Consider the following 206,018-nt stretch of genomic DNA (forward strand, 5'->3'; position numbering starts at 1 on the left):
GCCCGAGGCTATGGCCAAACATTAAAGAATTTAAAACAAATAAAGTGCTAGGAACGGCTGCAATATTGCAATTTGCATCAGATACAAAAACCAAGTAAAAGGGTCTCTGACCTTCCTAACCTTAGATGAGTTGAGATCCACCCCCAACACTCCCTTCCTGCCTACCGTGAATATAATTAAGGGGAAGCTGCAGTGGCAATTTCTCTCCTCATTAACTTCCTGATTGGTTTCAGGCTCAGGATTCCGGCGGGCGGCAGTTTGTCACCAATTCCAAATGGCCAATCGTTAATACTAATGTTTGTGTAACTAACTGCCAGCATCTGCCGCGGCTTCTTGTACAACAATAATAGTGAAAGGGTAACATTAGTGCTTCCCGTGTTAATTCAGATTCTGTTCATCAATAGGAAAATCTATGATGTAATTAGCAAAATGCATCGTAGCTGAAGCAGTCGGAGTGAACTAAATCACAGCAGAAGCTCTATGGGCCCCTGACAACCTTAATCATCAATACTTACTATGTTCTGGATTTTACTGTTTAGTGCAGAACATTATCAGGCTGTGATCTTTTAGAAGAGAATATTGTTTACAACCATGGCTTGTTTTTTAGAGGCCATGATGAATCTAGGACAACTGCACAAGAACAGGGAATACAGAGTCGAGGTTGAAACTGTCCCCAAACTGCACCGTTTGTGCCTAAGCGAGCAGCTCCTCCGCACTTGAGCCCTGTGTACTTGCAGGTCCTGGGGACTTCTAGCAATAATGAAGTTTAATGAAAAAGAAAAGGTCAGGTTTCACTTTCACAGCCAGGAAAATTTAAGGGGATTTGAGGAACGTAAACAGTAGCCATCTGGGTCTACCTCATCGCTGTGAAAAGGAGAAACACCCTCTTACAAAACATCAGTATCCCATTTTTGTAGTAATGTATGTTTCTGCAGTAACTTCCACCTGTGGCTCAGCTTCCTGGTTTGTCCTTATTTTAAACACAATGCTGGTTATTGAGAGATGGAAAAGACATTACAGAGTTGAGGTCTCACATGTAATTTTCATCTGCTTTTCCTGTGACTAGATAAAATGGTAGTTTTTGTTACTTTCAGGCAGTTTTGCCCATTTTTGACCTTGCAGTACCTGGCTCCTTGATTTCATGCAAGTCTCTCCTTTGATGTGTGTTAAGGGCCAAGCACAGCTCCCACATCGCCCTGCCAAATCAGACTCTACTACTGTCTTTTATATCTGACAGAACTTTTTTTTTTAGCTTCACGAATGGGATATTAACCTCATATTACATTTTCTCCTAGCTAAAAGACAAGAAAAGAGTGCAGTGCTCAGAGAAGAGGTAGCGACAAATTAGTCAAGGTAACTTCCAACAGTTTTTAGATATCCAGTGAAGGCTGTCAATGGTTTAATGAAACAGAAAGAGGAATCTGGGTCTGGAGCATCATGTTTTCCTCTGAGATGTGGTCAAACGCACAAACAGCTAAACAGGTCTCTCCAGCATCTCCAGGCCTGAATAACCCTTGGACTGCTGGAGATGGCACTGATTTGCACCCAGAGGAGGACAGAACAGCACTTGGGTAACCTGTAGTTGGGAACAACTTTGTAGAGTTTTTTTTTTTCTAGTACATGAATCCTGAAACCCAGAAGCAGTGGAGAATCAGAAACACGCTTTGGAGGGTGCAAGGTCAAGCTTTCTTCTGCCACAAGAACATACCAGGCGATGCCTGAGCCTGTTTCCTGCCTCCCTTTTCAGTGTCTAAGACATGGTGATGGTGGAGTCCAAGGAAAAAGCACATCCTCAGTGTCTAGACAAGGATACGACAGGCCTTTCCAATTCACTTCCTCTGCTAAGCCAGTGCTTGAGATTTCATCCCTGCCTAAGAGTTCCTAGGACTTGAACCAGATGCAAACATGCAGGTTATGGAAAACAAGTGGAGGAACGGAGGAACATTTCTGCTCCTCTGGAAAGGAAGCTGGCTCATCTAGTGAAACAGGCTCACAGCACAAACATACTCATTGCTCGGCCCAGTCTGCACCACAGTCCTATGATCTGAAGCACATACCATGCAATATTTCAGGTAAGTAACTTGTTGGAGTGGTTCATGCTTTGACTACTACAAAGGGACAGAACAGAGATGATCTGTAGGTCCTCAGTTCAGCGACAAAGGGGAAATTACCTATAGAAGATGCAGCAATCGGCACCTCTCCTAACATGTGCTAGAGACTAGCTCCTCAAAGGTCATTCAAGGGCTTAGCTTTTGCCTGCCAACACAAGCTTTTATTGGGTCTGTTCATGTCTGGCACCAGGAATCATCTCCTTCTCCACGAAGTACCTTGCATTATGTAGTAAACAAACAGTAGAGTGGCTTCAACATGGCTGACTGGCTCAAGGACTCAGCTCTCTTGATTCAGAAACCTCTCTCTGCTCTGATCTAGCAAGGCCCAATGTGTTAAGATTTAGGATATGCTGTAAGGAACGTCTGTATTCCCAGGCTCCAGGGCAGGAGTACGAAGGAAGCAATTGCGGTTGAAAGGGGACAATTTTTTGTTTACTCCTGAGTAGCCCAAATGGGGAAAAGGGTTATTTGTTTTAAATGATTTGTTAATATTTTTAGCGTACATGTGCCTGGAGTGATGGAAAGGCCCATTTTTAAATACTGAGATCTATAAATCTCTGTGACAAACTTAAAGGACTTTTTCTAAATGGAAAGAATCCACAGAAAACCCACCCAACATGCTACAGCATGGATGTTAAAACCCTACCAGAGTAAAACTGCCACTTTATTTTCATGATCCATTTTTCCAGCAACTCTATGTTAATTTATTTAAAACCTGTGGAATGACACAGAGGGCAACTCTTTTGGTAGACAGACACCCATACCTGTTTCTTAGCACCACAAGCAGTGTCTCCTAAGCCTTCTGGACCAGTGCAGTTCTGCCATCTCCCAACATTTCTCATAGGGCATTAGACACCCCGATCAAACTTCAAATTTGAAGTGTCATTACATGGGAACAGTTCCAGTCACCAACTGGTTGGTCTCACAAATCATCTCAGGGATTGAAGCACTGATCTCAATAACACGGTTTGTTCTTCCACTGACTTCCAAATTTATCACAGTTTTGACGGTTAGGCAATTTGGACTATATATGCTGGTCTGTGAATGTGCGCAGGGGTATGTAACTACAGCTACACAGATTTTAAAAAACAACCTGGCACTACCAAGATATTATCTCTAGTAGATGACAGTGCTGCTCCTCTATGCAAACCCTGCACTGCTTACTTGGAAAGACTTCCACTTCAAGCAAGGAGCAGCAGATAGGTGTAATGCTCGTAATAAGAGCAAGATACTTGGACTGGGACTTGTAGCTGTAAAAAGGCACGAAAAAGGAAATGAGCAATTCTGTTCCAGTGTTTTAATCACACAGCAATAAAATCTAGAAGTTCCAAGTTCAAAGAAACAAAACCCATGTTCTTTTTGATTTAAGTCTATGGGTTTCATCTGTTTGAGGCTTGTGGCTGATCCTCCCACCGTTGTTACACAGCCCTTATCTGTGTAAATAACACTACCAGAATTGGGTCTGTGACAGTTTTTAAAGACCATTCCTTGATCTAATTACCTTTTACCCTTCGGAAAGCACCCGAATACTTATGAGTTATATGAATCTGAAAAAAATTTGGCAAGTATCACACAGGAAAAGAAGCGAGAAGGTATTCCAACCATAAACACAAAACCTTACATCTTCTGACAATGGCAACTGCACTGACTTTTAACATGAGTGATCCCTGGAATTCAATGGACTGAAAAGAGTAATACAGTTTTCAATGATGTGAAAAAGCAGAAGGATATTCACGCTTGGAAAGTAAATATTTTCCTGAGTTTACATTTAAAAAGCTATTAAACTCTCAATAAAGAGCCATTTTTAAAGACTTAAAGTTGAGAGGTACAATTCATTTTTCAAAACTCTTTCACCTTCTATTTCAGCGAAAAGGAAAATAAGTAAGAATGCCAGTCCCACACGCTGCTAAGGCCCATGCATTTCTTCCCGGTGCGCACACACACGTGTGCAAGCACAAGCAGGCATGCAGGATGAAGGGGCGTGGAACCAGACTGCTGCTGGCAGCTGCAGGGCACCAGGGCTCCACTAAAGCGTGCCTGGGTTTTAGGCATGAGAGTAGACAAGAACAGCTCTTTATATTATCTCTGTAGCCAAGGGTGGCCTGGAAACACCGGGGGTCACGTTCAGTTTGAAAACAATGGCCAGTTCCTGCCCAAGTCGATGGTACCCTGCCACTCCACTGCTCAGCTGGACCCTGGAGGGCTGACTCCACCGCACACAGCCAGCAAACAGCCTGCCACGCTACCACAGCCACCCTAACACGCATGGCAACTGCCTGACAGAGCATTAGGTCAAAAACCCAAACCAAACTAACCAAACCAAAAACACAGTTACTGCTGCAAAATCAGGCACTCAGAAAGCCATCAGAATCATCTGACCCAGCAACTGAGAAGCAGACACACCAAAAAAAGTGCAGGACAGAAAACCAGAATTTTCCTACTGTGGAGAAAGCATTAGAGTGGCAAACAACAGTGCTAGGGTCTGCCCTGACTTTGCTGTGTATCATTATAAGATGAAATCCCAACACAAACGCATGCAGAAAGGCCAAGTTAAGTTAGAACAGCATCACAGATTAATTTCAGTTGGAAAAGACCCTCAGGATCATCAAGTTCAACCACAGCCTAACCTAACTCTAGCACTAAACCATGTCCCTAAGAACCTCATCTAAAGACCTCCAGGGATGGTGACTCTACCGCTTCCCTGGACAGCCTGTTCCAATGCCTGACAACCATTTCTGTGAAGAAGTTTTTCGTAATATGCAATCTAAACCTCCCTGGCACAACTTGAGGCCATTTCTCCTAAGCAACCTCCATTCAGCTGCCTCATCTTTGGAGTGCTTAACCCTATGTTACCAAATGTTCAACACTTTAAGCAGTGCATTAATTAACGAAATGTTGAAAAAAAAATCTGTCTCCACTGAATCTCCTGTGCAATTCTTTCCTGTGTGAATGCACTATTGGAAAAGATGGGAGCACAACTGACTTACACTAGGGTGAAGAAACCAGTGTCAGTGGCAGGCTGTTCTCCATGAACCAGCTTGGTAAGGGGATCAGTCTCATACTCTGGTATTCTGCTCTGTGTAGATCTAAGACAGGAGCAGTCAGGGGCCTATAGCACCAGGGGTTCCAGAAGCTGAAAACCTTAAGAAAATTACAAGATGAACTTTCATCAGCTGTGTTTTCAAGATCTCCTTTGAACACAAATATTCATACTCTGTTAAGCTGGAGTTACTTGTTCCTGAAGGACTTTCACGCTCAATGAATCCTCAATATCTTTTAGTTCTTTTGCTTCTACTCTGTGTGAACTAATCTAAAAACAACATTGCTGTCTCCTTCCTTACATTTCTCTTGCTCGGGATGAAAGATGGGATGAAACGGTTCCTACTGAGAATTCATGCCAATGGCTGCAAGTGTGTAAACATGTTCCTTATTGACTGTTCTTCTCCTCCTATCCCTTGGGCCTCATCACAGACCTGGACCTGGTGAGGGCTCCCACAAATTCTGGAAGTCCACTTGAAGCCAAGGGTTTCTGCTCGCTGCAGCTGGTCACCACACCACGGCATGGGTGCAGGCTTCTTAGAAGCAGGGTTATACACAGCAGACAGGAACAGGAGACATCAGTCTGACAGGGAGACAGAAACCAAATAGTAACAAGGGGCTAATGGAAACTTGGCTCTGGATCTGCCTTAAAACTGAACTCCACATTATTACGTACACGACCTGAAATGTCTCTGCGATTTTCACTTTGATTAATATGTTGTAGACTGTTCTCACTGTAATGCAGACCGACTTATGAGAAAATGGGAGTGGTGCTCATTTTCTGATTTGCACATAACACAAAGGCAACCAGGCTTGTTCTAGAAACTTATGTCCATGGTTACTTTCCCCCTGATAAGAAATCTCAAGAGTGACACGTAGAGCTGCTTTTCAATGCAAAAATGAAAACAAGCCTAAGGATCTGGAACTGAAAACATGTACCCTCCGTGCTTCTTAACGCACATATACTATTTCACAGTAGAGCCCTTTCCCCCTCAAATGCTTTCTCAAACACTTACCCTTCTCACTAACATTTAAAGCAATTAGGATTATCTTGGATGCCCACAATAGGGCACATTCATTGTGTATTTTCAAATAGTATTAATTCTTGGCATTAGGAACTCGGGATAAAAGGTAAAGACCTGAATGGAGATCTTTATTCAGTGTGCTTTACCATGGATTATCTCATTCTTTTCCAGTTCATGCTTGTACTTTTAGCAACTAAGAAGGCAGGGCTATAACTGATGTAATTAGAAACCAGAAGCTGAAGAAAATATCCTCTTGTTGAACCCACTCACCTCTGGCTTTAAATTTTCTTACAACAATGTGAAACAATCAAACAAGGCTTTCCACTTCTGATTCAGCACCAGTTAAGACAGGGAGGATGCACAGACAACATTAGGGAAGCACGGGCTTTTTTTCTGAGACTCAAAAACCTACCTTGAAACTATACCAATCCATTACGGAGCAACCACCCTACATGCTTGCAGGCACAATCCAGACCAGAGCAGTACTGACAAACCAACCATTTCTGCTGTCACCAGTATTACATTCTGGGGCTAACTTGATGTCACCAAGCCGCTGCTGCAGGACCAGGAAAGGCAGAGGGTGAAGCGCCTCCGAAAAACCTCAGAAGGATCAGGTGTGTTGAGACGTGCACCTTTGCTTTGTATGACTGAAAGGCAATGAGTGACATTCAGCTGGTAAAAGCTTGGTTTTAGGGTGGCAGAAGTGAATGGTTACTCACTTCTTGTGCAAGGTATTCTTTAGAAATGCTCACTCTGCCTGAGCCGGGTCTCAGCAATGTACAAAGAAGTTCTACTCTGCAGAAAGCTCCCCGGTTTAAATTTCACTGCCAGGAACCCCGATGGTTAGTTCCCTCCATATAAAGAGACATGATTGTAATGGTTTCACACACATATTTACCATTTTGGAAGATATCAAGTGAAACATTCTGCAGGAATGGGGCACCTCAGTGTAAAGCAGACATCTCCCACTGCCAGGTAACAGGGTAAAAAGTGCACTTCTGTGAAGGATTCTTTGGGTAAACATTCTGTATGGTTACACAAGAAGCACAATGACCTCAGCATCACAAAAGAGCTCAGATGTGGTCACGGACCTGAGGTATTTTCAACCTGAAAGAAAAGGCATCGCACTAAAATATCAAAGGCATCTCCCTTTTCCTTCCCTACCATTTCCTAGTCACTTATTTAAATCCTGCTACTCTGCCCTGGTGAGACCACATCTGGAGTATTGTGTCCAGTTCTGGGCCCCTCAGTTCCAGAAGGACAGGGAACTGCTGGAGAGAGTCCAGCACAGGGCAACAAAGACGATGAAGAGAGTGGAGCATCTCCTGTGCGAGGAAAGGCTGAGGGAGCTGGGGCTCTTTAGCTTGGAGGAGACTGAGGGCTGACCTCATTAATGTTTATAAATATGGAAAGGGTGAGTGTCACGAGGACAGAGCCGCTCCTCTCGGTGACAATCAATGATAGGACAAGTGGTAATGGGTACAAACTGGAACACAAGAGGTTCCACTTAAATTTGAGAACAAACTTCTTCTCAGTGAGGGTGACAGACACTGGCCCAGGCTGCCCAGGGAGGTTGTGGTCTCCTACTCTAGAGACATTCAAAACCCACCTGGACCCATTCCTGTGTAACCTCATCTGGGTGTTCCTGCTCCAGCAGGGGGATTGGAATGGATGATCAGAGAGCAGTCATGCGACCATATGCAATGCACTGACTTCCAGAAAAGGTGTATAAAACAGTGTGTTAGGGATGTGGGTATTTGCAGATCTGCTACCAGCTGAGAAGCAGCAAAGAAATCTCAGAGGAATGAAGCGATTTGCTTCATCACATAACAAGGCTGTGACAAAGCTGGGACCTTTAATCTCTTTATTCCTGGAGGTCAGATACTGCTTTTCTATTCCACACACAACACTGGAGACTGATTCTTCATCAAAAAAAGAGATGTCCCTGGTGTGCTGTACTCAAAACACTGGCAAAAGACAGAAGCAGCTCTGAGAAAAAAATGGACTTCAAATCCACTTTTTGGACTGTTTTTCTTATTCCTTTAGTGATTAAAAACAAGATTTAAAAAAACACATATAAATCACTTCTCATGAGAAACATCTCATTATCTTGCCAGCTACTAGTGTGCATGCCCAAATACCTATTCTGGGTATTTCATCCAGCCAGGACTGGTTTTGCAGAAAATTGCTGTGGTATGGGGCCAAGGAGGCTTGGGACTCGCTGGGCTTTCCCATGAGCTGAGTTTTTTTGAAAAGGAAGGTTTTTTGGTTTGGTTTTTGTTGCCTTTGTTGGTCTTTTTGTTTTGTTTTCCCATGAAAAAGAAAACAAACCATTCCAGAGATCCAGGTCAGAAGAGGCCACACAACCATGTGAACAGGTGGCAACCTCCAGTGGCAAGGCAAAACCAGCAGAGCCAGGACAGGACCCACCACATGTGTGAGCCTGCTGAGGAAAGAAGGTGGGTGTCCAGTTGAACCCTCTGCTTGTCCCACCGTGACTCTGCAGGAATGTATGATTTTAGCAAAAACAACCAGTAGGCGGGATTTTTTTCAGAGCTCAAGATTTTATCAGAACAATTTCCAGCTAGGTCTAATGAGGAGAACACAGTGTTGCCTCTTTTCACCCTACAGCCCCTTCAGGCATTGTTTGGTGACCTCACGCTAATTTTCTGTAGACTTCTTACTGTCCATCTCCTTTGGGGTCTGCATCTTCTCCCGTGCTGATGATGCAGGCTCTGCCACATGTCCCCAGCACCACCTAACCAACCGATAATGCCACAGAGAGGTGACCGAAACGGACATCCCCGGTGGCCATTAGCCCGTGGCAATGTAGTCACACATGCTTACTACAGTTGTCACCTGGCAGCACGTGAGAACGAAGGGGCAGAAGACTCCCCGCTGCTTCTCTGTGGGATGACTGCAGACAATGCGGGGTGCAGAGGGACAGAAGTGGGGTCTGCTCCCCGTTTTGAGGAAAGGCCTCACATGCTACATCTATCTGTAGTGCGACACAGGAGACAGCAAGTGACTCCAACTCATCATCTGCTTCTGCGCATTGCTATGACAAAAACATAGTTGCTTTTATTTTGCTTGGTATATGTATTTAAAACCTGTCAAAACAAGAAGTTCCTTGGGAACAACTGCCTCTAGAAGCATCAGTTGTCCTACCTAGAGCACGCACTGCCATTTGCCATAGGTGTGGCAATGAACTGCTTTTCGAAAAGCAATGGTAATTTTAAAAGAAAGAGTGCACTCAAGGTTCAGGATCATGTTATCAAGCAGCAGAATAGGCCGAGAGACAAAAAAACAGCACAAGATTCCTCCCTTTTGTAGCTGTACTAAAGAACAGAAATAGGATCCTAAGAGCTTTAACAATCATGTATAAACTTCTGGTGTTCTGCACAGAAATCCAAACATAACACTATTTTGGCTAAATGTCTCTCTGCTCCAGGGTCAGAAGGGCTGTTAATCTTCACCAGCACATCAGGAAAAAAGGGAGAATATCACAGTTTGCACAACACCAGGACTAGCCATATAAATTTAAATGTTAAATCTGGTCACCCCTCTTTACATTTTTATTGTTGTTAACGTCACTTTCAATCTATAAAACAAGGATTAAATCCATGCCCACTGTCATCAGTCACAATGCTCAAAGAGTAACCAAATAGCTAATAATGACAGCAGCAACTCTTTCAGGTTTAATGACAAGTCTTAATTTTATAAAATACTGGCTCACTGTGAAAGTACCATACTATACAGCTTGAAAGATTTTTTTGGACATGATTTGCAAGCTTTTGGAAATCCAGAGGTAACTAAACAATCAGAGAAAACGCTAAGTCTAATGAAAGTGATCTGTTACGGCAGACACAATAGATTTTTCACTTGCAAAGAACAGATTTGTTTTCTTCAATGCTCTTATAATGCAAGCTTCCCTGTTGGCAAGGGAGAAAACAAGGACCTGCAACCTGTACCATACCAGTGAAAACAGCAGGAGGTTTGTCACTGCAGCATGAGTAAGACCGTACTCATCAACAATTCTGCTCAAAATTGAACAAGAGGGAAGAAAGAAGAAGTCTTATCATTTACAGCTTGCAATTTAAGCAAATCCGCAGTTTAAAAAGCCAGAAGGCTTTGAAGTGACTCAAGATTACCATGGTATTACCATTTATAATATTAACTTTAATTTGGAAGCAAGTCAAGCAGATTTGCAGTAAAACGGTTCAGCAAGTATGGATGAAATACACAGCTCAAGATGGGTATATGCATGAACAGAGTAAATATGTTGCTACTTATTTTAAAGTGAGATTTATGCTCTCTGAAGTTGAGGCATCTTGCTGCAATAAGTCACAATACTTGAGAAAATAGGGACAAAAACCAAACACAAAACATTTTTGAGGTAGTCAAATAAGTTAAATGAAGTTTCACACAACATTAGGCTTAAGACAGACCTGCTGCATTATATTTATGTTTACTTCCATGAACACAATCGCAGCATTAAATGCATACTGTGAAACAGTGGTGTGGCATGGAGGCTGGTCCTGCTCTGAGGTGACCGTGTGCCACCAGCCACAGGACACAGGCTGTGCCTGGTGATGCCTCCCCAGGCCCAGGAGGTCCTGCAGATTTGATACAGCCATGGCCATGCAGACCTGGTGGGACTGGGCCCTCAGTTCAAGAAGGACGGGGAACTGCTGGAAAGAGTCCAGCGCAGGGCAACAAAGATGATCAAGGGAGTGGAGCGTCTCCCGTATGAGGAAAGGCTGAGGGAGCGGGGTCTCTATAGCTTGGAGGAGACTGAGGGCTGACCTCATTAATGTTTATAAATATGGAAAGGGCCAGGAGAATGGAGCCAGGCTCTGCTCGGTGACAACCAGTGATAGGACAAGGGGTAATGGGTACAAACTGGAACACAGGAGGTTCCATTTAAATTTGAGAACAAACTTCTTCTCAGTGAGGGTGACAGACACTGGAACAGGCTGCCCAGGGGGGTTCTGGAGTCTCCTTCTCTGGAGACATTCAAACCCGCCTGGACACATTCCTGTGTAACCTCATCTGGGTGTTCCTGCTCTAGCAGGGGGACTGGACTGGATGTTCTTTTGAGGTCCCTTCCAATCCCTGACATTCTGTGATTCTGTGACTGACAACCCACCAGTGTCCAGCACTTAATTCAGGATCCTGACAGCAGCTGCCTTGCTAGGAAGGGTCAGACTCCCCTGAGATCACAGTTTATGGTCTACGAGCTGAAGGTCAAGAAGGTCTAAAAACCTTGGTTGTTTTAATTTCCTACAAGGGTACTAGGTCATATCAGTGCTCTTATGCCATCTTTCCTTACTTAGGTTACTCGAGTGGCTCTGAGTGTATTTGACCAATTTTCAACCTGGGCTTTCCTTGTCCTTGCTTGCCACAGTCTGAAATCAGAAAGGTGGACCTTAAGTGGCAGAAAAGCTCTAAAATCGATCAAGCAATCTCCTTGCTGCTTTTTAACTACAGTTTAGGCAGTTACAGCTCCATCTGGGTTAGTCCCTGCAAAAGTATCTGTGTAACAGCAACACACCAGATGCCTCTCAACAAGGCAATGTTGTTCACTCCACTGGAGACTCTGTTTGCACACACTCACATGCAGTTTTATCCCTTAGAAAAATCAGAAACTCAATATGCAAAATTTAAGTCCCTGAAAACCCTTGTGAGTCAGGGAAGAGTTGGAGCAAGATGAGTTTGACACAGCTGGTAGAGATAGCTTTATGAACTGGAAACTCATATTTATCCAAGACATGGAGAAAGCAAAGTATTGACTTAGAGTATTTAGGAGATTTTAAACTGTATTTAAGGGTACACAGCTAGCTCAAATCTAGGTCTGACTGAAATTTATCAAAATGTGTTTTATATAGCCAAAAGCCAATACAAAAAAATCACTAAAAAAAATCTAGTGTAAACAGTCGCTTCAGAGTGGGAAAATAAAACACTCCTTGCAATGTCTGCAACTGCCCTGAGACAGAACTAGAAAGGGAAAATGATTTATAAGTGAACAGGAAAGAGAGCTCATTGATTTTTCTTTTTCTTTCATGTCCAGAAAGGAAACAAAACCAGTGACAAACTAGACTAAAACATTATTTTACTTTCAGCAGTCTAAGACATGATTAGTGCCATGCTTGGGGCAAATAAACATGCTACCCACAGCATACAGGGTGTGATGCAGACCTTACGCAAACCTTCTGCTTGTTCAACTTCACTGATTTAACAGATACTGTGAGATAAACATCAGGCACAGAGCTGTAAAAGCGGCACTGTAAAATTATGAAAAATCAGGAAATAAATTCAAACATGTAAATGCCGGTTTTAAAGAAGAAACAAAATCACAGCTGCTTGGTTAATTTCAAAATGAGTCACGCGGAGTCCTATGTGGTTAACTTGGCTCCCACTCTTTCTGGACCACATACTAAAATTAATTTAACCAAATGAAATGTTTAATTTTGAAAATACTTCAAAACCAGCCTCCAGATCTTCTCAGACTTTTAAGAGAAGCATATTTCAAAAACAAATGCCCCCCCCCCAACCCATGACGTCTTTCAAACATTTTTAAAGTGAGCTGCAATTCCCTCTCTGTGCTCAGGTGTTTCCAGCTCCTGTCACGTCTTGTCCCAGCTGAAGGGAGCACCCAGCTGCTCCACGTCCTCCCCTCAGAACACCAACAGGGTAATGAAAATGCTGACACCCTCCTAATTACAGAGGGGAGAGCTAAGTCCCCCTCTTATTTGGCTTACACACAATGAGCATGAATACAGATTTGCATAGGATCTTATTTACACGCGTGGAAGCAAGGAGGGGAAGTAAATACTTTCATAGCGTGCAAAACAAGCTAGCTGGCTTCGTACCAGTGTAGCAAAATGACTTGGATATTTTTCCATTTTTCAAGTTAAAAAACACTTTGTTTAAATAATTCTTCATGTGTTCTCGGTGTGGCAGACTAACAAAATGTCACTTAAAGCAGAAGGCAGCTACAGCACTTGCATGTCTGATCTTCTTCAACAGGTTTGGAAGACCCGGAATGTAATTTATTATAGCTTGTTTAGCTCTGCAACAATTGCCCTTCAAAACCCGAAGGAGAACAACATAATTGAACCTACATGCCTTCTTCCCTGCAGAAACCTCAAACAGCCTCAGGCAAGAGCTAATACAGATGTAGTACAAGGCATTAAAAGAGTGCTGGATGCTGTAGCTAGCAATTATCCTGGTATTTAACCAAATCTATCGCTCATCAGGAAAGCGTTTAGTGCAGTAGTCGGAGCGAGACAGGCTGACACGGAGCACAGCTACTTAACTGTCCCCTCCAGCGATTACACTTTCTCAACCTGAGAGTCATGTCAAATTAAACAACTACACATTGACTTTTCACTTCTAGAAACATTAAGGTATGATTGACAATTCCTGGATGCTGCAAGACAGTCATTATAATCAGCCAACATGCTGTTAGCTTATTTGTGGCGTGTTGTTTATTTTTTTTCCCCCATTATGAGCAATTTCCTCCTGGACTATTTTTACAGTGCTCTACAGATAGGTTTGCCTTGATTCCTTGCAGGGTCACTGTAACAAAATACTGCCCCACCACAAGACCTTTGTATGAGTGTGAGAAAACAACATAAAATTAAGTCACTTCGCACACCAGACACTTATTTTTTTCCTTAGTCTCAGCCAGCACTTACCCATTTAATCCAAATTCAGAGACGTCTGGACAGCAAGAACTGGATGCCAGCACTGCACTAAATACTGTTAATGTGGCACCCTTCTGGAGTATTTTTACCAATTATTGCCCTAGCTCCTGAAGTCTCCTTCAACCTACAAACAGCAGACACTGCGAGAGGAATGAGTCACCTGTAAGAATGGGAAATTAAACGACAAGCTTTGCAATAGTGTTTTGAGTATGTATTAGGTTGGTGCAAAAGTAGTTGCAATTTTGGATCGTGAATTTTAAATCATTCTAACTAGGGTCAAACACATCTCTATTAATCAAAATAGGAACCATTACAGGCAAAATATTTTTGCCAACAAGAAATAAGTTTGTTTATTCCTGTAGCGTAAAAATCCATGATTCGGGATTTGAACACTCTTGGGAAGAACTTTCTACATTCTGCTGGTTGTGGAAGTGTTTTCGCTGCAAAAAGTTGTCAAGATGCTTTAAGAAGTGGCAGTCGGTTGGTGAGAGATCAGGTGAATATGGCAGATGAGGGAAAACTTTGTAGTCCAATTCATTCAACTTTTGAAGCATTGTTTGTGTGACGTGTGCTTGGATATCGTCATGGAGAAGAATCTGGCCCTTTCTGTTGACCAGTGCTGGCTGCTGGCATTGCAGCTTTCGGTCCATCTCATCGGTTTGCTGGGCAGATTCTCAGATGGAATGGTTTTCCCGGGATTCAGAAAGCTGCAGTGGATCAGAGCGGCAGCAGACCACCAAACATTGACCATGACCTTTTCTTGCTGCCTGTTTGGCTTTGGGAAGTGGTTTGGAGGTTCTTCTTGGTCCACCCACTGAGCTGGTTGCCGATGCTCGTTGTGTAAATTCTACTTTTTGTTGCACATCACAATGTTATTGAGAAATGGTTTGTTGTTGTGTAGAATAAAGGACAACACTCCAAAATGACGATTATTTTTCTTTTCAGTCAGCTCACAAGGCACTCACTTATTGAGCTTTTTCACCTTTCCAATTCACTTCAAATGCCGAATGACTGTAGAACAGTTGATGTTGAGTTCTTCAGCAACTTCTCATGTAGTTGTAAGAGGATCAGCTTCGATTATTAGTCTCTATTGGTTGTTGTCAGCTTCATTCTGTGATTCTGCGATACCCGTCACTACACTTCTCATCTTCAGGGCTCTTGTCTCCTTTGTGGAACTTCTTCACCCACCACTGTGCTGTATGTTCATCAACAGATCCTGGGCCAAAGGCATTGCTGATGTTACAAGTTGCCTCCGCTGCTTCAGGACCAATTTTGAACTCGAGTAAGAAAATAACTCTAATTTGCTTTTTGTCTAACATAATTTCCATAGTCTAAACTAAATATAAAATAATCACCAAGGAATAATTCAGCAGCAAAAAAAAAACAACATAAAGTGAGAAAAGTGCATTAAAATTATGTATAACATAACCACATTTATTTAAGAATGTATCCCAATATCAAATGTCAAACTTCAACAATGAAAAAAACACAATTACTTTTGCACTAACCTAATATTCATAAAGACTTCAGGCTTCCTAAGGCTATTACAGCATCCTTGTGTCAAGGCACCACTCACTATACATATCTGAAGACTGCAGCTTGGTAAACTTACTAGAAACTGAATGGGTACATAAAGCAGTCAAGGTTGTGAAGAAATATGTCCCTTTGATTTTATATGCAACATTCTGGCATGTGAAACCACTACTTTCTAAGTGACAGCTTTATTATCCACCCCTCTAATTCAAGCCACGAGAGTAACATAAAAGATGTCTAAACTTTCCCCTCTCAAAATAGAAGGAGAAAGTAAAAAAAAAAAAAATTGTAAATAGTGCTTAACACTTCCACCCCCTCACCCCCACCCCCATCACCTCTAAGAAACCTCACTGGATCCTCTAAAGCCTCTGGTAAAGAAGCACGTGAGATTAATACTGTATTATTAAGCTAAATATGAATATAAACAAGTCTAGAATGCTGCTGGTATGCCTGGAAGCCTCTGTATTTACACAGTTAGTGGATCTGAAACTTTACATTCAAACCACCTGCAGTAGAGTCAAAGGTAACCTTAACAGTGTTGTTTTTTTTTTTTAGAAAATATAATAAATCAACTAAATAAAATCAGTAACAATAAGCACACTCGTGGAAACTGTTCTGAGCTAGAAAAGCATGATTTCACTGCAGGATTAGCACTCAAAGCAGAAAGCAACTACAGGACTTGAAAACAGCTGAGGAGGACAAATGAAGTATAGTTAGCTCTCCTCTTTGGTAGTACCAACTGCAGTCCCACTCCTTTTTCCACATCTGAACTGTATTTCATACCCAAGCATGTGCCTCAGAAATCTAAAATTAAATATAATAGTATTTCACACATCCCATCTCTCCCTCCGGTTGAAAAGCCAGGCAATAATGAAAGCAAAAGGCTTCAATGAAGAGTCCAGAACATGCCAGTTCTGTTTCAAACACAGAGGTCAAAGCAGTCACAGCACTAAAGGCAGTGAAATACAACTTAATTTCCAGGTTTTGCAGCATAGCACTGAAATAACAACAACATGGGAAGCACTTAAAAACTTTGCTGGTTTATCTCCAGTCTTTTCTTTCATTTCTTTTTACCCAGTTAGCTGCCACCAGAGCACCTACCGCAGGTTACTGTCCTTGTCCATAGGCCAAACCACACAGCGTGACTTTGTACAGCCAGCTCTGCTTAACTCCAGGGATATTTCTCAGGCTACCAGATCCGCAAGACAGCAGATTTATTTCCAAAGACTCAGCCTCAATTTACACATACAGAAAATGTCTTGGTTATATTTTGCACTGGCTTCCTACTTATGTAATGGACAAAGGCACCCAGTATTCTCAATGACCCTGTATCTACACTGCTGCTGAAGGGACAAGAAGCAGAGAGAACATCTGCCAACCCAGCACGCACCCAGATGTACCGGTAACTTTTGTAGTTTATGTAGTTTATTTTAAGGTTTCTGGGTAAATCTCCCTAAAATCTTCTGCTCAAAGTTGCATCTCCCAAGCTCTGAGAGACATTCACACACACAAAAAAACCCAAAACCCACCCAAAACAAAGCCCAGCAATGGGCCTTATCACTGTTTCAGTAGTTACCAGCCGTCTGCATCGTGTGTAGACCTCAGAAGCAACCTCTGCTTTGCTGGAGCCCCGTCCTCCCAAAGGCAGCCGACCAGTTGTACGTAACACACTCACCTCGCAGTCCCTTGGCTCTGCTACCGAGGAATTCAATCTTAGCACCTGCTATAGCCACCCTACAAAACCCACAATTAACCTAAACTAAAAATCCACCAGCAAAACTTCCACTCTGTATGTCGAGCCAGGAGTCATAAAACTACCAGGTTCAAGGAACTGTGTTTTCAACAGTATTTTTTGAAAACAAAAGGCTGCTGAACAACTATCACTAAAATGCAACACGTCAGTGAGATACTGAAATATTTTTAAGAAATAGCATAAAAATAAGACAGAGTCCCATGAGAGAAATCTGTATTTGAACACAGGTAGTGTTTGTATATAGAACGTACGCATAGCATGTGTGTATTCATATATCCATGTATATATACCTCTATATCGATATAGGCACCCACACACAAGTACAGGTATGTGTAGATTATATATATTATATATATAAAGCTAACTTTCAGTCCTCAGAAAACAAAAGCTATCCCCATATAACAGCCAAATTCCTACATAACTCAATTTCGACATCTCATCTGGTGTGAACTGCACTCATTCCTAGTGTAAACCCCAGCGCGCTCTGCAATGATATACTGTAATGTCACATCGCAATCTGGATTTACTATAAAGGGCTGCTGACGAGTTTCAGAGCAGTAAACATTGCTGCGAGGTGTATTTCACACTGAGCTGGTTTTTATGAAGAACACTTCACCGCCCAGCCACGGCACCCAGATGATGAATGGTGAAAGATGCATGACAAGCTTCATCATTGTTTGTAAATCTTAACTGTTCCTGCTCACTAACTCTGCAGGCAATTTTCAAAGACAGCGGCTGACAGAAGGACAGCACAGCTTTCCTGAAGGTTATTCAACTTGTACTTGGCCTAAGCTATGCCTGTGAGGAGCACTGGAAATAAACCCATTGGTTACACTGAAGCATAGAATTAAAAACATTTGACGGGGAGGCACGCTAATGGCTGCTAAATTAAGAAAGCCCATTAAGTAGCCTTGGTATCTGTCCCCCACCCTGCCCCGCAGGGTTACATACATCATGTGCAGGCAACATACCCTGGTTATATTTACACATGCAATATTAATATGCATATTTATAAAACAGCAGAATGAACGATGGGCTGTCTACTCACACATCACGATCCCCCTGTATCTTGTGCAGCTACACACAGCGCCCGGCCATCCCCCAGCTCCTTTGCCCACTGCCTGTAGGAAAGCGACTCCTGTTCTCTTCTGTCAGAAGTTTACCCTTGCGACACAGTATAATGCACAGAGAGACTAACCGCGGCATGCAAGCATGGCAATGGGGAGAGATGCTACCCTTCTTTGTTTTCCCTGAGGTCATTCTGGTGCGCGGGCAGCACCATGGTTTGCAACTTCTTGCAAAGAGTCCCAACTCAGCTCATCACCTCCCTGCTAGAGGCAAAGCCAGTACACGCTGCTCCACACTGCAGAGCCTTAGTAATTCGGACTTTTTATCTTCCCTTTTCTTTTCTTTAGGGATCAGCAGGAAATGCTTCTTTTGCTAGAGCTTCTCACGGTCTGCAGGGAGTTGCTTCATAAGCAGAAGAGGCTGCAGAAGAATCAGCTCAGAGACTCCCCGAGCTGCAAAGCTGGTGTGAACTGTGAGATGCTCAGTGCAGGCCCTCATGCACAGACAAGATTATAGCTGAATATGGAGTGAGTCCTCTCTTAACCAAACTACAAGGATGCCTCCGCCCATTAAAGCAAAGCGGCGAGCAGCACCTCTGTTTGTTACAAGTACAAACCATACCTGGGTAAGCACACCGTTATCACCACTGTCATGACAAGATGTCTCCATTTGTTTTATCACTTTATGGTAAAGTTTGTTTTGCTATTAATGATTTCTATCAATTTCTGCTTGCAGTAGGAAAAGTGCTGTATCCAGAGGTAATAAAATCAGAATGTACCTAGAATGTACCTCTGTATCCAGAGGTAATGAAATCAGAATGTCAACACCACACCAGTTGCTTAACCTATGCTGTGTTTTTTTTCACTGAAGTATCCAACACCCTTCAAAGTGTTACGAAAAACCCACGCAGCTTCTGCAGCTGCAGTTACATCCTCTGTCCCATGCAAAGAGCAGATCAAATATGCAGAAAGTCCAGGGGTGCTGCAGTATAAACCACTTGTCTCTAAGATGCCCCTAACTCCAAAAGTGAATGAGAAGAAATTTCCCTCCTTTAGAGTACGTAAAGGAAAAGACAGAAAGCGTACAGGGAAAAGGAACAGAGCCACTACTTATCCCAGGGCAGCACTCTGGCACGGGCTCACAGAGAGATGCTGACGCTGGGCACGGATCCAGCGCTGCCCGGTGTCTCTGCAGCGTGCCGTCCCCGTGGCATCGCTCGCCCCCGTGCCCCACTAGTGGCTGCACCCTCAGCCAGGGCCAGCAGGACTGAAGGGCAGGCATCAAAACCAGCTGGGATTGATGGGACACCAGGAACATCTTTTCATGGAATAAAACTCTGAAAAGCAGAGATTTTGGCAGTAGGTTTAAACTGGTTGCTGTGGATCTGAACCTGCCATATCCCACTGCATCACCGGTTTGATTTTCCTCAGAATGGAAGGACTTTCCGTAAACCTCTGTTTTGCCAACCCAATGCCTGCAACACTTAACCAAAACACAGGCTTGAATGTTAAAACCCTTGCATCCTTTGAGCCATACAAACTGTAACAACATAGATAAATACAACCCTTTCTTCAACTGCTTAGCAGCTGCCTGGCCTGACTCCCTTATGGGTGGACTTGGTTCTTCTGGTGTGGGTGGATGGGTCCCACTGTCACCTCCTGAGGGTTCAAGCGACCCCACTCCCTCGCTAGCTCGCTGACAAATGAAAGCATTCACACATAGTTCTCATGAGAGCTTAGCATTCCTCCTAGAGGATGCTCAGTCCTCAGTCCAGTAATATCTGCACTTCTACAAAAACAGATCTGGGGGGGAAATCACCAAAAATATCGTTTGTTATCTGCTCCTGCGGCAGGACCAGCAGCTTCCCCTGGAGCAAACCAGCAAGGGCTCAGCAACCACCCCAGCATCAATCAGCAAAACGCACGAATCAAACCCGTAATTCTGCAATTGCCCAATGACAAGTTGCTTTGGTGCACGTTATGTGACTGTAACATAAAGGCTGCATTTAGAGAAGAAACTACTTAAATGAGCCTTTTAATCAGGAATAAACTGAAGCAGAATGGGATGTAAGCAAATGCTTACATTAGTTTCTCTTCAGGAATTCCCTTCAGACCTGATAAAGTTATTTTAATATTGGTCAAATCTTCATCAAACCAATCTCATTTATTACACCACAGGCCAATCATTTAGAAAAAGGCTTCAAAACACGGAAAAATAAATTACCAGAGCTTATATGAATACGTCTCACATTCTCAAATGCATTTTGATAATTGCTAACGAAATGATGAAATATGAATTTCACAGAGTTAGTGACTTGCTTTGTTTAAAACATTAAAAAACTTCAAGCCCAAGAACCATCTAGTCAGCTAAGCCCAAAATTCAACTTTTTATTGAAAATGAAAACGACATGTTAGAAGGGCATCTGCCTAAAGAGGTCTGTGAAGTGCTGCAATGCACATGCATGACCAGCTATGTAAACCAAGGCTTGCAAAAGCACTTTATAAAATCTGCTTGCCATCCTTTTGATGAGCACCTAAGGAAAGGCGCACATGGTGTAGCCACCAGGGACTCTGAGTGGCAGCAATGAGAATGCAGAAAGAAAGATAAACAGTTGCACAAAGATCGAGTGACCCACTTGAACATACTGTTCAAGAATCTGCAGATTTAAAAGATTACCCCTTCATTTCTTCTTTTGCCTTATTTCAAAATTCCCTTCTAAAGGTCTGATGTAAGATGGATAGTTAGTAGAAAATATAATGCTGAGTTTTCAGAAAATACTGCTTGCTCCTTCATCACTAAGGATAGCATACTCTTGAATAGAGGTTACTTTTAGAGCAAGAGATACACAGATACGCACACACAGAGAACACACAAGCTAAATATGGCTGAACTGTATCGGTTCTAGAAGCAAAATGTTTTCCTGCCCACATAACTGCTGCTGAAGCCCCTCCAAATTCAAGACGTATTTCTGCTGATGCTCTGCTAAAGGGGTGTGTAGAACAGAAGTGGTACCTCTGACACCTGATAACACCTGGACCCCCTGGGACTGAAGAAGCTACTCTTTAGCTTACGTGGACTGTTTCTATCCCACTGGTGAAGAACACCTTGGGCTATTTTATACTATTGTGCCCCACTTCCTAAGAGCTTTGTTGGCACAGCTCTGCCAGTGCAACTTCTCAACTGGTTGCAAATAAAGAGTAGATAGATGTAAGGGTTTTTTTCCCTTTGGATTGATTTCTTCAGCCATACCAAACCAGCCTGCCTTGTTGCAGTGCCATCTGTGTAACCTGAATGCTTGCAGAAAGCAGTTCAAGTTCAAGGATATGGTCTCAAAGACCTTTTGCATACCAGGACTTCCTCATCTTTCTGATCCTACAACCAGGTGCCACCTGTGGCTCTGGAGTGTTACTCTTGCATGGCATTTCAAGGACACAGGTTCACACAAAGCACAGGAAACCTCAAAAAAGGAGCATAACTGGTGTGTGGTAATCCAGTCTGAAAGAAAGAAACCTCCAACCTCTTGTGGTGTTTCTCCCGGACGGCATTCCTTGCATTCCACCAATGTTTTTGCTGAAATGTAACTTTTTGTCTTAAGCAGGGAAACTGTTCCTAACATGCCCTTGATTGCAAAACCACTGGAGGAGACTCTTTACAGAGCTGCTCCATAGTCTGGGCAGGTTTCTTCAATGGCTCAGCACTGTTTTCCATACAGCATCCAAGCAGAGGTACGGCAGTACGAGTCTCTGAATGCAGCCCCTGGAAATATTTGTGCTGCACTGATTTCCGCAGCTGTAAAACTGGAGATACAAGTTATTCAGCTTCTAGACAGGCCTGACTCTTTGGAAAGTGTTTTGAAAGTGCTGGAAGCTGTTTTGCTGACAAAACCCCCTGTTACTGGAAATGGTCTCCTTGGGAAAATGCTGTTTGCTCATTTAAACAGAACTGTTGACATTCTCCATATCACAATGAACACTTTATACAAGTTCTCATTTGTGTCTGGGAAGAGTTTCAGCCTCCTGCTTTATGTTCAGGCTGCAAATACAGCACTTCTCCAGTGCTTCATCACCTGTGTTACTAACTACCCTGACACTCAGACAGGAAAATGAAAATTCAAATCCACTCATCAGCTAGTGCAATGTTTTAAACACAAGCCATCTCCTTCACCAGAGGCACAATGTTTCACATACTAATGCTGAAGAGAAGTTTTTATTTCATGCTAACTTTAAGGACAATGTAACTAGTTTAAAATCATAGCTGTCTGCAAACAGAGGGATATTCTCCTTTACATCCTATTCAAATGGTATTTCTTTCTGCCAGTGTCCCAAACCTGGAAACTGCCCCCATACAGATAAGCAAATGCTCAACTCACTCAGTGGAAACAGAACCCAGAGCAAGGCACCCAGTTCTGATCCAAGCATGAAATCAATGGGAATAAGGCACTTAAAAGGCAGTTGGCTCTTGGAGATGAAACACCCTGTTGTGATGCATTCTCATTCCTCCACCTCTTGCAGAAGGATCTCTCGGTTTGGCTTCTTCCAAAAGAAAGACATGTTTTAAAGTATGCTTTGCAAGAACAGGGATTGATAACAACCTCTCATATGTATTTTCCTGTAATTGCTTGTTTTAAAAACCTAGCAACAAAGTAGAAAAAAGGAAAGGAAAAATCTTTTGAAATACAGAGTACAAAATCCCTCTCCTATCTAGAAATTATTCTATAAAACTGGTGATCTAAGCAAGCCCTCTGAAAACATCCTTTTGCCATTTGTCACAAGTTTATCTTCTTTTTCTCCCCATTTTGTCCAGTTTCAGCTGGAAGAGCAGCAGCTGTGCTTAGTTGGAAGCAAAACCATTTTACTTAGAATCACTTCAAACTGCAAGGAGGTTGACTGATGGTGTTTTGCCATTCAGAAAATGTCAGCCCATTACTATATGCAACACACTGTAACAGGGTATTGACCTCATGTACAAATGTCAGAAGCTTCCTGAGAATTTCGCATCATTCATAAAAACAAAGAAAGTGTAAATCAGTGGTCTGCTAGCTCATCTCTCCTCCCTTTCGACATAACTGGTCTAAGCAGGCAGTTAACTTAGCAGAACAAAATTAATGAAATGGTCTGACTGAAATACTAACTGAGATAATACATGAAGTGGTATAACCTCTATAAAGCTGAAGCTACAACTGAAATGTGGGTAATAGAATGCAGGTGTTCTAAGACCACCTCTGACTCGTGGCTGGGAATTTAATAATCATTTTTGTTAGAGATACAGGTTTCCAGTGTTTTGAAAATTCAGCTGTAAAATCTTTCTTTTGACCTGTTGGTCTTCCATACGCACTGTCACCTTCCTGTAAAATTTCTGGATTAACAATACAGAAGTCTTCACATAGATCTTAAAAAATAATTATGGGCTTGCTGCAGGAGTTATTAGGTGAAGTTTTACAGTCTGCATTATACAGCAAGGAAGATTAGATGATCCTCATGTTCCCTTCTGACCTAAAATCTATAATCATGTGTTCTTAGAAAGAAAACAAGGCTCCGAGCATGGTTATCATTTCAACAGCAACAAATGAAGAATGAATAAAATATTACTTGCTCACTTAAAACACGGACTAGAGTTGTCTTTAACAAGTAGCAATCACTAACCGTGCAGAAACATGCCAACAGTACAGAAAGTTTAGCCCAGCAATCAGTGCAGAAAGGCGCAAGAATGCGTGTTTTTGTACAAGACAACACTTGGCAGCACCAGCAGTCAGTCCTTTGGGCAAGTGGGCCACCGTCTTCAATACTGCACACAGCCTGCTGGCTGACTCAGCACTCACATGGATGACAAAAAAGAGGCAAAACCCCTCAAACCCTGTGAGGACTGTGAAAAGCACTAGAAGAAAAACATCATGGGGCTCTAAATCATTGACTAACAGCCAGTGAATACTATTTTGTTTGTAGACGGAAAAAGTAAAAGCAGCCATCTCCTCCAAAACCAGGAATAACAAGAAAGGAGATGCTTCTAAGAAGCCCATGAAATGGGTACAGTCCTGCTCACATGTCCAAGTTCCTCATAAAAATATTGGTGCCTCTTTCACCCACTAGCTCCCTGCTATGGAAAAACACTTCTTCAGAGTCTGGAAAACGCTGTTTGATTTCAGTAAATTACATCTCACTGCTTGTCGGTTTCTGATTGATGGTGTAACTTAGGGAACAATATCTGTGTGTGGAATACTGTCTGGAGAAGCAGTCAGGGATTATTGAAAATACAGTATTTATGCAGTTTAAAAATCAGTGGCACATTACACACAACTTTGTTCTACAGTGATGAAAAATTACCGAAGTGCATTTGGGAACAAAGGGTATAAGGTCTTTTGTCTATTTGTAAGAACACTCGACTGGTAAGACTTCTTGGTGAGTTAGTAGTGATGGATGCAAGAAAAAGTGTCAACTGCAGTTGAGCATAAAGCCAACTGCTTCTCCAACCAATGGGCAGAACGGAAGACGTCACTGTTCAATGGTGGTCAGAAAAGAGGGAAGAAAATAAAACTGAAGAAAAGAGAAGGAAAATGAACCAAGGATCACTGATTTCTCTAAGCCATTTAAAACTACTGGAGAGGGAGGAAAAGTCTGAAGTTTCATCACACCATGTGTTGTTTCGTCATCTATCTGACATGTTGTTAGTTGGAAGACGTTCAGAAAACAGCCACTACAAAAGAGCAGCCACCTCCTCAGCATAAATCATTCTGGAGTTACTGAATTCAAGGTCTAAATGCTGATTTACACCAGCCACAAGTATGACTTTATAAGCACCTCACCTTCCAAAACTTCATTTGTGTCTTAAAGTCCTGTCATGACACAAAGACCATATTTTTCATCACAATAAAAAAATACAACAGACACCAGGACTTCAGTCACAGAAAGGCCATGACTGAAAACAACTACAGAACCTATGTATCCTTCCATCTGATAGAAAGAGGAGAAGATAAATTTCAATGTATAAGCGCATCAGAGAAGCAAATGAGGATGGATGCTGATACCAGCAGTGTCACTCTGTGAAAAACAAACAAACAAAACAACAAAACCACAACAAACAAACTGCACAAAAATTTGGCAGGTGTAAACTAAACGAAAGGAAACACTTCACACAGGCTACACAAAACTGAAGAGCCAAATCCATTGCTACAGAAAGATGGAAAGCCTGAGAAGTTCACCAAATGGTTAGCCCAATTCATGAAGCACAGGTCTGCTCCTGGTAACCAAAAACAATGTTTCAGAGGCAACCCACAACTCAGGATGGCTTTGAATGCTGTAGGAGTGTGAGGATTTTGGATATATGAAGTAGGGCCACCCTACTCTTTGTTTCTCTTCTCGTTTCTCTAGCACCTGTTGCTGTCCCATGCCAGGGACAGGGAAGCGGCTAGGCAGAGTTTGCTCCAGCATGGCCATGTTAACACCTGTGTGTGCACTCCACCTGCTGCCACAGCAAGGAACAAGAGAGAGAAACACTGTGAAAACCACAGTGTAAATTCACCATTGCCTTCCGGGAAATTACTGCAGATTATAGTAATCGTTAGGACAACCCAGAAACACTGGGTGTGAAAAGACAAATTTATATGCAAATGTTTTAAATTAAGTAATATGGCGTGATGTGTGAAAGCAAATGAGGAAGCAACTCTGCCAAGGGCTTCTCAACATGGCTGCGACACAGGAATAGTTCCCACACACGGTTCAGAAAGGAGAGCAAAGGGTCAGTGGGAGGCCTGTGGACAAAATTATGGACAGCACTTCTGAGAAGAAAAGAGAAGAAAGAAAGATAATTCTTTGGTTGGGGCAAAGATATTTCTTTGTTCTTCTGAAAGAGCTGGTTGGGTGGTGGGCACCAAAGATGGTACCTCAAGTGACTCTTCATACAACTTAGAGACATACATAGGAGCAGAAACGTACAGACTCATTGCACTCCTGAACCATCAGGCTTCTGTTGGTTTAACTGCAGTCACCTGGTGAAGGGTTTGGAGGGGAAGCTGTATAAGGAACAGCTAAACTCACTTGGTTTGTTCAGTCTGGAGGAGACCGGGGGGAGACCTCATGGTGGCTACAGCTTCCTCACAAAGGGAGGAGGAGGAGCAGGGCTGAGCGCTTCTCTCTGGTCACCAACAACAGAACCCAAGGGAATGGCAGGAAGATGTGCCAGGGAGGTTCAGGTTGGACATTAGGAAAAGGTTCTTCACCTAGGGGGTGGTGTACACTGGAACAGGCTCCCCAGGGAGGTGTCACGGCCCCAAGCCTGACAGTGTTTAAGAAACATTTGCACAACGTCCTCAGATACATAGTGTAGATTTTGGGGTTGTCATATGCAGGGACAAGAGTCGGACTTCATGATCCTTGTGGGTCCCTTCCAGCTCAGGACATTCTACAATTCTGAAATACACGTTCGTACTACTGTACAGTAACAGCCCTACACTGCCACCACACTACAAGCCCTCCAGAAATCAGCCACTGTCTTTGTAAACACCTACTTTCTGACATCTAGCTTCCTTCCATCAGCAAGCCACATCTTCTGGGTGCTTGCCCCAAGCCAAAGTGGTCCCAGGTGTCCTGGTGGGTCCACTTACCTCTTGCTTTCGACTCCGAGTAGGAAGGGACATCCTCAGAGGTCAAGATTTGGGGGAGGCACGTGGGAGCTCCAACCCCCTGTCCCAGGTAGGAAGCGGGTGGGTAGTAGGAGCACATGCGGTACTGGGAGCTGACGGCGTGGCGGCTCTCCATGCCCTTCACCTGTGGAGACAGAAGCACAACAGCACCCTGTGAAAGCTGAGCTCCAGCACCACGTGGGCACCTGCTGCCCCACATGCACGTGGCTTTGAAGGAGGTCACGGCAGGTGGATGGAAAGTCAAGTCCTGACATGCTGACCTTCGTTTTTTGCTTTGGTTGGCTCATGGTATGCCCACACTGCTCAGCTACAGGTGAGCTGGCATGGTATGTGATGTTACCCAGCAGCACCAGCACCAGCACACTTGTGGCTGGTTTATCTTACAGCAGGTGAAGCTGGCACACAAGCATGTGTCCTCCACTGCAAGGAGCCTTCCGGCAAGTCCCCTCCTTACGGCACAGACTCCATCACGGAAAGCTTTCCAGACCTCTTCAGCTGCATGTACCCGGCCAGCAGCAGAGGTGAAGTGTCGTCCATCCCCTACAGCTCCTCAGAGACTAACCCATCTCAGACTGGTGGCAACTGCCCTGCCAGGTGAGTGGCTAAGGATGACAGTCCTACTGACTGACTCACTCAGGACACACTCCACGACATCTGAGCACTGACACATGCACACGAATACACCACTTTTCTTACAACCCAGTGAGATGGAAAAATATTTTCCTGATTTGCCTAAAGAAAACTAGCTATGGACAGACTACATCGCAAGGCTGTAGCAGAGCCACAGTTGGACACTAGCCAGCAAGTCCACTGTGTCAGCATGGTGCCCACCAGACAACCCCTCCTGCAGCCTGCAGCAAAGTTGGCAGCACTCAGAAACCAGAATTTATCCCACTCCAGTGCCCAGAAATAATCCAAACTGATCTCCTCAGAGACGTGGTAATGTTTTTTTTAATGTTTGCTTTATGGAAGAACTACCATCTACTATTATGTGCTCCAAAGTCCTACCATGTAACGTGCTTACAGTGCTGCAAAAAACACAGCCAAACACTTTACAAGATCGAGATTTTCAACAGGAAAGGTAACACTACCTTGTTTCCTTAAGTCTACCAGGCAGTGAATGATCTTAAGATGGAAAGCTTCCGGGCAGAGAAAAAGACCACAGTTTTGCACCAGCTCTGAAGGTCGCTGTACCAGCAGCAACGCACACCCAGCCATGCCATTAGATGTGTCTTTCCAAGCTGAAGTGCTTGACAGCCTTTTCAGCCGTGTCCCACCTCGGTCAGTGCAGTTCTGCCCCCTCCACTGCGGTTCCCTCGGGTCCCAGCCAGCCACACACCCAGCTCTGCCCCTCAGCCCTTCCCAAGCTGCACAGCTCAGAGCTGGGGAGCAGCGGAGGTGGGGGGCGAACCTGCTGTCCCAGGCAGCCACATCACCCCAGCAGACCCCCCAGCATCTGGTCCAGGCAGAAGAAGCCACCCCCACCTCCCAGCGAAGTGGCTAGAATGCAGTCACCCCTTGTTTTCAAGGGATCCCTTTAATAATTGAATATTCATTTTAGTATGCTTAGATGGAAATTAGGTGTCCCAAGTCACATGAAATCAGGCTGGTGCTCTCTGAGGCAGAGATCATCCTGCTTTCCACGTGGAGCCAGGTTTGCAGAGAGACTGAGCAACAAGAGACCGGCGGCTCTTTACAGGAGGCAAACGCAACTCTGCCTGCCTTCTGACAGCAGCACAGCCACACGGTATTTGCACGTGCACCGAGGGATTGGCAGCACACACTTTTAGTCTCTGGAAGGGTTCTTCTGTTATAAATTAAAGCAATACTTAAATGGTGATTTTTCTACCATCTGCACACCACACATACAGAAAAGTTCAACATGCACCGAAGTTTCATCCATGATAAATAGTAAATTGCTGTTAAAAAAATTTAATGTGTAAAATTTAAGGAAGCCTGAACTCAAAAGAGTCACTGACATCCTCTCCTTTATACTGAAAAAGGGCAGTTTCCTCTTGGAAACAGGCATCTGTGCTTTGCACAGACTCCCTCAACAAACCCCAGGCTGCAATACAAACTGCCCAAAAGCTCAGCCCAAAGGCCATTTTGCATTTGCATATCTGCACATCTCAACAGCTCTAGAGGTACTGGGAAAAAAAAAGTTATCGAACTCCCCTCAGCCTGTCCTCCTGCACAGACCATCTTCCATCCCTTGCTGGGGCAGGGCTGTGGACAGCACCCACGGTCCTCACACCTCCACCTCTCCCTTGTGCAAGTGCACATGTCAGAAAAGGTCACCTGCAGGAAACAGCATTATTCCAGCTGTCACAAAATGGAGGGATCACTCCCTGGCACTGGAACGATCACGATCACCTGCATGTTTCCTTTCCCTGTAGAGTGGATGTAGTGGGTTTTCTCCATTTCTTAAAAAAAACCAGCTCACTTAAAATCTCTGGATGCAATGAATTATTACTACTAATATTATTAGTGTGTGGTAGCTGGCTAGCAAGAGACATGTTTTATAATCTTATTACCCACACCAAGTCTACGAACCACAGTTCAACCAACAGCCAGAAGCTCGGCTCTGCAAAGAATATGCTGTGTATTAACCGCTGGAGAAAATCTAAAAGCTTTTGGTTTTGTTTTATTAAACTGTTTAGAATACACACCGCAGTAAATCTGAACCATAAGGTTTCCTTTTTATAGTGCTTAGCAATCCTATTTTACAGTAACAGTAAAAAAAAAAAAAGCCAAAACCCACAGTCATAAAAATTCTTGACCTTAGCGCTGCATTAAAAAGGGGCTTAGGAGATCGCTACCCCACGAGGAAGGGCATTCACTCTGTATTAACTCCTGCAGCTCTACAAAGTCCTTGCACATTTTGGGTGCCAGAAAGGGAGATAACAACAGCCCTGGGGAGGCCTTGCAATATTCAGATTATTTCTAACCCAGGACAGCTCTGCCTTCCAAACACTGCAACCAGGTGCGAGGTTTGGGATCATCCCTGGGGTCCTGTCCTGGGGGAACTCTGGGGACACGGAGGGCTCACAGGAGGAGATGTCTGGCCCCTTCTAGCCCTACAGCAAGGCCAAGACAGTCAAGCGCTGGGATGGTCCCACAAGCCACTCTGGTTTGTACCACCACAGGCTACGTGCCATAAGAGCAAGGCACATTTAAGATGAGGAACTGCTCCCTGCAGAGAGCAAGGTGCACTCCCGAGCTGCTCATTTACAGTGCATCCCCTCCCAGCCACATGGTGCTGGTGTGCTGCTGCAGGACTGATCCACCAAGTACCTCACTGGCTGCAGTGGGAGACACAGATCATGGGGGAAGCACATTTGGCCTGTTGAGCATTTACAGGTTCCCCTAAATTGTACAAAACAGGGCACACTCAGTAGCTTTTTAAAGGACATACTGCAAGCAACAGTGGGATGCTTGTGATTCATGAACAAATAAATACGCCCTGAGAAAAACACCATGCACGCAGTCTTTCCCTGTTCCCCTGAAAAGCCAGAATGGGCAATCAAGAGGTGGATGCAGCTCATCCACAAACAGGCAAGCTGGAAGCACGATTTGTCTGTCACTGAGCACAAGAGTCAGTGCAGCCCTACAGCGACAGAATACTCAGCAAAAGCCAGGGGAGCATAAAGAAAATGCTCTTGCATCAGTTTAGACCACTCCTGCAAAAAAGCTTTCTTATCAGCTGGTGGAAGAGCAACGTAAAGCCCAGCTCCTCTTTCCAAGTTCCTGGCAGCATCTGCATGACCTCTACACATCTTCATGGAGGAAGACCTGAGCAGAGCAGGTAGCTAGACCAGAGAAAGCAAAGAAGCAATGCAGGCACCAGTGGTGACTCACTTTTTCTTCCAGCTTCAGAAACTAGAAAATTACCCTGCCCTTCCCCGATGATTTATTCAGACAGAACATCACCCAGGTAATCCTTTCATTTGCAGAAGCTGCCAACCGCAATCTCCTTGCAAGTGAATCAGTGCTACTTTTAGCGGCACCTTCACATTTTGCAGTTGATCCTGACTATGGGGCTTATTCCCAAGCAGGACAAGGAGGAGGTTGTGGATGCTAATCTTCGGTGACAAGGGCTACAAAAAATTCAGAGCAACAGAAGAGATCAAAGTAGTATCCTTTGGCTCTGCCACTAGTGTGCCACGGGATCTTGGCCAATCACTTTACCCAGGCTTTCCATCCCTCCATCTCACCCATGACTCATCACCAGCTACCTTAAAATAAAAACCGTAATTATGGAAACACCAGAGAAACTCTCATAAAAGTTTTAACATAGCCTCCTCCTTTGGCCTTGATCTCAAAAATAAAGCCAGCCTTAGGAGGCATAAAACTGCATGTTATATTTATGTGTCATTGCTTGTAAGCAACAGAATTCATGGGTTGTTTTTCGGCATGAGGTGAGAAGGCATCAGCTGGGAAGCTGGGTGGAAATCTAGACATCAGGGATCCCAGCTCTGTCACCTGCGGGTTGCGTGACCGTGGGCAAGTTATCTAACACTTCCTTGCCTCAGTTTCCCCAGCCGTAAACCAGGGCTGCCGCTCCCCTCCCACCTCGCCGTGCTACTGCCCATGAGCTGACCTCTGGCAACTACTGCTGCACTCACGTTGCCCAAGGTGGCTTTGTTTCATTCCTAAAACCAGCTAAGCATATTTTCCAGCACAAGGGAAAAACGAGCCTATGATACCCTGCCTTGACTTACTTTGATTCTAACACAGAAAATACAAGAGACATCTATATCTGTCCCTCCTTGATAGACAAACTTAATTAACCTTTGCTATTCTGTTCCAACCTATTCTTTTAGACAAAGGCAGTGACCCATAAACAATATGTTACCATCAGAATCTCAACTGCGGTGACACCTAGAGATATAGCCCTATCAGCAGTATCGGAAAATAAACCGCTTAGATTAGCTCCTCCAAGAAATATGGATTGCATTCATGTCACACATGAGCTGTCAGAAACATTAGGATACTTTTAGCATAAATCTGTAGTGTGAAGGGTATGTTATGAATACAGTATATAATACACTGCTTACACATAAAATTGGGATTGTGTCGGGTGACTTGCACCATGTGTATATATTTACACACACACACACATTTTATACATTTTGCACCTATTTCTGGAGAGTTAGACTGCGCATTTACATAAGAAGACCAGGCTCACTAGAGGAAAAACTGTGACGGAAACTAGAAACAGGTTGCAGAAGTTGAAAAGAGCGATCTTTTTTACTAGCAAGCAGCTATTCTTAAGAGATCAAACTGTTAGCTGCCCTGTCATGGCCACACTTTTCTGTATGGGGTAAAATACAGTTTAATAGGCTTGCTACCTTTTAATAAATCCTTTAAAAGTGCAAAATATTACACTTCCAAATGGTAAATGTAATTCCCATGTTAGAAAATTAGTTAAAATTTCTTAGTCTGACTCTCACCAATATTTAATTTCAGGTTTTTTACTTTAAACTGATTTAAGAAAAGAACAAAGAAGTTGAGGTTTTGGAAGCGAGAATACTGTTTTGCCAAGCTGCGTTAAAAACAAAACAGACAAAAACCTCACAAACACACACAAAACCAAAACAAACAAACCTCAGAGCATGAAATAGGAATTACATGAAATTCTAAAATTTGTCCAATACCTCCTGGTCAGCCTTAACCTTTCTCCAAAGCCAGAGCCCTGGAGTTACTCAAGTAACAAAGAAAATGCAGCCACTAGTTTCCACACACGGGGGCACATTCTACATCTTGCAGATTTCTTATAGTCTGTCTGTAGGAGCCAGAAGAGTTTTAACAGTTTTTGGGGAGGACGTCGACTCACAAGGAGTCCCACTCCCTATGCCGTGGGTCAAGCACCAGCAGTTTTACTGCCAGCTTGCAGAATTAAACCTGATTAGATTTGGATGTGTCCATCCAGGTTTTACTTCTGTTGTGGCAGAAAATACTGCAGTCCCCCCATCATTTTCCAGTTACTGTCCCTAAGTGGGTGGCAGCGAGACGGGTTTCAGAAGCACCGGCTTCCACTGTACACCAGTGTGCTCTGACCTGTAGTACTAATGCTGGTGAACTCATTTAACTGTTAATTGGATTGAATGCACATAAATTCCTGTTGTAATGAACAATTATGAAAGCTTCAAGGGAGGGTCCATATGCTCACACAGAACTGGAGTGAAAAGGAGATGCACAGTAACCATCACATCTGCTACATTTCCTCTCTGATCTAAGCTTGTCTTTCCTTCAGGTGCAACATCAGACATCTTATCATCTCATTATCTGCCTCAGAGCTGGCAAAAGCAGCAGAACATAAATGACTGAAGGCATCTTGACCAAAACTATCATCTTCATTAGCCTTCTGGGATAACTATATACAAATGAACAAAACCTACACAGAAATATCTAAAAAATTTGCAACTCTATGAATCCGCTCAAGTATGCGAGCCTCTGCAAAGAACAAAGACTAATGATAACTGACATTAATCTACATTAAAGATTCAGTGATTCAGCTTATTTGCCAAGGCTCAATGATGCATTAATCCTCATCCCATCCCACACACATGCACATGTTTCCTCCCTGGCTTTTCTCCCTTGCTCCCTAAATTCTGAAACAGCACACAGCTGGGCTGTTCAAGGCCTTGTCTGCATCAAGAAGTTATCTTAATTTAAGTATGTAATTCTCCTTGTGTGATTACAGTTATTCCAGGACAAGCGAGCCTCCACCCACGGAGCCTGGAAAAGGCTTGTCTACAGGACTTAAACTAGGATACCTTCCAGTGAGCACATGGGTGGCTTACACCAACAAAGAAACCCTCCTGTGGGCTCACAGCTCGGCAAGCTAACCTGGTTTGCTTACAGCAGGCATTGCACAGCTTTCATTTTGGTAAAGAAGAATCAAAAACCTTGCTCAAAAGAGTTATAGCACTGTCAGTCACATAAGCAGACTCATCCCTACCAGAAGACTGGTTAAGAAAGCCTGTGCATGTAAAAAACAAACCCAGTCAGTACAGGCAGTCCAGCAAAAATCCCTGTGTAGGTACAGCTCTGTGTTTCCTCTGCAGAAAAGCAGCCCCATACATCTGCCAGCAAGGTGTAAGCAAGGTCTGATTCCTCTCTGTGGATTATGCTTTGAAACTCATTCTGTACCTCCTTAACATGCTTGATAGAGAAACTCATTCATGCTTCTCCATTTAACACTGTATGTCTGTGATCTTCCCTTGCTGATAACCTCCATGTGCAGAATCAATGTTAAACCACATGCAGCAGCTGGGAGCTCTTACAACAAACCATCATCAGTGCCACACAGTGTTTTACAACCTCAGCATCACCGTACCCACTGCCATCAAACGTTATCTAGTCTAGCTCTCACTAAAACATTTTATGATTATTCGTGCAATGTTATGCTGTCATACCAGTATGCAAACCCCATGATTCGCAACTCTTCCAGAAATAACAGTCCTTGCAGACCAGCCTCTGAGAAAGTCTGTAAGTTACATGACACTGAGCGTGAACTGCACCTGGCCCTACTGAACAGGAGAGCAGATCCAGGTTTTAGGCCATGAGGAAGCTGGGGAGATGTCACTTCTGCAGGTAAGAAGCACTACTTCTAGTCTGTCTGCACAGACATCTTACCAGAACAGCACTGAGTGATCCCAAAAGTTTGGTCAGGAGAAATGAAAATCTTAGGTGAGGTAAATCACTAAATTCACATGGAGGTGAATGGAACCACACACCACATCCTGCAGGTGGGAATGAACACCCAGCACTTGAAGCCTGCTGCTGGAAGGAAAACGGTCCTTTTTGACAACAACCACCTCTTCTTGTCCTTAATTACCTCTTTGGTATTCCACTACTTTGAGTACCACCTAAGCAAAAGTTAGTTACAGATTCTGCCTAGCCCCAAGAGAAAACTGCATGGAAAACACGCTTTTGCTTTTATTTAAGGGGTGTCAAAGGTCCCACAAGAAACAGGCAACCACACAGTGAGACCACGGGCCGTCTAGACCAAGGCTTCTTACACATACAGTCTAGTTTCAAATGGCAGTACATGACAACAGAACCGAGAAGACACCATCTTCATACCAAGGTTTAACATACCCTCATGTATCTCTTCCTCAAACTCTATGTGCTAGGATAGTCAATACTTGTGACTTACTTTCCTGTTTCCCAAGCAAATAAAATCAAAGAAGTCCCTACTGGCTGGAGCAATGGTGAAGTGTGGGACTAGCAGCCTGCAAGAACGTTATTTTTACAAGACATACGTTGCTGTCCCTCGTTGAGTTGTGATGGTGTCTACATGCATCAGCTCTGCAGTAGGTTACTACAAATTAGGTATTGCAAAAGCTTCAGAAAAGTAACTTTCTATCTGAAAGACTCTGCTATGACATCCCAGGTTAACCAAATCAACCAAAATGAAAAAGCTAAAATGCCGCTGGCACCTCACCTCATTACCACACATAAAATCTATCCCCAGCCTGCCTCAACTCATTCTTCCACTGATCTGGTGATCAAATTCAGCAAATAGAGAGGATGCTATCAACTAACCTAACTGAAAAAGCGTACCTCCATGTATTTGAAGGTGACTGTGGTGAAGCCTATCAACACACTGAGAGAAGAAAGCCCTCATGATGTGGGCTCAGATAGCAAAAGGAAGGGAGACAGCTTTCTTCCCTCTACGCAGCTCTACTCATGGAGAAAAAGGTACATGGAATAGCACTAAATGCATACTGCTGTAAAGCCATGATCTTAAAACTCATGGACCTGCCAGCTGTTGCACCAGGAGGCCTCTGCATTTTCAGAAGGACCTTTCTGTGAAAAAAGTGTCTCATGATAGGAAAGCTCACTGAAGGTGATGTGAACTGCTACAGTAATTGTAATCACCCTGGTCTCAGCTTCATCTCCTTAGTATCAGAAGTTAAACTGCCTTTTCAGAGTCGGTCCCTGTGCTAGAATTGCGAGAGGAATTCCCTGTCAGCAAAGGGGACAACCCATCTGCTCCCTTCAGAAAGGAGGCTTTGGTGGACATTTAATCTTTCATTGTTGAGTGGTTTCACAACAGAGCCTTTGCAGAAGCAGCCTGCCTTCTCTTGATGCTCTACAGAGGAGGTCTGCCCTCTCCTGCCTTTGAACAAGGGACATGGGTGTATGCTGACTCAGAGGTTGTAGCCTCCCAAGTTCAATCTCAGACAGAAAGGCACCACTGCAGCCCAAGACCAAACAGTATCAGGATCACTGAAATGGCTCCACTTATTTTGCCAAGAATCCCACGCCTGGGTAGACTTCCCCTTTTTCCCGTCTCCGATGGGTACTGAGTTGGAGGCTACAGTTATCAAGTCCTGGAGTGAGAGGGCTCAGTTGACTTTGTGCCCTAACTAATGACGTACACAGAACTCTGGTGTGAATCTCTGCAGCACAGCCTGTAACTTCAGCTACTCACGTTGAAATTGCAAGCCTTGGAGCTGACACTGCCAAAACACACCATGAACAACACACCATGTCACATTCAACTGACTGCCACCAACCCACTGCACAACAGCATGGTCTCCTGGGTCACTGCAGTGCCTTGAATGTGCCAAATGGAAGAGAACAGGCACCTGAAGAGCAAAGTCTCTCAGAAATCACACCTGAAGCTCCCAGGATGCTATACTGGGTAATTCAGTTAGACTCCTCTGGAGAACAGCCCATAATCTACTAGGACGTAACTCAAAACATAAAATCAAGTGGGTGCTCTTTATCTGTGCTTGCAGCAACCTGCCTAACCTGTATCATCACTTTCATTGTGCCACCTCTTTTGGCTAATTTTCCTAACGTGGGTTCTAATCCAACACTGGAATCTGGTTCTGGTTTTGCACTGCCACGAAACCAGCAAACAGGAGGTCAGAATCAGGCCCAAGAAACAGCTCAGTGTCCACCTCACTTGTCTGTGTAACACCTCTGTAACATCATACCTGCCACTGTTTTCCCGACTGGGTTTGCATGTATGTTGCTGGGAGGCTTCGAAGGCTGTTTTTCATGGCCGACCCTACAATCGTACCCCCCGTCTCACTTGAAGAAGGCTCACTGGCCACTGCCATTTGATACTGGGAGTAGTTGTACAGGTTGTTATAGTAAGGATACAGGGATGGCTGGTAAAAACTGCTGTAGTAGGTGGAGTCCACAACCAAATCAGACGTGCTCTCCAAGTGCCCTCTGCTGGGGATGGAAGGGATGTCCTGAATGAGCATCCGTCCCTCTGGAAAAGAAAAAAACAAGCCATTATGAGACAGGATGCTCCATGAAGACCATTACCTTTCACCTTCTAATGAGCTACCATTTGTCCTGAAGGCTGGAAAGAAAGTAGTAAATAAGAAGAGGCAGGAGTTGAAAGGGAAACATGGCTGGATGTTCGGTGGAAACTCAAGTGGACTGATGTCTACTCAAAGGCCAAGACTACAACCTACACACACGGCAAAACAGGACGAAACCAACTGCAGGTTACGACAATGCTCCGAGTCCTCAAGCAGCATCAATTGATCTGATGACGATTTCACATCAGCCCTCTATTATTTTTAAATTTTAATGGTGTGCTAAGTCTCTTTTAACTCCCTGGAAGCAGAAAGGCTCTAGCTACAGGATGACCCCTCTCCAGCCAGTGTCCTGTAGGTGAGAGGACACTTTCTAAATATGCCTCTAAAAAGGACAAACAACCACAAGGCCAAGAGATGCTACAGAAGGGAAAGCACCACATCATCAGCCAAGGTGTCTCAGAAACCCACATGCTACCTCTGAGCAGTGAGGCCCTCAATCCTTGCCCAGCTTCTATAATCAAATTCAGCTTCTGTTTACCTACAAAACCACAGAGCAAACAAGCTTCCACACCACTGGCAAAAGAGGAGGCAGACTGCTAGTGACTTGCTGCCTGCTCTCTGCAGTGCCTCCAGACCCAAAGCTGGCTGCTCTCCCTGCAGGCTGTCCCCACACAGGTCTGTCCCCCCATCGCTCCCTACAATGGGAGTGTTTCTCAGGGGATGCTCTAAGGCCCATTTTCCACACTCCAGTGTCAACCAGTGCCTTGTGATATTTGCAAGGCTGAAAAAGAAAGATGCTTGTAAGTACTGTTTCACAGTCGAGCGCTACCTGACATGGTGCATCAGCTACCTGGCCAAGCCAGACACAACAAAAAACTGCCACAACCTTAGGAAGTCTAAGTATACAGTGAATATACATTTAGATCCTGAACACAGGAGCAACTGTAAATCCCACCATCTCTGCAGCTCTGGTTCTAGCTCACACCCTTGTAACCTGCCCCGTACCAACCCTTACAGTGTTCGCAGCATAACAACCCCTTCTGCAAGGAGCTCGTGCTCTTCCCATGATGTTGTCTAACTACACGGTGGAGGAGAACAGCATGTAGCTTAAAGAATACTGAAGAGCTCTCGAGGTCTACCGGTATGGAGATGAAGCAGCACGGACAATAGGCACATGGAAAATAACAGCCCTAAGAGACATCAGGCAGGCGTTGCCTAATTTGCTTTGTGTCTTTCTTTTGGTACATCTGTACCTTGGTTACCTTGCAAAATGAATATGGTGGCATTTAAGAGCCTCTCAGAGTCATGGTAACAACTTCCACTGTACTACGTATTAGCTGCACACCAGATGCAATGACCAATTTTACCAATTATTGTCATTTAAAATGCAATTCTGTTTCACTTCTTCAACTGTAATGAAAGTTCTCTGCAATCATGGATAGTCTCCTTCCAGGTCACTAAATTATATAGTGCCCTCATTCAGCTCTTGCTGGCATTTTGTTGACTGAAATGAACTATACTAATTTATCACCAAACAGAGTATTTTATGCCTCCTACATCTGATTTTTCTGTCCCTCATCCCTATGCAAATGAGGACCAAGCCAGCTGGCCTTTTTCATTTCATTATTGTGAGTAACTCTCAAATTTGCACACAGAACAGAGGAGTCCAAAATGCCACAAAAGATCCTACACAGTTTTGGCACTTTGATATATTAATGAAATTTTATTATTGCTATTATTCTGCACCTGGGCAGGCCTATCTTCAGGTCCTTTTGTCCATTTCTTTGATACAATCAGAACTTAGATAAATCACAGCATAAACCTGACTTCCCTCCCCAAACTTAGTTCCCGAATAAAGCTGTGGTCCAACTGTTCTGTTTTTCATGCTGTAAAATAGAAGCCAAAAGTAGAATTCTTGAACATGTTTCCTGCCAAGACACAGATTTCACATGAGACAGAGCTACGTGGGGCAGCCAGCCAGCCGCAGGACTTCTGGCAGGGCTATGCTCCTGAAATCTCTGCAGTGTCTTTCCACTTGCAGTGCATTGTAAGAAGGGATAATACTTTCCACTAAGAATACTAGCACCAGCAAGATGGAGCTTCTTTACACCAATAAATTAAAGGTGAGCTACACTGAGGTGTCCACAGCTAGAAGGAAGAGGAGGGAGAAAGCAGGATGTTTTCCTGCAAATTCTGGAAAGGTCTCACGCACTATACTTCCTAACATGGGATGAGATGGGCTAGACTAGAACAGAGACCTGCCCATAACTATCCACAAAAATCAAACAAGCACCCTTTATGACTCTCTGATGTTCCAGTGGCTGGTAGCACTACAGCTCCCTCGTAATGAAAGAGCAGTGGTTGCAGTCTTCTGCTATATTAAGTAGGAGAAAAAAATATGCCTTTCACTCCTTCTTTTCTGTCTCTACGTATCTGTGGTTGGGGCTACCAACATTTACCACCAAAGGTGCAAAATAGTTGACTTGCTGCCACCCATTGCTGTTCAGTGCTCACCAGAACAATGCTCTGCTTCACTTCAGCTGTCCCCTGGCTCTCCAGTAGCCTCTACAGGACTACCAGCTGCCCTCTCAAGACTCAATGCTGCATTTGTACAGCTGGTCACCTGCTCATTCAGCCACGCGTGCACCCATACACATAAATCTCCAGGTGTCAGCAACCTGGGGCATTTTTCTGTTATGAATGCAGAATTATGGAATCCATGGTCCTTGCGTCATCCCTGGCGCACAACCCTTGCGAGCTGCAGCCACACCACAAGGGTGTGCTCCGGCAGACCAGCAATAAAGACAGGAGCCAGGAGAGAGGGCAAAAGTGCAGGTGAAGGGAGAGACATACCCACCTCCATACAGAACCAGGACTCTGGCAACAGCATTGCAAAGAAGAGTTCATTTTCTCTAAATCCCAAGCCACATCATGCTTCTGAAGATGGAAGGACTGGCAACATCTGACAAAGAGCAGGAGAAAGCTGCCACATGCTTCTACTCACACTATTCTCCAAATTTAGGACATGAGATTTTCTTTGATGTCACACTTTAGGACCTGTCTCTGCCTTTTTTCTGAAGCGTCTGGAACAGATTGGGTGCTTCACCTGGGAGAAGGAAGACATCTCATACAAGACATAGCTTTGTGCCATCTGGACTTTGGGCAGATGTCAGGTCAGACCATGTCAAAGAACCCCATGGGTCATTCTAAGCTCCTCACAGTCCTGAAACTGCCAGCCTGAGGGAAAGAAGTTTCTGGAAAGCTGAGCTCTTGCAGGTCTTCAGCACCCAATGGGTCACGGGCAGGTCTGCAGTGCAGCTCTACTCTCTTACCCCATCCAGCGTGGCTGAATCACGTAATCTCCTCCTACTAATGCATACATCGTACACGTACAACACATGCAGAACATGCAAAACGGTAAATACATTGAGGGAAGGAGTTTTGCTATTAATGGAGGAAGCCGACAAAGTCTTGACTTTTCATCTGAGCAATGAAAGCTCAGGAAGAAAAGCAGTTCAGACCAGTCAGCACCTACATGGGGTACCTGCAGAGCAGTGCAAAGTGACAAGGGGAGCAGAATTAAAGGCCAAAGAACCCTGCTAAACTGTCCTAGGGATACAACAAGCCACTTGGAGTTCTGCACAGAGATTTCATGTTTATGGCATGGCCAGGGGAGCTTTTGCACTATCCATGCTGGTTCTCTCCAACTGAAGTCTAACAGCCAGCTGGCAGGCAACCACACTGCTTCTGGGCTGCAGCACCCTCAGGCATGGCCACCGTCTGCAGAATAGGGCAGATCTATTGGAAGCAATGGCTGCCATTAAACTTTAACTTAGTGGGGTTCCTCTGCTTGGTCTTTAGCCTGTATCCATAATTCTTCTACCTCTGTGTGAACCTTCCTGCAGACTCACCTCTGGATGCTCAATGAGCAAGGTGTTCTCCTCAAGGGAGGCTGTCAGCCCAAGGCTCTGTTTTCCACCAGCAAGGAGAGAATACCAAGGTTAAGAAAGTAGCTTTCAGTTGTTTGTTTGTGGTTTGGGTTTTTTTGTTTGTTTTGTTTTGTTCTTTGGGGAGGTGGTTGTTGTTGTTTGATTTTGGGATTTTTTTCCCCCTAAATGTAATTCAGCACAGCTGAATGGCTCTACTGGCAAGGAGGGCCTTCTCATTCCCCAGAGCTTGCCTCATTACAACACCTGCACATGAGGGGCAGCCCTGGGGTTCACTGCTCTAAGGGGAGCAATTTTAGACAGAAATTAAGCTCTCAATGAGGCAACTGCTGCTGTGCTGTCAGACTCCCACTCTGCCCCTCCACCCGTGCTTTAAAACAAGAGGGCTGCTGCATCAACTGGGCTCAGCCCTCGGCTGTCTTCACCCTGCACATGGAAACCAGGCTCCTCAGTCTTTCTCCTGCCACTAGCCACAAACTTCAACATTTTGCAAGTTGCAAACAGGACATGATTAAAAATATGTGAGTGAACCTGTGCATGAAGGAACAGAAACTAGAAAAGCAAACCAAAAAAAAAAGAGCAGTTAAAATTCTTGCTTAGTTTCAGGAACACCCAATCTATAATGTAGGGCCATCAGAGGCTCTCCACATGTGAGCAACACTCTTGCAGTGAGACAAGCAGTGTCCCTTCATGCAGCTGTGCCCTTGGATCCCTAAGCCCTTTTCTCTGTCTTTACTAATTCTTGTACAGAACCGATGCTACTTTTTTTGCACTATGTACACAGTGTGAAATATGGCCCACTCTTTCATAGAAGATCAATATGATGCACAATAAATACTGTTATTGATCTTGCAGTGTTGTAGACGACTCTCTAGCTCTATGGCATATTAATAGTAGTTAACCAGTAATTCATTTCAGGACAGCTGGGATTTTCTTTTAAGGAAGGTGAGTTCTTGGGGTCAGTTACACATATGGGCCTTATACATTCAGTAACCTATGAGGGGCTCCTGTCTTCACTTAGCAGAGCATGGTGAAAAACAGTGGTCCAGTCCTCGGTTAATGTAAACCAGTCTCAGACCATTTACTTCAATAAAGCTATGGCGATTTAAACGAATTGCGGATATGCATGGAAAAATCAACAAGAAGCCAGTATATAGATCATTCTTTCCCTTCTTACTTTTTGGGAGAAGAAAGGAGAAATGTCACGGAACTTACAAGAATTTCTATCGGCATCTCTATTCCACAGATCCAAACATGTTTTTAAGCATACACACCGAGAAATGCAAACACTCAAGTTCTGCCTGTAACATCCACTCATTCTCTATATAAACATGGAGTATTTTCTATTCCTACCAGTACTATTAAGGGCCAGTTATACATCTCATTATACACTGATAACAGTCATTTAAACATGCCTGGGCAATTCGCTGATGCTCAGGTAAAATGACACTGAGTCCATACTACTAGATTTCCTCAGCATCTACAACAGGGCAGAAGCACCAAATTGCCTACTGGACCACATGTGGTAATCTGGGCAGAGTATTAGGCAGCTTGGGACGGACACACAGCAGGAACTGTTTTAAAAATCAGGATAGCACATACAGTCATGTTTCAAAGTCGCAGAGCATGCAGTGACATGGTTCAATTTACTCACATGGCCATAACACCTCATAAGTCTCCATATGATTGTATATTTCAGAATAGGGATTCTGTGTATGCAGTGTGGCAATTAAGATAATTTCATTGTCTGCATTTATTGACGTGAGTTCTTATGGTTAGCAGTTTTTATTTCTTCTGTGCCTAGAGACTACACATACACAGATAAGAAAATGAAGAATTCTGTCTACTCAAGTAACACATTTAGTAAAGGAGCAGGAAGGCATAGCCATTGCCCAGTGAGCAGAGTTCAGCTTCTCGCAGTTTATATTGCCTTTAGTTTTCAACTCAGAGTGACTGTTTTCATCACTGAAGTGTTAACAACTTCCTACAAGCCAGATTCTGTGGCAGGAGACAGCTATGCCTTTAAGATGCCAGAAAATAATTATTCAGTCAGGAAACACTTGCCTTCAAGACCTCAAAAGAGTCTTGGATCCACACCTGACAACTTCCCCTTTCTCAGAATATAAAGCATGAGTACAGTCCTATTAATTGGTTTGGCAATATTAAGTCTCATAATGCGTTACTTCAATTCACAGCTAGCTTTGAGGTCAAACAGTAGCCTTGAATGAAGCCAGTGTGAAATCACTCCCTACCATCATAATCAGAAATGCTGGAACAATATGTTTCTCCCACCAGACAATCATGACAGAGGTATTTCAGATGTCAAAGAAAGCTGGCACCATTACTTACTTTCTGCTGAGACACGCCATCTCCCAAGGAACAAAACCTGCATGCTCACTCTGCCTTTGGGAGGAGTATTTCAGTTCTCTTCCCATTAGAAGTTGCGGATTATCTTCAGTTCCAGCGCTGAACTTTTAGCTTGCTATAAAGTTAATGTGCTAGACAATGTTCATTCCAGGCAAGGCTGTGGGGCTGTGTATTTTCTGCCACCCCTAAAAAAGGCCATTATCTGTAATTACCCATTACCATGCATAATTATTTCTTCTACTCTGGTCTATGGCCCCCAGGACTTTATGCTGTTACAGCTCACTGCATTATCTTATCAAATTTGTTAAGGAAGCTTTTTTGACCTTTTGAGCACTTGTGACAACACATACAAAAGCTGGCAGTAAATTGTCTAAGCATGCAGTGGGTCATTTATTATTTGTACCCTGCATGGCGATACCATACAAAATCCTACACACGAACACCTTCCCTATTCCCGCTTCCTGCTATAGCTAACATGAGGAGAGGAAACCGCTTCAGTAAAAGAAGGAAGGAATGAGAAGGGGCTGGAGTCTCTCAGTGTGAACGTGAAGAACATGACAGCAACACAAGGCTAAGGCTGAACGTCAGTCTCTGCCAAAGGTCCTAGCTGTTCTCCTCTCCAATGCTACCTTTTCTCTTTCTCTCCTCCCTCCCCAGAGTCTGATTTCACCATTTCAGGTTCTTTTCACACCTGTGTAACTCTGCTGAGCCCTGCTCTTCCACACAGAAGCCCATTTATTGCTCTTTCACTAGCAGAAAGGGGACTTTAAACAACATCAGCACAAACCACTCCCATCCCAAATTTACAGCTTCTGTAAATGCAATACAGGTTCCTAAGAGAAAAAGCTGGGCCAATACAAGATTCACAGTGACGGTCCTTTATGTATAGTGATGCGAGTCTGCGAAGGAACAGGTTTTTGTCTCCATTGCTGTCAAAGCTCCCAGTGAAGGACCAGACACGGACCTGTATCCTGGTACCATTCGCTCTGGCTAACAGCTAATTGCATTATGAGCCCACACAACGTCCCTCTTCTTCATAAGGACACTGGAACTGGACCCTACAGACAAGTAGGGCTCTCAAGCAAATAAGACAGCTTTCTGCATCCTGATTTTGGTTTTGTCCTTAGTCCTCTTTTTACCAATATACTCCAAAAGGTGCTTTATTTTAAAACCTCTCTTTTGGATGCTTATATGTACAAACTCATTCCCATCTGAAAAGAGATATTTAAGAAATCATTGCTTAGCAAATTCTAGTAAAAAATGATTTTGATGCTTCTGAGCTGTGTGATTAAATAAACTTCCCAAACACAAGAAAATCTGAGATACTTTTCTGCCATCATGACAAATAAACACCAAGGATCTGGCCTAAAAGTTCATACTATGATTGACTGTAGCCTTTCAGATCTCCCAGTGAAAGCCTTCTCCCTAAAAGTAGAGTCACTCCTGAAAGCACCCCTGATTTCAGACCTTAGGAGATCACTACCTGAGCCACTGCTGGCAAGACAAACCCCTTCTCTGTGCTCCTCATCAGTTTGCAGACCTCAGTCCCACCACTCTGTGCTGGCTCTCAGTCAGCGGGGAGGTGGGGACCTCAGCAGCCATACAGGGAAGGGAGAGTCACCCTGCGTTCCAGATGAGCCAGCAAACACAGGCAAAGAGCAGAGAGGAGCTTGTGCTTGTACCCTGTCCCAGAGCCCAGTTTCTGAGATGTATGGGGCTGTAATACTCTCATTCTCCTATGCAAAACCAGCTTTGCAATCCTCCCAATTGTTTTGACCAGAGAGGTTTTTGAGAAAATAATGTTTTTTCTTCCCTCTCCCAATTGCCAACGCTACGACCCCATTTCAAGCTCAAGTGTGAAATCCAATGGCTCTTTTTCCTCCTTGTTTGGGATCACCTGCCTAAACAGCCTTGGATGCCCAACTGTGGGAGAAGTGCAAAAATCTCTTATCAGCGATATCAGATGCGTGGGCTAAAAGCAGCTGTGTCTCCAGACTGGAGAAAATAAATCATACCAAAACAGCTTATTGCTACTGCACTCTATAGCTACCTCTCCGACTGTACCCAGGAAACACAGCTGCTCATTGGATACGTGACTTTCTTCTCAGAGCAGAAATAAACATTTTTTAAAAATGAAGGAAAAAAAATAAAAAATGTGTGGTCCAACAACTCTGAGCCTCTTGCAGCTCCTGGAGCTGAAGTGGCCAGGGACTGATCCACCCCACCTCCTTGTCACAGCTACGCCTTGCCCAGGCATTTACCACCTGCCAACTCCTACCATGCTTTTCACCTCCTCCCAAAACCCCAAGACAGAACAACCAGTCACCGCACCTTTCCTGCAGCAGCTAGGGCAGAGCTGGGGCGTCCCACAGCACCACTTGCTGGATGAAGCAACTGGACCACCAGTTCAGCCGGGGCTACCCATGAGGAGTGGGCATAAAGGCAGGAGCGTCTGCTGGAGCAGGCATGTGTCCTGGGGGCAGGAGATGGCTTTATTTGCTCAGACATTAACGGCTGCACTCTCCCGCTTGTCAAGATTCACTCGACAGCTAGAAAAATACTCATTTTCACCCTGAAGGAATGAGTATTACTTTTCCTCTCCTCTAGGAATAACTCTTGAGCTTTTCCAGTTCTGCCTATGAAGGGCTAAACCAGTCCTAAGCAAGACAGCACATCTCACCAAGAACAGCATTTGCCAGAAAGAGGCACTCTAGGATAAACGCTACACAGCAGGGACAGCACATTTCAAGAAAATCTGGGAAATCCCAGAATTAAGGTTGTTATCACCGCGCCTGAGCCTCACGGTGGATGCACCCAAAACTTTTCACAGGACTCTGCATCTGCATGCTGCTTCTGTTCACAACGTCAAAACCCATCCCATGAAATGACACAGAAAACTTCAACTCAAGTTGGTCTGGTCCGGCAAAGGCATAAGCAAACTGTAACAATCACACCGGGGATTAATTAAATCTTAGATAAGGGGGTCACTAAAGGGCAACATAAATTGCTGTCTCTTGCGCCAGGACACATCTTCTGGTCTTCTAATAATTTATGTGTCTCCCACCTGAGCCCTTCCAAGTTCAAGCCCATATGTGAGAGTCCAGACCACAGCTATATCCTCAGCACTAGCTGTGAAGAGAAGCCTAGGGAACAGTACAAATGGGGCAAACAGATGTTGTATGTCCCTCACCTCCTCTCCCAGCCTCCCATCGCTTTGGCCCAGTGACGCTCCTGAGCCTGGTGTGGGGTGCCTACTCAAAAATCACCAACAATCTCCTTTACAATAGCCACTTTGAGCCCACTTTCCACTACGTTCAGGGTCCCCAGGGAAGGAGTCCCACTAGTTCCACAGGTACCTCACCAGTTTCAGGCACAGAAGACACCAAACCTCCCTCCCATCACCACAGGTCTGCCTGGAGGGGCTGTGCCAGTCCTTGGTCATCCTTTTCCACCGGGAACCACCAGCATTCAGCACAGTACCCTCTGGCCACCAGCTCATGTGCAGTGACAATGTTTCTTGGGGACACACTCCTCTGTTTTTCACTTCTGGTATGGGTTAAAGTGGCTATAGGTTGCACGTGACCCATCATCTAACCAAGCCTTCCCACAGTGCATGTATGTCTTCTGCACTGCTTGCCAGGCCCTTCTTGCACCTACCATGATGACCTGTGGTGATTCCAGGCTTGCTTTCAAGATACCAATGGAAGACCACACAGCTTACAGCCAATACATGTCTCCAGAAACACCGTCCTGTTAGATTCCCCGCTCAGACCTATGTTGTCAGATGACCAGGATCATCCTTCTTAAAACCATGTAACACATACAATAGCGATTTTCTGTCAGTTCAGTTTACTAATCAAGGTGTCAGCGGGTATAAAAACCAAATGCTTCGCAGAATTTGATGGCATCAATAGGTCACTTTGTCAAGCAATTTTGTAATGACAGAAGATTACTAACTTGGCATAATCTTTTACCCTTATGGGTAAAAGATTCTGTTAATTCACGTTATATGAGCATCCCGTAACAGCTGCATTTCTCCTTCTCCTGCACATTTCAGTTTGCTGCAGACTGTTCCACTGTTTTCACAAAAACGATGTCAGGCTGATGGATTTGTAGCCACCCACCCTACCACACTCACTTTTTAAAAACACTGGCACAATGTCAGCTTTCTTCCAGGCCGTAGGGATTTCCCCAGTGTTAAAAGACAAATCAGCATTAATGGACTAAAGAGGTCCTCAGCCAAGTTTTCTGTTATGTTTGTTTGTTGTTTTATAAATGCCGTATTCAAGTTATTCCATGAAAGCAAAATGTCATCTTCTCCATATACAGCAATAGCACCTGCCTTTTTTCAAAGCAAAGATCATAAAAGAATATTGAGCATTTCTTCCTTCCTCTCTTCCAGATGTAGATTTATTATCCCATAATGGGCCAAATTCCTGTTAATTCTCTGTGTGTGTATGTGTTAATACAATTCAAAAACCTCCCAATTTTAAGATTTTTTTGTTAATCTTAAACTTCACACAAAACAGTATTTTTTAAAGGAAAACATGATTTGGGAGAAAAAATAACCAGGATGCAGAAATGCCATTCAGAAGACTGCTGCTTGGCATAATAAGTTTTCCAGTCATACACACAGCCTCAATCCAGCTCCAGCTAAGAGGAGCTGAAATACCACCACTGATTTCAGTAAAACTGGAAAAGGTGCATTTGTTCACATTTAGCATACACTTAATAAAAATGATCTGCTGCAAACATTTAGCATGCAACTTAAAAATCCTCCTAATATGGCTGAAGAAATAAAACCTACAGAAAAATAATTTTTATTTCCACACTTAATGCAAGTTTCAGGCCCTCAATAACACTGTCTGCAGTAGCAAATCCCACTTTCAGTGTCTTCTGCCACTGACTAGAGCAGAGTAGTTGATCTGTTTCTGTGAGGTGGGGGGCACTACTTGCTCTTTCCTTAGTTGCACTGTTGATCTTTATAATACGGCTATAGCGATCATATTCAAAACTTTATTGGCAAAAAAAACCAGCCTTAGTAAAGAAAAAGCATTCGAAAACGTTGAACACAGCTTTGAGTCTGTGAGGATGCTATGCACTATTTTAATCCTCCAGGATATGTTTGTTCATGCTGAACTGAGACAGCAGGATTATTTACATATCTAAAATTATTAGCAAACATGACAGCTAACAGGATCAGGACCAATAAAATCAGTGCTTCAGAAAACTAGAAGCATGAGTAACAAGTGCCATTTTCAATCTTCAATAGAACAGCTGGGAGTATGACTACTATGTGTGCACATATATGTTTAAATGTTATTAATAATCTTAAGATACTTGATAAATACATTTACAGCCATTATAACTCCTTGCATTCAGACATCCATCAATCTACTAAAGGGTGCAACAGGAGCAAAACTTAAAATCAACATGACTTAAAAAAAAAAAGGAAGAAAAAAAAAGAGGAAGAAATAGAAGGAAATTAGGAAAGAAAACCAGATTTCTAGACAGTGATGGAAAACAGCCCAGACACCTGCAGGCACAAAGAAGCAAATTGAGAGGAGGAGAAAGAACTCGGTGTGGATAAAATGTAAAGGGATTTAAGTCATTAACAAGAGATCAAAGAGAACATCAGAAGGGAGGGAAGGCTTTACAAGTGTTTGAGATAGGAGACCTTGGAGGAAATATGACTGGGATAAAATCATTATGGCTCACACTAAAAATAATAAAGGGAGTAGGGCAATGGCTGGAATTAGCTGGAGTCCATGCTTGGTTATAAGCTATATGATGACAGAAACCCAAAAGGTTTCTAAAAAAGACCAACTAGAAATAACAGGAGGGTTTTTTCACTCTGCCTAATAGATGATGGAAAAACTAATATCAGGAGTGGTAAAGAACCATTGTGGACACCCACTGGGCCTGGGCAAGTGAGCAAAAATCACATGCACGTGCATCACTTTTGTACAGGGTTGCCAGTGTTGCATGGAAGCAACAACATTTGCCTTCACAAAATCTGCTGCCATGCAAATGGATCACTAAGGAATTTTACTGATAGCACAACTGGTAGACAGAAATGTACAGCAACTGGAACTACAATGGGTTACATCAGCTGAACTTCTGTTGTGCCCACAATTATAGGTCTCCAAGTCAGAAAATGGTGGGCTGCGCTGTGAGCAATAGAAATAATGTTAATAGATAGCAGATAGAGTAACTGTGAAAAAAAATAAATCATAAAATAATTAGGCATCCAATCTCATTGCAAAGAAAGAGAAGCTCAGTGGTAACTGACAAGCTCTTCAAGAAAACATAAGACAGAAGTGCACAAATTATGTTTGTACTTCAGTAACTGAGCTATTCACAACTCTGATTAAGACTAGCAGGTAGTTAAACTCAGGAGAAAGTTCAGCAAAGCTCAGGAAAAAAAAATAGAATAAACATACAAAAGTGTTCCTACAAAAGATACCTTTGAAACTGCATTTTAGTCCCCATATAAGTGACAAATCTATTGAAAATGGGCCAACAGGCTGAATTAAGAAATTATTTGATAAACAAAGCAAAAGAAAGCAGTCTTCAAGGTATAAGAAAGCATGTGAAAAAAAGGCAAGAAATCACACCACTGCTCAGTTAAGGAAGCGTGCAGTACTCCTTTCACTCCCCACTTATATCTTTTCTAAAAACAAAAAGAAAGCCCCACACATTCAGATAAGTCATAATAACTGTTTCAAGGACACAGAAAGGAACGAGGTTAGATGCAGATAGAGTAATAATGTGCTCTCGGACAGAAAATTCTTAGTACATCTTCTGCTCCTGCTACATTCCTTATCTTGGTGTTCATGACAAATGGAAAGCACAAGCTGGCACAGATAACTCTCTAAATGTGAATGCACATATGCAAATGCCAGCGTGATGGAGGAAGAGCTTCCAAGGCACAAAGAACAACAGGGCTGCCCACCAGCCCCACTGGCCTTTGGTAGAAAGAGAAACCCCCAGCTCCAGGTATGAGGACAGTGTACACGGCAAAGCCTGTTCAGAGCTGCTCGGTGGGGACCTTGCTCTAGGTCTGGAAACCTCACCTGATGTGAGAGAAGTCAGAGAGAAAGACGCTGAAAACACAGACAGCACTAGGGTGAAAGATTTCTGGGGAAAAAAAAAAAATCTACTCAAAATTCTTTAGGGGGAAAAAAAGCTCTTCTGAAACGCGAAAGAAGGATGGAAATACCTGCTGAGCTGCCTGTGGGTTTCCACCTCCACCCCTCCGGCCAAAAGGTGTTCACAGAAGCAGGTCTGGGTAGGTGGCGGCCAGCCCAGCAGCTCCCCTGATCCTCTGACATGCTGCTTTCCCCAGCCCCAGCCCTGCACTGAAAACCTTCTGCCAGCTTTTCCAAATCTTTTTATGCTACTATCTGTTTTTACACATCCACTGAAGCTTCAGACAGGATCCAACGCCTGAAAGGAAAAGTAAAACTTCTTGACTTAGAAACTTAATTCTGAAAATTGCCACCAGTTCTGCCTGTTTCACTGACACGACAGAAATACTGCAGTTTTGTCAGGGTCTGTGCATCACTGAATAAACATGCATGGCACTTAAGACATTAGCTCAGATAAAACACAAGCACCTACACACACACACAAGGCTGCAAAGACGACGAATGAATGTTGCTTGAAAGGAGGCGCAGGGAAAGTGCAAGCTTTGCAAGCTGCAGGCTCCAGAACTGGAGAATTAACTGGAAACATCTAATCAGGGATGCAGAACCCTGTAACATTATGATTTATTTAACACAGTCAAACAATGGCCAGAGGCAATGAATCATACAGGAGATGAAAAAGCTGCAGGAGATTTCTGTCATCTAGTTTAACCTGCACATTGATCAGAGTTTACCCCCATATTAATCACTTGAGATCGTAATCTAACACACTCTTAAACACCTCTCCTGATTATGCTTCACTTACCCCCTTGTCCTTATGCAGGTCACTCCATTGCTAATTGCACTTCTAGTTAGGAGAAAAAGTGTCTACTGTCTAATTTAATTTTGTCTTTTTTAGTTTCAAGCCGTTGCTCCTTGTTATGCTGTCTCAAGCACTGTAAATAATCCCTCCCCCTCCTCCATATTATTACCTCTCAAATATTTATAGACTGTTATATCCACCCTTAGTCTCCTTTTCTACAAGCCATACATCATTTTTGTCACCCTTCTCTCTATACTTTCAGATTTATCTATGTCCTTTTATAATGAGATGCTTAAAACTCCTTTGCAGCATTCCCAAGTACAGGGAAACCAAAGCAGTGGAGAGATGCAGAAACGCCCCCCTGGCTTCACAAGCAATGTCCTTCTAAACAACTCTGAGCAAAAAGCACGTGTTTTCAGTAGGAACATAAGATTGCAAAGGCATGGTAACCACAGTGTGAGGAGCTTTGTTCATCACATAGTTGTATCAGTCAGGAATTTTAGAAGACTATTAGGGGAAGCTTTATCCTAAACCAAGGAAAGATTGTTCAAAGTGAAACACTCCCCACATATTTACTTAGTCCAACATGAAAGAGATTTAGCAACTGACGAAAGCCCCATACAGGCAGAGGACCATCTCCAGCAACTGATCCACGAAACAATAGCCTGTGTTGTAGAAATAATGCCAGTGCAAGAGAGGTTAAGACAGTTCATAGAATCATAGAATAGAATCATAGAATGTCCTGAATTGGAAGGGACTCACAAGGATCACCGAGTCCAACTCCTGTCCCTGCATATGATAACCCCACAGTTCACACTGTGTGTCTGAGGGAGTTGTCCAGTCTCATCCTGAACACTGTCAGGCTTGGGGCTGTGACACCTCCCTGGGGAGCCTGTTCCAGTGCTCCAGCACCCTCTGGGTGAAGAACCTTTTCCTAATGTCCAACCTGAACCTACCCTGGCACATCTTCCTTATGGATGGAAAGGTATCAGTTATTCACAGGTGAAGGATGCAAAACCTATTTCTTTGCCAGCTGTTACAATCCAGAAAAGACACATTATGTCCAACTATGGTCTTTTCTTTTGAACAGGGTTGTTGCCTGTGGGAGAAGCTGAGGAAAAGCACCAAGAATCAACGGCTGGGGCTGCTCGGCTCTCAGTATTGAAGGAAGGCCAGCAGGACCAGGAGACAGTCAGCAACCAAAACTGACGCAGCAGCAGTAGTGGGTGCAGCAGAGGAAAATCATCATTAGAAAGTAATGAGGAGACAAAGACAAAAGGAAAGAGCAGAATGATGGACCTGTAACCACTGCGTGCCCACCAGGACCTCTGAGGACATGCTGCCATAATGTTAGCCCTGGCTTGTGCCAGGCAGAATACATAATGCCTCCTTCTCCTTCCTGCTGAGGCTGCTGCCACCTGAACCAGTAATCCTCTCCACCACTTGTCAAGCCCCATGATGCTGATTTTCTGTTGAAATCTACCATAGATTTAGTCATTAAGTGTTTTTAGGTCAAAAGAGTCAGCATTTCTTTCCCAGGATTGCAAATTCCAATCAGTACTGAGGCTGGCTGAATTTCAAATCTCAACACGTTAATGTCAGTACAAAAAAGCGGGCATTTCACAGACCTCTTTTTCACAGTGGGCATTTCAAGTGCCTCTGGAAGCCAGCTGGCCAAAACTCTGTTCAAAGCAGGGCCAGCATCACAGCTGGATCGTGCTGCTTGGGCACCATCCAGCAGAGTTCTGAGTCTCCAAAAGGATGGAGGCTCCATAACCTCTCTAGGTAACCTCTTCACAGAATCACAGAACGTTAGAGATTGGAGGGGACCTCGAAAGCTCATCCAGTCCAATCCCCCCACTGGAGCAGGAACACCCAGATGAGGTTACACAGGAATGTGTCCAGGTGGGTTTTGAATGTCTCCAGAGAAGGAGACTCCACAACCTCCCTGGGCAGCCTGTTCCAGTGTCTGTCACCCTCACTGTGAAGAAGTTTCTTCTCAAATTTAAATGAAACCTGCGTTCCAGTGCTTAAGCACTCTCTCTTAAGCTGCCACTTAAGCACTGGCAGCTTCCTCATGTTACCCAGCAATTGACTATAATGAGACTTTTTTACAACACTGAAATTCAGACAGCATGTGATACTATAATGTAAAGACTAAAAATTACTTCCTCTCAAAAAGAAAATTTCCTTTTTTCTTTTTTTTTAAACCAGGACATGATACCTTCCAATTATAACATTTTAACCTCATCTGCAAGGTCATGACATCATTTTTTGAAATCACAATACAGTGTTGTGGAAAAGGTCAATGCAAAAGAAAACATCTAAAAACCAAAGGAAGAGTAAAGAGGGCAAGGTATGGATTTCAGAGGCATCTAGGGCACTGCAATTTCAAAGGGATCACAGTACCACCATTCATTAGTCATAGTTATTATTGCAGACCCCACTACAGTCCATATTTACGAGCAGATAAAAAATACATATGCTCCTCCAAGAGTTTCAAAGTGAAGGCAGCACCTACTTGGCAAAATGTGTAAAGAACACTACTTTGCTTCTGTCATGCATAATAAACATCGCAAGTGGAAATAACAAGCGCAAGCTTATTCCTCACAGTTGCTGACAATGATATGTCTAATTGTCAGTCAGCGATACTGTGAAGGCAGCTGAACAATGCCGTCATTAATGGTCAGTGCAAAGCCAACAGGACACCAGCCGCCATGGAGCGCAGGGGCCGGCACTCAGCACCAGGCAGCAACCCCGTCCGCAGTGCATGCTTCTAAACTGGGCCAACACCACCAGCAGAAAGCAGGGGTGCTTTCCAGCACCTTCCAGTCATCAGGTGACGTGTGTTGCAGCCACCCCACCCAGCAAATGTGACCCTCAGTCTGTGACCAGGACCAAACAGAATGGAGGAAAGGTGAAACACACTGTCTCCTTCCTTTGGTGCGAGCAGCTCTCACCTGAAGCTGTTTCAGGATCACGCTTCCCCAACTGCCACCCTGGTGATTTCTAAATACTAAATTGGCAGAGATACCAAACTGACATGGAACAGGGAAGAACTCAGGTTTTAAAAAATGAGTATGTATGAAAGGCACATTTTAAATGCCTCACCATAATATTTTCCTGAGTTTTCCACACTAGTTAACCTAACAAAACGTACTTACCCTACAGAAAGAAGGGCAATTACTTTAGATGCCCTGGTATCACGACTTCTTGACACTCCGTACAATTAAACAGCCTTTGCTCTCAGCAATCTGCAACTTTTAAAAGGAAAATGCACAGAAACTACAAAATCTATCTGCAAAAGGTTCTGCTAATTTCCTGTGACCATGGTCTGCTCCCTTCCAACTACCCCGCACATTTCTAGTTTGCGTTTGAGTGGGGAAGATACGCTCCATCTAAAGTAAACACAGTTTCCAAGCTTGTGATGTGAATGCACAAACCCCTGCAGTATGACCATGATAACTCATTTTTCCCCTTTTCAAAAACAGCATGTCACAAAAGGATCTGAAAAATTGTCTCTGGTCTCTCCAGGTGTCATAATATTTCTGATCTGCCAATAAAACGGATACAGCAAGGAAAGACTCTCTCTCTGGCACTATGTCTGATTTGTGTGACTCCTTCATACATTACTCCTCCGCTGGCAAACAACACTCTGCGTGACGGAACTCCAGAAGAAAAAATGCGCTCATGAAGCTAAAAACTTACAGGAGGAACAGAATTACCACTGACACAACCATCTCTTGCCCAGTCTAGCACGTTTGGTACAGGGCACGTTGCATTCCCAAACCCCCCAGGGCTTGCACGGAGCTGCTGACTTACCCCACCATGAAGGGTTTTGCTCTCTCTGCCTGCCTTAGCAATTACTGTAAAATCTGGCAAAATCAGCATCTCAGCCTACCAAACAGAGACATTCTCATGGGGTCTCTCGTTTTGCTTGCAGTTGAGTGTACCAGTAAAATGATATAGCAGCAGTGCAAGAATCCTTCAAGTAACTGGTCCTAAAACAACCTGACACCTAAAACAAGAACTTCATGTCACTTATCTGACAAAATATCTTTATGTGCTAAATAAAAAAAAAAGAAGCAAGTATAGCTCGCTGAAAATAAATCAGTCTTTCCAGGGTGAAGCCTGTAGTCTAACGTCTGATGAAGCCACCCCACATGTCTGGACAAACACAGAGCGCCTGATGCAGCTTCGGAGACACGAGTGGCATTAAATCCACAGTTATTCGGGACAGAACTTTACACAGTGCAGTTGCCTTTGAGCTAAGCGTGAGTTTCTGCTGCTACTTAGGTGCCCAAAAACAAAACTAGGAACACAATTTCCTGTTCATTCCCAGGTTCTTCCATTTCTGGTGAACAAAACTGACCCTGCCTTGATTCTTGGGTGTAATCACATCTTCTATCTTGATATGAATCTGTGTATTTTAAATGTTGTCACCCACACACAGTTATTTAGTAAGATGCTTCAGAAACAATGTATTTGAATTGCTCGCAAAGAGAAATCCACTCTAAAAAAGATGACTGCAAACCTTTTACAATTGCTTTGACCAAGAATTTTCAAACAATTCAAATCGCTTCAAAATTAGGCATTTTCATCTTTTCAAGACTTTATTCAAGCATGTGAATTGCCTTAAGCTTGTTTAATTAATGTTTTTCACTAAAATACCATAATTTCATTTAATTAATAAGAAATTATTAAAATGGGATTAATAAATTAAATACTTCCACTGACATTTTAAAAACATTACCAAAGCTTAAGCAAATTTTGCTGACAGCAAGACAATTTCATTTTTTGGCCTTTCTGTATATGCAGGGGTTTTCTTGTTCTCCTAAGTTACATGCAATCTCTATACATTAGTGAATATACTACTTTAATCTCCAGCCAGCTTTTTCCACATCTATAGACAAAGCATGCAGTAATCAAAATATGAAAGGAGTAATTGCCTCAATTCAAATGTGGCACTAACATGACTGCAATAATGAAAACAAAAAAGCTAATAAAAAGCTATTTATTGTTTTATCAACCAGTTCTTCTACAAGCTTTCCAAAGAAATTCCTCCACATTGGTCTGAAACTACCTATCTGCAATGGATGCAACAAATCCACCTGACAATGCTTTAAATGGCCTGCAAAACAGAGTGATGTTGTTTGACAGACTCACATATGTGCTGTCCTTTTATTAGTTAATGCAAGGCACTGTCCACTTCAGAAGCATCTTTTTAACTAGGAATTATATTCACCTGTATTACCGACATCAGCACAGATCAATAAAAACAAATACAACTTCATTTTCCTTTCCTCTGTTTGCCTTTTCTCTTTTCTGTCTAAACAGCAAAAGTCAATTACATCAGTTTCATTTTTATACATATTCAATTAATGTATCTGTCACGCATAAGCTCTTCACTGGAAAAAGCTTTTTGCCTAGAGTCTTCACTTCAGCTCTTTTAAGTCCTCATTGTGCTTAGCCATAGTTCTACTGAATCTGCAGACAAATGGTTATTGGTTCTGGGTTTGTTTGTTTGTTCTACACGGGTTAAATGCAATACAGTAACATGTAGCAGAGTGGAAGGGCTGTGTCAGTCTGTCATAGTTCATCACACCTGGCCACACAGAACAGATCAGGTCACATAAGGTGGCAGCTCTCTGCTGCTGGGGCCAATGACATTACCTACATACTCGGCTCCTATACAATGATGAAAACTCTCCAGCTCTGAAGAAGTTACACAGCCAGCCAACAAGCTGTGGCCAGGACTGTGACACAAGCACAAATCTTGGGAGAAAGGAAAAATCTCCTTATAAATCTCTACCTGCAGGTATACACCCTACTAAATTCAATTACAGCGCTAGCTAATGCCAAATTGATTTTGATTTTCAAGTAAAAATAATCAATTAATATATGAAAAGGCCAAGCTCGGGTTCTTCCCTTCTGCTGACCATACCAACAGTGCCACACCATTCCTGGAGAGGGGATTCTCCACGACCCCGCCGCTGCAGCAAACAGCAGGCAGGTGTAGCAACAGCAGCCCCTGTCCCCAGCAGCCGCCACCCCAGCGCTTTACCTGACGCTGTGCTCGCTGCCGTCATGGCTGTGCTTGTCGAGTGGGTAGGGCTGCTGTTTTCCAACAAGAGACAAGAGCTGCCACCACTGTTCTTCTTAACAAACGTCTCCGGGGCGCTGGGCAGGGGCACTGGGTGGCTGATTCCCAGCTCCTCTTCCTGAGCTTGCTGCCTTCTCAGCGCAACCTGGGAACAAGAAGACACACGCAGGGCATGCTCTCTGGCTTCTGCACAAAGTATAGTGGCACCACGGAAAGACTCGAACTCAAGGCTGGTTTTTCCTCTTGGTACTCTCTACGGTGTTGATGGCATGACCCAGCCAGTGGATAGAGGAAGACATAAAGGAGGTTATAAAGATATTTAGAACCAGCCCCCTTTTCTGTCCAAACACATACAAACAAACCTACAAAATGCCGGTGCTATGTACATTTCTCTCCAATAAAGCCAGATGAAGACATTAAAGCTGACTGTACTTACCCAACAGAGGTGCCCCTCAGCAAAGCATACTGTAAAAAGCATAGAATCGCTACCCTCCTCTCTGCTGATACACAGCGGCTGGAAATAAGAAATTTATCTGCTTGCAAGGCTCTGCTGTGTCTCTTCATCAATATAAAGCAGCTGTTTATGAGGGCTTATACCTGCAACCTGCTGCTCTGTCCAAGCCTGCTGGGCAAGCTTGCTTGCTGGCTCTTTGCTGGCAATCTATCCCTTCAAGGCAATTTCAGTGCACAGAGAGCTATCACGGCAGAGGCACAGCAAATGCAGGGAATCATCCTGCAAGTATGTCAGCCATCATCACACACATTGCAGATAGCTGGCCAGGCCTGGAGGAGCAGGAACTCCCTGTGTCTTTCCCAACACACATCAGTAGCTTGCTCCATAGCCTAGCTGGCACTAGTAAAGCCCACAGGTACCATGGAGTCTGGACACGGATACAAACAAACCACATTGCCTGCTTAGTGAAGATACAGAGGATCCCTTCTGCTGCCTCCGAACTGGCAGATCAGTCTTGCACAGTGATCCTCCTGTGCCAAATATGACATGTGGTCCAGGCAGCAAACACAACGCTGGAGGCTTTTACAGAAACCTACCCTGCAACTTGCCAGGTGACTGATTTGTATCTGCATTTGAACCTTAGAAATCTGTCCCAGATTACAGACTGAGATCATGGGCTTTTCTTGCTGGAAGTTCTCCTGGGTAACCTGGACTGAATTTCCCTCTATATCCATGTTTAACAGCAACATTTTTCTAATACAGACGCATAATACTGTTAAATACCAATAGCGCTTGCAAGAGAGGCAGCCCAAACAGGGGGTGTAAATTTGCAAACACCATGGGTAACTTTGACTTCACAAGCCAACAACCTTGACCTGCAAAATTCCACCAGTGCCAAGGGGCTTATTGCAGAAATATATCAAGAGGGGGAAAGTCAGATTTTCAATGTGTTACTCCTACACAGATAAGGTTCAGTTAGGGAGGCTTTCAAAGCCACTTTCAAACACCAGGCAGGGAAGAGAAAACCCCCAGGAGGGTCACTGCCAGTACCTGCTAGCAGGAGGCATTCATCTCCTAGCAGAAGCTGCTGGGCAGCATGACAACAGTCTGTGCAGAAGGGGACACTTGCTCGGGCAACACCCTATTTCGTGCTACCTCCCCCGAGGCAGGCAGCAAAGGGATCCACATTTATTATTCAGTGATTCACACCATGCAGAGAAAGTGCATGTTACTTGGGTATAATACCAATTTCTGGACTACCACGCCACCGGCAAGGAGGAACTATTTAAATGAACAAAAGCTCTCAGTAGGTTCAAAGGACGTTTCATATACCTGCACTGAATAATTAAATTAAAAAGTAGGAAAGGATTTAATCCAGGGCTGCTAAGGTTTTTTAAAATCTGTCAAGCGGACCTTCACTTCATGCACGACCACAAAGCTCTGACAGCACTATAGCTGCAAACCCGGTCGGTGACTCTGATACCCCTGCCTTCTCCTGCACCGGTTGCCCTAACGCCTCGCAATTAATTTGTCTGCAATGGACTGGTTGCACGAACGAGAACGTGGAACTCGATTCACAGAGGTCAGTCCTAACAGTCCTTCTGTAGCCCCAACAGTCCTCCTGTTAATGTCCTCCTGTTAACAGGACTCCTCTTAATGAAGTGTTCAAGATAAAGATCAAAAGGTCTAATACAGCTGCCATTTGCACTGCCAAAGAGTTGTGACTTCAGCGGTACTACCTACCGGAAAAAGTTACACAGAACTGGACGCAATTCGGTTTCTTAGCGAATTCTGTTGAATCTTCGTTTAGATTTACGATGACCCAACTACAGAGCTGTCTATAGAGCCGCTCTATGTAAAATCAGGAACACCGTTAGAAGAAAAGTCATTTTAGAAAGGCGCTCAGCTAAAGCCAACTAGCATCAGGAAAAGCAGATATACCGAATACGACACCGCCAGTGGGAAATATTCTCGCTAACCAATTAATTGGCTAAATTATTCATTATCTATTTTAAAGCAAGCTGAAAATCGGCAGTTTGACGTTAACTACAAGCCTTCCTCTCTGAAGGTTTTAAAACAGATCCGCGCCCTTGGACTTTGCCGGTTTTCTGACGGGGACGCGTGTTCGGACGGGAGCAGCCAAGCGCTCACGGCTGCCGCTGCTACCTCACCGGGTCTTAAATCCTACACGCTGTCAGGTCATCTCCTACTTTTATGCAAAAAAAAAAAAAACAAAAAAACAAACCAAAAAACATACGGGAGAACTAGAGAAAAGCTTCGCCAATTCAGGCAGGCGGTGGCCTAAGTGCATCCCGGGACGCGGCTCCCCCGCGGCCGCGCTGTCCCAGCGCACCGCACGCCGCGGCACCGGCCGCCTGGCTCCTGCGGGCACCGGGACGCGGAGGCACGACCCCACCGCCGGCAGAACGCCGGCACGACAGCCCACCCTCCCCGGGCAGAGCCCGCCGAGGCGGCGGCGGCTGGCGGGGGCCGCCCCGCGGGGCTCACCTGCGCTGCCATCACCCGCTGCCGCTCGGCGATCAGGCTGCACTTCTTGCACTGGCAGTCCCGCCACATGCAGAACCGCTTGTGCCCCTTCAGCGGCGAGGAGTAGCCGTGGTTGCGGCAGCGGGCACACTTGGGCAGACGCGGCGGCTTCTTCCCCGCCACGCCGGCGGCGACCCCGTCCGCCGGGGCGGCCGCCATGTGGGCCGCCGCCTTCCCGAAGCCTCCCGCCTTGTCCCCCGGCCCCGCGGCGTCCGAGGGCTTGCTGAAGGCCGGGGAGTCACTGGGCATCGCGGCGGGCTGGGGGCAGCCGGGCGAGGGGTCGGCGCGGCTCTGCCCTGCCCCGTCCCGCCACCCTGCGCGTTTTGGCGGGCGGCGGCACGCGGGCGTCGCCCCTCCCGCCGCGGCCCCCCCGGCCGGCCCGAGCGGCCATGCAGCCCGCTCTCCCCCGCGGGGCAGGCACCAGGGGTGGGGAGCGGCCACCCCTGCCGCCCCCCTCCTCCCTCCCTCTCAGCCCGGCCCGCGGCGGCAGCACGGTGGGGAGAGGCGGCTCCCGCCCGGCCAGGCGGGCGGCCGTCGGGTGCCCGGCGGGGCGGTGGGTGCTGGGCTGGGGCAGCGCCAAACGCCGGCTTCGTGCTGGAGGGGCCGGCGTGGCTCGGGTCGGCCGCGCTGCCCGCAGGCCCCGCACGGCAACGCGCCCCTCGCCGCGGTCGGAGGCGGCTCGGCGGCCGCCCCGCAGCGCTGCGGCTGCTCTGCCCTTCCCGCCGGGGCAGGGCCCTGCGCAGGCCGCGCTGATGGCGAGGCCGCCGGCCGCGGTCTGCGGGAGCAAGGCGGGAGGTGGGGAGGTCATCACTAAGCCCTGTGTTGCTCTGGGTTGGGTAAGCCAGGTTTGGTTAGGCGACCAACATGGCCTGGCCCAGGTAGAGGTGTGACCCCCAAATAAAACACTCCAGTTTGCAGCGGCTCAGGTGCTCTCCTTTGTGGGGCTTCTGGCTGCTTGCTGCGCCATGTGCCCTGTTTGCAGGTTACCTTACACTCATAACCCTAAGTGGATATGGACATAGATCAACATCTGTGTGGGAAGTGAACCCAACACGTACCGGCAGCGCGGCTGCGGCCACAGCTGGGTAACCAGCACCTCTGGAGTGGGTGTGGGTGGCTGGAGCCGGCATGCTCCGCAGATGATCACAGGAGAAGATGCTTTTGATTTTCTTTTTTACATAGGCTCCCCTTCCAACTTGGCACTAGGTGATTTATAGACCCATGCAGCCCTACAGATATTATTTACAGTATTAATATTTCCTCTGTTACACCTTTAAATCTTTCCAGGCTCGACTTTAGATGACGCTATCTTCATGCTGAAATGAAACTATTAAATTACATCTCAATCTAAGATGAATGACAACTGTCAAATGAGGGACTCAACAGAGATGAAGCAGAAAGCGCCTGAGATTATGTGAGGCTGATTTATAAAGATTGCATAAAGATTTCTATAACCCCAGCTTCATGACTCAGCATATCAGATGGTAATAAGTTACAGTAGGTAGAAATTTATTTCTGCTAGAAGTAGAAGAAGCCAAGGAAAGCTTCTCTCTCTTCGAGATCAGCTATCTCCCAGCTAATTCTGCTCAGACTGAGCCTCTCTGCTTGAAACTATCAGTGCTGATCCCAGCCTGAAGAAAGCTGCAGGTCCTTGCTGCTTGATGCTTTCCATTAGCTTTCACTAAATTACATTTAACTAACATTTTCCTTCATGGTACAATGTAGGAGACATTTATGGCACTTTCCATCCTCTGGAAAGACCACATTAAAACACTCCTGTTAAGGCCCAGTCTCCTGCAGTCAGGTGGTCCTCAAGCGAGGCATCAGCAGAAGCTGGGTGGGCTTGAAGCGAGGGTGTGACAATCATTCAACTCATGGAAACTTAAACTTTTCCCTTGCATCGCTTTGCTGGGATTGACGTTTCTGATGTCAGTAACTGCCCATTTTCCTGCAAAAGAAGAGAAAATTAATACAACGTTCAATGGAACAAAAATATGATTTGCCTATACACCTAATGGTGTATATCACTAATGTTTAAGGAGATGAACAACACATACAGGCGTGCCTGGCCTCATATATTGAAATGTGAAATTCTACCCTGAACAAAATCAGTTGAGAACTTCTCAGCTCGTAGGGGCATTGATCAAGCTCCAAAGCTGCTGTCTAGACGTGACCTTGAAAGTGAAAATCCACTTTGTGAAGTTCTGTGCACGGTTGAACACACTGCAGGTATGTTTTCAGGTGCTTGAATGCGAATTGTCTTGAAGTCAATTGACAATGCAAATTTAAAAAGGAGATGAGAGGAGGCTAAATCAAAAGAAAAAGAAAGGCAAAACAACAACAAACAGAGGTATGAAAAGGTAGGAGAAAAAAAAAGTACATCAACAATGACAGAAGGAGCAAGAGAAAAACTGGAAGGAGTGAAAAAATAGAAGCACAATGCATAAAGAAGACAAAGACAGACAAAGGAGAAATAATAGCAGTCACCAGCTGCTTATATATGACATTTCACTGGGAACTAAGTGGGACAGCCAAGCTCAGAGATGAATCACAAGATGCAGAAAATGCAACAGTTCCAAGAAGAACATTAATTCAGCTGTCTTTCACATAATTAGTGTTTTCTACTGCTTTTCAGGCTAACTGCACAGGTCTGTATTATCCATAATGTTACTGAACCTATTTGTGAGGAACGAAATATTAATGTTGTTAGTACCTGTCTAGTATTTTGCATTCCAGCTGAATACCACCAAAATACCTAGATGCCTGATGAATACAAGTACACGGTTGATCCTTTAATGATTAATTGCTTTGGTTTTGCTAGCTCAAGCTGCACCTTGAGTATGGTTTCAGTATGTAATGTTTGTCTCAAATTTTTTAACAGGTATTTGATGAGAATGACAACACAATACTGGATTTGACATTTGTTGGAGTCATGAACGAATAGGAGATGGTTATAAACTGCCAGTGGTTCTAACACAAATCAGAGCAATCTCACTGCAAGTCTTCTGGAAATCATGGTCGTTCATTTAATGTAAGGCTGGGTATCTCTGATTTAAATCCACTGATGTCAGTGACTAAACATTACTGCAGTTTGCTGGCACCTTTGGAAACAATGGTAATGAATGTTTCTGGTCGAAAAGAAAAAATAATCAAATTACCTTTTGTCTTTTTTTTTTCCTAAGTAGCTGATAGATATCCTTTCATTTTAGCTTTTTTTGCGTAAGTCTTTAAAGTACAAAATTGCTAGTGACAATCTGTCCTTTGCCAATGCACGCCTTTGGCTGATCCTTTGAACATTGCAAAAATGTTTATTTGCTCATAAGATCATAATTTTGAAGCACAGATGTGAACAAGCCATGTCCACACCACACTTGGCATGACTGAGCATCTCTGTAGAGAGGTCACAAATTAAAAGAGGACATGATTCTGGCACCGTGGCATAGAAAGTGAAGACCTTTAGTTTCGCAGAGGTCAGCAGAGTTGAGAGCATTTTGTAAGTCCATGTTAGATATCTGCTAAATCTGATTCTATTTAATATAGTGGGTTTCTTTGTGTTTGTTTGGTTTGATGGTTTTGTTTGTTTGTGTGTTTGGTTTTGGTTTTGTGAGTGTTTTTGGTGTCAGTGGGTAGGTCTGATTCTGTTTAATATGGGTCTTTTTGCTGTCAGTGCATCGAGCCAGAAGGGTTTTTCCCCTGACAATCCTCATTGTTTGAAACCATTGTGTCCATAAACACTCTGGACATTTGGAATGAAATATCAAAGACAGCCAGAAGGGGTCAACCAAAGGAGAGAAACGGTGCTAGCACGTTCCCTTGAGTTACTGATGGGATCTGGGAAACTCCTCAGTGCTGGACTTGAGTGCTTGCCTGCAGTGTTGAGCATCTTGGCTGCCCTACAGCCATTGTGTTAGTAGAATGAACAGGTGTACAGCTACCCCCATCTCCAGTCCTGGAGCTGTGTTAGTCCACACATTTCATTTCCTCATGAGTCATTGGCTTGATATCAGCTGGTCTACTTGTGTGAGTAGCCTCCCATGCAAACTTAAGTATTTGCCAGAGTGACAGATGGTCATGACAACTAAACCAATTGAAATGATATTTCGGGAAAAATCCAGTAGGTGGCATAAATAAGCCGTGCATTTTTTTTCAGTTTCACTTGTGTACTTGTGCTGTTCTCTTTCTTTCATTCATTCCTTATTTAAACCTCCTTTAGCTTACAGGAAAGCTGAAGTTTTGTCCTTTGGCTCCTAAAATGCAACCCCACAGGCAAAGTTTTTTTGTTCCAGGCAGATACTTTTATTGACACCTTCTGGCAGCATATAGCTTTTTGGGGGGAGGTTGCCTTCTGTATTCATGTTTTGACATTTTCTGTTTTCAGGTTATGCCTGTAGAACCACCTGCAACACAACAAAAGGTCAAGGTTTCTTCTTAAGACAGGCAGATCCAAACACAAACTTTCCCTTGAATTGCCCAGTATTTACAAGAGTTTAAAATCATCCCTAGAGGTGCCTCTCAGATACTTCTCTGTGGTACTATAAAAGAGTATTGGCACCAGCAGCATCACTCAAGATAAATAAAATTGGCTAAGCCACTGGTGACTTTTGCTATAAGTCAATCAAGCTGAATCTTTCAGTCATAAGGCTTAAAGTATTTAATTCTTCCTTGCTCAAAAAAATATTTCTAGGGCATGTGGCCTTTATGTGTAGGGTGCTCCAATGTGGTACTTGGTCCTTTTGTCCTTAAACTCCTTTTTCGTTTGCTGTCTTGGTCTCAGGAGTTCCTGTTCCCTGAGTGAAAACTGAAGTGGTTTATAGCATGGCCACCACTTGGCTATTTGCTGCGTTTCCTCTGTGAGACCTAGGGGAGTCCCTGAGGAGGGGTTTCACCTTCTCTTGGTGCAAATCCAGGCCCATAGGGAAGATAAGGTGTAAAACCCATCCAGGAGACCCTTCTCCGAAGGGTGCAAGAATGTGTGTTGGCAAGGGACAGGGAACAGCATCAGCTGTATCCCAAATTAGAGAACAGGCCTGCCACAGCAGGTCACCCACCTTAATCACTCTTAAAGTTTGAGTTTCATTCACATTCTGCTTGCTGGTGTTCTCCTGACATGTGGAAAGGCAGCCACCACATCGGAAACTTCAGATGAGCTACAGCTGAGAAAAGTCAGCAGAGGTTCTTACCTGAGCAAACATGTTAGCAAGATACACACTACTCAGGATCTAGAGTTTAATGGTCCAAATGTCGGGGTTATGGTAAAAATTATTTATGTAAAAATAAAGAAAAACCTGCCTGTAGCAATGGATGGCTCTTCTTGTTCATAGTTGTGAGACCAGTTGATGACATTGGCCCACAGTGCTCAATAAAAATGTGAGCCACTGGAAACAAAATTCACTCGATTGTCCCAAGTACAGTACAAAACTAAAGCAGTATTCAAGCATAATGAAGCTAATAGAATGTAGATATTTTTAAGATGCACATGTTTGTCTTGTCCCTGATGTGACTAGTTTTTACTAGTGACAGGGGTAAAGAAAAGAAAAAACATTTTTTACAAACATCTACATTTTCCATTTCCTCATTTTTTGTGCAAGTCAGAATAATTTCACTGCAGATTTAAAGGCTGAAGAGAACACACTGTCAGCTCCTTGGAAATTTCAATCATTGCTAATAATTGACTTGGATAGCTATTTGGAAGCATTGTTAAGTCCGACCTATAGAAGTAAAAAAGTGAGTCTGGGGAAACCACTGGATTGCTTCTTCTCAGTCTTCATTGTTCATTTTAGGCACACTTAAAAATTAATTGGATCCAGTGACTTAGAACATTGAAGACTCCTGCATGACTCATTAAGCTGACATTTCGAACATTTGTAATTCACACTGTAAGAATGATAGAATCACATAAGCCATCTATACATTCAAGCTCTTTCATCAGGGTAGAACTACTGCAGAGAATGCCCTTAGTTTTGAATATCATCATCAATTCAGCTTAAGACGTCTGTAATGGAGCTGAGTTTGATAGACTGCCAGAGTGTGACAAACTAAGCTCCAGCCTCTTAAAAATAGGCAACACAATTAATTGCTACTTTTTTATTTATGGTCTTTTATCTTTTAATGGATACAGTTAAATTCCCACTTCATTGAGCAAGCCCATTGGCATTTAAAGGAACAAATAGATCATTTCAAATTATAAAGCACTTGCTTTATTACCTACAATTTCTTTTGAATTGTGCAAGTGTTTATTATTTTATGTTCTTGATCTTCAGTAACCCAAAACTGCTGGAATTCCATGATAGTGAGGGGCATTTTCAGCTGAGGTATCTGAAGGGCCAGTGCTTGCTGTGTTGATTTGTTGTCTGGCCAGTTTACTTAATTATTTGTGCATTATTTTTTTGTTGCTCCTAATTCCAGTGCTTGACAGAAGAAAAAATACTTTTCCAACAGCTCCTTCTGAATGTATTGTCTTCTTTTTTCTTTAAGCCTAAATAAATACGAAGTATCTTTTACACAAAATATTCTGCTCCCAGGGGATCACATTTCATTCTATGGGACTTCCTATTAAAATCAGTCAGTATAGCACACGTGTCTAAGAGCAAAGTTTTGTACTGCTTTTCCCTCGTTTTTTCCCCCCTTCCCACATAAAGGCTTTCAAATCCACTGAGGAGGTGCAGGGCAAGGGGGGTGGGGGAGTCAGAATTGCCTCCAGCCACAGCTGAGCTCTTCCAAGTGTTTTAATCAAAGTCAAATGACTGTTACTTAATCAGCCATGCTGTGAAATGACTTGATGTGTGCCGCTGACCTTTCACATCTAGGCAGGGAGAGAGAGGGTTTCTTCTTCCCTGTCAGCCTGGATCTCTTTGCCTGCAGCCTCCCCCATCTACCCCCGGGACCCCCAGAGCAATCAGGCAGTTCAGAGGTGGTCCCCAAATGCTGCAGACAGCATGCTGGGTCTTCCCATCTTCAAGGGCTCATGGGCTCATCCCGCCTCCACCATGGGAATCCATTTCAGAGGAACAACCTGGGAGATTTGGGTCCCAGGAGACATACAGCTCTCAGGATAGGCTTTGCTTAGCACCACGGATACATTCAGAGCACTTAGCTGGCTTCCTTAGGTAGTTTTCTTCTGTCACTTGCATGCCAGTCAGTTGTGTTGGGGTTAATGATCTCTGTGCATCTTGGAAAGGCATTGGCTAATTAGGAGTAACTGAGATTCTCCAATTCTATTGGCTAGAAGGTGCTAAAGAAGATGACACATTGTTACAAATGAGTTCAGCTGTCAAGCTATTAATTGTAATTAGGCTGGCTTTGTCTAGACATGGAGATACCTTGTCAGGTGGTGGGAACATTGTGTGGAAACTAATTAGTCAGACATCTTAATTTTCTTTCATCCCTATGCAAACAGTATCTCTTGCAGATGCCAGAACAAAGGTGTTCTGAGCCCCAGTCGGCCACCCCAGCTTGGTGCATGCAAATATGCACATTGCCTGAGTAAAACATTTATAAGTACCCTCAGAGTTTGAAATGGTAACAGTTAACACACAGTAAGGTTGAGAACAAAGAGTAGCTTTGCTGCATGGTTGTTTAAGCTATTATTTTCTCTTACCTATTTTTAAGAAACTAAGGCATAGAGATTGCCTTTTCACTACTGGAAGGCAACTTCTGTGAATTCACAATAATTATGTCTTAGAAGACTGTTCATTAGGCACCTGAAGGTAAGCAGGGTGCATCTCTAGAATTGCCCAAGGATCTGTTAGCACAATAGACCATAACTCCTCTCTGCAGGATGCACTGTGTTCTAGTAGCTGAATGATACCCACCTGGATGCTCACAGGCCCATCAGCCTGGTGATGCTCTGGTCCACTGGGTGAAGAACACATGCCTTAAGCAAATTTCAGTAGCTATTCATTCTTATGTGCTCCAGTGAGATCCCTCCTATCATTTTTTCAAGCAAACTTTGGGAATGAAAATTACACACACGCCTCCTTAAAGAAAAAATCTACTCACCTGGTCACGTCATTACATCCCCTTTGTTAGAATAGGAGATGTTAGAGAGCTTGGCAGTGCTGTTATTATACAAGGAATATCTTGTACTTGCCTTCCTATTCAAAAAAAGGTCTCTAAAGTCATTGCTATCACCAGTATTAACTTCTTGTTATTAACCACGTGACCACTCATGAAAGACAGTAAAAATAGCTGATGTCCAAGACCAAGTCATATGAGATTGCACTGTTAATTGTAGTTTATTAGTGGACCGGTGAAGGTAAAGGTGGTAGAGCGAGACAGTGCTAGTTCCAGCACTGGAATTTAGGAGTGCCCTGGCCTCAGAATGCTGGATAATACAACCCTCTTTCTGGCAGGGAGATGTGACTTTCACACTCTGCGTTGTCTTTTTTTATGTTATCAAAGCAGCAGGAAAGGCAGCCTCATTACAATGGACTCAATAGGTTACTCACAATCAGGAATGCTGCAGAGAAGTACAGGAGGCAAGGACAGAAATGTTGTGCATTTCCTTGCAAATTGGAACTCATGCCTTCCCCAAAGCTTCATTTAAAGCCAAGGGTAACTTTCCACATGCAGCCTCCACCTTTGCTCCACACGCCCCTCCAAGAGAAGACATGTGGCAGTTCAGGATGGTAACATAAGCATCATTGTGCTGTGGTTTTGTTTAACGTTGAGACTGACATACTCAGCTCTGCTCGGGCACAGAGAAGCATCAGGTTTGCTGCCTGTGGAAGGCAATCAGCTATTTCAGGTACTTTCAGGCCATCTGTGTTATATTTCAGGTGAAAGTCTTCAGGATAGCTAGGCCCTCAGCTCAAGTATTTCTGTGTTGGAGCAGCATGTCCGTCCCAAATGTTTTTCCTGCCCCTTGGTAATGACGTGTGCTAGCAGCAGACCGTGGGTTCTGCTGGACAGACCCATGGTAGATGACAGCCTGTTTTCCAGGTTTGTACCTGCCTTTGAAGAACCTCTTTCTTTCAGGCTTGAAGAAAATAATACACAAACCTTTCTGCAGTTGGAAGAGAGTTTGTCTTGATCCTCAGCTGCTGTAACTCAGGGCAAGTGTCTCTTTTGATCTGGCTGCTGGTCAGGAGCAGGACGTGACGTGACACTTTAGCTGGAAAAGACACACCTGGACTCCAGAAACATGTCTCCTGAACCAGGCTGCACAGCCGGTGATTTTGTTAGCATCCTCAAGACAATCTTCCTGTAATCTGAAGGAAACTTCAATTCCTGGAGGAGAGGTAGATCTCAGAGCCTGGGTAGCCATCCTAATACCTCTTGCTCTTGGCTAGACGAGCCTCTCGCAAGCCATAAATACCACCCCCAGAGATTTCCTAGTATGTAATGTCAGGCTCCTAAACTTCTTCCATGCTGACTAGGTAGAAGAGCTCTAGGGGTTTTGCAGTTTAGCACAGGGTTACACGGCGAGGCTCCTTTTTCTATCTATGGAGCTTACATTTCTGTCAGCAGTTGTTTTGTCATGCTCGATACTTCTTCCAAAGGCAATGCTAGGTCACAGGACACAGCATTTTTCCATCTCCTGACCTCACATCTCAGGAAAATACTGCTGGGCCTCCATAGAAGCGCAAAACTTAGATAGAATACAGGCTACTAATTCAATGTTATTTTAGCTAGGGAACATAATTCTCTAAGACCAAGACTTGCATATGTTTGGCTTGTACATGCAGGCCCTGAAATGTCAGCAGTTGAACGGGGGTAATTAAAAGAAGGAAATGACTGAAACAATACCAGAATACTAAAAAAAAAAAAAAAGAAAAACACCAAAAAACCCTCAAAAAACTCAGAAAACCCAAACCAAACCCCAACAAAACGCAGTAACTAACTGCTCTGTCAGAGCCCGGTTATTTTCCCCGGCAGGCTTGCGGTGTTGGGTTTGTCCCGTCTGCAGAGGTCCCCATGCTCCCGTGGTGGGGAGGACAGCACGGCTGCTGGGGCGCAGCTGGGCTCTGGAACAGGAAGGCGCTGGATGATTTTGTTCACACAGCTTAAATGAAGGATTTACAGTCTATCATCTGTAGAAGTTTTCAGAAACTCACACACATACTTACCCATTCTCCTTTTTTTCCAATTGCTGATCCAATTCTGACCAAATATGAGCTGTTGTACAAAGGCCAGAATAGACAATTATCTTGTGATACAAAGAGATGGTGACAAGCTCATATTCATTTGAAAACTCACCCGGGCTTCCCAAGAGCTAAACCCCATTTTTTGCAGAACTAACTGGAAGAGCTTTCTCCCTTTCAGCTGTATCTCTTTGCTTTACTGCCCCTTTGCTAATCATCAGTGTGACTTACTATTTTAGCAGTCACATACTGTGGGATGTTTTAAATTCCTTATTTACAGGGTTTGCCTCTTAGCAAAACAAAAGTATTCCTTTTAAACTTCTTCCCTATTTTCAGCTTCCAACTTGTTAACAGCTGCAGTTTGTGGGGTTGATGGTGGCAGCCTTTAGAGCTGTTTCCTTGGGGACACACTGAACATGAATGGTGTCAAGTTGCATTCTGTCTTCCAGGGTCGGGTGCTTCCCTGCTCGTCTGAAAGGGACACAAAAAATGCATGGGTCATTTTTTTTCTCTTATCATGCTGCCAATTCTGGTCCATTTTTGCTCTTATTGCACTGCCAGCTCTTGTCTAATTCACTCTCTGGCAGGTTCTTTCAGCACTACAGATACTTAGCTTTTTCTCACTCCCACAAACTTACATTATTTTTCCTCAGTTGTTTCAGTCTGATTTTCCTAAACCAAATCTCATTTTATTATCATCCTGTGTTTTTAATCTCTCTCAATCTCTTTGTACAGCTGTTCTGCTCACACTCCTCCCAAATCAGCATCCGCTGCAGAAGCCATTAACTTGCTTCTTGCTCCTCCTGCTAGGCTAGTGGTGCAGATTAAACCACCACAATAAAGGGCCTCTGAGCAGATGTGTGTGGTTGGACTGGAAAATTCTCATGATAAATTTGCAAGATTGAGTACCTGGTGAGGGGGGAGCATTTCCTGGACCAGCCCCTGCCTGCTCACACCTCCCCAGTACCAAGGACTTGTAACTGGCTGTCTCCAAGTCTCACTCACCCCTGAGCCTGGAGAAAAGTTGCTCTTCTGGCCCCAGAAAATGCCCTAGAGCAATGCAGGGGCGCTGTGGGACAAGTGCCAGAGGCAGCAGGTGGCTTTTCATGTCTCAAAAGTGTGATATCATGGCCAGGAAGTGGAGAAGGATCTTTATTAATCTGCCTCTTCACCATGGCATGCAAAAAACTGGTCTGTCTTCCTCTCAGTGAAGTTAACGTGTCTCAGTGAGGCAGGACAGCCTTCCTGGGGGAGCATGAGCTGCCCTTTCAGCCCTGCGGCTGGCCAGAGCTCTCAGGGAGAACACAGCAAGGGCTTCTCCTGCAGCAGTGGCTAAAGCCAGTATGTGAAAAGCTGAAGAAAAAAGTGACCAGTGCATCTAGAAATACCTCTTTGCTATTTCCATTCAGATCAGCAATTAGAGGTCATACAAGAAGCACGTGCATGGTTTTTGAGAAAACATTAGCCCTTATGTTATCTAAACAATATTCCTGCAAATGGCTGTATTGGTGTTTAGACAACATGGAGATTGACTTTTGCTATTCATGGCTGAATGTATTTAAAGACACTGTGCTTCAGAGTATATGCCTCAAATGTAGAGGACTTTGGAGGGCAGTTTTGTATAGCAAGAATTATTTAAAAGGCAATTTGTCTTTGCTGCTGCTGACTGTTTCTCCTGGTGATCTTCTCATTCCTGACATCTCCTCAGGGATCACACACGGGGTGGGTGCGTGGGTGTGAGGAAACATGCTTATCTTTTTATTTTAGCAGGAAAAGCTGAAAGTGCATATCATTAAAGAAGCAGAACACTTAAAACAGAGGTTTGGAGGCACTGAATTATTTAATGACCTATAATAAAGAACTGTGATATATTGACCAATGTGTGTATACAGCTGTAAGGCTGTAGTACTTCTGGCAAGATTTACTCACCTGCTTTGCTCCCATTGCCTAAAAACCTGGCAGGAAAACAGATGTGCTGTTTTACAAACAACTTTAAGAAGTGGTTAAACTCATCTTTGGGAAAAAAAAAAAGTTATGTTTCCTTCATAGTATCTTAGAGAGAGGTTCCCAAATATTCCTGCAGGTAGCATGAAGTTCTGGAGCACTTTGATGTCCAATGGTACTTGTTGAGAATAGGTGAGGTGCTGATAGGCTGGATGATGTCATACCAACCAAACAGAAAGTGGAGCAACTGATGGAAGAAGACAGCAACCAGGTAGCTCAGCTCCAGCCAGGCACTTCTGTTCAGCATATGCATGTACAGAGACTCAGCAGCCAAAGTGAAGTAAAATGGGCAGGAATTTTTTAACTGACTTCCCTAGGCATCACATTAGGCTGTGAGTAGTGAAGGCTAATACTTCCACAGTTCCCGACTAAAATCTGAACCAAACCTGAATCTGGGTACCCATTTCCTCTAATCTCATTGTGGCCATTTTTAAGAGTGTTTAATGCAGAATCCTCCTTGCATGTCTTCCAGCATCGTTTCCTGACCTCCTACCTCTGTCCGTTGTCCTCCATCAGGCTCTCAGAGGCAGGCCCAAGCATCCCACATGAACTGATCATCTGAAAGCGTCTATTTTTGATGAGGAAATGTTTGTAGTTAAGCTCTTGGTTGACAGACCTGGGTGCAGACAGAAGAGCAGGAAGGGGTGAAGTTTCCAGACCCATGTGCAGACACAGAGCGCACTGCAGGGAGCTGCTCGCAGCTGCGGTGGGAGCGTGAGTGCTGTTTCAGCCAGCTCTGCTGCTGCCTTTCAAAGGCAGGAGGACCTCTGTATCCTTTGGGCCGCTTCCATCCCAGCAAACAGAGCCAGTCCTGTGCATCAGGGATCAGCGCCAAGGCTTGCATTATTTACACCATGGCTGAACTGGACCCAGGGCAGCCAGACTTCTCAGCCAAAAGTATGAGACACGAGGAGAAACACATGAAAGCTATTTCTAGAATAACTTGAGTTCTTCTGTCTGCATCAAGAAGATAAAACCTCTGAAAGTACATCTTCAAAAAATGTCTTCTTCAGCCATTGCATTTAGATCAATATTGTGTTGGCTGATTTCCATAATTTTAAAAGTTCATACCAGTAACCATCATCTTTTATCTCTTAGGGTGACTTTAAGTGGCAGGTTCACTTGATGTGTGACAGTATTACTGGAAAAAGACAGTGACGTATTTTACAATCTTGAAAAAGTGCCAGAGCTTTTATATATTCATTGACAGAGTTCAAAGGTGATTACAACATCGTGCTTGAATATACTGAGTCAGTCATCATCTGATCTGAACTGAGAAACAAACACTGGGGACAGTGTCGGCGGGAGTTCTGTTAAGAGCTGGTACGCAGGGTAAACCCCTTAATCCCAGCACCTGTGATAAATTCTATCCAGCATTAGCAGGTAGAATTTAACTTGCTGGCAGAAGGCATCAGTGGATACAGACACTTTTGGGAAGCTCTGAACTATTTCCCAGGGAAGGGCCTGACTTTACAGTGTGAAGTGCTTCAGGTGTCAACCTCTTGGAGACAGGAGGGCCATCCAAGAGAAACAAATACTAAGGGAAGCTTAGGGAAGTAATTTTTTATTTTTTTGTTTTACTGCTCAATCCATTAAGTCTTCCCTAATAGGATCTTAGGCCAAAAAATGATATTCAATTACTTCATTAAAACAATCCCTTTATTTGGTATTTTTCCCCCATTTCCACCAACACATCCAAAGTTTTGGTTGCTTTTGTCAATCTTCCTGACGTGGCACACCACAATAGTCTGCTTCACCCCGCAGCTGAAACTGGGGCACTTTGCTTTACAAGGCATTTTACACTAAGGCAAAGAGCTTTTGGGAAGAAACTGAACATTGTACAGATATGCAGAGCCCACAGCTTCATCTAACATTTTTCTAAACCTTTAGGTGGCCAATTCTGCGTCAACCATTTCTCTTACCAGGAAAATGTCATCTAAATAAATCCAGGAACTCCGAGTTGCATAACCTGACTCTTGCATGCTGTTGGAAGGGTCATGTTCCTCCCCAGACTTCTGGCAGTCAAGGCCATTAGAAAGCAATAGAATCACAAAAAAAAATTAACCACAATATTTTGGTTCCTGATACACTAATTCTCTACAGGGCTAAAAAACAAACAACAAAAAAAGTGTGTTTATTTCCACATTCCTCTTCCTATGCTTTTTCCCAGGTTAAAAAAAGAATGTATTAAAGTACATTTGGTGACTCTCCCTGTGCCACTAGTCACTTAAACCACTGGACCAGTTTTTTACAATTCTCCTACAATAGCTGTGCGCCCAGGACTCCCATTGATTTCTGGAGGGAGAAACAGGGACCTGTGCCAACCCAGAAAATAAATGTCAGGGCCCCCGGCTCTGAAAAACTAAATTCACAGGTATTTCAGATTTTTTTTTTAGCTTCAGGCTACAGTATGTACAAATGTGCATGTCTGCAAATGCAGCACAGTAGCAAGGTAGGAGTGCAGCAACAAGAGACCCATAAGGGTCATCAAGTCCAACTCCCAGAGTTAGAGGCATGATTACTAACTTCCTTAAGAAAGCATAGTTAGACTGTTTTGGATCAAACCAGTGCTAAATAAAGATTATATTATTGGTAAAACTGAAAGTAGAAACCCGTCCCTCATCCAAATTCTGTACCAGCAATATAATGTCTCTCCTCTAGACAAGAATGTAATCCATTAGATACAGGCAAGTATGTACAAATAAGTGAACTGGATTTTCTGTAAAATTTGAGCAAGTTCTAGAGGAAGATTAAAGCAGTTACCCTTTTTCTCTACTTCATCAGCTTGATTTGTTTATCTCCAGCACCATGTGTGTTTTAAACTCATAAAAACAAGGGCAGATTATCTTGACTTTACTTTCCAGACAGTTCGAACTGTTGCAAGAAATGGCAGATCAACAGATCTGAAAATTAAACAAAAGCCACTCTTGCCAAGCCCAAGGCAGAGAGATCCAACTTGTACTAATGCTGCGGAATGAGAAACCCATCCAGCCCCTAAGTGAATGAGGGCTTTATTGGGAAGCCTGTGCTGGTGTCCTGTGCTGTGTGTGACCAGGTCTCAGGACATGGCGTGGGGGCAGGTGTGGGGCACAGCTCAGGACAGGACAGCTCTGCACAGGACAGCCTGCACCCACCACCTCTGATCCAGCGAGGCCAGCAAGTACAGCATTTTCTTCTGCTTAATCTTTTACAGCTGCTGCCACTTGCCGTCAGTCTGGTGTCAGAGGGAAGATCTTATTTTCACAGTATTTTGGCAAACCGGTGACATACTTCTGTAACTGGCAGGTAGGACCTAGGTGAGACAGCATCCGGTGTTAGATGCTAAGTGAAAAGTGGGAAGAAAATTGGCCAGAGAGGGGCAATAGCAAAAATGGACTGACCTCAAAGTGGAGGGGGCCTTTTTTGGGACAGCTATGTTAAAATATGTGCCCCTCAGCAGAAAGACTGCAGTATCTGCGGAGATGGACCAAACCAGCTCTGAGAGAGCTCACAGAAACTTCATTCAGTCCAAAACACCAAGCCCATGTAGGCCAAGTGGAATGAAGATGGCTTCAGTGGGTCCCTATTCCAAAGGGACTATATAGGAACTTAAGGACAAGGAGTGAGTGAGGAGAGACACAGAGGAACAGAAGTGTATAAGTCCCTTGAAGGAAAGCACTCTCTGCCTCCTCAAGTAGGTCTGAACTGACAAGGCTATGGAGGCCCTAGCTTAAAAACTGCTCTGGTGCCTTTTAAAAAGCATCCCCTTCACTAAGCTGCCAGTACTGTTTGGAAGATAAAAGCTCAAAGACTTTCATTTCAGTTGGTAATTACTTGGCAGAGGGCTAGGTCAAACTGCTGGAACACCACCCTTTGATGCCTCTCCATGATGCTGCACATGGCCAAGAGAGAGGCCACTTCTCTCACCAACAGCCTTCACAACAAGTGCAAGACCAGTGAAGGCAGATCATCTCAGGCAAAGCTTTTTACTCAGCCAGTCAGCAGGAAAAATCTAGTTTGGGCACTGATGCTGTTTGTATCAGCAACCCCCAAGGGTTGAGTTATCCAGTCTTCCCTGCCTCGTCTTTCCAATCCATCCTGTTTTGCCTCTGCATATTTGGATGACGACAAATCACACGTAAAACAGGAGAGAAGTAAAACAGCATAATGAAATTTTATTCTGAAAATATGGCAAGAGTCTAAGGCACTTCAAACATTTCAATACACATGACTAAAGTGAATGTGACAAGGTAATAGCACTCCATAAATATGCACCGAGAACTATGCTCAGTTCCACTCAAGGGGAATATACAGCTGGTATCTAATTTTACTCTCCAATAAACATGTATGGAGCTTATAGACTGATGCAGTTAATAAAAATATGGTAACAGGACATGTAATTCTTCATGTAGTTTTTAATTATTAAGGAATATAAAATGTTGAAAATACTGTGCGAGTTAATTTTATAGATACTAGTATCTTTCATATAAAAAGTTATACATTATCCCCAATTAGCAACAACTTATTTAGTGAACTTCAGACCTGACGAGAGGCTCTATCCCCAACATCTACCGACTCACCCACCAGCTCAAGATCCACGGAGCTGACTATATAAGCAACTGCAACTTCTGAATTTCAAAGTAATTAAAAACACCAAAATCACATTGGAATGAAATTTATTAAAACATTACTGTGATAAAGTCTAGGCACAGTAAATATAAATATGTTTTAGAATTATTAAAACAAGTCACTGGGAGACCCCTGCATGGATAGCTTTAGAAGTCTTAGGCTGCATAACATAGGAAAGGATAATCTATAGCAAAGAAAAACAGGATGTATGCCAGTGTACAGAAAGACAAGCAGGTGAGCAAAAGAACAGTTCTGGCTAAGGTTCTCAGCTGAGCACTACTTAACTATACGCTTGCTTCAAGTTTACAGTTTTCTATCTTTAGCACTAGATCTCTGCTTTCACTTTGCTGGTGAGTTCAGGCACAAGACAATTACATTCAGTATCTGTCTCAGTAAAACAGTAACATTTAGCAGCTTAAAGATGGCATAGGGATTTTTACAGATATTCATGCACTACTACTCAAACGTGGCTCTGTGGGTGGGACCAGGAGATGTCTTTCTGCTAAGCCTAGGAGTGCCCTAAAAAAGAGGAAAGAACAATTAATCAAAGGGAAATTATTCCAGCCAGCCGAATGAGAACACAGCGCTCACAAGCACCCTGCTCAATTCCTTGCCTCTAATTGCACAGATTAATTTTTTTTTTTTTCATTTTAGGAAGAACAGTGCCAGCTATCACACAATCTGCTAACTGTGAGTGCATGTTTTTAGACAGCGAAATATTTAGCAGCAGTTTATCAGGACAGTGAGTTGAGGCTCTCAGAGCAGGTGGATATTTGCCATAACACTTAGGACAGCTGTAACTCTAGAAACAGCTGCGTTTTGGTGACCAGGTCAATAATTAGCATTACAGTAATGGAACAGCACCTCTGCACAATAGCCAGTCAGTGAACCTTGCTAGTGTGCTGTCTTCACCCCAGATAAAAGGGAGGAGGTATCCATCAGCCAGAGTCCAGCCTTCTGCAGACAACCAGTATTTAAAAATGTACACTTCACTTACCAGCATAAAAATTATCCTGTGAATAAACCTGAAAATTCATATGCTGTATGGCGGTACAGCTGCTGAGTGTGGTTGTGTAATCTGTTGTTTATGTTTTACTACTATGTTGAAGAGCAGCAAGTTAAAATGTAAACTGCAGGAGGTTGCGTACTAACCGGTGACTGGGTTTTGGAAAAGTTGACATGCGCATAAAGAAGAACTGCTATGTCCTTATGTCCAGCTTCCAGGGCTATTGAAAGTGCTGTGCTGCCATCCTGAGAGGAGAAAAGAAGAAATAACAGAATTAGTACTTGTGTGCACTAACAGACCTCTTAAAAGCCCCAACAGCTGGGTTAATTTAGAGTCTTGTTTAATTTCTTTTATTATAATTAAGTGACAATAGGCCTTGCACTGCTGTTTTATGAGGCAGTCCAATTGTCAGAGGCCTCATAATTTTGCGCAATGAGGAGTCTCGATTATTGCTGAGGAAGAATGAGCATGCCATTATCACTATAACGTTACATGTAGTGCTGTGTAAGACCAGTGATTTCAGAAGATTGGTCTGAGAGAAACGACAATGTCAGTGAGGAGTGGAAGAGAAGATAGGGGAGGGATAAATGCTAATCAAATATCATTATAACTGCTGTATTATAATGATAATTGTTGTGTTATGGCTCCCACTAAGAGCAGTTGCATTCATAATTCCAAATGCTCCTTGATGCAAGTCTTACTGCAAACAAATGGACTTTTCTGGTCAAATACTGTCTCTGTTTTTCAGAAGATACTGCTTTCAGAAACCATAGTTGTTGAGGCTGCTAGAAGCAAAGACTACTTTTGCCTAAAGGATAATATATTGACCTGCTGGTTTCCCTATAGACCGTGTTTGGTCCAGGAAGAAGCAGATGTCAGACAACCTGTGATGTGAACCCCTGAGCTGTCAGAGGGTCACAGTTGTACGAAGCTGCCACATCCCCAACTATGCCTTCCTTGTTTCCTTCCCTTCCTGAAACTGGTGCACCATGTGGGTACAACCCCCAACACTGGGCAGCTGAGCTGGGTTCTGCAGAAGGTGAAGTCAATGAACAGAAATTATGTCTCTGCCTCTCTGCAACACCTTCAACAAATAACCACCCATTGCCCTCCCAAATCCCAGGCCCAGGCTCCACTTCAGTGCTCAGTGGGTGAAAGCAATAGGAAGAACGGAAACATAACCCAAGAGTTGATGTTGTTAATGAGAACACAGTACTGGCAAAAAAACAGCTAAGTCAACATTTTCAAGCTTGAGCAGTCTGGAGATCCAATTGTCTGCTGACAGTGTAGGCTCCAATGATCTTTGCAAACAAGAAATATGCAAGTGTCCCATTTGGTACTGTCAAGCCTGTATCTGTTTATTGTTAGGACAATGTAGCTTCATGACCAAAACCAAACCTGTAAGTCATGGTGTAGATACTGTGTGAACATTCTGTGAAGAGAACTGTAGGTGTTTGCCACAGACACAGAAATCAACACAGGAAGGTGATGAAGTCACCAGATAAGGTCCTAACTGAAAACTCTAAGACTCCTGGGAAAGGGGGAAGGAATGTGAGAAAGGAAGATGTTTTACCATGAGCTAGCAAATGGTTTATCTCTTCCGGTGAGACTGCATCTGGAATGTTGTGCCTAGTTCTGGGTCCCTCAGTTCAAGAAGGACCAAGAGCTGCTGGAGAGAGTCCAGCGCAGGGCAACAAAGACGATGAAGGGAGCGGAGCATCACCCTTATGAGAAAAGGCTGAGGGAGCTGGGTCTCTTTAGCTTGGAGTAGAGGAGACTGAGGGCTGACCTCATTAATGTTCATAAATATGTTAAGAGTGAGTGTCACGAGGATGGAGCCAGGCTCTTCTCGGTGATAACCAATGATAAGACAAGGGGCAATGGGTGCAAGCTGAAACATGTCAGGTTCCACTTAAATAGGAGAAGAAACTTCACAGTGAGAGTGACAGAACACTGGAACAGGCTGCCCAGGGGGATTGTGGAATTTCCTCCTCTGAAGACATTCAAAACCCTCCTGGACACATTCCTGTGTAACCTCATCTGGGTGTTCCTGCTCCGGCAGGTGGATTGGACTGGATGATCTTTTGAGGTCACTTCCAATCCCTAAGATCCTGTGATTCTGGCCACTGCCACTGGTTTCGGCTGGGACAGAGTTAACTTTATTCCTAGTAGCTGGTATAGTGATGTGTTTTGGGTTTAGTATTAGAAGAACGTTGATAATACACTAATGTTTTTGTTGTTGCTGAGCAATGTTTATACCAAGTCAGAGACTTTTGAGCCAGAAGGTGCAGGTGCACAAGAAACTGGGGGGAGGCACAGCCAGGAGAGCTGACCCAGACTGGCCAAAGGGTTATTCCATACCATGTCATGCTCAGTCTATAAACCTGGGGAGTTGGCCAGGGAGTGGTGATCACCGCTCAGGCACTGGCTGGGTATCAGTCAATGGGTGGTGAGCAATTGCATTGTGTAGCACTTGCTTTTATTTATTATTATTATTGGTCAATGGGTGGTGAGCAATTGCATTGTGTATCACTTGCTCTTCTTCTCTTTTCTCCTTTTCCCTTTCCTTTCCTTTCCTTTCCTTTCCTTTCCTTTCCTTTCCTTTCCTTTCCTTTCCTTTCCTTTCCTTTCCTTTCCTTTCCTTTCCTTTCCTTTCCTTTCCTTTCCTTTCCTTTCCTTTCCTTTCCTTTCCTTTCCTTTCCTTTCCTTTCCTTTTTTTCTCTTTTCTCTTCCTTTTCTTTCTATTACTATTGCTCCCTTCCTGTCCTATTAAACTGTCTTTATCTTAACCCATGAAGTTTAACCTTTTTTTATGATTCTTTCCCATTCTGCTGGGGTGGGGGGAGTAAGCAAATGGCTATGTGTGGTTTTTAGCTGCCTGCCAGGCTAAACCTACATCTACTGCTAACCACGAAAATAGTTACTGGGTAAGTCTGTTAGAAGAGCAGAGACACTAGCTGAATAATCACAGCACTTGCTACCATTACGCAGAGGATTCATGCATTGGTACTGTGGTGCTGTGAGTCACGTAAGCAGATTTCAGCAGATCTCCACTGCACCAAAAAAACTGAATTAGAAAAACACTCCAGAGTGGAGAAACGGTCTGATGAAGCACTGTCAGGAAATGCAACTCACATTGTCCTCGAGGGTGCCATTACACCCAGGCTGAGCCAGCAGAAGTTTGACAATCTCTACGTGTCCGTGTTCACTAGCACACATCAGAGCTGTAGAGCCTTCGTCATCCTGGATATTGACATCTGCACCACAGGCCAGTAAAGCTTTCACCATGTCTATCCGCCCATGACTCACAGCTAGCATCAGTGCGGTCTGACCAGCCTGCATGGAAAGAAGAGGAAAACGTAAATCACCATGCAGACAACCAGTGACAAATCATGCACACTTATTTTTTGGCACTGTGCTGCTTCTAGGGGGAAAACAAAAATTGTTGTTATTTCATACAGCACTCAAGGCTCTGCTTACCATAATTTAAACACATTTTATGTATAATATACCCTACATTCACACAGTTATTTACTACATTGAAGTAAGATAGTGGATCTATCTCCAGACATCCAGAGTTCTTTGGAAGGAGCTATACATTGCAGAATTTGTAAATGACTCCTAAAATTCAGTAATGATTCTCTCATATAATATATTTATTTTTAGAAGAGATCCAGACCTGAGGCTCAACTGTTCTTACACAGCTCTTTTGTATACGGCAATCAAAAACATAAGCACAAACATCACAGACCACAGAGGGTGAGAGTGAATAAGTGCAAAAGCTGAACCGATGGAGCAGGGATGGCAGCATGGAAGGAAAGGTAAAAAGCCACAGGAGTAGGAATGGTGTCTCATGAACCGTGACTGACCTGGCTGGCTTTAGCGTTCACGTCCCCACAGCTGAACAGTTCCTCCACTATCCTCATGTCCTTTTCTGCTTCCACAGCTGCAAGCGCAGCAAGCATGATGGGGGTATAGCCGGCCTTGTTCTGATGATTTACGTTACAGACATCTGCAGAGGGATGAGATAATTTCTTTGGAAAGCACGAACCCAAAAAGCAGCAATTGTGCTAATGAACTGAATAAACTGTTAGTAGAACAGCCTATAAAAAGCAAAGGCAGCAATTGCTCTCATAATGGAAGCAATTCAAGGGAAAGTGGGGAAGAAAAAAAATAAACAGGGGTGCTCTTGAGTCTGAGAAAGAAAAGGATTCTCTGCTACTATGTGTGCAACACAAAGGAGAGCACAAAACCATTTTATATGCCATCATTTAGGGCCCTCTTTGTGCATTTTTTATCTTTTGTAAAAGCAAGTGGTCTGAAATCTGACATGACCATTGGGGTCATGGGTCCGAACCCCAGGAATACCATAAGGAGAGTCTTTAAGCTCCTCTCCTGAGGGGATCCACACTGCACAGCAAAACGGCCCAGCAACACGGTCAGTGGAAAAGCTGTTTGTCTTCAGCACAAATATTTTCCTGTAACTGGTGTTATTTTAAAGATCTGCAAGTGTACTTTGACATGTTTTGGAGCTGCAGAAAAATCCTTTCAATTAAAGACTGTTTCCAGCTCTTCAGAGGATTTGACTGGGAGCAAAAGTACTCTGGGAACAAATACAGTCAAATCTTCTAACTAGTGCCAGCAGCTAACAAGATTTCTCCTTTTCATTAAAGTCTAACATCCAGTCTCTCTCTGTCTCTAAAATTCTGCAGAAATCCAGCAGGGTAATTAGTCTACCAGGCAGCAGGGCTTTCAGTGTGCTCATCGTATTGGAAAGCAAGGACTCATACTTACATAAACAGTATCCCTAGGCTTGTGTTTAACTTGCACAACAGATATCTTAACAAGCAAAAATGCTTCAGGAAATCCTTCAGATTTATTACCAAAGGCACTTTTTTTTTTAAGTGAAAAGAACACTGCAGAAGCAATACAAGTGCAGATGTAAGAAAACGTACATTTTTTCATGTTCTGTAGACATCACCTGTGATACCTTATAACCCACAGCCCAGCCTTACTTTCCGAAGTCACTTCTGGGAAGACACTGAAGCCACAGAACACGACACTCTGCTACATGCATTACTTCATGAGTAGTGAATAATTACTGGAAGTAATGCTCTCCTACCCTGACTAGACTACTTAAGCAGAGGTTCTGAGATGACATTTCAGCTCCTTTTCTACAGGGCTAATGACCAGAACTGTTTTCCTATTTGTCCTCTTGGTAACACTGCATGGTGATACGAAGAGTCTCTTGTCTCATCTGTTCTTCCCACCAAGCACACAGATGTGGAGTTCTTGGACCAGGAATCTGCCTGTGATATAACAACATTGCAAAGCTGACTGTAGTGACCATTTAAACATAATCCAGAGGGAGACAGTAGAAACCTGAAGGAATTTGCCTGTTTGTAAATACTTCCCAAGCACTGGCACGTGCAGCATGTTCCCGCACACCTGGCACTAGACCCGGTTGTTGGATTTTACAGCTAAAACCCGCTGTCTTCACAGAAATATACCAGCTGCTGTAAATAAACTACAGCAGTCTGGACTCCCAGCAGCAGATGAGGGTGCTCGTGCTTCCCTGAGGTACCCGGGGGAGTGGAGGGGCAGGTTCCTCCCGGCGCTGCGCGGCAGAGCCAGCCTGCTGCTGTTTCACTGTGCTCCCGACATTCCCTGCATTCCCCCGCCGTGACTCACTCTTCCCAACAGGCTGCCTTCAAATGGGACCACAGATTTCAAAGCACTCACTTTCCTGCCCAGGAAGTCTCTACAGTGGCAGATGCACTGGGTTATCAAAGCTGAGATTTGTATCATTAATATCCTTGTTTATCTGATGTCACCCTTCTGGATTTGTAAATATTGCTAGGCTTATACTCCAGGCATGTCACTGGTCTAGTTAAGATTCACAACCGTGACAAGTTTTATAACCAGTTCATGGAAACAAACTTCAATCCGGGAACAAAACTACCTTAAACAGATTGCATCCTGCTTAGGACCAGCTTCAACGTGTGACACCTTCTGCTGACTGCCTGCTGGCTTAGCGCATGCAGGGAGCAGATGCTCTGGAGCCTCCCCTCTGCCATTACCCTCTCTGCATGTGTGTGGCAATGGGATTGAGAGAAGAAAGCAACAACAAAAACAACTAAATGAAGCATCATCACGTTGCTCATGGATCAGGGAAATGCTCCTGCATGGCAGGACGCTGTATTGCTCCAGTTTCTCAGGAGAGAAGCACAAAAGTGCCAAGCCGGTGGCCAGAAAAACCTTCTGTACTGCTCTAGTAAGATAAATCTAGACTACTCTGAATGTTTACCATCAACGTTTATACCTGAATTCATCTTCCTCCACCAGCACCCTACCTTTGGCTGAGCAGCAGCTGTGCTGCCTCCAGAGAAAACTGCTGCGGGCTGGTGCTGCTGAACTACAGTCCAACAGTCAGGGATCTACCTAAGTGTCCCAAACAGTGGTCAACTCTGCATATAATTTACTTGAGTGTTTTTGTACCTAACTCCTTCAAAAGCCACCACCATCACCTCCAAACTTAGCAGCAGAAACAAGGATTCTAGACTACCCAAGTGAGCCATCGTGTAACTGTTAACAGTTAAAACAGCTGCTGGAGGAAGCCCAGAAGTGACCCCTTGCTCATCAAGAATTTGATCTGTGAGGATTGCAAAAAACAAAAAAAAATAATTAAAAAAAATATGGAAACGAGTCAACCTACTTGCATCCAGAAGAAGCTTTACAATTTCGAAGTTAGAATGTGAGACGCTGTAATGCAGAGCTGTGTTTCCATTTCCATCCGCCATATTGATGATATGTCTGAGGACAGCAGGAGAAATCTCTTCAAAAGCAGTTATGTAGTCTCCAACCATTTCAGGAACAGCCGACTTCTGACTTGAGACACGAAACCACTCATGCTGGATGGTATTTAAACAAAACCTCTGCCAAAACCAAGACAGAAAAATTGACATACGGGCAATCTATTTAAAGGATTTTCCGTCCCACAAGTCAGTGATGCAGGAGGTCAAGTCTTTTTTAGTCAAATGTGGGAAGAAGGTATTCAGCTCACAAATAAGATGTATGGACTGCAGCTTCCTCTCTGACTAAACCCCTCTTTAAAACACCAATTCTTTACCTCCCCTCATTTTACCTGATTTTCACCTCTGAGGGTGTGTAATTTTAAGATGAGTTACCCCCAGGATTAATGGGTACCAAATACTGCTGAACAGAAAAAAGACCTGAAGTAACCATTTCCATGAAATCCTTAACAAAGTTCATAAATCACTGATTAACCCAAGACTACGTGCAGTGGAAATGCACATTTTTTGGGAACTTAACAGCATGCAAAGTAATTAGGCCCAGTCCCAAGGCCTGAATTATCAAATGCACTAAGTATGGGAGAACTGGCTGGACAGCCGTTCTACAGGAGAAGAGCTGGGCATTACAGAGGATCACAACCTGAACATGAGCCAACAACATCACACTGTCATGAAAAAAGCAAATACTGTTTTGGGGTAAATAAACAGATTTATAGCTTTCACGGCATGTGATGCAATTCCTTCAGCAGCTACAAGATCTCAGTATGTTGGAAGAGGTAGAGACAATTTATACAGACCTCTAGCTGTACTGAGATTTACCCTTTTTGGACAAAACTTCTTTATCAGCAGAGAGGGAACAAGAGCTGATTAGTCTGCAGTTTTCAGATACAAAGCACCACTTGTGCTGGTAAAGACTTGAAACAGAAGAAAGAAACATGTAAATTCAAATTACACTTCCAAGACAGAGATCACCTGGTTATGACATTTTTGACACTTTCAACTCTGACTTGGCCTAAAGCATTTGTTATTTGAATGCCTGAACTACTCCTGAAGGACTAACAGGTCATCAAAAACTACTCATCACGACTGTATTATATTAAACCACCTTTCAAAACCCTCGTTGGACCACAGATGTCATAACTAGACACAGACAATATCTGCATCTGTTATTAAAAGACAATGTTATTGTCTTCAAGAAGCTGCAGATGCTTCGTAGCAGAGGAGACTGGCACTGGATTGTTGCCTTTTACATCACCACACAACTGTAACAAACGCAAAATTCGATTTCATACCACTTAGCAGTGTTCCTTTGCTTTCAGATTGCCCTCAGAAAGTAGCATAGACAATTCTTTTATGAGGCATTTGGGCAATTGCAACCTGAAGCAAACACATCCTTATTTCTTGAGACTAAGCATTAACAATGAATCCTCCTTACTCTCTGCTGGTAAGCGAGACGGAAGCAGTGTTCCCGTGCTTAGGAGGCAGAGCACATTCAGTTTCAGAACAGACTCTGAGCTTTTGTCATGGGAAGAAAACAGGCTCCTCACCCTGTGCAGTCTGTTAATGAGAGGCCTGAGAGCCATCCACAGCAGTGTAAAGCAACACTTACAAAAATAATACGTGAATGCACGGACGTGTTGAAGCTGCGCTTTCACGTTACTGTTTTTATGTGTGCACCTTAGGATGATGACACCCCAGCACACAAAGCACAAGTACGTTCTCTGGACAAAAGTCTCCTGATAGAAGCAGCAGTTTGTGACTCTTCTGGGAAAGATGAAGTCCTCTTCTGACTAGCCACTGTGGTGCTGGTCCTGCAAAATGAGAAGTCACCCCTCCCCGAAGTTCTTCTGTTGCAGCTCAGAGAGAATTTTGCCCTGCATTGCTTACCACATCTTTGTTGGTCAATGCCTTGGGGTCATCAATGTTGTTTCTCAGCAGGTAACAGGCAGAAAGCATCTTTTCACTTAGTTCGTACCTGAGGGAGACAGCAGAATACATGGTACATTTCAGTTTTTCTCTCAATGTTTCAGCATAGAAACATTTACCTTTCCAAAAGTCATGAGAGAATGAACGTTTCCAGGCAAGTCATCAGCTGCTGCAATGCAGAAGAGGCTCTGGCAGCTCTTTTCTGTGGGGACCCCCTCCCTCCATGGCACACACAGCTGCTGGCAGGGCCACGGACCCCCAAGAGGAGGAAAAATGTGTTTCCCAGATGCAGGTGGGAGGAGCAGTGGGAACAGAGAGCAGAAGAGGCCTCACTTCTGAGCTTTAGACTTGGCAGTCTTCTAGTGGAAATTCTCACCTACTGCTCTGCGAGTGCAGAGCATGTATTACATGCTCTGTGCTTTGATTACTTGATTAACAAGAGGAAATGCCAATAGTTGTGATGGAAATGGAATTACCCAGTGGGAAAGGGCACAGGCGGTGCCTCCCTGCCGGCTCCCGCTTTATCCTGTTCACCCAAAACTGGCTTTCTCAACCTGTCCACTCTGGAAATTTAGTCTTTCTCTAGTTCCCCTTCATATTCTCACTTCTGCCCCCTTTCCACCAAAGATTTCAAAGCTCAGGGAACAGCTGAAAAAAACCAAGAAGGCCCACGCACGTGCCACACGGCATGCCAGGCTGTAGCCAGCCATCTCTGCCTGTCGGCTGCCACAGAGCATGCAGGTAATCTTCCAGGAGAATTCTCCCAGCCAGTGGAGAGGCTAACACACTCGTGTGTAAGGCAGGCAATTTAGCCCTCCAGGGTTAGAAGCCAGCTGCTGGTGCTTCCAGAGCAATGAGATACTCCAACATCATACGGACCACACTTGGTCCCACAAGGCCACGCGCCCTGCCTCCTCCCTTCAAAGGGCATTGCCAAGACAGCCCCAAGTACATTTGGCTATCTAAGATGTCCTGCTGCCCCTTTTCACCATCACCACTTGCTAGGGTAAACAAATCAGAGAGCTCCTTTGTGCAACTGCCCATCTTCTTAATGCCACCTGTGAAATAACAGGCTATCCTACAGTATTGTAAAAATGAAGCTCAGGGGACTTCAAAATTCACAGCTACAGGGCCTACGAATAACTCATAATGAATTTCTGCATCCCTTTTATTTAGCAGTTGATAATTACAGCTAAGTTTGATGCTAAGCTACAACTCCAGTGTCTTAGTTCTCTTACTGTTATTCTTCCACTTACATAATTTTCCAAGTTAGCACACTTGTAAACATCCGGCAAATTCAGTATCTGTAAAATATCCCTTTACTGTCTGTTTATACTTCCTTTTGATAAAGAATCAGTAAAAACTCACCACACTACTGCTTTCCATGTGCCAAAATAAATACATGCCTTGCTTGTCAAACGCTACCTTACATAGCTCCTTACCAGCAATTTCAAAAGTGACTTAGACATGAAATGCTGAACAAATGCATGACAGTGGCCTTAAAGTATACCAGACTACCTGCCTATATGAAGCATGTGATCTCAGGGTTGGATGACCTCCTTGCTGCTGCACCCCATCATCTTGCTGAGTAGCACCAGCCACGGCTGAGATGCTGTGGAAGGTGCAAATGCAAGATGCGCTCCCAGCAGGCTACTGACCTGGCATCCGTGGCTCAAGACTCGCTTGCTTACTTACTCTTTTACAGGCTGAGCAAGGTATTGCCTGCTCCCAAATGAGAGTCTCTGCTGGGGAGGAGCTGCCTGGGACTCACTATAAATGGACCATTTAAAGTTGTGGAGGTCAGCTGCTGGAAAGGACACCCTATGACACCTCCTCCCCACTTACATAGGGTCATTTTGCCATGAAACTCCATCTGGTTACCCGCTGGAGGAAGAGGGACGTGGGCAGCAGTCAAGCAGCGATGGGGCTGGTGCCTTCTCCACCAGCTCAGGCACAGCCCACAACTCGCCCTGTGCAATGAGGCAGTGGTGACCCCCATAGAGATCCTGAGAAGAGGGTGAGCAGCTTACCTCTCTCTGATTTCTACCTCCTCGGCCTCACACTCTGCGGGGGGGCTGTCCTTCTCTGCCCCCATGGCGCAGACCTCTGGGGCGCAGGGCAAGGGCTGCCCCTCTTCGGTGTGCCGTCCACCGGTGTACTCGTGCTCCTCGCACTCCTCTTCCGAATCTGACGAAGAGCTCTCCTCAGAGCTGGAGTCGTCGCTGGACGTTGTCTCATACCTGGGGGAAGAACGGGCAGGGGCGCTTGCTCAGTGCCATCCAGAATCACAGAATGTCAGGGAATGGAGGGACCTCAAAAGCTCATCCAGTCCAATCCCCCTGCAGGAGCAGGAACACCCAGATGAGGTTACACAGGAAGGTGTCCAGGCGGGTTCTGAATGTCTCCAGAGTAGGAGACTCCACAACCCCCCTGGGCAGCCTGTTCCAGTGTCTGTCACCCTCACTGAGAAGAAGTTTCTTTTCATATTTAAGTGGAACCTCTTGTGTTCCAGTTTGAACCCACTGCCCCTTGTCCTATCATTGGTTGTCACCAAGAAGAGCCTGGCTCCATCCTGGTGACACTCACCCTTCATATATCTGTAAACATAAATGCGGTCACCCCTCAGTCTCCTCCAAACTAAAGAGACCCAGCTCCCTCAGCCCTTCCTCATAAGGCAGATGCTCCACTCCATCCAGCAGTGGTTGGAACTCGCCTGCGCTGGGACAAGTCGAAAAATGTCTTGCAAAGGCTTAGTGTTCCTGCCTTCTACTCACAGGACCTTTTCTACTCACTGAACTCAGTGTCACTACCAACCGACACTGTGATTATTATGTGCACAGTGTGTAATGAAAGAAGAACAAACATTTTTAAACAAAGTCTTAACACTCTGTCAGACCTTGCCTTAGCCCCAAAATGAAATTACTCCATTCAGAGTGAATTATGTTGTTTCCTTGCTAGGCAGATACAAGCACGGAAGCTAACCACCCTATCTAAAACCAACAGCCACAATTTTAACATTTTTTTCCTGTGATGATCCAAAACATTTTGATATTTTACATGAAATATAAACTATCTGGACAATTATAATGCTGATTCTAATGAATTGTCTTATCTCACTAACCTCAAAAGCTGATGAATTAATGTACTAAGCCTATTCTTAAGAGGGATTTATGAGTGACAACATTCCCCCACTGTAAGTGATAATACTTTTAGTCAGTATGTATGAAATTAATTAATTGCAATATTTAGGCTCTGTAGTGCACAAGGAATTTGTAGTAAAGAAAATATAACCTGAGGAAAGGGCTAGAAAAGCTATACAAAACCACTTTGGTGAAACCATTTAAAAGTTCTTTACAACATTCTGCAAGGGTAAATCATATTTTAAAAGAACGTAGTTTTCTACACTGTTTTCTGCATTTGTCTAGCAAAGTTCCTGTATCCATCAATCACAAAGTCAGAAAATTTAATTCGTAGGAAATACCATCTCTTGCTGTATTGTTCCATAACACAATGCTGCACTTGTCAGCTGCCAAAGAGATATTAAAAGTTTGCCTTACTAAAATATCACCTGAGAAACATTCTGAAGGCTCTCTGAGTTTGTTTCATTTTCCCGTGTTAAATTTGGCAGCAATCTAACCTACACGTACTTGATACTGATGCCACATGATCTGAAAGCACAAAAGGGTCACAGGTGATTAAGATGAGTTCAGCTGTTATGTTCTTCCCTCTGACCCTTAAACTCAGCAGAAGCACCTCAGCCTGAAGGACCAAAGCTCTGCACGAGCTCCTGGGCTCCTTCCCACAGTGAAAGTGCCACAACAACAGGTATTTTGGAGACAGGTCCCTTACCCGCCGTTAATGCCAACAAACTGCAGGTTCTTCTTGGTGTTGCTCAAATCCTTTTTGCCGTCCCTTTTCTTCATGATGGATTTGAGTGTGTTTTCATTATTAGCACATACTGTTGACAATGGAAGCAAAGCACATGTATCAGTACAAATCTGCAGCCGGCTTTGACTGCAGCAGCTTTAGACAACTTTTGAAAACAAACAAGCACGTTTCTGTTTAATTTACCAATTGAAGCTGGTCTTTCTGATCCTTTTCTATGTATAGTCATAGTGTGAAATGCACACTGGAAATACAGAAGAACACTTCCAGAAACAACTTTGGAAAAGGTAAACTAGCTTAGCATAACTTGTCCATCTTCCAACATGCTGCTAATCTTTACGATGCCTTAGAAAACTTCAAGGAAAGACACTTCTTTTTTCTTTGCTATCTGTGGAAGACTCCTAATACTGACATGGACTACTCTACTCCATTTAGGAAATCTTAATTCTTGGTGTCAGATGACAGCAGCTAATTGCCAGAAGTAGCACATTAGTACAGACAGCTCATTTAACAATAACCTATTCAACAGGGTGGGGAGGTTCAGTCAAGGCTGGTCTTCCAGAATTTAATATTCACTGAAACAACTTTTAAACCCATCTCTACGCATAAAACATGAAAAACATTCATATCGATTCAAGCCTTTTAAAAAAAAAGTTATTTTATTAACCCTTTCTCCCTCAGTACATAACTCTTACGAAGACACTAAATGGCATTTCACTCATGCACTACAATCTGCCATTTAAAAACTAACCCCTATCTGCAGACGCACAATCTCACACTGCGACTGCCCCCGTAGCTGCATCATTCCCTGCTTTCGCAATTCTGAGAACCTTGAAAACCTCCTTTAACTGTATTTCATATTCAAACTCCATCAGCATGATGAAAGATGAATGTGAGCCAGTTATTACCATAGAGGCCAGAGGCAAGCTGGTCATCTGTCAGGTTAATTGGAGAGAGAGTTTTGTCCTGAGAAGAAAAGGACTTCCTTCCCCGAACGGCGTCCACCAGGGGAGTCTTCCTCTCCTCCTGAGCAGGCACCATGTCCTGCTCCAATTTCAGCGCTCGCAAATTTGAAGTTAAGTGGGTGTTTGCAAGTTGGCCATGAGGGATGTACTCCAAAGTAGCACCTGCCAGAGAAGACAGTAGGCATCACAGAGGAGTCAGACTAAAACATTTCTGTCAACACTGTGATAAACAGAGGGGAAAAAACCCCACCAAAACTGGAAAAAAACATGTGTTTTACAATACTCTTTTCTGAGGGTCCAACAGGAAAAGGGTGTGATACTTTTCAGAAAACACACCAAAAATAGCTGTGAGTTTTTCTTTCCATGCAAACATACAATACAATGAAAAACGACAAAGATATTTGCTTTAAAATGGATGAAAGGAATGGTCCTTCCTTTTCCTTCTCTTTCGGTAGGCACAGTGATCCCAGCTCCCGCCACCCTGGCTCAGGTGGACTGACCGTGCTGCCCATCGCTGACGTGCCTGGAGAGCACGTTCATGGGCTCTGCACGTTCCTTCTGCACAAGCAGCACCCTTTTCATCTTACTTTTTATTAAGAAACGTCATTTTCCATGAAAGCAGAAACTTTTCAGGAAACTTTCCTTTTTGCCAGCATTCCACTAATTCTGAAAGTTATATACTTTACCCAGTTACTGAGACAACTGCAACAAACCCCCACCCACTGCATTTCTTTCTATTTTTTCTTCCCCCCCCTATTTTTTTTTTGGACAGGATTGTACTGAGCTAGTAGTTGTATTTAAACCAAATTCCAAATGTTTGGGTTATACTTTTTTTTTTTTTTCTGATTTGCTGGCACCGACTCATTTTTTCCCTTTGTATGTTTAAAAGGCAGCACTAATTAGGCACAGACTTTTACAGATTCCCCTGGAGTTCCTCCAGCTGTGCTATTACAACTGCTCTACAAAGCTGCACAAATGCTTTTGTTTGTGGAACACACTTTTTTTTTTTACACGTACATTCTTAAGTAAACTGGCTAGCATTTCAAGGGGAAAAAAAAGGTAATGTTTAACTTAAAACACCATCCCTTTCCTCTTCCAGCGCTTGCTTCAATCACTTCTGCCTCCACAGGTTTTTTTTCAAGAATTAAGCCACAGCCTCCTCATTCAAATAGATGAGCAGCACTGCACAGGGTGCTAACAGATTGTAGTACGGTAAACTCCAAAAGTTTACTTTTAGAAATACAGTTTGACACCTCTACTGTTCTTGCTAGACTGCCTTTCCCACTTTTTGCTTCACCTCAGTATTTTTTTTCCTATAATAAGACATAATGAAGCCGATTTTTCCAAACGTCATCACTTCCTAGCAGCTTCCTCCCCTTTTCTCCTGTTCCCACCCAAGTCTCTGAGTTCCCAACTAAGTCTCACCCCTTGTGCATTTCCAAGGCGCTTTCAGCAGCAACAAGACGTATTGCCCACTTCCACGGCTGCCTACAGCTTCTCCAGGCTGCTGGGGAGGGCACACGGCAGGGCACTGACACACGTCACTACACGTATAGACAACAAATTTCTGCTCTCTTGGAGAAGCGGGGGCTGAAGGTGGCAGCCGGTGCTCCCTGTGCAGGAGCAACCCCTCGAGAGATGTGCCCGTGCACTTGGGACCAAACAGGCTCCCATGGAGATCAAGAGGGAAGCCCTGCCCCTGCTAACCTGCCCCTCCTCGCTCTGCAGCGGTGACTGGCTTGGTCGGGTCTCTTCCTGACAGCCAGCACCATTCCTCATCCACCAGCCAAGGAGAAGAGAGCTGCCAAGGAGACAGAGCACCAGGCCAAAACCAATGATTTTTAAACTCCCTTAGCTGAAAAACAAGGAAACGGTCTCTCCCGCTGCTTGCTTGGAGCAGTGACAGCTACAATTAAAGAGTACCAAATGGAGTAACTGCTTCCAGCTGCAGCTGGTGGTGGCTGCCTCGGCTGGTTTTACGAGGTTACCCCTTTCTGCTTCAGCCTCCCCACCGAGGACGTGGGAGGGAGCGGAGGAAAGCTGCCCTGATGCAGCAGCAAAGCCTCTGAGGCTGCACGGGTTTACTGTCAGACGAAGTCTCTCTGTCCCCTGCCAGGTGCCACAGTCTCCTCTGAAGGCAGCTGAGACACCCGCAGCATGTCCTGGGGGCACGGGGGTGTTTGTATGAGCTGGAGCTGAGGGTGGTGGCAGAGCTCTGGCGGGGGAGACAGGCGGCCCTGCCTGACGTGAACTGACAGCACCTTGGTGCACCCTGTGAATCCCCTCAGCAACACTCAGCTGCCCAAAGCCAGAGTCTGAATTTCCTCGGGTGTCTCCCTCCTGCCCTGTGACACAGCTGGCGACGGAGCTGCAGGGTAGGACACAGAGAAAGGAGAAGGACAGTAGCAGACTTGTCTCCCCCACCTCACAGGCTCTCTCCTAGCTAAACCCACCACTGATGCAACAAGATCTCACTAGGTTCCCTCTTCTGGTTCACCTTTTGGTGGCTGAAAGCACCACACTGAGCTCAGAACCTATGTTTGTTGTCCATGCCTTCAAATGAAGAAGGCAGCAGCTCTGAGGAGACCATATAGCAGCCTTTCAGTCCTTAAAGCGGACCTACAAGAAAGCTGGAGGGGGAATTTTTACACAGGCATGTAGTCATAGGACAAGGGGTAACAGCCTTAAACTGAGAGGACATTTACATTAGATTAGACATTAGGAAAAAATTCTTCACCGTGAGGGTGGTGAGGCACTGGCACAGGCTGCCCAGAGAATTTGTAGATGCCCCATCCCTGGAAGTGTCCGAGGCCAGGCTGGATGGGGCTTTGAGCAAGCTGGTCTACTGGAAGGTGTCCCTGCCCACAGAGGGTGGGTTGGAACTAGATGTTCTTGAAGGTTCCTTCCAACCCAAATCATTCTAGGATTCTATGAAGATGTGTCCTGCTCAGCCCCCAGCGCGTGACAAAAGAGGACACCAAGGCTTGGGAACAGGTACACAACAAAAAAGTGTGCATTAGACAAACTGGCCAGTACACTCAATCCTCCCAAGACAGCTGTTAGATGTTTACACTTACTGCTTTTACAGAACTTAAGGTTCAAGGATAGACGGCTTTGAGCCCAACACAGCATTAATGCTGCAAGCCACTAATTAGCATTTAACATCAGCTCTCAGGCCTTCCTTTAGAAGACAGCCAACATAAAGATGTTGGAGAGCAAACCTAGTGAAATCGCTTGGAAAATGGATAAAGGAAACAGCTATGCTACCCAACGCTATGGTCATTAATTTAACAGATAAATCGACTGCAGCTCAAACCAAAACACTGACTGAGCCAAGTTCCCTCTTCCCCCAACAAGGCTGCAGGGTTGCTGTCGGGACCGCAGGCACCACACGCTTCTCAAGTGTGGAAGTGAAAACCTGGCTGAAGATCACCAACGTTCTACACGAACCTTAAAACAGACTGTTCACCTCCCCTCACACGGATCTCAAGTATGCCCGCACAGAATCCTCCTCAGTGACACCATGTCAGGGTGCACAGCACTGGCAGTGAGCCAGATGATTTTTGGCAGTTAACTGTTCTAGGTGAATAATGCAAACTTGACATAAGTTTTTAAGTATTGATATAGTGTAGCTAACGACAGCACAGAGCTTCCAGGAGTTTCTGAATCTATTTTGCAATCTGGTAGTGGATGTTGGCAAAGTTAACAAGTAATCTAAAAGCAGAAGTATGATAAGGCAAAACTTAGAGACTTCAACTCTTCATAAGCCCTTATGCAGAAAGCTACTTCCATCACTTTCAGAAGGAAACCAGTGATAGAAGCATCTTCAGTGGTTTAATCCCAGTGGTTTGAAGGAATGAGAGCACCTGGTTATGATCTTTTAGAAGGAACATTTTCTCCTAAATAAATGGTACTTCTTCTGAAAATCTCACCAATTTAAACCAGGGTGACAGCAAAACTACTATACATCAGATTACCCATGCCATTTCTGGCACCTATAAAATCCATTTATCGTTATCAAGATGCTATTTCACTTCCGAACTGCAGACCTTCCTTCCCTCCCATTTATGAGAGCGTGAGTGGTTATGTAGTAAGTTGGGTCAGGAAACTCACTGGGTGAATTCTCAACTGTATTTGTCCCCTGAACTTGTGCTGAACTTGAGGTAACAGAGGTCTGGCCTGCACCTGCTATTGAAAAACTTGATTTAGTCTGATGGAATTAAACCTAAGTGTTACTATAAAACCAGTTTAGCTTGACAATACTTTTATACAACTGGAAATCAAGAGAAGTGCATATGAGGCCACAGGAATTAAATACCACCAGGATGAGAACTTAGCTCTCCGGCTGGAACATCACAGGCTTCTAGCTAAAAAAAGGACACGAGCTTGTTGCCTATGTGGTAACTGCACAGAGATTTTATTTTTAACCTGTTGACCAGTGCAAGCATTTATCCGAACAACATAACAGCCAACGATACAACTTACTCCCTATTAAAAACAGCACACAAATTTTTGTCTGGAGCATACACAGCAAGGAAATACTTCTCTTCCACACTGTGTGATTTCTTCACACATAGGTAGCAATAAGCTCCCTATGAAATTACTATAACTGAAGAACACAATCTTCTCCAGTGTCTTAAATCTTATTAAGTTGCTTTTTCTTTAAATAGTTATTTTTTCATAGAAATAATTTCAATATACTGGTCTATGCATTGGAACTACTGAAGAAAAAATTACTAAAGTAAATAAAAAGGCAGTGATGAGCAAACATGCCACATTTAAACATTTACAATGATTGATATTAACCCATCCATCTGATTAATGTGTTACCTCCAGAAGACTAAGCAGAGTTTAATTTTAAAAGGTACTTTTTAGCCTTTCCAGGTTAAGAACCAATGAATTTAAAATTGCCATACATTAACTTTTTATATGATAAACCAACAGAACCCAGATTCACTTGTGACCCAGGCACAGGTCAGTGTTGAAGCTACCATTTGGCTCCAGGGAAAATGTTCCTTCTAACAGGAGGGCTCTTTTAATTGGATTGCAATAACAATCTCAGTTTCTTTTTGACTCTCGGTTTAACCGTGTTCTTTGTGTTGAGAAGCTATTCTCCATCCCAAACTAGCTTGTGAAGCCTGTTTGTTGAAACTGGAAGTCAAAACCGATTCCTTTAATTGAACAAGATTGAACACAAAAAATTACATGTCTGTGAAACAGCTAATCATCTTATTTATGAAATACTCTCTTTTCCAAGACAACTGCGTGTGAACCTCAGTGAAAGCCATCCTTAATTTCTCTGATGAGTGCCGGATCAAAGCATCTCATGATGCTAGGCACAGCCGGAAAGTAATCTCAGAACTTTTAGTTCTTTCTTATTTATGAGGAGTTCATCTTCTCAGCTGATGCTTTGCTGTTCCTGAAATACAACAACACCTCCTTGGAAAAACGGGAATCTCCTGCCATTAAGTGTTCACAGATAAGCCTGTTACCATGGGAGCTGAGCTCTGAACAAAGCTCAGTGCCTGAACATCACATCCCTATGCCACAACACAGGCTGCCAACTGAGGTTTTACCCAAGTCACTCTAAGGGACAAGCCAGCAGGCTGGAGTTCACCACTCCCTAAGCAGCAACGGGCTTGAAAGCAAAAATTAACTACCGCGTGGCAAATCATACTCTTTATTAACTGAAGCAGAAATGAGGAGATAGAGCAGCTTTCAGATTCAAACACACAATGTAGTGCTGCCACAGAATGAAAACAGCAAATGTTCTAATGATAACAGTGATTAGCTTCTGTTAGCACATGACCAGGGAAGGTACATCAAAACCTCTTTAAAGAGGTCTGTGGAGTTTCACTTGAATAACCACTTGAGTAACACCTTCATAATACAATTACTGACCAGGTTCCTGCTTCTCTTCTGAGAATAAAATAGAATGTAAACATAAATAAAATGTTTTTAAAATAAAAACAGAAAAAAACCCCACAGCTAAATGCTTCATCTCCTAAAATAGAGGTTGCTACCATTTTTGAACAAGAGAGGCATTTGAGCTTTATATGTTGTCACAACTAGCATGTCAATAGCTAACACCTGTCACGTGAAAATCGCAGATGAGGCACTGTGCTCTTTGAGATGCCAGCCAGATACACGGGAACAAACAGTACTCATCTGGCACACAGATGTGACCACCTGCATGGCCGCTTTGCACCATGCACTATCTTACAGCGAGTATCAGAAACGCTTCACGTGCATCAGTCACCCTTTCCCCAGAGAGAGATGGATGGATACTGTTTGTTACACAAACAAGCACGTCTGTACAGAAACCTAACCTGGTGATCAGGGCACGCATCTGTGGCAGAGCAGAAGCTGAGGGTTTCACTCCCTTGCCTAGATGCAGACAACCAGTGTGATCTGTAGCAGCCCACTGTTTTGTCAGGTCCACCGACATGCCTGCGCCTCAAACAGCACCAGCTCCCGAGCCTCAGGCAGCTCCAGCTGGAGCTCAAGGCTCCAGTTGCACTACCGAGGTCCACGCTGCCTGGAGAGGGGCTGCCAAGCCATTCAGCCAGCCTACAAAACTTTGTAAAACAGAAGAGCTGTAAGAGAAAGCAGCTTTCTCCCGTTCCCCGCTGGTTTTGCATTATGAAAGGCAACACAGAGAGAGACAACCACGGCCACGCCATCAGCCCGACACACCAGCTTTGGACATCAGAGGTTTCTCACACCACCACCACCACCACCAACCATTCCTTCGTTCCTTCCATTGTGCCCCTTTGCCTGCCTCCCCAGCCCTGAGTGAAAGTTAGAGTCGAAAAACCTTGAAAGATCTTCCAACCAGATGACACATCATGTTTTCCTAACACCTGAGGCTTTTCACACCACTTGCTTCACACTTCCTTTTGCTCTCTCAAGACTTAATAAGTTGCCTCTTTCCTCACAATGATTAGTGTAATGCTTCCACTGGGGTGCTCAGTCAGGATTGCTCCAATAAGTGACCATAAAGCTGATACTCCAAAGATCACTGAGGCAAAATAACCACGCATCTTCAGGTCAAATATGCTCAGGTCATTTTTGGGGGCATTGGCAGAGCACTTGTTTTTAAATACCACCCTTGCAAACTCCTTGCCTGTGAAAGACATCCATCTACAAGACTCATTAAAAGTCCATGTAATTAAAACCCTAACAAGTGACATGAGGCCTCTGGCTGATAATTTGCAAAACACATCACACGATTACTGAAATGTAATTTTCTGAAACCTCTCAAAAATTCTCTGACAATAACTGGAGAACAAGAACATGCTCGCATCTCTTAGTGATCCTGCATGCTGCCTGGGTTAAGAGTAAGGATCCATTAGCATCTAGGTTTGTCACCCTCAGCCATTTGATCCAGCTGGGCACAGACAGGGTGCCAATGCTGGCTAAAATGACTTTGCAGAGTGGAAATCAGCTTGCCTGGCCAGCAGGTTTAACTTCCCTGACTCCATTAGGGCTTCTGACAGACAGTGCATATGTAAATAAGAGTTGCTTAGTTACGGAAGTGATGGTGTTTATTTTGCAACAAGCAATATACTAATTGCTAATAGGCCTGGTTCAGAGATCATCTCAGAGGTCCGCTTGGTGTGTGTCTAAGGATGCCAACTGCAGAGCCAGCCCGTGTCCCACTCGGCAGGTTCCAGCTCTCGTGCCTGCGTCTCCATCACCTGCCACACGCTGCTGTGGCAGCCGCCCCTGCAGGACAGCCCCATCTCCCCAGCACTAGCAGGGACAAAATCTGTAAAGGTGAGGACTTGACTGATGTGCCATCTCAGGTATCAGAAGCAGTATGGACCACTAACCCTTTAACATGGCAAACTGGTACCCAAATGACCTGCCTCAAAGCCAGGTCAGGTGTTTCTGCCCTAAAAGGACATGGCCTGTAAGAAGCACTTCATAAGGATGCTCTTTGAATACTAAAAACAACGCTACTGTTGCTAATCTGAAACCAGATGCTTCTGCCTCTATTTTCAGGCTGTTTTCCTAAGAAACAGAGGCTTGTGAGGTCATGCTTCTTTCAATAACCTAAACCTGACGGCTCATTTTAACCAAACCAGATGGAGAGACTCAGTGCTCTGAAAGACTTTCATATTTATACAAGCTTTAGAGAAACCAGGCCTGGAGAAATAGGTGCTAGTGAGTTCACCCATGAGACACTTGAAAAGCTAGATCCAAGAGAGCTAAACGTGAGGAAAGACTTAGTAAGGGCTCACAAGCTATCAGGAGATACCGATGCACGGGCAAAGAAAAAAAAAAGGTGACTTTGTTAGTTCCAATGCTTACAGAATTATTAAAGTTAGTGCTTCATTCAGCAAAAAAGCCCTTTGCAGGAAAAAGTAACATGTGACTTGTGAAACCACTGAAACAGGCAGCAGGACCAGCAGATTAGTGTAGTAAAGGCAGTATTTTCAAAATTTATAGAAAAAAGAAGGGGAAACATTTCAGGCTCATGACCTCCTTCCCACCCCAATTCTCCATGGGTCTAAACGGCTATAGCCTAGAGCTTGATTTATGCACACAGTCCTGGCATGCAGTTCTCACCAGGGACTAAAAATAAAGAGATTTTACACACAGCATCCACAGCTAAAGATAATGGCATTACAAGTTAAAGTAAGATTATTCCAAAATAATTTTATGAAGAATGTGAAATCCGAATCCGAGTAAGAACATCTTCAGTAAAATATGATCCATCACTCCACCTGTGTCTAAATATTTTTAAGTCTCTAGACTACACATCTGATACTTTGCAGTAAGAGCAGAGAAGGGAACTGAGGATTTACAGCTAGTAAAAATTGTCATTCACTGCTTTTAAGGACACTTCTGGTGTCTGATAGATATCCTAATTATTATAGTTGTAAGAAACCCAAAATATAAAATGCGTGCCAGAAAGGTAATAATATTGCATATATAGTATCATATTACATATACGCAGATAGAGTATCATACATTTTCTTTACTGCTATGTAAATGTTGCTTATAGCTTTATATGTGAAGCTAAAATCTTTATTTCAGCTCATTTAATGGATGGTTCAGTTTAGTGCGTGAACACTGAAAAGAATCAGATTTAACAAGCTGCCTTTTAACAAAAATAGGTAACTTTTAAGACAGTAAATAAGCTTCAGGTTCTTTATATAGCAGTGCATTATCCAATATTATTATGCTGACATTATACACCATCTACTCGAGATTTTTTCTTCTATTTCAGCACCCATGATACAGACGAACTTGCACAAGTTTTTCTCATTTCCTTAAACTGTGTTTCAGTTACCGTATGGCAGGACTAAGAAGACAGTATCTAACAAGCACTGCTAGTCATTACGTACTGGTTTCCAGTAAGCCACCATTTATAAATTTAACAGTAATGTGGTTGGATTCACCAATAAGGACTTTGAAAAAATTGTGAAGTTTTAAACCAGACTATCAGACTCCACAAAAGAATAATAATAATTTTTTAAAAAAGTAAGCTACTTTGCTCCAGGGGATAAAAAAATCCCTCAAATTAATTGTATAGATTTTAAAGTTGATAAATAAAATGCAAGGAGCATTTAAATGTCAATTCTTGCCTTTCCTGAGTGTCACCAAAACTTCCAGCAGTAATTACAGCTTATGCCTTTCAAACATGAGGCTGCAATTAGGGATTAGGACAAACAGTTAATGCAACAAGAGAAGATGCAATATGTGGTTTCTATGAAGTGCTCTGGAGCTGCCCATTATAAAGCCATCAACCTTGCTGGAATGGGGAAAGCACCCCACAGCTCTCTGGCTGAGAGCTACAAGGAACAAAGGCAATGGAAGAAACTACAAAATCCAGGGAAATGTTCGTGGAAACAGTTTGATACAGACATTGAATGTGACTTCCAACTCCCAAATCTGACACTCTAGTTTTAAAAAACTGCATGCCAAGTTTAAAGGAAGACCAAAACTACAAGGCCACAGCCATTAATCTTGAATACTCCTGAAGTTATAAAATGGAGTCAGCACCTTGCACAGCAGTCAAACCCTGCATACTTTGCATATCCTGCAAACCCTGGTCAGAGTCAGCATTATCATCAGGCCCTTCAGAGTCTGCTGGGCTGGGAAAAGTAAAAAAATCTCTGTTTTTTCAACTGCCAGTGGTGGGCTGCAGAGAATACCCAACGGGCACGTCCAGCAACCATGTCGTGTTCTGCATTTCATCGGGGAGGACTGCACGTTTGCTTCCAGACTGTGTGAGAGCCCAGCAGGTGACAGACCCGCAGTGCTGGCGAGGAGCAGACCGAACGCACGCCTGGACTCTGGGCTTACCTGACGCGGAACTTCTCTCCATGCACTGTTTCTGAAGGTCAAGGCTCCGCAGCTCCTCCGTGCTGGCGTATTTCATGACGGAGTTGATGGAGGTGAGGGTGCTGATGAGCTGCGAATTGAGAGATCCAATCTGGGAGTGGGGCTCCCCAAAGGCTTCTGCCAGTTCACTGTAATTTTCAGCAAGCAGCATCTGCTGTTCCTGCAGCAGCTTCTGCACGCGCTCGATGTAGTGATCCAAGCCCGTCCTCAGCTCAGGCGGAGGCAGAGGGCTTTCCAAGAGACCGCTCACCGGCTCGCACACAGACTCTCCACCAACACCAATACTCCTGGTGCCAGCCGTAACAACCGGCAATGGAGGAGGTCCACAAGCAATGCTTCTCATTTTAAGACCAACCAGGTAGTTCTCATGAACGTTTATCTGCCCAACACCACAGTCTTTGGTTTTTATCGCAGAGGGCTTTTCAAAGCCAGGGTGGCTAGAGAGCAAGGTGCCCACTCCAACCGAACGCATTTTAGCAGATGCGTGTATGTCTTTCACCCGGCCATCTCCTACCGCCACACTCCGTGTCTCCACGCTCTCTGTGTTGGTCTGTTTATCGTAGCTGCTCAGAGAGGTGTTCGTCCCGCAGTCTGCCAGGGAGGCCACCTCCGTGCTGGTGCACTGGCTCACCATCTCCAAGGCAGTGCTGGTCTGCTGGCTAGCCATAGAAGGCACGGCCATCACCATTGCCTCTGTCCTGCACACAGCCTCTGTGGCTGTTTCGCGGGACACACGCTCCTTGGGGGCACAAACCGCCACGTCCACGGAGCAATCCCCGCAGCCCACAGACCTCACCGCTCCGCCCGCCCGCGCCGGCCGGCTGGGGCTCGGAGCGCCTGCCAGCTCCTCCGTGTTGACGCCAGCTTCACAGACGCTTGTCTCTGTGCCCACCGCCTTATCGTGCAGCTCCACAGACCTCCCCGTGCCCTGGTCCCGCACCTCTGCCCGCTCCCTCACCAGCCACCGGCTCATCGGCAGCTCAGGGCCCGTGGCTGTGCTCCGCACTGCAGGCCTGCAGGAGATGCCAACGCTGCTCGTCTGCAGGTGGTTTCCCACCGACGAATGGGCAACATCCACATGGTCTCCCACCATTTGGTCTCTAGTTTGTATGACGGCTTCCACCATCCTGCTGATGGCACCGGGCTGAGCCATCACGGCTTTATCCACTCTTTTCCTAGACCCAGCTGCCTGCAGCTCCTGTTTCAATTTGGTCATTTCCCTGTCATGGGTTGTTTCCTTTAACTGAACCTCTAATCTGTAAATCTTCTCCTTAAGGGCTTCAATGGTCTGCTGCTGAAGCTCTATCTCTTTCTCAGCCTCCGTAGACAAGCCAAGCATGGCCTCTGTCACCCCGACCCCAGACTCTCTCATTTCTTTCTCTGTCCCCACAGCTACTTCTCTGTGTTGCCTCACAGATCTGTTGTATATAACCACATCGTTCATGTTCTCATCAGCACCTACTGCAACAGATCGGGTTTCTTTTGTCAGGCTTTCTCTGTTCACCCGAAGGTTTCCTGGACTTTCATAGTTGCTATCCTGGATTTTTTTCTCCAGGGCTTGCATCTCAGCAGTCAGTTGCCTGAACTCCTCTATGCTCTGAGAGCTCTGTTCCATGCTCTCTACCTCTTCCTCACAATCTATATACAGTTCTCCACCTCTTCTCACCTGAGACAGGTGTTCCCACTGCTCTGCATTTCCTGCACTGTAAGATCGCTTTCTGAAACCATATATGTCATTTTGAGTGGTTTTCCTCTGGTTTTTGAGCTCGGCCATCATGTGCCTTTTCTCTTCCTGTAACACCGAAATTTTGACTTGCAGCACAGGAATAGTCTTGACTTGCTCCTCAAGCTCCTTGAGACGCTTGAGGGCAATGGCCATTTGCTCCCTGATGTGCTGCAGATGCACCGGGCTCACATTGGTGACCGGTGTGGATATTCCTGAGCTCATGGGGCTGTGACGAATAGAACTGCCCAAGGAGGAGCTAAAGCAGGCGCCATAGTCACCATTCCCCTGATGCCCATTCTGCAGATGCTGAGACACGTGGCTGTACCCGCTGGACCCCACGAAAGAGGGGAGGGAGCTCGTGGAGCCCATGCCTCCAAAGCTGGAAAGCCGGGGCCTGCGGACATCTCCGGGCGTGACCTGCATCATCCTCTCCTGCTCAAGTCGCCTTCGCGTTTCCATGAGTGTTTTTGTTACATGGAGGTTGTGCCGAGGAAGCTGGGGGGAGGGAGGAGGAAGCTGCTTACTCTCGGGGACGGTTAAATAAGAAGGAGATGCTTCAAAAGAAACAGAGGGTCTCGCAGCAATGGATGAAGTTACTTGACTCCTCGCTGCCAGGCAAGACTGCTTGTTCTCATCGCTGTTCGATGAAGAGAGAGACTCTGTGGAGGTCCAGCCACTGCACTGGCCACCAGAGTTCTTGTTACCCGCCGAGGCTGGTACAGCTTTCCTCTTCTTCTGGATGTTTAATTTCTTAATGGTATTCCCCTTTTGTATATCATCCACATACTTCAGAAAATCCAAGTCTAGCTGGTAGCCGTAAGGTGTTTCCACAAAATAGGGGTCCTTCCGTTCTTTTTCATCTTCTCCGTTTATAATAACTTCCACTTTTTCTGGAAAAGAAGAAATAAAATCAGCACTGGAAAAGAAACTATGTCTCAGTAAACTATGTGCTGAAACACAAGTGCTCATAGCACGCCGGAGGCAGAAACTGCTGCTGCAGCTCAGCAAGCAGACCAGCTTTCCGCTGACTGACCCTCAACACTAAATCCTGATTAACTTTTAAAAGTTAATCAGTATGTTTTCAAATGCTCAGAAGCACATACCCACATAAATGTGTACACGCGCACACATGCACACAGATAACGTCTGATAACAAAGGCGCACAGATGTAGCACAGCCAGAAGCTCAAAGCTGTCCTTCCCTGAAACCAACCCCTCCAGCCTTCCCGTGTCACACACATGCTACGCTGTCACGTAAAGATGACAGGATCACAACGTACCGCATGGATCGTCCGGAGACCAACTTCTCTAGAGGGTGCATGCGAGCAGGCAACGGGAACTCTGACCCCACTCCTTATGCAATCGATGCCATTAGACTTTACACAGATCTGCAGCCGTTTTATGGGTTTGCTGCCCCTAGAGCAGCAATACCAGTTTGCTGTCACCTCAGCTCATGTTACTTCCAGCAGTGTCTCTGCGTCCTCTCATTTTAAACTGCATGAAGCCCCCAGCACCAAGACAGGCAGCAGGACCCCCTTCCACCGGGGTCCCAAATTGCAGTGTTGATGAAGACTGTCACCTCGCACGCAAGGAAAACTTGTCTGCCCTCTATACACAGAACTTGCTCCTCCCCAATGCAATCCAAATAAAACTTTACCAGATCTGCAGCGCTTCCTGGAGCTGAATATTTATACTATAACCTGCTCCTCCTCTCCCACTTTAAAAAAAAAAAACAACAACAAAACAACACAAAACCAACTGTTGCGAGTTATGAGCTGGAGGAATAATAAAAGCCAGCTTTCCGGTTACCTGAATTAGCCACATGCCTCTGCCCCCACACTGCAAATTTTCCAGCCACGTACGACTGCCCCAGCTTCATGTGTCAGACGCCGAAGCCCTGCCTCCCTCCCGCTTCTCCTCCTTCACCCCATAAGGAAGCGCGGCCGCGCAGCGCCGGCAGGCCAGGCGCTCCGGCTCCGCCGCCGCGCTCCGCCAGCGCGGCCGCCCTGCCCGCCTCCCCGCGCCCGGGCCGCTGCCCCCGCCCCCGCCCGCCCCGAACGCGGGGCTGCTACCGGGACGGGGCGGGAATTCAGCTCCCTCTCCCTTTTTTAAAAAGGCGAGGTTTGGAAGTCGCGTCCTCTTAAAGGAATATAAGCCTCGGGGAGGGCGCCGGGAGTGGAAAGAAACTCGACTTACTGCAACTACAGGAAGTGACTTAATGTTGTAGTGAAAAAGTTTAGGAGAACGGGGTGTGTGGGGGGGAAGCTCCTGTTTTTCCAGTTTCCTTGGCATGCTTAAGAAAAGCTTTGTCTACAGACGGTGTAAGTGCTTTCATGGTGATCCTTTTTGCTTTTGGCTACCATAGGACACCCTGAGCAGCAGACAGGAGGAGGATGCTGCTCAGGAAAAGTCTACATTCACTGGCACGGGAAAAGAACAGGATGGAGATGCAGGGACCTGTAAGAGCCACTGAAGTGGGGCTGACCTGAGCACATTGGTTTCTCGGTCCGGCAGTATGGACAGACCGTTCAGGAGACACAAACAACCCCCCCAGCCCCAACCACATGTTTCTGCTGAAAGACCAGAGTCTCAGTATGCTGTGGTATTTACTTATAGATGCACCCGAAATAGCCATCTAAATACCAGAGTGGAAGCAAAAATACATGCAGACGCACATACTTTAAGCACATAAGCACACACAGCTCCTTCCATCAGGACTGCCTCAATGTCAGGCAGGCAAAAAGTCTTCAGGACTCCCACTGACAGGGAGGGAATGAGACAGAGCACACTCTTTAAAAATTCTCTGTTTTGTTCCCAGATTCTCATCCTGGCTCCGTTCCCCACAGACAGACAACTCTCCACACCCCGCAGCTCTTCGCCTCAGGATGGTCACCCTTCCTCCCTGACTGCACCCGAGGTTTGTCCCCGCTCTCACACTGTCCCTCACCCCCTGCAGTCTTCTGATCTCCTTCAGCCTTTTTCCCACGCTTTGGATTTCTGACACATTTTTTTCTACTGACTTCCATTTGCTTGCTTCACCAATTCTAACCCAAAATCTGTTTATACTCTTGCCTTTCATCCCAGGCTGTGATCTAGTCACTTCACCCAACCCATGTAAATTCAAGTTCCATCAATTTTACCTGCTCTCCCATTTTTCCCAGTTCCTTCCTGCCGGTCTCGGTCCTTGTCTTCCTAGCCAGCAATATCTCTGATTCTCCCATCACTACACCAGTGAAGTCAGGCAGCTCCTGCACACTGTCCTTGGGCACAACACATAAGTGTTAGATGGGGGAGGGAGGGACAGAGTCTTTGGAAGTCCCAGAAGTTAAGAATTAATGCATCTTCGGAAAGCTATTCATAAAACCTCTAAAAAGACATGCAAATCTCATGTTAAGTCATGAGAGCCAAACTGGAACCTCAGATTTTTTTCTTCTTCACAGAATGGTATTAAGATTGCTGAAGAGAAACTTGTCAAAAATAAATAATAATAAAAATAATCACACTGATGCTGAATCCCTTGCTAAACCTCTCCACAACACCTGGAGGCAACTCAAGTGTCTTCACAATGAAATCCTTTTGGTCCTTGGTGTAAGCTGTCTGTACTACCAGGACACAGTTCCTATCTGCCACTACACAAGACTGTGTGTGGAGCTGACTGCCTGTTATTTATCCTTAAAACCACAAAGTGAACACCCCACGTACAAAATCCCAGTATTGTGAGTTGATGTCTGGAGGCATTTCTTGATACGTTAAGACAAACAAGGATCGGGCATGCAATGTATCAACAACACAACACTGATGCAGTGTGCAGGAGCTGCGCCAATCCTTTGTGCGTTTTGCTGTCTCAGAGAAAGGGCCCAAATGGGTGTGCCTGTTAAGTGTGGAACAAAGCAAAATGGATGGACGTTTTCAAGCTGCAAAAAAATGCTTTTGTTGGTTCCAAAAGAAAAAAAAAAATCTAATAAAAATGAAATGAGTAAACACTCAGTGAAAGTGCAGCCCTTCTTCCTTTCAGCCCTTAGGTGCTGGATCAACCACGGATGCCCTTACTCTCTGGCTTCGGTGGGTGAGTACCAAGTGCTACACAAGATTAACCTCAGAGGAAGCTGCATCTATTTGCCCCTCAGCCAGAAAGTGAGCAAGAGAATCCTACCCCATTCACCCCAACACACACAGAAGTGTTGCGGCAAATACCGGGTAGTATAAAGACTCTCATTAGGCTTCTTGTCTCACCCTTGGCCAACTGATCTCATGGGCACTGCTGAAATTAGAACTGTTCTGCAGTCTCTATAGTAGCTCAGGCAAAGTTTAATCAAGTCACTGTGTTACACTGAGACAGTATGGGCAGACACAAACACAGACACTTTTGTCTGTGAAAGTGCTGCAGGCACTCCTGTTTTCTTCTGAAATGTCACTAAGTGCAATGAGACTCAAGCACATCATACTCTCAGGCCAGTACCTGCGAAGCAAAACACTCTGCAGCACAGAGGCCTCATTGTGGCACCGTCGCTATTAATGCATTTCTCCAGAAGTATGCAAAGACTTCATTTCCCTCTCCCTGCTGCAGGATAACCACAGGCAGGACACAGGCAGCATTTAAAAAATGCACTCTTTAGTTCTCGCCTCCTGCCCTGCTGGGACTGGCTCTGTCCAAACATTCCAGTCTTGCCAAATTCTATTAAATTACATCCTATCCAATGCACTATGTTAAAATATTGAGTCAGCCATACCCAAGTCCACACTAATGGTGTCTGCTCCCAGACCAGGAGAACTGGAAAAAACCCATGACATTTACTTGCTGTGCTTCAGGACTTCTGAGGGAGAGAAAAGCAGTGAAAATGTGAACAGAGTTTTGGTTCTGCAAACTAGTAAAACTTGATTCTAAAGCTACGTTTGAGGGTCCAGGAAGAGCAAAGAGAAGCAACTAAAGATGTATTTCTGTATTTGAAAAATACAGACATCACATCGAAAGCCTTCTCTCCCCATCTGGTTATGGTATCTCCTCTAAGGCATTTTTATCTTGGATGTGGCTGCTATTAAAGAAGCCTTTTCCATTGAAATAATGTTATGCATAACAGAGTGTCCTTCCAGAATTATGGCATAAGACAGTTCATGAAGAATGCTGCAAAGGAAAATACAGAGGCAATAGCTGGCATAAGTGGAGTTCAATCAGTATTCTTACATGCTCAACTTCAGTTTAAACAGTATCTAGGGCAGGAAAATAGGAGATTAAAAAAAAAAAAAAGAGAGAGGAAAAAAGTTCTAACTTTTCGATTCTTTACTGCAACAGAGACAAAACTGATGTTTTTACACTCTCCTCCCACCCCAAATACTATTGTTCTTTTCTCTTTCTGTTCTTCAGCATATATAAATGAGTATGGCCCTTGCATTCTGAAAAGAAGCAAAACATATAAGGCTGAGCACTTCTTCAAAAAGCAAAAGCCAAATGGAAGAACTAGCAATTTTTCTTTTATTCTCCTTTTCAGGTGTTAGGATTTGAGTGTAAGTGAAAAATCAAAACCAAAGAACAAACAACAACAACAACAAAACTCTACCCCAAACACTTGGAAAATAGATCCTGGCCTTGCAGCACACTCATTTGATCAGCTTTCTTTTGGCTAGCAATATACAGAGGATGCCATGAAACTACTAGCTCTCCAACAGTTCAGCCTAGGTCTCCAATATTCTCAAAGGTGTGGAGAAAAAAGCCCAAAAGCCAGACAACCAATGTGTCAGGTTTTTATTTTATTCCAGCAACTGAGAGGGAAAAACAGAAACAGAAGGTTGTTTCTGCCCTTTGCCACACAGCAGGAGCACCGAGTGTTGTATTTTTCCCTGCGTGGTGAAGCACACAGCGTGGCATGAAGCACGACACAGCTGTGGAGCTCAGACTGCCCCAGCTGGCTGCTTGTCCCCCAGATGGAGCAGAACCACCGCAGCACACCAGAGTCCAGCCACAAAACTGCCCATGAGGATACCCGGTGCTGGCCCCAGCCACCCCTCCTGCAGTACGCCAGGCTGGATAACCCACAGCAGCTTCTACAAGCAGCGGCACAATTGCCCAGCACACTACACTACAGCCTAGACCTTCCCCTCTTTTTGCAGTGGAAAAACAACCAGTAAGTACCACATTGTAAGAAAGGTAATCTGTTTTGCTATTTACTCAGCTACAGCTGCTCCCGGAGCAAATGGGATTTAACTCCTGGTGCACCTGAGGCTGCAGGGCATGGGGTACTACAGTCCAAACCAAAATGCCCCAGCCAGAGAGGGATGACTGACCCTGCTACCAACCCCACAGCTACAGGTGCGAAAGATTCTCCTGTTGCAGAAGAATTCCATTTACTGTACGTTTTACTGAAGAAATAAATCGCCAGTGTAAATGCTTGCTGCAAATTTAATCTCAAAGAAAAATGAGGAGCAGAAAAATGGTAAGATATTTTTATAAGGTTTTTAGATTACTTTTTAAAATTTACGGGCCAATACCTCAGCTGGGGAGCTAACTTTTAAATCTGACATCTAAATACTCAGTACTTTGGGTTTGGGCTGTAATCGAAAAATGGGGGAAAGCAACTTCCCTTGTAATAATAACAGAGAAAGGCTGTAGCTCCAACACCATGTAATAAATAGTTTTTTATTTCAAGATGTAGAAGATCCAGCTTAGATATTTGTAGTGGCAAACCTCGCAGAAGTGAATTAAGGACACCACCTTATGAACATAAGCAGCAGCAGCAATGTTGAAGAAAGATGGTTCAGAGGGCTGCTGTGCTTTGGTTGCACCATGAATGCAAACATTAGAGGCCTGGGCTGGATGCTGTACTTACCACACAACATTGGTAAAAGAAGGCATTTTAACAATGGATCTGCTGTTTTAATAGAATGGATCTGCTGTCTTAATACCGTGCTCTTTCTAGGAGGAGTAGGACCATTAAGGCCATTAAAAGAATCGGGTCTTTCCACTGACTTAACTAGGCTCTTCCATTGACTTCATCAACCCACAGTGAAAACAGTCTCTCAAGCAGTTATGTTCTTATGAACCTGAAAACTGTTAGTTGCTTAGTATTACACTAGGATTATCATTATAATAATAACATAATAAAAAAAAAATTAATTGTTTAGCATTAGATTAAAAACGGTGAGCCAGCTCTCACCTTGGTATTAGCAATCAGATGGATGCATAGTCTGGATGACCCACTGTCACCTCCTCCTCAAGGGTCAATTCCTAAACTACAGAACAATTTCTTAACCTTGTAAAAGAGACTCTGGCTTTTTTAATTCTTCTCCTTTGCTGTGTGTTTGCTAACTACATTCTGGCTACTGTTCATAGCTACGAAAACCACAGCATTTTGTCATCACATAGAAAGTGCTCAGCCTGCTCAGCAGCCTGATACTCCAAAGCACATATATATATAAAATGAACAGGCTTTTTGCTGTTAGGAAGGGGGCTTTCAAGGTCATGTTACCTTTTTTACACCTTAAAGGTTTTCTTTCACAGGGTAAAAAGGAGTTACCTACAGAGTTTATATCTGAACATCATGTAACCACAACTAAAAATTATTTCTGTGAGCTGAAAGTGGAAACCACCTTTCAAAAACCACACCTCCTAACCCTCCCTGGTCTTTTGAATGTCTGTAACTTTTACACCTAGATCTCTGAACTGAAAACTTGCAGCTCAAACGTAAGTTCATTTAAAATATAAAATACAGGCTATAAGAAAGTAATGCAATTAATCAACCCTGAATAAAGGATTAATCTTGTTTATGGGAGATCTGTTGCTGGGGGAGGAGGCAAACACAACCAGCTGTTCTGAGAATGACTGCAGTATATGCCCCCTTATCAAAATTCACAAAATCTGCTTTATATTTTTGACAGCTCCCTTATTTGAAGCCGATATGAAGTCTCCTTTTCAACTGCTCTCACTTTTCTGTGAATAGCTCTACATGTGGCAGTTCTGTGGTGGGACATCTTGTATGTGCACCACCTCAAGGCCAGTAACCACAGAAACTCGAAACTAAGAGGTTAGTCTGTTTTGCCTCCGTCACAGGTTCTGACTCAAAGGTCCCAGGGGAAATCAAACCACGACTGGAGGGAGCAGGGCATGGGTGGGAAGGGATGTAGTCATTAGCTTATTCTGCTCACTGCCCCACCAGCAGCAAGGCAGAGCAGAGCAGCAACCATGGCTGGGGCTGCTGCTGTTGTCAGCGGCGCTGTGACCCCTGGGTAGAGACTACTCCAAAAACAGTGGCCACTTGGGCAAATTGCTGCCACAAGTCAGCCAGTGGGTACACCGTGGCTCTGGGCATGACCAGCACGTCCACCATCAAGCAAATGGCAGCCTTAGTTGCTTTGCGCTGATGCATTTCCCAAATCATCCTCTGCAAATGCCACTTTAACCAAGGAGCCGTGTCAAGAAATGTGACTGAGGAAGAGAGAGCTTGACTTACATTGAAAGTGAACCCCAGGTGACAGGGGCTTCTTTGGCTCAGCCACAGCAAATGCTGTTCCCTGAAAGGCACTCATCTCCTTGTAGTGCAGCTGGCCTCCTGCTCTCTCCAGTAGCACCAGAAAGAGCAACAAGGTGTCAACAGTCGTCCTTCTAGGCTTGAAATGGGGGGCATCTCAGTCCTGTTTGCTTACATTTGAAAAACAGATGCCAACATGGCAAATCCAAACTGGTATGAATTTATTCTTTGCGAGCACCTGATTCCATGTGCATTTTTTTTTAAGTCTTGCAGTAGTTGTCACTTGAGAGCCGCCCTTCATCATTCCCTGGAGCATTTCTTTCATTCAGTTTCTACTGTGTGCACACTTATGGCTCCAGGCACATTTATGACAAATGAAGAACATTCAGTTTAAAGATACTTTACAAATCAGACTAACTCAGGCCTGGAAAAAGAATCTAAGTTACAGCAAACAGTAGATACCAATCACAAGCTCCTCACAGCCTGGGACAAAGCCGTATGATGTGCTCTACTGAACACAGTAGGAGAGCAGCGCTGTTTCAGACTACCATAGCCCTCCTTTCTGAAAAGACATCCCAACAGATCTGGGCTAACTGGTTCAGCCAGTGATGCTGATGAATGCACCGCTGGGTCCCAGTGTTGGTAAGGCAGCTTGCTGTCCTCTGCTGCACACAAGAAACGCTGAAGCTTCCCTACCTCCCTTGCCAACCCTTGAAAATGTGGCATATCTGTTCTGCTCTTCCAACAGTACATCATCCGCGGTTACTTTACACCACTTCAGTGTCACGAGAAAAATGACAAAGGAAAGATAATCATAAAGATGAAGGCTTGCATCCATATAGTAGGATGGGCTTCACAAAACCCAGATAAAGGGCTGGCGAAGCAGAAGAGGAGCAAACCCTCCAAATATTTATCTTCTTCCTCACTCATCCAGGTCATATCCCCACTGTCCATGGTGACCAAAGCAGTCATGGATGAAAGCCAGGTGTTTGCCTGAAAACATCTTTTAACACAACTGTGTTACCCACTCAAACCCAAGCAAAGAAGGCAGTGTTTGCTTTCTAGCCAAAACCAGCTGAATCACAAAATCAAAATATTTAGATTTATAATATCATTACCCTTCTGTGCCTATAAATCTCTGAAGAGGTGAGAAGTGGAGAACAGATACATGGGGCTATTGTAACAGGAGTAGCCATCAGGAAAGAATCTGGACTCCTGGGATATAAACCTGCCATGGAATATTAAAACTGATTTACAGCTTCAGTTTGGTCTCACTGCTGTGCACAGGCTGGAAAAATGGAAGAATTGTCTTCTGCAAGAATGGTTCTACAAATATTTATATTTATGAGTCCTAGAAGGACATTATTTTGTCACATGCTTACCTCCATAGGGAATATGGTTTATGCTGCATAATCAGTATGATATTTCAAATACCGGGAATTGTTCCCTCCTACCCCTTTTTATATTAATCTAGTACTGATTCCTTGTATGATATAAGACGTGTGTTGCCTTCCAAACTTCAAAAGCATAAGCAATTTGCATTTTCCGAAAACACCGAAAGCTTTTTCTCTGCACTTAAAATAAGTTCAGACTGGTGAACTGATTTTCTCCAAAAAGTTCAAAAAGTGACTATGAGAGAAAATACAGAAAAGGCCATTATTAGAAATAATTCTTTATGCACACTCTAAATAGATAAAACCAGTGGCTTGTAATTGATAGCCTATGAACAGTATTCAAAATTAGCAACTTGAAGGGTAACAGCTACCCCTTCTGCTGTTGAAATGATGTCTTATAGTAAATAGGTGCAGCGCACCCTTCACTTGAGCGTTCACAACATCCATCTCTCACTAGAAAACCTTCATTTGTTGAAGGAAATAAACTACTCTGTATGTAACAACAAAACCAGAGGCTACTAGAGGTGTGTGAAACAGCAAGTGCAAACTCCCTTCAGATTCAGACGGCAGCACTGGCGAGACAACCCAGATAATCACGCACTGTTGAAAAGCGGAAGAAAATCCCATCCCAACTTAATATCCTATAAGAACAGCAGGGGCTGGTTTCGGCTGTGCTACCCTGGGTGCCTACCATCCCTTTTCTCAGCACCTCACCTCTCCCCCCGCCCCGTTCAGAGTCCCACTCACCGATCCACCCAGCAGCAGACCCTCGGACCTCGCCGCCTTTGGTTTTTCAGGAAATTAAGTCTGAAGCACACTTTCCTTTGCCTTAAAGGGAGTGCGTATTCCTGACACATCAGCAGGCAGGGAGCCCAGAGGTTGCTACAGAGCATTTATTTATACTCATTTGGAATTTCCTGAGACAGTCCCAGCCCGGCAGCCAGCCCAGCGCTGCGCCAGTGGTTTCCTTCACAGCACGTCAGATGCTGCGTGATGCCTCCAGCTCCCCAAGGGTTAAATTACAGAAAATGGACAGCAGGAGAAAAGGAACTGTACCAAAAAAATGCTACAAAAACAATATTTTTTTCTCTGATGAAGACGGATTTAATTCCCAAGAGGGAATTAAGAGCTCAGGTGACTTCTCTGCCACCCGCTCGCCTTTCTTCCTCAAGCCCTTCATCCCCACCCCCCTCATTTCTCACTCCCACATGTGGACTGCGAGCACAGAAAGGTTCATTGATATAATTTGGGCAGAACAATTACCTCTGTTGTAACCACCACAATTCTGCCTGTGTTACATTCAATCTTGTTTTGTTTACTCTTCTCAAATGCAACTTATAATTTGAAGGATAAAAATAAAAACGTTTAGTATAAAGTTACAGACACAGTTGTCTTTTTTTTCTGAAACAGCCAAAATAAAATGAGACAACCTTCCTGCTAGTGCAAGCACTTTCGAAATGATCCACAAACATATGATTTTTCTGTACTCAGTTTTTTTGTTTCCACATAATCTCAAGTATTCACTTGAGAAAAGTTGACTGGTATTCTAGATGGAAAGAGGGTCACTTCTCAGCATCATAAAGAGATCCTCAGAGGCCTCAGCTCCATCTCTCTTAACCTCTGCTTGCAACAACAGTTGCTGTAGTACAGCCAAACAAGGACTGCAAAGGTGAATGGGCAAGGAGAGAGGCCAATTTAACAAGGATAATGGTCCTAAGACTTCACAGAACTAAAGTGGAAGGGTTTTATTAATATGCCTTCCATCCAGCTTCCCAACAATAGTTACAAGGAAAGAAAAACAGTAGCATGAATTGTTGAAATAACTTCCAAGATCACTGTAGACTGGAAGAGTCGTGCTTCAAGCAGAAGTGGGATCTTTTGCTGAAATGACAGGAGAGAGATCCAAGTCCTCCTCAGTGCTTTCAGCTAAAATAGCACAGACTTACAATAAAAGCATTTCCTGAACACGTCTAGTGGCTTCAGTGGTATTTAATATGAAGCAAAGTAATATTTAATACTTACAGGCACCAGCTTTTGGACTATAAACTAGATCCTGCCCTCTAGGTAATTTTACATTTATTTCCTTGAACTCCGAGTCACTATAAAACATGAGCTCCTAAAAAAAGCCTGAGGAGGATCTCTAGATTTAGCCGACTTGTTACATCTATGGACCACAAGCTTGGTTTGGGTTTGGTCTTTGCTCTAACCAGCCCATCCATTAAAAAAAAGCAGCTTTCCATAAACAATGCTTTGGGAAAAGCCTCTAACCATGCTTTGAAGTTTCTCCTAGAAGACAGAAAAGCTCTAAGGCAGCTGAAATATGACCAGTACTTTCTGTTCAGGGCAAGAGAAGCAATTCAGCCCTTGAAACACTGGCCAGAGCCTGCAGGCACTGCTGTGTGCTTGCTGCCCGTCAGAGCTGGTCTTTGGACCTGCAGAGCGAGTGACCAGCTGGCTGAGGACAAGCAGTGCACAGCAGCACTGGGTGTTACTGGTGGGCATCTGTAGCTCCATCAGCAGCTTCCTCATACCAGGAAGGGGAAAACATGAAAATACCCATTTAGTTTTCTGCTATGAAAAAAAGTGACTTCTGTCATACAGTATGAGAATAGAAGACATGGCTGAAACATCCCTCTCAAGAGTTAGAATTCTGCTCAGAGAAAAAAAGAATCTCTAAAATTGCATGATTTCATTTTTCTAAAAAAAGAGAGCATGATATCCTGTTTAGAGAAGAACAGATTTTAGCAACTCTCTCCACGTGCTCCATCTGTTTCTCATTACTCTGTGGTTGCAAGGGCTTGACATCTGAACAAGCTGTGCATCAAGTCACACACCTTCAGTGGACTCTCCCCGAAGCTTGGTCAAATAGGCAGGCTGAAAAAGACCTGCCACGAGTGCAAGCAATAAGCCATAACATGTATCAACACTTCATCCCTGGCCCAGCAAGTCAAATATGGAGGCACATGTCTGGGTTGGCACCAGTAAAACCTAAAGGCAAAAAGCACACGCATATTTATTCTCTTGGCCTTTGAGACCATTATGGTGCCAAATAAACTCATTCAGCTCCTGTTTACAGTAGAAACAAAACTGAGGTCACAGCACAGCTCCGCAGTGACCAAAACCCCTGATTTGGTCTGCAGGAGGGAATGTAAGGTTCAGTGTGTGGACAGCCATCCAGATGGTAAATTCTTATCTAAAGGGCAGGTTATTTCACACCGCTTTTGAAAACAAAAAGCAGAGAGGGCACAATGCATCTGTGAAAGGCAATGAATGAACCACAGCTCTTTGCCTCCAACAGACCATCTTCTCAGCACTGGAGTGGCTCTGCTTGGAAAGAACTGAATGATTTACAGCAGTCTGGTCCAGGGGAGCGCAGAGCTTGGCCTGACCCACCACTCTCAGGTTTATGTTCCTACTCCCAAAACCATGGATGTTGCATTTTCATGAACATTGCATATGAGGTTCTTCCGGGTTTTATTTTGGTGGATTTTGTTTTGGGACGGAGGGGTGACACTGCCGTAGTGGTTGGGTTTTGTTTTGTTTTCTTCACAGCCTTTCAGAATTTGGCAGCCAGTTTCTACAGAAAGATTTAAAACCCACTCTCTATTCAGGTCAGACCTAACACTGATCTGGCTTACTCACCTTCTCCTCCCTAGCGGATGCCTCTGGAAGGGCATAAGAAGAAAGTAAACATACAGCAACATTTCTCCTCTCAGATTTCAGAAACCTGTGACTGAGAGACTTCCTGAGCCAGGGGTGGCCCAGGATGGGTTTTAAGTCACAGTGTCAAATGTGTATTTTCAGGGTAGCTGTGAGGTATTCAATAAATAGGTTCAAAATGTCAGAGGGCAGCTGATGTGTTAGTACTATAAGGAGATCTACTGGTCAAGTGCCTGGAGACACAGTTATGGATGATTAATGTGACCTAGTGACTACATAACACAACTTCCATATGAGACCTCACAGGCTACAGTTAGGTCCCTCACTAGTTAGCATCCACCCAGAGTACAGAGGCAACTGAAAGATGCACCCCGTTTCATTGTTAAGTGTCCACCAGGTCTAATTTCACAGAGAACAGCCTTCGACTCCTTGGTGTTTTGTATGTCATGAGGCAAGTTGAGATCTCTGCTCCTCTCCCAGTATGACTCCTTGGAAATGTTTTGTTGTGGGAAGAACTAGACCATCCAAGCCTTCACATTTGCTGATTTGTGTGTGTGTGTGTGAATGGTCAAGCATACTCACTTGTTCTGGGGTGGTAGAACTGAGTGAGCTAGCAACCTGGTTTGTAGCTCCCAGCATGGCTTTGTGGGTCAGCTTTGCTTTCCCATTTTACAGAAATGAAAAGTGAATGACACTGAATGTGAAATCAAGAGAAAGGAAAAATCCATGGCTGTAAAAGAAAGATATGCTTTCTCAAATCTGGAAATAACATGTGCAGCCTTCTTACGCCACAGACAAGGATGCAAAGTGCACTTCTGCCTGCTGGGAGCTCAAGCGGACGTGTCAGCCCAGAGACTGCCTCCTGGTGCATTTGAAAAATGCAGACTGAGTCATTCGGGGTCAGGTGGAGGATCCTGCCAGCGTGGGAGGTACCAGTGTCCCTCAGTCGTCACCCCCCACCTCCCCAGCTGGGCAGAGGCAGGAGGGAACTCGCAGCTTTGCCAGGGAGACTGTACAGGCTACAGTTTCAGGCATCTCTTTCCCTCTGGGATCAAGACTCTGCAATCAAATAACATGGACTTCTAGCAACAATTACTAATCCAGAAATACTGCACTTCTACCCACAGTAACACACTGATGATACAAAAGGCTGGGGGCAAGGAAAGTGCTACACAGACTGGGGAAAAAACAATTGCCACGTATAACTAATGGCGATCCATGGGCAAGACTATGCATGCCTATCATTAATAATGTGCCGTGTAGGTGATAAACTGTGTGTATTACACCACACAGCAGGAATATCAGAGGAGATGGTAAAGCTGTAGTGGAACAGGAGATGCTATACTCAGGTTTTGCACAGAGAGGTCTCTCCTGCTGCCACGGTCTTGGCTGTACCAGGTGTCTTGTCCTACAGGGATACGGGATGAGATGTCTGGCTGAGCCATGCACATGCTTGTGGAGTTGCAGCCTTACAAGTTCTCCCTGCAAAGGGAGAGAGGAAGTAATTTTCCCAGCATCGTCACCAGTGCATTTTGCCCAGCACTGAGGACAGGTGGTGAGGAAGCCTCTGAGCACTGAAGGCAGAGCGGGAGGCAGCGGAGGGCTGGGCGTCGGGGGGAGGCGCAGGCACTGCACCTGGGGAGAGGTCCCCCTGCATCTTCAGGGAGAGCTGGGGAGAGGAAGCACTGGAGAAAGGGGCCCGTAGGAGTATCAGGGAACAAAAAGGAAACAAGGAGAAAACGATGGCAGACAGGGTGTCTGAGAGCGGAGGAGGGGAACCGGACTGTAACTAACGATGGCAAGGGAGAATGGTGACAGTCTAAAGGGCCACGCAGTGGATGCACAGCCTTGTGAGCACATTCAAGTACTGGCAAGCTTACAAGCTATGTGACACCCGTCTCCACGTAGGAAAACGGAGGACAGGAGCAGGAGAGAACGATTCTAAATTTTTTTTTTTCACTTTTATACTTAAGATATGGAAAAAATACCTAAAATTTAAGAATCACAATTTCTGCTGTAGGAAGGCAGAAGAAGGGGAGAAAGAGCTTAGCCATGGACAACTAAGTAAAAAACACTGCTGATCCTTGTAATCCCTTGAAACTTGACTGCTCTGATCTTGTCTTTGTGCTTCTGTCATATGCACATCTCAGTCCGCTTTTTAAATCACAACCGTGCATTTTATTGTAGTTTCTTGCACTGTGCCTTTTTTTTTTTTTGAAAGCTGCACACTTCAGCTTTATCAAGCAGTGTACACGAAGTGTTAAAACTTGACCTGTTTGCTAGGATTAGACCTGAAATTCCAGTAACAGCAGCTAAATTGCACAACTGTTTTCTTTTTATTATTAGACCTTCTGTAACCCATACAACAGTGCTTCAGGCACAGGGGTTGGTTTTGTAAAAAGAAGGTAGGGAAGGGGCTAGGAGTATATCAACAAATGTGCCCCTCAGCAACTCCTGACCAGCCATGTCTGGTTTACATAGGGAGAACAATCTGTTCCCAATTACCAGTTAATTTGATCCTCACCCTAATCTGACCAAACCTTCAAACATAGCTATTAAAAACAGTTTCCACCCCCTCCCTTCATCCTCTCTCTCTTGCTTTCAAACAAATACTGAAGGGCAATACCGAAATATCACAGACTGGTCCTGTAGGTTGAAGGAAAGCAACATATTGTTATGAAGAAAAAACATATAGGGCTACTTAATTAAAAAAAAATGAGAAGACAAGTAAAGAAAACACTCATTACAATGTGAGATAACTTAGGAGAAATGGAGCAAGAAAAGGGATGGGCTGTGACAGGAGGTCAAATTAACTACTTTTACAGGGCAGAAGGTTTTTAAGCAGGGAAGGATGGACCAAAAGCATGAAGAATATGATGGTATCTCACTCTCACCTACCTCTCAGAGCATCTGAGCACGTAGTTTTTCATAGTGTGTTAAGTCAGGTGAAGAAAAATCTCAGGAGACTACCTAATGCAGACTGAGCATATGCTATGAGGAGTCTTAAAGAGGTAGAGAGATGGGGGGGGGAGAGCCCTATTTGGACCCAGCTGATCTGCTAAGTCCCACACACTGAAAGCTGCATCCCACAGTGGTCAGCCATCTGTTTTAGCCAATATGGTAAGTGTGATTTCCTGATGAAATCAGAGGAGGGAATGGGAGAAAGAAAGGGCAGGATAGCCACAGCCACACTTCTGTCTAGAAGCTCTGAACTGGTCAGATGGGGACATCTTGGCAGGAATCTACTCTGCCACCAAGGGGAGTCGTGTTTCAGAGGAAGGAAATGGAGATACAACAGCAATGCCAACGTGGGCAGCTCCAGCGCTCCCTCGGCCCTTAAAACTGCTGTGAAAACATGATATGGGAAGGGCTGCCCTTCCGTCATCTCTAATCCAAAGCCGTGCAAATGGCACAAAGGCGGGGAGCAGAGAGCTGGCCACCACAAGGAGCTTCCCAAGGATTTCTGCTTCAGCAACAACCCTTCTGCAAGGAACATGTATAAATGCAGGCACTCAGTGTTCACAAACAGAAGACAACCAGCTGTAACCAGACTATTTCCATCTGAGCCATTTCCCCGGGGGACTGTATCCCGTCAAAGGGAACAAAATCCCCTCCCATCCCACAGGGAGGAGATTCATATGCATTATGCATAAACTGCTTTCTGCAGGAGAATCTGGGGAGGGAGTGAGGAATACTGTAGAACAGTTTTGAGGAAAATACACTCTTTTGGGTTAAATGGCCACAGGAAGACTTGCTGTGTTATGTATCTTGAGACTGGGGGGAAGGAAGAAGATGGAGTGAGAATAATTTTTCAAGTCTGGAAAAAGCTTTTTCTTGGTGTTTTTCTCATGACACCTGGGTGTCCACTACCGGAGCTTGCCCCTCACCCGTCCCCACGGGCTGCTCCTCCACACAGGCACCTCTCACCAGACTGCTGCCAGGTCAGTGCAAAGTAGTGACTTCCATCACAAGACCTAAGGGCTTTTATCACTGTTAATCACCTCCAGTTCAGTGAGGTTGCAGGGTACCATAAACAGCAAGCCATGCCTGTTTAGTCCCTGGAGCATTATTGACTTTAAAATACAAGATCAGCACCCTTAGCTGCCTCCAAGGCTGTAGAGGGCATGTGTTTCCACAGGGAACAGCAGCAGGCCACTTGAGAAGGTCCAGGTGCTGCCCATGCAAGTGCATCTCAACAGCTAAGACAAGGAAAGCATGCCTTACTCCATGAGCAAAGCCTGCGTCAGAGAGGAATAAACACAGTCCTCTGTGTAGGTGAGATGTAAGAAGCTTCTGGGCAGCTGCAGAAGGTAATCCAGAACAAGACACAACCACACTAATCTCTGAACAAAAGACAAACTAATTAAATCTGTTCCGTTTCCCACGGTGCTTTGTCCTTCTGCAAAGCATCTGGATCTTACATGGCTTTGTGTCTCGGGCCATCTGTGTCCCATCACATCCAATTTACATTTCTAAAGACTGGGTTATCCCTTTCCAGCAGATCCCAAAAATCAAGCCTTAAGGGCATTCTTCCAGCAACAAGTTCTATGTAAAAGAAGATGCAGGATCCCTGATCCTCTGTGGTCTAGTAAAGTGCTCTGGTTCGGGCAAAGGCAAGTAAACATGTTTTCAAGCTTTCTGTTGCAGCTGCAAATCCACCCTTAGATTACAGAGATCAACTAGCAACTGCAGAAGAAATATGTATTAATTCAATTAGAAAGTTGGCATTGGCTGTGAGATCATGTGCTCCATCTCCAGTCATCTGTCCTTAAGGCAGATCTGGTATCAGTGAGTGTATATAGCATATTGATGGAAATTTTGGTATGCCTTATGATAAAGCTGATGTGAAATCTCTGGAGGCTCACTCACTCTTCACCCCACAGATTTCAGGGTCCCACCCTAGCTTGTTTTTAGATACTGGGCACCACCAGCGTGACTCACTAGATCACTCGTGGGTGAGGCAGGAGCAGGATCCCAGTGACAGTGCTGCAGACTGTCCGCCCATCCAGAAAGCACAAGACTACATGGCAATTCAGCAGGCTCTCCCAATGGCAGGAGTCTTCCACCAGCTGCCAAGCCAAAGCACACCTTTGGTGTACACTCATCTCCATTAAATCTGATGGTTATCAGATGCAGGCTTGGAGCAGAGAGCATGGTAGGGGAGCAAGCCCAGGCTTAAATAGCCTCTCATTTCACAGCCCTGACTCAACCAAATTATCATTGCTTGCACGGCTGACTTGGTAAAAACACAAACTCACCTGAACCCAGGTCATTTGCATCTGCTAAGCAAACTCAATGCATTTAAAGCTGGTAAGCTCAGAGCTGGGGTGTCAGTAGCACTGCAATGATACCTCGGTGACACCCACCCTGCAGGAAAGCATTGGCGAGCAGCGGTCAGCGGGGCTCATGTGGCTGGCACCGCAACACTCGGGAGTAAAGACTCGATCAAACTGACTGCCACCAAGCAATCAAACACTTCCCATTCATTTACTGACTGAAGGTCTCTAATGAAAACTGGTTGATATTCTGCTAAAATTAGTAATAGTAGAAATGTTGCAGTGCACGGCACTTTCTTCTCAGGCTGCGGACCATTAGGCTGGAAATTATGCAACTCAACGCATGTTGCCTAAGATTATACGCATCAGGAAAATCACATCATAGGAGAGACTCCAACTTAAATAATCCAGTGACTGAAAGGAAAGTGTGCCTACAAATGTTTGGTAAGAATTGTTAGGAATCAATGCAGGGGATGTGTATTATAAAAACATTTACTCTAAGAAAACATGTGTTCTACTTATTTGCTTCAATAAAAAGGGTTAATAAGTCAACAGGGGTTTTCATACTCCTTTACAACAGTTGCTTAAGCATTTATATGCCAGCAGATGGAAAACACGTTTATTAAACATTTGGTCCTGTGAGTCACACTGACATCAATATCTCAAAAAAACATTAATTCAGGCAGCAGCCTCTTGTAATGGCCTCATTCTCCGACTAACTGGTGCACAGTTGTAATTTCACTTAGGAGTCAAGAAAACCACTCAAATACAATCTAAACAGAAGCCCAGAGGGTGCTGCAGAGTAACTGTGCATATATAAAATAACCAGAGGGACACCAGGCTGCTGCAGGGGAACCAGCAGTCCAACGCGGTTTGTATCTGCCACCAAACTACCCGTGGTTTGCTCTGCAGAGCCGAGGAGTGTGCCCAGGTCTGCTGGGGTGACATCTCCCTGTCCCCAGGAGGCTGAGAGGAGTGCACTGGGAGCAAAGACACTTGATGCCTGCACAATGGCTATCACAGCAGCAGTTTCTGCTTTACAGGTACAGAGACAACCGCAGTAAAAATTAGGGTGGGTTGCTACAATGCCACTGCTTTACGAACTGTGTAGGAATGTGAAGGAGGTAAAGCGCACAGAGAAGCAGTGCAAATGAATCCATGTAAGATGTAGCACTCCTGTAAGTAGAAGCATGATAAAAGTGGTATGGAAAGGCACAGAAACACAAATCCTTAAACAAGAGTGAGGAGGAAGGTGCAGACAGAAGGAAAAACAGAATCAGGGAAATCTCAGCCTCCACGTACAGAAAACAAAATGCATTTGCTTTACAGCAAAGTAAAGGGTTTGTGCAACAGCCTTGCTATACTGACCCCTGCAGCCTGCCCCACTCAGGAAAACTACCAAAGCTTTTCTTCTGTTAAAACCTTTTTTTTTAATGTCCTTGTTAAAGAGCTGACTGACAAATCTGAGGTCTTTGGATACAGAGCATGAGGTGCTTGGGTAAGTCAAATAAAACAGATGTGTTTTTATTATGGTTAGAAACAGATACAGTTTTTAATCCTTTATATTTTTAAAATCAGTCTCCTGTGTTTGTTTTGCTGCTTCCTAGTTTTCTACATCAGAATAAAAGGAATGGGACTTGAATTTCACACCATTCATAGCATGTGTTTTGAAAACAAAGTTTCAGCAAATCAAGTATTAGTGAAAGGAATGAAAATCCAGCCAGAAGTATTTCCAAACTGCCCCATAGCTTTTAGGCTCCTAAGTTTTAAGCTTGTGTCTACTGTACTCTTTGTAGCTGACTGGAGGATCTTTCTACAGATACCACTACACAAATGCTTGCAGAGCCTCATTAAATAGATGATTAATGCATCAGTCCTAGCAAGCACAGAAGCTAACAATTACTGGAAGTTTCACCCAGTGGGTAATGAAGATACTAATACTATTTCGAGAAACAATTACTCTCCTTTTTTTTTCCTTGTACTATGCAAAGAGAAATTAATTTGTATCGTGTACCAAAACAAGTCCAGGCTCTCAGAATCTCCCCACGGACACTGGGTATTTCCCAGCTCCCGCTGCAGCTCTGTGGACGAGTGCGTGACGCGCTCTGGACTTCGGCTGCGCCCCTTATCCCAGCTGCACCCCTTATCCCAGCTGCACCCCTTAGCCCTGCTGAGCTTACCGGCTGAGCAGTAAGTAACCTCACATGCTACTGGGGCAGGCTTGAAAACAGCAAACAGCCAGCACCCAACTGATAAAGGAAATTTTTCTGCAAGCACTGATTTATCACTAGTTGTCAGAGAGACTTCAGCTATTTTCAGCAAAACTGTGGCAGAGCCTAGTCCAAAATCAATACCAGGTCTCTGAACCAGCTTCCAAAATGTATGAACAAATAACTTTGCAGCTTACGGAAATACAGTTCACTCTAAGACTGCTGTGCAATGATACCAGGAAAAGAGAGATAAAACTTTAAGTCAGCAGCAAACAAAACTATTGACAAACAGTACTTCAGTCTAAATCACAGCTTCTGTTATCATCCGCTACATTTAAAGTTCATGTCTTTACCGAGATACGGAAGAGACAGAGAAATTTATGATAGATGCTTCCACAATAATCTCTTGCTTTGTAGCTCATCTCACATACACACTCACTGAAAATATTTACAGCAAATATAATTCCCATAAACATATTTTTTAAAAATATCTCTATACAAATGCAAAATAGCTTGATCCTTTCCTGGAAACAAGTTCCAAATTCAAGCATTCCTCTATAGATTTTATCTGCAGCAGCATTAGTCTATATAGGCTTGTACACTGAAAAAATTCACCGAATGGCACACAGGCATAATCATTTAACAGTGTAAGTACTCACATTCTCGAGCTAACCAAAGCAAACCACTGCTCCTTAGTCACCTTGTACTTGAATGCAGCTGAACATGTGGTCAGACTTGCCAAAATACCCAAGTAACATAAACGCAGCTTAGAAGTCCATAACAAGTCTTTCTAGTTCTTTTTCCTGTTGCTGATAGATTCAGAGGGTGCATAAAACACCACCCCTGAAATTTGTCTTTCCACTCTTAGAGCTCCATGCAATTAAGAAACTTGCTTCAATACCTCCAACGCCCAAATCAGTTCCTGCTCATCCAAAGGCATTTTCTCTCAGGCAGCACAGCAGGATAACAAATCACAGGTATTTGCAGCCCAATACTCTGTCCATTATGAACTGCTGAGGTTTTGGAGACACGGGCATACATAGCTGCATGTTAGAACACCAGCCTCAAGGGTTTACAAAGCCAACAAGTCCTGACAGTCTCTGCAAAATGTTTTCCAATTTAGTTCTGAATTAAATACTTGCAATTCATTACAGCGTCTTTCTACCAGTAAGGGAACAAACAGCTTCTACCCTCCAAGAAGCCTTGTTTGCATAACAATCCTGAAACTAAAACTTCGTCTTGGATTAACTCATCCCCAGTACAAGCATTTAGCTTCTTTTAGGCTTACACATCAGCCTACCAACGTTTCCAACAGACAATTGTACTGGGGCGGTGGGGGCGGAAAGGAAATTAATAAACCAATCAGTAACACTCCATGCACAATTTTTCTTTCCTTGTAAGCAGAGGGAATTGTTCTGCATGACTTAAGTTAAAAGCATATTACTAAAAAAAGTCAAGTTATGTGGGGGGTTTAGGCAGTAAACAGCTACAGTTAAGTCACACAGAAGAGGTTTTGAAGTCTGCCTTCTCAAAAGGATTACAAAAGAATACAGTTTCTTCCTCAGAGAATATACTTATAATTGTACAAAAACGGGGGAAGGGGACACAGAAAATATCCTTTTTCTGTGGTCTCAGGATTTAACATCATTGATGAATTTAACTTTAAATCATCAACAAGTAATACTGACTCAAATGTCTTCATGTAACTTCCACTAGCCTTTAAAAAATACTTCTTGTTTTGCATAAATTGCAGATGACGACACTCCATATTTCTAATTTCCTGCACACAAAATGCTTTAATCCCTTGCACTAATTAGAACAATTCTACACTGAGCACAGCAAGTAATTTAAGCTTTGTTTCTGTACCAGAACATACTTTCAAAGAAGGTCGGTGCTAAAACCCACCAGATAAGGCACTTCTCAGTACGTGTATGTCATGATCTGGCCAGTAGCATTTTAACATGACTGCATGAGCTTTGGGGAGCAGGGAGAAGCTGAAATTTCTGTTCACATGAACAGCAAAAAGGTATTTAATCTTCCTTCCCAGGATATTCAAAGTGGTCCCAGCAACCCCCACCTTCAGTGACAAATCCACTTCCTATCATACCTACATTACAAGATCGCGAAAGAGCACCCACAAGTTCCTGCCATGCACTTGAAATTTTCCATATAACCCCACTGTAGCAGCCTCAGCTTTACTGGGCTAGAGCTATGTTTGTGCAGTGATCGGGAGGACGGGAAAATATTGACACAACCGCAGGAGGAACGCTGCTGTTGTGCATTTATCAAGCGTTCTGCAATCTCTGCCCCCTCCTGACCCACCAGCCATCCTCAGCAACCTTTGAACATGGCAAGTGATCTATTCCAAAACAAAACAGACATCTCAGGAGCTTCTTAAAATAATGAAAAAGTGAAATGGACATTTCCCTCCTAATGTTGCTTGGGAAATGCTTTTATATTTTGGTGAGAAGCCAGAAACAAAAATCAGCCTGATCAGTAAGGGTGACCACAAAGGGATGGGGATTCAATGTGTAAGAGCCGGTGAATCTCCTACGTTAATTACAGACACAGGTTAGCAATCATGGGACATTTTGGAGCAAACCCCTAGGCCAGTGCAGGTCCATGAACGCAGACAGCTCTGCATCCTGAGCGACTGAGCGCCCGCCAGCCTTTACATCTTCACAAACAACTTTCCACGCTTTAAATATTAAAAAGGTTATTTGGGTTGGTGGGGGAACAGACAGGCTCTGATCCACCAGGAAATTAGTTTTCAGTATTTAGTTTTAACTACTGTGACTTCACTTTCTTCTACTTCCACAATTTAAGAAAAAAGTGTTGGGTTTTGTTTTTTTTAAAATAATAATCCAAGGCGGGAAGCGCGTTCCCGATGAGTTACCTGTAGCGCTGCCGTTAGTATTTGCTGCGTAGGCCATGTTTGTTCAGTGACACATCCAGAGCTAGGCTGTTAGGTGTCATGCAAATGCCATGCGTCAAGTCCAACCAGACATGCAACCTGAAACAGACAAGAAAAAGGCAGTTAAAAACCGACAGTTTCAAGAAGTCACGTAGGTTAAGTATTAGGCATTTATGAGTGTTTGGTCTTATCTTCAGTGCAAACTTCACTCTACCGGTAACTTATGTTCCTCTTAATCAGTGGCCTATCTATCACAAAACGCACAGCTCTCCTGGCATCGGAAGCTGAATTGTGGCTCTCTGAAAATCCCTAAGGAGGACCACTGCTCTGCATCTGTCCTCGCCCAGCTGAATGTGCAATTGGCCTTGGATTTTTTGGTCTGCTTTGAGCTTTTTTGCATTTTGTCCCTAGCCTCCTTGTACCACAGCAGCTTCCTCACATTTGCTAGCACCTGTGTAAGTTTTAAACTACCCAAAGGTTATGATTTTTAGGTGAAGAGCACCTACGGAAGAGCTGTAGCAGCGAGCTAGGGGACTAGTTGCAATTTCCAAGCTCAGATGTGTCCCAGGGGAGGTGAGGACAGAAGGACCCACAGCAGACGCGTACAAACCACCGGCTGTATCCCCACCACCTCACAAGCTTGGCAGCTACTGCCTGGAACCTGTGTCGGGGACCAAAGCCATCACGGACCCTGGGCTGGGACGTGCATGGCGGACCATGAGACCATCCCCTGCAGGTCCCAGCAGTGACAGGTTTTCTGGGTGTCCGGTTTTCTTTCAACCCACATGTGGCAGATTCAACCAAGAAGCAGCGCCTGGCTGACCCTCAGGCTGGGGGTACAGGAAAAGGGTGCTGTCACCGCCAAGCGAGAGGCAGAAGCAAAACCAGCAGCAGGTCTGGGACCAGCTGTCTGGCTCTGCAAAGCCAGCCTTGCCTGGTCTGCCACAGGGCTCCAGCTCCTCCTCCTTGCCCACCATGGGGGCAGCCTGACCACAGCGCTCATCCTCAGAGCAACAGGTTTGACTCCTCTGGGGCTGCAGAGACACCTCCTCTTGGCTCTGCTTCAAGTTTTCTACCATCCAAACAGCATTTTATTTTGTTGACTCAAATAGGTGGAGCTTAGGTGTACGAAGAACACCCTGCTTCACCGACCCCAGTCTGACTCACGCTGACAGCTGCTCAACAAACCAGTCACATTTTTCCAATTATATTTGATTTGGCTCTGACAGTACGTGTGTGGAAGTATTTAAAAGCTAAGAAGATTAGCAAAGGAAAAGAAAATCCAGAAATGAATTAATGCAAGCACAATGCGAATCTGAGTCAAAGGTTTACCAACTGATAAAGCAGCTGTCTCTTAAAAGTGACACCGCTCCATCACAATGGGTTAATACAGCTTAGTTTTCCCCTTCAAGGAACACAAGCACAAATCACTCCATTTTTAGTACAATCCTGACATCAGTTTTCCAAGAATGCAGAAAGACCTCCATTGCAACTCCTCCTCCCCAAGCTCTGCTGTATACTCTTAAATTTATGACCCATTGCTGAAAGGAGGGCAGGACATGAAGCTATCATGAAGACTGTACAAGCAAACATCTACAAACAACAAAATAAAGCAGATATCCAGCACAGACTATGACGCAAAGAGGCCCATTACAAGATTCTAGGCATAACAATAACGATCAGATTTCTGAAACAATGAAACATGGTGAAATAAAAATAGAAAAGCATGTTGCTGGCTGAGTTTGCAGCCAGGACTGAAGCTTGAAATCTGGGAGCTTTTAGGAAAATATTAACTACTTCCCTCCAAAGGCAGAAATACTAAAATATCATTCCCATCAGGACATAAAGTTATGCTTTAAGTTCAAAAAAGGCAACTTTTACCGAGTCACAATGAATGCTTACTGAAAATCTTCATCCGTCCCCATGTTAAGTTTCTCAGGACAGCCGCTGTCTCAGGACAGGCCACACTTAGCTGGACATTAGACACTCCCACCAGTGCACCCAAGGGTAAACAGGGCTGAATTAATTCACCCGCCTCTAATTTGTTATGCAGAGCTCTGTGCTTCTCACTAGCACGAGGTGTCCTTGCTTGCTTTCACTATATATATTTACTGTACGCTGCTGAAGCAGAAGGCTTGTACCACTGTAAACCTAACCAACAAAGCACAGTAAAATACCCCCACTGTCTCAGATAGCCCTCGCCTTACCGGGCAACTCATGTTCTGCAGATCTGCAGCTTCCTATCCCACCAGAAGCACAGAGAGCTCAAGGGAGCCTGCTCAGGAATAAAAAAGCCAAAGTCCTCCAGGGTCCTGTGTCAGCACTTGTGCAGGGGTGGATGTAAGTGAGCTCCCTGAGCTAACGCTGCTCACACCACCCGCTGCACTAACGCTTGGACAAGAGGATGGGTATGGACACATGGGTGAGAGCATGCCTCGTGGAAAACCCACGTCTTTTAGGTGCAGTGCAGTCCCAAATGAGAGCAGGTCAACTGCAGAAGTGAGCCCTGGCTTACAACCCACGCTATGGCATGCCTGGAAACTCGTAATGGGTTTAGAAGTAAAATGTGGTAAGCTTCATCCTGTCGGTTTCAAAAACACTAGTCACCATCACAGGCAGGCATGGGAAGAGCTTCCCAATGATGAGAAACTAATGTAGTTGAGGTAGGATTGACATAAAATTAATAAGACACTGCTGAAAGCACGAACAGGGCCTCAGGTCTACATTTTATTGTGGCTTAGAGAGATGTAATTGACCTCGTACAAACTCCCTTCTGGGTACACTTCTCAAAGTGGTGCAGGCTTAAGTACCTCCACTGAGAAACAAACTCATCTTTAGTTAAAACAAACATGCTTCTGAGCTTAAGTGAGGATTAATACAATAATTTAGGAAGCAAATTCCATCTAACAGGAAAAAAAAAGATAAAAACATGGAGTCTCATAATATGCTACAGAGGTAAGTGGAAGAAATTAAATTTTTTATTTATTTTTAAGATGAAATGTAACTGCAGTTGACAGCCTGCCTTTTAAACAGCTGTCGAAGTATGGAAAAATTCTGATCTATCGCAGCAGACTCCTTGGAGGAAGGCGATTTACACTGCTTTGAGACACAGCATTGGGAACTGGATTTCTGAAACTGCACCAGCATGTGCATGGACCATTTTTAGAAAGGCATTGAATGTTCTTCTCCAGCAACACACACCCCAACCGCTGCATTTCAACAAAAGTGTGTTGTGTGGGCAAGGCACAGGACAACACTGGAGACCAGCTGAAATAAACAGAGGAGGAAAACAACCTGCTCCACACTGAAACATGTTCTCCAGTACAGACACCTTGCAAAAGAAAATTGGTAGAGGAGCTTATATATTCAATTCCTAACTCTTCAACTTTCTGCCCATGTGTTTTTACATGCTCACTCCATGCCTGCCTGCGAATACCATGATTTGCAGACCCCAGGGCAAATGCAAAGCAAGCAGAGACTAGCTATATGAAGCGTTATTGCTCAGCGAAGCAGTTGTTTAAAGTGTTTTGAATTAGATATTCAAACTCTCTTCTGCCCTGAGGTTCAATAGCAGAAACCTTAAACACACATGATCCTCAGTTTCTACAAACTGTCACGACACCCAAGCTTTTACAGGTTTTTCCAGAATGGTGATTCTTTAGACAGAACACGAAGCCTATGTCCTAATCCTGTCCTAGTCACAAGGGACAAGAACCTTGCTTCTTCTTTGTCTTGCATCCTGTCAGTTCACCTACACCTACGCCAGTATTTCTGCACCAGCAATATCTTGGTAAATACACATCTGTTCTGGCATCCACGCAGAAGAGCTGCAGACTGAAGATACACCAACCTTGCAGAAGATCCAGGCTCCCACTTCGGCCTGATATGTGCAAGAGATGGTTAAGATAGAAAACAGTTGAGGTTTGATCTAGGAGCAGTTATAGAGTGACATGTTGGCAACACAGTAATGAAGAGAGAAACTGAACTCAGCTCTTAACCCAGAAAAGCAATCATGAAAGTCCTCCTGTCCAGGGGCTGCCGTCATGTGTGGGAAATGGTGATGCATAAATGCTTGTGGGATTCAAGATAGGCCTTGGCTTCCCAGACAATGGGGCTTCAGGCTAAGTAGATATGCATATAACTTTTTTTCTCATGGCACACACAGACTGTTAAGAGTAAACAGTCACACCAACCACTCAACACAAGCTCCAGATCTGCAGATATCTTGAACCACTCACAGGGTGAGCGTGGCTGAGACACTAAGACGCTGCTTCGCAAGATCTGGACCAAGAGCGCGAGCATTGTGGGGCAGAGCTGTGCGGGATTCAAAGGTACTGGCTCCCAGTTGTTCAGATGGATGCGGTCAGAGGATGGTCCCATGAGGGAAACCAGCGCTGCAATGCTGTCCAGTAAGTGCAAAGGGTGATGAAATAGGCCTGGGATAGAGGGTTTTGACAGAACAAGTCTACCCACGAGACGCAACCCTCGAGGAAGAACTGGTACACTTTGCCACACATGCAGGTCATCCCATCAGTAGAACTTGCCCAGTTTCATTCTGCAAGATACTGATAACATTTGCAAAGAAGAGCCAAGAGACATGCAAAATGCATCTAAGCGCAAGGATGGTAGTTCTTCTAGTTGGAAGAAGAAATTGGCATTGGAAATCCTTCCTCCTGCTTAGCCACAGGGGCCAGCACTTCCCAAACCTGTGCATCTCTGCAGGAAATGGGAATGTTGGCAACCTAATTCATATCCTCAACTAAATATGCCAGGTGCAATTTAAATGAAGCAAGGGCTGAAGTCAGCAGCAGCAAAAGAGAAAGTGTGTGGGGAGTTGATCTGTGGTTGGATCTACTCTGGGAGAATGACTGTGTATCTCACTGGTATGTTCTTTTCAATCTTACCCTTACTGGTAGTTGTGTTCTTCTCCATATGTTTATCAAAACAGGTGGCCAATAAACAGGCAACGTTTGTAAGGAAGATTAAAAAAATTACTTAAAAAACAGGTAAGAATGCAGGTATATGAGGATGTTTTTCAGGTCAGATGCAGAGCGGTCAACTTTAAGATAAGGGTAAACTGTGAATAATTTTCAGTTTCACTTAATTATTTAATCATGTAACAATTCACTCATTTACATACTTTATAGAGTTAATGTCTTTTTAATGTTGTATCCAAATCACAAGCAAAACTATTTAAATTCAGTTGCCGCTACTAACTGAACAAACTACATCACTAGCATAGGTGTTTGCCTAGGCCACCCTAAAGCACCAAAGTAAAAATTCCCTGGGATCAGTGTTTCCTGCAGCCTCTCTCATGCAGCCGTCTGTTGTGGTTCAGCACCTGCCATCAGCAGAGATGATACAGAGATGATTCTCACTATATGCAATATGACAAGCAATTTATTTTGGACTATATTTAAGCCAACACCAAAAAAAAAGTAATCTCTCACAACTGTATGCTTTTTTTCTGCAGGATGTGCAGTATGATGGGAGCAAAAGAAGCCTTGTAAATCCTTTCAACAGGCAAGTTAATTAACAAGATATGGCTATGGTCAGCATGAATTTACCTGCCTACCTTCCTCACTCCTTCCATTTAAGGCACTGGCCTGTAAAATGTCTCTTTACAGCAGAGCTCCAGGCGAAAGCTGAGCTAAGCTCTGTTAAGAGGAGAATGATGGCTCAGAAACTCTGGGACCTGAGTCAGCAAACCAGAGAACAGTCAGAGTGCTCCTAGCCAGGGCATATGCATCCCTTCTGCCACAAAACCAAAACCAATCAAACCCGACCCTGAGCTTCATAGCTTTTGAACCACAAACTCCCAATTACTGCAATGCTAGGCTCTAATTCTCAGATTATGTTGGAATTAACCATTAGTCACTTTCATGGGTATGTCCTAAACTGTCTTCCCCCTGCCTAAGCAGAACAACATTAAACTGCCTGCCTGCCTTGTTATTTCTGCAAGCAGAGAGTAAATGTACAACCTTCAGTAACATAAGGGTTTGAGGGGTTTTCTTCAGCATACTTGAAAATGGTCCCCTCTTAATCTCCCCTTCTACAAAGCTTCTGCTTCATGCTCCCATGTCACCTACCTGCTGCATAGGAGCTGGGCTTTACTGGGCTGCTTTTGGTACAGAAAACGCCTCAGAAAAATGACATACATGAGAATCTTTCAATCCTTCTAGCTACCCTAAATAACCCAGTGATTTCCTGAATTTCCTCCAGTATTGCTCTGTCACTTTGGCCAGCAGTGACAGCAATGCTCTACTATCTGCTGTTGGGTTTTAGTTTCCTTTCATATGGAGTTATCCCAAGTAGGTCGGGAGGATCCAGAAAAGAAATCAGCTGTTCTACACAAGACACTCATTAACTTGCCGGTACTAAGTAACAGTGGTTGGATTTCAAAATACCACCCAGCAGACACAAACATAACAAGCATCCTGTGGAACCAGACAAATAGTCCATATAGATGATCTTGTTTTCAATACTGGCAACAAGAGATTATGAGTTACAGTCCGTGCTTCTCTGCTCTCTCAGCACCAACAATTGTTGGATTGGGAATGTCTGAAGGCAAATCCTTACCATGTCACTTCAATATTCACTTAAGTCACCTGTGAGCTCAACTAGGCCCTTTCTGACCCTTCTGATGCCACCTGCCTCTGCTGCCTCCTAGGGCAGGAAGTCCCAGGCTGCCAATACCCAATGCATGCCTTTTTCTTGTTTTAAACTGATGTCCTACAAATTTTACTGAGTGCCACCAAATTTTTGTATTGCAGGACTTGGCGAACATCAGTGCAGATTCAGTTTATCACACACCATTTGTGATTTTATAAGCCTCAATCTTCTCTCCCAGCTCATAAGGCAACTCCATCCCCAGATCATTTTACTTGCCCTAATTTGAACCCTTTCATGTATACTCATCATATGAAGGCCCTCATAATGAATAACATCTTATTAAAAACTGTCTCTAAGAATGGTCTTATAAAATGTGGTTAAGTACATTCAATACTTTTCTCAGGGTAACCAAGCTTGCCTATAATAACCAGCTAACACGAGAAGGGAAACCTCAATTTTAGTAATTATTATCAGGCAAGAAATAAACCAAAACAAAATTTACCTGCAACAAACAGCTTTCCCTAGTATAGGCCAGAGGTTGGCAGCAGCCCTCCCAAATATCCAAATGTACATCAGGCCAACCTTATGGACTTTAGGTAGCCATACCTGTTCTCCAAGATCCAGCAGACTCACTGTCAGCCAGCCGTGGCAACTCTCACTATTTTCTCACTATCAGGATCAGTGTTCATTAGTAAAATTACCTCTATATATGGATTCTGTACATCATAGGTGGCGTGCTTTTGTCACTCCTGATAAAAAAGGACACCCTGTCCATATAGAACTGGGCTAAAATCTTCTTGGTTTGTCCAGTCTGCTGACTTAGTGGTCCATGTGTAATGTGCAGGAGTGTGATCTTCCCTCACATGCTGTGAGCCTGGACATGGACAGGTATGCTCAGATGACAGCCATCACACAGTGCTGCAAGGTCCCCACACAGCCAGCAGCCTCCAGACAGTCTCAGACAACGCAGATCTTCTTGCAGTCTTTCCTGACAACATCATTGTCATCACATTACAGAAAAACAACCCCCCAAAAAAACACTTAGAAGGCTGCACAGTGTTGTAACTTAGAAACCTGTCTCTGTTTATACTTGAGAAGAAAAAATTCTGCTAGAAAAAGAAACACAATCCAGCACAGAAAAGAAAAAAAAAAACAAACCAAAACAAAACACTTTCCTATTTTATACCTGAAATTCCTGGTGGGTGATGTGGAAGACACTCCCTTTGGTTTATGCCAGTGAATAATGAGTCACATGAAAGCACATGAATTCAGGCCAGTATGATATTGCTGTTGGTTGTAATGCTTGCTGTGACAGGGAACCCAAAGGATGCAACTGGGCTACCCACATTTTTCTTGTGGAGAAGTGGGAAGGATGAGATGTCTATGTTTTGAAGCAGTTCTGTCTAATCATTCTTCAAGAGGGAAACAAAACATGTGCTGAGCAGCATTTTCATCCACCATGACAAAGACCTGAATCCAGCACCAGTAACAAATGAAGAGTCTTCAAAAACGTGTGTTAAGTTAGGCGAGGAATGACTGCACAGTGGGGATGATCCATGCCTGCCAGCTGCAGTATACCTGTGGCCTCCCAGCACTGACAACCCCGGAGCTGCTGTGCCTGGCACAAGGAGCGGTTCCACCTTCTCTACAGCGTATCCATAAACCACCAATCACACCTGTTCACTCAGCATGGCAGGCAGAACACAGCATCCTTTTCACTCGCTCGCCTTAAGCATTAAAGACTGAACAACAATTGTAAAAACACATCCGCAGGTCCCAATACTCTGAAATCAATTCACTTATTTAAAGTGAATATAAAGGCTGATAAATTTGAAAGTTGAGATGAATAAACCAATCAATAATGTTTATAAACAGCTCATTAAATGTACTATGATCTCATTTACACTTAGCATCTAAGACAAGCTGCACGGATTTTAAGGCACAAACTCTGGTAAACAGACAAATTTAACTCTTCAGCAAAGTGTCCAAGAATTTAGTTTCTGGTGACAGTTGATACGCAGTGGCACAAACATGAATCATATTTAGAGGCAGACAGCCAAATCTTGGTCTGTCTCTTCTTCTGATTTTAGGTCTGAGATGCTATACATAGAACAACTATAAATCTGATATGACAAAAAGGTGGAATGCATTGCAACCGTGATACTGTGGGACAGTTGCTAACTAAATTTAAAGACTTTTGTCTAGCAGCATTTGCCCATGTAGCTATTCCATGCTGGTCCCAGCTGAAAGTGTATCTTTACATGAGGCAGCTCCACCAGCAGATCAGCTTTGTCCCCATCTAGCCCTAAATACTGCTTCCTGTGCCAAAAACAAGATCTCAAATACTCGTATGTTTTTTATTTCTTTTCCTACTAATAAGGGTACTGTGGACTTCAATATCAACCAGTCCTTACCATACAGGAAGAGATAAAATTATTGTGTTTTTTTTCCACAGTGCAAATGGAAAACTTTACGGGCAAGAAGACACTATTCCAAGGGACAGTCTCGCAGTTTTCCTCTATCACAGTATACAACAGAGGACTATAAAGTCCTACTCTCCGTGTGACTCTACAGCCCACACCACCAACATCCATCACTACTAAATGCTAGACTGTGTCTACAAGCTCAATATTAACATGGGACCATTTATCTTTCAGTTGCTGTGGCCCTTTGGAAATGTGTGGGGAACCTGTCTCCTCACAACTTTTCCATTGCACTGAGACCACAAACACAACCTCCTCTTGGTAGAGAACACACTCAGGACAGCCCCCAGGCTGCCTTCCCCTCCCACCCCATCACACAGCATCCCTCAGAAACAGCCAGCATGTGTGCACAATTTTTCTTGCCTCCTCCTGTGGCCACAGACCATCTCTCTGAGGCTTTTTGCATTCATCCCAGGGATAAGCAGGTTTCTCTGGTCCCTCCACCGAAGCCACCATCTCCACACCACAGCCTGTGGAGTGCAATGCTGCACAAGCTGGCAGGAGGGCCAAGGGATGTCACTGCCGCAAAACCTGCCAGCCAGCCCACCGCATGCAAAATCACCTCTCATTACTGAGCACGCAAAGAGTCACCAAACCCAACCAACGTTTTGACCTGGAGCTGGCATGAAGGAACTGGAGACTTGCCTGGCAGCACCTGCAGTGGAGCACAGTTGAGCCAGGCTCGCTCAGTATCTCCAAAGAGTTCCTGCTCATCAGCGCACAGAGAAGACTTGTCAGCTTTCTGCAAGTGTCATGTTGCCTCTGCCTTGCATATGGCAAAAAACACCTTTCTGCATGTGGCCACCTGCAGAGAACTTACCCACCCAAAGGAGGGGACCACAAGTCGGGGCAATGCTCTTGTCCCTCACAGGGGGTGTTCCTCTCTGCCGCCTAGTCAAACCAATACTAAAACAACCTGTTACTTATGTTCAGGGACTTTGTCATTTAATCCAAGTAATTTAAGTCAGCCTAGAGTTCACATAATCTGTCTTCCTCCTTCTCAGTGAGAGGGTGAGCTAATGCTTGTGTTAATTATCCAAAGCATCTTCTCATGCTCCTGCCCCCTGTCTTTCAAACAACTGTGTGGTGGCAAGTTCTGAGAGGTGCCAGTATAGACAAAAATGTGCTGATTAACTAAGTGCACAAGAACTTCACCTTAGGGAGCTTGCACCTATGGATTCTCATATAAAGCCCTGCATCTGGTTGCTGGCATGAGCCACTCCACCACAAGGAACCAAGGAGACGGAGATGCTCACAAGCAAGAAGATGTCCTGTTGTTGGGACGTGTGTAGCACTATTGCCACATGCAGCATCAAGGCTCAGCACTAACACTCATTTTTGCACCAGTCAGTCACATCCCAATAAACTCAGCTTTCATTCATATTGTCTATCAGCCAAAACTACATCTCAGTGCTGACTCGAGCAGACACGCTTTATGAACAAGGGGCCATCTATATCTTACAGTACACGTCAAACTAGAATCAAATTTGAAATTCCCCAAATGACGTATAGATCTGAAAGTCACCTTCCCACAACCCCGAGACAGTAGATCAAGTCCAGCACAAACTACAAAGGCTGTACCTTTCTATGGAGATCCATAAATATGTTACCTTTAAAACCTTTCTGTCTGATGTATTATTGGATATCAGCGCATTAAGAAATAGCAAAATAAGATGTGTCTTTGTCAGTCACCATGTGAGCACACAGACATAAACAGATAGCAGTACATCTTTCACCACTAACCAAATTCTGGGAAAAAAGCAATACAAAAACATAATCTCCTGAAAGGAACACAGCAGCACTGCCAATGAAGCAATGTGTCTTCAATGTCATCCATGTGTGTTCCTCCGCAGAAGGCCACTCCTAGGCAGGAAACTATGTGGCATGTATAGAACTAAAACTGAATCACATGTTCTGAGTAACAAAAGAATGGCTTTCATATTCACTTTCATTATCTGGAGAGCAAAATAATCTGCAGCACACTGTCCTCCTCAAACCATACCGCCAAGGCGCTGAAGAGGGGAACGTTCTTTGTGAGGTTATTCCCATCCACATCTTGCTTCCCCAGGAAGCCAAGCCAGTATTTCAAGCTCTCCCCACCCCCAGTGCCCATGAATTTGTAATTAAACACTCAGCCACAAGACAGCCCCATGCAGCAGTGACTGAGCAAATACACAGCTAAAAGCAGATCCAAATATCATCTTGGAAGAACTGCAAATCAGAAAATATACAACTTATTTACACCTGTCCCCCTTTTCCCTCACTCCATGCGTAATCAGGAACGGAGCTGCTGAATTTGAACAAGATTTAGTTTCTGGTTTTCTGGGTCAGAGCAGAACTTAAAAGTCCCTTCTGCAGCCAGTGTAATTTTCCTACAAAGCCTAAAAATAGTGGGTTTTACTGATAAATATAATATTTTACTGATGTTAAATCTTGATAAATATTTTTAGAGAAGGGTGTTATAGCACAAGTTCTCTCCCTGGCTTGTTCTTGGATACGGTGAAGCTCTTTTCCCCCACCTTACTTAATTTGGAGGAACTACTTATTTTTACCGTTTCTGTCACCAAGGATGCATGCGCTTTGCCCAGGGCTAACCAGCCTTAATTTCCATCTGCTCCTATTCCTCAGAGCAACAGGTCCAGTGCCAAAAAACAAGCAGTGGGAATTGTTATGTTACAAGGTAACAGTACACTTTAGGATTAAAGACCTCCGCAAATACCTTCCCTCCTACTACTTCTGATTTCTTAATTTTCCAAAGCTATGTAATCACCATATAAGGAAATACTAACTTACTCTTTGCTTCTGTCTGCTGTAGTGGAATGACTTGCCCCCCCCCCCCCTTACAATACAATAGCAAAAGCAAGCACAGAATTTACAACTGAATTTCTGATGACGTATTTGTTGCTAATTATTAATCTATGTTTCCCGCTTTGTTTCTGACCATGTACATCCAGAAGCAAAGTGCCACCAAGAAAATGAACAAAAAGAATGCGGCGTCCTGCTGTTATCCCACAGTGAATTTTCAAAAGCAGAAAGTGTAAGCTAAGCAAGTATTTCCTTAAGTAAATATTTCATTTTCCATTCCCTGTTTCTAAATGCCATTACCTATCTTGTATATACATACTTACACACAGGGCATATCCCACGTTGTGCCATTAAGCAATACCTTAAATAAAAGGCTAAGAAATTAGATAGCACTGTACTTAGAAATATTGTACATTTCCCTAGACAAAAAAAGCAGCTCCACGTTGAGAGAGGCTGTCACCAAGGTGGAAGGAAGATCTCTGCAATCTTTTCTGCTGGGAAACACCTTGTTGAGAAAAACATGCTCTGATCTTCAAAGAGTACGAAAGTACAGAGTACAAAACACTGCCACAGTTTACCCCTACTAGTACTCAATTGCCAGTATGAAATACAAGCTTGTAAACAGGATAACTTTTCCAACATAGTAAAAGGGTATCTGCTTCACCAGAAAAAAATGGAAAGAAGGGAGAGAAGCATCAGGCAAGTGATACTAAGACAATGTTTGTGGAAGAGAAACTTCAAGTACTGAAATGTTGAATGGAGTGTGTGAATTATTATTTTAAAGCTGTGATTTAAGAAGTAGACTATATTTATATGTACAACTGAATATTACCATTCAAGTGTTTATTTTTGCTATCCACTATTTATTTTACAGCACATTTAGAATTGGCAAAAGGAAAAAAAAAATATTACAGTTATCCTAGTTATTTGAGGATATGAACAGATTTCAGTATGCTGCTTACCTGCTGCCATCACACTGAAAGCTGACTGCTATTAAAATAGGACATTACTATGAATGAGAAAAGGCTAGTTAGGTCACACATCAAAATAAAGTTCTAAAAGGGTGAAAGCCAGCATTAGTTCCCTTCTAAGTATAGCTAAAATTCATAATATGATAGCTCAGGCACATGAGCCTATAAAGACACACAGATAAGTGCTATTTTCATGAGCAGCTGTGAAGTAGGACATGCTCTATAAAGGCCAATTTTAAGAAAGGTAAATGGTGCTTACATAACAAAACTCCTATGGAAAGTTCTTCAGTTTGCATCACCTCTACTCTCACCAAAATTAGGAAAGCAGATGGTAAACATGGACAGATCTAAACTGCAGGTCAAGCCTTACTGGGCACCACCCACCTCACAAATCGATGTGCAGATTCACAGCACGTTATTCACTGTGAAGTACACTCATGGCTGACAGCATAAAAAATAACTGGATGACTGTAAACTTTACGCTTAACTGAAGTCCTGTAGCTGCAGCATAAAACCTGACAACTTCATATGCATCTCTCTGTATCTGTTCAAGTAAAATTAGCTCTCAACTAGTTTTAAGAGAACGGTTGTATTTTTCTCTTGGTGCATAAACCACAGGGCAACAGTTGATTTAGAATAACAACAAGGCAGCTATGATTACTGCTGACATTTGTAGTGGGTGGTGGTTTTTTTTCGAAATGGGGTCTCACCATGCTGCAGAATATCTCAGCCAGGTCACCAGCCGCTACCTGATATTGCATCTCAGATACCAGAATACGTTATTGAGAAACAGAAAAGGTTAACTTAGCAGTGGACATTGCAACTAGAAAAAGCAGACTGCAGAACATCACAGGTATTCAGCACTTAATTTGCCTTAGGAAGTTCATGGAGGACTTGCAGAAGCAGCAGAAGACTTTCAAAGTGTACTCAGGGAGTAGTTGCAGCAGGGAATCCCTGAGCCGCAAGAGATGGGAATATGCCCCTCCATGATCTAGGCTGCTCCCGGGTACAGGGGAAGGAGGAGCATAAAAAGCAGTCAAAACAATTTTTTTATCTAGTAGCAGTGTTAACAGCAGGATTTCTTGTTTCATAACTAATGGGATTTGTGTCTCAGGCAGGAGGTGGCCTTTCACATGAGAGCTATAAAGATGCATCAGTATCTTCAAGGCCAAAGCCAGCAGCTAGTCTTGACTGACCACCCTCTCAGCAAGATGCCCCCCATGAGCTCAGAGGGACCTGCGAATGCACGGCTCGTCATGGCGTTTACGTCTCTCTGCTGAGAGCTCTAGGCAGCCGATCTTGCTGCAGGACATGCACATAAACCCTGACTCCCCACACATGGTGACCTCCAGTTGCTCTGACAGTGCTCACTTACAGCAGTGTGTTTTGGAGGTAGGCAGCTTTTAGCTCGTATTGGAATAAACACAGCTGTGCATGCGAACGTGAGTCATACACCTTGCCTCTTGAAACATTCTGCATGTGGCTGCTTGTGGGAACAGCGGTTCCAGCTAAGGGGCCTTGGACAGGTTATACAGAAGTATGTTTTTTATGAGTGTAAGGGGTAATCTCAGATACCAGATACTAGCCCAGGCCAGTGAGAATGGTATCTCGGGTCAAAAAAACACCCCTATATGTATGATGTGTGAATGTTGGGCCTGGGCGTGTGAATGAGCGGGTCGGAACGCCGCTCACAAGATATGCATGGGAACGTGACTGAAAAGTCACAACTTGAGTGTGGTGTGTTTAGAATAACAATTTTTGGAAAAACCGTCTAACCTCTTGGCCCAGCCCTGTATCTGTAAACATATAAACTGAGAACTGTTAATAAAACGGAGCTCAGCTCTGCCTGGCTCTGCTCTCGCTGCTAACAAGAGCTCTGTGCCTGTGTGTCTCTGTCTGCGTTCCGGTGCGCGTCATTTCCAGTCGCTGCAGCTGCTACGCCCCAAAGAGCTACGGGCACAAACCTTCCCAAAAGTGCCAATTAGAAAGTATGGTTATGGATGCAAACTGGAACACAGGAGGTTCCACTTAAATATGAGAAGAAACTTCTTCACAGTGAGGGTGCCAGAGCCCGGACCAGGCTGCCCAGGGAGGTTGTGGAGTCTCCTTCTCTGGAGACATTCAAAACCCGCCTGGACACCTTCCTGTGTAACCTCATCTGGGTGTTCCTGCTCTGGCAGGGGATTGGACTGGATGAGCTTTCGAGGTCCCTGCCAATCCCTGACGTTCTGTGATTCTGTGAAGGCAAAACCTGAAGAGACCTAACATTTGGCAGCAGCTATTTGCTGGGAAAACAAGAGCATTAAAGATAAAAACATAAAAAAGGCAGCTTTAAGTAGTTCCACTTTGATTTATTGACTTGCAGAAACGAACAGCAGGAGAAAGAATGCAACTGTTGGAAGAACATTTGGTTCTCAGTAGCACACTTCTTGCTGATGCAAGGTGGGATGGAACAACAGAAATTGCTTCCTGTACTCTCTAGACCTGTGAAGACATCAGCCAACCCCTTCCAGAGCCTGCCAGATTAGTAGGTATTTACATTGCTGCAATAACAGAAAAGCATTCAAAGCAACAATGAAGATAACTCACTTTAAAAAAAACCCAACTAAATCTCTAGGAATCACAGCTACTCTATGCATATGAATATCATCTGTAAATATAAATTTCATTTTATTGAAAAGTGTTGATAAACACTGCAAGTTAATGTTGACTCATCATGGAAAGAAGCCACAACTACTGTCTAAAGATGTAATTTCTCCATGTGAACGCTTTTCAAGGCCTTAGTAACAGTAAAAAGAAATACTGCAGGCTGAGTTTCGGAGTTAATTAGAAATTATACGTTAATCAGTTCGGCTGTTTCTGAAGGAAGGACAAAGTAAAATCAGAGTGATAGCAAGCAGCACAAAGATACTTGGACGCTCCTTCAGAAACTGTGTTAGTTTCACCCATTCATCCTGCAGAGCAAAGTACTGTTCCACAAACCCTGTTGTCATTCACCAGGAGGATGACAGATGCTTGAGCTTCTTCCTCTGCAGCACTGGGAAGCGCTGCTCTTACAAACACAAACTGCTGCTCTTACAAACGCGAACTGCTGCCAATAGCATCTCAGAGTGAGATTTCAGAATAACACCAAATCACAGTATTTCAGAACAAAACAAGAGAGTTTCCACAAGAACAGAAGTTTTGCCCTATGCAACCACTGGTGACCACTGGTGTCTTCCTCTTCAGCGCCCAGACTTTCATTAATAGCAACAAAAATTAACTTTTAACATTCAAACCACAACACTCCTATCCTGTTTGCAGGATACTATGAAGGAATTACTTTTTCCTTTTTTTTTTTTTTCAGCTTCTGGTGTCAAGGTAAGTGGCTTCTAATCACCATCAGGTGGAATCTACACAATTTACTCCCAAATTTGCCAAAATCCATCAGTGGACATGGCAATGCATACCTCTATGGAGCAGCCACTAAAGGGAGTGGAGGGGAACAGAGATCAGACTTTTCAGTGTTCCTCATGGCCAGATGTGTTTTGCACCAGCTCAAAGTCACAGCATGGGTGGAAATTTGCATTGGTTAGAAGTAGGAGGAATAAATAACAGGAATAAAAGAGAACCAAATCTCCCAATGAAGTGTCTTAATTATTTCCTGCCAACTCTCTCACACCAACCTCTAATCCTAGACAAGATTAATCACTAATTTTATTGATTTATTGCCTTTATTCTTTATGTCCTAACCAGTGCATTCTTGACCTTACCCAATCTGCTGATTAAATTAAGGTTATCTACGTATATTATAAAATGAGAGTGTATCTATGGCATTGACTTGTGGCAGACTTCTGCTAGTTTTAGAAAACTTTCTTCAGACAATTTCTGACTCTATATACGGGTTTAATCAGGCAAATACTTCTGCTCTTGGTAAGACTGTAGTCCCTGCCCCTACACCACAGGTACTGCATTAGACTGCCTAACACTCCCAACCAACACAATTCAAAATAAAACAGGATAGGGAGACATGGTGCACACCAAGGGGCATCCCATTTTTGCCAGGAAAATTTCCTACATAAATATGGAGACTCCTCAACTAATGAGGGGCAGATTTCAAGGCACCATGAATCAAGGAGGCGTGAATCCACTAGAGGAGCTGCATCCTATATAGGAAGCGATCTTAGGAGAGTTCAGCTAGTAACATGCTAGGTGTGAATGCTACACCTTTACACTCCTAAAATACTCTGAATTTTGACTCAAATACCTACAGGATCTGTAAGCCTCCCTTGGTTTTAGGGGGGAGGTTTCACAGCAAATGGTAAAGGGACATTGAAAGCGGTCATCACCAAGACCAGCCTTCCCAGCCGGTTGCTCCCATGCAGCTTGCCAGTGGTCTGCACCGCTATTAGTTTGCACTACTTTGCCTTTGCTCCTGCAAGATAGTAATATCCCACAGAAGGCCCATTGAGAGAGCAAAAACAGCAGCAAAAAATAAAAAGACAAACCCACAAGGAGACACTGCAAATTTAGTAATCAAGTAATTCAGTTCCCTGACCAGCCTGCAGTGCTGGGATGCACTGAAGGCATCACGCACGGTGCTGCTGGTGCCCCATACGCCCCAAAAACACAGCGTGAGCTGCCATGTCCTGCCCTCCTGCCCAGCCACTTCTTTTAGCTTAAGGCAGCAGGTACTGCGAGCTGATAAACTAAAAGCTAACAGCAAGCACCAAGGTATAATTCCCACATATTTCACAGAGTGTCGTGGGGAATATTAATAATAGGTAGGTACAGGATGCACAAACACCCAACTTTCCCAGGCACTAGCGGTAAAAATATGCAAGCAGTGACTCGTGCCAACTGATAAGCAGCTGTTGCAGGAAGTTCACAATAGAGTCGAGCCCATGTTCAGAGCAGTCGCTGTGCACACACTCCGCTGGGATCAGAGCTCCCACGTGAGCCATGTGGCTGACCTTGTATCGGCCTGTTTATTGCTGTGAACCCACTCTGAAAATGCCTGAACTGTCCCAAAAAATTCACTGGTTGGTTGAACTCCATTAAATGAGGCCAAAACTTTTGGCAAAATTTCGCTCAGCTGGAGAGACGAAGTCCTCAAACTTGTAAACACTAACTTGTGACTCATTTCCTAAGCTTGGTCAGCCCCCCTGGGCAAAGCATACAAAGTGCTGACCAACAAACCCAGGTGCAGATGCCGCCAGGATTTTGCAAGGTGTGACCATTTTCCACCAAACAGTCTGATTCTCAATACTTACAAAAGACACAGGATATGTATAAACATATATCTATTTACTGATCAGACTGTAAAATATGAGTTTTTCAGCTCAATTTCAACTATTGAGGGCAAAACTGGGTAAGGCAGTGTAAAAACCGGTGGTAATATTAATCTTATTTACTGCAAAATGGCAAATAATCGGCAGACAGGTAAAAGGACCACAAATCTGATTTCCAAGCATTGTGGCTACTGCTTCAGGAAACTGTATGCTCCTCTCAGTTCAAACTAATTCAACCAGGATCTAATCAGGAGAGTTTCCTAAAAATCCCTGCAGAGAGCACCGGCCAAAGTTTTCTTTGGAATAATCCAACTTTTTCCTACAGAGGCTTCACTTCTGCAGGAGGCACCATATCAGCGAGACACAGCTGTACAAATCAAGCTTCCTTTTGCCCCTGGTCAAAGCACTGGCATTTAAAAATTGTTCCTGTCAACAAGTTCTTCCTCTCTTACTCACAGAAATATACTTGACTTCAAGCACACTCAGCCTAGTGGTTACAGCATAATGCAAACCAGTTATTACCCAATTTTCTGTAACTTTTATATTATAGCATGTATGTATTTCCATTTATCTTCGGTAGACCACAACCTTTTCATTGGCACTGCTAGCTCTCTTTATGGTCATCCATCACTCTAAACTGGGAGGAGGGATTGAGGTTTCTGTTTGTTTGTTTAGTACCACAGCGTTATACAAATAGCAATGATTCTTAATAAGCACCCCTAGGGAACCAGTATTCCAGAAATATTCCCCTACAATGGTTGTAGTGCAAATAATGTACTGGTGGAGGAGATCATGAAAAGAAACAGAGTGGAAAGGGTGTGGGGGCATTTATTTTAATTACTTTTTTTTTTTAAACTTAAAAAGGGGGAGGAGAAAAAGTAAAACATAATAGCTTTGTTACCCTCTTCCAACACAAGACAGGCAGAGAAAACAGAAGAGATGAAAACTGAAGCGTCCTTTTTCCATATATTTTTAACTTGGATATGCTGTGCATATTTACACACAACCCTAACTGCATTTTCTTTAACCAGAATGTATTTCCTAACTTTTTCTATTAAAACTGTCACTCCTTATTCACTTCAGAAGGAGAGCTGAACACTTACATAAGTGTACAGTAATCTGACCACATAATATATTGTGGCCCTAACCTCAGTATCCATTTCAAAACAAACTGGTAAGGTTAGAGATTGTTTTATTCCACGTTTAATTAAGCAAAATCCTAGTCATTTAAAAGAAACACAGTCTCTTCTCATGATGACAAATGAAGGAACCGCACCATTGACTAAACCACACCACCAATTAGTTTAACAGTTTAGCAAAAAGAGAAGCCTTGTAAGTGGTTGGAAGCCTGATTTTATTATCAGCATGAAGGACAAATTTCAGCTTGGCTGCGAATTGTGGCAGAAACACATTAAAGGGGAGAGCCAGAGCAGCTGGGGGTAAGAAACGGGGCAGGTACCCGCAGTTCTAGGTCTGGTACCAGCCCTCGGCTCAGCAGCCTGCGGAACTGCCGCAAACAGCAGCTGAGGCTGCAGCCACAGGCTGTGCTTGGATGGGACCTGCTCTTCCAGACAGAGCCTAATCTTTGTATTTTCACTTATCTCCTGCTTCCAACAAGAGGGCCTTCGTCCAACCACAAAGATTCCCTGTGGCAGAAAGATAAGAGTTTCACATTCAAGCAGTAACTGTTTTTTACATAGTCCTCTAGCTTTGCTACTCAGTCAAAGCAGAGCCACTCTGTAAGAAGCTGCTGTGTAAAGCCAGTGCTCCCAGTGCGCCTGCCACCTGTTCCCACAGCTATACTTCATACCACTGCCTGTGAGAACAGAGCTGTGACAGAGCATCAGCATTTTATAAATATTAAATTGCAAATGTAAAAAGGCACAGAAATCCAGACCATTTCACAGCAATGCCCCTTTCAGTCACTGAGAGAATGCAAGTAAATTTGGTCCAATTTGGTCTCTTCACTTGAAAGAAATGTGATTTTTTTTTTCTGCATTTGAGTATCTAATCCAGCCTACATCACACAACAATTTCTGTGTCATTAAGAAACTTAATATCAAGCAACTTAATAAAAATAGGCAAAGAACAATGGTCCACAGAGAAATAACTACTCATTCCAATAGCATTAATCTGTGGATAAACTCTCTCAATTTTATTTAAATTAATGAATAATCCAATCTGTTAACTAGCAGACATCTGAACAAAACAAGCCAAGAATATGGACCCTGCAAACGGGGACATTAAGCTTGTTCAGCTAAACATTCTGACCATTCTATTTCTGCTTAACTGGCTTTAAGGATTAAAACATTTTTGCATTAAAATACATTCCCCAGGTCAAGAACTTCAATTAAAGGATTTTATTTTTTCCCAGACCTGCTTGTATTGTTACAAAAACAAGGTGCATTTATATTTTAAATCTTTGTTATATAGACACACATAACATTACACATACTAATTAGCTTTTACTCAATAGATGTCAAGTTTGATAGACTGCAAGCCAAGATCTATTCCTGTTGATTATCTGCCTTTTATTTACCTTTTTTTTTTTTTTTAATTTTATATTCTTATCTCATGCAGCCAGCACAAGTCATGGAAGGATTCTGTCACTTCAGCATAAGAGCATCTGGATACTGGCTGCCTATTTGCAATTAAAAATTTCATAATTCTCTGTCCTACGAATGTAATTAACTTGACCTTAAAACCTTTCTGATAATCAGTCTCAAATCGCTAATTTTAATTTCTTATTTGTATTACATATGAAAGCTAAAGGACACAGCACAAAATACATAGTGGAAATACACCTTTGCATATCTAAGACAAGTAAGTTTTCCTCAGAGGTGCCTGCATGGTACTTTTTCTACTTAACCTACTACATGTACATAATTAGAAAGTTTCTTACACTTGATAGCAACTTTTTTTCCCAATTCAAAAAATGAACAAACGTGTATATTTGTCATTATCTTAGGTTCCTTTCCAGGAGAATCCCTTCTATTTTCTGGTAGGCAGGTCTTGCTAACAAGAAAATGTAGGAGCACAAACCTCACCATCCCACAGGCAGACATGCTTTGGCATGAATGGCTATGAACGTGGACCTTCATTTCTTCTCATGTCTAACAGGTTTATGACCATTGACTCAGGCAGGAACTGCAGATACTATGTCCCAATTCACATCTGCCCTTCTATTTCTTTCAGGGGAATGTAGTGTTACTGAATTTCTATAGAATTGCCAGTGTTCACCAGGCTTTCACTCTCATGTCGATGAGAGTATGGCACAACGTATTCTTATTTAACAAAGCTTATCTGTTGTGCTTGATATCTTTATATATAGAAGGACGACATATTTTTTCTTTATGATGCTTAATTTTGATAGTTCCTTCAAGATATTGGCACTTGATACCCTTATTTATCCACTGCTAACCCTTGGCCAGGAATCTGTATTCTGAGCCAATAATTTTAGCATACTTCTCAATATTTCACAGTTATCCCTATTCCTTCATCAGAATCCTCCTCAGGGGTCACGTATGCAGGATGGCAGAAATGCATCTTTAAAGGTGAGTAAATGAACATTCAGCCCTGCAGGACTTCAGCTCTTCTGAAATGGAAGATGCGGAAATGAAAAGGAGAAAACTGCAAACATTTGCAGCACTGAGGATGTTCATCCCCTACCACAGCCCTTCAGACATGAACACCCATCTATCCTCAATGCGGATATGTGGCAAACAAGCAGTGAAAGGTCCTTTTGTCATCACTACTGAGTGCTTTTATGCTGAATACTGTTTACCATCATGCTTATAATTTTTGCAACTAAAACAAGTTTTCCTTAGCACTATCCACACTGCCATCTAGTGTGAAGAGCTGCTTTTTTAAAAAAAGAAGAAAGATGGGACTGCTAGTTTTAAGGGAGAAGGTTGTCAGTGTGTTTCTCCCATAAAAAGCAGCAAAAGGAGATAATGAATTGTGGAATTATCTTCTCCTTCCTTTTCCGTGGCCAACCCAGGTATCTCCTGTTGTTGTAACTGCAGACCACAGTACCCACAGATCTGAGATGAGGGGTGGGAAGAAAGAGTTGTTCACAAACAGGAATGAAAGTTTATTGTTAAATCTGGCATTCGGAACAGAAGAAGTGTTTCTGCTCCCTTTTTAATAAGCACATCAATTGTACAGAAACCAGGGTGTGTCTGGGAACCTGATGAAATGCATCCAGCAAGTGTCAGCCCATGGGGAAAACATGCAGCCTCACCCCAAGAGGGTGGCAGATGTTATGACAAAATTATTATTTGCGTGTTACACTAATCATTACACTACGTCTGAAGCCAAAGCACTGCCGGCTGTGGTCGCTGTCAGAAGTAAACTGCACAGGATGAGGGTTATGCAGCTGCTACGTGGAAAAACTCAACACCAGGGCTTGGCCGTGGCTGCTTCCCACGGTGGTTTCTGAGCCAGCGCTGCCAAGGGGACACAGCAACAGGAATGAGCAGCCAAGGCAGCGAGCAGGACCTTGGGCCAGTTTCTGTCCCAGCTACCTGCCAAGGACGAGGCAGAGCTGCGGGACGTGGTGCTGGTCACTCAGCCCCCTGCCCACTGGGTCATCCTGGGATGCTGAGGGGTCCACAGGGGCTTATTTGGCCTTCTGGTGAGCAGGATGAGTATGGAAATCATATTGACAACTTGGTATTGAGTCTGGCCATTTCAAGCACCACTGTCTAACACCCCAAAAAAAGTGCGTGTATGGGCTCTTATCCTAACAAAAGGATTCTCATGTCTCTAACATTTAGCATCCCAGTTACATGGGTAAGTGTGGAGGCCTGGCTCTGCCCAGAGTCGGGGAAGATGCAGCAGGTCCCAAGAGCAGAAGTCAAAACTTCCAGTAAATGCTGTAGCTCACCCACTGCAGGAGTCTGCCTGCTTCCCCCCATCAGCTCATAAAGGAAAAATAATGAAACCCATCACTTCGATTAACTGCCCAAGTTACATGATGTTAATATTCCATGAGGTTTGCACTTCATTTGGGGTATAGCGCTTCCTCCGCAGGACACCTGGAAGCACACAGTTTTTAGCAGTTTTGAGTTTTTCTACATGAAAAACAGAATGTTTGTGCATTAAGTATAACACCCTCTTGCAGTAAGGCATCTGAAAAAGATACTTATAACAGTGAAAAAAATCCTTACATCAGCATTCTGCTCACTGTCATTTTTGTTGTTTATTAAACCCTGGATTGGTGATGAAAATTATAGCAGAAGTCAAGTCTTGGTGTCCAACTAAGCCTGCCTACTCGCAGCTCTCAGGCAGGACACTTGCACAGTTACTTAGCTCAGCACATCTGTGAGAGGAACCAGAGTGGCTTTCCTGCTAGGAAAAGATGATTCTCCTCAGAACCAGCCTTCCATATGAGTTTCCTTTTGACCTTGGGGCCGGAGACCTCGAGAGCAGCAAACCAGTGATGTTCACTCTCTCAACAGCAGCCCAGAAGAGAACGGAAAGTTCTTTGGTTCTGTTATAAAGAAACAGGTTCTACTAATTTGGAAGAAACATACAGGTCTGGAGCTTAAAGCTTTTTAAAACAACAAATACTTTGCTACTGACACTGTCTGAAGGAGACTTTGCATTCTTATCAATTGCTAGAGGTTTTCTGTGTTGTGTCCTAAAAATTCTTGGAAGAAAAAAAAGCCCACAAGCCCATGTATGTTTCCACACCATGGGAAGTTGTTTCCTGCACCACTTAGTTCACCCATACTACTAAACAGCCCTGAGAGGCTAGATCAGCCACCAGCAGACATATCCCAATCTGACACCTTTCTTTCAAGTGGAATTAGAATGCTTTTTTTGCTTGGTGATAGGAAGGAGTTCAGGGGAGTGGACAGCACTGCAGAGAAAAGTAATCTGGTGCACAGCACAGTACAGCTGCCTGGTAAGTCCAGCCACCTTGCTGCAGGCGCACAAGGCAGCAGTCACTTCTGTCTACCCTTCTGCTGTCCTTCAGCATCTTAAAAAAACAACAACTGAAAAAATATTCACCTTTCCCAACTTAGCAAAAAGTCATGGGGGAGAAGTCTAATGGCTCAGTCTGGAAGACACTGTGGCAAGTAAGATGACAGTGTCAGCCTCCCAAAAGTGGCCACCACCTGTTGTGCCAGCTCCAGAGGCCATGGTGGTCATCTCTTACAGCCTCTCCCAAAGCCACAGTGGCCAGCTGGTACTGTGAAGTTAGGAGGTATCACCTTGACCTGCAGCTCTCCTCTGCCATAGCTGGGTCCAGGCTAGCTGCAGCCCATCAGTGGCCACAACCCAGAGAGACAGCACTGGGTCACTCAAGTACCAAACACACTCCTTTACCCTGCCAACAACTCCTGCTGTAAAGGTGATCAGCTATAAAGCTTGGAGGGAGGGAGAGGACTTGGCAACACCTTGGCCAGCTCACCAACACTGGCAATTCATGTGTCACCATCCGAGGGCAGAGCTGATGAGCAGTGACACTGATGATATCATGGCAATCAAGAGACCAAACCTGAGTGGCAAGGAAGGAGAAGAATTTCACTGGCAGAGATTGTTTCCTCCTCTCTCACACTAAAGCAATGACTATCAAATGCTATGAAAAAAGAAGCAAGTCTTTGTTAAATATGTAAAACCCCTCATCTCTGCTAACGTATGCACAAACAGAACAGGATCTCCTTGATTCCTGCTCTCCTCTCCCTGTTCAGGGCTAGAAATACTCAAAAGACTTCAAAATGGAAGACAAAATAAATAAATTTAAAAGTTCCAGGGTCATATTTTTACCAGTTTAACAACAAGCCTCTGGCAATAGCAAGGAAAACCAGGTATTTTTCACAGTATTCAGCTATCAACACAAGACTGGGCAGGAAAAATTCTGTACAATAAATACCAGCACCCTGCCCCATTTTAAAGTTTTCTTATTTGTTTGGGGTTTTTAACTGGTGTAATCAGAGAAAATTGAAACTTCCATTAATAAAAATGTATATTAAATATGTGGCTTGAAAAATAAGAACAGGGAACAAATGTTTCTGAAGTTTGTGAAAACTAGGGGACGTCAGGCAAGATAAAAAGAGAAAGTAAAAGTGAGGTGCATTAATACAACGTAAGTAACCCATGAAACTCCTTGCCACAGGATGCTGACTGTGCTAGAAGTCTACACGTATTTAAAAACTCTGGAGGGAAGAAAATCACTATATATTTGTCCACCAAATGCTACTGAAACAAAGAAATAACCTGTGGCTGGAGAAAGCTCTGGACCACAAATTGCTGGAGGTTGGTGGTATATTCTGGGAATGCATTATGTGCCTACCCTGTTCTCATTCATATTCCTTGGGCACTTTCCTCTAGTCACCACCTAAGAACTAACTGAACCTTGTGGACCTTGACCAAATTCAATACAGCCACACCTCCATAAATAAAATAAAGTGACAGAGGAAAAGCAGCAATTCAGATTGTTTCTTCCACTAGTAGCAGCATTAACATAAGTGGCTGGAAGTGACTGTGTCAATTTTAAGTGTTTAACCCCATCTCTTTACAGACAAATGTGTGCTAATCTCCACAACTGTAGAAAGAGTCCAGGTATGGTGTAGCAAACTTGCGCTTCTCTTAAAGCTTTCCAGACAGCTGGCTTTCTGGTTTTCTTTTTTAAAATAAACACTTAGCATTCCCAAGTGATTTGGAACGACATTTCAAAGGAGGCACAAGCTCTGTGTGCTATCTCCACAGACACATGCCAAAACTTATCCAGAATTGCTAACTAAATTTCAAAGGCATGGAAATATTTGACTAGCTCTCCATTCAGGTTGTGCGAGAGTGCCCACAAACAGAACTTGTTTGTGAGGGTGTTGTCTACAAATAAGGCATTTTGCTAAGGAATGCCTAATGTAAGGTACACATTTCTTGAGAGAAACCTAGCAAATCTAGGGATTATTACCAGCTAGGAAAAAAGAAGGTCCTTTTCACACCGGTAGCATGCTGTGCTGAAAATTTGTTATTCTCAGATGGAGGGGAAAATCTGCTCACCTTTCTAATTAGCATGATTTATTTATATACACAGCATGTTATGAAAAACAGTGTTTGCAAAGGAGGCCATCCTGTTGAACAGAGAGAGAGAGAGAACAACCTTCAGGGCATACTCATGCATTTACAGAGATATTATCTGATAGCTGAGTCCTAAAGCAGCCTGACTCTTGAGAAAAACAGAGGTGCTTGCTGCCAAACTGCTATGGCTGTTCTCCCTCACAACTGTCACAGAAACTCCTGGGAACCTCTGGAGATTGCTTTGTTTTTTCTTGGTTTTTCCTCCTCACTTTAAGTTGTATATCTTGAGGATTACTCCACACAGCACCACCTTCTCTCTTGAGCCACCTACTACATGTCCCAGAACTTGCAGAGCCCTAAAAGTAAAGCTGAGCCTCTGGAGCAGTTTTTTCCCCAAAATATTAAAACATTGAAAAAGCAAATACTCTTAATGTATTTCTTAAAAGACACTTCACGCCGGTTTAACAGGAATAAAGCATGAATCCCAAACTGCATCACCTTCAATATGCTGAAACCCTCTGGCCTCACAACCAAAGCTGGCTGGGTTAGGGAGGTGCTGCAGCCCGCTGACCCATGGTGGTCGTCATCATGCACAGTCCTCCCTGGAGACTTGTCACAAGCCCTTGGGGACACAGGGCTGCTCGTTTCCCAGCTGTTTAGCTGCCCGCAGTTCAGCTCTGTAGGCAGAGGGGCATCAGGCAGCAGACTGGGGAGCACAGTGGGTGATCCTCATCCTGACATCAGTTGTGTCCTTGTCACAAATGCCACGGGCAAATATCTGGTTTCCAGTAACTGCACTTACTGTACAAGCATATGAAACCCAACTACTCACCATTCTGCACAGCTTGCCCCTTGTGGTTTCTGTACTAGGAGACAGGGAGGCTAGCAGGAGACTTCGATTAATAAGCCACATCCAAATCCTCAGAATAATTATCTTGCATATTATATTGAAGCCAATGCATAACAATTTGTGTAGTATTAACACTGTGCAATACTAACTGTTTTGTTTGGTTTTTTTTTAAACAATCAAATGCAGTCTAGGTTAGTAGTCTAGACTAAGAACAATCCTATTTCCACATGGCATCAGGGCATCTGACAGCTAATAGACTGGTTCACATGGAATATCTTTCCTCAGACTCATTCGTTCAGCACATTTTGGGAACACTGATCAGGGACACTCCACTCAGTAAAACAGACACTGCTGAGAGGTGTAAGAAACACTCGGGTGACAAAAAGGAGGGTGTGTGGAGCACCCCTGGGGTAACACTGCACTGAGAGGATGCTGCTGAGCACAAGAGCATAGGCTGTGCCACACCACATCCAAAGGAGGCCGAGTGCCCATGGAGCAACCATGAATTGCTACGTTCATAACGACACGGTGCTTAACAGAAAGTACTGCACAGAGAAAAGAAAAACCCACACTTCCTCTCCTCGGGTTTCCAGAATTACTCCGCAGGCAAGCGCTGAAGGGACTTAAGGATGACACAGCATTCAAAGTGCCTACCAGTGAATGGCTGTCATGCTCAATCGAGTCATGCCCTTGTCCGGAGCTCTGAAGGCACCAAGAATTAGGAGGGGAATTGAAGCAGCACGACGGCGCCAGCTCTGCAGAGCTATTGTGCCAGAGAGGGCTTTGTGTAACTCCAGGGATGGGGTCCAGCCCGCTCAGTCACTCCTGGGCTGAGCGGAGGTACCACAGCACACCCCTGACTTGCTTCTGCTTCCCAGCTGTAGCCTCACTGGTGCATAAACGAATGCCAAGGCGCACACCCTTTCCCTGTTCCCCAAGAACATTTTTAGCAGTGTTGATATGGATGGCTCAGAAGCCCTGGGAACCGTCCCACTATATATCAACCGCCTTTAATGCTTTCAGCGTGAAGGGAACCACGGTTCTGAAACCCCACAGCCAACTTTCAAAACTTGTGACTATTTTGGAAGCAAGTTGTGTTTTTACGCATATATATCAGGAGACAACAGAAAGACCGACAGAATTAATCAAGAAGCCAATATAGACACTCAGAGACACTGCTTGCAACTTCTAACCTTCTCGTTACTTGAAACCTGGACATACAATTATATGCAAAACCTAATATAAAAAAAGTAAGGTAGAAGGAGGTTTCTCTGACATATGTCATTGCTGTGATCTAAAACCTAGAACAGCACCATGAGGATCATTTTCTTTTTTAAGGACAAAGTCTGCAGCAAACACGGAAGAAACCATGAGTTTCAACTTACCCAAGCACATTAAAGCTGCCAAATTGTCTTTCCTGATCAGACAGTTCAGACTAATTTGCCTGTGATCACTATGGTGTTCTGTTTCTTTCATACATTATATGCATCTGGTGACAAGCCTGTAACAAAGTTTTATGAAAACACTCTCTAGCATAAAGTATAACACTGTTGGGATTAAGTCTACAGTCTCATCACAAAAGAACACCCCAGCAGTGGAACAGTTGTCAATTACCAACCTGCAGTGACTGAAACTGTACAGCAAACTCTTACTATACTTCTGTATATCCTATGTACGCTATCAAATAAGGACAAAGTACACAAGCTGCCTTTCAGCAATTAAACCATTCTGGCAGTGCTGCAGAGAATGTGCATCCGTCTGTACTGTCATAGCAGATACATGGAGTATCATGTATACCAGATCTGGTACAAAATGTGTACATTTGCTGAAATAAAAACACTAGTTACGTTTATTTGCATACCACCTCTTGGTAAGGCACCAAACTCCATGATAAATAACACCCTTACTTGTAGTTTGCCTCTACATTGCCACAGATACACAATTCTCAGGATCTCAGTTTCTCTAAAACTTATGTCCTTCCTTACAGAAAGCCAAGCCAGCAGCCCTACCTCCTTTTGGGAAGCCATTTGATACAATTTGGCTGAAAAGGCAAAAGGTCCTTGTTTCCTTTCAGACTTCTTCCTTCGAGAAGCGTGGCCTGTGCGCGGGCAGGTGAGTCACCAGGGAAACCACCATCTCTGCTCCCTGGAAAACACAGGAGAGCAGAGCAGACAGCAAGGAGTCCCCTCGCAGGGGCCAGCAGCCACCCTCAAGCCAGGACTTCTGCCACACACCTCAGCTGATCTCACCGCCGGCTGCTAGAAGGAGAAATAGTTCCAACCCCACCACTCTGCCCAGGCCTGCCTGTTCGCTGGGTGCCTCACGGTAAGCTGATGAGACACACAAAGAGCTAGAAGATGATGTGGGTTTTTTCCCTCTAGTGCTGGTTTTATGCCCATTTAGTCCCCCGACCCAGCCCACGCACAGGCATGCAGATGGGTCGGTGTGTTCATGCAGGGAGGTCACTGAGCTGCACTCTCTGGAGATGGCTTAATCCAACTAAATCCAAGAGGTACAAACAGGGTGCCCCTCTTTGATGGCCAGATCTCCCACCCACTCTTCCTTGTGCCTGTTCTCAAGGTGACAGTGAGGAACCAGCAGAAAAACTCTGCCATTCCTCTCTCCACTGTCCCCCAAAAAGCTTTGTTTGTCCTGTTTGCAAAGCACAATCAAGGCAAGTCAATGCTTCCAAGGCTTCTCCTCGGGCTCCCACAGATACCCAGTCTGTGAAGGGATCTGCAAGACGCAGAAAGCAAGCCTGTGGCTCTGCCATACTGCTGCAGCTTCAGGGGCAGGAGACTATCACATACAGCCTTGGTATTATTCCCCTCTCCCACAAATCTCCAGGGCAGCCCCCATGGCAGTACCCACTGCATCGTGACAGGCAGATTCGGCAGTGCTTGCTTTGCATGGAGGACAGCATCTGAAAATCAGCCTAGCCACCCTGGCCAAAGCACATAACCATGCAAATGGCAGTTATCACGTATTTGAATTGTAATCATTTTTCTCCAGGATTAATTGCCCAAGGAACAGAAAGGGACAGATTAGTCTGTCTGCCTATTCAAAGGCATGAGTATCACCCACTGCTTTGAACAGCACCACCTCATCTTTCTACCAGATTTAAAGAGCAAACAAGAAAGCAGCTTCAATTTTGCAGTAGCCTTGCTCCACACTGGAAGGAGTCATAACTCCCATTAGCGCTTTCATCACGTTTTCAACTTCTTCTGAAAAGGACACTTTTCATAATGAAACAGCATAATCACTTTCCAGTGTCTTGTAACAGACTGCAGTGCTATCTCAATTTTTTAATCTCACTTGTAGAGCGTGCAACAGAGAACAGTTTATAAATAACAGAAGCAAGCAGAGATAGGGCAATATTTGCAGAGCTCTTCAGGATACCAAAGGCTGCCAGCTTTTGAGACTCTGAATTTATGGCCTCTTGATTTGTTCTAACTGTGTGAGAGGACACAAAGACAGCTAATGTCCTTTAAAGTTAGCCTGCATATAGTTTAAAATATACGTACCATAAACGAGAGCCACCTAATGGACACTGCCAGACGCATCCACCTCCAGCACAACTCCTACCCTCCAAATGATCATCTTCACACAGTAGACACAGGACAAAGCCCTGCTCCTGCAGAGCTGTCATCGGGTTCCGAACTTGGGGAACCGTGACCCCAAAATCACCTGAATTCCATAACAATTTACCACTTTGGAAAATAGACTCATGCAGAGTCTATTTGCATTGGTTTATTTTGTTAAAGCGACAACAGCATACTAATGGTTTGCTGGTAAAAAGTTGTTTTTCATTCTAATCATGCTCATTTTTATACACGCAGTGTTAAAGTCAAAAACAAAATAGCACCTGGCTTCCCAAGAGAGGATGGAAAGCAATCAGAATATCATAATAGCTATTAGTATCCCAGACAGAAATGCCCAAAAAACGTCTGCAGGGATTCTAACGTTTTCTGATCACAGGAGGAAAGAAAGTCAGAGATGCCCATGAATAACAGTAGTCAGACGAAAACAGCTTTTATTGGTTACAACAAATGAACAAAAGAATGAACCCATGATCTTGGACATGCCTAAAAGTCTTCTCTCTTAGAGACTATGTTTACAGACTGAAGCATGAACAGCTACTGCCTCCTAAAATGAAACAGAATAATTTTACATTTCACTCTCCATTGCCTAAGAATTAAATTGGCTTTCGCAACCACACACTGAAACCCAGCATGCAGCATTTCCCTGAATTCCTCACTGTGAAGAACAACACAGTGAATGTCAAAACAGAAAACAATTAAGATAAATTACCATTCCCATGCAGTTCTGTCCCATTTCTTATGCAGGCTCGCACTCTGAGTCTTACTCAATTGATTCATTTCACTAACACAGTAGAAATCTTTATTTTGTCAGGTTAGTTTTCTGCTGGCTGGCACGTTGAATTAGCATTGTTTGCTTTCTGAACCATGCATTTCTCCTCCCCTCCTTGTCTCTCCAGAGCACAGCTGTCCAGCCTTGACCCAAACTGGGAAGCTTGGGTCCTTCGGCTGATGAAGAATCAGCTGAAGGGGAGCCCTCTGCATGCAGAAATCACACACACCCGCTTTCTCCATTTTTCCTAAATAATATTTTTTTTTTTTCTAGTATTCCCCTCTTTCTGTTATCCCCCACCCCAAGTTCTTCTTCCAAAACCACAGAGCAATGTGAACATGTGTTTCCTGCACCAAAATCTGTCACTCGGTAACAGCAATACCTACTCTGTCCAAAAACATGACTCTAAACATACATTAAATATTTGCAGGGAAAGCAAGCCCCACTTTAGTTTTTAAACCCATTGCTAAAGAAAGGTGCGTGTTTTATAACCTCGGTGACTACAAGGTTGTCAGTAGGGTTGGATATACAGCTGTTAGGCCTCATTAATAAGTTCAAGAATGCGAAACAGCCTTGCAAGGATCATGAATCACTGGCCATCTGCTAAGGTACCGTCAGTCGAGGTCACCCAGCCCCTTCCCAGCGAGAAGCTCACAGCCAAGGCCGACCTCCAAAATCAGTCTTTGCAGTGTGCTCGGTAAACACCCTGACGGAGCCATGAGGAGACAATTCCACACAGGACCAACGCAGCAAAACTTTTGTTATATGCTAATGCCAAGCAATTGCTTTCCTGCAGCTGTTTTATGATACCATGCACTAAGAGACATAGGGTACTAACACAATTTTCTGAATGACAACTACTTTAACTTGTTAATCCACTTTATGGCCGCCCCTTCTCACCGCTCTACAGGGAACACTGGCAAAATATGGTGCTGCAGCAATGTTCTTGCTTTAAAAATTGAATCAGAAGGCCTTTCCAGAGCACTCAGTGGAGGAAAACACAGAGAAAACATATTACAGAATACACAGAAAACAAACAAACAAAAAACACAGAAGAAATATTTAAGGAACATAAATATTTTACTCTTTTTTTTTAACCTAAATTATCCCATCTGCAGCAAAATGACAAATAAAACCCACTGCAAAGTTCTGATGTTCTCAATTAAGCATTTTGTTTCTGCAAAGTGATTCATCCCTCTAGCCCAACCATTGAATTCATTGAGGTTTACAAATACAAAACCAGCTGTAGGCTGCACAGATTAACTGAATATCAACACATTCCCTACTATAAACTATTTTTAACCACATCATTACTACGAAGAAACTATCGTAACTTATAGTTGGGATTTACAAACTAGTGACAAACTGCATAACTTTCATTATTTTGCACACTTTTTCCCCGTTCCTCCCTCGCCTGATTAGGGACAGCCATTCCCTGTCTGAGGAGGTGTCTTCCCCACCACTAGTACCTCATGCGAAACATAACATCACTCTGCTTCCTCGTTCCATTTCTTTTTTTTCCCCTAAAACTTATGATGACCTGCATACCTAGTCAGTAAAAAATTAACCTGTTTCTCCCGCTTTGTCTGAGAACTGTTCTGTAGAGCAAAGGGCAGGGAAAAAAAAACCCATTAAATAAATCCTTAAGAGAAACATGGGGGGAAGTCACCCCCTATGCACAGAGTGATACTGGAAACTACTTTTGACCTTTTTTCCCCAAAAAAAATCACCAGAATGGGAGATTAATGGACTATGACCTGTTCCACGTTCATTGGGCTTAATATGCTACACGGACTTTTAATTTTTAGATCCTTAATCTCTTTCTTCTCAGCCTCTTTACAAGCTAGTTTCTGCTGAAATAGTCAGTATGTTCAAGCTTCTATTTCTGTAAAGAAAAATAGAAAACTACCCCCACACTACCCACAAGGCTGGTTTTCCATGATGATCCATACAGCATCATCAGCCTTGCACCGCATCAGAGAAATCTTCACAAGTGGAACAGTACTGTGGCTCGCAATCTCCTCTGAAGTCCTGTTATCTCCTGCATACCCTTCCTCCACACCTGTCCTCTTTTTTACAGGCTCTAACATTACCTTTCTATGTGGTCCTGCCTGTATATTCATTATTGCTATATGAAGGGCACATGCATTCAGAGATGAAGTTTCAAAGTCCAGAATTCTCTGGATAACAACTGCTATCATCAGCTCGTAACAGACGTAAATGAATTATCTGTACCATCGCTCCCAGAGAGCCTTTTCAGAAGTGCCCTACCCAAGCATAGAAGGTGTTGTAGTACTACGTTAGGCAACCCTTAATTACCTACACAAGAGGGAGCATGAAAGTCACCCTCTGAAGTTTTTTTATATCTGAAATAATGTGTATTATATTCCTTTCAAATCTGGGCCTTATAGCTTTTGTTGCTTAATACATTAGCAATCTGAAAATTTAAAAAAACAAAATAAAGCAAACCACAAACAAACAAAAACAAAACAAACAAAAAAAAAGACAAAACAAAACAAAAAATCAACCAACCAACCAAAAATACCCAATTACCCATCTCTAAAGTACATGCATAAATCTCTACATAATTAATATTTAAGTCACTTTATGTGTTCAAAAAACACTGAGGAGGCAGGTTAGCACCACAGCTAATGCAGGGCTAGCACGAGTTAAGCAGATACTGTTCTTATGAGGGGAAACCTGATACAGAGAAGATGTTCAAGGCTGTAGAGTGAATCAGCAGCAGAAAGCTGCTTTTTCGTCTCTCAACTCCTTTAGACCACAGTTCATTGCCCATACACGCCCCAAAGTTCTCCTGTATTTGTACGACTCCTTTGCCTTCAAAATTCCTTCTGAGCACTTTTTTCCTTAGGTATCTGAAGAGAAAACCTATTTCCAGCACAGCCCAATTACTCAGTGACCACTGATCATGAATTGTTTAAGATACTTAGCAAAGGACAAAACATCTCAGTAACACCCCCTTCTTTTTAACATGATTAAAAATTGCTTGTGCTCTCCAAAAGGAGATAAGTTTTAAGTAAATTACCGATACTTATTTCTATGCATTTTCAATTAAAAGCCAAGCCAAATTAACCAACCTCAGCCAAGCCACACTATTATGCATTTAAAACTATGCTTACCTGCTTAGCCTGATCTCAGCCACGACCAAAAGGAATTTTACAGGCACCTTAAAACGCACAGCCAAAAGTTAAATAAATATAGACACATAAAATAATGAGATGCATATTTCTGCTGCAAAGTTACACTAAACAAGCCAAACTCCTCCCTGAACAGAAATCACATCAATTACTGACTTTGAAAGGCAGTCTCCTGGCTTGCCTGTTTCTCTTTAAAACATGAAGAATCCTGCTGAAAGACATTTTTTTTTCCTTTTAAAGCAGAGGGATGTTGGTACTAAATTTTATACTGTAGAATTTGGAGCAAAACAAAGGGAGCAGCTAAATAGAAGTGGTGTGACCGAGCAACAAGTTTGGGATGCTAGCATTACTCACAAGCAAAGGACAACCTTGCAGAAAACATTTTACTTCTTTCCTACAATTTTTAATTTGGCCAAAACAAGCACTAATCCATCCTTTGCTGAGGACAGATCTTGCCACTGTTTTGAATTTAACATAGGAACTATTTTACCCTTTGAGAATCATGGACACATTCCAGCAACTCTGAAAATGGCTTTTCCACTGACCCTTTTAACGTTACTCTGAAGTTTAAAAATCAGTGCAGAAAATTAAACAAAAAAAAAGGAATAAAAATGCAACACTACATATTTACTTTCCAGACAATTAATTTTGAGGCTTTTGAGGAGTATTTCAAGCATGGTAGCTATTAGCCTTTCAGGAAAGTCAATGACAAATCTTCCTTTTACACTCTAAAGACTGACAGCTACATTCAGCTGTAACAACTCCTGTGCCTAAATCTGTCTTGCATGCTCGTGATTTCACCAGCAGCATCGGAACCTTCACGCTGATCTTTGGGCAGCAATAGCATGCATCTCTCCCTTGCATCCTTCTTTTTTCAGGGAAGGCAACTTATCTTTGCTGATGCATCTCCACAGAGGCAGCTGCAGTCCCCCATCAGATGCCGCTGTGTGGAAGCAAGGCAGCAAAAGACGTCAAAACGCTTTAGGCCAAGGCAAAGAAAGCAGAGAAAGCTGGAACAAAACCTGCTAAAGTCACTTGTGATTTCACTCCAAAGCAAACAACAGGCTCCACATCAAGGTGGTGACTGCCTGCAAGTTGTACTTACCTCTGAACTATTGCAGGAGGGAAGTTCCTTGGGTTTAAGACACATCAAGCCCTATCATTCATGATGGCCCCTTAAAATGGAGTTAGTTCTCCAGCCTATTCTGTATTTTTTAACCTCACCTTCCAGCGCTGCCTTTTTTATAGGCACACTGCAGAAAGCTTTCAGGAATATAACTTGTCTAGCATAAAATACACAAAACAATACAAACAAAACAATATAAACATTATAAACAAAATTCTGCATTTTTATAGCACAGTATTCCAGGTGCGCAATAATATCCTTCATTAAATGAGACAGAAGGGTGAGGAACCTTGAAAAACAGCTTAGGATCATGCTGGATCTAAACCTTATATACTCAATTTTCCATTTCAAAGCAAACTTCAGCACTAAAAACTAGATCATCTTTCAGATACTTAAAGCTTGCAGTGAGGCAACACATAACTGCCTGTCCGATTATTTTGTAATTAGTTGGAGGTGCAACCATTTTCCCAAGCAACATAGCTCAGTTTCTACCTACCCAGCAATTCTTCTGACGTTTCTAACAACATTTATTTATATTGCATACAGCTTAGCCATGTCTGCGTTGATGCGTACTGGGAAAATCTGTGCACCCATCCCTGAGCATCATTAAGAGCAGCATGGAAGGGAGGAGGAGAACAGGAAAGCACCCTGAGGCTATATGTGCTATAGATAGCAGATAGGTGATGCACCTCGGCACATCACATTTCATAGAAACTGCAAGAGAGTTGCCAGCGAAATGGTTGTTGGGAGAAGAGGGTTAAAGTGTTCTGCCTTTTGCAGAAAAGGACTTACCAACTGAATTATGGAAAGATAATCAATAGAAGCCTCTAGAAGGACAAGGCGTGATTAGTTATCATGGTTACTGACACTAGGCAAGGACATAGCTCTACTTAAAGCAAGTTTTTCAGAAAATTCATTACTTTTGCAGGTTAAAGTTAGTTTGGGCTGGGTATCCAGTGAATCCATTAGATGGTGTCATTAAGAATCAGTTTCTGTCACTGCAGAACCCCTCAGAACAGGTAACAGCATTATTATCAAAGATAATTTGCTAAAATCAGCACGTAATTCATTATCCTCCCCATCTCTTTCAAATTAGTGGAAGGCAATATTGTGTAACAACAAAAAGGAGAAGACAAAAAAACTTTGGCCATGATGATGTATTTGTTTTGCACAGGACGAGCATGTCCTGCAGCCTAGCTGGCAGAACCGGTGTTGGTACTGCAGCTGGGCTGAGCCACGTTCTGCAATAAGCACTAATCCCACCCAAGGCTTCACCTGGCTATGTGGCAATGGGCTGCAGATTTCAAAGGTGAGGTAATCCAAGCACAAGGCATCTGTGTTAAAAGCAAGACAGGTTTTGCAGCACTGATCAAAAAGTTTGTCCCACCCAAACAAGTTTTATACATCTTTTTGCACCAAGACAAGGGATAATGGAAAGCTGAATTTTCTTATAACAGGACATGCTGCAACTTGTTATAGACCAAACACTTGGTGTTACACCTGGGTGGGGATGGATGCGACCACACACATTTTACCCTCCTGCCCCATGCTTTCAAAATGAGAATATTTTAGGCAGTACCTTTCAAAAATAATTGAAGGGTGTCTCGCACACACACACACACCCCCCTTAATTCCAATACTGGAAGAAAAACAAATTTAACATCATATATTTTGATGCAGTTGAGAGGAACTGGAAAGTAATGGAAAGCTGTCAGATAACTTTTGTTCACAAGCTAAAACCACTTGCCTCACTCTTCCGTACCACTTTGCATTTATACTGACTGCAAGGAACTGCCGCTGTGCTTTCCCTTGGTGAAACTTTCTTTTTAAAATCAACTACTTTCAAGTCCTTTTGCATTATGCCCTTCCTGCAACACCTGGGCCAGCTGTATGTATCAAACACTAATTTTGTACCATTTGTTTTCCTCATATTTTTAAGAGCCATACTTACAGGGGATAGGAAGAAGATTTTGCTGCATCTATCTCTGTATTTTGAACATGGCCTGCAGAGATCAGTCATGTGAAGCTATCTCTTACCATCTCATCCATCCCACTCTCAGGGGCTCCTCCACAATTGCTTTCCCAAGGGTAAAGAATTTGGGATGGTAGCAAGCAATATTCAGGTCATTTGCATAGTAGATTTCTAGTCTATATAACTTTCTGAAAGTCATTTGACCTTTTTGGACTAAAGCATATTTTGTTAGTTTGAGAAAATTAAGAAATGCCCAATTTCTTTAAAGTTTTCTTTTTTTGTGTGTTTGTTGGACTACTTCTGATTGACTTCCAGGGGAGTAAATGAAGAGGTGAGAGTAACTTCATCCATGCACTGCCTGCAGAGCTCCCAGGGGCAGAGAGTCCATCCCCTGTGTATTTTGTGGTGTTTCCTTATCCTACAGTTTCTCATTACAGTAGCCACTAACAATGCCAGTGAAAGAGGCTCTTTTGGACAAAGAGCAGGAACAAGGAATTTTCATAATTGTATTTCATACTTGTTTCAGAAAAAAAACCCAACAAACTACACACACACTCTCGCACTCCCAAACCATCTGAACAGAAGGCTGTAACAAAGCCAGAACTGTAGTAACGTGGCTGAACTCTGTCCTTCTGTACAAAAACACAAACAGCTGCACACTTGCTCCAAAACCAGAATCAGTCATGTCAACGTCCACTTGTTTGTATCTTCTGTAAGATCAAATCAAAGGTATCCTCTTCAAACAGTGGAGAATTTTTAGTCACCTGTATTAGGTCAGAATTGCATAAATATTTGGACTAATGGAAAACTTGCCACTTGAGTGAATCCAGTGAATTATCACAGACTATCAGATGGCCTATGGAAAACCTCCCGTTCCCCTTCCACCACAGCTTTTTATGCATCAAGCAAGCCACAAAATTCATGATCTTGAATATCACAATAGTCATCTTCGAGATGTTGAAGTTTTCATTTAAATCCTCACAGTCCCAAGACCCCTCTAAGATAAGTGATTTTATATTAGTAGTGAAGGAGTTAGAGATTTACAAAGTCAGTACGAATTATTAACTTTCGCATTTTAATCATTCATAGCCATTGTATTTGATTTACTCCACAATTTCCATCAGAAAATGAAAAAGTTTTCAAGAATGAGTTATTCTTCATGTAAATCTCCAGCAAGCCTCTGTCAATCATGTTAGTTCTTTCCTTATTAATTTTTTTCTGCCTCCTGACTGAAACTACACAACAAGTTTAATCACCTCACTTCGTAACTTAAAAGGCTATAAATATACGGAAAACTGAACTAATACACGGCAATTCTCCGTGGAATAGAGGAAACCAGTATAAACATCAGTATGGCTCATGAAGATTAACTGTATTAACTGTAGAGGCTCGCATAACTTCTACCAAAGGATATGTATTGACACACATAAAAGAGGGAAATAAACAATTCCATACTCAAATACAATACTTGCTTGCCACAAATTGTGTATTTCATCTGCTGTATTAGAATAACAACCTGTAGGAAGTTACCAGCCCAGAAATTTAAAATAAGCTTCAGTGTCGGACATTTGTTGGGAAGACTAAGCCTTTGATAGTTCTGCTGACAAGTTTTATTTTTTACTTATCTGTTTATTAATTTCCAGTGTGTTGAGCAGCTCATTGTACCTTTGTTCAAATACAGGGAAAGAACATTTTAGTTTACAGCACAGTTTTATATGCAAATTATATTCAGTAGACTCCCTACTCATCTATGTGTCAACAGGAAAAAAAAAAGCATGACAAATTTAAGACTCTCGAGATTTTTCATAAACTTTGAGGGAACACTAAAATTACAAAGCACACCTAACTCACTGTAAAGCATTTTCTGTAAGCATGTGCCAAATCACGTATATTATGGGAATTTTTCCCTAAATCTACTATGACACTTTACGCTTCATATTCCATTTCTAAATATTTGTGATGATTAAAAAAGATCTATCTTTTGCATACAGTTAACTTACTGTTTGTTTAGCTGTCCCAGAAATGAAGCTTGTTTCTACTCTGTGGAAACATTTTCACTAGCTTTAGTAGCACTGGAGAAAAAGCAAGCTTTCACCCCCACACAAATCAAAATTCAGGAGGAAATTCAGAGTTCAAGATGAAGAGATATTTTACTGCCAATAGGGGAAAAAAGTCTTAACAAATCAGCCAGCTGTTGCACTAACAACATCAAATAAAGAAATTGTGGAGCTTATTCTACCCTTTATCAATAATGCATGGCTGCGCACAGACAATTTATAGCTGTTTTCCATCACTGGGTATTGTGTAGTACTAAATTAAGTCTACAAAACTCAAGGACAGTCCACCCACACAGCTACTGTAAGCCAGCCAGGCCACTTTGAATAAACATTTTAAAGGCATAAAGTGAGTTTTATTAGCATGCTGAGCCACAGTTCCTAGTGGACAAAGCAGCTCCTTTGAAAAAGTAAAAGTACATTTAGCAGAAGGAGAGATGAGTTATTCTTTTGCCTTACATGTAGAGAAATGGCAAAAAGGATAAAAAATATATACATGCAACAACTCAAACTCCTGAATTTATTAAGATTAAAACATGAAGCAAGAAAATTTATTTTCTATACTAGAAACTGACTGTCAGTCTTTGAAAAACCTGAAAGGTGCTGAACGGGTCAGGTTCTGACAACAAAAGAGCTAAAACCCAAAGACTGTTTTGTTTACATTTGAGTAGCTCCAAAGATTAATAGACTTATTTTTTAATCCTTCACAAGTCATATAAATCAGAAGAGCACACGAAAGTCTTTCATGAAGATAAAGAACTAGTTATCGCACTGAAATCTCCTCAGCAACATTTATGGCACCAGTAAACAAGTGAGAGGTGGGGTCCCTTCCACAGGCCAAATTAACCACAAGATGGTATGGCACGAGTCAGTTGTTTCCGGACAGTCCCACCTCTTCCTACCACAACAGTCCCAGCACTTGAATGCCTGAAACGCAGGAAAGCATCAAGAACTTGGAACACAGAGCTGGTCAACAGCAGCAAAAAGGTGCAGACTCCAGGTCTGTGCATCCAGCAGTTCCAGGTGTGGAGTCAGGGGTAACCAGCCACAAGGTGGATGGCAGCACCACCAGGAGGTGGGTTGTGTCTTCTACGGTTGCAATGCTCAGCTTCCCGCTAAACAATATTGGCAAGTGTAAGCTCTGTGACAGCCTTCTACAGCCAGAGCACCACTCCAGGCAGGACCTTCTGGGTCTCTCTGGTTACTGGCATGACACAATGACATCCCTGCCTGGAAAAATCAACCTAAGTACAATGTGGAGGACGTAACACAGCATGGCTGGGCAGCTTGATGGCTTTGTGGAGGATTTAAGCACAACCACAACTAAAATCAAGAAGGATGCAAGAAACAGGACTTAAGCCACATCTGTCCTAGTTTGGTCAAGTGGAAATATTCAGACAAATAAAAACGACTGCATTGTGCAGAAGTGGAAAGGAAAAATAAAAATCAACTCTGACCAGTGGTATTTGGATTTGTACACACCTTTAATTTTCTAGTTAGGGTGTATGCTACTGTACAGCATAATTTAACTTCAGCTGCAACAGATGTGCTTTCTCAAAAATCAGATCACCTTTGCAGATGCAAGTAGCTCATGAACCTCTGAAGCCAGCTAGTGTAATATCCTAATTTAAGTGCTCCAATGAGTTCAGAAAATTAAGAAGGTGAAGAGTCAGACTTGGTTAAATCTTCTCACTACATTCCTGTCCCAGAGCAACCAAGCTCCAGCCCGTGGTGAAAATGCTTCACTGCTGTGAAAGCAGAATCTGCCCGCTCTCTCCTAAAGGCAGAAACCATTGCAGATGAAGTTATACTGAGATATAGTAGTGTATTTTATACAATATTTTAAGATAAGCATACAGCTAAAAATCTACAGCTGAACACTTAGCTAAGGAAAGCAACTCCTGGCTATTTGTATTTTAACCTGTCAGAAACACAAGGTTTCTTCAGAGGGCTGGCTGGAGGTTTTTTCCATTTATTAGGCTGAGTTTCTACTCTGAAAAGTGAAACTGCTGTTTTGAAGTCTGATGAGACTGCAGTAAAACCCTTGGCTAAATCAAGGCTACAGGACACAGCCTTGAGAAACCCCAGACAATCCGCACTGAAGCAACCTCAGCTTTATAAGTGGAAATTAATTTTCGTAAGTCGGTTGCTCATCTTACATTGCCTGTGATCCAATTACAAGCGCACTGTGCTAATGACCTGCACAGACATCACATTTGGTGAAGTTCAGAGACACACAGAATGCTCTCAGGCCCCCTCCATGGAGCGTGTTGCTCCAGTGGGATGCTCCCGTCGTAACTCGCAGGCAAAAAGCACTGCAGTGGTCACACTAGTATTTCAAAGTAGCAGTTATCTGCACCAATGCAGAACAACGTGTTATTGTGTTACATGCAATCATGGGCAGACAATCTTCAAACAGTGTATTTTAGGATGAGAAACTGAGCCCACTTCTCTGAAGACTTGCTAAATTAGTAGCCATAGTGTACTGATGTTTAACTTGTAGTGCTTCTCTACAGTGATGGCTATTGCCATTAATGCCTGTACTATGGTCTCCTCTGTAACACCGAGTTACAGCCCAGCACTACTCAAGCAGGACAGTGTGCTGTGCCACTTGGTGTAAGGATATGCAAAGAAGATGTGTGTATAACATGAGGGATACTCAAATCCAGAACACCTGAGAAGCCCATCTCTTCACCCTGCTCCTCTCCACAGCTACAACCTTGTGAGGAGAACTGACATGGGAGCTGCCTTTACTGTCCATTTCTTCACAACTGTACATGGTGCTCCCATGCTTTCTGAGGAGCCGCCAGGCAGTCAGCAATCACTGCTACTTTGGCTCTTTAACAGCAGATACAAGTCTGCTCTGGGTTTTGCGGCCTTTCTGCAACCATTCTCTTCCTCTCTGTCCGCATGTGTTTCCTTACAGCCTCGTCCCCTCTTCTCCCAGCCCGTACCTTGCATGGCCACCCACACGGCCTGCTGGCCACCCGGGCTGTCACTGTGCTAGTGCAGTGGCACCTCCTGCAGTGCACCAGGATGCCAGGGCTGGGGACCTGCAAGGGCAACCTCAGAGTATCTCTATGCACATATACACATTCCCTTCACTTCGAAGACCATGCTTGGCTGAGGCTGCACACCTTCACAGCCATGCAGCAACTGGGACGAACCTGGTCACAGTGCTAATAAGTTTCCTTATTTAGCCTTTTCTAAGCATTTCTCCTCCCTGTCTGCTACAGCCTTGCCTGAGGGCCCAGGAACAGTAATGGCTGCTTTCCCCCACCTCCTGTGCAAAGCACTTCTCTGCAAACAGAAAAGACAAAATTCACCTACAAATGCTTTTCCTGATGAAAAGAAGAAGCTCCAGAAGAGCGAAAGCCTTGGCACAGCCAAGCGAAGAACAGCATCCTGCAAGGAAGGACATGCACCACTCTACAAGCAAGAGCCAAGGGCTGATTGGAACCGTGCTGCTCACCGCAGCTCACCACAGGTGCACGGCAGCACCCTCTGCCCCCTCTCTGAACTGAGTTTTACGCAAGAGAGCCAAAAGGAGAGCCAGTGGAGTCTGGGTACACGCACGTACACACAGGCACACAGCCCTTCTAAATGGCAAGTTCAGAAAGTAATGAAGAAAGGCAGGAGATCTGTTCTTCCACACTGAGTTTCGCAGTTTGGGAAAAACAGCTGGTACCCCTGCATCTTTGGGACCACTAGATTCAATAGCCCTTCACCTGTCCCAACAGCTCTCAGCAATTCAAGCCGACATCTGTAAGCACAAGATTTACTCCACATTCAAAAGCCAAACAAGTTGTCCCCCACTGCTTGGTTTCACTGATTAAAGCAGTGAAAGCAGCACGAGACAAGAATAAATCTGCAGTGAGCTATCCTAAATAATCAGAACAGCCAAGAGACCAAATCTTTGCTCTTCAAGAGATGAGTTCCATTTTTGGTGTGTCTTATCTCTCATCTGAACCTGCAGCACATTTCCATGCACTAAACAAGGTGGGCAGTGGCAGTCACAAACGGTAAATAAAAATAGGATTCTGCTGCCACTTCAAGCAGGGAATAGCAAAGAGAGCCCTTATATGGGTACTGCCCATCAGATTTCTTTTATTACAGTTTTAATTCAGGCCTTGCCTTTGCTTTTGCTCTTAACTCAATTTGTATCTTTGCACAGCAACTTTTCTAGATATCCCTGTCCCACTGGGGTGCTTACACTCAGTCTCTGGTCACCAAAATGATTCTGCAAGAGGAGACCATGCTGGGCACTGGGCATTGCACAAACACACCCTTGGTCTTGTCTGTGGCTGGTTTACTGGGCTGCTGAGAAGCATAGAATCATAGAATAAGGACTATAGAGCAGCAGACAATTCAGCTATGAATCCAAAAGACAAGTACAAAATATGCATAATTAATTAATGAAAACAATGGCAGCAGCAGCTCTAGTCAAAGCAGAATGGCCACTTCTCCAGCTATCCTCCTCAGTTCTTCTTAACCCATATTTTTCCTAGTGAAGAATTTGTCTCAGTCTGACATCTGTTAGGGACTGAAGACTAAATTGTTTTACTACTAAGACATTATTAATACATAGATGAAGGATTAAGGCATTCTAATGGAAACATATATCAGTGTTTAAGAGTCTAGAATTGGTGATTTAGGAAAAGAAACCACATTGTTTCTCTGCTGCATCAATTTTTACCTTACTGAAGTCAGTGAATTTAGTCATGACCAACAAACACTGATGGGTGGCTCCAGTCTAAGACTTCACATTGGTGTGGTTTATTACAGCTGGGGCTGGGACAGTCTGTGGTACCATGTCTATCCTACTCCCTGTGTCCCCAGCAAAAGAAGTCATATCTTACCTTAAAATGTTGTAACCAAGGTGCCAGTCCTCTACTTTCCTTTAGGCCTTTTTAAATGTCAGAAATAATTCAGAGGATTCAGCTAGTTCAATGCTTCAGCATTTGACAACACATTAAGGAACCCGAGAGTCATCCTACAAGAAGAGAAATGAAAAGCACCAATTAGTCATTGTACATGTTAGGCAACAGATCACATGTTTAAAATTGCTTATGCCTGGTAAACCTATGTGGCTAAAGAATAATTAAATTAGCAACAATCACACATATGAAAGGCTAAGTAATTTTTTGCTTCCAAGGTGAAATGCACAAGCAATACTTTGGTAACAGCACCTTGGAAAGAAAGCACACATCTTGCAATACGTATGTCACCCTGCACTGCCTTTCCAACTTAAATCCTCTTTGTTCAAACAGTCCATGTGCAAGCACAGAAACCAAGCTTTGGACATGTCAGGATACACCAGCCATGCCAGTTACAAAAACACAACAGCAAGTGCTTAAGGAAAGTTAACCTGGTTCTCGTTTGACCTGGGAAATGCAGCAGGAGCCTGCGTGATCTAAACAGTAGGACTATATAAACTGGGATGTTGGTATACATGAGAGACACATGGAAATATTCCATAGACTGCAGTTAAAAGAGAAACGTCTACAGACAGGTTTGTCTCATTTCCTTCAATAGGCTTTTTAAAAATTTATCATCTTGCAAGGACTTGCATATACTCTCAGCCCTTACTGAATGAAGACACTCCAGCTGCAGCGAAGTTCCTACCTAGACCACTACAGCACATGGAACAGCTCTTTCCCTCCATAGCAGTTCAGCTAAAGATGTTCTGTCACCAAGGTTTAGCCACTTTTTTTTCCAGTTCCAACTCACCTCGCATGTTTAATCCCCCAAATGATCAAACCTCCCAAAACCACAGGTGCACACATACAGACACCTCCTTGCACCTCACCATCCTGCCTCGCAGGCACTGACACGTATAGTCTGAGTCAGCTGCATCCTGAGGCTGTGCTCATGGTGAAGAGCTGTAAAGGATGCTGCTGGGACATCTGATGGCTATGGAGGGAAGGGATGGCAGAGCAATTTATATCTAGCATGGTTTTGAAAATTATTTTCAGGGAAAAGATACTTCTTGTCATTCAGGTTTTAATTAAGTACTTCCCTAAAGCTTTGGCATGAAAACACACAGTGATCGTTGTCTCAGTCTGTAAAACTAAAGAGGTGTGGACTTAATGGAGTAAAAGGAAATCATATCAGGTAAGAATTAGAGAGTTTTTATTATAAAATAAATAAACTGGCACTGAAAGCACATGGCAGATCAATATCCCTACATATATATATTGTTCTAATCCGACACTGTTTACAAATCCCTAAACCAGCATCCTAAGGGTTAAGTGTGTTCATAAATTAAAACAAGTAGCATTTGAAGGGAAACTACAAGTGTGTGTCTGTGGGAAGAGGGGAAAGGGAATTAAGTGGGAGACCTTACACTCCAGAAAGATAAACCATAAACATAACATCTGTTACAAAACCAGAAATGCAAAAGCCCCAAACTGAGGTGGGCTTTAAAATAATATTCAGTGCTCTTAAATTACCCCAAGGAAATGGTAGTCATTTCTTCCCCATCTGTGTAAAGAATGAACTTGTTTACACTTCCTGTTAGCTATTAACTCACAATACCCTAAAAATGCTTTTCTTACATTTCAATGGGAGTGCATTCAGACATGATCACAAGTATATCAATTTACATAATACAAACTGTAATGCATTAGGAAACTTGAGAGGACAGAACACAACTTATGTCCTTGGAGCTGTATATTCACAGATAACACAAGTACCATGGTCATTATATTTCTGTGTACCTCCCCCTGTACTACACTTCTGCATAAAGCATTACACAGTTTCCTGAAAATGTCCTGAATAATCCAAGACTTCAGCATTTACCTTCCAGATATTCAGTCAATAGTTACATATCTTGAACCACTGTTCCAGGACACCACAAAACTGACTCTCAAACATCTACTATCGTGCCACAGCCACATGACATGGTGTCAAGATCATTCAGCTACTTCTCATGGGTTAATTTTGCTCCATGAGATTTCACCTTTGCGTGTTGTCCCATGGCTAGCATGAACTCTATACCAGGTACTTGGAATTCAGCTGAAGGCAGTGTTTGTGCTCACACCTGATCCACAGCAGTTTGGAAGCGCAGTAACTCTGCAACACCAAGGGCCAGGAGTAGGATGTGTCTTAAGCTCCAAGATAAACTATGACAGCTCTGTGGAAGTTGCTCCTCTTTCTCAAAGAGGACTGAACAAAAGTCAGAAATCCTCCGGGAGCCAAGATTTATCACATACGTTAACCGTTTCCACACCAGATTGAAAGAATGCTTCAATTTTGCTTTTTATTCCGAACAAATTACAGCATACATGCATACACAACCATCTGACAGCCATCTCCTACATATCCAAGCCCAACCAAAGCAAAAAACCATTACACCACACCCCCACTTTTTTAAGGAGAGAACAAACCATACCTAACAGGTATTAACAAAAAAAACAAACATCAGAAAACATGGAAGTTTAAAAAAATATATCACAGAATCACAGAATGTCAGGGATTGGAAGGGACCTCGAAAGCTCATCCAGTCCAATCCCCCTGCCGGAGCAGGAACACCCAGATGAGGTTACACAGGAATGTGTCCAGGTGGGTTTTGAATGTCTCCAGATTAGGAGACTCCACAACCTCCCTGGGCAGCCTGCTTTGGTGTTCCATCACCCTCACTGAGAAGAAGTTTCTTCTCAAATTTAAATGAAATCTCCTGTGTTAGTTTATACCCATTGCCCCTTGTCCTACCATATGTTGTCCCCGAGAAGAGCCTGGCTCCATCCTCATGACATTCACCCTTTACATATTTATAAACATTAATGAGGTCACCCCTCAGTCTCCTCCAAGCTAAAGACACCCAGCTCCCCCAGCCTTTCCTCATAAGGGAGATGCTCCACTCCCTTCATCATCTTTGTTGCCCTACGCTTGACTCTCTCCAGCAGTTCCCTGTCCTTCTGGAACTGAGGGGCCCAATATGTAATACTGTAAGCAAAATTTGATTCTATATGAAACAGATATATGTATCTCATGTCAAAAAGTAATTGTTTGTCTAAACTGCCTCACAAATGGCAATCTAAATTCATTCCCAGGCAGAAAACTCAGTGATTAGCACAAAGGGCTAAGCAGAAGCAAAGAAAAGCAGAAATGAAAATAAACATAGTAAGAGAGTTAAGCAGAGATATTACATATACAAAGGGAACACATTTGCTGGTAAAGCTGTCATTTTCGCAGGAAGCTTTAACCTTGATCACATTTTATATTTAAACAAAGCTGTGCAATTCCTTAAATTCCCAGAGACATGGTTTCACCAACTTTTCATGTAAAATCTATGTACTTCACAGCATACTCCAGCTTGACAAGTTCTCCACAGGTGGGTAACACACATATTCCATCTTTTCCCATTTTCCATTTTAATATTGTTCAACACCTCCTCCCACACATTCCTCCAACACACACACATCCCTCCAGCAGCCAGATTCACTTATCTAAAGAGGAATTTATTCTGGTCTGAAAAAACACCAGCTCCCTCAACTGCAAGGACATGCCTGGATAACTTATTGAGATATGCCTCAGATGTTGCTTCAAACACTTCAAAGTCAGTTAAAGACGCACTGCATAGCACCAGAAGTGTAGTTACATTCTTGCTGGGAAGGCGACATTATTTTAAATATAAATTTGAAGGTAACATTTCTAATGGTAAAGACACTGTTTCCTGGTGAACACATTCTAAATCTTTGGACAGAAAGCCTTTAAGTAGTCAAAAGCAATATGCAATCTCAGTATATCTCACTGGCATAAGTTCTTATAATTGCTAAAGGAAATAAATAAGGCTATGTCTGCATGGCACAAAGCACCATGCTAATTAACCCTGCAGAGAGACTAATTGATCTGGGCAGGGCGCCACAGTAACATGACTACCCTGCTGCCTCGGGAATCTCCCCATGCCGATATATGGTGCCACTCGATAACTCCCACAACCCCCAAGGCAGTCTCTTTCCCGTGAAAGACTCTTACAGCAAAGACGAAGACCCCATGGAGAGATGCTTCCTCTCAGAATCTGTCCTAGAGCTCTTTTTTATTTAAGTCTGTGGCCTACAGCAGACAATACCAAGTTGGACATTGCACTAATTCTTAACAAACAGTAAGATAATTGACTGGTGTTACTGAGGATCCTAAGCTGCTCAGAGGAGGAACATGAGGGTGTACCTATGGACAGTCTCCTTGGCCCCAGCAGAGAAGGTCCGGAAGTGTAATGATATTGGTGATTGTCTGCCAATCACCTGCAGCAATTCACCTCAAAGCATTTTAATTTATCTCAGAGCAAGGACAGACCCTGTAGTGTTAGTGTAAATGTTCGCTAGTTAGTAGGTTCTAAATAGCAGATAATCGTGTGGTTGTTAGCACACACACACAGAAAAAAAAAAATTAAATTGTTACCAAAGTAACTTTCCTTTCAATATTCTGGTGATAAAACAAGTCTTGGGCTAAAGCCAGAACACCTTATCTGCTGTACGTGATGCTACCCCTTGGTACAGAGACCAGTTCTTCACGTACGGCAAATGGACTTTGAGCTTCTTGTGACTTGTTAAAACACGTGCTATAAGGAATAACGTACTCAGCGGTAGCCTAAAGTGCGTGTCCCCATGGGACCTGGGTTTTTAGCAGCCAGAGAGCAAGCAGGACAGGGAACAGCTGCAATAGAATACAATCTGCAGAAGAACACAGCCTCGTAGCCTGCCCAACAACGCTGGATGGAAGGGTCATTCACTGTGACTCAAACAAGCCAAAAATCATGGAAAAGTGTTTTACCACCAAGCAGAACAGACAATTTCAGAGTCTGAACAGCCCCTTCCAGTCACCTCTTCCTCCTCCCCATCAATCCACAACTAAAAATGAGGTTATTTCCAAGACAATCCTGTTCATATGGCTTCTCTCAAGATATGCAGACCTTCTGCAAAGCACAGCCCCATGAATTTATGCATGAGTTACTCTAGCGAATGGACTCACATTGCTGGTAAATGGGATACACCAGCTCAGCTAGAACCTGGCAGGCAAGGCTGGCTTCTCACATTTCAGTGAGTTTGCACAGGCAGAGGTCGCAGCACGAGAAAGGGCACTTCACCTTGGTCCAGGGTTTGCACAAAAGCGGTCAGAAACTAGTGACTGGTTTCAACACGTAGGCTGTTTATTGTGGAAAAAGCACAGGGACAACTGTTAGTCTAAGTATAATGTGTGCTGTGTTGAGACTGGGAGAAACCACATCAAATAAACAGCATTAAAGTCCTCCTTGAGCCTTTTGTCCTCTCACAGTGGACAAATACTCAAATAAGTCTGCCAGGTCCAGCATGGATTAATACAAATCCTACAGCACTGCAAAAAACATAATGATTATTTTATGATAAATTAAATTGCATTTGATATGTAGATGTTAAAGTAGCAGTTCTCACACTCAGACCCAAAGTACATCATCTCATAAAAATGGAAAAGTGTCATAAAAGACATATTTGCCATCCAGTCACTTTCAAAACCAGAAATACTTTCTCACAGGCATCTGGTGCACATGCAAGTTTCAGACTAATAAAAGGCTGTCTCCTTCAAAACACTTGCTATTATTCTCTTGACCCAAAGGCCAAATGTGAATTGTACACACTAAAAGTGACAGTCTAGATAAACACTTCAGTCTCCAACCAACAAAAACTGCTCAAGATTGTGACAAAACAATAAAACACAGCAAGCCACACACACAGGTGTTCTGAATCTTAACACCTAGCTGTTAAGTCAGGTGAGACTGGCTGACCCGTTCACTGCACCTTCAGAGGCCAGATACATGTCCCACTCCCTCCTGTAGCACCTTCCTTATACAAACTGTGGAGATCACCATGGGCTTTCTGAATGGAGATCTTTGCTTAGGAGGAAGAAGTCTCATGACACAACCACCACCGCAACAGGGATCTTCAACTGGCAGACAGCAATCTGACCTTTGAACAGAAACGGGCACTCTTCTGGAAAGAAATGGCACAAATATCCACTCTAAGAGCTGAGGCTGCTGTCAAAGATGAAGCTTCACTAACAGTCCTTTCTTTTATCCCATCTGCAGGGAAATCACTGCTCAGGGCCTTCATCACCCATATACAGGTCCAGACAGTAAGGGCAGGTAAAGTCATTAGCACATCCAAGTTTTGTTTGTGGGGATTTTTTCCCTTCTTTTTCACATCTCATTCTGCAAGCAGATCTAATTTTGTTCTGTGTCTGCAAAACTAAGCTACCAGGACTCAGCCCAGTTTAAAACCTTGATGTATTTCCTAGGGCTCTAAAGCAGGATGTGCTTTACAAGGACACTTGAGTTGATATATTTGATGTTAGGCAAGAAATAGAAGGAGAAGTGGGTGTCACAACCGAAGCACTGGTGTGAAGTTACCTAAAAGTGGTTCAAGAAAGAAGGAAAACTAGGAAGACCCTTAGCCTTATCATTATCGTTTAACCTTTCTCAGTGCACTAGTTATATCCTGTCCTACATCCCTTATCCAGTTATATCCTTTGCTTGTTCACATTACCCTATCATGAAACACTTCTGACAAGCAGCACCACACATGATAAATCTGTGCTTGCTTCCCTAAGGAGAGCAGAGATTAGGAAAGGGCACACAGGTCATCCTTTTGTCTCACAATGAAAAGGAACTGGGAAGGTGGAGAACGAAACTGAAAAGGACCATAAAACACTGTCTTGCCTGCCTAGCTCGCACTTCAGATGGCCTCTCACCTGCCCGTGGCACATGGGCACCAGGTCACAGGCTGCTCCTGATGAAAGCCACCTGCTTAGTCCTCCGGTCCCATCCAACCTGGGCAAGCAGAGGAAGGGAGGGAAAGGGGCCTGCCAGCCTTTAAAAGGCAGAAGACAAAAAAAAAAAAAAAATAAAGTTACAGAGCTGATCGCCGTTATCTTCAGAAACAGCAGATCAGAAACACTAGTAACCTTGATAGACCCCCAAAATCCTTAATTGCTAGATCTCAGATGACAAAAGCAAACCTCCATAAAAAACTCTTCTTGCTCTTCATGCTATTTCCCCATCCTCATAAAAAACAAAACCACTCCCCAGCTGTCAAGCATCACTATGTATCTTCATGGGTGTAACACAGCTATAGCTTACAACAATGAACAGGCAGCTGATCTCATCTAGAACCACGCTAAGAACCTGCATCTTAGGGAATCCATATCCCTCACGTACCCACCCCTGTATCTAGGCCTGGACGCTGAACCTCCCCTTTCTTTGGGACAGGCCACATCATGAGACTTCAAGTTGGCAGGAAAAAAGACACCAGGGCTCACGTTCTCCTCTGGCACCAAGCCAAACCTTGGACCAGGTCACTTGGCTTTGCAGATCAGTTTTTTCTGTATGTCGGTTGCCCAGCTGCCTTTGGGGTTTTCAAATGGATCCTACCAGCACACCCCTAGTGATACCCCAGAGCTTATCACAGAATCACAGAATCAACTGGGTTGGAAAAGACCTCAGATATCGAGTCCAACCCTTATGTTCCTAGGGACAGAATTTCTAGAAGACCTATAGCAGACCAGCACTGTTTGGGAATGACCTTCAACGCCTAACACACACTCTGAAAAATTTCCAGTACTGAACTGAGATGGGAATAAGCCTCTGTCATATTTTCAGCCTAAAGCTTTGAAAATGCAATGAAGAGGTGAACCCCAAGATGCACTGAACTATTGGGTGTTATGCTCCTCACTACAGCTGACTACAACAAGAGGGATGCTCAGAAGTGTAAACAGTCACATATCACTGCGGGGTACTGTCATGGCAATGCTGTTTCCCTTGTGCAAAAGGAAAAAAAAAAAGTACAACAGCCGTCTCATCAAAATATAAATCAATTACTTGAACAAGAAAGTGTAAAAAAAAAAAGTCATTCTGAATTTACCTCCTGTGAAGTAGACTAATCCAGAATAAGCACCGTATGTCCTTATACCTTCAGAAGCACCATCTTAGAGACTTTGTGATCCATTCTGGACAAAGGAGTGGTACACAAAAAAAATGACTATTTCCAGCGATTCAGTGACCAGGAGAATTAATTAAACAAGCATGTGGCCTCCAACGAAAAGGACAGATTATTCTGCAGTGTCCCACCACTAGCTCTTAAGAGAACAGCTTTCCCCAATTTCATTTCAAGCCCTGTCACTGTGTAAGACATTTCTCTGTGTCCCTTAGAAACAAAGCAGGACAGCAGGTGGTTGCAGCATAAGTAAGAAAGGCTAGCAAAAGGAGGACAACCATGAGACATGTGGTGCCGGTCAGGATGTTCTTCTCTCTTGAAATTGTTATCACAGCTAGTATATTCAGCAATGGCACAGATTAGAAACTCCACAAAAGAAGGCATATGCAAATGGCAGTATTCCTGTCCCTTCTGCCAAAAAGTAAGTGGAGAGACTGTCATTACAATAATAGTACTCTATATATACACACATCATACAGGAAAAGAAAAATACACCAAACACTGGGTTTGAATAATACACCAAACACTGGATTTTTAGTCTCCAGCTCACGGACATTAAGGTTGTAACCTAACAACGTCTCAGACTAGACCGGGGGAAAACACACATGTGAACTGCGGGATCTTCAACATATTGTTTCCTGCAAACAGCCAAAAGAATAATTTAAAATCGCAAAAATCCCCTCTACCCACACAGTCTATAAAACATGAAGGTCACAGAGCAAAGTGACCTCAAACAATTCTGCCTGAGAAGCTGCAGACTCTCACATGCAAGCGCCACCAGAAGACAGGGAAGGCAGAAGGCAGAGTCAAAGCAGACAAAAAATGCAGCGCACGCTTTGCCGCGCTGCCTCACCGCGCCAGTGCGAGGGCGCAGCGTGCTGGTGGGTAACTCGGGGTCACTGCGATGGAAAAAGCACCAACATGATCGCCATCCTGCCACGGCTTCTGCCGAGCGTACTCTGACTTCTGTGGGACTACCCGGGCTGTTGGAGCAGTTTGCAAATGGTTTGTCCAGCCGAAAGAGACACCGACAGAGGGGTTTCACACTCACACACACACTCTGTTTTACTTCCTCCACATTAAGCACCACCATTCAAAAACAAATCACCACTTCCAGCCACAAGTACCATCCCATTTAGATATATTTTAAACAGTACATTAGATTGCAACACGGTAACCTACTCGGTGACACAAACCAGATCAGATTTCACTATTTCATGAAAAAGAAAACAAAAACCAAAACTAAACTTACAGGTCTGTTAGTCCATCGTGTCTCTCTAGCGCTCCGTACATCATTGAACTGCAATGCCTGAAAAAGTAACTTGACCTCTCTGGGAAGGTGGGCGGTATTATACAAGCTGAAACATTAGAAACATGCATAATTACTCTGGGTCTTTGCCACACATTCTTTCATCCGTGAACAAATATGAATGGAAAAGTCACACTGACACTCCAGGCTTAGATTATGTCCAAACCATCAATTAAGAAGATTTTTCAAGAGGCCCTGAGAGAGCAAAATTTTTTAAGGCAGGATACATTTTCTTCAGACTTAAGCTGTGCATATGTTGCAAAGACACAATGACAGCATGGCCAGCTCACAGCCCAGACAACAGTGGGCTACAATCAGGGATTTTCAGCTTTCATGGCCCGCCCCCCCACAACAACTTATCCAGTCACTTTGTTCTCCTCCAGCCCCACACACCCATTATGCTCATTCAAGCAGCTCGGCCAGGGCACCAGCCGCATCCCATCACTCATCATCCACCCCCTTCTGCACAGTGACACCTCTTACACACCTGTGCGGCGCTTGCCTCCTTCTCAGCACAACCATGTGCCTCTGTCAGACCAAGGGACCTTTAGCAGAAGCAGCCTGTCCATAGGGCTTGTTGGGATGAAAACACTATACTGAGACAACAAATGGTACAGATGAATGAAGTCACCACGCTTGCTCCTACCTGCACCAGCAAAGGCAGCTCACGCCTATGGCAATATCCCCCTCAGACCAAGTATGCAGACGACTCTGTATGTGGCCTTCTCTTCCCTTCAAGGAAAGCCACATTCACCTCTTGAGTTCTGCATGGCAGAACCAGAAGACAATGAAATATCACAATCCAATATTTACAGCCAGAGCTTAACAAAATACACAACACTTTCAAGGCTGGAAGACAACACAAAATACATTTTTTTCCTAATTGGGAGAAAATGTGGTTCCCAAAGACAGAAGAACTGTGCACAAATGTCCAAATACAGTCTTGTTCTGTTAGATTAAGTTCTTCTAGTTCTCAAACTCAAGACCTAGCCACACTCTGGCCAAGTGAGATGCAGTAACATCTATAGTTACCGTGATCCCGGTTGCCCTTCAATTTATTTGGATACCAACATCCACATGTTTCTGTTCTGAGCAACTAACTTGCCCATGCGCTTTACACAACAAAACACTTCCTGTGTTCTTGATCAACCCATTTCATTCCTGGTGCCTGCCACAAATAGATATGGAATACACAGTGTTTATTTCAGCTAATTCCCCATGCGCTAGGGGCAATGCATGCATCTGGAACACTGTTAGAGCAGAGAGACATGAATCATTCTGGAATAATTATTCTGGTTTGTACTTCAAGCAGCTCAGCTCCCTCTGTGTCTTCCCCTTCTTTACAAACTCCAAAAACCTTTGCAAATTGTAGCAGTACATATAGTGAAGTACTTCTCAATATATCCAAGTCAGACTTTGCAGTTTCCAAGATCTATGCTTCCCCTTCATGCAGGATAATCCTGTATGTCAGGGAACACGAGTTGCCACAATGACCATGTAGAAATACAGTAAAACCTTAAGAGTAAAGTTTTTCCACATTTATATGAAATCTCAAGATACAAAAATTGGTCAGTGTCAAGTTACAAGACAATATAAGCAGAACTTACTGCAGGGTTTTCTTTCTTAGCTAGAAACCTGCTTTTGCAAGTAGGGATTTATTCACAGGTTAAATCCTCCGTACTTTCTTACACACTTCGCAAAACTGCAGGCAGCTTTGTTTAGAAGTTTCTTTCCCTCTTCCATGTAACTTAAAGATCAATTAAAAGACAGAGCAATCCTCTTAAACCTTACCTAAAACGTCTATTCAAAATGTCTGAGCTATGTGATCAAAATGCTTTAAGTCAAACAAAAGTGGTTTGTGGCAAAAAGAAAGGAAAACCTATGTGCATTTCAGCACAGAAACTGCTGCAGAGCAAGGATCTGAGTTTGCATAAAACCCTGGTTGGAATAATTTAATTGCCACTATGTAAGAGCAGGAATTTCTCAAGTCTTTTTCAGTATTTGATTTTCCAGTAAATACGAGAAGGCGAAAGTCAACACTATAGTTTTCAGATTCCAACGTAGAGGTGGTTTGATAACAGCCTTCCCCAAGTCATTTTCTTGGGAAAGTGTTGTTAGAGCACAGTGCTAATTAGGGCTTGTCAGTTAAGCTCCTTCTGCTTTGTTCAGAAAACCTAGACAAAATAGCTTATCCATGGATAGACCTGGGGGCCTCTCACAAATATTTTGTATTCCACTGCAAGCTTGGGCACATTACATAAGCACCTGGACTACCCACTAAAAATGTGAACGCCTCCCCCTCTGCCCTTCAGTGAGTGTCTTCATGACACTTTCATCAACAGTGACTGGAAGAAAACAATCTTATAGAGGGCTTCCATCCAAAAAATATGGTAATCTATAGCTTGTCTATACATAAATGACGGTTTCGGGCAAAAGCGAGGAGAGGAAATTCAAGCACATAAACAAGTTTTCCAATCCTCTTCCTTCCTCTTCAGAAGTTAAGCACTGAAAAAGTGCCTTGTATCATTAATAATGTTAGAAGACTGTGTCCACAGAGACTAGGTTGTTCTGGGGAGGAAAGAGCAGTGAGAATCAAGTCTGTTCAACTTTTCTCCGAAGGTACAGTCCAGTTTGGAACTGCTTTGAGCATCCAGAACTGAAGACAAACATCAACTTATTCTGATGTGTTCTGACACCACCGCAGGCTGATAGCATATAGAAAACCACAGACACCGTACAAAATGTGGGCATCTACAGAACCTCCCAGCTGCGTTGACAGTGACAGGGTCCATGGTTAATAAACCAGTTGCTCACAATACAGCAGATACTTTGATACCACATTTCTCAGCATAGCTGGACTGGAGCCAAGTAGCTGCTTGCTGTGTGAGCCAAGCTGTAAAGAGGGAAAGGCTCACAGTCTTCTCTGGGACATTTCCCCCAGCGTCCTCAAACATCAACATCAGCACCTTCGGCTTAGGCTGCAAAGATGCCTGCGGAATTTAAGCTATCAAGCCTAACCACTGGGAAATTTTTTAGGTATTTATTTTTTGAACCTGTAAAGAAACTGTACATTTCAGCAACTGCAAAATAGGTGTAGCTTAATTACCTCAAAACATTCCCTTCACAGAAACAGGGAAACAAAGTCTTCCTCTTAATTGCTGCTCCACAGGAGAGCACTGAAAGCTTCTGGTGAGACAAAGGCAGTAGCAGACTACCAGTGTGATAAACTATCATTCACCTTTTTACTCCAATGAGTACTCATTAAGTAGTTTAAAAATACACAAAATCCATGCAAATGTTAAACATGAAAGAAACTGTCCTCAAGAGATAGATGCTCTGAGATCGCATTTCAAAGCAATGCGGTATCATTCTCTTAATCTTTTGGGAAAACCAGCATGGATACTCTGCTTCAGAGTGATTAACGCAGGAATTCAAGCCTCTCCATGGCGACCTTCCACAGAAACCTCAGGGGTCAAGAGTAGCAGCTTGTATGTGTCATGCTACAATGCTAATATATCTGTTCTATCAACAAAAGCCTTCTGCAACAATAGGCCCAACAAGTTTCAGGGGGAGAGGGGTAGAAGGGGGGAGTGTATATACACTCTAAGACTGCCACAGTACATCTTCTACAGAAGCTTAAGTGAAAAGTTCTGCTTCCAAGGGTAGTTTTAGAAATTTCATCTTTTGCTATGCAGCTGGAAAAAAAGTTCACAGATTTACTTCCATGTTTTATTCTCAAAAAATACTCACAGCCTGTCAAAACAGTAACAAATGAAAGACAGCTTTCTTAGATTAATGGTTAATGAACAAAATGAAGATGAGAGAAAGGCTACTTCTTGGTCTGACAGTGAAGTGCTAGGCAGGGAGGGAGAGCTTGGGGGGAAAAGCATTGGGCTTTTTTTAACTTTGCAGTCACGTCACCACAAATCCTTGGTGAAGCCTGAGGAGCACAAGCAAACCTGCAGCAACAGTGGTGGTTCTTGCCCTTTGTACAACGTGGCCGTGCCCTCCCACCCTAGCAGTTCTCATCAGAGTGACGGACAGGGACTGCTCCAGGGGAAGGGAGCAAGGGGACAGGTGAGGAGGCAACTGCCCAGCTCTGCGAAGGCCCTGGGATTCATCAGAACAGACGGTGAAAATTTGCACCTAATCCTACTCAGCGTGTTTGGTGTAAATAGCCTCAGGGTGGCTAGCATCAAGCTGAGAAAAGAGATCATCAGATGTGTTTTTTCTCCTCATTCTTACCCTTTGCAATCTGAGAAGAGTGAAAGAGGACACCAGCTCGAAAGAAGGCTGCTAATTAATTCCCCCATCACCCAGGCACTGCAAAGCTTCTGGCTGCAAAGTACCTGCTTATCTAGGAACAGGGACTTGATAGCAGTTGAAAAAAAGAGGCTTGATTTGTTCTGAAAATGCCATTAAGAGACACAATCATCAGATCAGTTTGTAACATTTTCCCTATCAACAGCAAGAAAACACGAAAGAAAAGCAGCATCATTCTTGCCTATGTTATTTTAAGCCTGCTTAAATTTTCAGAGGACCAACTTACACTGCACAGTGATTTTTATGAGAGGTCAGCATGCCATAGGCAAACATGCTTTCAAAGTGATGACTTTACATGGGAAAGAGTCCTTGCATCAACTCTTAGGTGAACAAGTTTCTCTGAAATGATCTCTGAATAAGCTGCCACAGGGTAGAAATGTCTTCCTGTAAAGGCAGGACTAGAATGCCAATTGCAGGTGACACGCCATTTTAAGACAAGGGCAGGTAAACACTTCAAAGAAGCAGGACTCCGTTGTCTTAGATTCTCAGTTACCCTGGATAAAAGGCTATAAAAAGCTCTTTGGAAACGCGACTAAGAGATGAGTTAGACAGAGGAACAATGGAAAAACACTAATGGATCCCACAGAGAGAGATTTTAGCACAGTTTAACACTGAAGATCTCAACTTTCTGTGACCAACAACAGTCTGCCTAGCAAGGCTGCTCTGTTAGTACTACCACAATACAAACAGGAGAAGACCTGACAGCAAGAATTAAAAGTCCTGGCTGTCAGTAGACAGATACTGCCATAATCAAGTATCATCTGAAACACCTGCAGCTCATCTGTAGCCTTTTGGAGTGCCAGAGGGACATCACAATCATTAAAACTTCGAAGAACAAACTCACCTGCAAGCACAGACTCAACAATCCAAGCAACTTTCATCCTTCTCAGACTACGACTTTGATATCCCTCATTTTAGCTAGGACACAAAGCATGGAGGTTTTGCTTTGTCTTGTTTGTTTGTTTGGTTTTGGTTTAGGTCTTTGTTGGATTTTTTGTTGTGTTTGTTTTGTTTTGTTTGTTTTATGATGAGGCAGGACAACCTATAAACTTGTGCAATACCCAAAGCAGCTCTAATAACATCATCCTTTTCCAGTTATGTTTAAATGCTCCCAGCACTATTTCTCTTCATTAGCTGCTTCTACCCAGGGCAAAGGGGGAGCACCAAAGCCACTTCTTCACACTGCCTGGGTCTAAGTGGCAACAGGCCAACTGGGTAGGCACAGGCAATGAAAAGGACTTTTTTGCTGTTATCAGCTCCTGGGCACCCAGAGTGCATGTTGAATGCACAGCAGATGTGCAGCCTAGCCAGCTGTGTATTCTCACTTCAATTTTTTTGTCCCTTTGTCCCCACCCTGAAACTGCTTTTCTTTCTACTCACCCAGCAACCTCAGCTACATTTTTTCCCCTGAAAAAAAAAGGATTATCGTTTCTGGCCTTACCACAGCACACAAACTTAATTGAAATCTGAGAAGCAAGAATGTTTTACTTCATTTGAAACTGAAGACACCTGCAGTTCAGTCTCAGGTGTGCAATTCAGAGCCAACAGCAAAAGCACTGAAATGTCAAGGACCAAACACTTTCTTAAACATACCAGATTTCGCTCTGGGGAAACAAGGGGAGCACTGTTTTATTTTTAATTTTTAAAACATAAATCCTGCATTATAGGACACACCATTGTAGGATAATCAGCTCCTGTGTACACTTCCCTCTCTGATGAACTGACTGGCTTTGAGCCCTTCTTTGGACAGGTAACCTGAAAGAGGCTGGCCAGAGAACCATGACGATACAGACAGGCTTGATCAGGAATGCCAGTGGCCAGAACCCAGCCTGGGTAATCAGGAATTATGCAGCTATCATCTGGGCGATTACTAAGCATTTCACACCAACACTATCAGATCTGAAGAACTTGACAGAGAACAAAATGTGTAGGGACACATTTCCTACTAGACCTTGTTGCTCCTTCTCAAAAGCAATAAGAAGTCCTTTTTCTGAGGGTAAAAATGAGGGTGAGTCCTTCCTTACTTAGAATAAACACACTTGTGCACATTCCTTCCTTTTATACCGCGTACATCTCTACTTGACATTACAAGCTGCTGTGGGATGGCTCAGTTTGTTACTGATTAACAGCTCGGGTCAAGTCTTTTCTGTGTGCCTCAACTCAACTTTGCTCAGACCCGTCAGGCATCCTTACAACTTTGTGTCAGACAAATACTAACCCCATAGCTCAAGAGTTCCTTGTGTACCAGCAAGCTTCCTCCCCACTCTTCAGAGCACAAACCCCACCTGCTTGGGACTGCACAGTCCTGCAGCACACGCCTTTCACATCCCTGCTGCAGGCACCAGAGCTAGGCTGTGGTCTTGCTGCCATCCCAAATCTCCATGTGTGAAAAGACTAAGCTGTGAGTCAAATAGAGGTGTCCTGCCAAAGAAAGATTCTGTACTGTACCAGCAGCTGCATAGTAGATGGCTGGACCACCATGCAGTATGTTCCCCAGTAGCTCCTGGAGGGCAGGGCCTGGCCCTCCTGCCCAAAAAAGAGGTAAGTGTGTGTACAGGGAGGGGAGTTACTGTAGCGTGACTGGCAAACATGGTGCTTCAAATCAGAGACCAGGGAAAAAAAAGGGTACTTGAGGTTTGGGGATGTTTCACTTTAAAAGTGATTAAGAAAAAACACTTTTCCTACATATTGAAGACAAGGTGGTCAGTGCTTCATTAAGACTGGGACTGCTGTCTTGAATAGTCATGCAAAGTCATGTCCTCGATCAGACTAAAGGCAGCAGCCCCAGCAAGCTTTGCTGTAACAGTAGCTGAAAGGTGATGTTACCCAGCTGGCATCTCACTGCCTTCCAACCCTGACCTCCCACATCTTCCCTGCAGGCACCAACCAACCAGAGCCTCAAAGGCAGCCTCTGAACCCCAGACCTCAGCCAGCCTTGTTAGCTCCCAACACACGGTCTGTAACAGAGGAGCATCTCCATCCGTACCTCCAGCTCACACTTCCCCCATGGCCCTGCTGCCCACACAGGCACGCACACACCTGCCCCTACAGCAATGCCCTGCCTGATGCTGCAAAGAGGGAATCCCAAGCACAGGATCACACTCTTCTCACTCCTCTTCCACAGTGTGGTATTTCCAACAGAACAGTCACACACACAGAGGCTGCGCACACTGCGAAGCCCTGTCCCGTGGTCTGACCCTACTGCATGTTTGCATGGAGCAATGAGTGCTCCCAGGCCCTGCCGCTGGCACAAGCCCCAAGGGCAGTGCAGGGGTGAAGTCACATCTCTGTAGCCTCGAAAGGCTGAGGCAGTGCCAAGTGACATGGAACAGAGGCAGAAGAGGAGGCAAAGACACAAGCCACTGCCAACACTGGAAGCTTCTTAGCTAGTTTAGGAGTTACATCAGGATACAAGCTGAAACACCTCCTCCTGTCCATCTGCATGCAACTGCTGGCACATCTGGCCGTATTTCTGAACATGAGCTTTAACAGTCCATGCAGGCTGCTCTGTGAAGTTAGTCATGACAACCCCACTATGATCTAAATGAAAGACACAAATCACTCCAGTGTCAGGAGCACTGGTAGTCCGTACAAGTATCAGACAATATCTATGTCTGCATGGTTTGGCAAAAAAGAAGTTAATTCACCCAGGAGTGCTTTGATCCTCTGACAAATCATTTCCTGATTCAAGTTGAAACAACACAAAGGACTTTGGACACCAACCAGCTGTCGCCCTTGTGAGCTGGCTCTAAATCCCACACAGTCAGAGGGGAAAGATTTAGGTGGTGGGAGTGGAGCAAATGGTCCATTCACATTCACATTCACAGTGTGTGAAAGGTTTCTTCTGGAGAAGCAATTCCTTCTCTCGCTACCTATCTGGTGCAAGCTGACAGAACAGGGATCCACCAGAACTCACAAACAGGAAAGGAGCTGTGGGAGACATCGACAGCACTGTATACCTCAGCAAAACCTGCCAAATGCACTACAACTTGGGGCGGCGGGAGGGAGAGATGTTTTTGCTTTGCTTTGCTCTCCACAGATGTCCACATGCAATGACCCCTTTGCGACCTTTGGGCCTGAGCTGAGTGAGAGAAGCAAGAAGTGAGCTTAACAAAGATCTGACACAGCAGCTGGGAAAAGTGAAGGCAGAGCTGAGGTTTAACAGCCATCTCCTTTTGTCCCATTTAACATGAAGCATTCACACATACTCACAATCTTAAACAAAACAAAAATGAAACAAAAAAACAAACCAAACAAACAAACACGCAAACCAACCAACCAACCAAAAAACTAACGACACCACCAAAATGACACTAGCAGACTGCTTTCAACATCCTCCCTCAGATATACTCTCAGTACAGATCTATTCATATTTTCCTGTGTTTCTTATAGCAGATAGAGCACTTGGCAGTTAAAAAGAATCTCAGCTTGATGGGAAGTAGATTAGAAGCCTAGCTTGCAACATAGTTCTGGTATGACAAACTCTTAATTAAAAAAAAGTTTTTAATTCAAGGTGTTGAAAGAAACAGTCCATAGAAATAACTAGTTTCTTCCAGTCTCCATCCTCATTTTAACTGATATATTTTATCATCAGACTTTGAGAAATTGATTCTACAGTATTTTTGAATGGAACTGGCCATAATACACATGGCCAAAAAAAAAGTGACTCACTAACCTTAGAGATGCTCTTGATGTTTATTAACTTATTTTTACTGCAGGTTGCATAAAACTAAACTGCCAGAACTCCTCCTGGTGACACATTTGTTACTCTTCTCTTTTTTCTCCTTAAAACAAGTTTTGGTAGCTAGGCAACTCTCAGATGTGCCGCTTGACCTGCCACCTGCCTAGGTCCAACTGGATCAGCATCTTCAAACTTAGCAGCACAAAGGGATAAACTCGATAAAATTCCTGCCTGGTGCTTTGAACTGCCTAATGCCAGATCCAGAGCCTCATTACTCCAAGTCTCTCATGGGGCTCTGTTGTGATGCAAATAACGTACAATCCTCACATACAAAAAGGTCGTTAAACTGGAATTAGGAATTATAAATACACAGGCAACTTTGAAGGGAAAATCAGGGTTAAAAGGAACACCTAAGAAAGATGTACACAGAAGAAAATAGGAAAAATCTGCTTACGATTCAGCAAACATATGGCAACACCGGTACAAGGACAGCAGGCTCTGTGGCTCACCCTGCTTTGCTTCACGGGTGCCAGGCGTGCACCCACATCACCCTTCTCCCCCATAAGCCTGATGGACTTTGCCATCCAGCCCTGTCCGTGGGCTGAAAGCACCGACAGCATTTTAACTCTGCAGCCTCCTGCTCAGCCTGCCAGCGACATCAGCAGCCAGACAAGGCTCATAAACCATCAACAAGCCAGCTCTACGTACAACTGGGAGCCAAGGCCAGCCCATCTCCAGCCAAGCTCCCAGCAGCTGACCAAACAGGGAATTGAGCAAACCAGGCAAGAGCAGAGGAAATGCTCACATGGTATTAGGTCAGGAGTTAAAATATCTCAATGACCTGCAACTTCCATCATGAACGGGACTGAGGAATGCCAGAGTCACACAGAAGAGAAACTCACCTGCAAAAAAAGTGTTCAGCCTCTGACACTATCTCTGTCACTCCAGCAAGGCAAAAGTAAGAAGCGTTTCCTCCCCTGAGGCAGAAATTAAGCTGTGACTTAAACTGAAGTTTTCAAGAAACAGTCAATGAAATGGATGGAGCTAGTGGAGATTTCCTAGATCAGAGAGAAGCTCAGCATCTCAGTCTAGCAAGATAAATATTATCTTTTTTTCATGAAAAGAAAAATAAATAGAAGCCTTCTTTGCCTGTAACTCCATTTTCAGCTTCAACATCAGTGCTGAGAGTACCATGACCAGCATTCCCCTCACCTGACTTCAGTCTCAGTCAGGCCATCCAAGATAATTATAAGCCAGTCACAGAGCACAACTTCCTTTTTTCCCCAGGAACAAAACATGATTCAGTCAGGAATGTACAACACAAATTGTGGCTATTCCTCACCCAGAATATAAGCAGCCTTGTAACAACGAGCTCTCAATTAACAGGTTAACAGTGAAAGGAAATCAGAAGGTCACTTGAAAAAAACAATTCATAAATCAGGCTAGAAGAGCATTCACAGCTAAGAAAACACCAGATTCCTGCAGAAAGCAGGAAGAGCTTAATAGAGCAGCTGGCAGAGCAAGTACATGCTTTGTGCTGCATGCTCAGCTGGTCAGAGCCTGTGGCGAGAGGAAAGGACAGCAATGGGACCAGTCCGCAGCCCACACTACCCAGCCACAAACACCCAGGACCAGACAGCACTGACAAAAACACCCGTGGCACCTCAAAACATTTGCATGTTGTGACCCCTGGCCACCATGTGGTTTATCACAGGTTGGATTCTGCTCTATTTCTGAGAAGATGGGAAAAATGCAAGTTCTCAGACACACACACAGACAAGACAAAATTTGGGTCAATGCTCCTTGCCAGGAAAAGTTTCCTCTCTGCAAACTGCCATGAAGTAGCATGTGCATCTTTTATTAGATACACAAAAATATTCTTTGCAATGCTGAGGCTTGAACTTAGTACCAAGAATAGCCCAGTATGTCTTATTTTTCCATTTCCAGAGTAGAACATCTTGTAAGACTGCAGCAGCCTGAAAAGTCATGGTAGTTTCCCACTGCTGCTGTGTTACAGTGAGGCAGTGATGTTTTGGGGTTCCCCCCCGGCCACTTGCAAAGAAGAGAAAACGAATTGCACGGCTGGATCATCACTTCTTCTCCTGCAATAGCCCCTTGAGACAAAGTTCAAAATTAGCAGAGAACTTAGACAGGCTGAAAACATGAAGGAAAGGGCAGTTTCCCAAGACAAAAAGTTTTACTTGTCAGATTAGAGGAGCCTGAATTCTGCCAGGGACAGCTTTTTCACTTCTCCTTTTTATTTCTCCCATTTTCTTGTTACCTCCCTTTTCTGTCTTGTCTTAGAGACTTTGAATAAACAGAGTGAGCATTCAGAAGCAGGGCAAAAGAGGAGGAGAAGGCACAACTTGAAAGGCAGCAAACAAAGAGTGTGCTAGAAAGAAAAGTTACAGGAAATAAAAGAAGTCCAGAGAACCGAGACAGAGGAATAGCAAAAGCATGAAAACGGCCAAGATGTGAGATCCTTCACAGACACATCTGGGAAAATGTTCAAGGCCACAAGGTAAAACTACCAGAAGCCAGAAATTACATCGTGCTTCTTCAGACAGCAATAAAAACTATTCTGAATGTCTCCCAGGAGGGACCCACAGGCAAGGCCACAACTTCCATTCCAGGGACTTGTTCAGAGCTGGAAGAAACCAGCTGTGTTTCATCCAGGCTACCCCTAATCCCTCTTAATCAATAGGCAGCTGATAATCAACCTGGCTTAAGTGGTCAAGATGAGGCGATGGGCACAGATGGGATGATGAACTCACAAGCTTAGTCAGGAAGGTGGTCGGCCAGCATGCACCAGTTAGAGCTGAATCTTGAGCATGTTTAACCTCCAGCACCAAAACCAATATTTCCAGCAGAGATATTTTAAAGAAGCCTCAGATCTGCAGAGTACAGTCAGAAGCTTTCTGATAACTCTCCAGAATTATTCTCCTAGTTCTCAGAACCAGCAGGAAGTCAATTTCAATTTTTCTCAGGACACTATGCTAACCCACAACTCCATGAGCTGTTCAGCCATTCTGCTGTGGGCAGATGCCTCTCCCCGCATGGCAGGCTAAGCAGCTGGGGGGAAGCAGCATTTCAGCTATCTTACTTTAATTTAGCTCTGCATGTAAGTCAAAACCATCTCAGCTAAGGCCAATCTCTTTCTAGCAAAAGCTAGGATAATATGCCACAGCTGAATCCTCACCTGCAAGCGACCATTGCTTTAATTAGATTCAGGCAAATCCAGGTCTTTGCAGTCTAGACACAGTTTAGCAAGTGCTTTTATGTAATTCATGGTGAGAGAACACAATTCTTAAACGAATTAGAAAGATAACTCATCATGTGTGAAGTTTTCTCTGCAGCTTACCTCAGTTTTGGCAAAGAAAACCTCACTGGATTTTGATGGGCAAAGACAACCTAACCTAAGTATTCAAGCAATAGTCCAAGTGAATATTTCACTTGGGGAAGCAAGGAAAAGAAAATGTTCCTCTTTGAGCCTAACACTCTTCCAAAGTTTAACAAGTCACAAATGGCTTTTATTCAGAGCAACAGCATTAACATTACAATTTTGCAACATAGCACAGACACAAATCTTGAGGTGATACTGAATACAGACTTCCATCCTTTACTCTGGCCCCTTCTGTAGCTTTGGTACTACTCTGTGTTTTAGACAAACATACAAAGATTTATACAAATAAGAGAAAAGGCACATAAAGGATACCTAAGGCTTCTAACTTACAGCACTGACACACTAGTCACATTTTCAAGGACCTACAGGTGTTTACAGACCTGTTTATAAAAACTTCAGGCAGTAATACAGGGCAGCTTTGTAGCTTTACAATTTCTGTGTTGAAATCAAGGTGATGAGATGCTCCAGCTCTGTGAAAGTCATTTTGATTAAGTTTTAATATATATACAAAGTAGCTACTGGATGACAGAAAATGCAAAGTGCCAGCACTATCGTGCTCCTAGCTGTGCATAAATACATTATTTTATTGCTATTTTTGATTTGCTCAAAGAATGTCGGACAGAGCGTTAGTAGCACAATGCGGAACATCAGCCCTGTGTCTCTGAAGACTGGATGTGCTGGGAAAAAGGCTTTACATACCCAGCTAGTTCTTCTACAGGGCAACACCAGTATCGCAGGCCAGTCCACCTCCTTGTAATGGGACTCTCAGCACTGATACAAGAATGGCTGTAACTGGATGTTGCAGTAATACAGAATTAACCGGTTCAATTAACAGCCGTACCTGAATGCACCAGTAAGCATAAAGCAACTCATAAATTATCTTATTTTTACTCAAACAGTTGAAAATATCTTATTTTCTGCAACTTACTAAGTAGAGACAACCTTGTCTCACTTCTGTGATGGAAATTAGAAAGTTGCTTGGAGAAGGAGGGGAAAAAAGGTCTTCTAACCGAAATTAAAATGAAACTTCTACCCCACACAATAGTCACAGAGACACCAGCACCCACTGAACCTCCTCCAGGACTCCATGGCTCTCCTTCAGATCCTGCACAGCCAAACCTCTGGCCCCTTGCTTGCACACTCTCCTTACTCAGCTGTAGTCACCAAAAAGACCTGGAACCACCTGGAAATGGCACCAACAGTGTTAAACTGTGCTTAAATCTGGGGGATACAAATCACTGCTTTTCCATCAAGATATAGCTACGAGGAAACTCCTTCACCAAGCAGTAACAGGCTCCAAAGCAAAACATCCTCCTGAATGAAATGTGGCTGAGGAATGTGAGCTATGCCAGAAGGGGGGCTCTGATGGATATTGAGGGAGGACAGGAGCAGGCAGGCTGCTCGTGGAGCTGACGGTGGTTTCGGAGCAGGGGCAGAGGACCAGCCAGGCAGAGGCACGCCGGCACACGCAGTGCTCAGGAATGTCAGCAATGCCGACCTGGGGCTGGGGGGTTCGCTGCCCAGTAGGGAGGGATGGGAGAGGTAGCAAGGGTAACAACGCAAGACCAAGAGGCAGCTGGGGTTGCTGTAGAGCTGCAGGATTCCCCTTAAGTGGGGTTCTGTAGCAGGGTGGCAAGGCTCAACTGCAGGCTGCAAACCAGCGAAGGGTCCCGTCTTGTCCCACTCAGCCCATGCTTGTAGAAACAAAACTTTACATGCAACTTCGCAGTAAACTTGTCTGTCATTAACTTCTACCAGTTGAAACAAACTGCAGGTCCCCTTTTGGCTAGTTGCTGACATGAAAAATATACCAACATTAAGAGTAATAAACACATGCACTTAACACTTCCTGAGCTAGAGTTCAGATTTTAGGCTGTATAACAACAAGCCTTTTCTCCCCCAGGCTAACAAAAGATGGAATTGCTACAGATAAAACAGACCTGAAAGCCTCCCAACTCTATTTCAGCCAAAACCAACAATTCCTTACAGTGTGAAGAACATATTCAGTCACCTGCTATTTTTAAGGTTCTTGAACAACTCCATTTCATTTCTACCATATTTTCTTAGTCCACACGTCTCGGTCCAACCAGAGGGTCAGTGAACCAGCACTGTCTGTCTGGTGCTGCAGAGGGGGTCACGCTGGTGGCCAACGGGCACCTCCCAGAGCTGGGTCTCGCCGGAGTAAGCACCGACAGCATCTCCTTAGCATGCCTACCGCACAACTCGTGACAATCATGATGTGTGCATGGACACAAAGAAGGGTTTGTTTTCCTTAAATTTCTCCAGCTGAGAAGGCTCCCGGCAGCCACTAGTATTTTCGTTGATGTGACCGATCTCGCACATTGCTTAAAAAGATGATGTCACAAGCAGCGGCAGGGATGGGGTGAGAAACTACAAGAAAAACACAAAAGGTAGATAAAGACCGAGTGATAAATCACAGAAGGGATCAGGATTGAGACTAACGTGCCTCCCACTCCAGACACAGCCCTTATCTACTTGATAAAGAGTAAAACTGCCCGCAACGTTGCAATGGCAAAGTAAAAAGCAGGCACGAAGTTTGTCAGCCCGGTTAAATGACGCTGACAAGACGCATCAACTGCAGCTAATCATGCCTACATCATTTTCAGCACCTCCTGGGTTCAGGCAGATTCAATCCAGGGTCTTCCTGCAGGTGATTTTATCTCATCTGTCTAAGTTACCGACTTGCCATTCACAGAACAGAGTCCAAGCAGACTGCTAGCAAAGAACACGTGGAGAAAACAGTCAGTAATTGCCAGAATTAGACTAAGATTCATCTGAGGAAAGAAAACTCCTTAAGAGCTCAACATGAAAATAAAAAGAAAAGCTCAACATTAAAATAAAAAGAAAAAAAAAAAAAAGAAAAAGCAGATTAAAAAGAAAGGCAATTTAAAAGTTTAAGAACAAGTTCAACACCACATGTCAGGAAGGAATGGAACTTAAACAAAAAATATTTCCTTGTATTGCTTTTCGTAAGTCTTAAGATTAGCCTTGGGATAAAGACAGTTGTTTTAAAAGCAAAGCTGTTTACTGAAAAAATGTGAAGTGTGGTTTTAAAAAAATTCCACGAAGCAGCTTAATTCTAATCCCACTCATGTAAATCCAAAAGGAGCACCTGAAAAGAGCCAGATGACCTTTATTGCCTTTAAAAAGGAAACCAAAAAAATAATTCCCCTGCTCAAGAACCATCACATTTTACAGTTGGTTTGTCAGTGTTTGTTTTATTTTAATGCTGGAACTGGCTTTTCTGCAAAATTGTCCAAGGGCTAAAACCGTGAGAAATTATAGTAAAAATGGAAATTTAATGCTTTTCGGTTAGTTTGTGGAAAACTGGAGATTATGAATGGAGTTTAGATCAACTTTAAAGCTTAGATTTCTATTAACATCTTAATTGAGAAGTGGTTTCAGAACTGACAACTGCTCTTCACTCAGCAAGCCAGTTTGGTTGCCAGTTTCTACAAGACAAGGTGTTACTGCCAGATGGGCAGAAAGCTGGAGAACACAGAGCAGGTTTAAGAGAGCAAGAGAAGGGCTCTGAAAAGCACAGGACCTATAGAAATTCTACTTTGATATAGCTGTAAAGTCCCACCTTGGTATAGCTGCATGATATTCCATAATGTCCATATGCAGTTTTCACAACTGTCCTCCACTTTGTTAGGATTTCTTCAGCCATTCTGCACCCATCTTTTACTTCTGCTCTCCTGTGCACTGCCACCGCACCAAACAAAAAAGCTAAGCCTAGCGTGCCCAATTACTTCTGCTTCCTGTCCCCATCTGCCCCAGAAACCCAATTACAAAGTTAGCTCATGCTAAAGGAGCCTGAAGGGATGTGCACTCACACTTAGCTACATGACAGGTCGCAATGAATGGACAGCCTGATTTTCACCCTGGTTTGGTATCCAAAATGCACATCGAAGTTGGTAAACAATGCACATCGGTAAACAATGAACACTGAAGTTATTTATTGCAGAATTGCAGGTACATTTTGGTCTATCAGTAGGTAATTGGAGTGAAAAGTCAAATTCCAAACCAAAACCAAACCACAGTAGGATTGACCCCAGCATCAGTTCCTACTCTGAAGAAAGATTTAGCTAAATTCAACATCTTCTCTCAGCAGATATTTTGCTGTGTCTATTGAGGTACATCTAGTCAGGAAAAAAAGCAAAGCTCAGCTCTAGTGCAGCCTTCCAAAGGCTGGATTGCAGTGGGAAGTAGATTGTATCTTAATATATCTATCTACTGACATTGCAAGGATACTAAAGAGAAGTAACAGTACAACCTGTCTACTGGCAGTTGGGTTAATAACAAAACACTGGGAAGAAAAAACCCAAAGGCTTAAATTGCCTTTGCCAAGCTGCAAAACACACAAGATTATCAAACCTTTTGTTCTAATTTCTCTTATGTCAGAAGTCTGGAAATCAGAGACAAACTCTGCAATATTGTTTCATTTTAAAATCATGCATGGGTCATGTCCCCATTCTTTTGTCTCATACTCAGCATCTTGACTGCCCTTTGTTACTTGTTATACTCAAATTTTAAAACACTGAAAAGCCACTTCTTGGCAAATTCTCTTTGGAGAAATACTGAAAGGCCACATAAAACACTCATGTATCTTTCTCTGTCGAAACCAGATTAGTCCGGAGCAACTTTTAGAGATCCTCTGCATCACCATATGCTGAGACAGGGATGAAAAGAGCAACATTTGCAGAGCGTTCACTATTGTGTGAGGTCCTTGGGGGTTTTTTGACACAGCTGTTCCAAAATAGCTCAGGAATGAGGCCCATCCTTTTCTCATTTAACAGCTCATGAAGTGAATGAAAACACCGTGACAGAAGCCCCACCATGCACAGCCATGTTTATGCACCTAAACAAACACATTCAACCTCTGACATTGTCTCACTCCAGGGGAGACTCCCAGCCGCTAAACTGGGAAAACACTGGCAGTTAAAAAAAAAAAGGGAGAGGGGGGGAAAAAGTCAGAAAACTCAGGGGAAATCATTGTTTTAAACTATGCTCTTCCACCTTTGAGACGCACAAGCTGCAGGCTGGTGGTATGCATGAATACGAAGCGCCCGGCAAGGAGCTTTCCCAATCCCACCCACAGACCAGGATGCTTCTGATCACCATCTGCCAAGATGGTCACTAATGGACCAAAATTTAGAACAAGTCACTTTGGTTTCCAGCACTTCACAGGCTCGAGACGGAATCATAGTACCATGATTTCATGCCTATTAATTTCTGACACAAGCCTATGTTGCCACTGAGAGGTCTCCCACCCTCTCCAGCTACACTGGCACAGTGCGTGGGACGCTGTGCACACAAAGAATAGCCTGGGGGGTGTATTTTAGCAGGTTCATTTCCAGCCAGATCAGTGCTCCAATCTGTTTCGTCCCACAGCCACATAAATATTAGCACCATCACAAAGGAGCTGGCAGCAAAAGTGCAAGAGGAGAGCTGGCTGCTTTCAGCTAGGCACTGATTTACTGCCTACCTGCAGCCCCTGTACCACAGGCAGATTAATCAACGGAAAAGAGCCAGGAGGTGCAGGCGTTCGTATGGATGCCAAATAAAAGGGAAACAATTCTGATGCCACTTTACGAATTTACAGTGCAAAATCATCTGGGCCAATCTGGGCAACAGGCACCCCCTATCCCCCCATAATGAACAACACTGCAGAACTGGGAAGGGATCAGAAATATGTAGAAATTATGAAAAAGGCTTTGAAAAAACACTTCCGTTTTTAACAAACCATGCAAACATTGTCTGAAAGGGACTGGAGAATTATGTAAAATAGGAAAAGGCACATAAAAGCTAAATCAGTGTTTCTTATTTCAAGAACGAGGAATGGTCAAGCTATGCAGTTGGGACGCTGAAATGTGCACACACTCACAATACAGACATCATTATCACTGCACAGCAGCCATGAATCCTACCAGCTCAATGGGACCAAGAGAAGGACTGGACACTTGTATGGGTAGGAGCCCTATCTGGTGCTACACTTAGGAATACTAATTAAAGGCTTCAGGAAGGAAAAAAAAAAATTAAGTCCAGGGACTTAGGGCTTAAAAGTCTATGTCCACTAATTAACAACCCATACAAGACGTAAGGTAAAGGACAGATTAGGCCTCATCAGTCTTAGGTGTATGGATACTGCACATTGCTTGAAGTCCCTGGTACAAAGCCCCTCAGTACAAAGCAGCCTTACCAGGGCTTGCATTTCATCTAATAACCAACATTCTGACTGTCTTTGCCTCCTCAGAAAACACAGCACCAGCACAATCCACCCCTGCCAGAGCACTACTGCTTCATATAACTGCACTGATCATCACCCTTTAGGCAGAGAAGACAGTAGATTCCCCAGGGTCCTTGGGAAAAGGCATGGGCATGTTTGTGCAGTGAAGGACTCGCCAATAATGCCTGCACTTGAGCTCTGCAAAAGCTGCTGCACTGAAACCGTTCTGTATTTCCGCAGCATCCCCCACCAGCAGCTCATGGCACACACAGCCAGGAAGGGGATCCTTTACTTCAGAGCACTGGCACACAAGAGGTAGATCTGAAAGACCACCAAGCCAGAGCAGACCAGTGACCCATCCTGGGAAGCATGGTGCTAGGAACATTTGCCCAAGAGACCCAAGGAGGTATGCCCACTGCCCTCCTGGACATCAACCACCACCAAGCACCAAGAAGTCAAAGATGTCTATAGCTCATGGAATGAACGGCTGCAGAGAAGATGGAGAAACAGCCCATATTTCACATGGAAGAGACTCTGCTGTCACTGTCACTTCTTCCTCCTGGGGTCTGCGTGCCATGCAGCAACACCGCAGTGCTTCAGGATGGCACAGACACTTCCCTCTGTGTGAGGAACAGGTGGGAGGCACCATTCCTGCCCCCAGAAACAGGCTGGGACAGCCCCACCACCATCACCTTCACAAGACAGTTTTCCGGAGACACCTCATTTCAGGGAAATGCAGTTACAACCTTCAACCCAGAGCAGACATTGGGTCTAGTTCTGGCTCCTGCTGCAATAGGGAGCCTGTACATCCTACAAGTACATGAACAGCAGTTTGGTTTTTAAAAAAGCCAGACTCAATTTGACAGATTTGCTTACCCACAATTAAGCTCCAACCATTCTTGTCCAACTCCTCCGTCTCCAGTCTACTCACATCTCCAAAGAATTAAAGGGACATTCAAAACACGCATTCATTACTCATGTTTAATTGTCAGCTGTCCTTCCCCAGTACAGGTCTAATTAGAAATGAGAAACATTTTTGAGCACAGAAAGAGACAAAAAATTGGTATGAACTGCAAGGGAAGCCTGTGGCTTCCTAACAGGATGCCTTTTTCTAAGTTGTGCTTTAGCCAAACTAGTCATTGGGCTTAATACAGGGGTAAGAACCCAGCACCTGCGACAGCCTGGAAGTGAGATCAAATGCTCTTGCCATTCATTCTGTACGACAGAAACATTTACATTACTAGCAAAGCTCAGAAAGCTTTTTCAGCATTCACAACAGCGCCGTTTTTCTCATCACATACAAGTAAATATTTAGTGCTGAAGAAGTGACTACCATCATATACACCTTTCTGCTATTTTGTAGAGTTTGCCAGGGAACCTTTGGCAGAGTAAAAATATAAATATGCCCCAAAGTAGTATTCAGATTTAACTACAAGTCTCAACACTGCTGCTACGACTGCAGACACAGTTTCCCAAAGTAAAATACACAGGCAGCATTTATAGTTAGAGAATGAGCTAAATGTTGGAGTATGATTCACAGTATAACACTGCTAGGAGTAATCTGCATAAAATGTATAAACTGCTAAAAAATAATCGATTATGCTGGTTTTCCCTTCTTGATGTGTATTATTACTCCCCTTCGGGTCCCAGTCTTTTGACAGCTGGTAACAGCCATATAATTTGCATGCTATTTCCCCTCAATATGCAGTACCTACAATGGCAGCAAGAACTAACTGTGGAGTGTCAGAGTTGATAAGCCTAAGTGGTTTCCCAGATTTCTCCATGAGATGCCTAAATGCCTTTTTACAGCACCACCAATTATTCAACCACACAAACAGGTGCTATTAAGATATTTCAAAATGAATCATTTCCCACTAGAATGGAAGACTTTATAAGTTTGACCATAAAACTGGATCTCCAGTCAAGACAAACTTATTTTAGAGCTTGCATAAGATTTATAAAAAGATATTGTGACTTTTTATGTTTTTATATAGCTCAAACAAAAAAACTTTTCAAGTAAATCCTGTAAAAAAATACAGCTGGCATGTCAAGCCATCTGTAAACCACGTTTACCGCATCTTTAAGAAGTTAAGTGGAATCAAAACTTTTGGCAAGTTGTTCATCGCTACTTCATGTTGTAATTCCATATGAATTTCTCCTCATCATTATGACACAATAACCTACTTATCAGCTTAACATTTGTCATCTTGCCACAACCGATGAAAAGTTAGGTAAAATTCATACCCATACACACAAGCTCTCAAGCCACTTTGCAAGTTCTGTTTCTTACCTTTCTAAAGCACATAGTCAAATGGAGATGGATCGGACAATCCAAGCAGCGATGCCTGAAACTTTCACTTTGGTCCATTAGTCGATTCCATTAGCTAAATGACTAGGAAAAAAACCCTCCTTCTCTGTGACCTGCCACTACAATAGGTGCTGACACCACAAGAAAATTTGCAACTGTCCTCAATTAACAACTAATGCTTTAGTAAGTAAAAGCAGGATCAGCTGCCTGTTTCTGACAGCTCTTCGTGGTGGCTCTGCATCATTTGCAAAAGAGATTCTTCATTTAGACATTTCCATTTCACTTACAGCATCTATTATTTAGACATACAGGGCACTGCAGAAACTGAGACGGCAAGCTGTACCAGAGGCTTGCAAGCCAAGAGAACTGCCAGTGTGGGAAAAGACAAACAGATACTGAGGGAGAGCAACTAAACAGACTCAACTCATACAAAAGTAATTTGTGGTATGAGAAATGCATGTATTGCCAGTTCTCCCAAGGAGGCAGGATTTGTTTAGATACCCACTAAACCACCACATAAACCCAATCCACACTAGTTTTCAACCTAAGGACCCACTTTTATTCTCATTCTCTCCAGTGCAATTTTAAAGTAAAGCCCAAATCCCCAAAGAAAGCAGGTATGTACTAATTTAAAAACTAATATATATAGTTTGGAGTATTGCAGAAGGTGTCACCAAATTACCCAGAGTGGTCATCAGTAATTTATTTAATGGCAGGATCATGTTTGTCACTAGAGAATCATCCACCCCAGTTCATGAATTTCCATCTAGTTAGTGTTCTGGCAATAAAAATGGAAAAATCTCACTGTGATGTCAGCCAAAGGGAACAAAGAGAGTTTAGCATAACATTAAATCCCACCAAGTACATGGTCGGCAAAGGCAAAGATTCAGGGGCATACAAGAGCCTGTAACCACCTACGCTTCTGCCCAAGCCGCTCTCTGGCAGCTGGAGTTGTAATATGTGCTGCTGGGGGGTGCTGCCCCCAGCGCTGGTGTGACCACATTTCTCCACACCCAGCACTGCACAGGATCTCCCACACCCAAGTCCTCCTGTGCCTCATACACCAGAGCTGAAACCTCTTCTGCTCAAAATAGAAGAAGGACCTGGGTCTCCCTGCCCCAGGACACCTCCTCTTCTCTCCAAGAGGCAGTTTTGAGGGAAGAACCCACTTTACGTAGTCACTAATACAAGGCAGGTGTTCCCAGCCAGAAAAGAGACAGGATTTCAGAGATGCCACTTGCAACATAGATGGGGGGCAGCCCCACTGTGCCACACTGGCACATGCTCCCTTTGGAAATCTAACTCCAGACCTGAAGACCCAAGCAGCACTCCCTAGGGTTTGAAACCCCACCTAAACAAAAACTGCAAAACTTTGCACACTTCGGGCACTTATTAAATTAACTCAGCCTTTTCAAAACTTGCACTAACCTGATTAGCCTCCTCCCACTTATCTCATCTTTTCCTTCAAAACATGCACCCACGCAACCTTTAATCAGGTCCAGTTGCCCTGCCAGAAGGGGTGAAATAAAAGATTAAGAAATATCCAATATTTTTAATCAGCAAATTGTCACGGTCACCTCTCTTGGCTAGCAGAGATGCAAGGTTGACAACTAAGCTAGGGAACTAACAGATGGGCTCTGCTGTTAATGAAATGTTTGAGAGCTTTGATTTTAACAATAAGCCCACTACACCTGAACTTAACATTAGTACAAGAAAGTTAAACTAAGACTGGTCTTATGAGAAACCCAGGGCCAAAGAAGTCACAAAAAAGTTGCTGTCATTACTGAGGCATGTAATTATGCTTGAAAGAGTTCTTACACAAAACTGTGTATCAAGCTACAAGGCCTCACAATGTTTTCAAACACTTCAGGATGTCTTTAAGAGATTTTTGAGATCCATTAAGAGCAGCCAAAGTTAAAGCATATTCATAAACTGATCAAAGCCAGAGACCTCCCCCCTATTCCCACCTCCTCCCCCCCCCCCCAATAAAATTTTCTACTGTCTGTTTATAAGTGCCGGCTCCCAAGTTAGACTCTGTCCAAGACAGCCCATTTAAAGGAATCACCGATGCACAGAGCTCCTGCTGTGGGTGTGACCCGTTCCCCACACGCTGGTACCCGGTCCCGCTCCTCTCCCCTGAACAAGCGCTCCCCGCCCGCACTTCCATCCCCGGGCGCGCAGGAAGGCGGCAGCCGGCGCTCAGGGCCGGGGCAGCCGCCGATGCCCGCGCTGGGCGCTCCGCGGCTGCTCCGAGGAGCTCCCCGGTCAGACGAGCACCCTGAGAAGGGCTGGGATGCACCTCGGCTGCTCCGAAGTAGGGACGAGATGCAGCGATGCACAAAAGGCGCCCGTCCGTGCTTTCCTAGGCAAAACCACGCATTTTCACTCAAACCGGGCAGCGCCTACCGGTACCAACAACTCTCCGAGAAGCGCTCGCACACCGGTGCGCCAGGACTGCCGCCCCCCTGCCAGCGGGACACGGCCGCGCCAAGCTGCCCACTCCCCTCGCCGGAGGGACCCGGGGCTGCGCCCGGGGCGGGCTGCTCCGTTCAGGCAGAGGGGCAGCGGCAGCTCTGCTCCCCCGAACGCCCCCCGCCCACCCCATCCCCCGCCGCTCACCTCCGGGCTCCGCCGCGGCCGCCGGCGGGGGGGTGGGAGGGGGTGGTGGTGGTGATGGGGCGCTCGGGAGCCCCGCAAAACTCCAGCCCCCCCGCCAGCCCGCACCGCCGGGAGCCCGCAAACTCCTCTCGCAGCCGCTTTGTACCCGCCGGCGGTCCGCACTGCGGCTGCGCGCTGCCCAAAATCAACAAGGCGCGCTTCCAGCCCCCCGCCGGCACCCCCGGCCCTCCCGTCCTCTCAATCCTAGCAGGGCCGTCCCTCTGCTCAGGGCTATCCCTCCACAACCCCACCCCCAGCAGTGCAGTCGAGTCCTCATCCCCCCCTGCAAATCCTCCCCCCGCCGCCCCCGACAGTGAGAACTCCGCAGACCCCCGACCATGGCCCCTCGGACAGTGCAAACCCTCCCGCACCTCAAGCAGTGCAACCCCCAACAATACAGCCCCTCCCCACCTCAATGCGTTCCCCGGTGCAACCCCTCTGCCGCGCTACGGAGGGGTGATGGGTTTGGGCTGGGTTGGGGGTGCGGCGCGTATTCCCCACGCAGCTCCTGGGTGCACAAGGGAGTTTTTTTGGCTCCATCTAACAGCCCGGGTTAGCGAGTCGCTGGGATGCGGGAGTTCCCTGCCAGGGAGAGCA

General features: G+C 43.9%; 2 protein-coding genes and 1 long non-coding RNA gene across 13 annotated transcripts in view; 1 reads left to right on the top strand and 2 right to left on the bottom strand.

Moving 5' to 3' along the window:
* The window catches only part of DMRT1 (doublesex and mab-3 related transcription factor 1), a 62,065-nt gene extending 1,109 nt beyond the window's left edge, over positions 1–60,956 (bottom strand). Inside the window, exons 1-4 of the mRNA XM_065047254.1 lie at positions 60,498–60,956; positions 57,497–57,680; positions 36,830–37,113; positions 26,835–26,997 (exon numbers count right to left, since the gene is read on the bottom strand). Coding sequence (XP_064903326.1) covers positions 26,835–26,997; positions 36,830–37,113; positions 57,497–57,680; positions 60,498–60,785 — 919 coding nt within the window. The 5' untranslated portion in view covers positions 60,786–60,956. The remainder of the gene's footprint in view (positions 1–26,834; positions 26,998–36,829; positions 37,114–57,496; positions 57,681–60,497) is intronic.
* On the top strand, positions 7,212–15,167 carry LOC110362349 (uncharacterized). Its single transcript, XR_002419667.2, has 3 exons — positions 7,212–7,271; positions 8,515–8,634; positions 15,098–15,167. It is a non-coding gene; the product is annotated as an uncharacterized LOC110362349 (long non-coding RNA).
* Positions 60,957–76,756: 15,800 nt separating the features above from the next.
* KANK1 (KN motif and ankyrin repeat domains 1) lies at positions 76,757–205,542 on the bottom strand. Of its 11 annotated transcripts, none has more exons than XM_065047259.1 (14): positions 205,383–205,540; positions 181,742–181,847; positions 172,384–172,517; positions 127,801–127,917; positions 102,142–104,796; positions 91,768–91,986; positions 90,824–90,932; positions 89,005–89,214; positions 86,936–87,023; positions 84,952–85,171; positions 82,106–82,248; positions 81,372–81,572; positions 78,383–78,481; positions 76,757–77,749 (listed from the first exon to the last, which is right to left on the bottom strand). In XM_065047259.1, exons 4-14 carry the CDS (start codon positions 127,835–127,837, stop codon positions 77,687–77,689), a joined length of 4,044 nt encoding a protein of 1,347 aa, XP_064903331.1. In that variant the 5' UTR covers positions 127,838–127,917; positions 172,384–172,517; positions 181,742–181,847; positions 205,383–205,540; the 3' UTR covers positions 76,757–77,686. The 11 variants fall into 11 exon arrangements, with proteins under 11 accessions (XP_064903331.1, XP_064903330.1, XP_064903329.1 ...); XM_065047258.1 differs by lacking the exons at positions 181,742–181,847; positions 205,383–205,540 and adding exons at positions 196,217–196,596; positions 197,813–197,942; XM_065047257.1 differs by lacking the exon at positions 181,742–181,847 and having other exon boundaries at positions 205,383–205,542.
* Positions 205,543–206,018: the final 476 nt, after the last annotated feature.

The sequence above is a fragment of the Columba livia genome, chromosome Z (assembly GCF_036013475.1).
Source record: "Columba livia isolate bColLiv1 breed racing homer chromosome Z, bColLiv1.pat.W.v2, whole genome shotgun sequence".
Classification (NCBI taxonomy): domain Eukaryota; kingdom Metazoa; phylum Chordata; class Aves; order Columbiformes; family Columbidae; genus Columba; species Columba livia.

Bases quoted from the DNA above. Each gene is read 5' to 3' on its own strand.
- KANK1 (XM_065047256.1), bottom strand. From the start codon at position 105,784: ATGAAGCTGGGGCAGTCGTACGTGGCTGGAAAATTTGCAGTGTGGGGG. The intron at 91,987-102,141 runs GTAAGCCCAGAG...CTTCTCTGGCAG, and splicing joins GGAGAGAAGTTCCGCGTCAG to GTGCTACTTTGGAGTACATC. The intron at 89,215-90,823 runs GTAAGGGACCTG...TTCTTCCCCCAG, and splicing joins TTTGTTGGCATTAACGGCGG to GTATGAGACAACGTCCAGCG.